General features: G+C 40.0%; 3 protein-coding genes and 1 long non-coding RNA gene across 10 annotated transcripts; 2 read left to right on the top strand and 2 right to left on the bottom strand.

The window, feature by feature from the left end:
• Positions 1 to 1369: 1369 nt before the first annotated feature.
• Positions 1370 to 2415, bottom strand: LOC117494407. 2 transcript variants are annotated; one of them, XR_004557067.1, is made up of 4 exons: positions 2359 to 2415; positions 2142 to 2218; positions 1919 to 2063; positions 1370 to 1754 (listed from the first exon to the last, which is right to left on the bottom strand). It is a non-coding gene; the product is annotated as an uncharacterized LOC117494407 (long non-coding RNA). The 2 variants fall into 2 exon arrangements; XR_004557068.1 differs by lacking the exon at positions 2359 to 2415 and having other exon boundaries at positions 1919 to 2026; positions 2142 to 2169.
• Positions 2416 to 80357: 77942 nt separating this feature from the next.
• LOC117494547 (vitamin D3 receptor A) lies at positions 80358 to 172282 on the top strand. Its single transcript, XM_034145519.1, has 10 exons — positions 80358 to 80444; positions 81282 to 81439; positions 137122 to 137269; positions 137397 to 137527; positions 153667 to 153851; positions 156279 to 156378; positions 157951 to 158128; positions 162609 to 162760; positions 169198 to 169314; positions 171102 to 172282. The coding sequence occupies exons 3-10, from the start codon at positions 137124 to 137126 to the stop codon at positions 171353 to 171355; spliced, it is 1263 nt and encodes a 420-aa protein (XP_034001410.1). The 5' UTR covers positions 80358 to 80444; positions 81282 to 81439; positions 137122 to 137123; the 3' UTR covers positions 171356 to 172282.
• A 27981-nt stretch (positions 172283 to 200263) lies between these two features.
• Positions 200264 to 282117, top strand: hdac7a (histone deacetylase 7a). 6 transcript variants are annotated; one of them, XM_034145094.1, is made up of 27 exons: positions 200264 to 200364; positions 202128 to 202292; positions 235989 to 236057; positions 256019 to 256209; positions 256321 to 256411; positions 257640 to 257757; positions 258304 to 258401; positions 258741 to 258863; positions 259051 to 259160; positions 260462 to 260563; positions 260860 to 261031; positions 261530 to 261726; positions 263029 to 263232; positions 264346 to 264571; positions 264935 to 265068; positions 265259 to 265379; positions 265895 to 265944; positions 267363 to 267470; positions 269531 to 269586; positions 270496 to 270583; positions 270870 to 270989; positions 271116 to 271213; positions 277712 to 277830; positions 278244 to 278377; positions 278877 to 278958; positions 279158 to 279296; positions 279521 to 282117. In XM_034145094.1, exons 2-27 carry the CDS (start codon positions 202244 to 202246, stop codon positions 279561 to 279563), a joined length of 3042 nt encoding a protein of 1013 aa, XP_034000985.1. In that variant the 5' UTR covers positions 200264 to 200364; positions 202128 to 202243; the 3' UTR covers positions 279564 to 282117. The 6 variants fall into 6 exon arrangements, with proteins under 6 accessions (XP_034000985.1, XP_034000987.1, XP_034000986.1 ...); XM_034145096.1 differs by lacking the exon at positions 235989 to 236057; XM_034145095.1 differs by lacking the exons at positions 200264 to 200364; positions 202128 to 202292 and adding an exon at positions 216376 to 216552.
• Positions 282118 to 284026: 1909 nt separating this feature from the next.
• LOC117494369 (twist-related protein 2-like) lies at positions 284027 to 287484 on the bottom strand. The gene is made up of 2 exons (XM_034145243.1): positions 285440 to 287484; positions 284027 to 284572 (listed from the first exon to the last, which is right to left on the bottom strand). The coding sequence occupies exon 1, from the start codon at positions 287147 to 287149 to the stop codon at positions 286523 to 286525; it is 627 nt and encodes a 208-aa protein (XP_034001134.1). The 5' UTR covers positions 287150 to 287484; the 3' UTR covers positions 284027 to 284572; positions 285440 to 286522.
• Between the last annotated feature and the right edge of the window lie 874 nt (positions 287485 to 288358).

Here is a 288358-nt window from a genome sequence, read left to right as displayed (position 1 = left end):
CCTCAAATAAAAGTACAAAAGTATTATCATCAAAATATAGTTAAAGTAGCTACAGTAAAAGTAGAAGTACTCAGATCTTGTACTTGAGTAAAAGTAGAAGTACTCAGGTCTTGTACTTGAGTAAACGTAGAAGTACCAGAGTGTAGGAATACTCTGTTACAGTAAAAGTACTGCATTCAAAATATTCCTCAAGTAAAAGTATAAAAGTATTATCATTAAAATATAGTTAAAGTAGCGACAGTAAAAGTAGTAATTGTGCAGATTGGTCCATTTCAGAATAATATATATGATATGTTTTATAATGATTGATCATGAAAGTGTTCTCAAAGCTGGTAAAGGTGCAGCTAGTTTGAATGACTTTGTATACTGCAGGGTAGCTTGTGAATTGACTCCAGGTGGAACTAAAGTCTGATTTAACACTTGATTATATTTCACATCATTCATCCAAATCTGAAAAGTAACTAAAGGTATTACATACATGTAGTGGAGTAAAAGTACACCATTTACCTCTGAACTGTAGAGGAGAAGAAGAACAAAGTAGCAAAACATTGAAATACATAAATAAAGTACAAGTATCTCAAAATTGTACCCAAGTATAGTACTTGTTGAGTTTATGAACTTAGTTACTTTACACCAGTGGCTATAAAGATAGAAAGACTAAGCCTTGCACAGAGGCATGAAAATACATTTTCAAAATGCTCAACAGTGCTGCCAAAATTATAAACTGACTGCTACACAATTAAAATAAATGCTTTTATATATTTCTATTAGATGTGACTCTTTGGCATTTCTGTTATTATTAACACTGCTGCTTTAGTTGTTCTGACTGCTAACATCCTCTGTTATTCCTCATTTTATAGCCGATATTCCTAGGGGTTGGGGGGGCTCGGATCCTTGTCACCTTTTTCATACCTGATGAGTTTGCATCCCTGATAAAGTTGTCTCACATTCTTGGTCGTATTTTACGTACAGTATGTAATGAGTGTATACATGTCCAGTAAGTATGAAGTGTTTCCCAATACTGTGCATTCAACTACTATGGGATATGTATGTGGGCAGACAAAACTGAGTTGTTGTGTGTGTGTGTGTGTGTGTGTGTGTGTGTGTGTGTGTGTGGTGTGTGTGTGTGTGTGTGTGTGTGTGTGTGTGTGTGTGTGTGTGTGTGTGTGTGTGTGTGTGTGACTCTGTCACTCTGCAGGCACATTTTGATGCAGACCAGTTTGTCAAGACCAAAAAGGGCAAGACTAGGCTGAGAGCAGATGCTATTCCCACCATCTTTGTGCATCGGCCTGTGGTCAAAAAGAGGAGGGCCCCTGCACCACGATGCACCCCGGGACCTGTAAATACAGAGCCCGGGGCAGGTCTTCATAATTCCTGAGGATGTTGTAAACAGAGAGAACCTCCCCTCTAACGAGGTTTCAGTGGTCCCCATTAAGGACTTATTGACCTTTCAAGAAGGGATGGCATTAAAAATAGCTCCCCATCTTTCAGCAGCAGCCATCGAGCCAAGTCACTTTGATAAGATGAAGGTTGGTCTTGCTCTAAATGTATTCAGTAAGGCTACAAGTGCTGGGCTGAAATACATGGTGCAGCAAGAAAACCGCCCTCTGTCCTACCTGACGACAGCGTGGTTCCTGGAGCAGGTTGATCGTTGGTTTGATCTCATGTCATCTCGCCATCCAATTACAGCCCTGAGCAGGCTCAAGATGGAGGAGTACCAAAAGGCCATCACCTTCCTCCAGAACATCGTCCATCTGTTTCGTTGGATGAAGATTGGTCAAAAGGGAGGTTGGAAGCCTGTTCAAATAGGGGTGATAATGGTAACAACATCAATTTTGGCCATACAGGAGGATATGCTAACACGAGGTCCCAGGTTTGTGTTAACGTCAAGGTTCACACAAGACTGCCTTGAAAATACCTTCAGCTGTGTGAGGTCTAAAAATCCTGTCCCAACTCCAGTGGAATTCCATCATGCACTGAGAATCATATCTGTGGGGCAGTTCCTCACCACCATCAGCTCTGGGAGCTATCAGGAAGACCACAGTAGCTTTTTGGCAGACTTCCTGGACACAGTGGAGCAAAATATCACTCCATCAGTCAGAGTGGAACCGCTGATGGCGGTGAACAGAGCAGCACCTCACCTCACAAAAACTGAGAAATGTATTCTCTTTCATCTTGCAGGCTACATCGTCCACAAAGTCATCAAGTTTGCCAGCATCTGTGAAAAATGCAAAATTGCAACAGAGCACAATGATCAGAGTCCTTCTGGTGAAAACAGCATTTTAGTGAACTTAAAAGACTTCAAGGCAGGTGCTCTTTGTCGTCCCTCCCTCCCAAGAAGCCTTTGATTTCATTCACCAAATTGAGGAACTATTTAGGACCAAGACTGGTTCCTCCCTCATGCAGCTCCCCAACACAGTGGGTGTCTTGGAGAAAGAAGCTCAGGCACTCAAGACAAAATCATTAGAAGATTCATACGGCTGAGGCTGAGAATCGAGGCAAAACAAATCCGAAATGACAGGAAAAATAAACCCTTAAAAGATGGCCATCTTGGAAGCAAGAGCCAATCCAAAAAGGTGAAGAGGAACAACAGCAGCCAAGATTCAACATCCAGCAACCCCCAAAAAAATCCACAGCTGCTATCAAACCCATTAGTTGTTGCAATGGAAATATTTGGACTAACCATTGCCCCTCCACCTGCCAGCACCACTGCTCCTCCACCTGCCAGCACCCAGCCAACATCCCTGCTCCTCCACCTGTAACATCACTGCCCCTCCACCTGCCATACAGTAGGTTACTAACATACACTAACAAGATTACTTATATAATACAGTGATAGAATACATGTTTAGTATGCTTACTTATATACAACAGTAGTATTAAACTTACCTTGTGTTTTCACTATCACTTAGGTCCCTCTCCCTTTGCCATCATTTCAAAATCAGCTGAGCTGCAACATAATACAGACAGGTAATAAAAAAACACTCACCCATAAATTACGTTTTTGTTTACTGTTTGGAAGTCTCAAATATGCACTCTAAATTAATATCAATAGCGATGTATCACACAAATAGCTCTCTTCCTTATTATTGTGTAACGTTAACTTTATTATACTAGCTTGTAGGCCTACTCCAAAATGGAGATCGTAATTTCTCCACCTCCACTCATTACAATCACACGTGCCCCAATGTTATATTTAACTAATATTATATTCCTCCACCCCACAAAAAATCACGTTTAGAAGCCCTTTTTCTCTAATTCCACAACATTGTATTGAAATAACATTAGGAGAACGGATTAATAGGCTGTTCATGGTTAACGTGTGTTGCTAACTTTATCCGGTATCCTAGCTTAATATGTTATCTGTAAACTTTCCCTAAATGAGTAGATTATGGGATAATCCACTAACATCCTTTAATACACATGTTAATTTGACTCAGATGTGCTGATAATATCCGCAATATAAATCTTTAAACGTCTTCTTACTTTTAAAAGTCCATCACGAACGCTGCAACTCTACTGCGCTGCTAGCCTCTCGAGTCAATAGTCCCCCGGAAGTCAGCGGCAAGCTAACTTCCGGGGAACTATTGATGGCTCCACGATCCGCCATTGCTGTAAAACAACGGGTCCATTGGAGTGAACGGAGATGTCGTAACTCTTCTATTATACGGCTCTGGGTGGGCCCAGTGACAGAGTGGGTGGGCCTAGGCCCAGTAGGCCCACCCATAACGCCGCGGCTGCATTAGCCTCAACTGCACTTTGTATTTGATGCTAATTAGCTAATGATAAAGCGCTAACAAGCTTCGTTAAAAATACCTGGAAAACATTAGCATGATCACATTGTTTTTTTAAGCGTGTTAGCCAGCTACTTAGCAATTAGCTCAAAGCCAAACTAAGTAGCGCCTTTTAATATTTTTAGACAAACAGATAAACACATTATTTCCTCTCCCTCTTTTCTTAAACTCTGGGATTACATGTTTCCCTTTCCTCTCTTTTTCTCTCCTCGTTTGGGAAGGTGGCAAGAATGACAAATTGCATTTATTTGCAAAACTTGCGCTGTAGCATTATTAGCACCATTATCTTTTGTGAATCGAACCTTCAGACGAGCAAAGCAACTATGCGCTACTATTAATGCTATCATCCTCTGCAAATCACTTTTTGTGTATAGTCCTCGTTTCAGACTCCAGTTGGTTGATGAACTATTCATATCCTCAGTCTCTTGGCAAACAAATATACTTGACTAACACATTTTGTTGCCGTTGCTGTAAATGACCATGGACTTTTTATTTACATTTGCTGAAAGCTTTTCCCAGAAATCTGTCGGCCTAGTGCGGTTACAAAGTGGCAACGCGCCTAAGGATTCATTCCCTGACCGCAGGGTGAACCCTTGTTGTTGAGACCCTGATGTATCATGCATGTTATTGATGTCTCCTCCCTCTGTGTCTCTTTTTGTTCGTACATGATGTCCATCACTTTGACCTTGCATACGTTGATTGGATCCTGCAAACCCACTTCACCTGGCAGGAAGGCAGGGAGGGTGTTTATGCAACACACAGTTTTATATTAGCACCGTTGGACCCCCTGCCCCCTTCTCAGCCTGGCTTTTATAATCTCCCCTGATCTAATTTTGTCACCTCTCTCACTCTCTATCATCAGCAGGTAGGACGCATCCTCATGGCAACCCACATCCGTGACGGAGTGAACTCCGTGGAGTGACACTCGCAGCTCAACGAGGCTCCCTCCTGTCAGATGGAGGGAGTAAATACAGCGGCAAGCTTTGGGACAAACTCCCCTCTCTTCGGCAGAAACAGGAAATGTCGTAACTGTATGTAAGAACGGTTTCTGATCAGCATCTCTTAGACAAAAAATAAAAATTAATAACTAAAATAAAACTCCAAACATCTTTAATTGTGCTCTTTTAGTTTTAAACCTGATTTTTATAAGCTTCTTAGTTTTTGCAACAGTCTGTAAATATACACAACTTTATAATAAAATGCACACATTTACATTTTTCTAGATTAAACACAGGTATGATCCTAAGTTAAAAAAATATGAGGTTATCATGAGGTTGTTGACATCACAAATTATCAGTGGATGTTTGCTGGAACTACTTGTAAACAGTGTGTTTCCTGACGGACACACACAGCGTTGAGACGGAGACCGGTCAGGTTGAGGGTGTTTCTCAATGTCGAGTACGCTTGCTTGGTAGCACATGTCTTCCGAGTCACTTGCTTCAGAAGTGAGGCAGAATACTTCCTGGCATTCGGAAAACAAAGAGTGGAACAAGCGAGCAAGTAAAAGGTAATATAATATTGATTACAATTATTCTATTAAAAAATCCACCAAACATGATCAACAGGAAAGCCCTCTGAAGGCTTGTTATGGTTTGAAAAAAAGTTGAGGATGGGGTCCAGACAGTTCAATCAGGAGAGACTTCATTTTGTTTAAAGAACATTTATTGACACATGCCATATGATAAATGTTAAGTCTTTGGCGATTAGACCCCGATCCTGAAATCGTATATCTAAAGGGGGAAATGCAGCCGTGAGCATATAGGGAACCCCCCGGGGTCTAGACACTGGTGATGATGCTGAAGATCTGGATTTGATGAGGAGATGGGATGACGAGGAGGTGTGATGAGGTCTTTGGATTAGCTCTCCTGGCACTGGATATGATGAAAGGAGGTGGATGGGGAGGAGGCGGGCGGCAGCATGAACACCTGGAATCACAGCTGACTGCAGGAGAGAGGAGAACCATTTTAAAGTTTGGCTGCAGCACGATGATTGGCTGCTGGAGATTTTTTTTAATTTTTTTTTATTTAGCCTTTATTTATACAGGTGTAAAAAAATCTCATTGAGACACAAGAGCCGCGTTCACACCGGAGTACTTTTCACCGTGCTTTTCGCGTTTAGTTCCGTGAGTACCCCTTATGTCGCGTTCACACCAAAAATCGTACTTAATCTCGGGTACTTTTACCCCCATTTTTAGAGCCCGCTGGGAGAGCGTACTTTTCTGTGGGTGAAAAGTGCCCCAAAAGTGCCCCAGTGCTGATTGGCTGGGCGAATTGCAAACCACGCCCGTACAACTGTGAACATGTTGTGTGGAGACGCCATTGTTTTTCCTCGCTACACAAACCCAACGCACCAACGGAGCGTTGGGTTTGTTTTTGAAAGCAGTTATGGCAAGCATCAAGAAATGATGAGGAGGTGTCGGCGCTTCTGGAGATCTACGCCGAGGATGCGACCCAGGGAATGCTACTGAAGCCAGTTCAGTAGCTTTCACTCGACCTGGGAATCGTGCACAGCCGGCTAAAAATAAAGAAACTCAGGACTACAAACGGCGGATTCAGTGGCCAACGATGACTACCACGACGAAGGTAAAATCAACTACATGCACTGGGGTTTTAATCTGCACAATAATGGTCTCAGATGTACTTTTATTTGCTCAGTAGATCAAGCTAGCCATGCTAGGCTAACACCGGCCCCGAGCTAGCTACATCTAGCTAGCTAGATATTCTCGGCCATAAACGTTTTGACTTGTGAATAACTGTGTAGTGTTTCTGTAATTTGCTTCACTAACTCATTGCACTAATCGTGTGTTTCAGGCGAGGATGGACAACTCTCGGGATTGGAAACAAGCGAGCTTTGCATTCTAGATCACAGCGCTAGCTCGTCGTCCTTACCAGCAACCAAACGCAAAGGTACACACACTGTAACTTTGTCTTGAAAGAACGTTACGCATCGAACTGATGTTCACAATCATGTTTATTTCATAATATTCATCATATTTTATGTTTAACTTGCCTCAACAACATTAAACAAAGTTCAAGCATACATGAAGCACTCTTCAAAAAGGAACAATCCTCCGTGTTTGAACCTCTTAAATCGCTGCATAGCCGATTTATTTGGACTGGATTATCCCAGAGAGGCTAAACATTCTTTATAACACAGTTTCAGATTTGTGAAACCTTTAATTCTATTTGTGAAAATACAAAAAAGAGAGATTTTAGTGCTTTTTCGCATCCTGGCCACATTAGACCAGGTCCTGATCTAAAACCACTATACCTAGACTCATCAAATCTGGACTGGCTTATCCCAGAGAGGCTAAACATTCTTTATAACACAATTTCAGATTTGTGAAACCTTAATTCTATTTGTGAAAATACCAAAAAGACATTCCTAGTATGTTGTAAAACTACATGGCGACTAAACAGATCTTGTATCTTGCTTATTTTCCCCTCTTAGGAAAGCGGACACGGGATGCGAATGTCTTTGACACCGCCCAGGCGTTGGAGGACCGGCGTGCCGTGGTGAAAGAGTCGATGCACGGGGATCAGATGGTGCTGTTCACCAAGGCCCAGGAAACGGAGGACAAGATGCTCACCAGTTCATTTTATATTATTGTTATTACTGTTATTATATAGTCTTGATACAACTGACACTTTATTTTATATTGATAATGTTAATTTACATGTACAACTTCTATTTTATTTACATTAAAAAGGTGAACTTCTATTTACGGTTAAACAGATCCTGTAGCTTGCTTATTTCTCCTGACACTTTATCTTTAGTGACCGTAGCATCCTATACATCACATGTAAGTGATTATTCTGATACCATCATGTTTCATCGGTTATAAACTGGCAAAGCTTTATTTGTCATTTATTTATCATCAATGTTGCAACCTTGTGGAGGAATGGCAGGGGCACATACACAAATATGATAATTTATATCATTTTAAATATTATTTGACCTAAAACTAAATGTTTTTATGATTGTCCTCTGAGGAGGACATGGGGATTTGCAAACTTTTAATTCCCCCCCCCATTTCATTCATTGATCTCTTTTTCAAGGGAGACCTGCTCAAGTAGGTTCCACATGAAACATTAAAAACATAAACAGAACAACAAAAGGACATCATACAGTAGCATTACAGGGATTACAATTTACATACTATCCACATGCACAGGTACCAACAGCTTCCGATTGAGTAGCATCCAACCGAGCTTTAAAAATATTTAGTGGCACCAGATTGCTCAGTTTCCATTTTAATTGCAGACTATTCCAGGACAGTGGAGCTGCGCATCTAAATGCTATTTTCCCTAAGACAGTCCTAGCAGTTGGCACATTTAATAAAACCACAGCATGCGATCTCAGGCAGTAGCCACTTACAATTCGCCGTGAGATCAGGGAGCAGATGTAGGATGGAAGTTTCCCTAACATGGCTTTATATATAAAAATGTACCAGTGACTGAGCCTCCATACAGTTAGTGAAGGCAGACCAGCCCTTGCATACAGGGTACAGTGATGGGTTAATGCTTTACAGTTTGTCACAAATCTCAGTGCACTGTGATACGCAGCATCTAACTTGACCAGGCAATTAGCAGGTGCATTCATATAAATCAGATCACCATAGTCCAGCACAGGTACGCTGCTGAGCCTATATACTGTGCATACAACACACCTGGCACAGTTTATTGTTATTATATTGCCACACTGTACACTATTGTAATGTTGCCTGTCTTGACTGGAAAATAAAATAGAAACAAAAGCACTGTACAAAAGATCATCTTTATTGTCAAAATGTTTACAATTTACACGCTGTTCAGATGCCTCATAAAGCTGGGTCGCCGGTAAGGCAGTCCATTCGTCCCTGTACTCATTACTTTCACAAAGGTTATGTAATATGCAACATGCTGCCACCTGGAATGTGATCTTGTCCATCTTGCAGTCGTTTCTTTTCATCAAGCACCGCCACCTGCCCTTCAGTCTGCCAAAAGCGTTCTCCACCACCACTCGTGCTCGGCTTGTTTTGTTATTGTACGCAAGTTGCTCAGGCTGCATTAACTCAGTTACAAAGCTGTATAACATGAGCACAAACAGCACAACTTCAGTCGACTCCATCTCCATCATGTCTGAGGTCGGAAGGTAAACAACAGATGCCTAATGTACAGCGAGTGGGTGGGCGTCGCAGTATACGCGGGAAGTTTTTCTTCTTCTTCTCTTGTTTTGCAGCGGATTGCAAACAACTTTAAGGTGCATACCACCACCTACTGTACTCGCCGTGAAGTGGTTTGTGGCCTGCCAGTAAAGCCAAAGCAGAAGAAGAAGAAGTGACGTCAGCGGCTCATTTGCGTAATCTTCCCTCAGGGAAAAGTACTCCGGTGTGAACGCGATCTGTACTAAGTGCCCTGGGGTTAAAAGCGCCGGGGCTCTTAGTGCTGGAACTAAGTACAGGAAAGTACTTGGTGTGAACGCGGCTAATGTCTCATTTGCAAGAGAGACCTGTCAGTGGTAACACTACCACACAAAGTTACAGACAGACAGGACACTAAACACAGAAATGTAATAGGTTAAAGAGAATGCCCGTGATGAGCTGATTATATGCAGCTGCGGAGTGAATGTATACATACAGTCTTCCTGAAAGAACTTGCGCTGAGCTTCATATAGTGAGTCAGACTCATGGTCAGACTGCTGGTTGGGAGGCTCAGTTCTTCCTGTTGACAGAAGATGGCACTTTTCTGAGAGGGAGCCAGCTGGCAGACACTGGACAGTGGCAAACCAACAGATGAAACAGGAATCCATCTGAGAGGCTATGTGGAAAAGGATGAAAAATAATGTCAGCAAGACATGAACATATATAACCACTATCATTCAATTCTGTAATTGCAGGTTTGTTAGCATGATATTTCAAACATAAATGGCCTGTCTTAGTTTAAAGCCCACTCACCACGTCAAGGTGCAGGCCACGAGTGAGGACAGAACAACGATCACAAACAGTACATACACACGAGACAAAACTTACATACATATAAATAACTTACATATACAATGAACAATGAACTTTAACAAATAAAATGTTTGTGTAGTTATTTTAATACATTGAATACAATGAATACATTTAACACATTGAATACTTTGAATACATTAGCCGCGTTCACAACGGAGTACTTTTCCCTGTACTTTTCGCGTTTAGTTCCGTTAGTACCCCTTATGTCGCGTTCACATCAAAAAGGAACTTTTACCCCCATTTTTAGTGCCTGCTGAGAGATGGTACTTTCCTGGGGGAAAAAAGTGCCCCAGTTCTGATTGGCTGGGCGAATTACAAACCACGCCCCGTAAAACTCTGAAATGTTTTGTCGAGCCGCCATTTGATTATCCTCGCATTAGCATTATTAGCATTATTAGCATTAGCATTCGCCCAGCGCACAAACGCAGAGAGACTAACTTATGGCAACACAAAATAAAACATGTGAGCGGTGGAGATGAGGAGGTGTCGGCGTTCTGGCGATTTACTCGGAAGGGGACTTCGGGTGGCAGTATACACCGTGAAGTGGTTTGCGGCCTGCCAGTAAACCCAAAGCAGAAGAAGACGAAGTGACGTCAGCGGCTCATTTGCGTAATCTTCCCTCAGGGAACTTATTCCGGTGTGAACGCGATCTGTACTAAGTGCCCTGGGGTAATAAGTGCCGGGGCACTAATGCCCCTTTCACACCGGCGCTTTTCCAGCTCCTGCTGGGAGCTAGAGCCTGAAAAGCGCCGGTTTTTCCTGTTCACACCGCAGCGGCGGCGCGTCATAGCTCCGGAATGCGGTTCACTTCCAGCTCCAAAAAGTTGTCGGTCCAGAGGCAAGAGCTTTGGAGCTATGACGCGGCGTCGCTTACGTCTCTCTTACGTCCGTCGAGGCGGAGGCGGGGTCAACCTCCTGAACAACAACAAAATGCCTGCGTTTTATCCAGTTTGTACACAACGATGGAAGACCTCAAAACACCGAATAAGCAGCAGTGGTCCACTGAAGAGACCAGCTACCTAGTGGCAATCTGGTCTTCCGAAGAGGTACAAAGGAAGCTGGAGGGGAGCACGCGGGCCAAAGCCATTCTGCAGCAATTGAAGCGAGAGATGGCGTCCGCTGGTTATGATCGTAGCATTTTACAAATTAGCAACAAATTAAAAAAACTGAAGAAGGATTATCGGGACCAAAAGAAAGAGCTCGGACGGAGTGGCAGCGGTCGTACGAAAACAAGTCCACATTTTGACTTGCTAAACTCGGTCCTCGGAGACAGACCGACGAGTGGTGTGGGATGCACCGTGAATTCGCTTTGTCTCTCGTCAATTGGGTTGGAGGACGAGTCATTTAATGCTGGTGAGTTATGCATTACTGATTTGTGTTATTTGTGCCTTTTTGTTTTACAACATAAACTAAACCATGTAGCTATAGACAGACCTGGCAATAATAGCTAAAGTTTACCTACTACAGCTACCGGGTGGGCACCCATGCGCTAGCATGCTAATGCTAACAATAATAAACAAAGGTATCCCCATGGCAAAGACAGCGAACGCCTCCAATGTATCTTCTTTCTTCTCACTAACTATGTATGATTTGTTGAAGGGCTACTTTTGTTCATTGTGTTTATATTGTGTTTACAGGCATATCTCGTTTGGAGTGCAGTGAGTCGGAACCACCACCACCGTTGGCGTGTCTCGCCCGTGCACATGCTTGGGTCTCTTGCCACAACAAGCAGCTCTTCCCAGGAATCTCTGGTGACCCTAACCCAGCCAGTGGGCCGTAACAAACAGGGTAAGGTTTACAGTGTTCATAATGGTAATACTGTTCCCTGTTGCCATTTATCATGGCATTGTCATTGTAGTAGTTGTTGAAGTTATGCAACTGCAGCCATAATAACAATAAAACATTTCATTACACAGTATATAATTTACACCTCATAGAATGCCATGAACACGGTGTTGACCTCATTATTATTTTTTCCTTTGTAGTTAAAAGGAAGCGGGATTCGTCATCTGGCCTTGTCCCGTTAATGGAGAGGAGTGAAGCCAGGGACGAAGAGCTACTGGAGCATAGCCGGGCGATGCTTCAGGAGGTAAAGAACGGCAATGCTGAGTTCCTACGGATCTTCAACGTCACAGAGCAGAGCAGAATCGAGCAGAGCCGGATCGACGGACTCGCCAGAATCGCAAAGGCCGAGCAGGACAGCCACATGCTTGGCTTGTTAGACAGGATGGTGAAGGTGATGGAGGCCAACAGCAAACAATGACATTATTTTTGTATCTCCATTGTTCATGCCCCTTTTGTGTACATAATTTTTTAAATACACTTAGTTATATAATATATACAGTATGTTCTCCACACTTTTTTGTGAATACTTGTATACATTCTTTTTTAAATACACTTAGTTATAGTATATACAGTATGTTCTCCACACTTTTTTGTGAATACTTTGTATACATTATTTTTTAAATACTCTATTATATAATATACAGTACAAATATTGTCCATACTTCTGATTCTTTGATTTGTATGTACAATAAACATAAGTCAAAAGTCATGTCTTATTACATTTTATTTTTTCAGTGATCCACTGCAAACTAGCTAATGTCACTATGATAAAACACTGAACTAAAACAGTGGTAGATGACAAGTATGACTACTTGTATGCTAAGTCTGATTCTGCCATGCATTCTTTAAACAAAATTATGCTAAATGGAATCGTTACCTGTGTTATCTAAAATAAATGTGTCATTGTCAAGCTGGAGCAAGGCACACCATTTATTGTATTCCTATTTCTCTTTAGTGACATAAATCTAAGTGAAGGAAACAAACTCAAATGTACTGTGCCCTTACCCAGCACAAATGTAATGACATAAAGCTGAGGTTAGCACTAAATTGTTCATAACACATCCAAAGAGAGAGCGACCAATCCCTGATGAATGTTGAGCACAGCTGTATCTGCACAGCAGCTCAGGTGACTGCACACACTCACACACATTTTATTTTTATTTTGATACGCTTTGGGTATTGCAATTTCACACGTTTACAAAAGTAGCTTAATAAATGTAGCTCTCAGGTGAAGAAAGGTTGGAGACCCCTGGTCTAAACCTTTTGGGTATGCACTATTTTTATAAGAATATTGTTCATACATTCTTTGATTTGTATGTAAAATAAACAAGTCAAGTCTTATAACATTTTATTTTTCTCTTGGACATTTATGTGAATTTTCAGTGATGTACTTACTGTATGTGGGCCATAATAATGTGAGAAATTGTCGTTGTCTTTGACCTTAATGAGAAGTATTGATTTTTGATAAACTTTGGGGATTGCAATTTCACATGTTTACAAAAGTAGCTTAATTCAACCTATGACTACTATGTCAATAAATGTAGCTCTCAGGTGAAGAAAGGTTGGAGACCCCTGGTCTAAACCTTTTGGGTATGCACTATTTTTATAAGAATATTGTTCATACCTGTTTATCTGTTTACATTCTGTGATTTGTATACAAAAGAAAACACAATTCAAGTCTGATCCAGTGATTTTATTGTAAGAGGCATGATACAAAATAGATCAGGTTTAACTGCAGTAATATTAGTGGTCCCCCATGTTGAAATACTCCATCAATGCAGATCTAACGTCAGCTCCTTCTTGTCTACCGTTCTCTGGAAAGGGGTGTAAAGGCGGTTGGTTGTACACAACTTCATGGCAATATTCAGTCGTCCCTTGAAAAGTCGTCCGATGCCTTCCATTTCGTCTCGTAAGAGGATAACCACAGCGAACAGCGCTTCAATACAATCGGCCATTGTTGTTGTGATTTCCGCGCGGTTTGGGTTTTAGGAAGCAGGCACGTAAACGGTTACGTCATGACGCAAACGATGAGGCAATGACGCAGTACCATCCCGGCTCTTGAGCGGTGTGAGCGGTGTGAACAGAGCGGGAGCTGAAAAGGGAAACGGGAGCTGAACCAGAAAAGCTCTCGCGAGGAGCTAGAAAGTGAAAAGCGCCGGTGTGAAAGCCACATAAGTGCCGGCACTAAGTACGGCAAAGTACTTGGTGTGAACGCGGCTATTGAATACATTTAACACATTGAATACGTTGAATACATTTAACACATTGAATACATTGAATACATTGAATACGTTTAACACATTGAATACGTTGAATACATTGAATACATTTAACACAAATAACAATTGAAATATACAATAACTAAACTCTTAACTAATATACATCTCCAGTGTGGCAATATTGCTGCAAGATTTGGTATCAGATATGAAAAAATACTTGTTTAGAATTTTGCGTGTCCATGTTCAGTACAGACTTGTGCCGCGTTAAACGTACTCCAAGTAGTATGTTGAACACAGACTTGCAAACAAAATACACCAAATTGAACTTTCAGTTACAGTTGAAGGTACAGATACAACATAATGAATATTGGCTAGAAAGAAGCTTGGGATGTTGCTGTTGACATTCACATAAATCGTTCCACTGTTGAAAACCATGTGTTGCGTTGCTTAACAATAAATAAACAGAGGACTGTGACATACATTCAAATACAAATATAGAAGAAGATATAGAATAAATAAGTTAACTTACAACAGTCATAAGGAAAAGAAAACATGTACAGAGCTCATACACATATAGAAGGAAATATAGAATAAATATGTTTACTAACAGTCAGAAGGAAAAGAAAACACGTACAGAGCTCAAAAAGTCAAAAAGTTACACATTTTACAAAATACACATCCTGTAACAGTTCAGAGGATTTAGCAGCCTGGTATATTACACAGTTTTAGTGGCATATATATATATATATATAAATATATATATATACACATGGTTGGTATTTAACAAAAAGTGGTGTTATAGTCTGTGTTGTAGTGTGTGATATTGGTATTCATGGAAACATTTTACACCTTTCCTTCAAGTATAATACGTTTTAGTTACTTGTGGGGTATGCATGAATAATCACAGTTACTATCCTTTTACTCCATCACATTTCAAAGAGAAATAGGCTATTGTTATTTTAACTCCACCACAGTAATCCATCATCAGCTTTACTTTTTAGATAAAGATTTAACTCACAATTGATCATAACAGGCTTCAAAATACATACATTTGTATATATTACCAAGTGGTTTCATGTACAACCCACACAAGTATCATGCTAAATTAAGCTCTGTTGCTTGGATATCACTAGATCCTGTTATCAGCGTAATATAAAAGTACATAACGATTGATGTGTAACTTAGCATAATTACTAGCTAGCCGCTAGCTGCTAACTGCCGCGGCCGCCTCGTTAATATCAAATCCATCATAACAAATCCAGTACCATTCTGTCATGAACGCGCGGTGCTGTTACATGTACGCAAATTGATGTGCTTAATGTGAACAAGCCTTTTGGGGTGCGTGGTTAAAGTTGCGCATGCTCTAAGAGCGCACATACGGGTACTTCTCAGGCATGACGGGTAATCTGTGACGTTTTGCTCTCTCAAAAGTTGGGCCATTTTATCTTCATGCGCCAATGAGCAGCTCTCATAGGAATGAATGAGGCCCCGCCTCCCGCGCTGTATCCAGTTCTTATTATACATCCATGGTAGAGACCGGTCTCCAGCATGGATGTATAATCCGTGGTTTGGGATTGGGCCTGAGACTCCGGTTTTCTTATTTCCTTGTTTTCCGGATACAAGTCCTGTAAATACGTCTATTTACAGTTTGTGAGCAGTCTCTCAGTTCCCCTGCAGTGACTGGCCTTTTCTCTGAGTATCTCCTCCTCGTTCTTTGTTCTCTCCATCATCTCGCTCCTTTGCCTCCCTCTCCCTCCACTCTGGTTGACACGCAAAGCTCCTTCTTCCCAGACCTGCCACATGTGATCTTGTCACTCGTCGCTTCACGCCTGCCTGGATGTGGCGAGTCACTCTGTACGACCTCCACAGAGGGGACAGTCCTAATGGTAAGCCGACTAAAAACGATCAACTGACATCCTCAGTGGAGGTGGGCTGAGTCGGGGTGGAATGAAAATGCGAAAGGAGATCATCATTTTTTATGTTGTTCTTAAGCATGTGTTAACCCTTTATTTATTGCTGTTATCTTGAGATATGAAATATATTGGGCTTTATTTGTTGCAGTGTTGCACAAGAGTTTATCTTGGCTTAGACGATTGAACTTCAGTCACAGGCACTGTTCATTCACTAATGTTGCTGAAAACTGAAAAGAATAGCCATAATATAAATATAAGATTAACAAGCCATATCCTCAATGCTGTACTTTTTTTTAAACATGTTCATTATTGTTATTATTTATTCCAAGATAGTGACATTGTACATTTCAGAAGCACCATGAAATTATAATTTGTTATGTTGAATAAAATATATTCAGACAAAATGAATGATGATTGACGACATATACAATTATACAATAATGAGTTAAATTCACTGAACAACTAAGCAAATACCAACATTAGTGAATATAATAAAAAGTTTATTTTTGTATTTCCCGAAAAACTTTTGTTACCGGTAGTATAGGGGATGCGGCATCCATCACATTAGTATGCATAAAAAGTGACAGGTGGTGTGACAGGTCACACCTACTACTACTTATGCTAATGACCCCTTTGTCCGCTTTGCGTCGGGCCGAACCACGCCCCTTAACTGTGATATAATGGCCATATACCACGGCCTGTCGTGAGCTATTGCTTAAACATACAAGGCTTCGTCTACTGAAGATCAATGCAAGGGTAGAGTTTCACTCTGTGTGGAAACAACTGTAAACACTTAAAATGCATAGAATTAAGAGTGTGGGGAAATGAAATTATTCATTTCCAAACATACAAGGCTTCGTCTACTGAAGATCAATGCAAGGGTAGAGTTTCACTCTGTGTGGAAACAACCGTAAACACTTAAAATGCATAGAATTAAGAGTGTGGGGGAAATGAAATTATTCATTTCCAAACATACAAGGCTTCGTCTACTGAAGATCAATGCAAGGGTAGAGTTTCACTCTGTGTGGAAACAACTGTAAACACTTAAAATGCATAGAATGATTCATTTCCAGACATACAAGGCTGCATATACCGAATATCAATGCAGGGTGATATCACACCTACACAGAAAATGAGGGGATAGAGTTTTCACTCTGGAGGAAACAAAAGAAGCACCCTAACGACTCGTTAACCACACCCAAAACACTGAAGTTGTTGTTAACTAAGGATGTTCTTTTGAAATTGTATGGCTTGTGAACTGGATGTTCTCTTAAGTTGTATGGCTTGTGAACTAATGTGTAATTACTTTATTAACTATAAGGAAGTCTCTTTGAAGAGGGTAATAATAATTTAAAGATCTTAATGACCCCTTGATCTTGTCTTTTTCTTATTGTTTAATTACTTTATTAACTATAAGGAAGATTTACTGGTGTGTTTCCCTAGATGATGTAAATAGTCTAAGTGCCATGTTAGGGGACATCACGGAGCTCAGGAGTCCGCCCTTTGAGGCTTGAAGAGCGGATAAAGAGAAGTGTATTTACTGGTGTTGATCCCTGGATGATGAACATAATCTAAGTGCCATGTTAGGGGGACATTACGGAGCTCATGAGTCCGCCCTTTGAGGCTTGAAGAGCGGACAAAGAGGTGTATTTTACTGGTGTGTTTCCCTGGATGATGTAAATAGTTTAAGTGCCATGTTAGGGGGACATCACGGAGCTCAGGAGTCCGCCCTTTGAGGCTTGAAGGAACGGACAAAGAGAGGTGTATTTACTGGTGTGTTTCCCTGGATGATATAAATAGTCTAAGTGCCATGTTAGGGGGACATTACGAGACTCAGGAGTCCGTCCTTTGAGGCTTGAAGAGCGGACAAAGAGAGATGTATTTACTGGTGTTGATCCCTGGATGATGTAAATAGTCCAAGTGCCATGTTAGGGGTACATTACGGAGCTCAGGAGTCAGCCCTTTAAGGCTTTGTTAACATTAATGCTTTTTGCTTTTTGTTTTTGTTACTAAGATACTTTTTAGATACACTTTGAAGTGAGCAACACTTTACAACTGGTAGAATATGAAGTACTTTGTAAGGAATTTGGTTTCTTGGTAGAATATAAAGTACTTTGTAAGGAATTGGGTTTCTTTAGGGCTGTTTCAGTGAGACAATGCAGTTTTGATAATTTTAAGTTTCAAGTTTCAAGGCTTTATGTTATATGCCCATTAGCTACAGTGTAGATATGTCAATGAAAAACATGGGTCACAGGCTCCTCCAACAGTGCAATATATATATATATATAGAGCACATAAAACAGATAAAATACTGCAATAGAATGTTTTGATATGACTGATTTGTGCGTAATTCTCTCACAAAGGAACTGTAAGATACACGTTTATGTATGCAAAAAGTTAAGACTAGAAAAATCAAATACTTTGTCTAAATAGATGTTATTTAAGAATGTGACTGTTAACACTAGAAACGCCAGAGGTTTTGGTATACCTAAAACCGCCACCTGGGTCAAATTGACCCGCTATTAGAATGCATTGATTTTCAAGGTAAAATGTTCTTTTATTGAACAGTGAGTTTTGATCGCACAGGGATGAAACGTATACCAATAGAATCTGTGGACTCTCAGCTTTTCATACAGGGCTCGACATTATAAATGGCCCGCTGGCCCGGAAACATTATTTAGACACCCCGGCCAGCATAACGTACTTTCAACTCGCCCCACAGCTGTTTGCTGCGGAGCGCAGCGCGAGCAGTCTCCCGTGAGCGGGAGCGCACTCCTTCACTACAGACTGTCTCTATCTCTCTCTCTCTCTCTCTCTCTATCTATAACTATCTATCAATATATCTATCCATCTATCTCTCTCTCTCAATCTATCTCTCAATCTATAAGGAACCGCAGAAGACAAAAGGCGTTGCTATAGCAACACGTCATGTTTATATGAAAAGGGGTGGGGTCAATATGACCCGCTGGGCGGAAATAGGTATAAATGGCAATTTTTTTGGCGATTTCTTCAATCTGACTTCATATTGACCATTTTTAACAACATAGGGTGCTACATAACACACTTTCAGGAAAAGTCACGGACTGGGAGACTTTAATATTTTATTGAAAAAAAGTTACATACAATAAAAAACAGCTCTGGGTCAAATTGACCCGATTGGCGGTTCTAGTGTTAATGGCAGCTTTTGATTTAAGTAAGACAAACCAGTTAAACAATGTCGTTTTTGATGACTTTACTGATTTTTTGCTTTTTTCTGCTACCAAGATACTTTTAGATACAGTTTGTTGTCTGAAAACTTTACAACTGGTTGAATGTCAATCACTTTGTAACACATTTATTTTCTTAAAGACTGTGACTCTAAAAGACAAGTTTTGTGATTTTAACACTTATTTACTGACAATAGGCAGATTTTGGCCTTTTTCTCTTGCCAAGATACTTTTAGACACACTTTGAGGTATGCAAAACCTTAAAACTAGAAAATGAAGTACATTGTCTGATTAGATTTTTCTTAAAGACTGTTTCTCTAAAAGGCAAGTTTGTGATTTTAACACTTTTTACTGACACTCGGCAGATTTGTGTGTAATTTTCTCACAAAGGAACTGTAAGATACACTTGTATGTATGCAAAACCTTAAAAATACTTTGTCAGAATACATTTTCTTTAACGGCACTTTTGATTTTAACGCTATTTCAGTGGAACAATCCAGTTTTGTTAACATCAATGCTTTTTTCTCTTTTCTTGTGTTACTAAGATACTTTTAGATACACTTTGATGTAGGCAACACTTAACAACTGGTAGAATATGAAGTACTTTGAAAGGAATTTGGTTTCTTTTAATGGCCGTTTTTTAAACACTTGTTCAGTTAAACAATGTAGGTTTTTTTTTACTGATAACCTTACATATTTTAGTTATTTTCTGCTACCAAGATACTTTTAGATACACTTTGATGTATGCAACACTTAACAAAGGGTATAATATGAAGTACTTTGTAAGGAATGGGGTTTCTTTAATACCCCGTTTTTTCTGATATTTTTGTTATTTTCAGCTACCAAGATACTTTTTTTGATATACTTTTATGTAGGAACATTTGACAACTGGTAGAATGTCAATTACTTTGTAACAAATGTATTTTCTTAAAGACTGTGACTCTAAAAGGCAATTTTGTGATTTTAACACTTTTTTACTGACACTAGGCAGATTTAGCTTTTTTCTCTCGTTGTCTTTCTCTTACTTTTTGGATAAAGTTTTATGTATGACAACTTTACAGCTGGTAGAAAGTTAAGTACTTTTTCTGAACAGATTTTCTTTAAGAATGTGACTCTTAAAGGCATTTTAGTAAGACAATCCAGTTTTCTGGAAATAAATTAAAGGGGACCTATCATGCAAAATGCACTTTTGTACGTCTTTTATACATGAATATGTGTCCCCGGTGTTCCAGGGAACTCACCAAGTGTCAGAAAACACAACCCTCTCTATTTTCCTCCATACCCAAATCTCTAAAAAAGGGGCTGCAACGGATCTGATACAGACTGATCCAGATTTGAACACTTCTATGTCGTCACAGAAGTGGCGCTACGGCTATTGGGCCAACTCTCCACCTATCAGGGGAATGTGGGGTTGGGCCACGGCCGGCCATTGCCGCTTGAAAGCGCTGGAGACGCTGTAGTACATATCCCAGGCCTGTAAGTGGCGCTGTAGTCTGCCACAAAAGCAGCGAAGAAGACTTCCCGCCCATAGTTACCATGGTTACCCTTCTGTTTATTCTCCACTGTGGCTTTTTTTCTCCCTCCCCGAGGCAAGCGTTTGCTCCCGCTGCTTTAATTCAATGCAATCCCTCCCCGTCGAGGCAAGCACTGTAATTCTCTCCGGTTAGTCCACCAGCAGATGACAAACACCCACCTCTACGCCTCTTCCAAGGAACGAGGGGACCGTGCGGCAGAGTTTCAGTTTCAGTTTCTTTCGCCGGTCAAGATGTCCGTTAAAGTTTAAATCTTCCGGACAAAATTAGAAAAGTGCCGGTCAAAGGTCTTCTTTGTTATTTATTGAGCTTTAAAACAAATGAATAACGACTCTATAGGCCTATAATAATATAATAAAACCATAGACTGTATATATAAATAAAACACGGAGGACGGAGATCTTTTTTTCTCCCCCTCTTGACTTGATCAGAGCACGGCTTCCCTCTCCTGCAGGGGGGCGTGGTCAGCTGCAGCTCACAGAGAACAGCAAACAGCACATAGAGCGAAATGAGGCATGGCTAAAATGCATGATGTTTGGTATTTTGAAAACAGAAACATATAAATATACCTTATATAGGTATGGCCCTACAATATATCATTTAAATATAGCATGATAGGTCCACTTTAAATGATTTTTGTTTTTTCTCCTACAAAAAAAGATACTTATAGTTACACTGTCATGGATGCAAAACTTTATAACTTGGTAAAATATTAATTCATTTGTAATGAATTGAGTTTCTTAAAGAATCAAACTCTAAATGGAGAGTTTGTGATTTTAACACTGTTTCGATGAAACAATGCAGTTTTGATAACTTGACTTGACTAACATTACTTTTTTTAAATATATGTTTTTAGATGCTTTACTTTGATTTATTTCATGTTATTTTAACACAACATTACTTTTTTCATATTTTTCAACATACTGTGATATTTGGTTTTGTTTTTCTCTCCTTTTTCCATTATATTTTTGAAAAGCTACACAGTGATTTTTATCAAAATACAACATGCAACTAATACATTATACAATATTACGACTTTTTGCGATATTTTCAACACAATATACTTGTACCTTTTTTGTAGGGCTTCAGGATATTTGGCATGTCATGCATAAAACCGGTGTCATCTTTCTTGAAACTGACGTGCTGTCCGTTTTACAAACAAGTTATTTTTCTGCTTCTTCATCCTCTGAATTGTCCTCGCCCGTCCCTCTTCCTTCAGCCATCACAACAACAATCAAGTCAGATCTGTCAAATTAAACACCTCTTCCCAAAGCGTGACTTCCCTATTGAGGGCGTGCGTCTAGGGCAGTAGGGCCTAACCCGATTGGCCAAATATACTAACATGCAGAACGTATGGTATGTTTGAAAAAGACTAACCATTTATCCAGTTCAAGCTGTCTTTAAGATGTGACATCGCGCTTTGACTTTTTCCGTAAAATCGTGACAAACTATTACTTATTCTTAAATTTGACCTCTTGCTGCTTGGTTGAAAATGATAGATGAAAAAGCTACAAAGCTTAACCTGTTAAGCCCTGAGCCTGTTTTTCAGGTCTCAGGCTCGAAAATGACATTCCCAGAACAAATGACCATATCTTCCCTTCTAAAAGGGTTAAATTAATAATCTTTTTTCTCAAAGTAATGATAAACCTGTGAGTTGGATGTAGAAAAGTCAGAACAATATAGATGTTTTTTATCTTAAAGAAAATTCAGATTTTACATAGTAAAAAACTGTAAATGATAGTGTCCGTCCAAAAATTATTTTTTACTTATAGTGAAAACTACCCTTGGATGATGGTAAGGTAGACTAAAAGCTTTAGGAATCCAAAGTACAACATATAATAAGTACCCTGTATCAAGATTGATGCAAAAACAAGTGACATTTGACCTTTTTAGAGAGGTTTAGCCAAAAACACTCCACCTCTGAGGTGATTTGGGTGGAAATGTTTTTTTTTCCATATCTCTGGCCCCCCTTTGTCGATTTTGATGGTTGACACCTCTTTCTGACCGTTAGAGCCAATAGAATCGAAGGGGGAGTCCCCCACACACACTCAATGTGAAACAAAAAGGTGGGGGCTTTGCGCATGTAATTTTGCATTAGAGTGAAACTATCTCTCGCTCTGACATCTAGAAACGGAAAAGCAGTCTCAATGCTCATGGATTATCAGAAATAATTTCAAAGGGACACAGACACATTGGATTAACCTATGGATTAACTTCAGCAGCGTTTTTATTGTTTTAATGCCATTGAAGACCACTTTGGAGAGACTACAGAGCCAAGGTAAGCATGTTAGCATTTTTAGCTACCTAGCGCCACATATTTTGATGTCTGTTTTTGTTTATAACGTCGCAATTTCGTATAATTCAGTGATAATGAGCATACCCTTCGATTCTGTCTCACCTCACGATGTGAAACGATGTCATGGATGTGGAGAAAAGTTAAATAATAAGGTTTTGTGAGTGATTTTCGGTGCAGTAATCTGTTAGCATTTTTCGCTCGTTGCTAATTCAGAGGCTCAGTGTTAGCATTGTGGGTTTTCTTTTGAAAAAAAAAAAAAAATGATCAGTTAGATGAGTTTCTTCCCGTTACATGGATATAAAACATTCATAGTTTATTAAATGAACATGCCCTCAGACACTGTTTCCTGAACAACACACTCTCACTCCCTAAGCGTCCAGGAGCGACGCTTGGTCAGGGTCCCGTGGCGTCCAGTTGTGACGCGCCGAGGCTCCTTCAGCTTCATAAACGAACGCAAAGAGCTTTCAACTGATTGCAATGTATTCCCATCGGCGGCGGTATTTGACGCTTAGGGAAGCACGGCATTCGTTTGTGTCGGAGGCTGTTAAAGGCAATGTGAGCGTCCATTCCCATTGGATAACGGAGAATTGTACACCCGGAAGTAAGTATTCCCCTTACTGTCGATTGATTTGACAGTGATATCTCCACTACTCATCAACTCAAAAACACCAGATTATCCTTGTTAATTAAACGACATTGATAGGTTTTAGTGTGTGTTCAATGCTTTTGTCACGTTTTCCCCTTCAATTATGAGAAACAAGTCGTTTTCTATGAGTTTTGGATGGCCGAAGACATGACATTACCCACAATCCTCTGTAGCAACCATAGACTGTATAAAACAATTCAATAATACATTATTCCAAGTGTGCTTGCTTTTCTCTTTGAAAGTCATCACATAACGGCATTGTAATACACGTTTCGGCTGCATTAAATATGACATATCTGCCGTAGTTAACTCTATTTATAGAGCCCTGATGACAAGACTTCTAGACAAACAGGAACTGCCGCCAAAACTGAAAACTTGACGTGGATCTTAAATATATAAGCAATTAAACAACATCTTACATTTCTTTTCACACAATACGTCTCCTTGCAGTATCAACACTAATTCGGCTGACTTTTATATTTGATCCAATTGGTAGATAGGCTGTATTTACGCCATAACGGTGCACAGCTGATAGAAAGGGACACCTACTGGTTAAAGCACGTTATTGCATTTTATAATTTTATTATTAGATATTAATAGGATCCCTATAAAGTATATTCTTTACTCGTCGTTATTCTCTACTAATAGTTAATTAAAGACTGTATATAATGACTATTTTGCACATCCCATTCAAGATTTTCTGAGGTTTATTGACATTAAAGACTGTATATAATGACTATTTTGCACATCCCTTTCAAGATTTTCTAAGGTTTATTGACATATCATATTATACACAACTACGGTGTAGTTATGCAATGAATGAAAAACTTGGGTCGCAGGTTCCTCAACAGTGCATTACATCTATCAATATGTGTGTACCTCCACCATTACATTGTCATATTCTGCACATTTCTTATACTATCTACATACATCTTATAAGAGTATAATACATATGTATAATATCAGTAAAAAAAAGTGCTTAAACATAGTTAACATTGCAGGAAAGCAATATATTAGACGTTAAGTACTTTGTCAGGCTTAATATTTATCTGTAGATACAAATTTCACTGTGTGTGCTGTGTGCTCTGCATGTGTGACCTTCAAAGAGGGTTTCATCCCTCCATATTCATCTTCTATACCCCCAAAGCTTTTTTCTTATTCAAAAGAAGACCTTAACCTAAAGTATTCTTTAATGTTTAAATAAAGCCTTATTAATTTGTCTGTTTTGCACATCCTCCTATTAATATCTAATAATAAAATTATAAAATGCAATAACGTGCTTTAACCAGTAGGTGTCCCTTTCTATCAGCTGTGCACCGTTATGGCGTAAATACAGCCTATCTACCAATTGGATCAAATATAAAAGTCAGCCGAATTAGTGTTGATACTGCAAGGAGACGTATTGTGTGAAAAGAAATGTAAGATGTTGTTTAATTGCTTATATATTTAAGATCCACGTCAAGTTTTCAGTTTTGGCGGCAGTTGTTCCTGTTTGTCTAGAAGTCTTCTCATCAGGGCTCTATAAATAGACAACTACGGCAGATATGTCATATTTAATGCAGCCGAAACGTGTATTACAATGCCGTTATGTGATGACTTTCAAAGAGAAAAGCACACTCGGAATAATGTATTATTTAATATTTTTTTTAATGTTTTCGGATTTCACATCGCATAAACACCAAAATCCCAGCGTGCATAGCGGAATATCAGTATGAGAAAAACGGCATCCTGTCCTTTGACCCTCACATCGTACAAGGAAAAACTTCCAGAGAAAAACCCACAGTTAATATACACACATTCCTTCACATTTAAATTTTAATTTACATTAAAGGGCCCATGTCATGGCCATTTCCACTGATCATAATTACATTGTTGAGGTATACTAAAATAGATTTATAATGCACAATTTTCCAAACTCACATTGGTTTCGCATACAGCATCTCTGTAAAGTATGTGTATTCAGCAGTATTCACTCTCTCCACTAAACGACTCGTTGGAGCTCTTGCCTCCCCCTCCCTGTGAGCCTAGTGTGCTCCGATTGGTCAGCTCAGCCACTCTGTTCTGATTAGTCAACCACCAGAGAGGCTCCGCCCATGTCTAACAGTGCTTTTTTCGGCTCGCTCTCAGAACATCAGTCTTATAATGGCGTCGGTACAGCCGTATATTTTATACGCTAACTAACCGAACTGTACCTACAACTCTTGTTATAGAAGAGTAAGTTATTTTTACCTGTAATAAACTACTACTGTTTGATGAGAAATCAAATCATGGTTTGCTATATATGAATGATATGTTATAAGAGCAAATAATTCAGGGAAGAAAGGATAGGCCTACTATGTATTTCCATCAAACTTTATTTTTAGAAATGTACAAAATGAACATAAATATACATATATACACGGTATATCATCCATTCCTCCCCGTTGTCGGCATCTTGCCTGGGCGCAGCCGGGGCTTTTTAGGACGAGGCTTCAGTGTGGTAGTCCCGTCCCCGTGATGTATTTTCCGCCAGGATCTGGCTGGACGAAATCAAATGCAAATCACAAAATATTAGAGAAACTTAGTTGTTTTAGATTCGTTACTAGTAGTTGTGGTAGGAGTGTGGATCTATCTAATCCATCTATATAATCAACACAGTAAGCTTGCCAGCTAATATGCTAACCTAGCTTTCTTGTTTACCTTAGCAAACACGATATGAACGTTAGCTCGGAGGAATGGCAACTATAATGGAGTGTAATAAAACTACTATGAACAAAAGTTAGTGGTTCATATTAGGCTAGCAATAACGTGTTTATGATTGCAATCTTATACGGGTAGTCTGCTACGTTCGGTCATACAATGTTTCCCGCTAGCATGTATAGCTAGTCTCGTTAGCTATACATGCTATCAGCGTCGGAGGAATTAAGGTGACTGAGGCTTTTTAACATAGACTTTTCAGTGTCCCACATTTTGCACAGAACTGTCCCACAGGAAATGCAGATTGTCTGAGACAACTTGGCACTAAGAGTAGGCTACTGATATGTCTACCATTTCTTTTATGAGTGTAATATCTGCATTTTCTATTTTGGTTTGATTAGGACACATCCTGGGGATTGTGTTTACAAACATTGACCATACCGTTCACCATCCCCCACCCCCCTACTGTATGTTGATTTTTGACTTTGTTTGCCTACATGTAAATGGGTGGCATTTAGTACCTACCCCCCTCTGAGTGAATACCTGTTGACTTCACATCTTGTCACAAACTTTTTGAAAGACTGAGGCTATTTTTCATCTGTAGTTATTCCCTGGACAGATTTTAAAAGTCAATCTAAAACACATTTCATTTTAAACAAGTAAATACAATACATTTAAAACATGCAACATACATTACTGGGATACTTAAATAAAACAATTTAAAATACAGAACATTAAAACAAAACAAATAAAACAAAACAAAAGAACATGTTAAATCTCCCAGCCTCACACTTTTTTCGATATCTACAGATCCGGAGCTTCATGAGGTCTCATGTAGCTTTGCAGATATACCACAGCATCGGGCACTTGAAGAGATAATTAATGTTAGACCAGGATGTAGAGGAGCAGTGTCAACCCTATACCAGACACTTCTTAGTCAGGAAGTAGTCAGCACAGAAAAGTATAGAACTGAGTGGGAGACAGAATTGGGTATGCCGATCACTGAGGAATTTTGGGAAACATGTTTTAGGAATATTCACCGGTGCTCAGTAAATGTTAGATTAAATATGATACAATTTAAAGTTCTACATAGGTTGCACTACTCAAAAGTTAAAGTAAACAAGATGTATTCCAGCGTATCAGCATTATGTAACAAATGTAAAAATCAAGCTGGCACCCTTACACACCAATTCTGGACATGCCCCAACCTCCACTCATTCTGGACTTCTGTATTTGATTTTTATTCAAAAGCATTTGACAAGCAATTGAAGCCTGATCCCCTTGTGGCCATTCTGGGGTCCACGAGTGACACTGATCTGAACTATGGCAGTGACAAATGGCCGGTGTTTTGGGGTACTGTTTTGGCTAAAAAACTTATTTTGAGGTTATGGAAGTCTGATACTGTGCCTACATTCGAGATGTGACTGAGAGAGTTGGGTGAGATCCTCTACCTGGAGAAACTTAGATTCAAGAATGCAGGAAGGGGGAGAGTGTTTGATAAGGCCTGGGCTCCAGTGATGAGACACTTAAGAGGTCTGGGTGAGGATGAAGGTGTGGGATGAATGATCAATAATGTTAATCCTGTAACTTTTATCTTGTTGTTTTTTTTCTTTTTTTTTTTCAATTTGCTATGTACATTTCTTATTTTTTCTGATGTGCTCTCTTGGACTGCCCTCTTGTTTCTGGCATGAATATTGCATTTCTTGTTATCTCGCCCATGGATGTGTTTTAAAACCGCCAACAGCCTAATTGTACTAGTATGTTCTGAATCCGCTGTTTTGTTGTTACTGAAAATGGAAAATATGATTGCTTTGATATATCAATGCGGTTGGTACAACACATTTCTGCAATAAAAATATTCTTAAAAAAAAAAAAAAAGAACATGTTAAAACATGTTAAAACACAGGCAGTGGGCTGTAAGGAGCAGAATATTGGGTCAGTGTTGGCAGAGCGTCTCCCCATCCCATTCAAATTCAAATTCTTGACTGAAAGAGCCTACAGTACATGTAAATGGATAGCATTGCCTATATGCATTTGAAAATAATTAGTACCCCCCTCTGAGTGACTACGTGTTGAGTTCACATCTTGACTTTACTTCCTGATTTTGGAAGACTGACCCAAGATACCTGTACATAGTGGAAAGTGAAATTGACATTGTCAAATTTAATAAAAATACAAAATAATGTTCACATTTGGGAACCGATTGGAAACATCTCAATCTTTTGCTTCACATTGAGGGGAAGAGGCATTTTCCCATTGGTCCCAGTCCAGTTGGTTATTTTCACCATTCTCCCATATGTCACAAATGGCTGTCTAGCCCTGTTTGTTTTTTTGACCTTTCAGATGTTGTTGTATAGCCTCTGGAGCAGAAATGAAAGAGTTTTAAAAATGTTTACGTTTTGGTAAGTTTTTAGGGAAATGTTGTAATATTGCAACGTTAGCCTTAGGTGGGAGCAGAATTTCTGTATTTCTACTCACATTGTCTGAATAAATATATTGAACAACTAAGGGTTAATTTGCAGGATTGATTGCTTACTTAGCCCTATATCAGTATATAGCATGAATAATAATCACACATCAGTCCTATTTGTTATGAATAATCATTTATCATTTATTAAATAGTAAGTCGCTTTGGATAAAAGCGTCAGCTAAATGCAATTTATGAAAGCCTCACTCAGGATTTTTTTACCAAGTGTTTTTATTGCTCTTGGGGCATTAAAACCAAGATTTTAACTTTAGTTTTTTATATAATATCTGCCTTTTCTCTTTTGAAAAACTAAGTCTTAGTTTGGCCATAGTTATTTAATATATAAAGACTATATATTATTGAATTACAAGATTAGATAATACTTTATTTGATCTAAAATATTGATGTGTTCAAATGCTCTTCTAAACAAAACTGAAAGTTCTCTTCCTGTTTTTGTGAATGAAGCGCCATCTCCTGGTTAAATCCTTAAATTGAAAATCTGGCAACGCCCTCTTGGAAAATAGTGGGAGGGCTTAACATTCCCAGATACTGGTCTTTGGCAGTTCTTAGGCAGGTAGCTGGCAGGTAGCAGGCAGGAAGCAGTAAGCTGGAGTCTGAAATAAGCTGCTCCATCTGTAGGTTCGCTCTGATGCAAAACTGCATGCCCCCACCTTTTCTTTTCACAATGAGTGTGTGTGGGGGACTCCCCCTTCGATTCTATTGGCTCTAACGGTCAGAAAGAGGTGTCAAAATCGAGCAAGGGGGGCCAGAGATATGGAAAATCCACCCAAATGACCCCAGAAGTGGTTTCTTTTTGCTAAATCTCTCTAAAAAGGTCACTTGTTTTGCATCAATCTTGATACAGGGTACTTATTATATGTTGTACTTTGGATTCCTAAAGCTTTTAGTCTACCTTACCATCATCCAAGGGTAGTTTTCACTATAAATAAAAAATATTTTTTGGACGGACACTATAATTTACAGTTTTAAATCTGTAAAATCTGAATTTTCTTTAAAATAAAAAACATCTATATTGATTCTGACTTTTCTACATCTAACTCACAGGTTTATCATTACTTTGAGAAAAAAGATGATTAATTTAACCCTTTTAGAAGGGAAGATATGGTCATTTGTTCTGGGAATGTCATTTTCGAGCCTGAGACCTGAAAAACAGGCTCAGGGCTTAACAGGTTAATCAACAAGGATAATCTGGTGTTTTTGAGTTGATGAGTAGTGGAGATATCACTGTCAAATCAATCGACAGTAAGGGGAATACTTACTTCCGGGTGTATAATTCTCCGTTATCCAATGGGAATGGACGCTCACATTGCCTTTAACAGCCGCCGACACAAACGAATGCCGTGCTTCCATGAGCGTCAAATCCCGCCGCAGATGGGAATACATTGCAATCAGTTGAAAGCTATTTGCGTCTGTTTATGAAGCTGAAGGAGCCTAGGAGCGTCCCAACTGCCTCGGGACCCTAACCAAGCATCGCTCCTGGACGTTTATGGAGTGAGAGTGTGTTGGATAATAACACAGGGAAAATAAACGAGGCATCTCTTTTCCTTTCTTTCTCTCCCTCTCCTGACAGCCCGTCAGTATCAGGGTTAGTACAAATGAATCCCTTGGAGGTTCTAGTGTTAATTTACCGTTTTGTCTTCTCTTTGCAAATCTTAATCGACTTCATTTCATTTCATTTCAAACCTTTATTTATCCAGGTTGTATCCCATTGAGATCATTGATCTCTTTTTCAAGGGAGACCTGCTCAAGTAGGTTCCACATGAAACATTAAAAACATAAACAGAACAACAAAAGGACATCATACAGTATCATTACAGGGATTACAATTTACATAACTATCCACATGAACAGGTACCAACAGCTTCCGATTGAATAGCATCCAACCGAGCTTTAAAAACATTTAGTGGCACCAGATTGCTCAGTTTCCATTTCAATTGCAGACTATTCCAGGACAGTGGAGCTGCGCATCTAAATGCTATCTTCCCTAAGACAGTCCTAGCAGTTGGCACATTTAATAAAACCACAGCACGATCTCAGGCAGTAGCCACTTACAATTCGCCGTGAGATCAGGGAGCAGATGTAGGATGGAAGTTTCCCTAACATGGCTTTATATATAAAAATGTACCAGTGACTGAGCCTCCGTACAGTTAGCGAAGGCAAACCAGCCCTTGCATACAGGGTACAGTGATGGGTTAATGCTTTACAGTTTGTCACAAATCTCAGTGCACTGTGATACGCAGCATCTAACTTGACCAGGCAATTGGCAGGTGCATTCATATAAATCAAATCACCATAGTCCAGTACAGGTAAAAAGGTCACAGAGACTAGCCTTTTTCTGGCCTTGAGCGAGAAACAGGACTTGTTCCTGTAGAAGAAACCTAGCCTAACCCTCAGTTTTTTAAGCAAGTTATTGACATGACGTTTAAAAGAGAGACAGTCATCAAGCCAGATACCAAGGTATTTGTAACAGGCAACCACTTCAAGTTCTATTCCTTGCGTAGTTACAATATCTAAAACAGGCTCTGGTGTCTTTTTAGCTTTTGAAAAGAGCATTACCTTGGTTTTATCAACATTTAAAAGAAGCTTTAGTTCAGAGAGCTGAGTCTGAATAATGTTAAAAACAGCTTGCAATTCAACAACAGCCTCCTTAATGGAGGGACCTGCACAGTACATAACGGTATCGTCCGCATAAAAATGTAAGGTTGCTCCATCGACATTTTCACCTAAACTATTGATGTAGATGGAGAATAAAAGTGGACCTAAAACAGAACCTTGAGGAACACCATTAGTAATGTTTAACCACTCAGAAGACAGCCCATCAAAATGAACACATTGGGACCTTTCAGAGAGGTAGTTCACAAACCACCCCACTGCATGGCTGGATATGCCAATACTGAGTAGCCTCTGCTTTAAGATGCGATGATCGACGGTATCAAACGCTTTGGAAAGGTCAATAAATAGAGCTGCACAACTCTGCTTATTATCTAAAATACTCGCCACATCATTCACCACTTTCATTGTGGCAGTGATGGTGCTATGTTGCTTTCTGAAGCCTGACTGATGTTTAGACAGGATGTCATTTGTACATAAAAACACCTTTACCTGCTCACTCACTAGGCGTTCAAGAACCTTAGCCACAACTGATAATTTAGAGATGGGCCTATAATTATTTAATAAAGTGGCCTCCCCACCTTTTAGTAGAGGCAGGACATACGCTGACTTCCACAATTTTGGAATTGTGTTTGTGCTGAGGGAGAGGTTAAAAAGAGTAGTGAGAGGTGGAGCAATATAATCTGCAGCTATCTTTAAAAAGAAAGGTTCTACGTTGTCCGGGCCGGCCGGTTTCTTAGGATCTAACTTGGTTAAAGCTTCACGAACAACATCAACAGTAAAAGGAGTAAAACTAAAAGGGTTTTCCAAAACACGTTTTTCAGAGTCACAGACTGTGGTGTTCACAGAAGCAGAGTTAGTCACAGAATCAAACAGAGAGCCACAGGACACAAAATGCTCATTAAAACAATTTAACATAGTGGCCCTGTCCGATATAGTGCCAGATGCTGTGGTAATGCACGGAGGTAGCTCATTACGGATATCACCGGTGGATATCGATTTTATGGCTTTCCAAAATTTTCCAGGATTATTCAGGTTCTTTGTGGTAACTGACAGATAATACTTAGACTTAGCACTTTTTATTTTTGATGTGAAGCTATTTCTTAGCTGCCTAAAGCGTAGCCATTCTACCTCTGAGCCTGATTTCCTAGCCTTTGCCTAGGCCTTGTTTCTCTCATGTAGGAGACTAGATAAGTCAGCAGAAAACCAAGGGTTGTCTCGTCCCTTCACTCTAAATTTACGCAGAGGTGCATGTCTATCTATAATATCCATAAAACCAAGATAAAAATAAGACCATGCAGTTTCTACATCAGCACACAGATCGATTTTACCCCAATCAAAATCAAACAGATCATGTACAAAACCCTGCTCCACAAAATGTTTTTTGTCTCTCTTACTGATAATGCGAGGTTTAACCTTTTGGACTTTTGTGTCCCTAATTGTGGCTACAACACAGTGATCACTCAGATCATTTGCAAATACTCCCACAGATAAGTATTTATGGGGAACATTAGTTAAAATGAGATCAATTAAGGAGGATTTATTTGGGGACTTAATGTTAGGGCGAGTAGGACTGTCTATAATCTGAGTAACATTCAGAGAGTAAAAGGTCTCCTCAGCAAAGCAGCACACGACACCGCAGCACACGACAGGTGGGAGCAGGCCTCCGCAACAGCAGAACCAGGACAGGTGGAAAGCAGGCCCCAGCCGTGGTAAAATCCTCCTCCGCACAGCAGCACACGCCCGGTGGAAGCAGGCCCCAGCCCGAAGCGTGGAGCCACTCCGTCTCTCCGCGATGTCTCCGGGGTAAAAATCCTCCTCAGCACAGCCGTACTCTACAGTTGGGAGCAGGCCTCCGCAGATCGTAGACACCTGACAGGTGGAAAGCAGGCAGCAGCCGGTGGAGCCGCTCCGTCTCTTCGCAACTTCTCCGGGGGAAAACCATCTCAGCACAGCCGCACTCGACAGGTGGGAGTAGGCCTCCGTAGACCGCAGACACCAGGACAGGACGGACCAACAGTGACACGGTCTCAACACGAATGACACAGTGACACGGTCTCAACACGAAAGCAAGCTTGTGACTTGAAACCAAGTCTAACGTAGCTTAAATGTAACGTTAGCTTTCTAGCTAACACAACACATTCACGTACCTTTCTCTCTGGGTTTTTTTTGTAGTGACGAATGAAGTTGGATGTTGTGGTGGTCGTGTCACTGATCTTTATGCTGCAGACCCTGCATACCGCTGTTCTCTTCTTATTAGCGTCATCGACAACATAATCCTTGAATCCAAACTTGACTATTTGTGGAGTAACGCTAGCCGCTGCCATGTTAACCAGAGGTGGGGATTCGAGTCACATGACTTGACTCGAGTCAGACTCGAGTCGCATATTTTTTGACTTGAGACTTGCTTGACTAACATTGATAAAAGACTTGACTTGACTTTGACTTGGTATTCATGACTTGAGACTTGACTTAAGCTTGAGACAGATGACTTGAAAGGACTTGACTGTTTAAAATTAAATATTTGCGTTTGTTTTTGTAGTGAGATATTACGTTTAGTTTTTTCGAAAAACGTGATTGGGTGATTATAGCGCCGTGCGCGCAAACCTGGCAACCCACTTGACGGCAGTAGTGTCAGTTAACATGGCAGCGGCTAGCGTTACTCCAAAAATAGTGAAGTTTGGATTCAAGGATTATGTTGTCAATGACGCTAATAAGAAGAGAACAGCGGTATGCAGGGTCTGCAGCATAAAGATCAGTGACACGACCACCACAACATCCAACTTCATTCGTCACTACAAAAAAACCCACAGAGAAAGGTGCGTGAATGTGTTGTGTTAGCTAGAAAGCTAACGTTAAGTGTAAGCTACGTTAGACTTGGTTTCAAATCGATTAAGCATTGCAAAGAGAAGACAAAACGGTAAATGAACACTAGAACCTCCAAGGGATTCATTTGTACTAACCCTGATACTGACGGGCTGTCAGGAGAGGGAGAGAAAGAGAGAGGAAAAGAGATGCCTCGTTTATTTCCCCTGTGTTATTATCAGAAGTTACTGTAAACTTTTGAATAATGTAGTTCATCTACTTTTAGTAGTTTGTTTAAATGTTTTAATGATGTTGTTTTTGTTTGTAGAAGTGCATCATTACTTGATTTATTGTAAAAATGAATCTGAACTTTTTGATCTGTTATGATGATAAACTGAAGCAATTTCTAAATTAACCCAATTAACTGAGTTTTAAATCGTCCTACTTATGAAGAGGAACAAATTAAATGATTTGAAAATGATATCTATGTAGGTGCTGGTGCTGTTGGCGGTTCTAGTGTTAACAGAAATTTAAATTAAATATGTGTAATGGCAAATGATGATATGATTTTCTTACCTGGAATTCTGCCTTTTTGAACAGACTTTTTGATTGAGTCCTAGCTATATTGTCTGCAGTTCTAGGGTTAATATGAATCTAATATGATTGTCATCGGTCTAAATTAGATTTCAAATGATTAACTGTGTATGTAATGAAGATCATAGTGTGGGTTAAATGCATTTTCATAACCACTGTCTTTTAACTGATTTAAATGCGGAAACTGGGCTTATTCATCAGAATTTTGTATGACTTGACTTGACTTGACCTGAGCAATGACTTGACTTGACTTGCTTGACTCTCACCACAGTGACTTGGGACTTGCTTGATACTTGTAGGTCAAGACTTGAGACTTGCTCATGACTTGCACATGTAGGACTTACTCCCACCTCTGATGTTAACTGACACTCCTGCCAGCTAGTGGGTTGCCAGGTTTGCGCGCATGGCGCTATAATCACCCAATCACGTTTAGAAAAAACTAAACGTAATATCTCAATACAAAAACAAACGCAAATATTTAAAAAGTCAAGTCCTTTCAAGTCATCTGTCTCAAGCTTAAGTCAAGTCTCAAGTCATGAATACCAAGTCAAAGTCAAGTCAAGTCTTTTATCAATGTTAGTCAAGCAAGTCTCAAGTCCAAAAATATGCGACTCGAGTCTGACTCGAGTCAAGTCATGTGACTCGAGTCCCTACCTCTGCCACTTTGTGGTTCTATTAATTGGATATACTTTTCAGCTGGAGCAACACTAAAACATCTGAGGCTGATAAATTCCCATTTCTTTGCTGTGAAACATTGCAATAAGTTGCATTAAATACAAAGATTATAAGTGATTGGAAAGATATAATAAAAAAAGCTGTAGAGAAAACATTTCCTCACCGAGACTCGAACTCGGCCCTCCCATTTGACCCATACCTAGACCGTTACTCTACAGAGGATTTTAGGTGATTCATTTTGAAAGATATAACTCTGGAGTCCACCCACGCAGTGCAGCGTCGAAGTGCGCATATTTTACGTATTTAATCATATATTTTCGAAAATAAGGGGTAGAAATATGATTCAGATAACCGCATAAATATGTGGTCACATTTTCAATGTATATTGTCTCGTATAAATTAAGTTATACTCTCCAAGGCCTCCAAGGCATGTTTATGTTAAATATTGTATATCATTACAAACAGCAGAGGGCAGTATAGGACACGGAAAGGCCTCAGTGGGCATGCCGTAAAAGGGAATGTGTTGCTGAGCGCATGCTCCCTACCTCTCATTAATTCCAACTAAGGCTCCAGTGGGGACCTTGCTCCCTGCGTGTGCCTCTCCACCTCTGTTTCTTACTCTCTTACTTGCTACCCTTTTCCCTCAACCTATCCTAAGGGAGTGCTTGTTCTTCCTTCTGTCTGTTTGTGTTTGTGTATTCTCATGTTCCGATTAACCCAGCCTCCCCCAAATGTTCTTGTTTTGTGTCTATATCTACGCCGGGATCCGGAGTCGAGGCTGATCCTCTTGCTGTGGTCCTGTGCCCTGGATCCCCTATCCTGAGTTCTGGATTAAGTCGTGGACTTCGGGTGTGGCTGGGCCTGTCTCTGCGGTCCTGCCTGGGTCTCGTCATGCTGCTTCCCTGATGGCTCCCACAGGATTGTTGTTGACATCTTCGTGGATTCATCTTCTTATTACAGACACATGCATTTCCAAACATTCGGTCTACCTACGCTGTAAAATGTATTATCTCTTCGATTTACGCATCTATTGCACGTCTGTCCGTCCTGGGAGAGGGATCCCTCCTCTGTTGCTCTCCCTGAGGTTTCTCCCATTTTTCCCCTTAAACTGTGGGTTTTTCTCCGGAGGTTTTTCCTTGTACGATGTGAGCGTCTAAAGGACAGAGGGTGTCGTTTTCGCATACTGATATTCTGCACAAACTGTGCTGTTGTATTTGCTGTAAAGTGTCTTTACTGTAGGGTATTTTTATTATATGTACAGCACTTTGGCTCGACCAAAAATGAAGAAGGCTTTAATCCTTCATAAAAGTCATAATATGGCATGTGGATTTATTTCCATGTTTGATTAGAGACAAATACGTCATACAGTTATTTTGATTTGCTAAATGTAAAGGTATGTTTTTTTTCAGATTTCACAGCTGACTGGGCCTAGTGGCCCACAGACGGCGTTTATCCAGCAGCCAGAACCTTCATCTGTTCCGGCCCCCAGGTCAAGATCTACCATGGCTCAAAGACCTCCACCACAGCCATCACCACCAAGGACCAGAGGACCAGCATCACTACAGCGGCCTCCACCTCCATCTGTGCCTGCCACAAGATTAAGATACACCTCGGTACAAAGGCCTCCACCACAGCCATCACGATCAACCCAGCCAGCAAAGAAGTCTCGCCTAGCACACGTACCTCCCACACAGCCACCAGCATCAACCCGGGACAATCACACCTACCTCCCTCCGACACAGCCACCAGCAGCCCATGCACCATCACCCCCACCTACACAGCAGCCAGACCCACTGTCTTGGAAGACAGACAAAGACCATGACACTGCTCCCCCTGTCTTTACATTTATAAGGAAAAAGTTCTGATATTGGAAATATTGATGCAGGCCACTGTGTCTGTAAATGCTTTGGCTAAACTTGGTGTATGACTGTGTTGTGATTGTGTGTTTTTTAATTGTCTGTAACTGTAAAACTGTCTGAAACTGTGCTGTGTGTTGAATAAAGGTAAAATAAAAAAAATTAAAAAATTGAGATTTTACAGTTTAACATAAATAGTTGGTTGAAACAAAATTGTATTTGTACACATCACATGAACCTTGGTATGGAATATGACATTTTACTCCAAATTATAATTTACACATTTTCATTTTAGACATGAACAACACATTTATATAGGCCTACAGATGTAGCTCTCCAGATAGGACTCCAATGGGTGTGTCCCAACCAAAAACCCAGCGGATCCCAGTGGCTGGGGGCATTGCCAAATTGCTAGAGGGCGTTGCCAAATTTCCCCATTTGTTCAATTACAGGATTTAACCATGAGATGGCGCTTCATTCACAAATACACAAAGACAACTGGGTGTTGTAGAACTTAGTCTGTTTGCAATGTTGCAGCTCTGCAGTTGTGTTTGCTGAATACTGTAGCATTTAATCACTTATTTGTGATGGTTTTCACAGGCTACTATAACGAAAAAACATCAATATTTTAGATCAAATAAAGTATATCTAATCTTATTATCTTAATTGTAATTCAATAATATATAGTCTTTATATATTAAAGGTAGGGTAGGTAAGTTTGAGAAACCGGCTCGAGATACACTTTTTGTTATATTCCATGGAATGCTCGTAACATCCCGATAGCAATGAATATCTTAAGTGCTTTGACAAAAAATCCTTAAAAAATGTCATCTGTGGAAGCCGTAATACTGTAAAAAGTACGACCAATCATTTTAGCCGGCCCGGCTAAAATAACTGGATGGCCTACCTCCCTGTCAGCCTTCCATCTGTGCACAAACTTATCTCGTGCCCTCATTGGTCATGTGCGCGTTCGTGTGTGTTGGAGGAGGGGCTCTGTAAGGAAGTGGCAGATTTTCTCCGGTTGTGTATTTTCAAATTCTAGCGATCTCGAGCCGGTTTCTCAAACTTACCTACCCTACCTTTAAATAATCATAATAATGTAAATGTTTACACTTTATTTTTTATGCTCATACTTTTACCTTTACAATAGTTTGCTTTATGCAGTATATTTTTTGTAATATTGTTGTGGTGTTTTTACACAGTACAGTAGATCGAAGTAAATCAACTTATACATTAAGATAAGATAAGATAAGATGGACCTTTATTAATCCCCGTGGGGAAATTCAGTAGTTCAAACAGCAACAGGGTGAGACACAGATTAACAAAATCAAAAATATGATCAGCGATAAAAATAAAAATAATAATAATGAGAATCTATGAAATAAGAAATGAATAAAATTAAAATGTAATTATCATCTTATCATATATTATAATGCATTGTATTATTAAATAATATCATACATTAACCCCATTATAGCAGATGCCACATTGAATGGATGAACACATTTATGCATCAATAATTACAACAGAGTATTTCTAAATACAAGTTGTAAACGGAATAAATATAATTAATTATTATTAATACGTTAAGTATTGTTCATTGTTTTTCACTTTTATTAAATGTTTGATATTTCCGGCACAGACCCTTTCATACCGGCAATGCGCGATAGAAACAACAGGAAGTGCGACAGCTTAAATATGCGAACACAAACCTACAGACTGGGGGTTGGGAGATCACAGGAGGAGGGGGGGGAGCTGTGGAATGTGACCATCCCCCTTGGGAGACTTCCTCCACACATTCTGATGGCCAATTAGTTTTAAACAAAGAGTTCGCAACATACAGTAGGCAACATAGGGGGGTGGGGGCTGGTGAACAGTATGGTCAATGTTTGTAAACACAATCCCCAGGTTGTGTCCTAATCAAACCAAAAGAGAAAATGCAGATATTACACTCATAAAAGAAATGGTAGACATATCAGTACTCTTAGTGCCAAGTTGTCTCAGACAATCTGCATTTCCTAATGTGGGACAGTTCTGTGCAAAATGTGGGACACTGAAAAGTCTATGTTAAAAAGCCTCAGTCACCTTAATTCATGTAATAAAAACATCTCAGGTCAGTAACACTCAAAGCTAAATGTGCAATACCATGTTCAGCTATGTTACTATTTATAATGTTATTGTTGTTACAACAGAATATATTTTTCTTTAAATTGAAGTTAAATGCATCAATCTGGTGCACTTTGAGGACAAAATTAAGAGATTTATGGATACAGCTCTCAACACTCATATGAAACAGAACTCTTATAATAATAATGAGAAACAATGAAATAAGAAATGAATTAAATTAAAATGTAATTATCATATCATATATTATATAATGTATTGTATTATTAAGTAATATCATACATTAACCCCGTTATAGCAGATGCCACATTGAATGGATGAACACATTTATGCATCAATAATTACAACAGAGTATTTCTAAATACAAGTTGTAAAAATACTTATATGTATTTAATACTAATAACATAATGATTAATTTCAGATGATAATACTTTTCAGGGTTAGGGTTAGGTCCGGTCTGACAGCGCTTAGCTCTCTGCTGCAGAGAGGAAGAGAAGATCACTGCTCTAAACAAAGTCAAAAATCAACATACAGTAGGCAACATAGGGGGGTGGGGGCTGAGGCCTGTACTACGAAGCCGGTTCAACATAACCTGGATATGTTTGAGTTAGCCGGTTGGCCTAATCCAAAACATACGCGCTCTCGCTAAGCGGTCCTACGACGCTGGTTATCAAGTGGATCGCTCAAGCCAGCCGTGTCCTATCTAGTTAGGTGCGCGTTCACATGAAAGGGGTGGTATTTGGAGCACTCGACCAATCACAAACATGCAAGCGTACTGACAGCGCAGCGTCATACTTCCTGAATGAAAAGTTAACTTTAATATTAGTCAAATATGAAGAAGTTAAACTTTAAACATCCATGACTTAGACACTTTATCCAGGATAAAAGCCACATAGCTGCACCTGCAAGGTGAATACAGCTGGTAAAAGAAAAAGCGTTTGAATGCGTACATTAACAGGTTTATGATATCACTGCCCCGTCCAAGACACGAGTGGATCTGACTTTAATTACATTTGACTCGAGTGTTTCGTCAACTTAATGTGTTGCTTAAAATAATACTTCTGCATACAGTATATGACACTGTAAGTGTTGCACGGCCAGATACGGCTCAAGAAGCTGACTCAAATAAGGAAATATATGATACATTATTATGTGATATGATATGAATGATAATGGGACACATCGACGTCTGCACTCACAGTGCCGCGGACTGTACTTAATGTTACTCTGATCCGGTTACTTATGTTGTGGCAGATATTTAAGTAAGCTTTCTTAATGCTAATGTTATAATAGTCAGATTGCTCTGAAGATGGGAGGGGATATTCTATTAATTTTCACGTTCACACAGTCAGTTGATTTCTGCCGGCCGTCTTTCCTGCAACGGCAGTTTTTCTGTATTTCCTCTATCCTGTAATATGACTTGATAGCTTTAAACTCCACACACGGAGCTCTGATTGGTCAGCAGGCGGTGCTTTCACTGAGTTGATCTCTTAGCCTGCAACCTAACCTGCTCCGGAGCAGGTTAGCCGCTCAGCATAAGTTACCATGGAGATCTAGCCCGCTAAAAAGAGAACCAGCGTCGTAGGACCGGAAACCCAGAGTTTTCCCTGAAGTTAGCCCGCTAAGCGAAAATCCTGCTTCGTAGTACAGGCCTCTGGTGAACGGTATGGTCAATGTTTGTAAACACTGTGAAATGTTGACTTTATTTGATCATTTCAGTTAAAAACTAACGTTCATATTTCTCTTTTTGAGAAGAGAAATATGAATATGTCAGTGGCTGACCCAGCCCCATGGTCTGTCACAGTAGTGCGGGAAAGAGAAGTGCACTGTTTTGCCTAAGTCACTTACTCCAGAAGTAATAAGGCGTAAGTCAGGTTTCAAATTGCCTAAGTCACAACAACATGTTCGTAAATTGGCCTAAGTAATCTAATCCTCTTATTTTACACAATTGACAGACAGTGTTATTTGTACGTCAATAGTCATATATTGTCATAACCTTTTTGTGTGAAATAAATAATATTATTATTATTTCCGCCCACTGTTTGGCGAGCTGCATGAGAAACTGATGGGTTGTCAGGAGAGAGAGAGAGGGAGAGAGGAAAAGAGAGGATCCCTTTCTCCCGTGTTATTATCCAAAGTTAATGTAAACTTTTGAATAATGTACTTCATCTACTACAAGTAGTTTGTTTGAATGTAATAATTGTGGAATCATCATGGAGGGTAGAGTTGTACTAAAGAGACGCGTTACCATGGAAACCAAACAATGGTGTAGCTGTATTGAAGTCCGAGTGGAAACAGTAACATTTGGAGCGTTATGTTAGAATGAAACAGCCAGGTCGTGACTCACAAAAAAAAAGTGTTACTTCACTAACTGTAAGCTTGTCACTCAGAGTAACCTACAGTTGATTTAAAGGGGACCTATCATGCAAAATGCACCTTTGTACGTCTTTTATACATGAATATGTGTCCCCGGTGTTCCAGGGAACTCACCAAGTGTCAGAAAACACAACCCTCTCTATTTTCCTCCATACCCAAATCTCTAAAAAAAGGGGCTGCAACGGATCTGATCAAAACTGATCCAGATTTGAACACTTTACTGACGTCAGTAAAGTGGCGCTACGGCTATTGGGCCAACTCTCCACCTATCAGGGGAATGTGGGGTTGGGCCACGGCCGGCCATTGCCGCTCGAAAGCGCTGGAGACGCTGTAGTACATATGCCAGGCCTGTAAGTGGCGCTGTAGTCTGCCACAAAAGCAGCGAAGAAGACTTCCCGCGCATAGTTACCATGGTTACCCTTCTGTTTATTCTCCGCTGTGGTTTATTCTCCGTAATTCTCTCCGGTTAGTCCACCAGCAGATGACAAACACCCACCTCTCCGCCTCTTCCAAGGAACGAGGGGACCGTGCGGCAGAGTTTCAGTTTCAGTTTCTTTCGCCGGTCAAGATGTCCGTTAAAGTTTAAATCTTCCGGACAAAATTAGAAAAGTGCCGGTCAAAGGTCTTCTTTGTTATTTATTGAGCTTTAAAACAAATGAATAACGACTCTATATAATAATAGGCTATAATAAAACACGGAAGACGGAGATCTATTTTTCTCCCCCTCTTCTGACAGCCCAGCAGCTGTTCAGAGCGCGCTCCCCTCTCCTGCAGGGGGGCGTGGTCAGCTGCAGCTCACAGAATCAGCCCCCTGCAAAAACAGTGCTGGAGAACAACAAATAGAGCGAAATGAGGCATGGCTTAAAATCATGATCTGTTGGGTATTTTGAAAACAGAAACGTATAAATATAACTTATATAGGTATGGCCCTACAATATATCATTTAAATATAGCATGATAGGTCTACTTTAAATGCTGGAGGAAAAATATCAGGGGGGGGGGGAGAGAGCTGTGGCTGATGGGCCATTAGGTGTGTAAACACACAGCTGATCACCTGAGAGCTGCCGTTTCATTCAGACTGTTTAAAAAAAAACAACGGTCTGATTTTAACAACTTGTTATAGCAGTAATATTAGACACTAATAATACAGTAAACTATTAACACTGTACACATTATTGTTTGCCCGTGGGGAGATGACGAGGCTCCATTAAAATAGAAACCTATTTTTAGTGAATTACTGAGTTTAGGCACGTTAATAACGTTTTAATGAAGTTGACTACAGTATATTCATATTTGTCAGTGCTTTCAGGTCAATTCGGCGAACATAAACATTATTTGATCGTGGTGAAGATGATGATTAAATTAGGATTATCGGTAGTGAGAGCCGTGCTGCATTTTCCTCCGGTCGGATGTGATATAAAAACAAACCGATTATCTTTGTAGTTGTAAACTCACGTGGATTAAACTACATGTATTAGTGCATTCATGTCAATTCGGCGAACATATGATACATTAAATGATCGTGAGGATGATGATTAAAAATCGTTTGTATGAGCCGGTCTGCACTTCCTGACAAAAAAACATAGCGATGGTTTTGCACTTATGCCAACGTGGATTAAACAACATTATTTTGTTAAAGGGGACCTATCATGCAAAATGCACTTTTGTACGTCTTTTATACATGAATATGTGTCCCGTTCCAGGGAACTCACCAAGTGTCAGAAAACACAACCCTCTCTATTTTCCTCCATACCCATATCTCTAAAAAAGGGGCTGCAACGGATCTGATAAAAACTGATCCAGATTTGAACACTGTCCTGACGTCAGGACAGTGGCGCTACGGCTATTGGGCCAACTCCACCAATCAGGAGGAGACAGCCACGGCCATTGCTGTTCGAAAGCGCTGGAGACGCTGTAGTACATATGCCAGGCCAGTAGATGGTGCTGTTCTCACTGAATCTGCCCCTGCACAAACAGAGCTAGAAATTGTCCTACACTATATTATTCAAATATAGCATGATAGGTCCACTTTAAATAAAAACATGGTGATGTATTGTAAATGATTACATGTCTCATTTAGCACAGAAAATGATCCTATCCGTGACATATGGATCTTAACAAATATCCGCTATATCAGATACCTCTACTGTAGATCTATCAGCTATTTATTTTTTATTTCACAAGAGTTCCACTGTGGCAGCTTTTTAATCACTGCACCCCCTGGTGGATCCATGATCCATTGCAGCTGGTTTCATTATAATTAAATGTATTTATCAAGGGGGCGTATCAAGTCCTGCGGGGGGTTTTCCTTTTCAGCAGGGGCCCGCCCCGTGTAGATCACGGACCCGCACGGGTAGGCGTCTGAAATGAAGTGCTACATCTGTATAGTGTAATTCATATATTTCACTACTTTTGTGAACCAAAGACTTTGGAAAACCAATTCTGAAACACCAAAAAAAATTGATGACATGAGTAAATCTGTGTTTCACAAGAGTTTTGAAGTTTTCCAAAAATCGGATTTCTAAGCTAAGTATCTCATAAGACAGTGCTCTAAGGTGAGTGACTTTGCATTTCTAGCAATACTAGAGACTGTACTGAACATTTTGATATGTAACACCATGCCATGTTATAAGAAGTATTAAAAGTTGATTTAAGGAGACATCTAAAAATTGAGAAAATACCCTTCACTTCACACTCCAGAGGGTTAAGGAAAAGGGTAAGGCGATTTTATTTTAAAAGACAATGAAGGCAGTTTATATTGATATATTGATTGATATTTGTATTATATTCAAAGGCTAATTAATAATCAGTCCCCTGAATCTGGAATAATGTACAATTTACAGCACAGCCTCACAATGTCAGGAACTTTTCATCTACAGATTGCTTTGGTCTGGCTTTACCCTTCACTGATTGGTTGAAGAAACTTTGACGTTATTGGCTATGGAAATCAGAAGGAGGGGCTCATTATCATATAAAAAACTGCGCGTAAATATACGGCCGAAAATACGCGTGAACATACGCGCGTATGTTCACGCGTATTTTCGCCCGTATATTTTGCGCGTATATTCGCCCGTATTTTCGTGGAGGTCCGTATATTCGCACAAATATACGCGCGTATTATGGCACTTTTGGCTTTCCATACACTTTGGCTGTGAGCTGCGGGCGCCTGATAAGTCAACATCCCCCACTTTCATCACTTACAGCGCCCATCGTACAGGGCAAATTAAAACTGTAACCGGGGTGAAAAGGGTGTTACCTTGACTTAATTATGACGTCAAGGCTGAAAATCAAAAGTCAAACAGTCAAAAATGTTTTTTTCCCTCCCAGAACTACCAGCGCAGCACCCCCCCAGATCTGGCGCCCTAGGCTATGCGATCGCCTATGTCGCAAGTGCAACGGGCCGGCCCTGCCGGAGGATTTTACACCCGGAAGTAACTATTCTCCTTACTGTCGATTGATTTTACAGTGATATCTGCACTACTCATCAACTCAAAAACACCAGATTATCCTTGTTAATTACACAACATTGATTGGTTTAAATTGTGTGCAATGCTTTTGTGTTTTTCCCCTTCGATTCGGAGAAACAAATATTTTTTCGGAGTTTAGGATGGCAGAAGACACTACCCACAATCCTCAGCTATCGTTTGGGACTACACCATGTGCTTTGTTTGACAAACCCCGTGATTAGTTCTCAAGCTCTGTGATTGGATGTTGGAGTGGCAGTGCGCAAAGTTTACACCGTGTCAAACAGCACTTTGAAATGGAATGAAACCCATCGACGGCACACTATCCAAATCAAGACTCGAACGTGTCCTACCATTAACAACCCTTAAATCAGACTTTAGTTACACCTGAGTAAAATTCAGTGAAGGTGATTGTCAAGTGCAAACAATTAGGCGAGATATTTGATAGTTGGTGCTTGAGAAGACAAAAAATGTATCTGTAGATCTCTACAAAGCATATTCATTTCTCGTTATTCTCTAATTGTTCATCAAAAACGGTATATAATGGCTATTTTGCACATACCTTTCAAGATTTCAAGATTTTCAAAGGTTTATTGAAATATCATATACACAACTACGGTGTAGTTATGCAATGATGACAAACTTGGGTCATAGGTTCCTCAACAAGAGATCTATCAATATGTGTGTACCTCCACCATTAAACTGTCATATTCTGCACATTTCTTATTCTATCTACATACATCTTATAAGAGTATAATAAATTATGTATAATATCGGTTAAAATAAGTGTACATAGTTAACATTGCAGGAAAGTTGATTGTCAAGTCCCAAAACAAACCATGCAATATATTAAACGTTAAGTACTTTGTCAGGCTTAATATAGATACCCCCAAAGCTTTTTGCTTACATGTATTTAAAAGAAGACCTTAACCTAAAGTATTATTTAAAGTGGACCTATCATGCTATATTTGAATAATATAGTGTAGGACCATACCTATATAAGGTGTTTGGTATTTCAAAATACCAAACAGATCATGCATTTTAGCCATGCCTCATTTTGCTCAATTTGACAATTTCTAGCTCTGTTTGTGCAGGGGCAGATTCAGTGAGAACAGCACCATCTACTGGCCTGGCATATGTACTACAGCGTCTCCAGCGCTTTCGAACGGCAATGGCCGTGGCGGTCTCCTCCTGATTGGTGGAGTTGGCCCAATAGCCGTAGCGCCACCGTCCTGACGTCAGGACAGTGTTCAAATCTGGATCAGTTTTTATCAGATCCGTTGCAGCCCCTTTTTTAGAGATTTGGGTATGGAGGAAAATAGAGAGGGTTGTGTTTTCTGACACTTGGTGAGTTCCCTGGAACACCGGGGACACATATTCATGTATAAAAGACGTACAAAAGTGCATTTTGCATGATAGGTCCCCTTTAATGTTTAAATAAAGCCTAATTAGTTTGTCTGTTTTGCACATCCTCCTATTAATATCTTTGTACATCCGGCACTAAACTGTTTTATTCTAGATACCATTTACAGTATCTTCTTGATATTTTCTATTTTCTATTTCTATCATTGACCTTCTACTTTCCTCCTATTTTTGTATATACTCTTAATATTTAAATGTTTTCATAAAATATAACACATTCAAAAGTGCTTTACAAAAATGAAAGACATTAAGAAAAAGGCATTTTAAACAGTCATTAAAAAGCAACACAATCTACCTGCATTGCAATTACTCTAATCGTGTAATAACGTGCTTTAACCAGTAGATGGTTTGGGTTAAAAAGCTGTCAAGTTTACAGTGTTAACAAAATAAAATATATTGCTGTTTCCGGTTTAGTTTACGACGGATATATTTTGTTATTGTTTTGATATTTGTAACACAAAAGTGATGGAAAAAACCCACAGCAACACAGAAAAGATGGTCTTAACATGACCCAGCGGTCTAGTAGTTAATAAAAAACAATAATATCAAAACAAAATATTACTACTAACTTTATTGTGAAATTACAACAGAACGGTAAAAGAATAGTTTCCGGTCTATTCTGAGGCCCGATCTCTGTAGATAAATAAAGAACTACGACAGATGTGTAATATTTAATGCAGCCGAACCATTTATTACAATGCATTCATGCGATGACTTTCAAAGAGTAAAGCAAGCACTGCTAAATAAAGTATGATTTTATCTTTTCCGAAACGTTTTTTTTTCATATGGAATGCAGTTGGAGGTCAACCAATCACAGAGCTTGAGGACTAATCACAGGGTTTGTCAAACAAAGCACATGGTGTAGTCCTAAACGATAGCTGAGGATTCTGGGCAGTGTAGTGTCTTCTGCCATCCTAAACTCCAAAAAAATATTTGTTTCTCCGAATCGAAGGGGAAAAATACAAAAGCATTGCACACAATTTAAACCAATCAATGTTTTGTAATTAACAAGGATAATCTGGTCTTTTTGAGTTGATGAGTAGTGCAGATATCACTGTAAAATCAATCGACAGTAAGGAGAATAGTTACTTCCGGGTGTAAAATCCTCCGTTATCCAATGGGAATGGACCCTCACATTGCCTTTAAACAGCCGCCGACATAAACGGATGCGGTGCTTCCATGAGCGTCAAATACCGCCGCCGATGGGAATACATTGCAATCAGTTGAAAGCTCTTTGCGTCCGTTTATGAAGTTGAAGAAGCCTCGGCGCGTCCCAACTGCACGCCACGGGACCCTGACCAAGCGTCGCTCCTGGACGTTTAGGGAGTGAGAGTGTGTTGAGATGGTTCATCTAGAGAATCTGTGTATACAGTTTATCCCTGGAGCTAAAATGTATAGTGTTTACATTATGAGTCTTAAACTGACACAGTTATATGGCACTCATTTCTTAAGTGCCCTATTTTCCCAGCAATAAATTAGGTGCTAAAAACACAGGAAACACAAGTTATGAAAAAAATTGCTTGCGGGGAGATTAATGAGCCAAAGGCCAAGAACCTATAGAATCCAACTGTGTTTTATTTTCCAAAAATATGCCCCAATAGGGCTTTTGTTTTTTGTCTCACTCCATTAAAAGCTGCTATTCTACAAAGAGTACGTTATTGTTTCTGGGAAAGGGTCTTTGCTGAGAGCCGCAGAATATTTAACACCAACTTTTGATTGAATATCATTGAAATAATACACAAAAAACAGTCTCCATCCTGGTATTTTTTAGGTCAATTCCGTGTGTTGACGTTTTGCAGATGCAAGACTTTCACCCAACAGCATCATTATGCATCCTCACACTCCAGGAGCCACTTACCAATGGGAGGCTCACTCCCAAAAGGAGCACTATTCAAACTCGGAGCAACTCAAACACTGCTCATTCATTCCTGCGGAGCAGAAAGAGCTCTAAATCTGTCTGAAGCTGTGTTTTTGCTCGCAGACTCCCTCCAGGTGGGACACCTCTGATAAAACCCACAGACTGCATACTGTACTGAGGAGAACTCCCACAGACAGGCTCATACTGTAAGCAAAGAATGTGTGTGTGTGTGTGTGTGTGTGTGTGTGTGTGTGTGTGTGTGTGTGTGTGTGTGTGTGTGTGTGTGTGTGTGTGTGTGTGTGTGTGTGTGTGTGTGTGTGTGTGTGTGTGTGTGTGTGTGTGTGTGAGGAATAGCGAGACTGTCAGACAAATAAAACTGAGACATAAGGGAAAGCCTCTACAGCAACAAAATACATATAAATCTTCAATTATTCACTTTAACAAAGTAACAAAATATATACCTAAAACCACAAAAAAAGTTTTGATCTGTGGTTCCCAGACTTTTTCCTTAAAGGGCCAGTTTCTAGTATATAAAGAAGATTTAAAAACACACATGGAATATAATGTGTGTCATAAGAAACGTTAGAATGAGCCCTTCATATTTTCATTGGGGACAGCTGTTCTTCCACTTGGTCCACCATCATATTTCTGAAGTATGTCAGAACGGACAAACCTTACCCTGGCCATTGATAGGGCCTTGTAAATGTAGGGGAAGATGAGCTGTATTTAGCTTGTTGCTAACTGCTAACGCTACGCTAAATTTCCGCCAAATCCTACTTATGGCGCGTTTCCACTACACGGCCTCGCTCGGCCCCGCTCGGTATGGCTGGGCCTCGTTAGGACTGGCTCACTTTATGGCGCATTTCCATTACAGTTTAGGAACTGGGGCAGTATCTATAGTAACGCAGTGTAGGCGGAGCCGTGACGTGATCTTCAGAGGACCCCAGAAAAACAACACAGCCGTTAGCTGTTAGCACTCAGAGCTCACAGCTCCTCATATATGTTCAGAAACTAGACAAAAGTTAAACAAGTACAAACCACAGACTGCCTGTGTCATGGTGAATACAGTCGCTGCTTTATTTATGTCTGTATAGGCCAGTGGTTCCCAAACTTTTTGTGCCCAAGGCACACCAAAGGACAAGTAAAAATCTCAAGGCACACCTATTGTGCGAAATAGCCCTTATAACACGTGTTATCACTCATATCATGTAAAATATCTGTAAATGTGCATAATTATTTACTAATGCCAAATAAAATGTGACAAAGACAACTATATTACTCATGAAATATTTATTAACGAAATATTTCAGAAATTAATTTGAAACTTTATCAAATTAGGCTTCATCAAAGCACAGGGGTGAAACGTATACCAATATAATCTGTGGACTCTCAGGGCTCGACATTATAAATGGCCCGCTGGCCCGGAAGCATTATTTAGACACCGCGGCCAGCATAATGTACTTTCAACTCGCCCCACAGCTGTTTGCTGCGGAGCACAGCGCGAGCAGTCTCCCGTGAGCGGGAGCGCACTCCTTCACTACAGACTGTCTCTATCTCTCTCTCTCTCTCTCTCTCTCTCTCTCTCTCTCTCTCTCTCTCTCTCTCTCTCTCTCTCTCTCTCTCTATCTATAACTATCTATCAATATATCTATCCATCTATCTCTCTCTCTCTCAATCTATCTCTCAATCTATAAGGAATCGCAGTAGACAAAAGGCGTTGCTATAGCAACACGTCATGTTTATATGAAAAGGGGTGGGGTCAATATGACCCGCTGGGCGGAAATAGGTATAAATGGCAATTTTTTGGGCGATTTCTTCAATCTGACTTCATATTGACAATTTTTAACAACATAGGGTGCTACATAACACACTTTCAGGAAAAGTCACGGACTGGAAGACTTTAATATTTTATTGAAAAAAAGTTACACAGTTCTAGTGTTGTCCTTCAGCCTTCGATGTGTCACGGTCTTATAATTCCCACCTGCAACTGCGTTAACAGCGAAATATGGGGTTCTGTGAGGATTTTTTTTTAAAAGAATTGTTTTTAGGTATAGAGTTTGCCTCTGTATTATGAAATGAGTGCATACAAAGTACTGATATAGTAAATTAAAAAATAATTATTTTTGTGTAGTTGTATATTGCAATAATAACGTATGGTTGTCACAAAATCCCACGGCACACCCGGACTTGCCTCACGGCACACCAGTGTGCCGCGGCACACCGTTTTGGAACCACTGGTGTAGGCCGTTGTTGTGAGTGTGGACGGTCGGAGCATATACTGCGTTAGCTTAGCCAATCTCCATTTAGAAAACAAGCATTTTAAAAGGTTTTTCCCCTGCCGTCTGTCTGCAGACTTGACAAAGCATTAATTCATGGTTTTTACTAACCGGTATCAGTATGTTGTTACTTCGGCATCATTTTGAAACGTGTATTACAATTAAATCACGGTCAAATATGTACATCTTGTTGTAGTTGTTGCCCCCTTGCCAGCGACGCTCTCTCTAGTTTAGCATACTCAGCCCGACTCAGCCTCGTTGTCTCTGGCCCTGGACCCACGATTTTATGAGGCCAGAAAAACTGTGAATTAGGACCTGCCGGCCGGTACTAGGCCAAGTGGAAACGCAACCAAAGACGGGCCGCTGACGTCACAGCCCTCTTAAACCGGGCTGCGCGCTGTAGTGGAAACGCACCATTACTGTCCCTATAAGGAAACACTTTCTATCATTGAGACCTGCAACAGTTCAAGAGGAAAAGACAACTGAACAACTGATGAATGGTAAAATCAACCCAAATAGTGAATACAATACTGTACTTTGTGTATTCTACTTTTAACAATCATACATTCACTTTTTTAGCTATACATTTTATTCAAAACATTTGTCCTACACCACCTTTAATCAAGAAAGCCTCAGGAGCTCCTCGTCAAACTTTGGAGACCCCCCACTGTGGATCCCACCCCCCAGGTTGAATCCACTGTTGTGAAGGGTTGTTGCACAGAGCAGCGACAGATTAGTGACAGATATCACAGCTTGTGAACAGATCCTCAGGAAGCCTTCATGACGTTTTGATTTTCTAGGAAAGGGAAGCCAATCAATGTTTCCTTTCTCTACCTCGTAACCATGCCATCATCAGTGTGTGCGACAGCGTGCTGATTGTAACAGTGAGGGTTGTGGAGAGTTCAGGAAAATTAGAGTTTTTCGGTCCAAATAATAGCCTTCATCGAGAGACAGAAAGGCTGCTATCACTGGACCAACCCAGTATCACGGCAAGACGTGAACATGTGACGATCTACCATGCTGGGAGACGTGAATATGTCACGGTTTCGTCCCTTCAAACGTGACAGTTACACGGTATTGTTAACATGGCCCAACCAGTGGAGAAATACCCGGAAGTGCCTAGCAAATGGTCTACCGCGCCTATTGGTCGGTTTTAATCGTCACACTCGATTTCGCCGATTTTCTTGTTGCCCTAGCTGGTCGACACCTCTTTTAGCAGAAACAAAGGCTACATTAATGTATTAAATCGATGTTAATCCATGTGTGTGGAGGTGAGGATGTGGAATTAACGGACGTGACGTTGTGCGATTGCGTTGCCAGGCAACGCAATTTACAAACTCTTCAACTACAACCCTAATTATATTTTAAAACATTTTAGAAGGCCTCACAAAATACTTTAATGTAAATTAAAATGTAAATGTGAAGGAATGTGTGTAATGTGGTGATTGACATTATTCACCCACGGATCTATGGGTTGGGGGTATTGTTCCGCACGGACATTTTAGTTAACCGGACTCCTGTTGATGTGAAATCCGAAAACATTTAAATAACATAAAATAATACTTTATTCCGAGTTTGCTTGCTTTTCTCTTTGGAGGTCATCACATAACGGCATTGTAATACACGGTTCGGCTGCATTAAATATGACATATCTGCCGTAGTTCTGTATTTATAGAGCCCTGATGAGAAGCACTGCCGCCAAAACTGAAAACGTGACGTGGATCATAAATATATCAGCAATTAAACAACATCTTACATTTCTTTTCACACAATACGTCTCCTTGCAGTATCAATACTAATTCGGCTGTCTTTTATATTTGATCCAATTGGTAGATAGGTTATATTTACACCATAACGGTGGACAGCTGATATAAAAGGACTTGTCGTATTTAAAGATATTACTGATTTTCTTTGAATATAAGAATGTAAATACTGAGTTGAGAGAATAGTCAGGGGATTTGGGTGATGGGAGACACATCTATGGATTCAGAATTGCAATAGCTTACTGTTAAATGACGGATATACCTTTCTGTCTGTGATGTTTTACAAATCAGATATTAGAAGTAAAACATGTGAAATAATATAGCAATATCCTGTACAATTATGTGAAAACATGAATAAAACTACACATCTTCAGATGTTATACATACACAAGTGTCCTACACTCATAATACAAAGTTATTATGGCTGTGTGTACCTTGTGTGCAACACCTAGTGGTTAAAGCACGTTATTGAATTAGTTGTGTATATGATATGTCAATGAACCTTAGAAAATCTTGAAATCTTGAAAGGGATATGCAAAATAGCCATTATATACAGTCTTTAATTAACTATTAGTAGAGAATAACGAGTAATAAATATACTTTATAGGGATCTGCAGATAAATGTTTAGTCTTCTCAAGCAGCAACTATCAAATATCTCTCCTTATTGTTGGCACTTGACAATCACCTTTCCCTGAATTTTACTCAGGTGTAACTAAAGCCTGATTTAAGGGTTGTTTATATTTCACATCATTAATCAGAATCTGCAAAGTAACTAAAATAAATGTAGTGGAGTAAAAATACCAGGTTAACCTCTGAATTGTAGTGGAGTAGAATTGCTGTTTTGTTTAGTAATGGATATTGAATATGGAATAAAGGTTTTGACAAGACCTGGTGTAACAATAATCAAAAAGGACATTAAAAGAGCTCCAGATGTTAATGATCTAAACAAAACAGCACACCTGAAATGTATATTTAAATACTTTATTAAGGGCAGTGAATTCGTTTTTTCTGTATGTTTTTCAAATCAGTGTTATACAGTAAGTGTCATAGACAGTGTTACATTGCTATTATTATCCTTAAAATATATGTAAAACAAAACCACTTATGATCTTTTTATTTGAGTGGTTTACTAATGACAGTTAATTCTGTTTCTGCTATTGATGGTTTCATTTTTGTGAAAAATAATAAAATAATAAAATGCAATAACGTGCTTTCACCAGTAGGTGTCCCTTTCTATCAGCTGTGCACCGTTATGGTGTAAATACAGCCTATCTACCAATTGGATCAAATATAAAAGTCAGCCGAATTAGTATTGATACTGCAAAGAGACGTATTGTGTGAAAAGAAATGTAAGATGTTGTTTAATTGCTGATATATTTATGATCGACGTCACGTTTTCAGTTTTGGCGGCAGTGCTTCCTGTTTGTCCAGAAGTCTTCTCATCAGGGCTCTATAAATACAGAACTACGGCAGATATGTCATATTTAATGCAGCCAAACCGTGTATTACAATGCCGTTATGTGATGACCTCCAAAGAGAAAAGCAAGCAAACTCGGAATAAAGTATTATTTTATTTTTGTTAAATGTTTTCGGATTTCACATCAACAGGAGTCCGGTTAACTAAAATGTCCGTGCGGAACAATACCCCCAACCCATAGATCCGTGGGTGAATAATGTCAATCACCACATTACACACATTCCTTCACATTTACATTTTAATTTACATTAAAGTATTTCGTGAGGGCTTCTAAAATGTTTTAAAATATAATTAGGGTTGTAGTTGAAGAGTTTGTAAATTGCGTTGCCTGGCAACGCAATCGCACAACGTCACGTCCGTTAATTCCACATCCTCACCTCCACACACATGGATTAACATCGATTTAATACATTAATGTAGCCTTTGTTTCTGCTAAAAGAGGTGTCGACCAGCTAGGGCAACAAGAAAATCGGCGAAATCGAGTGTGACGATTAAAAAATAAATTAAAAACATCTAATTTTGACAATAAAAACCGACCAATAGGCGCGGTAGACCATTTGCTAGGCACTTCCGGGTATTTCTCCACTGGTTGGGCCATGTTAACAATACCGTGTAACTGTCACGTTTGAAGGGACGAAACCGTGACATATTCACGTCTCCCAGCATGGTAGATCGTCACATGTTCACGTCTTGCCGTGATACCGGGTTGCACTGGACATGAAGGGGAAAACAGAGTCCAGATTTTGTTTTAGATTGAGATATTAATTGAATGTAAATCTTCTCTGTAATCTCTGTAAGTGAAGAAGTATATCAATTTCCTATTAAGATAGTTTGAAATAAAACATAGATCTAACTACAGGCTAAAGGCTGTGATCTGTATTTGTTGTGTCAATTACTCATTTGTCATTGTCACTCTTACACCATTGCCTTTCCTGATATGTTACTGTATGGAATAAACCCAAAAATATATAATGTGCCAAATGGAAGTCGAAGAGGGGTTTATTAACCTTAAGAAGGAGCCAGGTAAACTGTCTCTCATTCTTCTAGTCTTTATGCTAAGCTAAGCTAATGACACCCTTTCGCTAGCTTGATAGAGCATAGGTACAAAGAGTAATATTGATATTCTCATCCAAGAATGAGCATCTTTCCCAAAATGCTAATTATTCCTTGAACATGTGGTCATTATATTCATCTAGCTGCACCTGAAAATGAAAATTGTTGGCCAACAGAACAGCAAATGAAGGTGTTTCCTCCTTTGCTAGTAAATAACGTATAACCACTGGATAACCCCACTGATAAAAACATCTGTGTGTTATTGAAGTGTAAAAGTTAATTCGGACCTTGAGAGTAGTACTAAGTAAGGGATAATGTGCAGCGACGCGGTCATTATGGGTAAAAGAACACCGACAGGCTGATCAGGAGCCCGACGCGAAGCGGAGGGATCTAGATCGGCATGAAGGTGTTCTTTTACCCATAATGACCAAGTCGCTGCACATTATCCCGCTTATTACATGGCCACATTCTCAACAAAGTAACGATATGACTCCCAATATTAATTGAAATGCTTTTATTGTTTTAGAAAATGTTTTTAATGATTAAAAACATAGTTGTAACTGATTTAAAATGACATTCATCCGCTACGAAAAATAGTCCGTTGTTGATGTTTGAACTAGGCTGTTGCAACGGCAGGAACTGCTTCGATAGCAACTAACTCTGTGCATGTTAGCATTTGAGCCTTAGCTGTAATTAACATTAACCTGAACGTTTCCATTAATAGTACAATGTGACATGGTGAATGGGAAATCTTTAGGGATATTGAGATCAACGTTTCTGTCCTCGATCCTCTCTCCTTGCGGGGGTTTCGCAGATGACACATCTGAAAGCACAATTCCCAACATGTAAAAAAACGGGAAACAATATTGCCACAGTTGTATCGCTACCGCTAATGTGTGTGTAAGGACAGACAACATGGAAAGGCACTGACCCGATGTGGTGCTATTTCCTGGGTTGGAGGACAGGATGTTGCTCCATTTCTCCCTTTCGGTTATTGTTGGAGCCCAGTAACTCTTCAGGCTGCTCTCGCACCTGTGCCCAGTCACAGACTTCTTTCTGAGCGTCTCTTGTCTTGTCAGTTCGAAAAGCAAACTGCATGCAGTTTGCTTTTCAGCCAAACTGTATACAGTTCAATCGACCGGACTTCTTTCTGCAGATTTGAGCGTCCTTAACAACGGTCATAAATCCTTGACAGCGGTCTGTCTGTTCTGGATTAACAACGTGTCACGTGTTCTGAATTGACCAATCAGAATCGAGTATTCAACTAAACCATGTAATAAAATAGTATTAAAGAACACGTGTCTTAACCTTAAAAGATGTATTTCATCTCTCTCTTTCAAAAGACTAAAAGTATTTGTACTTGGTTCACGTCATAGTGGCCATTTAGATCAAAACAACTCAAAACAGTGTCACGGCAGGGCTTCTACCCAGGATGAACAGATCATTCTTCCTTTCGTCTGATTGGCTTATACAACGTCTTTGGCTGTAATCCATCACAGGTTAGGGCAGGTTAAGTGGCTTTCTAACAGAGGAACAGTGTTAATGGTCTCATTTTAGCACTTTAAGAGTTGTGTGACCACACACTGGACTTCTTGCGCTTTATTTGTACGAGGTCCCACATACAAGTCTGTGGCGACTGAAAGCCCCTCAGTGATGTCAAAACTTTAACCAAGATTAAAGATTTTCTATTTTTATGGCTCCCAATGACAAGAAGTCAGTGTGTCCTGCCAGGGGGGAAAAGCCTCTGGATCAGCATGTTGACCATCCTGAGACATCAACTTTCCACGGAAACCCAGATTTATGAGGTGTCTTTGAGGTTGGTGGCTTCTTAAGACAGGCGGGTGTCCGCCCACAACCAATCAAACGAAAGGAAAAACTATTTGGGGATATTAAGTCTTGTCCCACCATAATAAAAATCACCATTAGGTTGCTTCGAATTAAAATCACTTGTATACACACAGGAATATGTGTATCAGGGTTTTGTTACCTTTGTTTCAATGAGTTGTAAGCATTATCATCAAAGAGGCCTGAAGAGCATGGAGGGAACTTGAAACAATGAACCCCCTGGGCACAGACACGAAAAAGGCCCACTACCTTTATTACACATTTTGAGTCTCTTTGTAGTTGTTTTGTTTCTGTTTGGAGTCATTTTAAGTCTCTTTGCAGTTGTTTTGTCTCTGGGTAATTTTTGTCTCTTTGTAGTTGTTTTGTTTCTGTTTGGAGTCATTTTGAGTCTCTTCGTACTCAGTTGAGTCTCTTTGTAGTTGTTTTGTCTCTGTTTGTTATTATTTTGAATGCATTTGAAGTTGTTTTGTGTACCTTTGTAGTAAGTTTGCTTCTGTTTGTGATTGTTATGATTCTGTTTGTAGTCATTCTGAGTCTCTTTAAGTTGCATTGTGTGTCTTTGTAGTCATTTTGATTCTCTTTGTTTCCCTTTGCAGCTGGTTTGCATCTCTTTGTAGTTGTTTTGGTAACATTTAAGTACTTTTGCATTTCTATTTAGACATTTTACGTGTGGTAAATGTCGGTATGGGTTAAGGCCTACCTTGGCCTATGCCGAGTAGGCTCGTTTAGTAATCCATCCATATTGAAGAGATAACAGTTTTTACAGTGTTTCACATTAAATTATTTAAGAAAAGAGAACAAATTGAAAACGGTTTTGTTAATATGACGTTGAATTCCACAAGCTAGCTGAAAACGTTTCTGTTTTCACAAGTTTATGACTAATTACTGCATCTGCTCTATCTAACTGTGTGTGTTTTATGTCTGCGGCTTCAAATAAATACATAAAAAAGCAAGTGTGTAGTGAGGTGGTGGGTAAGTACATACAGGAGTGAGTAAGTAAATAACAAACCACATAGGTACATATAACTCCAGTAAAAGTGTGCACAGTGTATACACGATGTGAACAGCTATAAAAGTTCACTTTAGGTTAATTCTGTGCGTGCTGAGTGTCTGATGTCGTAGTGACTGTCTCCTTTTTTTTTCTTAGGCCTCCTCTGCACACTAGCGTGCAACAAACACAGCAACCAGGGACAGCGTTTGTCAAACATTTACCCAAGGCAGGACAGAAAGCTAACAGCGCTGTTGAGGGAGCCCTTTACAGCCCTGTTGCTATCCTCTCTCCAAAGCTAAATTAGTCCGCATCAAACATTTAAAACGCATGTGCTTCTACTATCTCAGCTCTTTATTGCTTTTACCTAAAGCAATGATTTAGAAATGGCCATAAACATTTATTTACAGACTGACCAAGCTTCATCCCCTGCCCGCCCTGTCACTCGTGCACACATACCCACACAAACATACAACTCCCTTCTCCCCTGGAGCATTAAAGATTCAACCTGGGCCTGTCAGGGAGCTTATTGCTCAGCTCGGAGAGCTCCAACAATACCGCTCTCCCTCTTTCACAGAGCTCTTAAAATTCGACGTTTAAAAAATTAAAAGTGATGCTGCTTGCGTTGCATAACAGTTGTGCGGTTATTTATGGAAGAATAAAGCTGCCATAATGATAAATAAATAAATGACTCATTACATGAATAAATAAATACATTTATTTTACATAAATGTATTAAATAAATGTGCAGATTACATCTTTATTTATTTGACTGATTCCCTGTATTTATTTATTGACATCTTTTTTTATTAGCCTTTATTATCTTTTCTCTTTCTATTTTTTTTCTTTCATTTATTTCCCTAATTCTTATTTTTCTTATTATTTTTTTCTGTATGTCTTTGCTAATATTTTGAATGAGGGGTATGCCATAATGATGTCACTTAAGAGTCACTTAACACTACTTTAACCAGCCATTAAATGTTATCCGATCTTTTTTTTCATTTTTCTTTCCTTCTTTCTTTCTTTTTTTTAATAATAAAGGCTTCTTTGATCCTCCAAAATGTGGCTTTGAAGGCTGATTCTTAAAAAGAAATTGCATCAGTGTCTCTATTTTGGTGTTTTGGTGTGTTAGGGTGCATCCGGTGTTTGCATTATGTTATGTTTTAGATTTGATCGAATGATAGCATCTGTGTGGAGTAGTTCTATGTTTGTGTGTGTCCCTTTGTATCCCCCTGTTGCACGCCCGAGTCAGGAGGCGCTGGCACACCACTGTGTAATTTTCTATGTATAACTCTGGCTCCGAGGCACCACGGGTAGCGCTGCCAAAATATGTTTTTCTTCTTTTTTTTCTTTGAACATGAGATCTAACACACAGCACACACAAAGCAGAAATACACAAACATAATGCATATATATGCTCATGTGACTTCGGAGAACATATACATATAGTTTTCCAAATGCAGCTGTAGAAGTAAACAACACTTTTTCAAGTCTCTACATATCTTAATCCTCCTTATTATCCCTTTTTCCTCTGGGGAAATTATGCAGGGAAGTAGTCAAGCTTAGATAGATTCACACCTGTTGTCAAGAAGGGAGAACAAAAGATCCATGACAGTTTGTACTCAACTGTTGTATGAAGAAAAGGAGGGAAACAACCACAGCAATGTGCAGACGTCCCTACATTACCAAACACTTGACTGCATCTAGCAATTCTTTTTTTATAGATTAACGAACAAAACATCAGAAAATATTGAAAAATTCAAATTATATTTTCCCAGAGACCAAGGTTACTTCTGGAAATTGTTCTTTTTGTCTGACCAACATACCAAAGATATTCAATTTACCGTTATATTAAACAGACAAAAGCATCATTCCACACAATAAAAACAAATTTGAACCAGAGAATGTTTGGTATTTATAATGAAAAAGGCTGTGTCTCAATTCGGATGCTTTAGTTAGTATGTTGGACATATACTAACTTGCTTTGTGCGTACATTTCAACAGGGTACTGTTGAAACTCAAATCGAACACTGTGTTTGAGCATCTTCTTGAAATTACGATTGCAACATTTGCCCTCTTCTTCTTCTTAAGGCAAATTGTGTCAAGGTTTGTCAACAAAATCTACGACCATGACAAATTGCTGTATTGCTGCTAACACCGTTGTTGATTTTAGCAGCAATGTTGTTTGCTTTCTTGACATTTGTATTTATTGTTTTCCAGTGATCAACAGAGCTACGATTTAGAAGTTTGGTGGTTGTTATAATTTGGCTACGTTGCCAAGAAGTGCCCATTGTTCAACACTCAACATATTAACCGTTATGAGGGCAACATCCAAGTACTGCATTTCTCAGCAGTCATGGGCTAACTTTATCCAATACCCAGGGAGGAGCCCACCTGTGAAAAGGGCGACGTTCAAAATAACACCTTCTCTTTTTACTTTTAGAATGAACTGCAACATTCCTTACAATACGCACTTTTGACTGTGACATACAGTGCATCCGGAAAGTATTCATACCCCTTCACTTTTTCCACATTTTTGTATGTTACAGCCTTATTTCAATTTGGATTCAATTCATTTGTTTTCTCAACATTCGAGACACCCCATAATACCCCATAATGATAAAGTGAAAAAAGTTTTAAAATAATTTTTGCAAATGAATAAATAAAACACTCAAATATGACATAAACACAAGTATTCACACCCTTTACTCAATACTTTGTTGAAGCAACTTTGGCAGCAATTACAGCCTCAAGTCTTCTTGAGTATGATGCTACACGCTTGGCACACCTTTCTTTGGGCAGTTTCTCTTCTTCACTTCTTCTTTGTAGATTGTCTCAAGCTCCATCAGGTTGGATGGGGAGCGTCGGTGCACAGCCATTTTCAGATCTCTCCAGAGATATTCAATCCGGTTCAAGTCTGGGCTCTGGCTGAGGCTGGTGCCCCATGGGAACGAAAACGGGTTGTATCCGCATATTTCTCTTGCGTATAGCCCTTTTTGCCAAACAAGGCCGTAACGAAGCGATAGAAACGGACCCCGCAAACGACAACGGGTCCAAAGGTGGATAGATCTGGGAACGGAGCGCTCTGGGGGGTCATACGGCTCTGTGTGGTAGCCTCTATACGATCATTTTGTGATAATGATGACGCAATAGCCCTGCCTCCCCCCACCTCTGCTGCTCACCCCCGCAAAAGTAAACTGCACACTGAATTCAGATTATTTATCTTTCTCTCGATATGGACATAAACGCGAGTGAAGTCTAATCTGACAGGACGGAGACACGCAGCTCCTCCCGCTGTGATGCAGCGGGAGCAAAACACACACTTCAAGTCAGATCATCACCCTTAGCTATTTTAATTAGCCTACCTCTCAAACTACCTAAACTAGTTATAAATATGTTTATTTTTTACTGTCGGCCGGGTCACTCATTACTGGATCAGCTGCTGCATGAGACAGACACTGACGCTGTCAGAAGAGAGGGAAAAGAGAGGACAGGCTCCGTGTATTTTATTATTATATATAGTCGTTATTCATTTGTTTTAAAGCTTAATAAATAACAAAGAAGACCTTTGACTGGCACTTTTATAATTTTGTCCGGAAGATTTAAACTTTTACACAGGTTGACCGGCGAAAAACTCTGCCCGGTTCCCTCAGCCCCCACCAGGGTGAATAAACAGAAAGGCAATCATGCTTCTTCGCTGCTTTTTCTGGAGGAAGTTACAGCGCCACGTACAGGCTTGGCATATGTACTGCAGCTTTTTCCAGTGGTTGGAGCTAAACGGAGCTGTCTCGTGTGAACAGACACTATCCTGTGTATATTGCGTGTGGACGGAAGCTTTTTTTGCGATTGCGATTGCGTTAATCCTTTGCGTTTTGCCGTATGCGTTCCCGTGGGGCACCAGCCTGAGGCACTCAAGGACATTCACAGACTTGTCCTGAAGCCACTCCTTTGTTATCGTGGCTGTGTGCTTAGGGTCGTTGTCCTGTTGAAAGGTGAACCTTCGCCCCAGTCTGAGGTTTTCATCAAGGATCTCCCTGTACATTGCTGCATTCATCTTTCCCTTGATCCTGACGAGTCTCCTAGTTCCTGCCGCTGAAAAACATGCACAGCATGAAGCTGCCACCACCATGCTTCACTGTAGGGATGGTGTTGACCAGGTGATGAGCGGTGCCTAGTTTCCTCCAGACATGATGCTTGGCATTCAGGCCAAATTTGGTTTCATCAGACCAGACAATTTGGTTTCTCATGGTCTGAGAGTCCTCTAGGTGTACCATGTGGGCTTTCATGTGCCTTTTGCTGAGGAGTGGCATCCTTCTGGCCACTCTACCTTAAAGGCCTGATTGGTGGAGTGCTGCAGAGATGGTTGTCCTAGAAGGTTCTCCCATCTCCACAGAGGAACACTGGAGCTCTGTCAGAGTGACCATCGGGTTCTTGGTCACCTCTCTGACTAAGGCCCTTCTCCCCTGATGCTCAGTTTGGTTTGGACGGCCAGCTCTAGGAAGAGTCCTGGTGGTTTCAAACATCTTCCATTTGCAAATGATGGAGACCACTGTGCTTGTTGGGACGTTCAATGCTGCAGACATTTTTCTGTACCCTTCCCCAGATCTGTGCCTTGATACAATCCTGTCTCTGAGGTCTACAGACAATTCCTTGGACCTCATGACTTGGTTTGTGCTCTGATATGCACTGTCAACTGTGGGACCTCATATAGACATGTGTGTTCCTTTCCAAGTCATGTCCAATCAATTGTATTTACTTCAGGTGGACTCCAGTCAAGTTATAGAAACATTTCAAGGATGATCAGTGGAAACGGGATGCGCCTGAGCTCAATTGTCAGTGTCAAAGGGTGTGAATACTTATGTACATGTGATATATTTTATTGTTTCATTTTACATTTGCGAAAAATTCTTTAAAAATGTTTTCTATTTGGCATTATGGGGTATTGTGTGTGGACAACATTTGATGGATGCAGTAGAACATCCCTGTATTGTTGTCATATTGCATACTACTTTATGTGTTAGGTGTGGGGGAAACTTCTGAAGCAATTGGAAACAGGACTCAGAGAGACACGAGGAGAGTTGGAAACACTGATGGTTTATTTGGAGTTACGGCCGGAGAATTGACAAGACAGGTGGTGTGTCACGAGTTGACACAGTGTTAAGGTTCGGCAAAAGGTAGGACCCAAATGCAGATTAAAAGGGAAGCGGGTTTCAAAACAAAAGCGAGCTTTAATAAAAAAAGCTGATGAACATAAATAACATGGCATGAAACACATAGGTAACACGAGGAAGATACAATACCAAAATGATCGTGACCAACATGGAGGGAGACAGGAAAAACAATGAACCGACAAGGCCCACAGGGGAAGACAAGACTAAATACAAAGAGGGGTAATCACAGGACAAGACACAGCTGGGTAAGGGAGGCAGAAACACAAGGGCAACAGGTGAACACAATCAGACAATCAGACACAGGAGGAAAAACACAGGAAGGAAGACAAGAGACAGGGAGAACAGAACAGCAAAATAAAACCCACCACAAGACAGACAAAACCAACATTGTGACACAACACCAGGATCATGACACACAGCGGTTGCCAAACCAATTCTGAAGAACTCTTCTGCAGCTCTATGTTTTAACTAGTTCGGAGTGTAATAATCAACATTCTTTATCAGTGAGACTAAACAATTATGGACCCTGAATCTAACTAGAGCTCTCGTCCATAGAAAAGAATATGCGTCAGGGAACCTACGTCCCTGAACAGTAAACTACCTCATGGCGGCTTGTGCTCTGTCATAGACTGGCAACAACAATGCGCCCAAGCTGTTCCTCCTTAAGAGAGATAGCAGCAATACCCAAGGCCGTAGACCTATGCCATGGGAAAGGAGACAGTGAGAGGAGACAATTATGAACTGTGTCGAAGGTTGAATACCGAAGCAAATTATTCCCTAACATTAGGATATACTAAATATTGTTCTGGCATACTTAATGTTATGGAAGTACAGTATGGGTATTTGAATGCACTCAAGGGGTTGTTAAGACAATATACTAACGTCACAGGACAGCAGGTACAAACTCATGTTTCAGCTAATAACCCATCAAGTTACACACAAAAAATTACTTTGAAACTGGTACCTTAGCTGGTAAAGCTAACCCCGTAGTCAATATTTGTTTGAAAAATGTCTGTCATTTATTGCTGCATTATGTAGTAACCAACAGTGACTTGAAGCGAATCACATGTGGTGCAAGGATGAGATATTTTTGTAAGCTGACACAAAAGTTAGCAATGCCAGGGGTCCCTCCAAAAACAGATGATGGGATTTTAGAATAATCTCCATATTTTGACAACATTGTTGTAGTGAAAAGCTAACGTTAGGCCAAAAATGAAAAGGGGATGTTAGCATGAATTAAGACATTACCGCTAAGCTAAAGGCGGCTAATGCTTGGGTTGATGATGTTTAGTAGTCTCATTTAGTCCCTTGTTGGTGACCTTGGTATTTAAGACACCCAAAGCTAATTCATAAAACTGTTGACTTGAGCATACAGAAAGTGCTAAAATGCTAACTAATTTCTGGGTTTTAGGACTCATTCCTGCACCACTCTGTGACTCAATTCCTGTTGCATAAAATCAAAAGCTATGTTATGAATGCAGTACACCCACATTAATATCCTCAATATTACTATACAGACACAGATACTTAATATTAAACATATCATGATGACCTTTCTTCTCCTCGTGTATGATCCCGCAGTCACATGCTACATGTTCTCTTTAACCCCAGAGCTTAGCATGTGCTTCAGGATGTTGTGATCTGTGTCACATGGGCCTGCTCATGAATGGACTAATGTTCATGTGAGAGTTATGCATGACGACCGCAGGATAGAGATATCCATATGGCGGCACTCAAACTGTCTCCTGTTGACATCAAGGATAATTAGTTTATGCCTCTTTCAGAAAAAGTGCACTGAGCTCGGTAAAAGTGGGAGTTATTTTACAATTCTGAAAAATAGATTTAGACTAGTTCTAAGCAAATAGGGATCTGTTTATTCCCAAAATCCACATATGTATACATGATTACAGTATACAGTATTTGTTGGAGGAAACTGGCATATGACAATAAAGCCTTTTAACGTTGAATCTGCCATAAATTGTATGGGCAGAAGCAGAAATGCATAATTAACAAGTAAAAATAGCATAAAATGCATGAAAAAAAAATCATAAATGTGACAACAAGTGAGAGTTCAAATAGCCCCGAAAACAAGATGTGCATGGAATAAAGATTTATGAAGAAAACCTTTTCTTTGACACCACACAGCCTGCTGTGGCAGGAAATGCGGACCACTATATGTCAACAAAAAATAAAAGAACGTGGGATAAACAGCTCATTTCTTTTTTTATAACCAGCTGCCTGTGTCTCCAGCCATGGGGAACAAGTGTGGGATGTGTGGCAAACTCCATAAAAACAGAACATCAAATTGCCAGTGCAAGTGTATGATTTCATAGTTGACTGAAATCGAATCAAATGCCACAAAAAAATCCAAAATAGGGGGCACTCGGCAGCAAAAAAACGTGCTTTGCTTGCTCTGTGTTTCTAAAAAGGCATCAGCAAAACAAAGGAGCTGATTGTGGATTACAGGAAGCAGCAGGGAGAGGGACATGCCCCCATCGCCATCAATGGGACTACGGTGGAGAGAGTCAAAAGCTTCAGGTTCCTTGGGGTCCACATCACTGAGGACCTGACATGGTCTCTTCACACCACCACCATCACCAAGAAAGCTCGACAGCGGCTCTTCTTCCTCCGCAGGTTGAGGAGGTTCAAAATGGATTCCAGGATACTCTGCAACTTCTACAGGTGCATGATAGAGAGTATCCTGACTGGCAGCATGACGGCCTGGTACGGCAGCTGCACCGACCTCGATCGTAAGGCTTTACAGAGGATGGTGAAAACTGCACAGCACATCACCAGGACGGAGCTGCCATCCATGGAGGACCTTTACTCCCAGCGGCTCAGGAAGAAATCACTACGGATTATCAAAGACCCCCATCACCCCAGCCACAAACTGTTCTTTCTGTTGCCGTCTGGCAGACGTTACCGCAGCATCCTGGCAAGAACAAGAAGATTCGGAGACAGTTTCTTCCCGCGGGCAGTGAGACTGTTAAAAAATGGAACTGTTGAAACAACTTCAAAACATTCATCTGCTACTCAGTATTATGTATCTAATACCTAATATATATATATATATCATTCCAATAACTTGTATATAGACTCGTACTGCACTATTCCACATCATCACTTTACTTTATTTTATAACTATTTTTCTTTTTGTATTGCTCTTGCTCTTATTGTTATTATGTTATTATGTTGCATTGTTGGAGAAGCCTGTGACATAAGATTTTCAACTACATAATTACTCTGTAGCTATGTCAGATTGACAATAAAGAACCTTGAATCCTTATCTTTTATGCATGTAGTTTATATCATAGCAGCTGTCGAGCTGGTTCTGGCCGGGGATCCTCATGAGAACGTGTCGTCTGTGGACCCGCTGGCTCTTATGTCATGTGACCGTCCATTTTGGGTTCTGACGCAATGCTGGGGGGGCATTATATTACACCGTTATGAAACATAGACTCAACTCCAGTGATGAGGCATGTTTTCCGGACATGATACATGGTAATTAAAGCAAGGCAAACATGGAGAAATCCAAGAGGAGCGCACCAATTACAGGGGAATTTCACATGCTTCCAGAAGTCAAACCTCCTATCAGTTTGTTGTGGTTGGGAATCTTCACTGTTTCCAAACAGTCATCTGAAGCTGTGATTCGGGCCTCTTTTTGGCCACTCATGATCCCAGTAGGGCAAAGGTCATAAAGGACAAGAGGGAAAGAAGGGAGGGGGTGGTGTAAGAAAACAGCAAGCGAAGAAAAGAGACGATTCTGCATTGTCACTTATTAAATCTTCACCAAAATGTGAACGAATTAAAAAATATATTTTTGCAGAATCAGAAACGAGAGGCCTATTGGAAAATGATTTTCTTTTTTTCTTACTGCAGCATTGTTTGCTTTTTTGTGGCCCGAGGAGAATGAGGAAGGCAAATGAAGCAAGACAAGGAGACAAGGAAGACAAAGAGTAGGGGGTTGGTGGGGGGGGTTTGCTGTTGTGTAACAGCTTGACATTAATCAGGGTTGTGGAATGATGACGCGGCAGTCTATTGTCTGTCGTCTCCAAATCAGCTCTCACCTCACAGGAACGGCTCGTTTTCTGATTGCATCATGACTGGTTGTATATTAAAGGAAACCTATCATGCTATATTTAAATGATATATTGTAGGGCCATACCTATATAAGGTATATTTATACGTTTCTGTTTTCGAAATACCAAACAGATCATGCATTCATCATTTCGCTCTATGTGTTGTTTGTAGGGCTGTCAAGTTAACGCGTTAATAACGCGTTAACGCAAAAAGAAATTAACGCCACTAATTATTTTAACGCGATTAACGCATGTGTATTTTTTGTCCTCGGCCGACCCGTAGTTTCAGAGCGCATCGAGTTTAAAATACCATCTACAAGCTGATGCTGACAGCCCCGCTCCTGCTGCCCGCTTGTGGCAGACCACACTTCCACGCTCACCGGCAGGTCCGGACTGGCCATCGGGAGGACCGGGAGGGTGTGTGTATGTGTGGCGCGACTCGCGAGCGAGGCACACCTTACGTGTTGTTGTTGTTGTTAGCATCTGGTGCTAGCTAGCTGCGCTAATGGAGCTGTTTCAATGAAAACAGAGGAGCGACATTTCGCCGACAACTGCGCCGAGCACTTGACTTTATGCAGGTATAGCCAGACAGTGGGACATTGTACGAAAAGTCAGCACACTCAGCATAGTGCGCGCAACATGATTGCAGCGTCCAGGCCGCTCCCGTTCGAGCATATATACCATGAGCCGCACATAGCGCCAACGATCCATCACAGTCTCCACACACACACACACACACACACACACACACACACACACACACACACACACACACACACACACACACACACACACACACACACACACACACACACAGTATTGTATTATTGTATGAGAGGTTCCAGGTTGAATTGAGGCGAATATTTGTAATGTTCAGAGGTTGTGTTTAATATTCATGAGAATATTTGTCATTGTTCAAATGATAATAAAGAAACATATAAAGCATATTTGTCCACTCATATGTTGATAAGAGTATTCAAAACTTGAAAAATATCCCTCTAAGGTACATTTAGAACAGATAAAAAATGTGCGATTAATTTGCGATTAATCGCGATTAACTATGAACAATCATGCGATTAATCGCGATTAAATATTTTAATCGACTGACAGCCCTAGTTGCTTGCTGTCTACGGGTCTGATTTTGTTAGCTGCAGCTGACCACGCCCCCCTGCAGGAGAGGGGAGACGTGCTCTGATCAGCTGCTGGGCTGTCAGAAGAGGGGGAGAAAAATAGATCTCCGTCCTCCGTGTTATTATAGGCCTATAGAGTCGTTATTCATTTGTTTTAAAGCTCAATAAATAACAAAGAAGACCTTTGACCGGCACTTTTCAAATTTTGTCCGGAAGATTTAAACTTTAACGGACATCTTGACCGGCGAAAGAAACTGAAACTGAAACTCTGCCGCACGGTCCTCTCGTTCCTTGGAAGAGGCGGAGAGATGGGTGTTTGTCATCTGCTGGTGGACTAACCGGAGAGAATTACAGTGCTTGCCTCGACGGGGAGGGATTGCATTGCAGCGGGAGCAAACGCTTGCCTCGGGGAGGGAGAAAGAAAGCCACAGCGGAGAATAAACAGAAGGGTAACCATGGTAACCAAGTCTTCTTCGCTGCTTTTGTGGCAGACTACAGCGCCACTTACAGGCCTGGCATATGTACTACAGCGTCTCCAGCGCTTTCGAGCGGCAATGGCCGTGGCTGTCTCCTCCTGATTGGTGGAGTTGGCCCAATAGCCGTAGCGCCACTGTCCTGACGTCAGGACAGTGTTCAAATCTGGATCAGTTTTTATCAGATCCGTTGCAGCCCCTTTTTTAGAGATTTGGGTATGGAGGAAAATAGAGAGGGTTGTGTTTTTTCTGACACTTGGTGAGTTCCCTGGAACACCGGGGACACATAGTCATGTATAAAAGACGTACAAAAGTGCATTTTGCATGATAGGTCCCCTTTAAGTTATTTCCAGAAAACTGGATTGTCTCAGATGTTAAGTGATTAACACAAAATATAACTTGTTATTATAAAAAATAAAAAAAGTTAATATAGATTAACATACACATATTAATCTTACTCACATAAAGGTTTGGTGGAACTAAACTAAGTGCATTTACTTTAAGTGCTTAACTTAAGGATCATTTTAAGTATACTTGACCGTTAAGTGGTACTTTATACTGCATACAGAAAATATTATAATTTGTACTCCACTACATATATGAAAAGTTAATATATATTTAGATTAACGGAGATTTTGTTTTTATAAATTTGCAATTTTATTATATTTTATTTTGTTTTATATATTAAACCAGGCGTTCCCAGGCGTTCATATTTGTTTTATCCGAACTTTTTGCTTTTGCTTTTAGTTCCTTTAACAAATAGTAATTATGTTCCTAAGATGTTTAAGGAAGGGTCGTATATCAGTCAAGAAAAACGTATTTAAAGTTAAAAATAAAATAAAAAGACGCTTTGGATAAAAATGTATGCTTAATGAAATGTAATGTAATGCATTACCGCCCGCTGCAGTGCTGCTCGTGCACCGGAGTTTATTCTGTTAACTCACGGCAGCGGCCGCTGTAAAGTATTCATTGTCCGACTGTCACACAAGCAGCTGATACATATCCCCCATCCCCATAAGTGATTGTGTTTCAGTATGAATTGACGCTGTTTGGCATCACAACGCTGTTATGAAAGTGTATCTGGCATTCTACAGGTGATGTTAGCATAGCAACCGAAGCTAATCAGACTATCTTGACTACTTGTTGCTATCTGTTAGGGTTGAGTGAAGCAGGCAGGACCCAAATGCAGATTTCAAAGAATATTCCTTTATTCCAAGGTAACAAAGTCCAAAACAGATTCCAAGGTAACAAAGTCCAAAACAGAACACTACCCCGTGACACAGTCAAAGACAAACAATGATCTAACAAAGACAGACAGAAAAACCAGAACTTAAATACACACAAGACTAATCACACAACAAGACACAGGTGAGGAGGGAGGAGAAAACACAGGGGCACAAGGTGAACACCATCAGGAAATCAGACACAGGAGGGCAAACACAGAGACAGGAATCAACAGACAAGACAGGGCGTGAACACTTTTCAAAGTAAAACAGGAAACCAGAGACAGAAAAAGACAAGACAAAACACAACACAGACAGATCGTGACACTATCATATTGTGGCATAAACTGTTTTCTACACGCATATTTTACCGGCGTAGTTTTTGATATGATTTTACTTGTGATGGCCACATGTAGCCTATGTATTGATTCGATAGTTGCAATAATATAAAACAACAGGAAAACGTCTGCCTCTTCACAATGGTCAATAACAGTGAACGGATGGTCATTAAAGTAAGGTCAAATAAACAGAATCACACTAAGCCTGGTTAGTGTTGCCTGACTTTATATAAGTGTATTTTTACAAGTGTATGGTCGCGTTCTAGTCACTTTGCTCAGCGCTACTGCTTGTTACAACTTGTATTCGCTGTAGTGTACTAGCCATGATTAACTGTTATTGCTCAGGTTAATCTTGACCCCCTCCAATGTAAGCGTGACGTATTTGGTTCTTAGAGCTTGCCGGGTTGCCGACTCCAGCAAAGGTCAATTGTGTCTAGAGTACGCCATCTAGATTATAGTGGGATCAACTGAAATGCCGGGTATTGCAGGAAAAAAGCAAAATGAATGCGGTCTTTACTCTAATTTGGACAATTTTGAACCAATTTTTGGCGGGCCAGATTAAAAAGCCCAACGGGCTGTATATGGCCCGCGGGCCTTAGTTTGCCCATGCCTGATCTAGGGGGTACAACTCTAAACACCCATATGAAAAAGATCGGTTTACATTTTAATAACCAAATAAGTATGTGAACATAACCAATAACCTACCATAGCCAATAACAAATAAATGTAACGTATTTTATTTTTGTTGTTCATTTATATCTTATTTTACCAGTTAACATTTATTTATTCATGTATATTTTTTTATCTCTCCAGTTTTAAACGATATTTTTGGTTTACTGTCCTATAGTATACATTGGAATGATTTCAAACCTGTTTTTATTTATCCTAATAATTATAAAGGAGTGCCTTGGAAATATTTGTTCACATAAATTGTGACCAAACCGTTTGAGACCCACTGAGATAACTTAGACTAAAGTGAACTATCTAAACACTCAGAGTCCTTTACCTCACTGAGCTGTAGTTATCAGCCTCAATCCAACAACAATCCGCGGTACCAATGCGCGCCCTCTCTCTCTCTCTTGCTCGCTCGGAGGCTCGCTCGCACTTTGGCTGTGAGCTGCGGGCGCCTGATAAGTCAACATCCCCCACTTTCATCACTTACAGCCATGGGCGGCACCAGGATTTTTTTGCTGCAGTAGCTTAGCAGTTGCTATATGACAGCACGGCGTTGCTAGTTAATTTTCAAAATAAATAAACAAACAATACCAGTGGGCCAAGCATGAGCCTGTTCATATTGTAGCGTTCACCGCTATTCAAGATCACAGATCACGAGCCTTCAATGTCGAAAACGTTCTCTTTATTTTATGGTATTAACGGCCACAGCCACGCCTTACAGAGCCAATCAATAGTATAACACTCATTATGACTTTTCCCCAGAATCCCCACACTCGAACACAACTCCTACCGTCTCGTACTCCCTACACACACACCAGAAAAACGCACACACACACCTGGAAGGGGCTGTCTCTCCCTAACTCCCGCCAACAACATTGCCTAAATAACTTTACAAATGTACTAAACTGTGCACATCTGATAACTGAAATAACTATTAACTTGGACACGCTACAATATTATCATTAATATTTACATTAAAACATTCCTTTGACACTTATAACATTACTTTGCAAGGTAAGCACAACCAAAATAAGTTTGTAAAAGCAGAATTTGAACACTGTTTCTGTGCTCCTACAATATTTGTGTATAATACCATTACACCCTAAGCGTACACAATAGCGATCGTTCACTGTTTCAACTGGCATGCTGTGGTATTTAACCTCATCACCACACCGCAAACAGACAGACACACACAAACACACACACACACACACACACACACACACACACACACACACACACACACACACACACACACACACACACACACACACACACACACACACACACACACACACACACACACACACACACACACACACACAGGGTTGTCCGGCTGGACCGGCTCCGTTGGAGATCGCGGCCGTTTACGCTGACTTGTGAGAAATCTTTCCATTTTCGATCTGTGTTCACATACTGAGAATTATAACAACATTAGTCAAGTAACAGTTTGCGCTTTAACTTACAATGACCCCTGATAGATCTCGCGAGAATGTGTATAAATATTAGGGCTGTCAGTCGATTAAAATATTTAATCGCGATTAATCGCATGATTGTCCATAGTTAATCGCGATTAATCGCAAATTAATCGCACATTTTTTATCTGTTCTAAATGTACCTTAGAGGGATATTTTTCAAGTTTGTAATACTCTTATCAACATATGAGTGGACACATATGCTTTATATGTTTGTTTATTATCATTTGAACAATGACAAATATTCTCATGAATATTAAACACAACAACCTCTGAACATTACAAATATTCGCCTCAATTCAACCTGGAACCTCTCTCATACAATAATACAATACAGTGTGTGTGTGTGTGTGTGTGTGTGTGTGTGTGTGTGTGTGTGTGTGTGTGTGTGTGTGTGTGTGTGTGTGTGTGTGTGTGTGTGTGTGTGTGTGTGTGTGTGTGTGTGTGTGTGTGTGTGTGTGAATGTGGAGACACTGTGATGGATCGTTGGAGCTATGTGCAGCTCAAGGCATATATGCTCGAACGGGAGCTGCCTGGACGCTGCAATCATGTTGCGCGCACTATCCGTGCTGAGTGTGCTGACTTTTCGTACAATGTCCCACTGTCTGGCTACCTGCATAGAGTCAAGTGCTCGGCGCAGTTGTCTGCGAAATGTCGCTCCTCTGTTTTAATTGAAACAGCTCCTTATATCCATTAGCGCAGCTAGCTAGCACCAGATGCTAACAACAACAACACGTAAGGTGTGCCTCGCTCGTGCCACACATACACACACCCTCCCGGTCCTCCCGATGGCCAGTCCGGGCCTGCCGGTGAGCGTGGAAGTGTGGTCTGCCACAAGCGGGCGGCAGGAGCGGGGCTGTCAGCATCAGCTTGTAGATGGTATTTTAAACTCGATGCGCTCTGAATCTAGGGGGCGGCCGAGGACAAAAAATACACATGCGTTAATCGCGTTAAAATAATTAGTGGCATTAATTTTTACGCGTTAACGCAAAATAAATATATATAGATACATTTTCATAACAAAACAATGGGGTTGCTAAGCCGTTGCTAGGCCAATTGTTGGAGTTGCTATACATGTAGCAACTCCAAGCTACCCCCTGGCGCCGCCCCTGCTTACAGCGCCCATCGTACAGGGCAAATGAAAAGTATATACTATGAGCCTGCGCGCGCATTCAGGTAGGCTCACCCTGATTGGCCGGCTACGTTTATACAACTTCAGTGTGTGAACGCTCGCGTATCATTGATGAGAGTAGTACCCATAGAGTCCAGTAGAGGGCTCCGCCTGTGCTTATAGAACTAGGGTTACAATACGTAACCCCCCGTTTTTTTCTGACCTAAATCTATTTATTTTCATATTTTCAGTGCTGACAGCCTGACAGAAGCCTATTTTGCTGACACTGGCTACACACAGTGGTGTGTTTTATGATATATGAGTTATGATGATTAATGGCTGTATGTGTGCGCAGCGCAGCATACGATCTGTCCCACTGGGTGTGTATCCTCTCTACAGCCACTTCACATTAAAAGCTTCCTGAAGAGCTGGAACGGGTGGAAACAATCCATCAAATATATTTCCCCTCCGGACAAGTGCATACAACACAACTTATATTGTATTTTTGGATAAGCAGCAAAGGAAAAATGGATAACGCCAGAATGCAAAAGCAACATGTCTAATTTAATTAGAGAGTGCACATATAAAATGAGCTTTAGAGGCTTGGAAAACAAACATGGCATTAATGTGCAGTAAGCACACACCACTTCCTCAAACATGAATGTGTCATGAGAAACAGGAAAGACCGACACCAGCGCAATTACTTTAACCAACAAATTAAAAAAAGTATAAAAATGCAAGAAAATAATACGGAAGTAATGTTTGTAAAGAGATGCCTGGATAACATCTAACAAATATGAATCAATATTTACAAAGAAAAAGGAAGAAAGAGAACAACATGGTTTTTAAAAAATGTTAATGCTAATTATGGATAAGGCGTCCACTGTTGATAACCTGATTATTAAGTTTAGATTAAAAGATTAGTTATTTGGTCTTTACAATGGGAGAACATTGTGAGAAATCACTGTTCACCTCAAATAATTGTAAACCGGAATATATTCTGATTTAAGAAGCATGGATCAGAAATGTTACTTTTTTTTAACCTAGAAATCTATAATCCAAATGTATGGTGATTAATGTAATAGTTATTATTTGTATCGTTGCCCTCACCTGGTTTTTCCGCCCATCCCCTCACCTGCTTCTCATTCCCTCATTAGCATACACCACTTTATTCCCAGCCAGATTGCATTCTGTGCACTGCCAAGAGCTCCAGTCTTCTTCTCGTATTTTGCCCATGTATCTGCTCCTCCTGTGTTCTGCCTGTCCCAACTGGAGTTGTTTGCCTGGGTAGCCTGAGTTTGACCCTGCTTGTGCAAGACTGGTGAATATATGAAAACAACATTTCTGGACTCAAGAATCTTGGGAAAGTTTTCTTGTATCGATGGTCTTGGAGTTCAGATCTCCCTTTTTGTGTCTTGTAAAGATTCAAAGCATTTGCACATTGGGGCAGATTGTTGAAGGTGCTGTACTCCATTAGGGTTTATAAATGCATTAGAATGCAATGATGTACCATACAGCTGCATGCCAGTGTTCCCCCTAAGGAATGTAATAGTAGGTTGCCTCTCTTATATGCTGTCATTCACGTTCACATTCTTGAATCCTGTCCAACATTTGCCTTTTTGATGTGTTCCCTCCCGCAGCAGCACATACAGTACAGAGGAGCTGAATAACTTAAAGAATGTGTACATGGTATTCAGAATGGTAGACGTGAGTCGTAGAGATTTGTGTTACAGTCTCAACAATGAAATCCTTAAGGCATGAAATATAATGGAAAAAATATATATTTTATCCTTTTTATTTCTTGCATGGACTTATTCCTGCTTATAACTTGCACCATTGTTACAATTGCATCATTTTTTATTACAGTATTTGACTTCCTATTTCTATATGTCTCAAGTATATTGTATGTTGCACTGTTGGAGAACCCTGGTATTAAAGAGGCTCTATTATGCTTTTTGGGGTTTTCCCTTTCCGGTATAGTGTTATATAGGTTTTAGTGCATGTAAATGGTCTGTAAAGACTAAAATCCCAAATTTCCCTCCAGAGGGGGTTTCTCTGTCTCACACTCCCATATGATAATAACAGCTTTTGATCTTTTAATTTGAAATTGTGTTTGGCCACTTGTTTAAAAATGTTTCCTGTTTGAATGACAGAAAAAAAAAGATCCTGCTATCTACAATTTCTGGTTTCATTCAGTTTGGGTATATATGTTATTTGCACATACACATGAGATTCATACCGAAACACACGTCATGACAATAAATGTTTTTAGTTTCAATTAAAGGTGGGGTAGGTAAGTTTGAGAAACCGGCTCGAGATACACTTTTTGTTATATTCCATGGAATGCTCTTAACATCCCGATAGCAATGAATATCTGAAGTGCTTTGACAAAAAATCCATACATAAATGTCATCTGTGGAAACCGTAGTACTGTAAAAAGCACGACCAATCATTTTAGCCGGCCCGGCTACCTGGATGGCCTACCTGCCTGTCAGCCTTCCATCTGTGCACAAACTTATCTCGTGCCCTCATTGGTCATGTGCGCGTTTGTGTGTGTTGGAGGAGGGGCTCTGTAAGAAAGTGGCAGATTTTTTCCGGCTGTGTATTTTCAAATTCTAGCGCACTCGAGCTGGTTTCTCCAAAATGACCTACCCCACCTTTAAATGAGACTATTTAAGATAAAACAGGGCTTACTCTACAGTAAATGTGCTGACTTACTGACCCCATGTCCCAGTTTTGCTCGGCTTTCAAACTCCCTCAAGTCTGATTGGAAAGAATGCAGAACATTTGTCTTGGATATGGGGCGAGGTTATTGACGTTGGAGGCCGATGAGGACACTGTTTAGAAATTGGAAGCAGAGCATGACGTTTTTAAATTGGGACAGACGAAGGCTCGAGTTTTGCTGCCCTCATGCTGGATCCTCTTTTCGGTCAAAATATCCATGAGAAGCTTTATTTAATTCACTTTATTCACAAACAGTCTAAAGGGGCCTTATTACGCTTTTTGGGGTTTTCCCTTACCTGTAGAGTGTTATTTAGGTTTTTGTGCATGTAAATAGTCTAGAAAGGCTAAAATCCCAAAGGTCACTCCAGAGGGAGTTTCACTCCCACACACTTAGATAGTAGTCCTTTGTTTCCCTTTGCCCACAAAAGAAACAGGAAGTATTTACAATATATTTTGGTATGACATCTAGAATTGGAGAGAGTTCGTGTATTAGACAGAAACATTCTGTATAATACATTCTGTAAACCATCTAACCTTAATTCATTCAAAAACGTTGATCTAAAATATATAATACACAGATGCATTACATGGGAGGATAATATTATTAATAATTTCAGTGTAGAAAAAAAGTCCCCTAATGTTCCAGCCTTGACATATTTGTTTACCAAATAAATCAAAGCTTGTGGCACATGAAGGTGACACCGCTACAAATCTTTATCACCACACACTGCGAAGTTGATCAAAGAGTGTGTTTGCCAACTTGTGCAGAATTCCTCAAGGTTTGTGCAGTTGCACCGTCCCTTGTGCCTTTTTTCGGCTGCAGCTGAAAAATCAGTGTGAGGACTGCATTCATCTAAGCAAAGGTCCAGTCATGTGTGAGAGCCAGTCGGCCTGCCTGCAACTATTTGCTTTTCCAGCTGTTTCCTAGACTGTGAGTGGGAGAGAAAGTGGTGTGTACGTGCATGTGTGGGATGGTTTGGAGGTGGGTGGGGGGGGATGAGATGGAGGGATCCTGAGGAAGGAAGATAGAGAGGAAAAGAGAGAAAATGTGTGTGTTGAATTTAAGTGAGAGTGTCTCCTGTTCCTATTACGCGGCAGTGTGTTTGCACAGTGGAAACACCTCGAGAAAACCCATGCCTCACACAGTACTGTATATACTCTATCATTCACACACGCACACTGAGGCAGATGAAGTCCTGTGTGCGCATGCCCCCACGCAAACACGCCCATATGCCTGGCTGCCCCTCATATAGGCTGATCCGCCTCTCAGACACAAAGCCACAAGGGATGGCCTAGATTCCAGCACATGCAGGCACACACAGGCAGGGAGCAAGGCAACATATCACGCAAACACACACACTTGAATGCCAAGTATAGATTGTATCATGTACACATACAGTCATAGCTTCATTCATTATTTTCAATTTGGGATGATTAAGAAAGTGGACATTGATTTATGCTCAATTGTAAATTCCTTGTCTTTCATGTTCATCAATACCAAAGGCTTTGAAGAAAAAATGTGAGCGTACACTACAGGCAGTTGTGAGCTGATTGAAAATTGTGATATATGCAATTATTCAAGCTCGAACAAGGATTTCTTTAAGCTTGGTGAAACCACCTCTTTACCATTGTATGACCATAATTGCCCTAAGATTCAACATTTATAATCAAACACTTGTCCAAAAGTCATACAAGATTAGCATAATAATGATAGCAGCAGTTCAATTACCCTCAAGGAATTTAACTTTAAAACCAGCGAGCCTTGAGAATATTTTATTCTATAAAAAATGCTCCTTTTATCAACAAAATGTTCAATAATAAGGTAAAGCTGTATGGTATAGTAGTATAGTAAAGTAAAGCATAGCACAGCATAGCTCTGCTTTGAATAGCATAGCGGCGTAGCATAGCATAGCATAGCATAGCATAGCATAGCATAGCATAGCATAGCATAGCATAGCATAGCATAGCACTGCTTAGCTTACAACAACATGGCATAGCATAGCACTGCTTAGCTTACAATAGCATAGCATAGCATAGCATGGCAAAGCATATGGGCATAGGGTATCTGGACCCTGAGTCTGTAATAAAGTTTTCATTCATTCATTCATTCATTCATAGCGCTATCTAGCAGTGTAGTTTAGTTTATGATTGTATTCCATAGCATAGCATTACTAATCTTAGGATAGCATGGCATAGTACAGCATATGATACCATAGTATATTGTGATGAAAATAATACATGCTTTTGGACAGACTTTTTGTATTTTATTTTTGCTGGCATGATTATGTCATATTACATTATGTCAAGCAAAAATGTTAGGCTATCTTGGCGATCTGATGTGTGTTCATTGGATCAAATAACATAAATATTATCCCATAGGCATCCTGGAATTGAGTGAAAGCAAGTTAACTAAGGGGGAGAGGGATTCCTTTTTCCAAGCTTTGTATGAGGCCCACAGTCTCAGACTTTGAAGCCTACCATTTATGTAAAATATTCTATACCAGGCATGCTCAATTACATTTTTCAAAAGGAAAAACATTTACATTACACATGTCTGACTTGTAAAGGTAAGAATTACAATGTGAAGACAATGCAGCTTTTTTAACTTAGAATGAGGTTATTGTTTTAATCTACACAATGAAACATTGATAATTTTTCTTTATCAGCTTTAACCTCCTGCTCACAAAATAAGAATAAGTATGCTTAACAAGAGAATGATTCACAAAGCCCAATAAAAAAATTATGATCTTAATGATCTAACATGTAAACACATACACACTTAGAATGTTTGCAGATTGTTTTAATAAGTTGAATATGTTTTTTTCAACATGATTATTGGTCTCAGCCGCAACCAAACTTAACAGCATTTCAAATAATCATGACTTCTGAATCTGAAATGCTTCCCTTTTCTTTCTTTTTTTAACTTTTGTTCCAATTAATAGATAATCAAATAGTCAAAATGAACACAGTGAAACAAGTTGAAAAATATGTTTTTTAGGACATGTAACATGCCATTCAAAAATATCACATGGTGAATAAGAAGGATGGCTTTCTTAGAGCCCCCTCTCCCACTGCACAGTAAAGCAAGCGCTGCTATTCCCTTAATCCGTTCACAGAGAGCTCAAAGCCACCATTAAGCAGGCTTCAAGTTGCCTTTTTTTTCCATCTGTCAGAAAGGGGCTCATGTTGCCTGTCTCATTTTTAACGTTGCATGAAACGTACGGCAAGTTATGGATTACTTGCTGGAATGTTGTCAACACAGACCTTCTTTTCTTAAAGGTCATAGGTTGGATCCATGTAACAGCCAAAAAGCCTAAAGTTCACTTGGTATGCACTTGAAAAAAAAGACACCGTAGTTGAACTTCTTCTGGCTGGCGCAATGCATAGCAGATCAAGTGGAATGAGAAGAGATGGAAATAACAAGAGAATTACAGAGTGGGTAAGGTGGTGATTGAAGTGCTATAATAAAACCTCCCAGGGGTGGTATAGTATAGCACCACAGGGCCCTATCATCCCCTCTACCAAGTACACAAATTAGCTCCCTCCTATTAACTATGGACGCAGACCAGTAAATGGGTCACTGAAATTGTTTATTTTACTTCGCTTGGTGTGTATAGTATCAGTTACCAGTAGTTTCCAGGACAGAGAGACCAGAAAGAGAGAGAGAGAGAAGAGGATGCTGGAACTTTCATATATTATGTATAGGTAAAATATAAATAATGCATCATGAGAAATGTGGAGTTAGAAAGTACATGCAACATTGTCAAAACACAAATGTGTACACACAAATGTATACAAAGAAAATATTGTGACATCCAAGACCCTCACCATCTCTCCAGCCTCTCCAAATGCAGGAAAGGACTCGCCCCTTTTAACGTCACAAGCAGTTTTTTTTTTTTAAAGTACTCATTTTATTTTTTCAATTGTTTTCTTAACTATTACTTTTGATGAAATTGTTAATTACATCTCAGTCTGTGTGCTACGTCACGACACACCCCTATATGGTAAGGAGACAGCTGGAGAGTCATCGAGAGACTGACACGCTTCTCGACCAATGGGAGCAGAGCCTACGCCAGAGTCGAGCGCTGTGATTGGACACTGGCAGGATTATATATGTATAGATATGCCTGACTGTTAAACCTTAGGGGCGGGACTATGAAGAAGTGCTGCCCGTCTATGTTGATACAGATCTAACAAACTGGACTAACACTGGAGTGTCTGCTTACGTTGCCCCTCGCATGGACTAATGTAAGTCATTTTGCACTTGCCTGTACCTTTGGGAGTGTTTCGTGTAGTGAAATGGCATATAAATTACAATATTATTATAGTTTTTCTCTTTTTCGTTTCGTTTTTGCTGAGAAGTGCTTTCAGGCCGAGTGGCACACGCGCTTTTCAGGCCAGTGAAGTGAGCTTCTGTGAACGTAGCGTTAGCTGTTGTTATTGCTCTCTAGCGGGCTGCAATATTTTGACATGCCGCCGACACAAACAATGCACTCAGTGAGCCTAGGGGTGCTGTCATTGTAGAGAGGCCATTTCATATAACACACAACACAATTATCCGCACGTTGTGTGGACATTAAAGGCTATTTTTGTATTTTATCTGCGTCCGTTTTGTTAGCAAGTCCGAGCCCCGTTAACGTCCTGTCCGAAATCCATGTGGCCATTTACTGTGGCTGTTCAGGTTGGGAAAGAAGTAGTAACATGCATTAGCAGGCATATTATAAATGTTAACGAACCATTCTTTAATTCTATATATATTTCCCACTAATATGTTTAATAATGATAATTCGTTTACTCCCCCTAACAGTATAGCAAGTGTCGGAGGTTAGCAAGCAGTGTGAACTTTTTGTGTGTATGAATTGCTGCACAATGTGTACTGAATGTCCACTAGTCCTGAAATGTTTTCTCAAGAGTGTTCACATCTGCCCGAGCGAGGCGACTATTGAGTTGTTAGATTTATTGAGTGACGTTTGGCGTAGCTCTGTGTCCGTGCATGAAATAACGGGACGTCATCAGTGCTGCCAGCCCCCGACTGACCGTTAGATAGCCCTGCCTAATCACTCCTCCTTTCTTCTCTGTTGACAGTTTTGTTTTATACGGAGGAAAAGTTTTTCAGCGTGGGGAAATTGTAAAAAAAGGAAAAAGCTTTCAACTCCACTGGCCCGGAGAATTTGGCGACCTGGCTCCAACATTTGGGCCCCCCTCTGCTACTGCACAAAGTGAAGGTTGATATGCCACATCAGGTAAGAGAACATTCACTAGCTTCATGACACTAAAGGCTCCGGTTAGCATGTGATGTTGTGAGCTAGCCGCTGCTCATAAAAAAAAAAATCCTGCAGCTTTTTTCTTTGTTACCTCTCCACACCGTGTGTTGAAGCCACATGTCATTACCACTTGCGCATTAATCTCGCATTTCAGCACAACTTCTACACTAGCCTCGTCCGGGTAATGTTTTGTGTGCCGTGTTATTGTTATAGGCGGGTGCTTCCCTCCACATTCCACATGTGTATGTCTGCCTGCCTGCAGCAGCGCCGGTGCGCAAATTCCCGATAAGAAAATAAACCAAATCGGAGGCTTTTACACTTACATGGAATTAGTATTACTACTGACTTTGTGTGTAAAGTGATTGATGTTGGGATGTGGTGTTAAGAAGTGCTCCTTCTCCGAGGGTTGTCAGTGTCTGATGTGGAGGAGGCTGCTCCTCTCGTAGACAAAGGGACGGATCAGCATGGAGCCAGTCACCTGCAGTTGGACATAATGTTGTTGTGTTACTCTTTGACAGTATGTCAACAAGGTTTTTTGTTTTTTTCAAATCTTTGTTGCATCCTACATGTGTATTATGAGATAATAACACGATCAAGTCATCGGAGAGCAAAATCAGGTGTGAAGTCTGAGATGGTATTGTTTTTAGTTTAATTGTTCATACAGTTAGTCTTTACTGTGTTGCTGCTGTGGAATTGTATGCCATTCATTACCTCAAATCATCTCTCCTCAGTAGTCATTGTTAGGTGTTTTTTGTGTTTTGAATTTCACCTTTAAAGCTCAAGTTTTAAACAAAACCATCAGTCCTTCATCAAAAAAATAACTATTTATTGAAAGAGTAGCATTATCTTTAAGTATGGGCCTAATTGAGTTCTCAGTGTTTCCACCCACTTGGCTGAAAAAAACGAAGCTGCATTTTAATTATACTTAAGAGAAGTGTTAGGTATAATGAGATGATTTAGCTTTTCCCCTTAATCTCCAGGATTTTCTGTAAGGACTATTTTCTCTTTTAAACGTGGCTTGTAAAACACTTTAGCTGTGCTGCTCTGTTTGTAGTGGTGAGTTGGAATTGCAGAGACTGTTCCGGTCACTTTTTGTAGCGTTGAATACGATGGAAGACAATGTCTGTAAATCTGAAAGAATGCTTTGAACCTGTTGTGCTGTTTTGCCACATTGTGGTTCTGTTGCATGTGCGTGTTTGCTTGTTTTAGCACATTGTGATTTTACTGGTGTTGCTCCTCTCCTACGATGTCAGTAAACACACCCTACAATAACATGTTTCACCGACCGCTTACCTCCCACTGTTGGACTAAAAACCCTGTATCTCCAAGAGTAGTTTAGTAATCTGTTTCTCAGCATCACTCGCTCCATGTTCCCAGTGCATGAGACATACATCACTCTCTGAATTCAGTCACAGTGAAAAGGTTTTCACACTTTTATGAATCTGGAAAAATGTGGTAGTTGTGAGGTTTGTGCCATGAAAGGGCTAATCGCTCTGACGCTTTGCCGTGTTGATTCCTTCATCTAAAGGGTTCCTCCCACCCACATATTACCTCAGTGGGGTACAAAGGCTCTTTTGCTGTAATGAGGTGCTTAGTGGAGCGCATTGTGCTCAGGAGCTTTACAGAGTTACAGGCAGGTTGTAAAATGATAACAGATGCATGGGGGCCTCTAGGTACAGCACACTATTTTTGAAACACAAGCTAATTCCAGGCAACATGAAATGAGGAGTTATCACACATTCACACACGTTGTTGCTATATGAGTTACATTTTTCCAGCGACTTTAGTTCAGTTTATAGAGTTTTAAGTGAGTGCTTTGATTCATACAAGGATGTCAATGCAGATACATCAATTGTTAGGCCTGTCATGACTGATTCTATCATCTTGTTTATTGAAAGTCCTTCCAAGAACGGACGATTACAATGAAAAGATTAGTTTTTCCCTGGGTATGGCAATAGAAAGTAGTTTTTTTTTTTTAAAGTTAGTTTTATGAAAGCCTGATTGAGAAATTAGACAAGTAGGATGTTTTTTTTTTTAAATTAATTATACTGTGGATTAATCTGGTGGATTTTCACCATCAAATGGTCATTAGTTTGGTCTTTAAAAATGAACAAGGTCCATCCGACCAATAGTCCAAAAAACAAACGGTTAAGTATAACCTATTATAAAATAAAACAACAATTTCAGAGGTGAAACCAGAAAATAAATTGAGAATGTTTTAGTCAGTAACATAAGCTCACTCACACATGTCTGTTTTTTGCTTGTTGGGCATGTTAAAACCCTGAAAAATCAAAGTTTGTGTTTAAATGAATGCAAACAAAAAATCATATACTTATCCAATAAAACTATTCTGTTCTTTGCAACAACATTTATTAAATATATTAAGATATGTGAAAGCAAAGCTATTGTAGACAGATTTAGATTGCCTCTATAGTCTATATATCCTAATATTGCTACCTTACTTGACTGGTTCGTACTTATGCTTAGGCTGTCCTCTTTTAATGCATCAGGTGCAAGATTTTACAGTGGAGTGTTTATAGCCTCTTCATGAGATGCAGTGTTCAGTCTTGACTGTAGTGGAGGGTAATAGGTTGGGCAGATGGATGACACTCTTGTCCGTCCACTCTGTTCAACAACAGTTTGTGATTGTTTGAGGGTGTACAGTGCCCTGTACTACGAAGCCAGTTCAACAGACCCTGGATATGTTTGAGTTACCCGGCTTAACTAACCCTAACAAACGAGATCTCGCTAAGCGGTCCTACAACGCTGGTTATCAACTCGGTAAATCAACCCAGGGTTTCTCTGTCTGGCTTTGAGTGTGTTCACATGAAAGGGGCGGGGTTAGCAACATTTGACCAATCACAAACAGGGACAAGCGTACACTTCATGAATGAAAAGTAAACTATCACGTTAGACAAATACGAAGAAGTTAAACTTTAAACATCCATGACTTAAACACTTAATCCAGGATAAAAGCCACATAGTTGCACCTGCAAGGTGCAGGAAGAACAGCTGGTACAAACAAAAAGTGTTTGAATGATTACATTTGACTCGAGTGTTTCGTCGACTTAATGTGTTGCTTAAAATAATACTTCTGCATACAGTATTGCCCCTTTCACACCGGCGCTTTTCCAGTTCCGGCTCGGAGCGCCGGTTTTTCCTGTTCACACCGCAGCGGCGCCGCGTCATAGCTCCGGAATGCGGTTCACTTCCAGCTCCAAAAAATTGTCGGTCTAGAGGCAAGAGCTTCGGAGCTATGACGCGGCGTCGCTTACGTCTCTCTTACGTCGAGGCGTGCAGGAAACTAAACCCACCTCCCCTGAACATGGGTCGACTGAAGAGTCTCGTCATGCCTGCCTACAAGCAGTAGCGCTGAGCAAAGTGACTAGAAGGCAACCACACACTTATAAAAAAAAAACACACTTTATAAAGTCAGGCAACACTAACCAGGCTTCGTGTGATTCTGTTTATTTGTACCTTACTTTGACCATCCGTTCGCTGTTATCGATCATTGTGGAGAGCAGGCAGACGTTTTGTTTTGTATTATAGCAGCTATCGGATGGAATCAATACATGGGCTGCACAGGTTGTCATGTCCGACTATCACAAGTAGAATCATAATGAAAAATACGCCGGTAAAATGTGCCTGTAGAAAACGGCTTAGCAAGTAGTCAGTTTAGCTTCGGTTGCTATGCTAACATCACCCATGTTATACCAGAGAAACTTTCATAACAACGTTGTGATGCCAAACAGCGTCAATTCAGACTGACACACATTCACTTAAGGGGAACTGGGGATATGTATCAGCTGCTTGTGTGACAGTCAGACAGTGAATACTTTAGAGCCGTGTGAGCTAACCCGGAGCTAACGGGAGAATAAACTCCCGTGGAAGAGCAGCCAGCACTGCAGCGGTCGGTAAATGCCGCTGAAACACATTAATAAACAATGAACCACGGCACTCTGGAGAAAAGTATAAGGTTGGAGAAGTCGTTATTTAATTTAATCTGGCTTCGTATGATTAAAAGCAACACGATCATCGACCCGACGCAGTCCCCCCCCCCGTTGTTGTTGTTGTGAGCTCCGTTGGGGAGAAAACATAGACTGTATATATAAAGGGGAGAAAATCAGCGATGTAAACGGTGACGTCATGACGCAGCAGCAGCAGCTGGGCGGTGTGAACAGAGCGGGAGCTGAAAAGGGAAACCGGAGCTGAACCAGAAAAGCTCTAGCTAGGAGCTAGAAAGGGAAAAGCGCTGGTGTGAAAGCCACATATGTGACACTGTAAGTGTTGCACGGCCAGATACGGCTCGAGAAGCTGACTCAGATAAGGAAATATATGACACATTATGATGTGATATGAATGATAATGGGAGGGACACATCGACGTCTGCACTCACAGTGTCGCGGACTGTACGTAATGTTACTTTGCTCCGGTTACGTTGTGGCAGATATTTAAGTAATTGCTTAACGCTAATGTAATAATAGTCGGATTGCTCTGAAGATGGGCAGTGATATTCTATTAATGTTCATGTTCACACAGTCAGTGATTTTTGCCAGACCTCTTTCCTGCAACGGCAGTTTAAACTGTATTTCCCATATGACTTGATAGCTTTGAACTCCGCAGACTGAGCTCTGATTGGTCAGCAGGCGGTGCTTTCACTGCTCTGGAGCAGGTTTGGTGTTCAGCATAAGTTACCATGGAGATCTACCCCGGTAAGAAGTGAACCAGCGTCGTAGGACCGGAAACCCAGAGTTAACCCTGAAGTTACCTCGCTAAGTGAAAATCCGGCTTCGTAGTACAGGGCACTGCTGTCAGACAGTTGGTGATTTACTTATATTTGGCTAGGCCTTGTCCTGAATCAGCACTGTAGATGGGGTTTTTCAAAGTTCAGATAAATATTTGGATACAGATCCCAGTTTAATCTGCACTGCTGTCAGATTTAAATGATCCCTCGTCAAAATCCCCTGTCACAGACAGAGGCTCCGGCTTAACTGAAGGATGTTTTTAAACTGCTGGTAATTTGTAGGGAAGTCCCCATCATGTTTGTTTTGCTCTGATGTCGATGTTTGATAACAATTTGAAAATCCCATTCACTTGAATGTTGAATAAGTACGTATTTGATAAGGGTTCAAATCACACGTTTTGTTGCAGTATTACTTACATTTTTCTGACAACAATTCCAGATATGCCAATATTACATTCTATGATGATATTGTTTTAATGCGATCAATATGAGACAATATCTTCTGCCCATTTAATCACATCAGACTTTATTTATATAGCAAACAAAAGACGCGTTCACACCGCCGTACTTTTCCCACTTTAGTTCCGATATAGTTCCGAAATGTCGCGTTCACACCAAAAAGAGCCGGAAATAAAATGAGTTCATCAGAACCTTTTTTACCCCCTTTTCAGTCCCTGCTAGAGAGCAGGTACTTTCGTGGGAGAAAAAGGTTCCTATGTCTGATTGGCTGGGCGGAATGCAAACCACCCCCCGTAAAACTCCCAAAAAGTTTTGTGAAGCCGCCATTTTTCACTAAACTAAACTAAAGAGTTCTCATGAACTAAGTTCTCATGAACCTTTGTGGGAAAAGTACTACGGTGTGAATGCGCCTAAAGAGTGACAAAATAAAAACAATGATCATATACTACCCTTAATCCCAGTCCATAGACTGAGCAACACATATTTTTGTGATTAACAAAAACAGTTAATAACAATAGAATGCAATAAATGCAGGACTGAATATAACAAGAATAAATCAAATGTAATTAAAATTGAAATTAAAAAGGTGGGTCTTATTATCACAATCAGTTACAATTTTATCAACTCACAAAAAGCAATTCAAATATGATTTAAAAATGTAATTATGGGCTCTTCTAGACAATAAAATGGAAACAAATCTATGCTTTTTAATAAGAAGAATGAAAACAGCTAAGACTTGCTTAAGGCTCAGTTAAGGTGGGCTGACCTTTTAAAGTGGACCATCTGTTTCATAAGAACTGGTGGTCCTCCTTAAAGGTCGGCTCACCTCGTGAGCCTGCTGTCACTTTTATAACTTGAGATCCACAAGAGAGAGAATATGTGTCACTACAACTATGTCATAGAATTACAGAGACATATAGATACAATTGTATTAGATTGAATATAGCAATAATCCTATATTACCCCCCCATCTTTTGCAGTAACTGCTGATTGCTGCAGTATTTCCTCTCCACACTTACGAGTTCTCCTTTCATTCATAAAGCTCACCTCTCGGTTGTCTTTTCTCTTGAATTTTCCCATTGTCTGTTAAACCATGGTGTTCTGCTTATTTTTAACAAAACAATGACTCCAATAGGAAAGACCTACCAGACACCAGGTGTTTTCAATGGCGAAATGTATGTGCTTCCAGAGGTTTAATCACTGTTATGGAAAAAAACACTTTTATCTGCTTTGTGACATTCACATATAGCAGATTACCCCCTTATTTGTATTATTCTGTTATTCCTTCAGCCACAGTATCCTCCTCCTCTCCCCTGAACTTAAACAGGGGCTAATGGATTCCTTATGAAAGGTAATTGTGTAGCTACAACATAAATGTGTTAGAGGCTCTGGTGTTGTGGCTGGTGCGATTAGGTCTCGTTTGAAGCCCCTAAGGGCCTCGGAGAGAGAAACGTCAATAGCAGCTATACCATACAAGTAGTGCTAACAGAAAAGCACGTTCACAGGGGTCAACATATGAGTGACGCAGCGCTGGTGAACAAGGGCATAGACCATAGAGATCACAGGGTGCATTCAGCACAACAAAAACACTGCTAGGTTAGAGGTCACATTCCCATGGGTTGAAAATGTATTCATATTGGAAATGAAATATGCTATTTGCTAATATACTGTGCTTTTATGTTTTGCTGTTTATTTTCAATTAATTTATTCAAAAACTGTTTAAAAATACAGACAAAACAGAGATATGTGAAATAGGACACCCCGATGAACTTTACAAAGCTTGAGAATAGGGGTCTACACACTAAAAATCAAGTATTTTAAAATGTATCTTTTTAACATATCTATAATTTGAGGAATGTTATGGATTATACAGAAACATTCACAAGCTAAAGGAAATACTTCACACTAACCAAATGCCTAACTAAACTAATCAAACCTGAACTACTAACTAGTCTTAACACAATCATTTCATTGGTATAGAATAGGTAAGATGTAATACACACAGACACATTAAAAAGGAAAATAATTGTTTAAATTAATTTCATGTAAAGTGAACTTGTTATTTTCTTGAAATTCTCTTTTGGAATAATTTGTATGTTTGTTTTTGTAACCAAGCTTTCCCTTCAAGCATAGATCTGAGTCAGGCTTACATACTGTCCATCAGCTTCTGTTTTACCTGTCAGGCTGAGTTAGGATAAAACGAAGCCCACTTTTCTTTTAGCACTGCCACACAGGGCTTATGGTGGCTAGAGAACGGCTTAAATGCTTAGCAGGAGACTGAAATCACCTTCAGACTGTCTTTACAGAAGTAACTCAGACAGACAGTAACATATGCCATGTTCTAAAAGAATGAATTGAACAGCTAATTGTATTCCAGTAAGTTCAACTTAATAGAGATATTTCCGAAAGGTTCTGTCAAAGTCCCGTTTTTTGGTCTCTTATGTTTTGTCCTTAGCTTACAGTAGAGCATCAGAGCCAAGGAAAACATTTAAATATTTAGAACAAAGTGGAAATGTTAAGGATATATTTAAAAACTTTAGAATACTGGATAGAATAAAGTGGAATAGTCAAGATTTGACAATATTCTTCAAAGCGAAATAAAAAAGCTTTCTTTTTGCCACTGCTTTTGCAAAAACACCCCGGTTATTTAAATGTGTCATGCAATTCAGGCTGTGTGAAAGGATGGAATAGTAATGTATGTTATATCCACATGTCACACAATCACATGCCTTTTTAACTATAGGTAATCAAAGTCTGTCCTTGTTTCCAAAAAAGCGTAACTAACTCATTGACTTTGATTAAGATTAAGTTGAATCACAGTACCAAACTCCACGCTAAAGACCTTTCCTTAAGCAGCCAAAACTGCCCTCTCTGTTTCCATTGACTTAGATAGAGACTTAGAGAGAGAGAGAGACTTAGAGAGACTTAGAGAGAGAGAGAGACTTAGAGAGAGACTTAGAGAGAGAGAGCGAGAGAGCGAGCGAGAGAGAGAGAGAGAGAGAGCGAGAGAGCGAGAGAGCGAGAGAGAGCGAGAGAGCGAGAGCGCGAGAGAGAGAGAGCGAGAGAGAGAGCGAGAGAGAGAGAGAGCGAGAGAGAGCGAGAGAGAGAGAGAGCGAGAGAGCGAGAGAGAGAGAGCGAGAGAGCGAGAGAGCGAGAGAGAGAGCGAGAGAGAGCGAGAGAGAGCGAGAGAGCGAGAGAGCGAGAGCGAGAGAGCGAGAGAGAGCGAGAGAGCGAGAGCGAGAGAGCGAGAGCGCGAGAGCGAGAGCAAGAGAGCGAGAGAGCGAGAGCGCGAGAGAGCGAGCGCGAGAGCGCGAGAGCGAGAGAGCGAGAGCGCGAGAGAGCGAGCGCGAGAGCGCGAGAGCGAGAGCGCGAGAGAGCGCGCGAGAGAGCGAGAGCGCGAGAGAGCGCGAGAGAGCGCGAGCGCGAGAGCGCGAGAGCGAGAGCGCGAGAGAGAGCGCGAGAGCGCGCGAGAGAGCGCGAGAGCGCGAGAGAGCGCGCGAGAGAGCGCGAGAGCGAGAGAGAGCGCGCGAGAGAGCGCGAGCGAGAGAGCGAGAGAGCGAGAGCGAGAGAGAGCGAGAGCGAGAGAGCGAGAGCGCGAGAGAGCGCGAGAGAGCGAGAGAGCGCGAGAGAGCGAGAGAGCGAGAGAGCGCGAGAGCGAGAGAGCGAGAGAGCGAGAGAGCGAGAGAGCGAGAGCGCGAGAGAGCGAGAGAGCGAGAGAGCGAGAGAGCGAGAGCGAGAGAGCGAGAGAGCGAGAGCGAGCGAGCGAGAGCGAGAGCGAGCGAGCGAGAGCGAGAGAGCGAGAGCGAGAGCGAGAGAGCGAGAGCGAGCGAGAGCGAGCGAGAGCGAGCGAGCGAGAGCGAGCGAGCGAGAGCGCGAGAGCGAGCGCGAGAGCGAGAGCGAGCGAGCGAGAGAGAGAGAGAGAGAGAGAGAGAGAGACCAGGTAAATACACACTTCTACTTGTATAAAACTGATCTTTGTACGATTAATACTTCATAAAATACTGCAGATCCTTTATCTTACCTATTTCTAATCTACACACATACAAGTATTTAACTGAAGTTACACAACAGTGTTGTTGATACTGAGTTGGAGTTTATTCACACGTCACATAGTGGGTAATGTTTTCAAGAAACATTGAACAGTGCTGCCACATATGACACAGGAAAAAAAGAAAATACTCTGAACCCTTTCTTTGCCATTATATAAAAATAGTGTTGCTACAAAAGTATAAATTAGGCTTACTAATAAGACAACTCAGATCTGAAGCTACACAGGAATCTGCTGCCGAAGTGCAATAAAAAGACAAAATTAATAGAATCAAACCCTTTTTTTGTTGCATTTTAGTAGAGTATAAAAAGAAATGCCTTTAAAATAGGATGCAAGCAACACTAGTTTCTTAACCTGAATTGATAATAGACTATAATCAATTTAAGTTTGCATTCTTATACCATTTTGTACAATAATTATAATGAATAAGTTCAAACAAACTAAAACTTACAGGTGATTAATAACGGTATCTAACTTGAGTTTTTATTATATCAAAAACCTGTTGAAATGCTACTGTTATTTATTTTTACTGTCCCCCAAAAGCGCGTCGGCAGCCTCCAGGAATGCTTCTTTCACAACTTCGCCGTCTTTGAAAGACTTCATGTGTTTCGCAAGAACGTGACTGACACGATAAGATGCTATGGTAGCAGTCAGCGAACTAGTGCCCACTGCCCACCAGCCACGCCCCGACACATGGGGTCACGCCGGCCAATCACAAAGCTTTGATGCGTTCAAGTGCATTATTCTGGCACAGGAAGATTATGTTATAGGACATTAACGATAAAACAGAATATTGTTGTTCTATTTTTAGACACATCTCGCGATCGACTGGGAATCTGCGATCGACTGGTTGGGCACCCCGGATTTAGAGTGACAGGAACAGTTTGTGTGAGTTTTCCTTTTTTGCATCCTTACAAATGACCTATAGCTGCACTTATTCATATTTTATATTAAATGACATTGGCCTTGAGCTGATTGTTTTGGTATTATGGCCCACAACCTGTTTAGGTTCCATTTCTATGATCGAATAGTTATGAGGGATGTTGACTTTTGTATGTTTTACTTAGTAATAGATAATAGGACATTTTCTTCAGCACAACTTATCCACACTTATGAGGCAGACAGTATAGTGTATTTCAATAATGTTACTATTACTGCCACACACATTCAGTAAATAAGTTCAGTTCTAAAATCTTAGCCCAGCACATAGTCTGTCCTGCATGTTTAGCATTTTGTTACAGTGCTGTAGAAGTGCGTATTTTCAAACTTTTGTAAGAGCCAGACCAACTGCTTCCCTCCTCTACCACACACAAACTGTTGCGGAAATTACGTCACCCTGTCATTGGCGTCATCTTTTAATAATGTTCTCAAGAAGAAGGAGGTGTTAACATTCTGGATGCCCCAGAGTGAAAAGGAAACATAAAATGAGATTCAGCTTCTGTCTCGCTCTTTCTGCGTCTGTCTGTTGGGGCCCAGTGTAAGGGGCTTTCAGTGAGCTACTAACCCCTCTCAAACTTTTTTTTTTTCCCTCTCCATTCCTCATTTTCTCTATCCCGATGCTACTGTAGCACACAGAGAGACAAGCCCACAGAGGTTGATTGGTTGTAGCTCAACAGGCCCCCCACTGAAGGCTCCACCCCTCTCTTCCTGTTGTGGGACAATAAGTCATCATTCCAAAGTGTTGTAGCTGGCCCGCTGCATGTGCACACACACCCTCTAAGTACAGCCAATATCCTTTATTATTATATTTGGCATTAATACTTCATGCCTCGCAGTCTTTCTCTTACTGCTTCTTGCCTGCATGTTTTTGACACGTGTACATGCAGAACAGCAGGCCATAGCCGACAGGACGGAGCATGTTTTTAAAAATTCTTTTTTTATGGCTTAGAGTTACAGGCATACCACTTTCACTCGCCCTCTTTTACACAATCCCTGTACACTCAATGGAAGAATTGCAAACAAGACAATTATATTTGAAGTTAATTGATTGTGAAAATGTCTCTCTTCTCTTTATCTCCTTGGCACTTTAAAAAGCTCCCTAAAAACAGTTAAAAATGGGCCTTTTGCCTTCGTTCTTATCCAATTTGATCATATAAGCTAGATGGGACCGTTTTATGTCTGGTTTTAGATTTACAATTGGTCTTAAAGTCAGGTCCCAGTAGATATACAAATGCCTTGGAAAGACTTTCCGAAAACTGGTTTCTTTATCCTCTCTGTCAAGCTTTTCAACTCGGAGAAAGCTACACTTAGTATTTATGTCTTTCATTGGTGCTTTTATGTTTTCTATCTCTTCCACTCAGCTGCTCATTAAAACTTATTTATAAAGACTGTTAGCTATAACGTTTTACCAATATGTGTTGTATAAATAATGTATTTGATTTAAAAGATTTTATATTCTCAGTACATCCATTCAATATCATTCAAAGTCAAGTAGAATGATATATAGCAAATAGCCGCTTTCACACCAAGTACTTTGCGGTACTTAGTTCCCGGAACTTAGTTCCCGGAACTCTTTAGTTCCCGGAACTCTTTAGTTCCTGGAACTGTCCTAGTAGATCGCGTTCACACCGGAATAAGTCCCTGAGGGAGGACTACGCAAATGAAGCTGCTGACGTCACTTCTTCTTCTGCTTTGGGTTTACTGGCAGGCCGCAAACAACTTCACGGCGTATACTGCCACGCGGAGTCCCCCGGAGTCCCCCGGAGTTGGGGACTGGCTTCAGTAGAAGCTGCTGGTTAGCGTCTTCCGAATAAATCGCCAGAAGTGCCGGCACCTCCTCATCACTCCACCGCTCCCATGTTTTCTTTTGTGTTGCCATAAGTAGGGCTGTGCGATTATGGCAACAATCATAATCACGATTATTTTGTTCAATAATTGATATCACGATTATTAAAAACAATTATCCATTTACTTTGAAAACATCCATTTATTGAAACAAAATTTGAACAGTATGTTTTTAACAGTTGATTACCCTGAACTTTAAGTATAATTCAACTGAAAAAAATGAAAATAAATAATAATCGTTTTATTTCGATTACGTTGTTTTCGTAATCGTTGCAAGCCAAAATTGTAATCGAGATTAAAATACGATTAATTGCACAGCCCTAGCCATAAGTTAGTCTCTCTCCGTTGGTGCGCTGGGCTAATGCTAATAATGCTAATGCGAGCAAATAAAATGGCAGCTTCACAAAACTTTTACGGAGTTTTACGGGGCGTGGTTTGCAATTCGCCCAGCCAATCAGAAATTGTTAGTGTGGCCGAAACACCCACAAACCTTTTTCTCCCCAGGAAAGTCCCTGCTCTCTAGCAGGAACTATCTGGGGGTGAAAATGTTAGCGCAAACTAAAGGAAACCTATCATGCTATATTTAAATGATATATTGTAGGGCCATACCTATATAAGGTATATTTATACATTTCTGTTTTCAAAATACCAAACAGATCATGCATTTTAGCCATGCCTCATTTCGCTCTATGTGCTGTTTGCTGTCTACGGGGCTGATTCTGTGAGACCACGCCCCCCTGCAGGAGAGGGTAGCCATGCTCTGATCAGCTGCTGGGCTGTCAGAAGAGGGGGAGAAAAAGAGATCTCCGTCCTCGTGTTTTATTATATAGAGTCGTTATTCATTTGTTTTAAAGCTCAATAAATAACAAAGAAGACCTTTGACCGGCACTTTTCTAATTTTGTCCGGAACATTTAAACTTTAACGGACATCTTGACCGGCGAAACAAACTGAAACTGAAACTCTGCCGCATGGTCCCCTCGTTCCTTGGAAGAGGCGGAGAGGTGGGTGTTTGTCATCTGCTGGTGGACTAACCGGAGAGAATTACAGTGCTTGCCTCGACGGGGAGGGATTGCATTGCAGCGGGAGCAAATGCTTTCCTCGGGGAGGGAGAAAGAAAGCCACATGCTGCTTTTGTGGCAGACTACAGCACCATCTACTGGCCTGGCATATGTACTACAGCGTCTCCAGCGCTTTCGAACGGCAATGGCCGTGGCTGTCTCCTCCTGATTGGTGGAGTTGGCCCAATAGCCGTAGCGCCACCGTCCTGACGTCAGGACAGTGTTCAAATCTGGATCAGTTTTTATCAGATCCGTTGCAGCCCCTTTTTTAGAGATTTGGGTATGGAGGAAAATTGAGAGGGTTGTGTTTTCTGACACTTGGTGAGTTCCCTGGAACACCGGAGACACATATTCATGTATAAAAGACGTACAAAAGTGCATTTTGCATGATAGGTCCCCAGATCTTTTTGGTGTGAACGCAAAATCCCAAGAACTATCGGAACTATTCCTGTATGCCTGTACTCCGGTGTGAAAGCGCCTATTGTCAGAGGATTGTCATCGTTTTTGAAGCCAATCCAGGAAAAGACCTTTAGGGACCAGGAAGTTAAAATCCTAATGTGTCGATTTAATCCAGGATTATTTTCCCCTCTGCCTCGCATCTTTTTTTACACTAAAATAAAAGGTCAGTCAAGGTTAAGGTGAAGTCAACAATATGTATTATATTATGAGTCAATAATCTTAAGTCACGCCAAACAGTGATTCTGATATATTATAAATATTAAAGAGACCCTTTAGGGGTTTTCCTTTCCTGTAGTGTATTATAGGTCTTTGTGCATGCAAATGATCTGCAAAGGCTGAAATCCTTGTGTTCCCTCCAGAGGGAGTATTTTAATGCGTATGCTTTCTATCTATTGCTTCATGTTAGGTGGTCAAAGTACGTTTTATTTCTCCTGCTTTTTGTTTTCTTTTGTTTTGGTTACAAAATTGTTCTTAAATCCAATTCCTGGTAATGGTTAAGCCTTAAATTGCTGTTTAAAAATGCTTGGTCTCCTTCTTCGTATAATCTGTCTATTGCTTTCTTCCTCTTCTCCACCGCCAGCATTTTACGATTGTTATTCTCTTACTCTGTTGCACCGTTTCTTTTTGCATTATGCACTTTCATGCCGTGGCTGAAGGCATGCTTTATCTCAAGAACCCCTGCAGGGAATTTTATAAAATGTGTCCAATTGGGCTTAAGGATGAGTGATTCGATTTTGGTGAACAAAGGTCAAGGTAACTTTTATCTAAAAAAAAAAGTTAGTTCCATCAAAATTGACTCAAGGGAATTCATCATCTGTACAGGAAAGGACATTTTCTATTCTTAGATCATCAATGAAGTATCTGAATTAGGGATGCCAGCGATTATTCGATTTTTCGAATATTCGTTACAGTCTCCATAATCGAAAATGATTTTATTTATATATATTTTTATTATTATTTATGTTTTTCTTTTTTTTCCTGGCTTAGTTTCAACCAAAATATAGACTAATGCTAATAATAGGGGGGGGGGGGGTGGCGAATAATCGATTAATATTCGCCAGGGCTGTCCGATTTTCGAATTTGATCATGGTCAGTTTCTGGCATCCCTAATCTGAATCTCCACAGTAAGAACAGTCTGCTCAGTGTTGTAAGCCTAGTTCATTTTTGTTTTGATCTGGACCCCCGGGGACTTGTATTAGTTCACCATCATCACTTCCTCCCAAACCCGGACAGGGGCCTCCTGTTCCTCAATAGTCATTGCTTTTTTCTGATATTGAGCTTCAGGTGATTGTTGTTGCACCATGTGACAAAGGTCTCTTTCAATCCTCTGTACTTTAAAAATAGTTAAATACTTGAATATTCATTGCAATCATCCCCTTAAATACACTTTTATTTTCTCATACAGCATGTGTTAGAGGATAGGACATGGGCCAAACCAATTACTCAAAGAACACGGCAAATCATTTTCCAAAATATGTATTTTTGTAGTTTTTGGTTGTTCTCATCATACTGATGTATATTCAAGTGTTCATTTTTACTGATAAGTTTGTTTTAAAGTAGTCTTTGATGCGATAAAAAGTGGGTGAGACATCATGATTGTTTTGATTGACAACTGCTTTGAGTTACATTAAGTAATCATTAAGACGGAGGCCTTTTCTGCAATAGATCTTTGATCATAAATGTTAAAGAAAAGAGTTATTGTGGTTAGCTGTTGCTGTGTGTTCTACAGTGGTGCTAACCTAGCAGCTAGGTGGCTCATGCTTTATAAGCGCCAGCCAAGGTCTGCCTGTGGTTCATGCAAGTATGTGGCTCCTAATGATGAAAGTGCTGTATATGGGATATTTTGTAATCACTTTTGTAAAATAATGCAGAAATTAGTCCTACCTGAAAATGTAGCATTTAGCACTTTCTTGAAGTCAATGTTTTTTTTGATTTTCACTTTTTGTTCGACGAAATAGAATACGTGATTAAATACCTCATTAGTAAATGTCTAAAGACATGTCTTAAAAACAGCGATTTCTAACAAATGTCTAAACTTGACTACCACGAGTCCTCATTTAGCTTAGCAGTGTTGACTGATATAGTTTGTTTATATCCTTAGCATTACTTTTTTACTTCCTGTGTTTGCATTTACACTTCAACTATTATAGAAGTAGTGTAAAAATGTGGAGATTGTTGTTCTGAACAAAACCTATAACTATCATGAACGTACCAAAGAGCACATTTTCTACAATATTCCAAACTCCAATGGAAAATCCCATTGGCTTTTGGTCAGCCAGCACTTTCGATGCTAACTTCAGGGTCGGCCAACACAAATACTCATCTCTGCACCACTCTTTAGTCTGTGATTTTCCTGTGTTAACCTAACTCATTCCCTTTTCAGTCCCACTGTGTGCTCTACTATATGGTGTTTAAGACTATTGCCTTTGGCAGGAGCTGAACCTGCTCGGGTCTGGTTTGTTTTAGTGCTACACTGATCGTGGTTTGTAGTGTATGCCCCAGAGGAGAACAAACACTCCTGCACACACACTTGTATGTAGTCCCACTCTCCTTTTTACACGCACTGCAAGCTGCCTTTCCCTTCTGAATCATCTGTGAAAATCAACAGGAATTCCGTCCAAAACATACAAATCGCATACTCTCAAAAGACTTTGATATTACAGCAATTAAGAGGTTTTTTCCCGTGTTTTAAAACCAGCATATGATTTTGTTGGGAAAAGGTTATTATTGTAACATTCTTCCACCTAGTATTTATGTCATGTCATATCTAGGATTATATCAAGGAGTTTTGACACATGTCAATTCAACTCAATCCCTGCTTTTTCAAAAACTAGACCTGTGCAGAATGCCAAAAAGCTCACTTTCACTTAACCAAATATTTATACTTTGTTTATATGGCAAAATGTAAGTATTTAGTTAGCAGTACTTATTAAGCAGCCTGTCCATGTCTTTGTATTTCTTCTGCTCTTTTGTATGTGTGTGTGTGACGCACTTACAGAGCTGTCAAAACAAAGCTGATGGAAGTGTACGTAGATGACACTTATGTCAATGTTGGGAGGCCATGGGAGTGTGTTATATGTCACATGCTGTGTGTGTGTGTGTGTGTGTGTGTGTGTGTGTGTGTGTGTGTGTGTGTGTGTGTGTGTGTGTGTGTGTGTGTGTGTGTGTGTGTGTGTGTGTGTGTGTGTGTGTGTGTGTGTGTGTGTGTGTGTGTGTGTGTGTGTGTGTGTGTGTGTGTGTGTGTGTGTGTGTGTGTGTGTGTGTGTGTGTGTGTGTGTGTGTGTGTGTGTGTGTGTGTGTGTGTGTGTGTGTGTGTGTGTGTGTGTGTGTGTGTGTGTGTGTGTGTGTGTGTGTGTGTGTGTGTGTCTCTATGCGTGTCTCTATGCACATACCTTGTGTATCGCTTCACTTTATCCCTGCTGTGTGTGTGATGGTGTCCAGTGCTGAAAGCTGACACAGCTGTTTCACAGTAACCACACTGTTTTCTCCACACTATCTACAGTTTCACCCCATGGCTCACCTCCAATCAACTCCTGCCACTTCCTCTATCATTGTTTTTCTCCAGCTCACTTTCTCCGATTGTTTTCTCTTTCTGGCCGTCCTGCGACTGTGTTCGTAGCATGCTTTGGTGCACCATTTTTGTGTCCTTGTGTTCTGTGTGTAATGTGTTTACAGTTCTGGATTTTCCTTTTAGTTTTTGACTGCTTTTTGGAAACTGTCTATCCTAGCCTCGTCAAACTCTTACCTATCTATCCTACCTACCTAATCAATCAATATTATTACGTTCGACGCTTTGCGATCATGCGGACTCCGAAATAGTTGACCTAAGTCACGTTCACCCAAAATAATTTCAAAACAGCGATGACTAGATGAACAAAAAGAAAAAGTCTGTCGATCTTGTTCCCAGTATTTAACAGTTTTTTCACTACACGGCAAGACGGCAGTCATTTTGAGCCAAACCTTCCATTTCCAATTTATCTAGATTTCAGAGCCACAGGCCTCAGGCTATCATCAGCTGCAGTGTGCCAGGAGGCAGTGGTGGAACACTTTGAGAAATAATAGTGTTGAGTCCAAAGCAGCAATAAATCCAGGCAGTACACTATCTGCTGCATTTATATCCAACTGTGAAGTTTAATTGATATGTTATAAGGAATGTTTAAATCTGTTAAACCTGTTTCTCATTGTAAATATGTGCATAAAAAGCCCTCAGTGGAAATACTGTAAATTCCCAAAACATTTAAAGCTATACATTTCATGAAAAAATAATGAGAAACATGAAACACGTGACTTGCGTCCATTTAAGATCCTGATGTGCTAAAGAGAAACAAATATATATAAATGTGGTCCTCATCGCTCCACACAGATCTGATTTTACTTTGCTTACATTAATACATAAGAAACCTAAAATGGTTTGACTGATGCGCTCTTAATTACATCTTCTTGTTTCACCCTCCACTTCTGCAACTTTTCTGACAAGCACCACCTAAAGCTTATCCCGATTAAATACTCAAAATAATTGCACACCGTGGATTGAATCTAGTATTCATTTTAATTGCCCTTTTCAAATGTTCTCAAAACTCAGTTAAAATGTGTGATACAGCATTATGGACATTTGGCTAAAGATGCTTCCTAATCAATTTCATTTGCACATTTGTCATTGTTTTTTTAAAATGTTTATCTAGCTTTTTAGTATTGAATTGATAATCACTATGAATCTTAGGTTGAACAGTGTTTGAGGTAGCACATCTATATTGGTACTCTACGACTTGTATCCATTTTTAAATTAGCAACGTTCTAAATGTAATGACAATGTTACATCATAATGATAGTTATCACGCAGCAAAAACGGCCAATGACTACTTTTCCTTTTGTGGCCAAACAGCGGAATGTCTTTTGCCCGGTCATCTTAGGTGGCCTGTCCTCAGTCGAACTGGAGATGCCTCTCACTCACTGGAAAACAGACTGATGTCAATGTCCTAAAACAAACAGGAAGTCAACATGGTGTCACTATGAAGGATTAACAAAGAGGATATAGCCTATTTTACAGACTACTTTAGATCATTATTTGATTTAAAATGGTTCTTTATCAACAAAATCACTTACAGGATTGGTTTAGTGTGTAGTGAGACTCTGTGAGTGTAAGAAGGAGGATTTCAGCCCCCATCATCCAGGCTGAGAGGCCCCTCAGCTGGCTGGGAGCCATGGGCAGCAGGGAGGTCAGGTATTTTAATACACCTTAGCCAGGAGAGGAAATTGTTAACATCAAGAGGCAAAGAACGGGAACAACTGTTTCGACTTTGCATATGCCATCAGACAGAACGAATATAACATCAAAAGAGTCTCTCAAAAACGTTAGTGATTTTAGAAGTTAGTGATAAGTAACTAAATGCCTATCAATATTCTTGGCCACTGAAAGCCCTCTGTCAATGTCCATGGAGCAGGTCATTAACACTCCATGATACACATTTGTGGATCTCGTCCAATACAATTAGCACCTGTTGATGCGTAGTGTCTTCACATCTTTCCCCACAGAGCCAAAAATATCCAGCTATTGTGTGAAACGTGACGGATTCCCAAGTCAACCTGTTTACTTCACTTTAGGGATTCAAGGATATTCGTTTTGTCATTCTGCAACATATGGCAACAAAACAAAATGCATTTTATGCCTAGTCCATTTTTTGCTACACTAGAAAACAGAACAAAAACAGTAACTTACCTCTGTTTTCCCCAATGGATTCCTGCTGTTAACATTACATTTCATGTTATTTAGCTCATGCTTTTTTTTCCGGATCGACTTACATATACTACCATACTGTAAACATGCCTATATGATTAATTAAGAGTTGGGTATCTTGACCAAGGACACTAGGACATGTTAACTGCACTGACCCTTTGGTTGGTAGCTCAGCGCATTAACCCTCCGTAACTGTGGCTAGTGACGATCAAGGGACACACCGAACACAGAGCAGTGACTGACTTTAGCTGTGCAGCAGATGTCAGGGTCGCTTTTTTGTTTGTCTCCCTGAAACAACATGCCGTTTTATTCCATTGAAAATAATACTGTGTGTACATGTTCGTGTAGATGCGTGTACACAGCCGCAGAAACCAGAACAGAGTGGTTATGTTTTCCGAGGACGTATGCTAGTTTACTCTGAGAGGAAAAACCATGCAGCAAACAACAGCCACAACAAGTCTAAACAGAGGTAATGATTTGTATTCCTTCAGCCCCCTTTCCTGTTTTCTCCTCACTCTCTCCCTCTTTGCTCTGTATACGATGTCAGTTGGTTGTGGTTTTTTGTGTGTACTGTTACTATGTGGATGTAGTGATTTGGTGAAGAATTACAGAGCGCTCTGCTTCTTTGGTGCATGCATGTTGACACACAGGAGATTAAACGCATAAATCTGTGAAATTGGGCAGTAAAAAAAAACAGGAAAAATCTGCACGATCTGTTCCTCTTCCCACTTATTTACAGCTGTGCGACTCACAGTGGCGTTGAAACTGTCACTCAGCATCTGATTCTTGTTCACATGTGGTGATTCTGACCGCCTGTTTAAAAAACAGCCATCATGTTTGACAGTGTTGTTCTCTATGGCTTCACTGAAGACATGATTCACAAAGCCTATTTTGACATTTGCTTGTACTTGTGAGTTTGTGCGTGCGTTCTTATAGGCAAAAGTGAATGTTCCGGATGTTGAGGCTCATGTTTTAACTCTTTTTTCCTTGTCAGTACTGCCACAGTTTTATATTCTCCTCCAGTCTCTTTCATGTATGCAAGACATGTGAAGAAAATAATCCACAAAAGCAGTGGCAGAAAGAACTTCAATGGCTTTCTTAATCGAAGCAATGTCATTTGAAGATCAGAAGAAATTCCAGTTAACAGAAATGCACGAGAAACTGTATGCAGGAAGTCATTACTTGAAAGACAAAACATTTGTTCAAGATGTTCAAAAGAAATTGCCTCGCTCGGTATGGCTAGGCCTCGTTAGGCCTTGTTAGGACTGGCTCACTTTATGCTGCGCTTCCATTACAGTTTGGGAACTGGGGTAGTATCTATAGTAACGCAGTGTAGGCGGAGCCGTGACTTCATCTTCAATGAGCACCCCAGAAAAACAACATCAGCCGTTAGCTGTTAGCACTCAAGCTCACAGCTCCTCATATCTGTTTAGAAACTAGACAAAAGTTAAACAAGTACAAACCACAGACTGCCTGTGTCATGGCGAGTACAGACAGTCGCTGGTTTATTTATGTCTGTATAGGCCGTTGTTGTGAGTGTGGACGGTCGGAGCATATATTGCGTTAGCTTAGCCGATCTCCATTTAGACAACGCGCATTTTAAAAGGTTTTTCGCCTGCCGTCTGTCTGCAGACTTGTCAAAGCATTAATTCATGGTTTTTACTAACCGGTATCAGTATGTTGTTACTTCGGCATCATTTTGAAACGTGTATTACAATTAAATCACGGTCAAATATGTTCATCTTGTTGTAGTTGTAGCCCCCTTGCCAGCGATTCTCTCTCTAGTTTAGCAAACTCAGCCCGACTCAGCCTGGTTGTTGGCCCCGATAGAACCACGATTTTGTCGGGCCAGAAAAAAGGTGAAAAAGTAGCCTCGGGCCGGAACTAGGCATAGTGGAAACGCAACCAAAAACGGGCCCGGCACGACACGGCACGCTTAAACCACGCTCCGCGCCATGGTGGAAATGCGCCATTCATTTAATTTAATTTCAAACCTTTATTTATCCAGGTGTATCCCATTGAGATCATTGAACTCTTTTTCAAGGGAGACCTGCTCAAGTAGGTTCCACATGAAACATAAAAACATAAACAGAACAACAAAAAGGACATCATACAGCATCATTACAGGGATTACAATTTACATAACTATCCACATGAACAGGTACCAACAGCTTCCGATTGAGTAGCATCCAACCGAGCTTTAAAAACATTTAGTGGCACCAGATTGCTCAGTTTCCATTTCAATTGCAGACTATTGGACAGTGGAGCTGCGCATCTAAATGCTATCTTCCCTAAGACAGTCCTAGCAGTTGGCACATTTAATAAAACCACAGCATGCAGTAGCCACTTACAATTCACCGTGAGATCAGGGAGCAGATGTAGGATGGAAGTTTCCCTAACATGGCTTTGTATATAAAAATGTACCATAAGAAGAGCCGGCTCTTTCGGCTCCTAAACGGCTCTTCATTTTACCACAGTTTACCACGGAGCCTAAGTTTCACCGCTGCGAGGCTCCGGCGCTCGCAGTTCACGCGCGTGCTCCACTAGCACCCCCCGTTAAGGCTCGCCGACAGTGCACTTTCCGTCACAGGAACACGCTTTGCTGGCGGCGAAAATAATCCCACCAGACTCCTTTGCCCCTCCACAGAGGGATGTCCTTGTCCTTTTTCCTTTTCGTCATTTCAAGCGATTAAAAACTCTCAATCTTCTCTCTAATTATTTATTTTTTTGGACGCCCTCGGCTCGAGTTCAGGGCGTTCTGAGCTGAATAAGGGCAAATGACGGCAAGACGCCCCCCTGGCGGAAACGCTGGTCACTAGTTTTAAGACAAATCATGTGACAGGATGTCATCTTTAGATTAGTAAAAAACCTGAAACTCTTCTTGCATCTAGACTGGGGATTAGAGTTAGAAATGGTATTACCGTAGCGATTACTCTTTTTAAAAATAGTCCATGCAGGTTTATGTATGCCTCTGGTCCCAAACAAACCAAAACATGATATAGCATGCACATGGCCATCGGCCATTGAGCATGGGCAATAGTCGGAAACCATTTAATAAATTGATAGTCACGGATGCAAGCGATTCCAAGGAACTGGAAAGCTAGGAACTGTTTGTCAACGGGAACTCCATTCCCATCCCTAGTCATCACTAAATATTTTACAGCTGTGAACTGTACAGAACCTTCATTCCATTATGACTTAATCTTTTAGATCAGATACTGTCGTTTATGGTGCCTGGAAACTTGGGCATGCCAGAAAGAAATCTTGCAGTGATTAAAGTCTTCTTTCAGTGGTGAGTGCTGAGAAAGACACCAAATATGCATTTGTTTTGGTGCAGATAAAAACACATTGGTGTGTGTACTTGAAAACATGTCCATGCAGCAATGCAAGACCTAGTCTAGATATATAATAATACCCTTTCAGATTTTGGAAAAAAATCCTGTTTCTGTACATTTACAGATTTGTATTATATCTCCAGAAACTGAAGACAATTCTGACACCACATGTTAGTTGGGCAACAGGCAAGGGTGCTGACAAGGATAGAGTAGGAGTTATTGAACAAGCCAAGTCTGGATTCATGTTGCTGAGCTGCTTTCTCTATCACACACACACACACACACACACACACACACACACACACACACACACACACACACACACACACACACACACACACACACACACACACACACACACACACACACACACACACACACACACACACACACACCTAAGTGGTGTATCAAGATGAAAACAAGCATCTCGCAAGTGTTCTTCACAACACTTGCACGCACAGCCACAGACCTACATTTTTCATACAGTACACTCATCTAAAATAGTACATCTTGATTGGAAAATACCAGTTATTATGGAGTGGTCTCCAATGCTACCTTTAAGGTCTATATTGAGTCAACGGCTAACTGTTTGTGTAAGAAAAAGAAAAGCAATATTCTTTCTTATTTATAAATATAATGTGTATAGCATTCCTCGTATGGTAGTTGTTTTGCCAAATGGGTTATAGTTTCTCTCCCACACACTCCCCCCCCCTGCCTGAAACTTCTCCATAGGACTCCTTTGTTTACTGCCATGACATAGTGACATCACTATGTAACACTATATTCTATTGGCAAGCACTCCAACACATTGTACGTGATAGGCTAAGGGGTGGGACGGGATATCTCTAAGCAGGAGACCAATCACAACGGAGCCGGCCAGCTAGCCAATCAGAGCAGACAGGGCTCTGGTTTCAGACAGTGGGTGAAAAGAGGTGCTGCAGCACAGGCAGTATGGTACTACATAGTTGTCCGGTATCCGGATTTGCTTTCAGAAAACGCTGAGAACGACATGTAAGAAAATCTCCTCCACTGTGAAACACTGAGATACGTTCCACTTGTAGCTTAGTGTTTTGGACTAGTGATTTGTAGCTCAAGCTTTATAACCCTGGCTGTGTAAGACAGAGTCTCTGCGTCTCTTTGTATCAATTCCTCCCCGATAAAAACATGTTCTAATATTTATGTCTCTTCTCTGCGTATATCCTTTTTGCTGTCCAAGTCAAACTGTCCCTGCATTTTTTTTTCATCATTGATGTCAGAATACATTGACAGTGGAAGCAGACCAGGCTGCATCACCTATAGGCACTCTTTGCAAGTAACCCGGACATTACAGAAATCCAATGAATTATTAATTCATGAAATTAATAAGGTTCAAAACCATTCTTAGGCCCTTTCCTCATTTGACCTGAACTGAACATATTGTTCCTGTGTATTGTTTTTCATTTGGACGCTGTGTTTATTTCTTGTCAGAATGCCCCATCAGTTCTTGGAACAGCCTGGTAAACGTGTTGTTCACAGTACTCATGTCTATTTTCTCATTCAAGTTCAGCTATGTTTTTATGTACAGGATGTGCGGGTAACTAGAAGAGAGAGAGCGAGAGATGGAGGGATAGAGCGAGTGATGAGTCATTTTCTCTGTCAGACGCTGTTGTTTTCCACTAAGTCCTGTTATTTTCGCTCATAAATGGATGCCAGGTAGTGGGTGGAAAGAGTAATTTTTTTTTTTTCACTTTTGGTGTAATTCTCAACGGGGGCAGGCTGTGGTTGAACTTGAAAAATGTGCATGGATTTGTCCCCATTTAACTTTTCCCTTTCTTCTATATAGAGTAAAACATGTCTTTTTTCAAATAATTTATTACATGAAATATTCATAGCTTTAGTATGTTGTGAATAATGTGTCAAGTTACAATACAAAGTTGTGCAATAACAGATTTTTTGGCAACAAAAAAACTGAAGATATTATAGTGATATTAGTAATTTGCCTGGCCGCCTAAATGTAAGTTACTCTCCTATAGCGCTGTTTTGGTCCCAATGTCATAAGGGAAATATATGAAATCTTTATCTTTGCCCAAAGCTAGTTGTCTGTCTGCTGGACATTTCAACAGCTGCGTGCTACGTATAGAAAGACACTGTGAGAGTGCTGGAGTAACCCAAAACAGTAAACTCGCGGATCCTAAAACAAAAACAATGAGCTGAAAGAAGCTACAATGGTCAACTGAGCAGAGGGGACTGACCTTGGACCAAAGATTACATTTAGTTAGATAATGTTTTAGTCAGTTATGAACAATATCAAATGTGATGAATAAGGTTTTTAAAAATCAATCATACATCATACTTTATATCATGTGTACGATACTACACGAAGAAGCAATTTTTTCAGTTTGACTGATTGCCGACCCTTGTTAAATGTTCATAAACCATTAGGGACATGATGGGGTACTGCTAGAAGTGGCTGACAAGCTGCTCAGCACAATAACCAAGCACAGGTAGCGTACATCTGTCATGTTTCGCCAGCAGTATAGTGTTTGTGCTAATCAGGAAAATGATTTCCCTGTTCACCTCTCCTGGAGACACATGAGGGCACTTTCCCATTAAGTCTCCACTACTTACTGGGAAAGTCCATTTAGTTTAACCACTACTCTATTTGATTATTCCTTTTTTGACCCAATTGCCGGTTAACAACTAACATAACTGTTTACATCAATACCGCTCATTCTTTAGTGGATGTTATGCAAAGGTAGTAAAAGTAGATTTATTTTGTCAAGGCCCTAGAAATGACGCAGGAAGTTGAGATGCTATGGTAAACTTCATAGTGTTTCATTTAGATTCATTCTTGCCAAAGCCATGTGAAAGATGTGTGAGTTGGTGTGTATCGTTTACAATAATGTTGACAAGCCGTCACGTAGTGTTGCTGTATAGAGCTGTTGATACGAGTTGGCAGAAGCAACATGTGCTTTTTTTGTGTGCCAAATTGAAGTGGACACCATGTCTGTTCTAAGCTGCACTGTGCTGCTCAGGTTTCCGAGCTCACCCATGAAGGTCATCAACATCCATGTACTGATAAGATGCAAGCTGCCCTGCCCCAACAGGTGCTACACAATCAACAGCTGAGTGAGGAAGGCATCAATGAAACATAGTTTGTATACAACCTAACAGTCTAGGGCAGAGCTGGCATCGGGAAAAGTACAAAAAACTCTTGTGTGGGCAGGTGCTAGATTTTTCATTTTCATATTTTATGAAGGTTACTATAGCTAAATTATTTTTCTATAGCTTAAGAAAAGAATGTATCACCATTTGTTTTAACCAAATAACTCTATTATAGTAATGATATTATAGGGTTGTCCATTAATAATGAAAATGTTGATCAATAGAAATGTGGATTTTTAGACTAAGAGGGTAATGGCCAGAATAGTGTGGTACATTCAGAAATGTACATCATTTGTACTGTCTTGCAGCCTTAGAAAAACAGGAAAAGACGACACAATATCGATATTATATCCATATATTTCCCAGGCCTAATAACTAGTGGTTTCTTGTGAACATAAATATTGTAATGTCTCAGTAGTTTCATTTGAAAGTGAAGGGAATATTACATGTGTAATAGCTGTGTTTAACTGTGTTGATTGACATATTAGAGAAGTAATAGATTTGCGGCAGACCGCATTAAACTGAATCTGAAGACAAATGGCATGACATTGAATTGGATAATCAGCGTTTGAGTGAGAGCTCATGTCTCTGTTTGGGTCTGAAGGATCTCCTTCAAGAAGCCATTTTCACTCCGCTAATCTGCCTGTGAGAGTTTCTGCTTTTTATCACGGCGGCTAATCTCTGCCCTGGCCGCTGCACTGTAACCACTTCTCTCCCGCCATGACTCGTATAAGATTGTGTGCCAGCCACTCACAGTGGAAGCCATTGTAGAGAGCGGCATTCATCCGTTATCTGTAGTACTACGTTTCCGTTAGCACTACTACTATCAATTATTTTGGATTTCTCAAGAGAGCACACACATTTCAACATCAGACCATGTTCAGGCTCATAGTCATAACAAATCATTTTCACTCATGTGTGTTTATATATAAATATGTATGTAGCTACACTTTTGTACACACACTATACATCTTACATTTGCCCACAGCCTATCCTCATCTAAATGATAGCCACCGGTTGATTCTGTGTTCTTTAATGCTCATCCATCACCTGACACACCCACATACACTCCTTCATTTGGCAGGACCTCTACACAGAGAAATATAAACACACTTATGCCAAATAGCTTATAATAAATAGCTCGGTTTAATGCTTCTGCTCTTACCTGTTAGGTAAGGATACAGAGGTTGAATATTTTTTTTAAAGATGTAAACAAGTGGACACCTCATTCGGCTACTTTAAAGTCGTAACCTCGTCTTATTTTCTTTTTCGGACACTTTTTTCTCATTCTTAGCATCACATAGTTCTTTAGCAAAACATCTTTGTTTTTCTTGATCAGCTTATAGTGTTTGGATTGGGATGTGGTTACCTCAAATGACTTATTTTTAAGTTTTTTTTTCAATTTTTCCTTTCAAGAAGACAGATGTACTGCAGCTATTAATTTCCGTGCCATTTTAACATGACTCATTTTCTGTGTCCTCGCCTGTCTGACTCACCAGACAATTACAGTTTAATACATAAATAGACTAAAAAGGGCACCTTGAACACATAGAATTCCACCAAGGCCAACCCTCTATATTCCAATGCTATTGAAAGCTAAAACAAATGTGTATATCTAGCAATCCAAAATGTAATTGGTTCTACATACTTCAACCAAGTTTCATGAAGATCTGGCCAGTGTGTTTTTTTCCGTATCCTGCCGACAAATGGTCAGAGAAATAATCAAAGAAACAGAAGTGAAAATGTGACCTCTTAGCTGGAGGCTTTATGTTAAATGATCAAAATATAATTATTATAATATATTTATTATTATAAAATAAACTGCAGTAGTATACTTTTTACGCATCAATTTTACATTTGTAACCACAGACCAGCATTGTTTTGTTTAATTTTCAATGTTTTAATCACAACTCCTATGATGGTTTAACTTCAACAAATGTTGAGCCTACATTTTTAGGGATAACTCGGTTACATATTGGAACAAATACTATATTTAGAGTATCTGGTGCCTGTTAAAAAAAGCCCCGAACTTAAACAACCACACATTGTTGCAGTTTCTGGACTGTCTGCTTCTGCTATCAGCTGAAATTATGATTTACAGCAGCTCCCTACTATCTTATAAATCACACCCTATTATCTTGAAATGGCTCTTTTCCTCCAGTAAGAGGCCCTTTTGCTTGAGTGCCAAGCCCTTCTGCTTAACAGCTCCTCTGCTTTTAGACCCCCTTTACACGAGAACGAAACGGCTTGTATCTGCATAGTTTATCTTGCGTATAGCCCTATTATTTACACGAGGCCGTAACAAAACGATAGAAACGGACCCCACAAACAATAACGGGTCCCAAGGTGGATAGATTTGCAAACGAAACGCTCTGGGGGGTCAAACGGCTCCGTGTAATCGCCTCTATACGATAATTTCCTGAAAAAATAACGATAGCCCCACCTCTCCCCGCCTCTGCTGCTCACTGCTGTAGCATGGCCAGTAGCTACTGTCAGTAGCTACTGCTACTGCTACTGCTACTGACCATGCTACAGATGTTAGTGCAAAATATACAGCTCCTCTACCACAACCATCAGCAACAAGTGGACATGGAAAATTACATGAACTACTACATGTTGCTAAATCCACCGCGGGGCATAAACAGAAGGGTAGCCATGGCAACCATGCTCCGGGGTCTTCTTCGCTGCTTTTGGTGTATTTTGTGGCGGAAGTTACTACGCCACTTACAGTCCCGGCATATGTACTACAGCGTTTCCAGCGCTTTCGAGCGGTCTCGTGTGGAAGTACAGCGCCACTTACAGTCCCGGCATATGTACTACAGCGTTTCCAGCGGTCTTGTGTGAACAGACACGTTAAATGAAACGAATGCATGTGAACGGAAGACTTTTTTGAAAACGCATACTGTGCATAAACGCAAACTTTCCCGTGTAAAGGCAGCCTTAAAGAGCCTGCAAAGCCACGTCAACGAATGAGAACGAGTCAAGAGTTTTCAATCACAGACTCAAGGTCCATCACTTCACTTTATTATATTCTAACCCCCGCCCTTGCCCTGAACTATGGCCGTTATCATAATCACCTGGTTTTTATGAGGCGGTACGCTAACATCTAAGAGATAACACTGGGTAACCTATTTGTTTGTTTTCTTGTTGAACTGAATATTGGTTTTAACTGTTGTAAATCTTGCTTAAAGCATGCCGTTGCACTTCAAATTCCAGGGAAGTTTAAATGTCAACTTTGTGTGTGTGTATGTTGGTGTTGGGCGTGGGGGCTGTATTGGTTTACACCTGCATACTTGGCAGTCTAGACAAACAGGGAGGAGTCCCCCAGCACAATACTGAGGTACAAAATAAACCGATACTAGGCTTAATGTTGCTATAGAGTGGTGCAGTGATGTTGACTCGGAAATTAGCATCACAAGCGCTAGCTCAACAAACAAGCCAATTGGGTTTCTGTGTTTCCTTCTGTGCCAAACACACCTTTGTATGATGCCTGATGACACGTTTTGCAACTTTTAAAATAGTTGAAGTGTAAATTCTACCAACAAATTGGTAGATGCTTCAAACCAAATACATGACTTCACGTAAACAGTACTAAGCTAAAGTCGGACTTGTGTTGGCCTGATGACATTAAGTAGTGTCATTAAGTCACATGTTAGAAACTCCCTTTTTTAAGACACGTAAAAGCTTCAGACATTCATCAGTGGGGTATTTACTGACGTATTTTATGTCGTTGGACAACACGTGAGACTTTTGCGTGAATGAACTGCAGTCTTTAATTTCAGACAGCTACATAAAAAACACATTAGACAAAAATTGAGTTGTGACATAATACCAAGTTTGACACCATTTGTGGTTGTCTTTTTCTACTCAACCCCCCCGCCTGTTCCCGTTAAGCCTGTGCAAATGAAACACAAAGGAATCACCTTTCTGGCTTTGCAGAGGATGAAGTCGGCTATGAACTAGAGTTGCATTCCAGGCGGGCTTATCCTGTTCTTTTCGCAGTTAGTGGCTCCTACACAAATGCCCCCCCCCCCACACACGAAGCACAGTGCACTAAGCTTTCAACTTAGGAAAGAACAGTGTTGGATTTCCCTCAAATGTCCAAGCTCAAAATAGGCATTCAAAGATTGCTCATAATTAGTCCTAATACAAAATATATTGTGAAGCTAGCTCAGGGGTGATTGGAGCAAGGGAACAGGAAGCAGAGGGTAGGAAGGAGGGCTTTATTGTAAGTAAAGTAAAGTCATTCATTCTCCAAATGAACAAGACTTCGCTATTAGGAAGTTGGAACGGAACCATTGCCCCCCCCCCCCCCCCCCTTTGTTCCAATATGGTCTCTAGTTATATATTTCAATTAATCCCGAAAAAATTACTTTTAAACTAACTTTAGTTCAGCTTCTGTTTGTTTCAACATCAGTAAGGTTTAATACAACCGCAAGATGACTGGTTCTAGCTCTACACTGCTGACACACCTTTGCCTACAGAGAACAGAATGTTTTATTTCCTTGAATGATGTTTCTTCAAATATGTAAACAGCAAGAGATGCTTTTCTGTGCGCTGTAGGCTGTCGTAGAAGAGTAGCAGACTACATTTTCAGATACTTTCGGTCTGCCACAAAACCTCAGCTTAATGGAGCAATAATCATTTAATAATAGTCAAAGGAAACTATTTCCTGATGATAATGTTTCCAATTCCAGTTAAGTTCCCTCTTAGTGCTGTCTGGCCACATTAAGCACCTTACATTTCAATGAGCTAATATGTTGGCTTTGGCCTCTTGCCTTTTTTTCCTGTGACATGGGGAATTTTTGCAGAGGGCAAAAAAGGCCTCACTTTTTTCTTTTACTTAAAAAAAGTTTTTTGGGCTGCAGCGAGGTGATGAAATCACTGGGACTCTTGATCTGTGGACTTTGCTGCATGTTCGCTCAGAAAATGTTTACAATACCATAATGGTAAATCCATAAAGGAAAGTAACCATATATTTAAAAAATAAAGACTTAATCCTTTTAAATGTCAGCCCATGTAGGTTAATGTGCTAAAAAGTCAATTAATGAATAACCATGTAGATAGATTTTTAAGTTTCATTTAATAAAACTTTAAATCTTGCATGCTGTTTCACTCTCCCCATCAAAAGCCACTTTAATGCATAATGTATAGTACATTAAACTTCCTGAAAAAAGCAACACACTTTCTACTGACTTTCCTCTCAGATCAGATCATATCAAGCTCTTGAATATTTAACCCATTCATTGAATGAATCCCTTTCTTTCTAAAAACTCTGTACTTATTTAATAGAAAGTAGACAGCAGTGTTTCTGTTAGCCGGTATTTTCCAGAATTTAACCGGCAGAAAGATACCTTAATCAAAATGTGTGTTTTGATTTGTTTACAAAAAGTTTTGTTTTATTTATTTATTCATTCATCTATTAATTTATTAGATTATCTGTCAGAATTATATGGAAACCAATGCCTAAAATCTGCTAAAGGCCACTTTAAAATGGGATGTTTTAATTTAGACCACAGTCATTTAAGGAGATATAAAATGATTTCAATTCAATGTATTCTTCAGCAGAGAAAGATGCACCAGAGCGTTTTGGTGGGTTTTATCTATTGCCAACAAATGCACATAATATATCCAGAAATAAAATCAACAATCGTTCATTCTCCACTTGCCCTATTTGTTTCTTGGGATTGACTTCCTGAAACTATTTGAGGCTTAAGATACTCGCCCTAAGTTCATTGCCCTATAGCATTCCAATGTCATGTGGCCTGCACCCTTAGCTTAGGCCAGTTTCACCGACCTAAAGTAGTCACCAGATCTGTCATGCACCTTATTATTGAGGTCATATGGCTTTGATGGTGACCTTGGGAAACCCCACCTTGTCAGTAGTAGTCTCATGTTGGCATGTTATGGATACCATTGCACGCTATTTGAGCATGTGCACCAAAGTCCTTTGCCTGACAACTTCCAAATTAGCAGTATGCTACTTTAAATATGCATAAAGTAATTAAATCGTGCAGCTCTTCTAGACTTTTCCAAAGGTATGAAACCAAATTGATCAATATTTTATAGTGAAAAGTGTAATTTTGAAGGGATTATAGATTATTTATTCATCGTTTTGTAACAATTTAATTTATATTTTGCATCTCGGAGATGCACTGTGAATAAGGTCTTGTTTGATGCATGATTTATAAATAAGCAGGAATTTAGTCAAATGTGAAAGCGAAAGCAGTGCTGTTTATTTAAATAGAAATGTGAAAGCACAAACAATGTAGTCCCTTCAAATAATGAATAACCGTAATAAATAGTGATTATCTCAATGCTGCTAAAAATTATCAAGAGATTGCAATAAAAAATTCCGACCAAGCTTTTCATCACATTGTTTTCAAGTTGATATTCAACTAAGGATGACTGCAGTTTTATTACCAGTTATTATAAACTGGCACTTACTTCTGGCTCCAATAATTGGTCCTGGACACAGCTTCTGTCAAAATGGCTGTAATAATTGCAACATCAAAGCCCTCCATTTGCATCCAAGCGTCTGAATTGAACCATTATGTCGATGTCTCATTTTTCTAATTTAACATTCATGAGACATTAACGGAATTATGGGTTGTAAAACAAAGCTGGCATCACTTTTAATGAACTTTAATAACCTTTCATCACGCTCCCTTGATTTGCATCACAGTGTAGTGGGTGAGAATATTGTGCAAGTGTGTTTTGCACAGAGGTAACTATATGTCAAACTGTGCTGTTGTATTTGCTGTAAAAGTGTCTTTACTGTAGGATATTTTTATTATATGTACAGCACTTTGGCTCGACCAAAAATCATTTTAAAAATGTGCTATATAAATAAAACTTGATTTGATTTGATGTCAGCTTCACTTATAGTTAGGGAAGCCTTCTTTCTTTTGCTTTTGTTTTCTTTTACGTCCTAATTTCACTCTTCTTTCCTTGTTTCCTTCTCTTTACTTCCTTCCTTTTTTTCATCTTTATCTTTAACATGTTCTTGGTCTAAACTTTCTACATTGTGTCCATTCCACCCTAAATCTCTCCCCCCTCCTGTCCTTCCATTCCCTAAAGTATTTCCTCATGTCAGTGTTCTATATATTTGTGGAGTTTGCCCTTACCCTGCTGACCCCAATTATCAGGTTAACCATTAACTTCCAGGTTTCACCTTGTTGGCCCTTTGCCACCATTCTCGTCTACACCAACAGTGCTTTTTGGCCGCGTAAAAACATACAAGCAGCTGGCAGAAAAGAAAGACAGAGAAATGCGTGGTGGTGTAGTGGAAGGATACATTGGAGGTGTAAAGAAAAAGGGAGCGTAGGGAGTATCAATGAGTGTCCAAATCATTGGAGCAGCTAGAGAGTTAATCCAGAGGAAGGGAGGCAGTGGGAGTTATAGCTCGCGACCCTGGCGATCTGGGGAGTGTCGACTTTAAGCTACCGTGTTTGGCTGCTGGGAAGAAAATGGAGGAAGCTCTCCCATAGTATTTAAAGGTCAGTGGCAGAGGTAGAAGAAGTAGTCCGATCTTGTTGTTGAGTAAAAGAAGAAGCACCAGAGTTTACGAATACTCTGTAACAAGTACAATTTGTGCAATCAAGTAAAAGTACAAAGAATTTGCATCAAATCATTAAAGTAAAAGCACTCAATAGGAAGTGTGGCCCATTTCAGAATAATATATATGATATGTTTTGATTATAATTATTGATGCATTAAAGTGTTTATCAAAGCTGGTAAAGGTGCAGCTAGTTTGAATGACTTTGGCTGCATCTCACTTCGGTTAAATGGATTCCTTGCGTCCCTCACTTGCGTCGTTTCCCTGCGTTTAGTCCCTCCCACCAGGGAAGCATGGAGAGACGCAAGGAAACCACGAGAAGCAGGGAAATGAGTTTTAATAGCAATGGGACGTCCTTTCCTCCGGAGCGTCACGTGAAGCGACGTCCGTTTGTGATGACGCTGCACAGCTGATCGTCTGACAGCAGCTCTGTCCCCGTTATTTTCACAAACACCCCCGCCTCTGTTAGTACACATTTACTGACACAAACATTTGTATCATCTGTTGTAGACCCAAATAAATAAAATAAGATAAGAACTCATTCTCAAAAAAGATAAACGCCATTCTTAAAATGTATAAACGAATATTAGTTTGATTAATATTGATTAGAGTGCACAATAGAAATAATTGAGAGAAGAAAAAGAGATATGTTATCTATCAAAACCCAGTTAGATTAACATTCATTGGATTGCACACTTTGTTTGTTTGTGTGGATATGTAGCAAATTAACATTTTAAATAGTACTTAATGACTGACTGTAAAACGAAAAAAGCGACAATGAAAATGTTTCCAATAAATGAATAAAATGATTTTTGACCACTTTGTTGTTCAGATATATCACATATTTGTAACTAAATTATACATTAATTGAAACAAAACACAGTATAAACTGAGGAGTGACTCTCGTGAGTTTCATGTGTTTTCTTCACTCCGCTGAGAAACTGCTCTCATGTCAAGAAGCAACAGATCAGTGCATGCGCTGCATCGTCCAATCAGTGAGCGATACACAGTAAGGGGGCGGGGCGAGCCTTTTAAACGTGAATATTCTTTTAGCAATAATCTATTTTTTGTCATTCTAAGTTTTTGACACCTTTCTGCTAATTCATTGGGATTTTCCTTCGCTTGTCAGTTTATTGGTACAATATTTGGCACTTTTCACTTTTGAGGGTTTTTATATGGTCAAATAATAATACATTGATATAGGAATCTTTTTATTCTAGACCTTTTTACACACATACACTGAAAAACTGAAGCGTTGACTTTAATTAAATGTATTATGTCTACAGATTTCACATAACTATATTAGGTTAGTTGGAAGCAATACAATTAAGTTGAACCTAATATTTTGTATTTAAACTAGATATTATTGCTTTCAACTAACCTAATACAGTTATGTGAAATCTGTTAACATAATACATTTGATTAAAGTCAATGTTTCAGTTTTTTCAGTGTACACATACACATACATATACACTAGGGCTGTACCCGAATATCCAAATATTCGTTCGTTGGAGTACTATTCGGGTTTCAATTTCGTTATTCGGATATTCGTTTTTGAATTTATTGAAATCTCCAATATCAACGTAAGAGCTTGTGCCTCTTCGGGGGGTGCTAACAGTTAACAATCAACTTTATCGTTTACTTTCTCCGTCTTTATATGTAGATATGACCTTTCTCCGTTAATCTCCGTCACGTTGTTTCCATAGCAACAACAACTTCCTGTCAACAGCGCCAACTCTCCTTCAAAATAAAAGCATGTCCATACAAAATAGGAAGCCAAGCCAAATTACACTTAAGACATATACAACTGCAACGAAAGTAACAAACACAATGCAATATCTTTTTCAATTTCAAAGAACACAAATTGGGTTATATACATTAACAAATAACTATAAAACAACAATACTGTAGAATAACAAAATGAATGCCGTGAATAAACCGAAATACACGTGTTGAAGCGGTTCGCTGCTGATTACTACGCACCCCCCAGCGCGGGCCGAATATTCGCTGCTGATTACTACCGAATATCCGGAGCTCGAAAAATGGTATTCGGGACAACCCTAATATACACATACACACGCACAGACCACACAGAAACTTGTCTAACAGTTTCACTAGATGAATGTTCAGGCCTAAAAGAGGCTGTCGCTTTTATTTTGGTTGTTAACAGTCGGAGCAGTATCTCACAAGAACACAACTTATAATTTATCTTAATGTTGTCCAAACATATTTAGCTTGGAGGTCATATTTCTATGTGATAGGTAGTTTGTCTGTGGAGGTAATGGGTGGCATTCTGGAAGATGTCTTTGACGGTTTTAACATGTCAAATTGATACCCTTTAGTAATCGTTAGTAGTGCAGTGATGATGGCTTTCTGTTAGCTGATCCGGAAGATGGGATTTTGCCCATTGAATTTTGAAATGTGCAGAATATTAAATTATTATATTAAAGCGTTGATACTAACACTTGTTGAAGCGTAAATGCAATCACCAGAAGTAAAAAGCAAACGTTGGGCTATAAACAAACTACATCACGATAGCATGACTTCACAACACCACCGCCACGCTAAAGGTGGCTAATGTTCGACGTGATGGCGTTAAGAAGTCTTATTATTTTAGTCATTTATTTTAGGCATTAGACCAAAAACCCATTCAAATAACAATTGACTTATTAAATGCTAACTGATTTCTTGGGTTTTAGGTCTCATTCCTGCACCACTCTATACCCAGCCCTAGTGCCTTATAGAGTCAGATGAGAATGAATGTTGGCCAGTGAACACAAGAAAGTAAAAAACACTTTACTGCTATTAGAAAAATTGCAACTTGTGGCCAATATTTGTAATAGATTTCAATAATCCCAATCATCTTTGTGGTTCAGTTACACATGCTGTGACTTGATTTACACATTTTGACTCCACATGACACGCTGGTGTCCTTTTGCCCTTATTCACATTTTCTAGGTCAGCAATTGACAAGGATCTATTGATTCTCCATGAGTGAGCCTCCGCTCATTTAGGGATTTTTCCGTCGCTCTTGTCAAGTTATTGAATTTGGTTTGGAAATGTGTGTGAACATAAACTACAAATAGCATAATGTAACCAGGTAGATTTCTATCCAACTGTACGGCATTAAACCCTTCTGCGGTTGAACTTCTGCCAAGATCACTTTGCCTCTAATCACCAACAAACAAAAAGAAAAAGCACTGGAAAAAGGAATGTCTTCGATCACATGAAATCGGTTTATAATCTTCTTCCCTCTTATTCCCACTTGCTTGTCTCTTTTCAATATACCTGCATTTCCTCAACCATGTGTCCTTGCCATCTTTCTTAATCTTCCTTTACCAAACTTTTTTTTTCCATTTCTCACTATTTTCTTTCCTCCTTAACCCCTTCAACCCATCTCTCTTTCACTTTCTCCTTTCATTCCTCAGTTCCCGCCTTATTTATTTTCCTTTTCAATGCTTGATTCCTTTCTTTACAAGCTGCCCTCTGTCTCGCCCTCTCTTCCTCTGGCTCCGCCCTCTCTAGCAGCCCGACCGTCTGCTCGTTTTCATCCTCTGCCTAGAAAACAAGGTCTAAAGTTCAAAGCTTGCTGTAGTGGATTAGCAGCAGTAAGGGGGGGGGGGGGGGGAACAGAGGGAAGACTGGCCCGGGTCAAAACTCATTTAAATCTTAAATCGATGGAATTTTAATCTAATCAGACACCACATTTCAATGTTGTATTTGTCCAAACTTTTGTCTTCTTGGATTTTGTTTATGTCAAACACATTGTCCTACAATCTTTAATGCATTCAGAAGTATTTGAAATGCAACATGGAGTAGATTTAGGGGAAATAATCTAGGAGAGGAGTTAGTGAAGTGATGTTTCAAACACGTTTTGACATGTTGGAAGAGGACACTTCTTTTGCTTTTATGCTTTTACTCTTAATTAGTGAGTGTGTGACCTATATATTCTGATTGGCTTGTCATATTCATATTCTCACATCTTGCCACTGCTTACTGTACACCCACTCGTGTGTTTAATTTCATTTCTAGTTTTCGTGTTTTTCCGGGCTGCTCCCATGTTTAAATCTGTTTGTGTTTGAGACGGAGATGTGTGTGTGGGTTAGTCTGCCGCAGAAGAAGAGAGTGAAAGAGGATGCCACCTGTCTTCTATCCCAGCTCAGCTTTCCTTTCCCTCTTATTATAGTGCCTTAAGTAACCCCTCTACTTATGTATACACACTAACACACCATGCAGACAATTAGCAGCATCTTCAGCACTTCTCCTGCTGGGGAGTAGGCGTGTGGGAAGGAGATACAAACACGTTTTGGTACGTGTGATAAATAAGTGTGGTTGTATGTAAATGAAGGAGGCTGTATTTCATTTCAGCTAATGTGCATTTGAGCATGATAGGGATGTTAATCGAATGATCCTTTATTACTGGAGCATTTAATAGATAAGATAAGTAAATATATTTGCAATTACACTATCAGTGTAAGGGCAGCTGGATCAGTTACAATATGTGACCTTTACTGCACAACAATTATTGGTCACTGTGCGATCTGAAGATTCTATAGAGCATGGACTGAATTAAAGAAAGATTTGTATAGTACAAAACAACACAACATTTGATATTTCTTTAATTTGTTTGTGCGGTTTAGCAGACAAAAAAATCCTCCTGAAGTCTTTCTCAATGTGGATAGTTGTGTGAGTCTGATATTGGTTGAAGCTACGGCCACTTAATTGTGTCAGGGGTGCGCCATGTAACAGCCAATCACATCAGTCCCTCTGTGTAGGGTTCATTTGCAGCCAATAGGGACTCCATTAGAATCTTTCAAACAGACCACACACACACACACACACACACACACACACACACACACACACACACACACACACACACACATATTCCGCCTCCTTTTAATGGCCTGAAGGCTCGTTCGTTAGATGTACAGGCATCTGTGCAGATCAAGACTGAGCTCTGTTTCTTGGTTTTATGGCGGTTAGCTGTTAGTGAGGCCCACTGTGAGGCAGCTGGTGGTAAAAGTAGGCCATGCGCCCTGTTGTGCCGCCTATAGAGTGAACCCCTCAGATTCCATTTCCTATGGTACCCTCCTATATGGAGCCATATACTGTACTGGGTTACTGCTGGGCTTTGAAGAGAAACTCTGAGGAAGGAGAGGGAGTGAGGGAGTGAGGGTGTGAGGGTGTGAGGGTGTGAGGGTATCACGACTCTTTGTTGGGAATGTTACTCGGCCTGACATTCTTAGGAAGTGAAGCCCACCTGAGGGAGCAGAGAAGAAGAGGATGCTTGTCTAAATCGAAACATCTTCATTTTAAACAGATGGGTACAATCGATTCAAAGGCTTTATTGTCATATGCAAAGGAGCTATGAGTCTCATTCTCCTCCAACGATGCAACGTATATATATATATACAAGACATAAAACGATAATAAATAGAAAATAGTACAAGAAATATCAGAACAAAAATAAAATAGTAAAAGAGAATGTTGCAAGACTAATGATCAGGGGAGCACAGGTTCAAACCCCACTGCAGTCAGCATGTTGTTGTGTCCCTGGGCAAGACACTTCACCCCAAATTGCTCCTGTGGGGATTGCCCACAGTATTGAGTATGTAAGTCGCTTTGGATAAAAGCGTCTAACAAGTAACATGTGATGTAATGTGCAAGTAATGCAGGAGAAGTCATCTTTCAGACAATGGCGTCACTTTATTGATCCCAGTGGGGGAATTGTCCTTTCTCTTGGCACCTCCACTGGGAGGTCGGAGGTCGGGGTCAGCCTGGGAGCAGCAGCACTGCAGCTGGCAGGGTGTAGTCTGGGTGTAGAAGTTCAGGGACACTTATGTAGTGTTGATGCCTGCTGGGTTGCTGGTGTGAGCTCCGGTTTAGGGACAATCTCTTGAACCTTTATGCCTTTATGTCGCCTGGTTAAAACCATAGACTGTATATATAAATGGAGTGTCCGTGACGTCACCCATAGGCTTCTGCAGAGTTGCTGAGAAGCCCTTAGTAGGCGGAGTCGGCCGCTGCCGTCTCGACAGTGACGTCAGAGTCTAACTCCCGCCTGCTCCAGCCTGATCCAAATAAGGGCAAAGAGGCGGAGCCGAGGCGGCATAAGATAAGTCCGATATTTAAATGAAGAATACTCCACCAGGCACCAACACAACAAACACGTTGTTGTGGGCAGCTGAGCCCCTGTAGCATCCTGGAGCTAACCCAGCCCGGCAGCTGCCCCCCCACTGTAGAGCCTTGCCCCCCCAGCTGCCCCCTTAACTTTTGTGTCCCTTAAACTGTACTTGTAGAAACAAACCTACAAAATGACCACAAGCTTCTCAAGCAACAAAACAAGCAGTTCATTAATTAAAAGTGAATCATTTTAAATATCATCTTAGGCCCGTTAAAAACGCAGCTACGGCCCTGCATTAAACTGCGGAGCGGCATTCACACAGACCGCGGCTCACATCGCTGCAGAGAGACCGAGCTGTCCCAGCACCTGAAGGCGGATCAGCTTCCCCTGGGAACATTTCCCCTTCCACTAGTTTTGTTTTTACTAAAGACGAGAGCTTGAAACAAAATATTAATAAAACGCTGCCGTTTGAATCGATAGCGTTTAACAGACGGTCGCTGTGTGGGACGTTACGTTACAAAATACTACGCAGACAGCGCTAGCTGGGAGATCGATCCCTTTTATTTGCTAAACTATGCGGTACTATTAAATCCACGTAAATTACACATCACAGCAATGAGGCCAGATACATTAAACCAGGATACATCCTTTACCGTCAAACTGGGTCTAAACACAGCTGCCTGTGTGCGTTTGATAAATACTTTCAGATTTTATATTTATTATAGGCTACTTATTAGCTACTTATTAGCTACTTATTAGCTACATGGCCCTAACGTGTACAGTTATACAAGCATTTGTACCAGTGCTTTTCACAAGTAGACTCTTGCAGGCCAGAGTAGCTGGAGTGATTCAACAACAAAAAGACATATCTGAGAAGTGATCAGGACGAACAGAAAGAGGAAAAGGAAAAGAGAGTACACTGAAGAGACCAGGAGGGTCAGAGCAGGAGAAAGCCAGGAGGAGATGAAGACATTAGTGAAGAAGAAGAAGATGAAATGTATGTGTGGAATAAAGATGAAGTGTCAGAAAGAGGGACAGAGGCAGGGATCAGGAGGCAGATGAGACTCCAGCTGGACCACATGGTATGTTTGTATTCGCCTTGCATACATATTCCATTACAGCAGCACAATCTAGCGGCTCTTAGTATTAACAAATATGTATTGAAATGTGTTGCTGCACAGGTCACCTTTAGCTCTCTTAAGAGATGGGTGATGTCATATGTGTACTTAATTATAACTAAGTACTTTTACTCTACTTACAGTAAACAGAATTCTAGGGTAGCATGAGTATTTTCTGCTGTTTTATATTATATTTGAGTTTGTTTGTCTGAACACCTTGTTTCTCTTGTGCATTAAGAACACTTGTGTTGGGGCATGATTTAACAATAAATAGGTTATATATACATTATAAAATACCACGTACTGTCCGCCCTCCCATGCCACCCTGGCATGACCTCTTGCCCCCCCTTTGCCACCCCATGTAAAATGTTCTAGAAACGCCACTGCATGAAGGTGGAATCTAACTATATCCAGAATAATTTGTATTGCATCCAGGGGTAGAAACGTGTTTATTTCTGCTGTAAAGTTGGGCGTTTTAACATAGGGGTCTATGGAAATTGCTCCTTTCTGCAGCCATCCCCTATCGGCCAATAGATGAACTGCAGTTTGTGGCACTTCCTTATGGGCTCTGCCCCAGAGTTTGCCGCTTGGTTCAAACCACTTAAGCAGCGTGTGGCCTCTGCAAACACGGGATATAAAAGGGGGGAAAGGCACCAGTCAAGCAAGAATGTTAAATATTATTTAAGTGAGTTTATGGCAAGAGTTGAAAGGTATTGACAGAGGAACTTCAGTGTGTTTTCTCTTCCATTATCCATAACTCTTTGATCACAGTGGGATTCCGTCATCAGAAAGAAAACAGTAATCCATGCTGTTTGTAGGTACCTGTCATCATTAATAAATTACAATGATAGTCCTAACGGATCTGACATTATTCTGAAAAAAAAACATTCTTAGAATTGGTTTGCTCAACTCCTTGTGGATGGACCTGAATACAGATTGGCATCAATATGTATTTTTTAACATCCTTTTTAGCTATTTTAAGCTCGGAATCACAGCGTAATATGTTTATTTTGAGTTCAAGCAGCTTTAATTAACCAGACAAATGCATATTTGCGAATAAAACAAATGATCTTGCAGCAAAACTTGCATGAGTATAATGAGCGAAAATTTGATTTGCGTTTGGTTTGAAAACAGCATTAGACATTATTTTTCTAGCGTCTTTCCAAAAAAACGACTGCAGTACAGTTTAAAAGGACATATTATGCTAATTTTAAGGTTTCATATTTGAAATATAGAAACTCCTTCTGGCGTGAGTTTGGATATTCACATGCACAAAAACCTGTATATCACCCTACAGGAAAGGGAAAACCCCAAATAGGGCCTCTTTTAATACTAAATCAACAATTCCAAATGTTCCCAAATGGGGTACAATATATATTCTTTAAGTAGATCTGTCATTCTATGTTATTGTACACAAACCTCCATTTCCACATCATCCCGAACCATTTATTCCACTAAAACCTAGCCCCCACGCCAGGATGAATTTGTTGTTTAGCAACTTTAATGATTTTATTCTCAGCAAAAAAATCAGTTTTGTCAGCCTGTGGTTTCTGAAAGTATTTCTCATATTGTGTAAACAGCACATTCTGGTGAAGGCCAACGCATGATCATTCATTATCAGACAGTGTTGTAGTGGCAAACAGCTCAATCATGCTGATGATATTGGTACTGGTGCAGGTTAATCCATACATTGATAAGACCACCTCATGCTCCATTTAACCGAAAGCCTCTCACACAGTAACACACAAGCTTGTATTTCTAAGACTACATTGTTTATTACACAGTATTTAGACTGCAATATCATTCTTATGACATATCATAGGACATGTTCCTCTTTCCAGGAAGGTGGTCTTGTTCAGCTCATGGGCCCTATAGGTTTTTTTTAAATGGAACATCAGATTTATGATGGGAGGAAAGCCAAACAAGCAGAGCACAGTAGTTGGACTGGCCTCCAAGGGGTACAGAAGGGGCTGCAGGGAAACAGAGAAGAACAGCACACAGAAAGTTACATGGAGCTTTTGAATGAGGTACAACCGTTTCTGCACTGTTGTAAATTGGACTGTGTGGGCTTTATCTATGTTGATACAGTACTTTTCAATGCAGAAGCAGGTCATCATTTTGATAAAGAGATATAAGTGGTATACCAATGGAAATGTTTTGATTTGAATTACACTGTGAAGGTTTTAAATAATGTTATGCCTCAGCAACAGCCAGCCGAAGGAAGATGCATGTTTTTAGGCTGTCGCTCCATCAGTCCCTCTGTACATCGGTATGTCCGTCTTTCCGTCAGTCTGCTGTCTTTCCGTCTGTACCTACTCCCGTATGCCTGTCTGTCCTACTGTACGTACAGCTGTATGCCCCTCTGTTTAAAACCCCCCCCAACAATTAAGATTGAACGTCTCTTTTATAAGACAGTCCTGGCCAAGCTCGGCAGCAGCACAGTAACAAACAATAATCGAAAACAAGAACAGAGAACATATTAGTCACAATCTGAATTGCATCATACAAAGCATCTATTGACTGAGTTGCCTGCTTCTCGGCCATTTAGAAGATCCATACAAATTCCCTGAGTTTCAGCTCATATAGCAGCTGAATAACACCAAGAATAGCCTTATTAATAACGATATGCCCCCTGAGTAGGTTCTTCTGTACGACAGTTTGTGTGTCCCTCTTGAAGTTTTATTTTTGTATTTTATTTAACCTTTATTTAACCAGATACATGCATTGAGATACAATCTCAATGTCCCTCTGTACATCCATCTTCACATCCCCTGTACTTTCGTGTGTACCGCCACATTGTTCATCACTGTGTACGTTCCTATGTGTGTCCCTCTCTACCTGTCTATCCAAAACTTCTTTCTATTATCTTAAACCCAGTATTTTAGTAATGCCTTGACGGAATTTCATCAATACTTTTCTGCTAAGTCTTGTAACCTCTTGTTGGTTGACCAGTATGTGCATATATACTTAAGCACTGTTCTTAATCTATTGTCATCATTGTGTGGGGAAGTGCAGTCCCTGTCCTTAGTGGCAGGTTTCAATGATACCCTGCACGATTCAAAACAGAACCCAAAGTTACTAAAAGCTTGTATTTATACTGTGAGCAACCAACCTACTTGAGTAACCTTTACCGGTGTACCACGGCATTGTTTTTGCAAATACCAGCTGATCCATTAATGGGTTTAGTGTGAGAGCTTGAATGGATTCACTGCTTTTTAATAGGCTCCGGTTTATTTTGACGCATGTCCTGAATGAAATACTTGTGTGTGGAAAGGAAAAACAAGTTTGGTAAGTGTTGCCAAATGTCCTTTATTGAATACTTCTTTAGCACACTGCCTGTTGTTGGGGTCTTAATGGTCTGCCTCCCGAGACCGAGTGTTTACGTGCAATGAGGGGATTTATGAATTTTAACACGACGGGATGGCACTCAGCTGCCGCGCTGCTCCGAGAGGAAAATAAACAACAGCATCAGCGAAAACACAGCGACTGTAATCCAGCCTGATTATCCCTCTCACTGAATCTTTCAGCTGTTGACATTAGATGGCACTCTCAGTAGCATCATGGACAAATGTGTTTACAGTTTACAGAGGATAGAGGGAGATTAATGCACAGGGAGGGAGAGAGGCCTCTAACGGTAAGGGAAGAAAGAGATGGAGCTGAAACTAGGGCTTCAGTTTTAAAGGGGCATTTCTTTTGCTTTTTGTTGTTTTTCCCTTTCCTATAGTGTGTTATATAGGTTTTTGTGCATGTTAATGGTCTGCAAAGGCTAAAATCCCTGTGTTCCCTTCAGAGAAAGACATCGGGACATCACAACAGAGCTGGCCAGCTAACCAATCAGAGCAGACTGGGCTCTGGTTTCAGACAGAGGGTGAAAAGAGGTGATGCAGCACAGGCAGTATGAGAAAAATAAAGAGCTTTTGAACATTAAAGCATGGAGACATGTCACAGTAGAGGCAGAAAATAATAATATGAACCTGAACATGCACATAATTGGGTCCCTTTTCATTTAAATGTTATCGTAAGTGCTTTATGAACTAAAGGCAATACGCGCAATATTTGGTCAAGGACAAATTCTGGAAAATATTCTGAATGAAGTATTGTGGTGCAGTTGTAATTGCAATATCAGTGAATCTAATAGCAACTAGTTATCATTTCCAAATGAGTAAGCCCTAGATGAAAAATATATATGGATGGCATGACAGAAAAAGGATCAACTATTGCCACGACACAAGAAACTTGACTTGAGCAACATATTCCATAGCTAAACATTGTATATGTCTGTAGTGCAATGGTTTATAAGAATGATGTGCTGTTAAAAATGTGGATTGTTTTATGTTTCTGTTATGTTTTAATTTCCAAATGTTGTAGTACACGTCCAACATCCAGACTCTGTTTCGTTTGACTTATTTATACCATTCTGCAGATGTACACCCTTAGGACCCACTTTGAAGTGAAAATTAATCACTTGGATTTTGTTTCGCCACAGTTGTTTCAACTCTGAAAGTTTGCAACACTATTGACGTAGCATTGGATTTGTTATTGTGTCACCAGCAAGGACTGGTGATGCAGTGAGTGATCGAAAGTTACAAGGCTGTAACGGGGGAACAGCGGTGGGCTAGCTTGACAAAAACAACAACACAGTTCCAATTTGTAGCCATCCTAGGACAGTCAGCTGGGTAAACATGACCCAAGGGCAAGTCTGTAAAACGTATGTTTTCGGTACTTTAAGAAAATAAATCTTATATGTCCTGTACACTTTAATCATGCTCTTGTATGACCTTTTAGTTGTGTATATTTTAAATAACTACCATAATACATACTAAGTTCCTGATTGGCCGTATATCGGAATGAAGAACAGGTGTGTGTGTGCTCCCCATTGATTTAAGGACAGCACAAAGTCTACACATATTTAAAGTAGCACTTAAAATGTTTGGCTTAGTTAAATCCAAACTGGTAGCACTCAAAGTGGTTTAGCTTATTAAAAGCACCTGCAGGATTCTTGCTTTTTATAACAAATATGTATTGTTGAATGCACTTATTGCACTTTGGTAAAAAGCGTCATCAAAATGAAATAAACTGCACTGTTGCGCAGTATATAGGTTTTTACTTAGTGAAGATGTTTAAAAATGTGCAACTGGTTACATTTTAAAAAGGATATAACTGATTTTCTTCATTAACCAGGTAAGTGAGTGGTGCAGGAATGCTTTTGAATGCTTTTTTGGTTAGCAGCCTGACATAAGGTCTGGTTAAAAGGATGTGAGAGAACTTCAGATATGTTTTTGTCTTTTTCTTCTACAACATTAAATACAAAATACTAGCCCCTCATGATTGTCCAAAGCCTATGTGTCATAAAACAGCGGTTGCTAACAAGTCACTAAATCAGACTACTATTACAACTATGTGCTTACAGGTATACTTGACTAGAATAAACGTTGTTTGTTTATTCTTTGCAAACCATGAAGCAAGCTTGCATAAACAAGAAAATAATGTATTTTATTACTTTCTATTATGCTTGCCAACTCTTCCTGATTGTGCTTTGTTTATGCCAGTGGTTCTCAAACTTTTTCTGATTGGAGAAAAAAAAAAGTCGGGGCCCCCCCCAACACAAATAATCACGTAATGGGCCAAGTTAAAATTTATTAAAATACATCAATATGAACGTGAGCATTTCTTTCAAAAGAATAGAACAGTGATAATAAAACAATGCTCCATTAGTCTGTGTGGTCAAAAAAATAAATACATAATACAATTGTGCAATCCCTTTGCTAGAACAATAAATGATAATACTTTGCCACTTTGCAATCTGTGCAAAAAAATGAAAAGAAAGAAAATACTGATATTTGGCAAAAAAGTGTGTCTTATCACAGCATTAGAGCCTGTTTTGCACTGCACATTTCTTCAAATCGGGGTTGCAGGCTCAGTGGCAGCACCAGAGATTTATTTTGGGGGTGCTGTGGGGGAGTTTGACGTTTCATAGAGGGTGCTCAAACATTTAGGGTTTCCCATTAAGGTACCGGGCGCCAGTGGAATTTTCTACTGCAACACTGCCCACGCAAATACACAGTGTGACAGTTACAATGAAGGCTCGATAATCAGCTCACGGCATATAGGTGTAAGCAGGGGTAAAGTGCTATTTTTATAAGTGGTGTGTGGACCTCACATAGGGGGATGTTCCCCCGGGAAGATTTTTTTTTAAATATTGAAGTTAAATGCATCAATCTGGTGCACTTTGAGAGCAAAATGAAGAGATCTATGGATACATCTCTCAACACTCATATGAAACAGAACTGTAAACAGATTTACTTTTTCTTTATGGATATTTTACAAATCACCCTTTTAAACTTTATTCTTTTTTTTCTGTCATATAGTATTTCATACATGTTTTTCATTTATTCTCTTATTGTTTTATAACTATAATGATCATATAAACGTGTGCCTCGGAAATAATTGATTACATTAATCGTGACCAAAACGTTTAAGACCCACTAAGATAACTTAGACTAAAGTTAACTATCTAAACACCCAGAGAGTCCTTTAGTTCACTGAGCCTCTCAGTCTGACAGGAGAGGACTCTCATCCACCTTGTTGTTGAAAAAGCTCCTTATATCCGTTAGCGTAGCTCGCTAGCACCAGAAGCTAACAACAACGATCTCCGGTACCGGTGCGCTCTCTCTCTCTCTCTCGCTCGCACACAAAATGGCTCGTTCCACACACACACAGAGCCGAGCTTGAATGAAACACAGAGACCCACCCAGACGTACTTGTACTGTACTGTATCATATTATTTTCGAATCAATAATTTTCTAAATTATGATTTATTTTTTATTTTTTTCATATCCATTTTTCCTCCTGGTATCTCGCGCCCCCCCTGTCATGCCTCTGCGCCCCCCACTTTGAGAAACACTGGTTTATGCCAAGAGGGAAAATGTATTAGTAATACTACAATCAATATGAACTTGTGTATGTGCTTAAAGAATATCTTGGTGTCTTCCAAACACATGGAAGTAAACACATCTCTTCACTCAGGTATTTTTCCAGAGGCCCTGAAAACTGCAGTCATTAAACCGCTCTTAAAAAAGAATAATCTAGATGCTTCAGTAATGAACAATTACAGGCCAATATCAAACCTGCCATTTCTAGGTAAAATCATTGAAAAAGTTGTATTTCAACAGTTGAGTAACTTCTTGCATTTAAATAACTGTTTGGATGTGTTCCAGTCAGGATTTCGTCCAAACCACAGCACTGAGACTGCTCTTGTAAAGGTCTTCAATGACATCCACTTAAACACAGACAGTGGCAGAACTTCAGTGTTAGTATTATTAGATCTCGGTGCTGCGTTTGACACTGTTGACCACAACATATTACTAGACCGACTAGAAAACTGGGTGGGACTTTCGGCAACAGTTCTAAATTGGTTTGAGTCCTACTTAAAGGACAGAAAAAACTTTGTTTCTATAGGTAAATACACATCTGAGTTGACAAATATGACATGTGGGGTACCTCAAGGCTCCATCTTGGGGCCTCTTCTCTTTAACATCTACATGCTACCACTGGCTCAGATAATGAAAAACAACAAAATAAGTTACCATAGCTATGCGGATGACACACAAATTTACGTAACAATTTCACCAGGAGATTATGCTCCAATTCAAACACTGAGTAAGTGCATTGAACAAATCAATGACTGGATGTGTCAGAACTTTCTCCAATTAAACAAAGATAAAACTGAGGTAATGGTTTTTGGAGCCAAGGCAGAACGTATAAAGGTTAGCGCTGAGCTTCAGTCTGCAATGTTCAAAACAACAGATAAAGCCAGAAATCTAGGTGTAGTCATGGACTCTGACCTGAGTTTCAACAGTCACATTAAAACAGTTACTAAATCAGCCTACTATCACCTAAAGAACATATCTAGGATTAAAAGACTAATGTCACAGCAGGATTTGGAAAAACTTGTCCATGCTTTTATCTTCAGTCGACTCGACTACTGTAATGGTGTCTTTACAGGTCTCACTAAAAAATCTATTAGAAAGCTGCAGCTCATTCAGAACGCCGCTGCTCGAGTCCTCACTAACACTAAGAAAGTGGATCACATCACTCCTGTTCTGAAGTCCTTACACTGGCTTCCTGTGTGTCAAAGAATAGATTTCAAAATACTGCTGCTGGTTTATAAAGCTTTGAATGGTTTAGGCCCAAAATACATGTCTGACCTACTGCTAAATTATGAACCATCCAGATCTCTCAGGTCTTCAGGGACTGGTCAGCTTTCTGTCCCCAGAGTCAGAACTAAACATGGAGAAGCAGCATTCAGTTATTATGCTCCAAATATCTGGAACAAACTCCCAGAAACCTGCAGGTCCGCTGCAACTCTTACTACTTTTAAATCCAGGCTGAAGACTTTTCTTTTTGCCGCTGCTTTTAATTGAACTATTCACATCTTAAACTGCACTGTAACTTTGAACTTTTATCCATGTATTTTTTCTTTTAATGTTTATTTTATTATCTTTTCTTTTTAATGACTGATTTTAAATGCCATTTTCATAATGTCTTCCATTTTTGTAAAGCACTTTGAATTGCCTTGTGTTGAAAGGTGCTATATAAATAAACTTGCCTTGCCTTGCCTTCCACACACACAGACATGACCTTAGACGTGTAACTTGCTTAGTAAATCGTTTTTCCGGTGTCTACTCATGCATTGTGAATGAAAATGGATCTGTGAAGAATCCATTATAAACGTCTGAGGCCTGTTTTGTTAGGCAAAATTGCTTGTCTTGTTCTTCTCACTGCAATTTGTCCTGTTGGCTTGCATGTCATATTAACTGGTCTGGTACCCAAGCATCCAAATAAACATTTAAATTGAACAAGTGATGCACAACATTTGATTAGTGAAGCATTGATGCCAATCTTTGTAATTGGCGCCCATTTTTCTCTAGTTGCATCTCCTGAAAAAATGTATCATTTCATCTATGTTAATAGTGTATTACTGTTATATCGCTAAAAATCTTACACAAAATAATCAAAATGTTAATTATAACCATTAACTAGGCAATTTCTTCTTATCTGTATTGCATACACTTTACAGATGGGGCATCTTATTTCGGACGCCAGCATACAGCTTCCTGCCTACTACCAGCCAGTTACCTGCCTAAGACCTGCCAAAGACCAGTATCTGGGAATGTTAAGCCCTCCCACTATTTTCCAAGAGGGCGTTGCCAGATTTTCAATTTCAGGATTTAACCAGGAGATGGCGCTATATATTAAATAACTATGGCCAAACTAAGACTTAGTTTTTCACAAGAGAAAATGCAGATATTATATAAAAAACTAAAGTTAAAATCTTGTTTTTAATGCCCCAAGAGCAATAAAAACACTTGTTAAAAAAATCCTGAGTGAGGCTTTCATAAATTGCATTTAGCTGACGCTTTTATCCAAAGCAACTTACTATTTAATAAATGATAAATGATTATCCATAACAAATATGAGTGATGTGTGATTATTATTCATGCTATATACTGATATAGGGCTAAGTAAGCAATCAATCCTGCAAATGAACCCTTAGTTGTTCAATATATTTATTCAGACAATGTGAGTAGAAATACAGAAATTCTGCTCCCACCTAAGGCCAACAATATTACAACATTTCCCTAAAAACTTACCAAAACGTAAACATTTTTAAAACTCTTTCATTTCTGCTCCAGAGCAGTTAAATTGGGATTTGATATGTGGGGGGGTTCTGTTAGAAGGTGCGACGGGGGAGGGGCGAGAGAGTTAGACGCTCGTGAATTGTCAACGGGGGGGGGCCTCTCTGCACGGAGGAGCCGCGGAGAAGAGACACACGTTCACTAAGCCGAATCACAGTGATCTGCTATTTTAAAGTAAATTCAACACATATCGACCCCTAAATATAGCATATATTAAGAACGAGAAAGTGTTAACATCGTTTTTTGTAAACATATGACAAATGTGCGAGGGTGATGACATCAGAGCATCGTCCTATGGGCTTAGCCCCGGACAGGTACAACAGGTATTCACTCAGAGGGGGGTAGGTATCCATTTACATGTCAAAAATCAACATACAGTACTTCCTCCACAAAAGCAGCCTTCTGTTTATTCAACGTGGTGGGGGCCGAAGGAACCGGGCAGAGTTTTTCGCCGGTCAACGTGTGTGAAAGTTTAAATCTTCCTTATTGAGCTTTAAAACAAATGAATAACGACTATATATATAATAATAAAATAAACACCGGCATTAAAAAAAAAGTCATGAAAGAGATAAGGAGGAGAAAAGGTTTAAGGAAGTAAGCAAGGAATACAGAATGTCGAAATTAATCCTCTGTTTCACGCGATGTCGAACATTGAAAAGTCCTTATAAAATGATAGAATTTAAAAGAGTCTTGAAAAAGCATGGTGATGGCAATAAATGCATTAATGAATCCCCAAAATCTACAGAATACATTTAATTTAAGGGGAGCAGTTACTGAGAAGTATATAATGAGAACTGCTACCAATGGTGGCCTATTTAGTTTATTAAGAAATACATATTTTTAGCTATTCATTCGCAGAAGTGATCTATCTAAGTTCTATTCATATTCTTGACGGGAAGAGTTAGTATACAATAGGCTTTAAAAGCCTTCTCCAAATCAAACCAAGATATCTTGGGTCAGTCTTTTCTTCCAAAAAGTTTGTGACAAGATGTGAAGGTATTCACTCAGAGGGGGGTAGGTGAACCGGTTTTTCGCCGGTCAACGTGTGTGAAAGTTTAAATCTTCCTTATTGAGCTTTAAAACAAATGAATAACGACTATATATAATAATAAAATAAACACCGGCTGTTGTTATGCCTGCTGTAACGTTACATTACTCCGTTCTCCGCTTAAGTAATTATGCCGTTACAAGCTTCATAGTTGTATTTATCATCTAAATTTGCCGAAACAAGTTTAATATTCTGAAAGCCAAGACTTTGTTTATTTGAAATCAGATGAAAATAAACTGTAACGGACCCTGCCGTGTTATCTTGATATTTCCGGCACAGACCCTTTCATACCGGCAATGCGCGATAGAAAGAACAGGAACTGCGACAGCATAAATATGCGAACACAAACCTACAGACTGCTGGAGAAGAGATATCACGGGGGGGGGGGGGGGGGTTGGGACACACACACATTCCGATGGCCAATTAGTTTTAAACAAAGAGTAGGCTATATTCAACATATGGGTGGGGGCTGGTGAACGGTATGGTCAATGTTTGTAAACACTGTGACATTTTGACTTTATTTGATCATTTCAGTTAAAAACTAACGTTCATATTTCATATTACTGTTTTGCCTGGCTGGACCTGTAATTTACAGGAAAGGAGTGCACGCTACTAAAGAGACACGCTACCATGGAAACCAAACAATGGTGTTGCTGTATTGAAGTCCGAGTGGAAACAGTCATATTTGGAGCGGCCGTTATGTTAGAATGAAACAGTCAGGTCGTGACTCACAAAAAAAAAGTGTTACTTCACTAACTGTAAGCTTGTTACTCAGAGTAACCTACACATTAGTACCAGACATACTGTACATTGTGGTGATTGACATTATTCACCCACGGATCTATGAGTTGGGGTATTGTTCCGCACGGACATTTTAGTGAACCAGACCAGCTGTTTCCGCCGGTCTTCGCTTCCCGGGCATGAAGTTGTTTACAAGTGTGTTCAGATGCTAAATAAAAGTTTAGCTTGTACTTTTGATACCCCGCCTCCGACTCCCGTCTCTCGGCACCACAACATCCAGTTTACTGTATCGAAGTTGATTTCACATGAGCGATGTCGAACATTGAAAAGTCCTTATAAAATCTCTGTTATTAGATCAGTACTTTTCTTATATGACTATTATTGACTTGAACACTGAGAATGTATTTATTAACTTCAGACATTTGAAATATTTGAAATCAGATGAAAACAAACTGTAACGGCCCCTGCCGTGTTATCTATGATTACTATGCCTTACTGTACATTCATAATTTCAGCCGGAGGTAGGTGGGAGGCGTTGCGGAGGAGCAGATTGCGAGTGAGGTGCCTGTTCTAAACGAACTATTCCAGCTGTTATAAAGCATTAAATAAAAAGTCATGAAAGAGATAAGGAGGAGAAAAGGTTTAAGGAAGTAAGCAAGGAATACAGAATGTTTCGTTACGTTACTTTGTTGAGAATGTGGCCATGTAATAAACGGGATAATTTGCAGCGACTTGGTCATTGTGGGGAAAAATAACACCCATCCTGATCGTTTCAATGAAGTTGAATACAGAATATTCATATTTGTCAGTGATTTCATGTCAATTCGGCGAACATAAACATCAATGATGATGATTAAATTAGGATTAAAAATCGGGAGAGCCGGCTCGTTCGTTTTTTTCGACTAAACAACATTATTTTGTTAAATAACAACATGGTGATGTTTTGTAAATGATTACATGTATTATTTAGCACAGACTATGATCCTATCCGTGACATATGGATCTTAACAACAAAGAAGTTGATTTCACATGACTCCAGTGTGGAACCCCACTGCACCCCCTGGTGGATCAATGATCCATTGCAGCTGGCTTCACAATAATTACATTTATTTATCACGGGGGCGGTATCAAGTCAGACTGGGGGCCGGCTCTTCTTCATGGGCCGATCTCGGGCCGATCACGGAATGTGCACGAGCCAATCACGACCCTCGCGTTTCAAACTGTCCAAAATAAGACGCTCCATCTGTATTTTCATTCCTCTTTCTCTCTCAACATTCTTTATAAAGCATTTTACATACGACAATTAAATAACAAACATCTCTTCTCTTTTTGTGAAATTAAAAACTCATGAGTTTTTCACAGACTGCTGCCTCTAAAAGAGAAAAATGGTGATGATAGTGATGAAGATCACCCTCGTTGTAAATAAGCCAATAGCTAATAAGGTTAATCTGTAGTCCCTATAGGAAGGTTTTTGCAACATTAATGGACTAATGTTGTCTACACAATGCTTCAACAAACACAACAGTACAACACAATTCAGTATAATACAGTAAAATACATTAGAAAAGTGGCAGTGCCACAAATGAAGATTATCCTGATTGCAGTAGAGATATGTTGATTGGCAGATATAAAAACTAGTGTTCTCATGAGTAAAAACAACACGGATTGTTTTGGTAGACAGAGATTGAATTACTTTGCAGCTAAAGTCTGACACCTATTCTCTTCCAACTGATCATGCTGACTATGAATACATGAACATGCTAATTACCAAGGCAGTGTTACAAATGAGAAACAAGTGAGATAAATGGAGTGATTAGAGGACAAATAACACCAGACATTAATTACAGAATGCTGTTAATTAGCGTCACTAATGGAATTGTTTTTGCAGATTTGTTTGGATGTTCGACACGTCGCCTCTCAATTTCCCCCTCAACATCTTTTTCATTATTCACTTGTTTTTGTGACACGATGATTAATGGTGTGTGTCTTGTTGTTGTCTGTCAACGCGCTCCTCAACTCGCACTCTGACACAAAATCACTCTTTTGTTTTGTGAATGAGACAAGCCCTCTTTCTTTGCATTAGGAACACATGATTGGGGAACATTTTTAATCTTTTCACTTTTATTTAGACGAAAATTGCAATTGAGAAATGATTCACATTATTGGAGGGCGTTATAATTTTTGCATCGTTATTCCTTTTATCATTGTAAGACACATTTCATCGTGGTGTGATTTATTATTTTCGTCTTCTTTTTTTAAGCGGATCTGTACTAAACAAATGTGTTTTATAAAGTCAACCTAATACGATTTATATACTTCCCATAATCCATATATTGCGATTAAATTTGAATTCATTTTCTAGCCCTAATGTTCATGTGAACCATCTGCACACCATTACACACACAAAAAACCAGAGCAAATGTGGTCAAGATGCATTAATGGGATACTCCACCTGCATTGAAGTGTGTGTGTTAGTGCGTGTCTGGCTCTCTATGCAGGGCATTCTGGGTAATGGGACTGATGCTTCACAGCCAGCAGCTCATGGCTCATGGCTCACTGGTGCTGAAGCTTCCGCTAGCCAACATGTAATGAGAGCTAATGGACTCAGCTTGTGTTTGCCTTCCATCCCTCTCCTCTTTCATTATTTCTCTCCCGCCATCCGACACTCCGCCGCGACATTCCCTCCTTTCTCTTTGTCCTTGTTTGACACCATCCTGAGTGCTACTTCATTGCACCCCCACCCCCCCTCAGGATATATTCTGCAGTCACGTGACCGGGCCCAAGTTTGTTTTATGCACCACCTCCCCTCTTTGTCTTCTCCTCACATGACCTCTCCCTCTCTCACACATAGCATATCTCTGTATTGTTTGTCTAGCCCAGAGGCCTGTACGACGAACCCGGTTTTTCGCTTAGCGAGCTAACTTCAGGGAAAACTCTGGGTTTCCGGTCCTACGACGCTGGTTTTCTTCTTAGCGAGCTAGATCTCCATGGTAACTTATGCTGAGCGGCTAACCTGGACCGGAGCAACATCATCACTCCAATCTGACTTTGGAGGATCTTTCTGTACACATTGATATGGATGAGTTTGCTTGCAATCGGTGTGTGTTACCCTACTGCTGTTTATTTCATAAGGGACAGCCAGATGGTGTGAGTGTGGAAAAAAACGACAAATCTCAACTTGGCAGTATTAAACCTAAAAGTAATTTCTCAGCCTTTGGCAGAAAAAGCTCCATCTACCATTATCATTCCCATTACCAGTGTAATTTCCCCATCATTAATACATCAGGTTTGGCGCATTTGTGTGTGTGTGTGTGTGCACCGAGTCATTTAGCCAATAGCTGCGAGAGTGTGGCTGTCAATGCTGAATATGCTAATAGCCTGACACCTGTTTGTATAAGAAGAGAGAAAACACACACCTCCCCGTCAAAAACTCCCACACAACACACGAGCAGAACTGATTTTGAAGCTTTGGGGCGAGGTTGGTGAAAATCATTGATGCGGAACGATAAAATATAAAAGATGAGGAATGTGCTTTCTGCTAAAGGAGCAAGGCGGGAGTGTCAACGGGCTCTGATGTCTCCTCTCTTTTCTTTCTTTCTCTGCAGTGATGGAGCCCATGACGGTGACGACGTCGGTGGTCGGACCGGACGAGTTCGACCGCAACGCCCCGCGGATCTGCGGCGTGTGTGGCGACAAGGCCACTGGCTTCCACTTCAACGCCATGACGTGTGAGGGCTGCAAGGGATTCTTCAGGTGGGTGCTACGTCCCTGAGAGGAGAGTCCTTTGTTGCTTTCTGTGTTCTCTGAGTGTTATATAGAATAGAATAGTTATATAGAGAATAAAGCTTGCTGAATGAGTTATGGATTCTCTCTCCTATAGGCGCAGCATGAAGCGTAAAGCCTCCTTCACCTGTCCATTCAACGGGACCTGCACCATCACTAAGGACAACCGACGTCACTGCCAGGCCTGCCGCCTCAAACGCTGCGTCGACATTGGCATGATGAAGGAGTGTGAGTACACTTTTCCTCACCTCAGACATTAAAATTGCGTTTATTAAATGTTTTTCTAATGTAGTTGCACTTTGCCCTCTTGATACAAACGACAAAACTTGACACAGACCTAGAACTATGTAGGTTGAATCAGATTCAGTCATCTAAAGACATATATTATACACATTTTCAGGTCCATATTTGTATTTTGTCATTCTACTGTGACATGTTTCTATGCTTTAATGTTCAAAAAGTTCTTAATTTTCTCATTCTGTCTGTGCTGCAGCACCTCTTTTCACTCACTGTTTTGATTGGTCAACCGCTAACAGATGTCACACCTATTAGCCTATGACGCACAATGTGTTGGAGCACTAGCCAATAAATGTGTGACTGTTACATAGTGATGTCACTATGTTGCTGAAGTAAACAATGGAGGCGTTTCAGGCAGGGGGGGGGGGGGGAGTGTGTGAGAGAGAAACTCCCTCTGGAGGGAACTTTGGGATTTTAGCCTTTGCAGACCATTTACATGCACAAAAACCTATATGACACACTACAGGAAAGGGAAACCCCAAAAAAGCTAAACAGGGCCCCTTTAAAAAAATAACTTTTAACCAGATGAAATTACTACATAATCTCGTATGAAGTAGTTAAAAAATGAATTATAAGGTGGAAATATGTAACATCTTGTCCTCATCTTGACATTGCTTTGATGTTGGGCATCTGAAGCCCCTCATGATGCTTCAGGACCCCGGCTTTCCTTGAGTCCGAAGCCATCGCTGCATGACATACAGTTAACTCTTTGTTATTATTTTTGTGCACTCGCCCAGACTGTATTTCTTTAGCAGTGCCATTTTTCAACTCATTGCCCCCTACAGTCTAATTTGATGAGCTGTTGTGTCTCGCTCACCTAAACCACCCCTCACCGCCCCAGTTTTAACATGTCAGGGTCCAATTAGGACAGTGGAGAAAAAAGAAAAAAAAGCTTAAATCCAGTTTTTAAATCAATGCATTATTGAAATCAACCCCAAATCTGAAATAATAATAATTAGTTTTAGTCCTGTTTTTTTGCTGTTATTTTGTATTGATGCTTTTTATAATCATTCTACAATTACACCTAACATACATTGATTATATCATCTTAATGTTCTTTTTTTTACTCCGTTTTAGTACTGAAGAAAATCAATATATGCATTTTTAGATGTACCAACCGCCTGGAGAGATAAGTGTCAGGTTGGCTGGTGTAGGCAGTAAACTGGTTTCCTGCATTTAACCTAATATTTAAAGAAATTCAGGGAGAGCAGCAGCCAATAGAATCAATGGTCGGGTGCAAATTGATCCGATTTGAAACAAGCAGACAGTCAATAATGATTATACATACATAAAGGCAGGAAGTGCCATATGGCAAAGTCAGGCGCGGGATAAATTAATTAAAGTTAATTTACTTAATTCTGCCAGATGGGGTTTCATTATTAATGTGGTGTAGATGGCATTAATCAAAGTGTAGTTATTTATCTTAAATGTATGTAAAGAGCATGGTTTTATGTTTGAAAGGCTGTTTGACGAGAGTCTGCTCTTACCATGTTGGTTATTCAGTTCCAGGATGTAATACAAGTCGACAGGAGTTTGTGAAGGGAGAATGAGACATCAGCTCGATCCCATGTTAACACGAAATGACACATCGTGTCACAACTGATTCTAAGATAACTCTTTATTCTGCAAGCAAATGATCATTATCTGGTAGTTTATACTTTATCCACTTTGCGCCGCACCTATTTAAATGTCAAACAGTGAGGAAGCACCGTTTTTCTTCATAACATTGTTACAAATCAGTGTGCAAATGAATTTTAAACAAACCAGTAGGAAGTAGCACCAACAGTAGAGTATCAGCTTAACCGTGACAAGAAGTAGACGACAAGAGGAGAATGAGAGAGTGGGAAGGGAGGAAGGAAGCCAGGGGGGGTTAGGTCCTGTTCAACAATGGCTGTCTTTCTTCAAAGAGACACACAATGGTCTGGCCCACATTTCCATTCACAGACAGACAGTTCGAAACAGAGATGATGCGGGGCAGGGTCCAGACCATTCACTGTATTTAATAAGTGTATGTAGTCACTATCACATCACCCATTGGCTTGTGGACTACCGTTTCGAGGTCTTGGCAATTTGGCCATCACCATCTTTGTTTTAGCAGTTCAAAGTGACAAGAAAGGGTGAAACTAATAGAACGCTGAAAAACCAAAAACGTAACTGATTAACTTTTATGAACCAAAACCACACTGATAAAGGTTAAAGTTAGAAGAAGAAGAACACACAAACTACACCCAAACAGGACAACATATTGTTAGTTATCACAAGGCCCTAAACATACCTTGCTTTATCATCTCATTTATTCTAAATGGGACCATAATTTACCAAATCATTATGCAACAATCTATTAAGGAAAACGTGATGCTAGAAATTGAGACCATACACTCATTTGGAAACTGTTTACTTAGGTTATAAACCTAGTGACCAGTAGGGTCATTGTTTCATAGACTTCTATACAATCTGAATAATCTTAGCAGCGTAGTCAGTGTAGTTGCCCCCGGCTGGTTATTATGCAATACCTGCAGACAAATAAACCCCAATGTAGCAGCTTGAAAGCCACCATTACAGCAACACTCATTAGTTTCTCATTAGTCTGTGTTGAACTCTGCATTGACTCTCATGCAGAGATCCCACAAAACATACAGAGCACTCACTCCGACACCCCCATAAGATCCAACAAAATAAAGACCACACACTTTGATCCTGGAAAAACGACCCAGCTACCTACAACACTGATGTGGCACAGCTTCACTTTTCACTGTGTCGACCACAAATAGCCACATGACCCATGCAATGAAAATATGACAGGAAAACAAGCAGGATGAGAACGACTTGTCAGTACAAAGCAGTCTCTTTGTTTCTCACAGCTAGTTATCATGTCCGTGGGGTGAAGGAAACCCACTGTACTCACAGCTGAGTATCACAGCTGCTCGGCTCTCCTGCTTCGACACTGTATGCCCATTTTTTCCCCCCACATAGAGAACTTCCAAGGCAACAGCTTTTTTCATATTCTGAATTGCCCGTACAAAACCTGACCTTCTGCAATAACAACACAAGAATGTTGCATTAATGCCAACTGCAAGGGCAGAATCCCTCCAGGGTGGCACTGAAGAGAAAGCTGGATGATATGCTAGCAATTAGTGCTTGGCAATAAAATAGTTTGTTCACATTATTGAGTCTTCTGAAAAACGCAGGTATGTGTTTGCCTGCGGTCCGTAATTGGAGTGACGTGCACTGTCAAAATGTTAACATGCACTTCAGATCCACAGGCTGCATTTGTTAAATGTTTTGCAACGAGCAACAGGCAGCCTGAAAATAACCAGACACATACGGTATAACTTTAATTTATATCATACTGTTGTCATTGTTTTTGCAGTGCATATCAGTACTCATTGGAAGAAAATGTAAGTCTATTTTAGAAATGTACTGGCAAATCTGTGTTGATGTCTGCACACTCATTCATCTAATGTATTTGCTTTAATTTCTCTGATTAGTTCTCCCCCATTATAAATGTACAGAATCCCTCTGTCCAGAAATATGTATTCTAAAAGCTGCTTGTGAATATTCGCACAGCAATCGCACAGCCCTATATTTCCTAGTTTTTACATAAATGGCCTTTGGATAGCGGGCGCAAGAAGATAAGTGAAGTGGCCTTATGCATTTGCCCAGTTTATTTTCCTATTTAAAATAAATGAATCCAGTTTAAGTATGTCATGGTTGATTTTCCATTCTTGCCTTATTTTAAGTTTTACACAAAAACAATTAAAATGCCTGCTGATGCCAGGATGAAGGTGGCACTGAGCATTGATTGGTGGGATGTTGACTCATAACCAATTATACAGTCTTGTTTGTCAAACAAAAGGTTTTCCCTTTTACTGTTGTGTTTTATATAGGATGTTGTGCATGTAAATGGTCTGCAAAGTCTAAGATCCCACATTTCCCTCCAGAGGGAGTTTCTCTCCCACACACTCCAAACTTTAAAGGGGACCTATCATGCAAAATGCACTTTGTGATGTCTTTTATATATAAAAGTCAGAGGTCTTCTTTGTTATTTATTGAGCTTTAAAACAAATGAATAACGACTCTATATAATAATATAATAATAAAAAACTGAGCCTCTCTTTTCCTCCCCCTCTTCTGAGAGCCCAGCAGCTGATCAGAGCATGCCCCCCTCTCCTGCAGAGGGGGGCAGAGAGGTGTCATGGCCATTTCCACTGATCATAATTCCATTGTTGAGGTATACTAAAATAGATTTATATTGTGCAATTTTCCAAACTCACATTGGTTTCTCATACAGCATCTCTGTAAACTACTTGTATTCACTGAATTTCACTCTCTGCCTTTAACGGCTGGTTGTAGCTCCAATAGCTCCAGCCCCGACCCTCCCTGTGAGCACAGTGTGCTCTGATTGGTCGGGACGTTGTGAATCGCGCTGAGCTCCGTGGAGGTGTTGTTTCCTTGTTTAGGATACACAGCGAAACACAGCCAAACTCATCCTGAGCACACACAAACTCACAGCCGAAGTAAAAACAATAAGTGTGGCTTGATATTGAGTAAGAAAAAGGTTGATAAACGCTGTGAGAATGGGTCTGCAGAGAGAATTTCGCCGCGATCCCAACTGTCTGTTATCAGCCTGCAGCCAGGGAGGAGAAATCAGCAGAGCTGCCTGTGTGTGAGGAAGTCCGTGGATTGGTCAATTTGGACCAATCAGCGGGGGCTTAATGTAACGGCTCCACGGATTGGTCCATTTGGTTCCGGGTACCGCATGACCGTATCGCGTCATAGCTCTGGGCATGGCTACTGGGTATCCCTACGTAGCGATACCCAGGAAGTAAACAATGGACAATGACGTATCTCCAACGAGGCGTTTTGGGGAGGTATTTTCTGTGTTAGAGTTTTACTCGCTACAGGGTGTACTTTGAGGGTTTTGACTCTGCACACCGTTTACATGCATAAAAACCTTCATAACACACAAGGGGACGGGTAATAACCGGAAAAGCATGACACCTGTCATTTAAAGCTACGTCACAGAATCAGCCCTTGCAAAAACAGGGCTGGAATAGAGCAAATAGAGCGAAATGAGGCATGGCTAAAAATGCATGATCTGTTTGGTATTTTGAAAAGAAACTTCACAGACATGTTTTATATAGGTATGGCCCTACAATATATTATTCAAATATAGCATGATAGGTCCACTTTAAATCATGAATATGTCACAGTAATGGCACAAAATACAAATATGAACCTTAAAATGAGCAATATAGGGATCTTTAGCTAGAGCTGGGTCCAAACACAGACAAAAACACATGGGTGCACACTAAGCAGCATGTGGAGTTAATAATGGATGCACTCATAAAGGTCACAGAACCAAAGGCAAATTCTACAAAACAAACATGTAAGATGCTCATATGACTACAGACAAAAAAGAGGATGTTTACATGTTTGTACTATATACTTGTTTCATCAATATGTCTCACTGTGAAACTTGTAACAACAATGACAAATGTGATAAAAAGGGACTTTTTCCTTTATCCTAGAGACATTTACTGTGACACTTAATGACAGTGTCCAGTGGCACTTGCAGATGAATGTACGTATGGTAATACAACTTTTTTTAAATAACATCTGATGAGTTCTTGAAAAGATAGGATCAATTGTCACAAGGATCATGTTTCAAGATGTACTCATGCGTTGTTTAGATGTCATTGAATGCATCATTGAGGACTGATCATAATTCAGATCCCCTGTGTTTTTGTGGGTAAGTGTTTGTCTGCCTTTATGCTGCCCTCTCTTTATATTGGCAGCATCAACACATCAGGTGTGTGTGTGTGTGTGTGTGTGTGTGTGTGTGTGTGTGTGTGTGTGTGTGTGTGTGTGTGTGTGTGTGTGTGTGTGTGTGTGTGTGTGTGTGTGTGTGTGTGTGTGTGTGTGTGTGTGTGTGTGTGTGTGTGTGTGTGTGTGTGTGTGTGTGTGTGTGTGTGTGTGTGTGTGTGTGTGTGTGTGTGTGTGTGTGTGTGTGTGTGTGTGTGTGTGTGTGTGTGTGTGTGTGTGTGTGTGTGTGTGTGTGTGTGTGTGTGTGTGTGTGCGTGGGGGGGAGCTGAGCTCGTAGTAAACACCCCTGTGCTGTCATGGTTTGACAGAGGTTAGGGAGATGCCAGGAAAATATTTCCACGCGTGTGTGACAGGATTATTATCACGGTAGAGTTTCTGAAATGTTTCAGCCTTTTGATGATTGAATTCCCGCCCTCGGTGTCTTTCAGTAGCAAAGCTTCTCCTACGGTGCTGCCCTCCATTTGCCTCCCTAATTTAAATTCTCCATCCTCTCTCTGTTTCTTTTGTATTCTGTCTCTTTGACAACCTTTATACCCCCATTACCATAAGCTCAAGATGCTTTATTTACAGTTGGGTTGACATGTCTAAAAAGGGGAGAACCTATATGCAGAGCATACACACAAAAAAGGTCAGTCTATATAGTTTTGTGCGATGAGCTGGTTGATATTTAATTATTGTGTGCCTTTTAGTCTTTCAGGGTTCCTGCAGATCCTTAAGAAGTCTCAAAAGACATTCATAAATCAAATTGGTAGAAATCTATTCTTTAAAAGTAATTGCTTAGACAAAAGAAGTAGGATTTTATTAAGCCCTTTTTCTGATGTTTCATTGTACAATTTAAAAAATAGAACTTTAAAGGGGCTCTTATGCTAATTGTTCAGGTTTATGTTGTATTTTGTGCCTCTACTGTGACATGTTGACATGCTCTAATGTTCAAAAAGTGCTTTTTTTTTTTCTCATACTCCATGTGCTGAAGCAATGTGTTGGAGTGCTAGCCAATAGAAGTGCGCGGGTTACATAGTGATGTCATTTTGTCACAGTAAACAAAGGAGTCCAATGGAGTCAGAGAAACTCTCTCTGGAGGCAACTTTGGGATTGTAGCCTTTGCAGACCATCTATATGCACAACAAACCTATATAACACACTACAGGAAAGAGGAAACCCCAAAAAGCAGAATAGTTATATAATAATACATGTTTTTTTAAGGTACCTTTTTAAAGACACCCAAGGCCACCTTACAATGCATAAAATAAATACTAAAGGCAAAAATACATAAGATACAGGGCAGACAGAAAAGTAGACAATATTTATAAAAAAAAATAAAAAAAGTCTCTCTTGCATTGACAAAAATCTGTGTAAAATTGTGTTATGAGTGGCATTAAAAACAGTCATAAAACTAACTTACCTTAAGCTGCTGGATCCTTGTTTTTAATTTGAAATAAACCACACTGTGAGTTGATTAAAAGAAAAAAAACGTTTTACCTAACCAGAAAAGTGGTTAACTACAGCCCACATAAAAACATGTTATTTAAATTGCTAAGTAGACACAACTCAGGGTGCGTACGGGTGTTGAAAATGCTTGAAATTGTACGAGGTGTTTTCAAGGTTTGAAAAGTGCTTGCATTTTGGGAATGGTGCTTGAATTTGGGATAAAGTGCTTGAAATTGTAAATGCTTTATTTCGATTTTTAGATTAAAAGAAAATAAAGAAGTCGGAGTGTGCTTATTATTATTATTGCTTCGCTTTTACATAAAACAGCTCCGCTCCGGCCTTCCCGCGCTATGCGCGTGACCTGCAAGTGTTTGTTTTACGTGTGACCTGGGCATTCTGATGAGAGTGATAGATGACAGTATGCCAGGAGGTTGCAGTTTCAACGAGCGTTGGCTAGCAGAAGACAAATACAAGCCATGGCTAAGACGAGGGTCAAGCCCACAAGTAGCCTCCTGCAAAGTTTGCAAAAAATAACGATGGGAGAGTCTGCGCTGACGGGCCACATGAAAGGTACGCCGTAGTCGAGCATTTTAGATTAGGCTAACGTGCATGTTACGTTTGTTTAAGCTAACGTTAGCAAGCTGAATAGCGAACTCGATGAGGGAGAATAATAATTGCAGGGGACAAACAGTTACAGAGTTACAGTCGCCATCCTGTGGTGTTCAGAGGGTGAAGCACTCACTGTTGTAATTCAACCCAGTCTCACGGCATTTCGTGTTTTAGTCACGAAATATAATCTATTGATTCGACACAGAGCGATTTTAAAAGCAATGTATTTCTACTGGTAGTATGTTTCGTGCCTAAACCAAATGTGACTTGCTCTATCGAAATCAGTCACATTGACCCGAACTTCCCGAAGACACATTTTCGTTTGTATTACTGGTCTGGGGGAAGCTCGCGAGTGTGTGTGTTTGTGTATTTTTGCGTTTGTATGTAGGCCTATTGTGTTTGTGTACCGGGGAAACACTCACAAGAAACACCGGCTGTTGTTATGCTTGTTCTGATGTTAAATTACTCCGTTCTCCGCTTGTAATTATGCTGTTACAAGCGTCAAAGTTGTATTTATCATCTGAATTTGCTGAAACAAGTTTAATATTCTGAAAGCCAATACTTTGTTTATTTGAAAACAAACTGTCCCGGACCCTGTCGTGTTATCTATGATTACTATACGCCTTTACTTCATAATTTCAGCCGGAGGGAGGGGGAGCGGCACTGCGGAAGAGCAGGGTGCGAATTGAGAGGTGCCTCTTCTTCCCTTTACAAGCTGTTATAAATTATAAACTGAGGATTTGACCGCGTCGCTATGGTTGATACTTTTAGAAACAGGCTTTAATATAGCATCTTGAAGTATTATACAAGTAAAACTACATTTAGCTTTAATCCCATGTAATTGTAGAATGAACACAGTCTTCCTTTGAAGATTTATAAGTCAGGTGTCTTGAGTAGTCAACATTACCTACAAATCATTGTACACATTTGTAAATATTATTTTCCACTTGTTACAATTGTGAGTCTATTTGTATGCAGCTCTGCGTGATTTTGTGGCTACAATTCAGGCTAATACGCTACCAGAGGTGGAATAAGTACTCAGATGTTGTACTTGAGTAGAAGTACTCATATCTTGTACTTGAGTAGAAGTACTCAGATCTTGTACTAGAGTAAAAGTACAAGTACTCAGATCTTGTACTAGAGTAAAAGTACAAGTACTCAGATCTTGTACTTGAGTAAAAGTACAAGTACTCAGATCTTGTACTCAAGTACCAGAGTGTAGGAATACTCTGTTACAGTAAAAGTCCTGCATTCAAAATGTTCCTCAAGTAAAAGTAGAAAAGTATTATCATCAAAATATAGTTAAAGTAGCGACAGTAAAAGTAGTCATTGTGCAGATTGGTCCATTTCAGAATAATATATATGATATGTTTTATAATGATTGATCATTAAAGTGTTCTCAAAGCTGGTAAAGGTGCAGCTAGTTGTAATGACTTTGTATACTGCAGGGTAGCTTGTGAATTTACTCCAGGTGGAACTAAAGTCTGATTCAACACTTGATTATATTTCACATCATTCATCAGAATCTGTAAAGTAACTAAAGGTATTAAATACATGTAGTGGAGTAAAAGTACACCATTTACCTCTGACTTATGTTTACTGCCAACCTAAAAGTACCTCAAAAATAGTAATCAATAATGTATTGAAAAGTTATTTGGCTGATTGTTTTATATTGGTTCAGCCAGGTTATATGGAATGCCCAGTCTACGTACAGATAGGTCACACATTTTGAAATATTAAACTTAGTTTTCTTTTCTTTAATTTTTCATCCTCATGTAGAATGCTATCACGAAACACATTTTGTTGTTTATACTTTATAGCATAAAGAACATCTGATTTAATGTGTGGTAGGGAAATAATCATTTGAGTATAAGTATGTGTATATAAATATGTAATTTACAACAGCTGTAAGATGCTTGAAAAGCTTGAAAATGCACCTTGAAAATGCTTGAAAAGTGCTTGAATTTGACTTTGGAAAAGGTGTAAGAACCCTGACAACTAAGTGTTCCCAAATGGGTTTATATCCCAAGTCTTCCTGCCTCCATGCACAGTGCCATTGTGAGCTGTTGGTAGCTATGTTTGCACTCGGCATGTGCCCTGATGCCTGACTGACCTGAATTCATCTCATGGAACATCACTGTCCCAGGCCAGCAGTGCAGTCATATTGGCCCTGCACCAAATCCAGCTTGACATATATCACACCAAATCTGAGTAGCATGCATTGTGTTTAACTGGTCGCTTGGCTGTCTAATGAGTAAGCCCGCTGTGAACCTCCACTACAGGGCCTTTCCTTCCATGTCAGTGTCTGGCATTACCAGCGCAACCCCCACCCTCTCTGTTTGCCTTTCTTTCTGTCTTTCTTTCTTAACCACATCACAGCATTCAAACAGTCACTTTCTAAACAGAAAACTTTCTTTTGGCAAACTGCGGTGTGTTTGCCAAGCGCTGTGGGGTGGTCAACATGTTCCTTTTTATGGTCTGTTGTTTTTTTATGTGGACTGCCGCCTTAATGATGCCATCCCAGGCTCAAACTTGGCCGGGCACTGACTGGTTCAATCACGTCCCCGCCCTTAGAATAGCTTGCTTTGACGGCCCTTGCCAAACTTGACCAAAAACTGTGCCTATTCGCGATGGGGCTTCGTGCTGCATCCTTGGATGTCTTCACCACAAGGAGTCCTTGGAGGCTCCTGGCTGGACTTGGACATTGGATGGCAGCCAGAGCCTAATTAATGACGGTGGTTTAAATGAGATGAAAGCCAAGTAAATCCTTTGGTTAGTTTAGCAGTCATTCAGTTGCCTTTTTAAGCCTGTGTAGCCAAACTGTTGTTGTCGTTGGTGGCGTCTGCGTCGGCACATTAGCGGTTATGTAACGCAGCCTCGGTGGTTTCAATCCAGGGTTCAATCACTGTAAATCCTCTTTAAATATAGATGTTTGCAGCTTCCAGGAAAACAAACAGTATTTAGTATTAAGTTAGCATTATCTTAGCATTATTTACTTTAGAGTCTTTTATGCCATTACATTGGTCCCTTAAATTATCAGTAACTGAAAAGTATGTATTTATTTGGTGTATTTCATATTCATATAATCTTCTATATTGTCAAGGCAATACTTTTGTTCTATGACAAGTTTAAAGCCAGGTTCAAAATTATTATTTTGTTTTATTGTCATATTAGAGTCAAGGGTTATTACAAATATAATTTTGAATATCTCTCTCTATCACTCAATAAATCTATAAACAGCCATTACAAATAATACCGTTTTGCTATTTTTTAAAAGTAAAATGTTTTATAAATGAGACTGCTATATACAGTATATACAAAAACAATGTTAAGATAATGGATAGGAATCTAACTGTAACGTTTGGTAAATAGTAGTGCTACTGAAGTTAAGAATTGTGAAATAATATGAATATCACCATTAAACATCCCCAGGTGATTACTTGCATTACCCAATTATTTGTTCTATTACAATTGTTTTTTTGTTTTTTTGCACTTGGATATAAATATTTGGGCTTGAAAAAACAATGTTTTTGCTTTAACAAATTAAGACATTAAATAAGTTCAACAAATAAAACGCAGCTTTAGAAGACGTTACTACAGCAGCCCAACAAAAATAGCGTATACAAATATTATCCTGCATTTAGCCTACATGAACAAGTTATCATATAAAAACTGTAAATGTCATGCCTACAAATTTGATGGAGCCACATTGATGTGCTTGCCTCATGGCTCCGGGCCTGTCTCTCTTTGGCAGTCATGGTGTTTGTATGCACAGTTGAGCGCTTCATGGGTAATCGGTCACTGTGGCAAAGAGGATAATACGAGCGGAGGTATCCAGGGGTCAGTACATTACTCCAGCAGACCAGGAGGAAAAGGATACTCATCATAAAATACATTTACTGTTATTTTATTGAGAACTTTTCCTTTATTCTGGGCTTCTTTGTTCCTTGTGTGCTAATTTTAGGGTGTCACAATATACTGAAGACAAAAGCCTGTGAGCAATTTACTCTATCAAAATATGAAATGTGGTTTTGCAGATATGGTGCATCTCCTTTTGTTGAGTGGTACATATTTGCTCTGCGTATATAACCGAACAGTTTGTTTTGTAATATTTGCTCTGCACAGCTTCCTGTGTGAGTACTGGGAAGCTTGCAATGTGTTCCTGTTGTCGTCAGCAACATCAAACACTGATGACATAACACTGTTTATCTGGGTTTAGAGAAACATCGTGTTCTGATATAAATGATAGATAAAAATGTACCTGAAAAGGGAATTTGAAAGTTTAGTGTGTGTTTGTTCTTTTGTAATGAGCATTTATAGGCGGTTATTTTTAACCTTTAGAATATAACATCTCCATTAAAACAATGACCGTTATAAAATGTTAATGTGTTTCCATTTAAGTTATTTTTTACATAGAAGCCTTAAAATAATTGTTACACATTAAGTTTTTTTAACTTCATTACATATGTCTATGATCTCAAGGGACCAATCTGGTTAAATAAAGGTTTGAAATGAAATGAGATGTCACATCCACACATGGAACATTAGAACTGCCTGTTTTTCATCTTTTTTAAATGTCTTCAGGCACGGCTTGTTCCAGCGCTTCCTGTTTCACACCATGCGTAGCCTCTCCGCACCACACATCCAGATGTTGGTCATTTAGTCCGTTGCTCAGAGGCGTCTCTAAAAGAAAAATATTGCTCTGCAGGAATTGTGCGTTGGGTTAGGGTTTTGGCATTCTGCCTGACTATTGAAAATAGCCTTTCCACAACTGATCTAGAAAAAGAGCTCTAGAGATTCAACACTGAGTGAGTCATTTTAGAAAGCCGATAGATTGCTGCAAGAATGAGTACTCAAACCAGGGAATGAGTCAGCATGTTTGCACCGGTTCTCTTGTCTTGAAGGTGCCTGAAATCAAGTATGTGTTTAAGAGTTTTTCAAGTTTTTTTTATACAGTGTACGACATAAAATACCTCACACTCTTGGATTTTGAGGCCTTTACATTTCTACAAAAAGGCCTTTGCTAACAGGTGCCTAAATGAGACTGCAGATGTGTTGGGGACATTAAACATCACCAATATTTTTAGATTTATAGTCATTTCCAATTATTACTTCTTTGACTTCCCAAACATGAAGATACAAGTTAGAAAATAATTGGTAGTGATGTCGAAGTCATGTGCTAAAGGTTTCGCTTTTTTTTCTTTTGGTGATTTCATTATCGCTCATTATAAAAATGGTGGTTATTTGGGAGGACGACTCGATACAATTATTGTAAACTTCATTGAGTTCTCAACCACAGAAATTAGTTAGCATGTTTGCACTTCTGTTCACTTATGTTGAGGTTTTGAGGTGTCTAAAAAAAGGTCTATGGTTACATAAGCTTTTGATTATTTTTTTCTCTCTTACAACATAAAATACGTCATTCAATTTTCAAGCGTTCACATGTCTTCACAAGGTGGGTGCCTGAGATTGCATGAGATTGCAGATGTCGATAACATTTAATGTTGTCAATAGTTCGCCTCACAGCCTTGTGACTTTGTTTTAGTTTCTAGTATTTTCAAATGTTAGTTTTGTATCACTTTAAAAAAAAAAAACAAGATACAAGTTGGAAGCTTAGTTGTGGGGATTGAATAGAATAGAATTGGAGGGATGAAACCCTCTTTAATGGTCACACATGCAGAACACACAGCACACACAGTGACATCTGTTCTCTGCTTTTAACCCATCCTAGTACCAGGAGCAGTAAAGTCATGTAGTGTAGTTTACACAAGGTTAAGCTTTTTCATTGTAGTGATTTCATTCTTAATAATAATAATAATAATAATTAATGGGATTTTTATAGCGTTTTTCGTAATGCTCAAAGACCCTTTACAAAAGTCCATTTGTGAAGATTTTCAACAAAATGTGAGCAATTTGTCTTCCATGATCAAAAATCCGATTTGCTTATTGTTGTGAGGAACCAGAGTGATGCTAGGTGTATCTTCCCTGAAGAGATCAATAGGCAGAGGTGCAGTTGCTACTGTGTCTAAATCAGTATCTCCACTAATGGCCTTCAACAGCTGAATTTTCAGTACTCAGTTCATAGCAGCCTTATCTAACACGGCTTGGCAACAGTCTTTCTGTCATTCACACTAGATTTTCACAGCACATGCAGGTGCCGAGGTTTTCAGTTCTCCCCTACTCCCTTCTGTTATTTTACTGCAACAATGATCCATAAAGCTACAGAACACATCCTGCACTCTTCCCAATAACAGCATTTTACTGTGAGGCAGTGGTTGGCTCATACTAAAATGCCACTTAAATGCAATTTCTTTGTTATTTAAAGGTATAACAACTCTTATACTAATCATTCTTTGTCTTGGAGTGCATTGGGTTTCATATCAAATAGAGGTAGATGCAAATCTGTTCTGATCCATAATGAATAATGAGTGTTGTGTATATAAGATCACAAAGTAATGTAATTCTTTCAGGCATGTTGAAGTGGCATGCAAACCCAGGAATTCCCCAACGCTTCATCTCAGCTAGTCAAAGCTAAGAGAGTGACTATAAACAGTATGTCCAATCCATTCTGCACCACCGTTCCTCTCCGCCTGCAGTCTCCGCTCCTGCAGCATGAATAAGGCAAAAGGCACTTAAACATCCAACACCCGCCCCATCAGCCGTATGAAAAAGCAGAAGACAGCCTCTCCTGCGTGCCAAGCTCAGGAGATGTATAGTTCATGGATGAAAATATTTGGAGCTTACATTACAGCTCCTTCACTTAGTTCTGAAAGCTTGTTTAACTGCTGACAAGTAGCACTTATTTTTTGTTAAAACCGCAACCCATCTTTAAAACTGAGTGTTTTCAAGGTACAACACATCCAATTTCTTCCTTCAGTGTTGGTCAAAACTAGGCGATCTCAACTTTTCTTGGACAGTATATTGTCACCAAAAATAAGGGCAATAAAAGATATAATGGTATTTGAAGAGAAACTCCCTCTGGAGGGAACTTTGGGGATGTTACCCTTTGCAGCCCATTTACATGCACAAATTCCTATATAACACACTTCAAAAGAATAATAGGGCCTTTTTAAAGGAACTACAAAATTAAATAACCCCCCGAAAAAGCATAACATTTTAAAATACCCCCCTGTAATTGTAAAACACCTTGGAGAGAAGACAATAAGATGAAATTGTAAGATGATATTAGCCTGACGCACAATACCTATAATACATTACAAACTAGGGGTGGGGGAAATAATCGATACAGCATAGTATCCCGACACTTTGCGTGGCGATATTGTATCAATACACGGATACCAAGTATCGTTCTTTTATTTTATAAACATTTTATTTAATTTTTTTTAAAAGATGGTCGTATATAAAACAGGAGTTACGTTAAGACATGTATACAATTGCAATGAAAGTAACAAAAACAAAGAGTTGTTATCTCCTTTTCAGGTTCAAATAACACAAATTGGGTTAATTACATAAACTATTCATATTCAAATACATTTTTTCACCAGGAAGGGAAGACGGACATGGATATGACCCATGTCATTTGCAATATCGCAATATATTGTATCGCAATACTTAGCATATCGTAGAATCGCAATACTATTGTATCGTGGCTTAAGTATCGCAATAGTATCATATCGTGGGAAGCCTGGTGATTCCCACCCCTATTACAAACCGAAAGGCATATCATGAGAAAACGTTTTATTTGTATCTTTATGCAGTTGTATTACTATCCTCTTTCACACAACGACAGATTCTCCTTTGTTCCTGCACGCTTACACTCCTCAAGTAACAATGATGACCTTTAGTTTTTTCCTGTGCTTAACACCATTGATATGCAGATAGTGTAAGGAGAGCTACACCGTGTGACACCACGTGTGTGGACCTGTGGATGTGTTTACTTTCACTGGATTAGACACAATGAGAAGATCAGTTACAACCTTGTGATACACGGGGTGTTAATAGAGTTACCTCTTGATCCAAGACTTGTTTGCAGCTGTCTTTTGGTTCTTTCATTAGAGATAAAAAAATACTTTAAAAAAAAAAGTGTTGCAATGTTTGTATTGACATGACTGCGGGAATTCTTTTATTTGTCTTTGAATTTTTCTTTTGGCACATTCAATATCAGTATTTGTGAAATTGTGTGTTTTTCTTTTTACTGTTCTTAGCTAGAGATATTAAATATATCCTCTGTTTCATCTGGATTGCAGTCATCCTGACAGACGAGGAGGTTCAGAGGAAGAAGGACATGATCATGAAGAGGAAAGAGGAGGAAGCAGCCCGTGAGGCGATGAGGCCACGTCTAAACGAGGAGCAGGCCCGCATCATCTCCAGTCTCGTGGAAGCCCACCACAAGACTTACGATGCCTCCTATTCCGACTTCTCCCGCTTCAGGGTGAGTCCAGCACAAAGTCTCTTCTTTTACCAAAACCACAATCATATTATCCTCAGTTCAGCCCTAAGTCACTTTGTTGTTAACCATAACTATGGGTGGAGCAGGACATGATGTCATGCAATGGAAGGGAAGGCTCCCTGAAGCATGGTATCCAACCATAATAATACGTGTTATTTTTGAAAAGTAAATTAATACAGAAGCAATATTTACCAATCAAGATACATACAGCACATTGTATGCGAGTTAGCCTTCACTTTATGAATAATGTAGATGAATACTATATTCCTTTGATATCCAATGCTAAGTCCTAAGAACTGATCAAACAAAACAAAACAATTCGACAATAGGACATGGATGCCATCTGCTCTGGTTTACCACACCACAACAGACCTTGGCATTCTCTCTCTTAGTTTGTACCCTAGCCGTAATTGGCTGAAGGTGAAACTATGTAACTGTACTTACTCACCTTCTACCATGGCCACTGATAATTTTCAGGTTTTTTTTGGCTGGATTAACTTTTAGTAACCATACAGTATAACCCAACATCTTTGGGTAATTTGTTTGTACTTCTAGATGATCTCACCATTATTAAACTGAACGCAACGAGTCAGAACAAGTGAGGCTTTGGTACACATCTTGGAGCTAGTCTTTTTTTGTGTTTGGTATTAAATGACTCTTGATGTCTAAACGGATTCAGGAAGAGACTTTGAATGCATTGGTAAAAGGCCCTCGTAGTAAAGGAGTGCACTCTGGCACAAACTGGACTGTTTGCTAACTGAGTGCTGTTGAAACCTGCTTTTGATTTTCTCATAGCAGTTCAGTCCCTGCACGACAGAGCAGCAGAGTGCAACAGTGATTGTGTGCATGTTACGTTTTTACTGTACTAGTTAATAAATCATTAAGCTAGCTAACTAGCTTAGCTAAGTCCTCTAATGTTAGCTTATCGTCTACGCTTTTCTATATATATATATTTGTAGGCATATTGTTACAAGTTACTGTTAATAAGCAAGACGTGCCACGTTTTCGTTGTAATACGTATCAATAGGAACTTTTTTTTGTCAGTATTTCAAACAAGAAGATCTTTGTTTTATTCTCTGGTGAATCCTATGGCAATTAGATGTAATGCAGGTGTGCTTCTAGGAGCTCAGTTTACGGTCACCTGTTCTATTAAAACAATTCTGAGGCTTGGGAACTGTATTTAATGTTTTTACATAAAGATTACATCTTGAAAATGTCCAGATAAAAGACTTATATTTTAAATATGGTGTTTTTCTGGCAAGTGGCTATGGTATAAGGGTATTAATAAGTAAGTAATACATACTAAAGTGTAATCACATATGCAATGGTTTTCACTAAACAAACCAAAATGTACAAGATTAACTTAAGCTGAATTGTTGTTTAGCTTACTGTGCTCTTCTCGGGTCTTCAAAACAGTTTGGGTAAAGGCACTTATACATGTGGGGTGGTAGTGACAGTCTGATTTATAATAAGTGGTATCAAATGAATGAAAAGCCATAGGATTTAGCACCGTTCCTGTGATCGTGGGATAGCTTTATTTAATTTGTGTAACCACAGCCATATTTACTTCACACCAACACGTGAGCCAGCATTGCCCGTGTGTGTTTTCAATCTACTCGACACCCGTAACACGAGTCAACAAAGGCGTTTATCTGCCCGTCAGAGGCGTCCTCTTTTCTTCCTGCACGTCATGAACTCGATCTTTTCAGACGTCTTTCTTTCTCTGCAGATCAAAACAATCAGGTCGCCCTGGGATGCAAAAATGTACCTTACTATGTTATTAACCATCTTTTTTTTTGTAATGATGATACACAAAGGCATTTTCAAGGTCTGCAAACCTCATAAAATGTATTTAGTTTCATTCCAAGCTTCCATTGAGGTTTTCGAATTAATAATAATTCATTTATTTTATATAGGTTTTCGAATTAAGTGGAAAATAGGTCTTTCTTTTACTACAGTGAGAATGTTGTTTTTGGAGGGCTAGACACAAAAAAATATGGATTGAAGCAGAACATTTAATAAGATAAAAACATGTTTTGAATTTGGAAATGATTACTGTACATCTCTCATAAATCAATACCTTTCCACAGTAAGTGCTCGCTGTCCTGAGTTTTAGAATAAAGCTCAAGCTTAGATTTTGCATTGATAAGGTCATGGAGATACATTTTCTTGTCAACACACACACTGTGTCCTCGTCTGTCAAAATGACGGCGGCCTTCAGACTTTTCCATCAATGTTAAAACAATTCAGTCAATGTCGCAAAAATATTTTCTTAACACCACCTCTGATGAGAGGATTAATTAAACTAGATTCTTAACCATCCCCCAGCCACAGCGGCCTATTGATTCTTCAGTGTATTACAGTGACATATTAGTATTGATATTAATATTTGTCTCTGTGTATCCGCAGCCTCCAGTGCGTGAAGGTCCAGTAACACGCAGCGCCAGCAGAGCCGCCTCCCTTCACTCTTTGTCTGACGCCTCCTCTGACTCATTCAACCACTCACCTGGTGAGTCCTCTTCCTCCTCCTTCTCCTCCTCCTCCTGCTGTCCTTGAGGCTTTCATTCTTCAGGGTTCACTTCAACAAGTCACAGAGCTTTTATAAAAACAAACACACATAGGCTGATTTCATACTGAGTTTAAGAGTGCAAATGAAAGCCCATTCAACATCTATATTTGTACATTCTGTTACTGCACAAGGCTTCTCCCTGGACAAATAAACTCAATACTCGTGAAGTATTGTCCTTGTTCCTGCTGCTAGTAACTACTATATAGTTTGCTGCAAGATATCTATTTTACCGTGTTACTTAACAACAAAATGCCACAATAGGGAGCGAAAAACGCAGTTTTGGAAAATAGGGAATGTTTTTGTTCCTATTTGAAATTGATTATTACAACACAATGGTTTTAAACAAAAAGTCTCAAAATGTCAGTATTGACTGAAGTGAACAGGTTTTAAAATTGCCTTTAATTCACAAACATATTATTTATGAAAGTTTTTGCTTGAATCATTTTAGATTCAGTATAGTTAGTCAATGCAAGGCTAAAACTAGGGCTGTGCAATTAATCGTATTTTAATGTCGATTACGATTTTGGCTTGCAACGATTACGAAAACAACGTAATCGAAATAAAACGATTATTTTGCTGTATTCCCTTTCTAAATGATGCTCTCAATAAGTCTTGCGTTATACATCCTGCCCGCGCGTGCGCTTTCGCCCCTCCCTAAAAGCCCTCTCGGCCAGGTTGTGTTGTGACTTGCAGTCTGTTTAATAAATCCATATAAACACGTTACAAGGGAAGCTTTAGTTGCCGTGTCTTTATTCTCCGGTCTCTAGCGTCAACTTTCACTAACCTCGTCATGCCGGAACCTCTTAGCTCGCTATTTCCGCAGACTACTATTGTAGCAGTATAATTAAACATTACAGGTTGTGAGTGACATTAGTTATCATATTTATATATGTTTAGTAGGTTGTGGAAGTGCGCTCCAAAATATTTGTTGATCTTCTTTATTGGTATTTATTATTTTGATATTATTTATTTAAATGTAGAATTTAAATTAATTTTTGTATTGGTTCTTCAGTTGAATTATACTTAAAGTTCAGGGTAATCAACTGTTAAAACATACTGTTCAAATTATTATTATAATTTGTTTTAAAGTTCAATAAATGGATGTTTTCAAAGTCAATGAATAATCATATTTAATAATCGTGATATCAATATTGACCAAAAATAACCGTGATTATGATTTTTGCCATAATCGAGCAGCCCTAGCTAAAACTATTGCTTATAAACAAATTCAATATTAATATATACAGATAAGTTACAAGAAAACCCTTTTTAAAGATTAACCAAAACACAAAGAATGTAATAAATCCTTATGAACTGTACAAACTGTGATCAGTCCCCATTAGTCATGACTTTGGTTAACCCCCTGGACATCTTTATATTAGTGCCACTGTAATGTCATTTGATGTATTTCCTTGTTTTCCATCTCTTTAGCTTATAATGTTAGCAATGTTCCTTTTTCTCACCTCTCTTTACCTTGTTGTTCATCTTGTGTCCTATCGTCTCCTCAAACAGAGTCTGTGGACACCAAGATGAACTTCACCAGCCTGTTGATGATGTACCAGGACGGGGCGAGCAGCCCTGACTCCAGCGAGGAGGACCAGAAGCTCTCCATGCTGCCCCACCTGGCAGACCTGGTGTCCCACAGCATCCAGAAGGTCATCGGCTTCGCCAAGATGATCCCAGGCTTCAGGTACGAACTGCCATGATGGCTGGTAGATGTTCAGGTTCATCACAGGAGAGCAGCAGGGACTACTGTCTTGCACCTTGTATTTTTCTTCCTATCACTCAACAAAGTCAGATTTATCTTTTATGTCACAAAATAATATGCAATACTGCAATTTAATGTCTTCTATTGGTGGGCTGAGACAGATTTTTTAAATTTTGTTCTACTCGAGGAATTTAAAATGAGACATTGGATCTTACAAGATAACAATATCGTTTGATCTTTATCTTATAAAAAAACAAATCTATTCATTGTTTGAGTCATTATCAAGCGAAAATGCCAACTATTCGCTCGTTCTACTCTCTGAAACTGATTTGCTGATTCATTGGTTTTAAATAATAATGATATTCTGTAATAATATTTCCATTCGTCCTGCAAAATTATGGTGGACATGTTTATGTATCGACATTTTATGGAAAAAAAATCAGAAAATAAAAAACATAGAAAATGAGACTGATCATGAAAATAATTGTCAGATTAATTAAAAGACACAATTTGTATGTTGTAAGGCATTATAGACTGGATTTGAATTATTCACTGGTTCACGCTCCGATGATTGGATTACTTTTCAGGTTTTGGTTGTCTTTAAAATCCAGTGTTTCTTATTTTACATGCAGAACTATTTGAAATGTATTACTTTTTTTTATTTGAATCTAACTTTTAAAATGTTTAAACTACTTCTGTTAAGATGAATCATTTTCTTTACATTTTATAGCTTTATTCATTTTTAAGATTTTTCATTAATTAATTTATCTTTCTATTTTTACTAATTTGTATATTTATTTGCCTTGTTTTTCTTTTTAATAAGCTGTGTTGTATATAAGGTGTCTTAAAGGATTTCCGAGTAGATTGAATCAATTCTCCTGAAGCGGCCTTTGCTCCCAACTTTTTTCATAAATATATATGAAATCCACTGGTGCAATAAATCATATTGTGGCCATGTTGAAAATGAAACTTCGTTCCCCTGCAGCTCTCTGCTGCTTTGCTGAGTTCTGTAATGATTTGTTGTAAAATCCTGCTACATCCAACCAGTAGCACGTACAATCACAAAGGCTAGCAGCCCAAGCAGGCCTCTCCCACATGCAGAGCACTTTGATTTGCTGCCTGCCAGTATGCAGGACAGCATTGGGTGAGGTGAGATGTTATTATCGCTCCCAAACAAACAAGCTCTTCCAGGAATACACAGGAACAAGCTGAGCTTTATAAATGCACGCTGTGCTGAGAGATAAGTTTCTAAATGTATGCACCAGTGTTGTAGTCAAGTCACCAATTCACGAGTCCAAGTCACTCTCGAGTCACCACTCTTCGAGTCCGAGTCCGAGTCCAAGTCCGAGTCACCAAGGGAGAGTCGTAGTCGAGTCCGAGTCCAAGTCCGAGTCACCCAAGGAGTGTCCGAGTCGAGTCCGAGTCCGAGTCATCATTACCTGTGTTCGAGTCCGAGTCCAAGTCCGAGTCACCTAAGAAGAGTCCAAGTCAAGTCCGAGTCACAAGTCTTCATGTATTAATCTTCGTGGATACATGTGTTGAAATGTAGATGCTCCTCTACATTGCTTTTATCCTGTCATGTTATACTAATCTGTCTATTGAACTGCTGTGAAGCCAGTTTGGCTACAATTCTTGTAATAGGTGCTATACAAATATAAAGCTTATTACTAATATTAATATTATTAATCCAAGTCATCGTGCGCGAGAATTCACGAGTCCGAGTCCGAGTCGCGTCAATCAGTGCGCGAGTCCGAGTCGAGTCACGAGTCCCAGAAAATCGGCACTAGAGTCCGACTTGAGTCCGAGTCCAGGACTCGAGTACTCCATCTCTGGTATGCACATACAGAGAGCACATAATGAAATAATAGAGGAGGCACATATTGGCATACATAATGCATACGTGTGTGTTTGCATGTAACGTAAACAGGAATATAAACAGAGAGACCTTATATTTTTGGTATATTTACATATATTCCTTCTGCTTGCCTTATTATGATCTCAGCTGTGTGTAGTTAGGAGGCTTTCCTGTGGGAAAATAAAGAGAATTTATGCAACAATGTCATAACGTATAGCTGTGTCGTCAATGTTGAGAGCTGCATTGTTAGGGCCAAAACTATTTTCAATTTTGGTTGACAATTAATTGTCCTACAAATAATTACACAAACTTTAAAGGGGCCTTAACCTGCTTTTCAGGTTTTCCCTTTCCGGTAGTGGGTTATATGGGTTTTTGTGCATGTTAATGGTCTGCAAAGGCTAAAATCTAATAGTTTCCTCAAGAGGGAGTTTCTTTCCCACACACTCCCCCCCTGCCTGAAACGACTCAATAGGACTCAATGTTTACTTCTGAAACATGTGTCTGCAGAGGCCTGTACTACGAAGCCGGATTTTCGCTTAGCGAGCTAACTTCAGGGAAAACTCTGGGTTTCCGGTCCTACGACGCTGGTTCACTTCTTACCGGGCTAGATCTCCATGGTAACTTATGCTGAACGGCAAACCTGGGGCCTGTACTACGAATCTAGTTCAACATATCCTGGATATGTTTTGAGTTATCCGGTTTACCTAATCCAAAACAAACCCGCTCTCGCTAAACGTTCCTACAACACGGGTTATCAACTCGATCGCTCAAGCCAGCCGTGTCCTATCTAGTTAGGTGCGCGTTCACATAAAAGGGGTGGTATTTGGAGCATTCGACCAATCACAAACATGGACAAGCCGCGTACTGACAGCGCAGCGCGTCATACTTCCTGAATGAAAAGTCAACTATAATATTAGACATATGAAGAAGTTAAACTTTAAACATCCATGACTTAAACACTTTATCCAGGATAAAAGCCACATAGTTGCACCTGCAAGGTGAATACAGCTGGTAAAAGAAAAAGTGTTTGAATGCGTACATCAACAGGTTTATGATATCACAGCCCCCCGTCTAAGACACGAGTGGATCTGACTTTAATTACATTTGACTCGAGTGTTTCGTCAACTTAATGTGTTGCTTAAAATAATACTTCTGCTTCTTGCACGGCCAGATACGGCTCAAGAAGCTGACTCCGATAAGGAAATATATGATAGGCCTACATTATGATGTGATATGATGTGATATGAATGATAATGGGACACATCGACGTCTGCACTCACAGTGCCACGAACTGTAGGCTACGTAATGTTACTTTGATCCGGTTACTTATGTTGTGGCAGATATTTAAGTAAGCTTTCTTAACGCTAATGTTATAATAGTCAGATTGCTCTGAAGATGGGAGGTGATATTCTATTCATTTTCACGTTCACACGGTCGGTGATTTTGGCCGGCCGTCTTTCCTGCAACGGCCGTTTAAACTGTATTTCCTTTATCCTGTAATATGACTTGATCGCTTTAAACTCTGCACACTGTTGTTATCAGCTGTTCCACCATGGTTGCTACCTCAACCTGTAATAGATGTATCCTTATTGAAACGGTCTGAGGACAAGGATTTAACATGGACATTAAATAAATCAACAGTAGGTGGCGATATATGCTCCAAGTGGAAGCGATTCGCCATTAAAGCAAAGAAGAAGAAGAACTCCGCACAGTTGATCTCTTATCCTGGAACCTATCCTACTCCGGAGCAGGCTAGCCATTCAGCATAAGTTATCTAGCCCACTAAGAAGTGAACCAGCGTCGTAGGACCGGAAATCCCTGAAGTTAGCTTGCTAAACGAAAATCCTGATTCGTAGTATAGGCCCCAGGTTAGCCGCTCAGCATAAGTTACCATGGAGATCTAGCCCGCTAAAAAGAGAACCAGCGTCGTAGGACCGGAAACCCCGAGTTTTCCCTGAAGTTAGCCCGCTAAGCGAAAATCCTGCTTCGTAGTACAGGCCTCCGATCTGTCCTCCCTTCCCGTGAGAAGTACTAATGTTGTTTTGTGGTTTTGTTCAAGTGAATTCTCATCCCACTTCATTTGCACCACTTGAACTGCTGTTTGTTTGTTTGTTTTCCACACACTGCCAAAGGACGTCACCTTTGGCATTTGCTGCTGTAGTTAGCTAAAAGCTATTGCCGAATCTGTGTGTTACAGTGTTTCTCTTGTGTCTTTAGTGAGACATATTTGTTTTATCTTGTAAGCAGATCTCTAACTAATCTTTTTTTTTCTAAAATGAACCAAAGACAAAAATACTTTTTTAATTTTGGTCACATTTTAGTCATTTTGATCCATCTTAGTTTGAGTCCATGGCAACTCAAAACCTTTACTCCAGTTTTTGTCAACAAAAGTCATTATATTTTAGTCAACTTTTGGTCTATATTTCTTGTCAAAAGGTTTTTTCTTTTAATTTTGTTATATTTTTCAAAAGAAACGTTGACATTTTTGTGAAACGAAACTCACAACATTTTATCCTATTACCATCCCATGAAAAACACAAGTTTAATTATTAAGAATGCAGTTTTGCTTAAAATGTCCATATTAACGTTTGTGACTCTGTGTTCCAGGGATCTGACGGCAGAAGACCAGATTGCTCTGTTGAAGTCGAGCGCCATCGAGATCATCATGCTGCGTTCAAATCAGTCGTTCAGTCTGGAGGACATGTCCTGGAGCTGCGGAGGACCCGACTTCAAATACTGCATCAATGACGTTACAAAGGGTTGGTTAATCCTCACATCCACAGCACCACAGTGAAACTAAATAAACAAGAGTGGCGGTTTCATGAGTTCTAACTGCGCAATCAATAAATAAACACATGAGCAGTTTGTTTGGATAGAGCATGTCAGAGACGCTGCTTATTGATTTCACCACCTGCCAATACACACAGTCCTCTACGGAAGCACATCTTGCCAGTTAGAAAAAAACAAGATGAAAAACGTTAAAACTAAATATATCCTCCTGACTTAACATGTCACAGAAAATAATAGTTTCACAAAACAATGACTTAATATCTCAAAATAATGACTTAGTTCCTCAAGAAAAAAAACTGAGAATCTCTAAAGAATGTCTATGTATCTTGTTTGTTTGTTTGTAGCCTTTATTTAACCAGAGGCCTGTACTACGAAGCTGGTTCAACTTAACCTGGATATGTTGGAGTTAGCCGGTTGGCGTAATCCAAAACATACGCGCTGGCGCTAAACTGTACTACGACGCTGGATATTAAGTGGATCGCTCAAGCCGCCGTGTCCTATCTAGTTAGGTGCGCGTTCACATGAAAGGGGTGGTATTTGGAGCATTCGACCAATCTCAAACACGGAGAAGCGTACTGACAGCGCAGCGTCATACTTCCTGAATGAAAAGTGAACTTTAATATTAGTCAAATATGAGGAAGTTAAACTTTAAACATCCATGACTTAAACACTTTACCCAGGATAAAAGCCACATAGCTGCACCTGCAAGGTGAATACAGCTGGTAAAAGAAAAAGTGTTTGAATGCGTACATTAACAGGTTTATGAAATCACTGCCCCGTCCAAGACACGAGTGGATCTGACTTTAATTAGGAGAATTTGACTCGAGTGTTTCGTCAATTTAATGTGTTGCTTAAAATAATACTTCTGCATACAGTATGTGACACTGTGAGTGTTGCACGGCCAGATACGGCTCAAGAAGCTGACTCAGATAAGGAAATATATGATACATTATGATGTGATATGATATGAATGATAATGGGACACATCGACGTCTGCACTCACAGTGCCGCGGACTGTACTTAATGTTACTCTGATCCGGTTACTTATGTCGTGGCAGATATTTAAGTAAGCTTTCTTAACGCTAATGTTATAATAGTCAGATTGCTCTGAAGATGGGAGGGGATATTCTATTAATTTTCACGTTCACACAGTCAGTTGATTTTGGCCGGTCGTCTTTCCTTCAACGGCAGTTTAAACTGTATTTCCTTTCTCCTCCTGTCATATGAATTGATCGCTTTAAACTCCGCACACGGAGCTCTGATTGGTCAGCAGGCAGTGCTTTCACTGAGTTGATCTCTTAGCCTGCCACCTAACCTGCTCCGGAGCAGGTTTGCCGCTCAGCATAAGTTACCATGGAAATCTAGCCTGCTAAAAAGAGAACCAGCGTCGGAGGACCGGAAAGCCCGAGATTTCCCTGAATTTAGCCGGCTAAGCGAAAATCCAGCTTCGTAGTACAGGCCTCGGGTGAAATCCCATTAGGCACTTTCACACCAAGTACTTTGCCGTACTTAGTTCCCAGTACTTAGTTCATCAGAACTCTTTAGTTCTGATGAACTAAAGAGCAGATCGCGTTCACACCGGAATAAGTCCCTGAGGGAGGTTTAGGCAAATGAAGCCACTGACGTCATTTCTTCTTCTTCTGCTTTGGGTTTACTGGCAGGCCGCAAACAACTTCACGGCGTATACTGCCACCCAAAGTCCCCGGCCGGAAATCCCCGGAGTTGGGGACTGGCTTCAGTAGAAGCTGCTGGGACTCCCAGCAGCTTCTACTGAAGCCTTCCGAGTAAATCGCCAGAACGCCGACACCTCCTCATCACTCCACCACTCCCATGTTTTTGTTTGTGTTGCCATAAGTTAGTCTCTCTCCGTTGGTGCGCTGGGCTAATGCTAATGCTAATGCTAATAATGCTAATGCAAGCAAATACAATGGCGGCTTCACAAAACCTTTCAGAGTTTTACGGGGCGTGGTTTGCAATTCGCCCAGCCAATCAGAAATGGGAACCTTTTTCTCCCATGAAAGTACCTGCTCTCTAGCAGGGACTAAAAAGGGGGTGAAAAGGTTTTCATGAACTAAGTTCTAGTTCCGGATTCTTTGGGTGTGAACGCAACATTTCAAGAACTATCAGAACTATACTGGGAAAAGTACTCCGGTGTTAAAGCGCCTATTGAGATCAACGATCTCTTTTTCAAGGGAGACCTGCAGCACGTTGGTTACACATGAAAAACATAAAAACAACAGAAAACAAAAAGGACGTCATACAACATAATTACAATTTACAAACCTATTCACAATGACAGGTACCAAGAGTATCAAATAGCATTTCATCCAGCCGAGCTTTAAAATGATGCAGGGGAACCAAAAGGCTCAGTTTCCAAAAACATTGCAGAGTGTTCCAAGCTAGAGGACCTGCGCACATAAAAGCTTTAGTACCTAAAACAGTGCTAGCACTTGGCACATGTAATAAAAACACATCCTGGGATCTTAGGCAATAGCTACTTGCGATTCTCTGTGAGATCAGAGAGCAGATATAAGTTGGTAGTTTACCCAACATGGCTTTATAGATGAATATGTACCAATGACTGAGCCTCTGAACAGTAAGTGATGGCAAACCTGCCTTGGTATACAGTGTAGAGTGATGAGTAAGTGCTTTACAGTTAGTAACAAATCTCAGCGCACTGTGATAGGCGGCATCTAACTTGAGCAGGTAATGGGCAGGTGCATTCATATAGATCAAATCACCATAGTCCAGCACAGGTAAAAAGGTCACAGAGACTAGCCTTTTCCTGGCCTCAAGTGAGAAACAGGACTTGTTTCTGAAAAAGAAACTTGGCTTCACTCTCAGCTTTCTAAGCAGGTTATTGACCTGAAGTTTGAAAGAGAGGCAATTATCAAGCCAGATACCAAGGTATTTATAACAGGTAACCTCTTCAAGTACTTTTCCTTGCGCAGTAACAATATCCAAAGCTGTCTCCGGTGTCTTTTGGGCTTTTGAAAATAGCATTACCTTAGTTTTATCAACATTTAAAAGAAGGTTAAGCTCAGAGAGCTGAGTCTGAATAATATTAAAAACAGCCTGCAATTTAACAACAGCCTCCTTAATCGAGGGACCTGCACAATACATCACAGTATCGTCCGCATAACAATTTAAAGTTGCTTCATCCACATTTTGACCTAAACTGTTGATATAGATGGAGAATAATAGTGGACCTAAAACAGAACCTTGTGGTACACCATTTGTAATGTTGAAGCACTCAGAAGTGAGCCCATCAAAATGAACACATAGGGACCTTTCAGAGAGGTAGTTCACAAACCACCCCACTGCATGGCTGGATATGCCAATACTGGCCAGCCTCTGCTTCAGGATATGATGATCGACGGTATCGAAAGCTTTGGAAAGATCAATAAACAGAGCTGCACAACTCTGCTTTTTGTCTAAGATACCCGCAATATCCTTCACCACTATCTCAAAATAATGACTTAGTATCTAAAAATAATTACAAGTTTGACAAAAAGATCACTTAAAGGGGACCAATCATGCAAAATGCACTTTTTGATGTCTGTTATACATAAATATGTGTCCCCGGTGTGTCGGGGAACTCACGCAGCGTCAGAAAATAAAACCCTCTTTCTTTTCCTCCGTACCCAAATCTCTAAAAACGGGGCTAACGGAGCTGATTCAGATTTGCGTCCGATATGACGTAATATCGGAAATGTGGGCTGGCTTTACACCCACGGCCCTATCAGAAACGTTGCTATCAGAAACAATGCCCGGCTGTTTTGGACGTAATATGGTCGGTGCATGTTTACATTAGCATCGCTAACACTCAGAGCTAACCTGTACTGGAGAGCATGTGTGTGAAGAAGCAGGAAATAAAAAGGAACTCACCTTGTGGTATAACCGGCAAGAGAGAAAGCCTTTGAGCTCCATACTGTTTCAGAAGTTATCCTTGATAATCCATGATATGGCGTTTCATCACCCCAGTATCTGCCGGTAGAATCTCCCGCATGAGCTCAGCCCCCTCCTTTTTTTTAATCAATTTTCTTTTTTTAAAGCTTTATACCCCAAATCAGCACTTTTGGAACAGGAAGTGAACTAGAAAATGCATTTCCTGCAGAAAATGCATTTCCTGCAGAAAATGCGTGCGAATGCTGTAAACTGTGAACATTTGTGGCTGAATTTAGCTGAAAATGCAGAAAAAGCTGAATATGTTATTAGCTGAATGGTAACTGCTTTTAGCTACAAAAATGCAGAATAAGCTTAATATTTAAAAGAAAAGGTTTAAAAAAAGGTATAAACAACAACATGTATAGCCTTGATGTCCTGAAATAGCTGAATAATGTAATAGTTGAATGGTTTCTACAGCTGAAAATAGGCTGAAGGAGTTTAATATCAGATGTAAGTAGTAGTGAATGAATTTGTATTAAGATGAGAAAAGAAAGTAAAAAGGCTTGGGAAAGCAGCAGAATATTTGAACTGCAAACTTTTGAACTAACTTGATGGTGAATTATCTGTCGCCATGGCAACGCCATTTTATGACACCCCATAATACGCTTAGATGTGTTGATGGCTGCATCATTACCAAACCTGTGAAGTTTTGGGCCTTTTCGAGCATTTTCACTGAAGTCATGAGAAAACCGTGTTTCATGGTGAGCATTGTGTTGCCATGTCAACGGCATTTGAAGAAATCTCAAAACACACATGTGAAGTTTGAGCACTTTTTGAACATTTTCATAGGAGTTATACATTACATTAGGAGGTTACATTACTCTCTCTCTTCTCTTGATCGCCCTCTCTCTTCTCTTGATCACCCTCTCAATCTTCTATCGCCCTCTCTCTCTTCTCTTGATCGCTGTTGGAATGAAGTGTCTAGCTGAAAGTATGTGGAAGGAGAAGCATTTGGCGTAAGGTGTAGTTAAAGAGGATTTAAAGGCTCCTCCCATTGACTTCCATGTGAAAAAAAGAGTTTAAAAAGCTGAATATTTCAAGTATAAAACATTTTTAAAAAGTTGAAGGTTTCCCATCGATTCCTGAACAGGCTGAATAGTTTAATATTTGAATGGTTTCTGTAGCTGAAAGTAAGCTGAAGTTATGGAGAGCCAAAGTATTGGCTGAAATAAGGGGAAGAATAAAGAATTGAAGAACTATAGTGGAATGCTGTGGCACAGCATTCCACTAAATAGAGGGATATGAGGCATGGCTAGAATGGGTGATCTGTTTGGTATTTTGAGCAAAACACTTTATAGACATGTTATATATTTTTATATATCTGAGACCTATGCTATTGCCTAAAAATAGCATGATAGGTGACCTTTAAGTATCTTAAAATAAGAACTGATGTGTCAAAATAATGAACAAGAATTGCAAAAGAATGAGTTATGTTAAAGGTACAGTAGGGTAGGTAAGAATGGAGAAACCAGCTCGAGTGCGCTAGAATTTGAAAGTAAGCAGCCGAAAAAAATCTGCCCCTTCCTTCAGACTTCCTTACAGAGCCCCTCCTCCAACACACACGAACGCGCACATGACCAATAAGGGCACGAGATAAGGTTGTACACAGATGGTAGGCCATCCAGTTATTTTAGCCGGGGCGGTGAAAGTGATTGGTCGTACTTTTTACAGTACTACGGCTTCCACAGATGACATTTTTTTATGTATTTATTGTCAAAGCATTTAATATATTCATTGCTATCGGGATGTTAAGAGCATTCCATGGAATATAACAAAAAGTGTTTCTGAAGTGAATTACCTACCCTACCTTTAAGTGAATAAATAAAGAGTATTTCAGAAAATGACTTATATTTTGAAATAATTACAAAATAATGTGTCAAAAAGAAAGTTTCTCATCATTGTGTGATACTAAGTCATTATACGTTTCTCATTATAAAGACTTTTACAATAAAAACATTTCTTTCAACACATTGGCATAAATAGGCTTCCATACTTCATCCTTGTGTAGCCAGCACTCCCGGTGTTTCCACCAAGGCCGCATCATTGAGCATTGCATTGGCAAAAAGTTCCTTTGCACGCAAGTACACAGTCTCAAGGACAGAAGCGTGTTCAACGTTGAAGCTGATGACACAGCTATGATTCCTTTTTTCTTTTTTCTTCTCACACCTTATATAACGCACCCTTACAAGCGTCACCCACATGCTGCTTTTCTATGCACACTTGCACATTACTGTGAGGTTTTGACTCCAGGTATTTTCATGGAAGCAATAAAGCAGCTACACACACTCAGTCCTTTTTCACTCACACATGCGGGGCAGGAAGCAATGCTCTCTGTCCGCAATGGGAAAATAAACATTCTCTACTGCTGTATAGAGTGTGTTTTCACTTATAAATCAACAATAAAGCACAATTCATGTTTGCAGCACTAACGGTGTGTTTGTGTTCTTTTTCATGTTAGCGGGTCACACTCTGGATCTGTTGGAGCCGCTGGTGAAGTTCCAGGTTGGTCTAAAGAAACTCAACCTGCACGAGGAGGAACACGTGCTGCTCATGGCCATCTGCCTGCTCTCCCCAGGTACTGCTTGTGTGTTCCAGTGTTTTTTTTTAAAGAGAGTGTTACTAGATTGACTAATAACAACACCATGTCAGGAGAGCACAAACAGTTTAGGTCTTCAATACTGAAAAAACATGAAGGTACAACACAGTGTTAGAAATGAATGACGCATATCTATGCTGTTTGTGCTTCATTGGGCTTTTCAGCTGAAAACAGTGAATTAACGTAATAATTGAACGAGGCCATGGAGAAGGAAAGCCGCTTCAAGAATAGATGACGCATACTCGCTGGAAAACTCAACATTTTCCACAAGCTTGAACACTTTTTTTCAGCCAAGGATGGCCTTGTTTTAAACATATGTTCACCCCCTTAGAGAAAGGAAACAAGGGCAGTGATCCACATTTTTCATTGATGTTTTTGATGAAGTTTAAAATAAGTGGTAGAAAGGGATTGTTGTAATTTTGTTAGATAAACGTCCTACATGGCTGCTGCTAGGTGAACCATTAATACAGGTGCGTGCATCCATTTGTGTGAACATTTTGTTTTGAGAAAGTTCAAATGCCAACAAATTTGGATTGATGCTGACTTCTCATAAGATTGGATGTGGATTTTCCAAATTATCACATCTATCGTTTTTCAAATAATTTCGATTTCACGAGTCGAAAACAATCCTGCGCAGCCACCACTGTAATGCAGTTCTACAAGTAGTATGAAACTAATAATATATATATTAGGAATGTAGAATATTAGTTTGATCACTACAGTCTAAATCAGGGGTCTGCAACCTTTTTGACCAAAAGAGCAATTTTTCCCCCTTTTCCAACAATTTGTTTTGTCTGGAGCCGCAAAACATATTTGATAGCTTATAAAGTTGTATTTATTGTTATATCATACACAAAAACTACAGTTTTTTTGCATGTATTATTTATTACATTATAAAACTGTTGACCTCTAATAAGAAACAAAGAACTCTTATAAGGAGAATACAAAAAAATACACAGGACTACTTTAAAATAAATTAAACACAGCACTTGGGGAGTCCTCTACACATTTGAAGGAATAAAAATACAATTAAAATGGGCCCACTTTGAAATAAATAAAACATATAGCTGAACCCTAAAAAGAGTGAACTGATTGAATTATGACTGAAGGTCGTCAGCTGTCTTCCTCTTCCGTGTTTTTCCTCGATACGTAAAGGCTGCAGCACCTTTGAGAACTTCTCTCCACATATCAAACATACCGGTAAGCCAGCATCGTTTGCTGTGAAAGCAGATAACTCTCCACGCAGAATGAAACCCTCTGTGTTCCTCCGATACTTTTATTTTCTCTGATTTATCCATAGTTCGCTCATCGAGCCAGGGCTCAGGTTATTCACCTGCAAGAAAAGGCGCTGGCGTGGGACCGTAGCAGGATGTGACGCATATTTTAGTTCACCTAATTAAAACCGTTTTGTTTTTTATTTATGTGTCACAGTATCACCTCAAAATACAAGATACGAAACATTTTCAACCATGCAACAAAATATAAATAGTCCTACAAATATTTGTATTTTATTTCCTTCTTATTTATGTCTAAACTCAAGGGAGCCAGAGCAGAGGGCTTAAAGAGCCGCATGCCGACCCCTGGTCTAAATCAACACAACGATCTGACTGATGTTCTCTTTCCATCCATCCCTCTCCCCACCTGAACCCTTCTTTCCTCTTCCTTCTCCCTGTGCCCTTCCCTCTCTCATCTTGCTTTCCTCCTTTCCTCTTGGACCTCCCTCACAATGTTCCTCCACTGCCCCCTCTTCATCCCCTGACGGGTAGATCGCCCTGGAGTCCAGGACCACGGTCGCATCGAGCAGCTGCAGGACCACCTGTCGGAGGCGCTGCAGGCCTACATCCAGGTGAACCACCCGGGCGGACGCCTCCTCTACGCCAAGATGATCCAGAAGCTGGCCGACCTGCGCAGCCTGAACGAGGAGCACTCCAAGCAGTACCGCTCCCTCTCCTTCCAGCCCGAGCACAGCATGCAGCTCACCCCGCTGGTGCTGGAAGTGTTCGGCAGCGAGGTGTCATAGCAGTGGAGGAAGCCCGCTCACACACACACATACACACACACTCACCACACATCACAGGAAGATATACCGACCCCTGCCACCTTCTTTTCCCCGACGGAACCCCAGCTCTGATAGACACAAGGGAGAAGGATGGATAATCCCGTAGGTAGATGGTCACCTTCACCTCCTCCTCATCGTCACCTGACCTCGAGCGGCAAGGCTCCGGATTTACGGATTTAAGACACCTGGATATGCTCTGCATTTTTGCAGCACCTTGGATAACCAGATTATATTTTAACCTCTGGTACACAGTACCACATTAAAGGTCAGGCAGATATCCTGACTCTGGAGTAGATCGACATCCTGATCCTCTCCGAAATTCGCAAACTCAAATGAAATATCGCCTTTTTCTGCTCCCCTCCTTTCCTTCCGGACATCACTGCTAGATTCCTGCCATTTTCTTTTTGTTTTGACAGCGTGACGGATGTGACGGTCACATCCCCTTATAACCTTCATCCTCATAACAAGTGCGAGGAATACATTCACAGATTTACATCTATTAACCACGCTGGCACTTGTTAGGTACAAATTATACGCAAGCAATGTTCCTACACCTAGATCGCTATGTTGATTTATCGACAGCAAAGATATCCAAATATATTAAACATCAACACAGCCAGCTAGCTTACGATAATATAGTGGAAAAACTTTAAAAAATGCTTGGTTAAGACAGGCTGTGTTTCTGTGTATGTGCAGCTGGAGAAAAGAAAGGAAGTTACAGTAGGAATGTTTCAGTGTGGTAACGGTGACAAGAGAAGTGGGATTTGGAGTCACGGAGGTGTGGTAGCTGGAGGGAGGGATATGCTACGGTTGGAATTCCCTGTTCACAAGACAAAGGGAATTTCACAAAACAAGAATGTATGTATAATGCTATATAAATATAAATGATATAAGCTGATATATATGAATATATAAATATATATATATATATATATATATATATATATATATATATATATATATATATATATATATATACAAATATATATATATTTAAGAGAGCATGGTTGGAAGCAAATAGTGTTGTATAATGTAGAGGATCTGAAGGCCCCTCCTCAGTTCTGTGTGTGTCGTCACATATAAGAAAGCGCTGAGAAGTGTGTGAGGAGTCCTTTTTTATTTTTGTGATGTGTGTACAGTATATGAGAATCCTGATGGACCACAAGGGGGTGCGTGCAGGCTTTAACCCGAGAGTGCATGAATTGTGTAGACTGACATAAACAAACATTGTGGATAGAGATTATCCCCAAAAAGAAAATGTACTCGGCTGGTTAGATTGCTGCTAAAACAGTTAGGGCCGGGTAGTTGGACAGAAACCGACTTACCGGCTGTTGCCTCAGGGAAAAGTTTGTCTGATGATTTTGTGTACTTGGTGTTTATGGTGTGTGTGGCGTTAGCTTACAATCATAAGGCAGAGATCCTTTTCGAAGCTCTAGGCATCACTGTGACTTCTAATCGAACTACATAACAGTATAAGTAAGCTAAATGTTTTTTTGACAACAACATTTTTACTCCTTATCTGTTCATGAAAAACTTAAGATGGTTTGTACAATCCATTAGAGATCACTGTTAAAGCTGGTCTTCTCATTAAATGGCCACATTAAAAAAACAAAAAACAGTGATTTATATAAGCCTTAAGGTAATTTTATTCAGGGGAAAGTAAAGATGAAGGAAGCATTGTAACGTACAGCTGAACAGAGACCTTTTATAACGAAACACGTAATCAAGCGCCATACTTTTTTTTTTTTTTGGTCACATTTCGATCAATTTCAACACCAGCCACAGAAGCGAGGTTGAGGATGTTAAAACATCACTACATATCATTTCTCTCGACACAGTGCATGCTCACCCTCTCTCGCAGGCCTGCATCGCCCCCTTGTGGACAAACTCTGTAAATACCACTTGCTAAATCTGTACATAGTTAGAGATTAATGTAGACAAAATACTAAGAGAACTCAACTGTCGATGGCAAGATGCTCTGGAGATACAGCACTATATGCAATTAGGAGACGGACTCTTATGTTGTATTCAACTAGAATGGACAGAGGTGGAGATCCTGGTCATGTGACTGAGCTGGTCGGAGCGTTTTAAAAAAGACTGCTGGACACGGGTTGGACCAGAGAGCTTATTTTTACAGTATCACTTTCTATGATACCTATCTATACCTTAAATGCATTATAATCTGCTTATGGCACTGTCTCATTATTATTGGCCTTATAAATATTCTTAAAGCTTTAAAACAATAACAACTTAAGAACATGTTATAATGACTTATAAGGTCAAGTATCATACAACCTTATAATCACTTGTGTCATTATAGTCACTGTTAAGTGGTTGTGTGTTCTTGCATACATATATTGATATATACTTTAACCACTTAGAGTAATTCATATTCAAATTATAATGCATAATAGCAGAGATAATAATGCATAACGCAAAAAAGTTATAAAGCATTACAACTATAGGAGTGACAAATATAAAGTATCATGATGCTTGGCCTTATAAGTCATCATACAAATGTTTTATTTTGTATGATTGAATATTTTTGAGGTCTTTAACTATAGTGCTATAAAAAGTATATAACATATTTGAATGATGTCATAACGCATGGCCTCATAGAAAGTGTTACGCTTATCATTTTCAGCCAAGTTAAAACTGTTATATAAAACAAAGATACTGATGGTGTTTCACAGATCGACCTTTATTATAACACCTTTACCAATGTAATCCCTAAAATAATAATATTAATATTACTAATAATAATTAGGGGTGCATCATTTGGAGAAAAAAATACTTGCGATTACTTTGACTAATATTTTAATTGCAATATGATTCACGGTAACGGAGGGATTGATAATTTTGGCAAAATAATTGTCTTTGTAATAAAAAATATATATTTTAAGAAGAAGCTTTGTGTAATTTTAAAAGAGGATCCGAAACAAACAAACATGTGTTATCTCCTATTGTGCATCTTTCAATTTGAATATTGCACAAGTGCAAGTTCCGTCTTTGATACAATTCAAATTAATTGTGCAGTTCTTATAATAATGAATAGTAATAATAGGTGTCCAGCATTGGTCCAACCCTGTCCTGATGATGCTCTTATGAATGCGATGATGGGACTCCGATGAAATCCGACGTGTAATAATTGAAAGGCTTCATGTAGCCGAACATTCCCAGTGGTGGAGGTGTCGATCATTCCGACTGGCTGAGTCTCGTCGCACCATCCGGCAGCCTTTCTAATGGCGCGTTTCCACTACACGGCCTCGCTCGGCCCCGCTCGGTATGGCTGGGCCTCGTTAGGACTGGCTCACTTTATGGCGCATTTCCATTACAGTTTAGGAACTGGGGTAGTATCTATAGTAACGCAGTGTAGGCGGAGCCGTGACGTGATCTTCAGAGAACCCCAGAAAAACAACACAGCCGTTAGCTGTTAGCACTCAGAGCTCACAGCTCCTCATATCTGTTCAGAAACTAGACAAAAGTTAAACAAGTACAAACCACAGACTGCCTGTGTCATGGTGAATACAGTCGCTGCTTTATTTATGTCTGTATAGGCCGTTGTTGTGAGTGTGGACGGTCGGAGCATATACTGCGTTAGCTTAGCCAATCTCCATTTAGACAACACGCATTTTAAAAGGTTTTTCGCCTGCCGTCTGTCTGCAGACTTGTCAAAGCATTAATTCATGGTTTTTACTAACCGGTATCAGTATGTTGTTACTTCGGCATCATTTTGAAACGTGTATTACAATTAAATCACGGTCAAATATGTCCATCTTGTTGTAGTTGTAGCCCCCTTGCCAGCGATGCTCTCTCTAGTTTAGCATACTCAGCCTCGTTGTCTCTGGCCCTAGACCCGCGATTTTATGAGGCCAGAAAAACTGTGAATTAGGACCCGCCGGCCGGTACTAGGCCAAGTGGAAACGCAACCAAAGACGGGCCGCTGAAGTCACAGCCCTCTTAAACCGTGCTCCGCGCTGTAGTGGAACGCGCCATTAAAGACTCCTAACAGCTCAGTGTGTCCTCACCAGGAGGCGTCCGCTCTGTCCATTCCGAGCTTATGGATGTACATCTTTTCTTTTTCTCTGTTTCTAAAGTCTATCGATAAGCTTTTGACAATTATACAGTATATCCATTTCATTTTGGTGAAAATCTGTTTGTTTTTTTTCTCTTTATTTTCTTTTCAAGATTGTCAATTTTATTGTGTGTCAGCGTTTCCCTGCTAGCGCTTTGGCTTGCTGTGCTGGAGCCCGGTGGACTTCTGGAGCCTTTTTCCTACTGCAAAATGAACAACTTCATACGAATTAGTTGGACAGGGAACGGACTCGTTCTTGTTCCTTTTGCTTGTGGAATACGAATAGAACCACCTGGAGCTCCACCCAAGAGGAACAAACACACAGAGGAGAAACAATCGTTCCATTGACAAAGAAAAAGGCAGATCCCCGGCTCTGGAAAAAAAAAAACCCGACATGCGCTTTCCAGAAGCAGCATGTCAAACACAATCAAGTGATCATGAACTAACACTGCCTCAAATGACTGATACAGGAATTAGCCAATGGCCAACTGTTTTAGCAGCAGCATGGGCGTGCCTCCTCATCCGCCACCCAACCATCTAACCACCTCTTCTTCTGCAATAGCCAATCACAGCAGGATTACTCTTCATAGCTTTAACTCAGCAGCCACTCAGGCTCTGCTTTTGGTAAAAAAAACAAAAAACGGTGGTGCACCAAGGGCTGATGGGAGATTTAGCTGCTTTGGAATTGGACGTGTCACTTTCAAACTGTGAAAAAAAAAAACAGACTAGAAATCGGACCCAAGAAAACGTTGGTATTGGACCTCCAGAAGACTGTGTAGAATCTGTACAGAAGATGTTAGGAGATACAATTATTTTTAAAAATGAGAATCTACAGATGTAGTGACGTGTTCTACAGGCAGCGGCGACTGAGGGAAAGTCGCCTCCGGAACCCAAAGTGTGACATTAATTTTCTGACTATTTCTCGCATTGCAGCTTTTGGAATTTTAGACTTTAAAAAAAAGCGAAAGCAAATACGAAATCCATTACAAAAAAACATCAGTTATTTAGCTTTGCTCCGCTGTTGTTCGACATCACAATGGAATACTACATTTGTAACGGTTGTACATGACAGTCTTTGTTCACTAATGGCTAACGTGAGTATTGTAGCTGATGCTCTCTCCCCTCTCAACCCAGGTCAGCTCCACCTCAGTAGCCTTACTTTCAGAAACCTCAAAGCTGGATACATTTAACAGATACCTCAATATTTTACAGGATGACTTGTTCACATCAGCCTTTAAGGGAGCCAAACATACACACACTCACACTAACATGCCAGAACTCTCCTCAGTTTTTATTGCAAAACGTACAGTAAACTAGTTGCCAGTAAACCAGTCAGTATACCAGTGGATCCCAATGTTTCTACATGTTAACCGTTTTTCTGCTTTACTCACGAGATCTCTGTTGTCTCTATCCGACTCTATACTGATGACGCTCCGCTAAGCTTTGGCGTGGCGTTTAACCCAACATACTACCTCTCCCTCTCCGCACATATATATAATCACATATATATATTTGTCGCAGCATGATTGTGTTTGTGATAAAGCAACCATTTTTATTTTTTGACAGTAATTAACAAGGGTTCTTTTGTGTATATGTACAGTAGATTCCTCTGTTTTCAAATGCTGGATTTTTTTATACCTCATATCTCAACATAAGCCTACACATCTTTGGAGTCAGTTTATTGGAGACCTCATTACAATCACTTTGTCACTGAAGTCTGCAATGTTCACATAGCAGCTAAAAGAACCTCCGTTATTTTGAGCAGTGAACAATATCTAACCTTTTCGATAATAATAAACACCTTAACAAACGTAAATATTTTTTATATATATTTTAGCGTAAATATATTTGCGCATTTTCTTCTCAAACTGCATTCACATGATATGCTAACTTGAGGTCGGGCACAGAGCCTTGTGGTGAAAACAGCTTGTCAGGTGATGTTTGTATTGTTACATCCACTGCTAGCTTGTCATCTGATTGGTTGCGCTTTGAATGTTCAGCGATAAACAATGTCAAGTTTACATAATTTGAACTTTGGAAAATTTTGAGCGATGGGAAGCGCCTCCGCGTAGTCTTAACGACTCCCTACATAGAAACACAACATCAACGTTAGCTCAGAGTCATTTCAACTGTGACATGTGAATGCAGCTAAAGTAAAAAGTAAAAAAAAAAAGGTGAATGGCAAAGCTGTCAATCATTGAAAGGGTCGTAGTAGCACACTTGGCTTTTATTTTTCAAGTGTTCATTCAATAAATGCCAAGTGTGCTGCTTTCTCAATATAAGCAGTTCAAACCAAAAAGACTCTGCTAGCTAAGGTTTAGCAAGCAGGCTAATTTAGAGAATCCTTGATCCACCAGTTTTAAGTAACTTTAGCTTAAAGCCTGCTATGTGAATGTAGCAGTAAACCAGAGGCCATGGTGGATGTCAAACGCTCGTGGTTAGACAATTTAGAGGGAAACTGGGCTCCGAGAGTCAAAAGGCAGCTGCTGCTCCTTCAGTCCAGCAGACAGTTTTTTTTACAGTTAAAGTGCTAGATTCACAGTGACAAACTTCTCGATCAGTCTTTTCTTCAGCTTTATACAACAGTTCAGAGACAGGGACAGACGTCTTGGAGTTGATTCGTCTGACTCTGATAAGGGGAGTGGTAGTTAGACTTTTAAAACCAGCTCTTTCCTAACATCTAACATGTAAAAAGTGTCTCCCTCTGCTTGGCTTTGCTCTCGCAGGTTCCCTGTTGTGTTCGTCTCCCGCTGTGGCTTTCCTCTTAACGTCTGATAAGGGTTTATAGCATTGGGATCCTACTTTAGATGTCCTATATCCAAATAGTGTGTAACCTCAGCCTTCTTCTAACTCTCATCCTTCGTTTGTTCACTGCACTCACTCAGCTTTCAGGTAACCAGGCCTTCAAAATAAAATGCTGTGAAAGACACACTACGCCTTTAGTGAACACTCTTTGCCGACTCTTTAATCACGTTTCAGCTCATAGGAAGTAAAATAAGTTTTCTTTGGAGTATTAGATATTTAGTGATGCAAGTCTTTTATTGCATCTCTGTGTTGATTAACACTAACATTTAACGTACCGCGGAAAATCAGTACTTTTAGTCATTTTGAGTAAAAATGGTGGCCCGTGTTTGGACCTGAGGAGAGCAACAGACTGTCCGTCGCTCTGATCGTATTTCTCTGCTACCTCTTTAAATATGCGCTTGCTCATACACACACACACACACACACTTAAAGTCTCACAGCCGAACACACACTCATTCTGACACAAAAAAAGCCAGACACTGAACACAACACAGACACGCAGCACATTTGTGTGCACTTCTTTCTCCTTCACCAGCAGTTCTTTGCCAATGATGCACTTGTGGTTTTTTCTCGTAATACTCAGCAAAAATAATCATCTTTAAGAAAAGAAATACAAAAATATATTCTAGAGCAAGTCCTGGGGTAGCCAGGTCAGTAGATATACATTTAAAATTCATACAGAAAGTTCAAAAAAGCAAACATTAATATATTGTTCAGCTCAATTGTACCTTGGTGTGCCTAGAACCCACAGCCTTATTTTGGGACAATATCAGGGGTTTTAATCCAGAATACAGGACCCTCCGTCTTTGTATTGCTGACAGTCTCATTTAGTTTCCGCAGCTGATCCTTTTCCTCTCTTCATATCCACATATGTGTCGGTTATTACAATTGTTGCATCGATTGTATTAATTGTGGGAGGGGCTTGTCCTGACTTTTTCTGCTGGTTTATTCATTAATGTATTCCCCTTGGTTGATTATTTGTTTAGGTTGGTATTTATAGCCCAATTGTAAAGTACAAATCTTACTTTTTCTAATGAAATGATTTTCTTTTATTTGACTTAATTTAAGCGTTTTCTTTCCCAGCAGACTGGCCTCCCACAGAATGAACTAAACTCATTATTCGGCAGAACAAAAAGAAAAAACTATAGTTATGTCCCAAGATAAGAACCTTTGACCTTCACACACGCACACCACTATGCAGTAAAGCTCACCGACCTCAGTGCAGGAACGTAGTCTTTTCAACATACAGCAAACAGTTGCCATGGCATCAGTAGCCCTATATATAAAATAACTAGTGTTATACATACAGTACCTTAACCAATGTCTCTCTTCGTGGTCAAAATCACCGCCTGTTTTTTTCGTGTCGCTCTTCTTTTTTTTTTTTTTTCTCTTGTCTTTAAAGTTGATCCATTGTACTTTGTTTACATGCATTGTGTGTAGTAAAATACTGATCATGTTTTGGGGAAATCACAAATAAAAAGCTGTACATAATGATGCAAAACACCCCTTGTGTTCCTGCTTGTCTTTTTTCAAGGTCTGTCGGGTTGCTGGTATAAAGAGATGCATATATTTTAGAGAAAGTTAATTTAATTGCTTGATTTCTGAAAGGAAGCAGTTATATTTAATAAATACAAATACCTATTTTCACTAAATTGTTTTAACTTATTTGATTTTTTTTTGGGAAAGGTTTATGGGTTTTTTCCTTTTCCTGTACTGTGTTCAACCCGGTATCACGGCAAGACGTGAACATGTGACGATCTACCATGCTGGGAGACGTGAATATGTCACGGTTTCGTCCCTTCAAACGTGACAGTTACACGGTATTGTTAACATGGCCCAACCAGTGGAGAAATACCCGGAAGTGCCAAGCAAATGGTCTACCGCGCCTATTGGTCGGTTTTTATTGTCAAAATTAGATGTTTTTAATTTATCTTTTAATCGTCACACTCGATTTCGCCGATTTTCTTGTTGCCCTAGCTGGTCGACACCTCTTTTAGCAGAAACAAAGGCTACATTAATGTATTAAATCGATGTTAATCCATGTGTGTGGATCATAGACTGTATATATAAAGGTGTGGATGTGGAATTAACGGACGTTGACGATTGTGTTGCCAGGCAACGCAATTTACAAACTCTTCAACTACAACCCTAATTATATTTAAAAACATTTTAGAAGGCCTCACGAAATACTTTAATGTAAATTAAAATGTAAATGTGAAGGGATGTGTGTAATGTGGTGATTGACATTATTCACCCACGGATCTATGGGTTGGGGGTATTGTTCCGCACGGACATTTTAGTTACGTAACCGGACTTCCTGTTGATGTGAAATCCGAAAACATTTAAATAAAATAATACTTTATTCCGAGTTTGCTTGTTTTTCTCTTTGGAGGTTATCACATAACGGCATTGTAATACACGGTTCGGTTGCATTAAATATGACACATCTGCCGTAGTTCTGTATGTATAGAGCCCTGACATGGCCCAACCAGTGGAGAAATACCCGGAAGTGCCTAGCAAATGGTCTACCGCGCCTATTGGTCGGTTTTTATTGTCAAAATTAGATGTTTTTAATTTATTTTTTAATCGTCACACTCGATTTCGCCGATTTTCTTGTTGCCTTAGCTGGTCGACACCTCTTTTAGCAGAAACAAAGGCTACATTAATGTATTAAATCGATGTTTTGCCGCCAAAACTGAAAACGTGACGTGGATCATAAATATATCAGCAATTAAACAACATCTTACATTTATTTTCACACAATACGTCTCCTTGCAGTATCAAAACTAATTCGGCTGACTTTTATATTTGATCCAATTGGTAGATAGGTTATATTTACACCATAACGGTGCACAGCTGATAGAAAGGCACAACTAGTGGTTAAAGCATGTTATTGAATTTTATTATTTTATTATTTTTCACAAAAATGAAACCATCAATAGCAGAAACAGAATTAACTGTCATTAGTAAACCACTCAAATAAAAAGATCATAAGTGGTTTTGTTTTACATATATTTTGAGGATAATAATAGCAATGTAACACTGTCTATGACACTTACGGTACGTCTACACAGCAGCGTTAAAAAAATCTTGGAGGTGGGCGTATCTGAAGCTTGAGGATTTTTTGCGAGCAAGGCACACAACCAATCACATGAATCTCCCGCCCGCGACATACGAAGCAAAAAAGCCCGAAGTAAACTGGATATAAACTCCCCAAACAGGCGAAAACATACCACTGTCTCTGCCACCTCCCTCCATGCCTGGCTCCTCCGGTTTATATCCCGGTAGGTCTGGTCATAAAGCACCGGGTGATTCCCTACCGCTAATTTCTCCTCCATTTTCTGGAATATGAGGAAATGACCTGCGGTATGTCTCTCCCAGCATACACGCCGTTTGATTGGCTAGAGCTTGAACTGTCAGATTTGCGTACACAGGATTTGATTGGCTGACGCTTCCACCTCAGCCTCAAAAGTTGAACATTGTTCAACTTTGAATCCTGAAAATCCTGAAAATCTCCGCTCGCCCACAATGCAGTTCGGCGAAAAGTGAGGGAAAGTGACGTCACCCCATTCAAAGTGAATGGGCAGAAGCGTTTCAAGATTTTTTTAACGCTGCTGTGGAGACGCACCGTTACTGTATAACACTGATTTGAAAAACATACAGAAAAAACTAATTCACTGCCAACCTGTTCCACTCTGAGCCTGTTTTTCAGGTCTCAGGCTCGAAAATGACATTCCCAGAACAAATGACCATATCTTCCCTTCTAAAAGGGTTAAATTAATAATCTTTGTTCTCAAAGTAATGATAAACCTGTGAGTTGGATGTAGAAGTGTCAGAATCAATATAAATGTTTTTTATTTTAAAGAAAATTCAGATTTTACATAGTAAAAAACTGTAAATTATAGTGTCCGTCCAAAAATTATTTTTTACAGATAGTGAAAACTACCCTTGGATGATGGGTTAGTAGACTAAAAGCTTTAGGAATCCAAAGTACAACATATAATAAGTACCCTGTATCAAGATTGATGCACAACAAGTGAAATTTGACCTTTTTAGAGAGATTTAGCCAAAAACTGGGCCATCTGGGGTCATTTGGGTGGATTTGACCTATCTCTGGCCCCCCTTGCTCGATTTGGTTGGTTGACATACCCTTGTGACCGTTAGAGCCAATAGAATCGAAGGGGGAGGCTCCCACCCAGACACGTAAAGAAAAAATGTGGTTGCTTCGCGTGTGGAAAACGAAACCAAACTGGAGGAATGTCTCCTTCTGGAGTTTGGAAACTAAAACGCAGTTGTATTGCTTATGGATTATCAGAAATAATTTCAAAGAAGGCACAGACACATAGGATGAACCTATGGATTAACTGCAGCATCGTTTTTTTATCGTTTTAATGCCATTGAAGACCACTTTTGACCAAGGTAAGCCATATTTACGTGTTTAGCTTCTTAGCTCCACATGTGATGATGTACGCTTTCGTTTAGAGCGTCGCGAATGTTTATCACTGAGTGTTGAGGAGGGCACCGGTAGATTCAGTGTCTCCAGGACACCAAAAAAGAGTGGTTGGTTGTGCATCTAGGATAAGTAATAAGGGAGTTAGAGTGAGTTTAGTTGCCTTAGTATGTTACGTTTTTTTCGCTTGAGGCTAATTCAGAGGCTGAGTGCTAGCAATGTGGGTTTTTTTTGAAAAAAGAAATTAAAAAGATCAGTTAGCTGAGTTTCTTCCCGTTACATGGATATAACACATTCATAGTTTTATTCAATATTAAGATTCCTTAGACGTTGTTTCCTGCAAATGACGCGTTTATCCGCCCGGTACCGGGGGGAAGGTGTGAAACAGGTTTTAATAAAGTATTTAAATATACATTTCAGGTGTGCTGTTTTGTTTAGATCATTGACATCTGGAGCTCTTTTAATGTCCTTTTTGATTATTGTTACACCAGGTCTTGTCAAAACCTTTATTCCATATTCAATATCCATTACTAAACAAAACAGCAATTCTACTACACTACAATTCAGAGGTTAACCTGGTATTTTTACTCCACTACATTTATTTTAGTTACTTTCCAGATTCTGATTAATGATGTGAAATATAAACAACCCTTAAATCAGGCCTTAGTTACACCTGAGTAAAATTCAGTGAAGGTGATTGTCAAGTGCCAACAATCAGGAGAGATATTTGATAGTTGCTGCTTGAGAAGACTAAACATTTATCTGCAGATCCCTATAAAGTATATTCATTACTCGTTCTCTACTAATAGTTCATTAAAGACTGTATATAATGGCTATTTTGCATATCCCTTTCAAGATTTCAAGATTTTCTAAGGTTCATTGACATATCATATACACAACTAATTCAATAACGTGCTTTAACCACTAGGCGGTGCACACAAGGTACACACAGCCATAATAACTTTGTATTATGAGTGTAGGACACTTGTGTATGTATAACATCTGAAGATGTGTAGTTTTATTCATGTTTTCACATAATTGTACAGGATATTGCTATATTATTTCACATGTTTTACTTCTAATATCTGATTTGTAAAACATCACAGACAGAAAGGTATATCCGTCATTTAACAGTAAGCTATTGAAATTCTGAATCCATAGATGTGTCTCCCATCACCCAAATCCCCTGACTATTCTCTCAACTCAGTATTTACATTCTTATATTCAAAGAAAATCAGTAATATCTTTAAAAACGACAAGTCCTTTTATATCAGCTGTGCACCGTTATGGTGTAAATATAACCTATCTACCAATTGGATCAAATATAAAAGTCAGCCGAATTAGTATTGATACTGCAAGGAGACGTATTGTGTGAAAAGAAATATAAGATGTTGTTTAATTGCTGATATATTTATGATCCACGTCACGTTTTCAGTTTTGGCGGCAGTGCTTCCTGTTTGTCAGACTTTATTATACAGTACAGTCTATGATCCACACACATGGATTAACATCGATTTAATACATTAATGTAGCCTTTGTTTCTGCTAAAAGAGGTGTCAACCAGCTAGGGCAACAAGAAAATCGGCGAAATCGAGTGTGACGATTAAAAAATAAATTAAAAACATCTAATTTTGACAATAAAAACCGACCAATAGGCGCGGTAGACCATTTGCTAGGCACTTCCGGGTATTTCTACACTGGTTGGGCCATGTTAACAATACCATGTAACTGTCACGTTTGAAGGGACGAAACCGTGACATATTCACGTCTCCCAGCATGGTAGATCGTCACATGTTCACGTCTTGCCGTGATACCGGGTTGACTGTGTTATATCGTTTTTTGTGCATGTAAAATCCCAGAGTTAACTCCCGAAACACCTACATTGGACTTTACTTCTGTAACATAGTGACATCACTATGGAACATTCACGCTTCTATTGGCTAGCTAAGCGGTTGACCAATCACAACAGAGCCGGCCATCTGACCAATCAGAGCAGACTGGGCTGTGGTTTCAAACAGAGGGTGAAAAGAGGTATACAGGCATATGAAAAAAATAAAGCCCCCTAATGTAAAATGATACGTCTTTATACTAAGGTCTGGGGGTTTTCATACTTATTAGTAAATTCTGGGGAAGACAATGTAATCTCTCTTTAATTTGTCAAATAACAAGGTAACAAAAAAGGTTAGAAATGGGGATTTCTTGGCAAAAGGAAAAGACAGAAGTATTCATAGATGTATACTCAGTTAAGATATGTATTGACATTATTCATCACAGACACATTGGCCTATACAGTAAGTAGTTTGTAACCGTATTGCTGATTATAATGAATGTATATTTACAGTTTGTTTGAACATGGTGCTAGTTCATGTTTGGTCAGTAGAGGGCGCCAAGATGCTGTTGAAGTCCAGAGCCGCTGATAGACCTCTAGAATGAATGTGAGTATATGCATGTCCATACAAAATGAGTTTCACCGCCCCTGTTTTACTTGAATAGTTTTAGCTGTTTAATCTCAAATACTTCCCCAAAAGCTGTGGAGGGATGCAGCAGTGGAAGGCAGTTTGACAACTAGGGATGTTTCCATAAGTAAAAAATAAAGCGTGTGATTGAAATGTAATGGGTTCTTCCTTGGCCCATTGTTCACCATTCCAGCAAGTTTCATACAATCCAGGCTGGTCTGAGGTCAAACTAAAGTACAGGCACTTAATGCCAAGAACAAAAAGAGCAAATTCCCAGTCTGGAGTTAATATAAAATACTGTTTGTGTATGTTATGGCAGTGGCTCTCAACCTGAAGGGCCAGGACCCCTCCTGTGAGGTCCTAAGCTAAATCCGAACATATTTGACTCTTTTATGTCCATCATTTGTTGTTGGTAAAACACTGGATACCTCAACAATTCTAAAAAGCATCAAAGTAGACTGACACATCTCCCCACATTTATATTTCTTTTGGGGAGCCTTTTTCCTCTTTTATTTATTCGAGTATTGTTGTGCAACGTTGCATTTTTTTTCTTGTTTTTTAATACATCTTTCTTCAAATTGAACATTTCCTGGCAATAGTTCCTGTGACTGACAACCCAAACTCAAAAAGGCTCACCTCTTAGCAACAACTAGGACAAATAAATATTAGACTTTCAACAACAGACAAAGTGAGATTGCATGGAGGCCGTTGCATTCACTTTCCTCCAGATGTTTGACCCCCACCCACCCTTCTGGGCCTTGACACAGAATAATACAAGTTAGTGATTGTTGACAAATATGGACATTTCCTGATTTGTCAGAGTTATGACAAACCCTGTTCAACCAGACAGCATGAATCAAACGTCTGAGAGTTTTTTGCAAACCCCTGCATGACCCAGGTCTGGATATACAGGAGGATCTCTGTCTGTGATGAGAGTCATCCAAACATCATTAGGAGCATTTCCTCCATGTGACCCTGCAGGAGACGCCTCACATGCATTTCTGTGGGCTTCCTGGAAAGATAGAGGATTAAAAAAAGCCACTTTAATGACGTTTTTGTAAGCTGATGTTTTTGCAATAAGTAGCTTTTAAATGCTCATTATAAAAAGGTCTTAAATGCTGTAAATTAAGTGAGTATTTTCCTGTTGTTTATGTTCTCGCCGCAGCTCCTCATGGTTGGATGACTGTGTTCTCAGGCTTGAAATAAACTGCATCGACACTGCCACTACATTGCACTCATTGCGGTTTCGTAATAACTGCTTTTCCTATATTATGTCGTCGTCGTCCCCGACCACCAACCAGTTGCTAATGGCTGGCGCTGCAGTGCGTTGATTGACTATTACCTCGCTGGCACTCCTGACTCATATAAACACAGATGCAGTTATGGATGATGACACAGAAAAACCAGGCGTCTGAAGTGCTGCTCCGGTCACATTCCTTCATAATAACGGCTCGCAGTGTTGTCGGGAAACATCTCTGACGCTGAGCTTACAGTATGTCCTGACACTGCAACCAATCAGGACTTTATGATGCTCCCATGCCCCTGAAAGCAGTTAAAAAGGCACATGGGAAACACGAGTGCTGTTTTTTTGTAAATACTCTGGATGTTGTGCATTTTTAGAAACCCACATTTTAAACAAAAGGGGTAACACATGTTTGGTTTTTAAATGCCATTGATTATTTTCCTTGAATTCTTTCATTTCAAACTATTGTATTTTCTCCAGATCTCTGTTCACTTTCAGGATTTAAAAGCCACTGGTAGCCTACAACAATGAGACACTTTTACTATCCAGAAAAACAAACATTACTAGTCATAAGTTAAAGGATAAGGCTGGAGTATCTATGTTTTTAATATTGTCAACAAATTCCCTGAAAAGACCAAAACTAAAAATGTATTACGGCATGTTCCCAGTGCACTTTTCTTGTTTTATTGTCCATTAGCAAAAGTTGCAAAACTGATTTGTTAGATTTTATGGTTGCACCTCAGTCCAGGTTTCCTGCAATCTAAGCAGAAACTAGAAGGTCAAGTTAAAACGCTGCAGACCATTGATTGATCCAAGACAATTAGGACTAACGCTACATTGGGAAATCCTGCACAAACACACCATTTTAAAATAGCCATGCTATTGTAACATCACAAAGTGGCCAACATCTGATCAGCTAATTTTCAGACAGGTTTTTAAATAAATGGATCAGGACAAAAAGAGAGGGAATCGTTTTTCCATAATCTCTTTACACAGAGGGGACACGTATTTATTTATAAAAGACATGAACAAGTGGGATTTTGCGAAATAGGTGACCTTTAATGTTTACTTAACTTTCTGACCCTGAGGGTGCCTGCTGCCCAAAAGTATAATTTAATGTTCAAACAATGGCTGAATATTTCCGTAAAAAGTTGTAAATAGTATATTTGTTGGGTATATTTTCAGTATTTCTGTGTATGCATAATGCTGCGACCCCAGAAGGGAGTCAGCTCCAGTGTTTCTCACTTGTCTCATCCTTTCATCACCATTTCCCAGGGCTGTGCAGCTTTCCCAGCAGAGGAGTGTTTTACTGAATAAGGTTCTTGTTCCTGCAGCCAAGCGTCCAACATCCACAGCTGTTGCAGCAGACAAATGGAGAAGGAGTTCTTCAATATTAGGTGAAATTGTGCCTCCTGTTGCTCACAGTAAATCAGGCTTGTACACTATTGCCTGCCATTTTCACACACTAAATATAATGTACAGCACATAGTGGCCCCACACACACAGGACTCATTCCTCATGTTGCTTGCTGGTGTCACTTTATACAGGCCGTTTGCTGAAGCTGTGAAACAGAGGCAGACGACTATATTTGTTAATAATGATCAACTGTTTAAATGTTTGTGAATAGAGGATTGTTTGTTTGTCTCTGTCAAATGATTCCCAGCTGAGCAGATGTCAGTTGCTATCTGCTGCAGATGCTGCTGGTTTTAAAGGTCCCATGTCATGGCCATTTCTACTGATCATAATTCCATTGTTGAGGTATACTAGAATAGATTTATATTGTGCAATTTTCCAAACTCACATTGGTTTCTCATACAACATCTCTGTATAGTATGTGTATTCACTCTCTGTCCTAAACGGCTTGTTGGAGCTCCTGCCCCCCCCCCCCCCCTCCCTATGAGCCCACTGTGCTCTGATGAGTCCACCACCGTTAGCAACCAGAAAATGACACCAGTAATGACAAACAGATGAGAATGCTGCGTGGGGTCTGGGTGCCGTGTTGGCGGGACGTTGCGCGGCTCGTTGCTGCGAGGGGCGGACAGTGTGAGCTGTGTTCATTTCCTGCTTGCTGCGTGGGATCTGCTAGACAGCGAGACATCGCGAATGGACGCGGGAAGGGTGGGGTGCTGAGGGGGCTGCAGCACCCCCATCTGCGAGGCTCCACTAGCACCCGCACCCCCAAACGCGGCGCACCTACAGTGTAATCGCGCCACAGTTTCCCTGCTGCGAGGCTCCACTAGCACTAACATTGCTGGGCAGGTAGTGTATAATAGTGTATTTTGTACATTTGTTTGATGAAAACAAAACTGTAAAACCAAAACAACTTGCTCCAAGAAACCAAAAATGCTCTGTACAACTAAAACTGCATTGACATGAAACAGGATTTTCTATATGCTCACTGAGAGGTGAGCAAACAGCTGTCACCTGATTGTTTGTTCGTTGAAAGGTCAGTGTTAAATTATGTGAATGTAGAAATAATTTGAACTTGGAGTTCAGAGCTCAGCCACAGTTTTGAGTGCTGCCCGACATCGTGTGTAGCGCTTCCGCCTTCCGCTAGTTAGCATGCTAACACTCTCTTCATAGAAACACAACATCAATGTCAGTGCAGAGCTGTTCACCACTGTTAATGTGAAAGCAGCTTAAGTCGGGAGGGTCATTCTCTGTAGGTGACCCATGGTTAACGTAAAAATTAAGATTATAAAGAGCATACATTTTCCCACGCTGTATGCCCATACCATATGTTTTCTCTATGCTTCTTCCAACATCTGATTCCAGCCACATGACACAATGTTATTATAGCTGCAGTAGTACATCAAAATGGAATATTTTAAATGTCCTGACAACATGCGTGACGTATTTCCCCAGTCAACTGGACAGATTTGCTACTCAAATCAAACTCACTGCACAACATGTGCTGGTTATGATAGATTCAATGGTGGGTTTATGATTATTTAGACATCTCATTAGTTTTTTTTTACATGCTTTTGGAGAATTGCTCAACTCCTGAACTCATTGTATAAATAACAGAGTTGTGATTATGAAACTGGAAGAAAGGAGGGGGATACAAAATAGGAAAGAGGGGGCTCATTGAGAAAGAAAGAGATAGAAAGAGCGTGAGGAAGAGGACGGAGGTGGTGGGTGAAAACAAGAGGGTGGGGTGTTTGAAAGAAGGACATCATGGGGTTACAGAGAGGCTGCGGTAACACTGCTGACGCACATGTGAAACATGGAGGGGAGGGAAGGATGGAAAGGAATCTCTGGCAGGGATCACCAAACCTCGAGACGAGGTCAGAAAGCCACTGGCGACATGACGAACACACACACACACGCACACACACGCACACACACTCACACACACTCACACACACGCTAGAGTCGGGGTAGTAATAATAACACTAAATAGTAGTTTAATAGGTGATAATCATCGATTGGCTTCTGACTGTAAAACAAATAGGAGTGAGGGAACCAGCGGTGAACACACACACACACACACACACACACACACACACACACACACACACACACACACACACACACACACACACACACACACTCTCCCATTCAAAGACATTTAACAAGTAGTACATCTGTTTTTTGGGACAGCATTCCGTCACCACTCCTCAGGAAACAGGACCGGTCAAACTTGACCGGTATAAATAAAAACAAGGATAATTGTGTGTTATTGTTGAGTAAATAACAGTGTGTTGTTTAGAAAGAATAACAAATTAGAAGGAAAAAATAGATTTCAGTATTCTGAGGCTCTGAGCCCCATTTATTTTCCTCGCGGACGGCAAAAAAAGTCAGACATTATACGATTTAAAATAAAAACAATAATCGTGGCTTGATATTGAGTAAGAAAATGTTTTTATGAACCCCAGCTTCCGGTCTTCCAAGACCCGACCGGACAAAAAGACGTGTTGCAGGCACGAAACATACTACCAATAGAAATACTGCTTGCTTGCTTTTAAAATCGTTCTGTGTGACACGAAAAAAAGGGGAAAATGGTGTTGGTGAACACGAATCAATAGATTAAATGTTGTGACTGTAACACGAAATGCCGTGAGACTGGGTTGTTCAAATGCATGTGAGTGTGTGTGGGTGTGCCTCTCTGTTTGGAGGCTTACAGTACGTGACCCAACAAGTGTTTTTATCTTTGTACGCGTATGTGAATTCATGCATCTGTGTACGTTTGTGTACTGGTGCAAGTGAGATAGATAGAAAGTCTCATTGGTATGTATATGGGGCATGAGTGTGTTTGTGTTTGTGTGTATGTGTCTGTGTGTGTGTGGTTGCATTCTTATGTGAACATGTGTGTGTGTGTGTGTGTGTGTGTGTGTTCGGCCAGTCGGACCGTGGGAATGTGGTGAAGGATTTCTGCGGTATTTTTAATGTTTGTTATTAAATATTACCACAAGGGACCACGACCAAACCCCAGACACTCCTCCTCCGCTCCCCGACCTCCTCCTTCTCTTTCTCCCTTTCCTCCTCCTCCTCAAGTGACAATGAAACCAAAATGACTCACCACTTGTTTTAAAATAAATCCGACACTTAAGGAAAAAGCCAAGCTAAGTCAGAACAAACTATGGCAGGGGTGAGAAAGTCAAAATAACCAGGGTAACTTAAGAAGTAAAGTAAACTACGGCAGCAGAGTGACACACAGCAGCAGGTGGAGGCATTAGTATGGGAATGAGGGAAAAAAGCTCAGCTCACTCAATTGTTATATAGGAGTGAGCGAGGAAGCCTTGTCATAACAGGTTTCTGAAATGCCTTAATTGGGACTTATTACGCAGACCTACTGAAAGCAAAACAATCATGTAACGTATGCTCCCCCCGCCCACTCGCACATTTTGGTCAAGACTCTCAGCTGATCTCTATAGCACAACCAAAAAGAGGGACGTCTGCACTTAGTCCATTTTAACTCTCCTGTTGTGTTCGTTCCCCCCCCCCCCCCCCCCCCCCCCCCTTACTTTGGTGTTCGCGGTCAAATTTGACCGGTCCTGCTGTGTGTGTGTGTGTGTGTGTGTGTGTGTGTGTGTGTGTGTGTGTGTGTGTGTGTGTGTGTGTGTGTGTGTGTGTGTGTGTGTGGTGTGTGTGTGTGTGTGTGTGTGTGTGTGTGTGTGTGTGTGTGTGTGTGTGTGTGTGTGTGTGTGTGTGTGTGTGTGTGTGTGTGTGTGTGTTTGTGTGTGTGTTTTATCTGATCCGGATGGTTACTAATTCCTTTTCTTGATGGCGGTCATTTTTGACCGGGAACACGGTTGACATGTGTTTACAAAGTTGACTAAATCATCCAAAATTCAATGAAAGTGGTGATCAGCAATTATATATGTTCAAATGTCTACTGTGAATGATATCATAAAGCCTTAATGCAATCGAATGTAAAACAAAAAAGTTATGATTGATGAAAGTAGTAAATCGGTCAGATTTGACCCGAACACAACAGGAGGGCATAGTTTTGTAGGCTGTCATTATTAAAAAAACTGGGCCAATTATATAAAGAAAATGTGGGTCGCTATTGATACAGTATAGGCGGTATTCTCACCTGCCAAAATGAATGTGAAACCGCTGTGACGTCATCTTTAATATGGTTCTCTGAATCCTTTCATCAAACATCAAACAACTTTGTTGACTCTACCATAGTTTACTATGTAGTTGACCGGCTGCATCACGGCCTGGTACGGCAGCTGCACCGCCCTCAACCGTAAGGCTTTACAGAGGGTGGTGAAAACTGTACAGAACATCACCAGGACGGAGCTGCCATCCATGGAGGACCTTTACTCCCAGCGGCTCAGGAGGAAATCCTTCAGGATTATAAAAGACCCCCATCACCCCAGCCACAAACTGTTCTGTCTGCTGCCGTCTGGCAGGCGGTACCGCAGCATCCGGACTAAAACCACCAGACTCAGGAAGAGTTTCATCCCACAGGCCATAAGACTGTTAAACACCTGAACTTGCACTATCTTTATTTTTTTTATTTTTTTAGACTATTTTATTTCATTTGAATAAAAATGTATGTCTTGTAATGCACTGTTGAGGAACCTGTGACCTAAGTTTTCATTCATTGCATAACTACACCGTATTTGTGGATATGACATGACAACAAATCTTTGAATCTTGAATCTAGTTCTGCAGGCTGCCAATTTTTTCAAAGTCCTTGTTTATATGAAAAGAAAGAGGTCGCTATTAACGATAGCTGTGCCCTTGACAAATGGCCATTTATGCAGGATATCCTACGTTGCAAAGTTACGATTCCCTCCGACCAATCCGTTTTCTGCCTTGTTCTGACCTCACTTCTAGTGTCGGTTCAGCTTGCTAGCAACTTGGATTGAAGTGGAACCAAAAAATGTGAATGGGTTCTTTTCCATAGGTGAGTATTTTAACGCGAGGTTCTTGACTCAACCTCAAGTGGCCATTTGAGGAACTGCGGTTTTTGTTGCCTCCTAATAGTTAAACATTTTCGGCCCCTGAGGTCATCATCTTTCTGTTCTATTGCTCTTTAATAACTTTGATATACAGTAGTTACTTAAAATGATGTTAGGCTACCTATCTATGCAAAAACACTACATTTTCGTAAAGATGTAAGCATTATATTTAATGTTTTCCTCTTGATTTATTACATCATTTCTACCCTACATATCATACCATGAGGGTCTTTAGCTTCAATCCTGTGACTCACAAAGGGAGATAAAGTCAGTAAGGAAACCAAACAGTCTGATGATGCGTTGGTTCAGTTTGAATCATAAAATCTGGAAGGGGAGTACTAAGAACAGTACAGTGATAAGAATAAACATCTGTTCCCCCCCTGCTCTACGTGTTACTAACCATGATGTAAAAAAAGATTATTGATTCACTTTAGATGAGAAGATTATCATCTTCTTGCTTTAGGCCTTATCTACTTGCCCGAAACATGAACATGGTGTCCAACAGGGAACATTAATAGGGTTCCAAAAAATACTAGTTGATAGAGATATTGTTTGACTGTAAATCCCGGTGCTTTCTCCATTGATTCTAACGCCTTTCCCCATTCTAAAATCGAAAAACTTTCCTCAGCACAGTGAAAGTATCAACTTTGGTTTAGGATATCAAAACACATTTACACTACATATCAATTTAATCTGTTTTTAGTAAGATTTTTTCAGTATAGCGCTTCATTCCTCTGCCTGCAGTTTAAGCGGTCTGGCATTAAGCTACATTTTGCTCTCTTGGGTAGAGAAGTTCAAGTTTTGGGTGGAGCCGACAGATGGAGGAATTCATACCATACAGTAAACATATTTTTTTACTTACCAAAATGTCGTTATTTTCTCTTTTTCCTCAGTTGAGTGCTTCCATCCTTCAACTCTCACACCATCGACATTCAGTTCCAACCAACGTTTTGTTTGTGAATCACAAATTCATCCCAGCTCTTCCTCTTGTCCTAAAGCCCCTCATATGTGTGTCATTGTGGTGATTTCCTGCCAAGGCACATTTACAGCAGATCAAAGGTCATAAACAGGAATTCAGAAATACACTGCAGGGGGGCTTATTTTTAGTTTGATATGAAGCACCTTACTTCAGTTTTCCAGAAGTGGGCGATGGAATTCATCCAATGAAATGAGGAAACAGATCGTGTTCTGGCACCAGTATTGAAAGATTAACCTTTTGCAGGGTCACAAATGTAACTAATCAATACCAAGACACATTATGTGATGTTCATGGGTTTCAGCCTCAGAGCAGTTCCCAAAGGACATCAGACTTTATTCTTTTTGATCGTTTTTAAAATGTGTACTTTCCCAGTGTAGACTTGTGTTGCAAACTTTTGACAGGAGTCCTCACGTTCCCCCATCAGCCCCTGTTTTCCTTTTTATGTCATCCATCTGTTCCCAACTTTCTCAATTCCTGTGTTTATTCCCCTCATCTCTGACTCGCTGCCTCCCAGCTATCTTTCTTCTTTCTCTTTTTTTTATAGAAGAAGTATGTGAGAGCGCAATCACGGAGTCTCCAAGCTTTTCCGCACAAGCAGCCAAATTTATCCTTGTGGTTTTCCGCGTGTTTATTTTGGGTTTTTCTTGAGGGACGACATATCTGCGGGAAAACCAAACGGCCCGGAGCGGGTGCTTTCCCTCTGGGGATCATCGCGGCGCGGGGTAAAAATAGGAAAGTCTTTTTTGGGAGATGGAATTAAGGATTGGTGAGCGGCTCCCGAGGGGTCTCTCAAAGCTGGGAGACATCATCACTCATTTATTCCTTTGTTTGTTTTTTTATTCCTCTCTTTCCCCCCGGCAGAGCATGTGAAAACAACAATTTGGGTCTTGTTTTAGAGACAATAGAAATAATTGTTCGCCATTTTTAATATCACTGTAATTTCCCAGAACAATTAGCACCAATACATGAACTAATTACTTTACACAAACCATTTATTAACACATTAAACCGTCTCCTCCTCCATTTTTTCCTTTTTCTCTGTATGTAAATCTTTTCCTAAAGGAGTATTCAACTCTGTCATCCCTTTCAAACCCTCTTCTACACTTTCCCTCAAAACTCCCCCCCCCCCTGTCAGCTGAACTCGATGGCTGTCACTGTAGGATGTGTGAGTGGGTTATGAGGAATTCTGGGATAGGAAAAAACCTCCTCCGCTCTGACTTCTTGGTGTGACCTGTGTTTAACATGCCGTCTGCTTCAGCAATCTACTACTACTACTTCTGTTGAGATGCATTCATGAAAGAGTTCCTCTGCAGGGTGGGCGACCTGCTCAAATTGCATGAACAGAGATGGTGGGCGAGTTTTTTTTTTTTTACTACAGCTAGCTGCAGAAGTCTTTATAATATCTCCCTTTGCTGATATTGGCCTTCATCCAGCAAATGTCCCAGATATGATGGAGGTTTTCCTCTGAGAAATCGGCCTTGAAAGCTTGACTTGCGTTGAGCTGTCGACACGAGAGAAAATATTTGAACTACTCCGAAGTTCTAAAAGGAAATCTAATGCTTTAAATCCTGCAATTGTAACACTAGATATATATAAATGTTCAAAACCATCAAAATTATATACCTATCTGCAGTGGCGAGCCGTCAGGGCCCTCTAGGCCCTCTGTGAGGGCCTAAGATATTCTAAAAAATAATATTTAAAAACATTTAAAAAATATATATTTTTTTTAAATATATATTTTTTTAATATTATTTTTGTTATATTTTTCATTAGTTTTACCGAAAAAAAACTTGATTTAATTGTATTTAAAATAACATTTCCAAATAAATAAATCCTTCGAATCTGCCTGTTCAGTCTCTGTTGAATGTGAAGGGTTACATGAAAGAAGCTCGTCTGGCCCTCTGCGATTCACAGAGGGCCCGCTATAGTAACTGAACGAGAGAGTAATGTCAAATGACAGTACAATTGACCAATCATATCTTCCCTCTAAATGGGTGGGTTTTATTATCGCGGACTTTATGACAAGTTCCGCCCGCTGTGAAACTTTTCTTGTTTCCATAGCAACAACAACTTCCTGTCAACAGCGTGAACTCGCCTTCAAAATAAAAGCATGCCAAATTACACTTAAGACATACAACTGCAACGAAAGTAACAAACACAATGCAATATCATTTTCAATTTCAAAGAACACAAATTGGGTTCACAGGTGTTGTTTTGTGTGGTAGAGGGTCGCTGTCATTGATGCGTTTTGCACCCTGGGCCGTTGTTTTGATATTCCGCTGAAGTATACGCTGTGACGTAATAACTATTTTTTTTTCTTTTTTTCGAGGGAATTGGTATAAAGCTCACGGCTCGCCACTGCCTATCTGTAATATCTCCTCGCTGATTTTATATGACTTACTTCATGTTTTTACCTTATTGTTATTTTTTAAACAAATTTTAAAAAAACAATAGGAATACCAAGCAGGCATCAAAGTTAGAATATCTCTGCATCTGCTGCTTATATTTTTTCAATTTTGTGCAACACTAAATTGTCAAAATACTCCTTTAAATCAAGTGAAATTGTTTAAAAAGGGGAAAGTTGAAATGGCAATTGCCAGTATGAACAGTAGTAAAATGATAATTTCCTGTTTTTATCCTGTCCTTTTCCTGTAATTGCCCCTAATTATTGCGTAAACTCAAATTTAGTTAGAAAGAAAATGGGGATGTATATGGTTGGCATCAGCAGATATCAGTATGATGCAAAGCGGAGATATGTGGTGAGCCGAGGGAGAAGTGTGATGCAGAGAATACTTTGGGACAAACTCAAATGCAAAAACCAGAACAACATTTTACTTTTAGGAAGAAAAATATGCAACCTAAGCCAAGTACTGAACGACTAACATATTGTATAGTGTGACTGCTCTGATGACTTTCTATAGCCAGTTTCCTGTGAAGCAGTATTGTGTCCACGTCAGCACTGACTGCACTGCTTTCCTCAGCCGGTCACTTGGGTGGAGTCGGGGCTCAGCACGCTGTCACTGTGACAAATAACACATACCCATGTAAAAATAAAAACTACTTTTGTGCTGCACAAGAAGAGTCTCACTAGGTATCTGACATCCAAAACTCTTTAAAGAGGATGCTGAATTGGCCAGTGTCTGCAGGAGAAATTCATATTCAAAGCATGGTTTGGATTGTGTTTGATATACAAAGTGGTTGTGTGAAGGCTGCAGCGGTGATTGGAACCAGAAACCAGGAAAACATAGAGTCAAAAACATAAACAATCATTTCCGAGTAGGAACTAGAAAATAATCACCTTGACAAGACGGCAGACTCCAACTGATGATTGCCCAAGGATTATGATGAGTCGTGTTAAAGGAATTGTGAAACAAAGGGGGAAAGAGTTGGATAATATGAAGTTGAAGCAAGGAGACTGTTAGCTTAGCTTAGCATAAAAACAGCTAGCAGGTCTCCCTCTAAACATCTTGTTATCCCTGTCGCAAGGACACTAGGAGGCCATTGTTCACTGCCAAGAAATAGTGACACATAACCCCCTGTAATATCACAAGTCACTTTTAGTTTAAAAAGATGAAACAAAAAAGAGAGAATGAGTCAGCTAATGAAATGCAGAGGAAGCATTTTTACCAAGTAACTAACTTAACGAGTACTGACATGTGTAACCAAGGCAGAAGTGCCCTTATCCTGCATTATTTCTAATTGCCAGGAGTGAGCAATTAGTCTGGATTCAAAAATAAGTCAGATTGTATAGAAGTCCATGAGAAAATGCCCCTACTTATTACTTGATTTATTACTGAAGTAAACATTTCCCTAACAACTTTATCATCTTAATCACTAGTTTCAAGTCTTTTGTTAACGCAGTACACTTTAAATTCACAGTTCAATTTGGGCGTGGCCGCCTTGTGATTGACAGGTCAATACTGCAGGGTTTTCCTGTGTGTAATGTGTTTTCTTTTCTTGCTCCATCCAGACTGTTCTGGAGTCTGGAGCTAGCCTGGTCCCGTCTAAACAAAATAGTTTGCAGTTGAGCTAAGCTTATTAGCTTAGGAGTCAGATTCAGCACTGCAGGATTGCTTTGCATCTACGGATTGGAGTGTGTTTGAGGACAATAACATCAACACACACACGGACACTGTCATCTGCTACATTGGGAAATGCATCGATGACGTGGTACCGAAGGTTTCTGTACGAACATTCCCAAATTAAAAGCCCTGGATAAACTGCGAGGTGCGCGGCAAGCTGAAAGTGCGCACTATCGCGCACAGAGCTGGAGATTTGGAGGAGTACAGGAAATCTAGGTATGATCTCCGGAGAGCAATTAACAATGCAAAGAGACAGTACAAAGAGAAGGTGGAATCTGACTTCAAAGGCTGTAACACCAGGAATATGTGGGCGGGACTAAGAACAATGACAGACTACAAAGGAGCAGCGGGGGGTGCTGCGGGAGTGTCTGCGTGCGCATCTCTCCCAGATGAGCTGAACAGTTTTTGTGCATGCTTTGAGAGCAGCCAGGCTGTGGAGGTACAGAGGGACCAGGAGCTAACCTGCCCTTTTGTTTTAAACAGGGCAGATGTGTGTAAATCCTTTAAAAGGGTTAACCCACACAAGGCTCCTGGACCTGATGGCATCCCTGGCCGTGTTCTCAGGGTGTGTGCAGTTCAGCTGGCAGACGTGTTCACAGACATCTTCAACAGGTCCCTGTTGCAGTCTGTAGTCCCCACATGCTTCAAACACTCCACTATCGTTCCTGTCCCGAAAAAGACAATAATCACCTGCCCCAACGACTACCGCCCAGTAGCACTCACCTCCATCATAATGAAGTGCTTTGAGCGGTTAGTCAAATCATTCATCACCTCCTGAGCAAACAGGTCCACAGACGACGCCATAGCCCTCACCATCCACACTGCCCTCTCACACCTGGACCCGAAGAACAGAAACACATATGTGAGAATGCTGTTCATTGACTACAGTTCAGCATTCAATACCATTGTGCCCTCCAAGCTGGCCATCAAGCTCAGAGAGCTCGGGCTCAACAGCGCCCTCTGTGACTGGATCCTGAACTTCTTGACGGGCAGACCCCAGGCAGTGCGGGTGGGAAACATCACATCCTCCACCCTGATTCTCAACACCGGTGCCCCTCAAGGCTACGTGCTCAGCCCTCTCCTCTACTCCCTGTTCACTCACGACTGTGTGGCCACACACAGCTCCAACACCATCGTGAAGTTTGCTGATGACACGACCGTCATCGGCCAGATCACAGACGACGACGAGACGGCGTACAGAGAGGAGGTCGAAAACCTGACATCTTGGTGCCAGGATAACAACCTCCATCTCAACGTCAGCAAAACAAAGGAGCTAATTGTGGATTACAGGAAGCAGCAGGGAGAGCGACACGCCCCCATCGCCATCAATGGGACTACGGTGGAGAGAGTCAGCAGCTTCAGGTTCCTTGGGGTCCACATCACTGAGGACCTGACATGGACTCTTCACACCACCACCATCACCAAGAAAGCTCGACAGCGGCTCTTCTTCCTCCGCAGGCTGAGGAGGTTCAAAATGGATTCCAGGATACTCTGCAACTTCTACAGGTGCACGATAGAGAGTATCCTGACTGGCTGCATCACGGCCTGGTGCGGCAGCTGCACTGACCTCAATCGTAAGGCTTTACAGAGGGTGGTGAAAACTGCACAGCACATCACCAGGACGGAGCTGCCATCCATGGAGGACCTTTACTCCCAGCGGCTCAGGAAGAAATCACTACGGATTATCAAAGACCCCCATCACCCCAGCCACAAACTGTTCTTTCTGTTGCCATCTGGCAGACGTTACCGCAGCATCCTGGCAAAAACAAAAAGATTCGGGGACAGTTGCTTCCCGCGGGCAGTGAGACTGTTAAACAATTGAACTGCTGAAACTATTTCAAAACATTCATCTGCTACTCAGTAATATATATCTAATATCTAATATATATCATTCCAATAACTTGTATATAGACTCGTACTGCACTATTCCACATACTCACTTTATTTTATAACTATTTTTCTTTTTGTATTACTCTTACTATCTGTATTATTATTATGTTGCATTGTTGGAGAAGCCTGTGACATAAGATTTTCAACAACATAATTACTCTGTAGCTATGTCAGTTTGACAAAAAAGAACCTTGAACCTTGAACCTTGAGCTATGTGAAGCTAAACTAAGGTAAGCTAAACTAAGCTAATCTGCTGCATATTTACTGTACAGTCTTTGAACCAGTTCTGGAACCAGACAGTCTAAATTATGAAGAACATCACATGTATCACAATCTGCTTCCAAGAAGGAGGGACACCACACATTAGTAGGTAGATGAGAAAAGGAAAGGATATTATGTGGAACAGCAAATACATACAATGGGATCACACCAAACAGTGCGTGATTTAGCGTGATAAAGAGGGAAACTTGCTAACTGTCATGTTGTCAGATTTTTTTTCTCCAGGTGGACCAAACCAGGTGATGACCCAACTCTGATCTGCAGGATCCTGTAAGAAAAAGCCATGAGGCAGGTAAGCACCTCTAACCATAGTTGGTACAAAGGAAGACTTTAGCCAATTTACAGGAGGAGAAGTGTAAATAATACGATTAATGATGGCTGCTTCAGTTTCAATGTCCTGGCATTGGGAATGCTACTTGGACTCGTCCTTAGCGTTATCAGTAAAACCTGTAGGCCTACTATCTCTTATGGCGCATTTCCACTGCAGGGCCTCGCACGGCTTAGTACGGTATAGTTAGGCCTTGGTAGGCCAGGCTCACTTTATGCTGCGTTTCCATTACAGTTTAGTAGCTGGGGCAGTAACTATGGTAACGCAGTGTGGGCGGAGCCGTGACGTCATCTTCAATGCGAACCACAAAACCAACATCAGCCGTTAGCTGTTAGCCCTCAGAGCTCACAGCTCACAGCTCCTCATATCTGTTCAGAAACTAGACAAAAGTTAAACAAGTACAAACCACAGACTGTCTGTGTCATGGTGAATACAGTCGCTGGTTTATTTATGTCTGTATAGGCCGTTGTTGTGTGTGTGGACGGTCGGAGCATATACTGCGTTAGCTTAGCCGATCTCCATTCAGAAAACACGCATTTTAAAAGGTTTTTTCGCCTGCCGTCTGTCTGCAGACTTGTCAAAGCATTAATTCATGGTTTTTACTAACCGGTATCAGTATGTTGTTACTTCGGCATCATTTTGAAACGTGTATTACAATTAAATCACGGTCAAATATGTTCATTTTGTTGTTGTTGTAGCCCCCTTGCCAGCGATTCTCTCTCTAGTTTAGCATATTCAGTCCGGTTGTTGGCCCGGAAAGAACCACGATTTTGGAGAGCCAGAAAAACTGTGAAAGAGTACCCGTTAGCCGGAACTACCCCTAGTGGAAACGCAACAAAAAACGGCACGCTTAAATCGTGCTACGCGCTGCAGTGGAAATGCACCATAATAGGACAAGTCAAAGTGTCTGCTTGGGAAACATGCCCATGCAGATGAACTGAACTTTACAAACGCCTCCATCAGGTATTAAGTACTGTCTCTCTGGACGATTCACCATGTGGAGATTTTTTGTATTACGTCATTGGTGAATCATGAACAAATTGAATCACTGGCTTTGGACTGAAAATTAAGTTAGATTGCTTTAATGTGTGTTCACGGTTTCTCTAATTGTTTGTCTAGCTGTTTTCACACTCTATAAGTAGGTGCAGAGCATTCCTGGAGTTCCTTTTTTCACAGGTCAGGACAAGGTCTCTAACCTCCGACCTGGTCAGGGGGGGATTGTTATTCTTTTTTGCATTTTTTCACAAGCTCAGTTTTAATTATTTAAGTTTCAGCAGCTTATACAATCAAAGTCAGAGTCTTGGCTTTTTCTTTTATTTATCTCTTTTATCTATATATATTTATATGGCTTCTAGATAATTTACTCAATACAATTAAATTACAAATAAAAAGCTTTAAGTATGAATTCATTATTAATAATTTGGATTATAGGCATAGATTACTTTTAGGCAAATTATAAAAAAGTGAATAATATTATAAAAAAGGGGATTTTGTGTGAATTTGTGTATAATTATGTCTTTTTGTAATGCACAAAGGGATAAGATTAATACAATAATTAAACAGATTTTAAAGTTGTCACATCTGAGTCTTTTTCTTTTTAAAGAATATCTTAACATTTATGATTTACCTTTGTACATGTTATTTTGTCAACAAAGAAACTGTCTTGTCAATGAATTAAAAAAAATAAGATTTATTGATCTAACTGCATTGAAAATATATCATTTCAGAGCTGACGACTGGACCAGATGTGATTTGGAGCTCTCTGCTGAAACTATAAGTCTGGAGGACAGAAATCCAGTGTGTGTGTGCAGCCACAGAGTCAAGGTCCCCCATCGAAGAGGAAATGACTTCACGAGACCCAGAGGCCTCTGCAGTGCCTTGGGGGAGGACTGGTATGCGACACACACACAAATACACAAACCTGCAAAGCCATGCATGATCGTACCCAGCAGGCCGCTACGCACAAATGCACAATTGCAAGCCACAAGCAAACACAACCCTGCAGAACACACATATAGGTAAACACACACACACTCCGGCCTGTCACCTCCCAGGTGGGGTGCCGAGTGTGTTATTTATCTTAGCTTGCCTGTGTGAGAGTTAAAAATGGAATGTTTCAGCGACATAAAACACTTCCTGTTTTCACGACTCCCTCACTGCTCTCCCCCCCCCTTAGCTTAAAGTCCCAGAGCCCTACGTAATGACCGTCTGACACACAGGGAGAATGTGTCTTCATAAAGTGTGTACATTCAGGGTGTATTTGTTATTGCACGTTTTCCGCACCAGTTGTATTCATACATTCTCTCTAATAGCCAGCAGGGGGCAGCTCCTCTGGTTCCAAAAAAGTCTGATGTGTGAATATGAAAAGTTCCCCCTCTTCTCACTTGATTTATCACCTCAGTAAACATCTTTCTGAATAGTTGATGGTCTCTATTGCAAGTTTAAGTCTTCTTCAATACAATTTAATGTTAATTTTAAATGATCCCTTTGTCACATTTAGATACATAAAAAAGGCAAAAATATTCTGGGTTCTGTATTTTTGTCTTAAAGGGAAACCCTTTCTGTGTGTGTTTTCAGTCTCAAGAAACCAAGATGGTGGTGGCCAAAATGCCAAAATTGAAGAATAAAAAAAAACGGTTGTCAAATAAAAATTGGTTAACGTCACGGTTGTTTTAAACTCCACACCTCCAGTTTGTAAAGCATGCTTGATAATCTCAAGCCCAAACTGAAATAATTGCATCCTCAGCAAATGAAGAGATACGCTTTTGTCACATGACAGGTAACCTTGAGTGCAACATGTAGGCCTTTAAACAATAGGTTCATTGCGAAGACACAACACAAATACCTGCCTGTGAATATTATGTCTTGTGCTTTTATAAATAACTTTTTTACAATTGATTGGATGCGTTTTTGGGTCAGCCATGCAGGTTTAATAGATAACGTAGAATTATATATCAAATATTTGCACTGTGTCCTAACTTTAAAGATAAGAATAATTACATCACTAATAATGACTTGACAAAATAAATCTGTTTTCTATGATGGTTTTATTTGCTCCCCAGTCGGTCGTAATATTAGTTAAATATAGTGATAGGATGATTCAACGACAAAATTGTCCTACACTCATGATTCTTAAATAGGAGGCAAACAGCTCGTCAGTTTCCAATTACATTGAAATGCATCACTCCTCTCACTGTCATATTTAATAACCAAGCAAACCTCCTTTTTGTATGAAAATGGTAACCGTTCCATAGTTATGATTAAAAACAGTTAATCATCTAATGACAGGAATCCCAGATCCAGATGTCTCGTGATTTTTGGACTAATCTACCGCCTTCTGTCCAAATCACTCACACATTTTTCCGACATTCTGCTGACAAACCAAAGAAAACATCAACTCCTGCAGAGAGACGGGAGCCGATTACATCTCTGCGCTGTGACTGCTTGCTGTGTGAGAATACAGGTGTTTCCGACAACAAAGTAAACACACACACACACCTCCCACCCACTGCCATTAAACCACGAGCCCACAACTAAGACAAACACACATATAGACGCTTACTATAGAGCCGTGGGATGTAAAGTGTTTGCTGCTGCAAGAACACACACTCTTAAATGCATGCTCTCTTTTCGTCACATTTATCTTACTCACCCACAACTCTTCTCTTTGTCTTCACACATAAATACAATATTTTCACTCTCTCAGCCCCCCCCCCTCCCTACACACACCCCTTCTCTTCCCTTTCCCTCCCCTGTCTGTAATCCCTGCAGCTGTTGCTCTTACTCACACTCCAGCCAGAACCTCATCTGTGTGTGTGTTAGAGAAAAGATTCAGAATGAGCGAAGTGGGACAGACAGGCGAGATGTGAATGAGAGGATGGGAGATGGAGACCTTGGAGAGAAATCCCCCCCGTTTTTTGTTTTTCCCCTGAGAGAGCCTCCGTCTTCCCTTTCTTGCAGACCCATTGTTTCCCCCTCCTCACCTCCTTCCTCCCTCCATCCTCAGCACACACAGCGTTGGGATATCACAAATCTATCAGCCACATCTGGCTTCATCGGGAATGTCAAGTGGGGAGTTTGGATGTGTGCAATAACAGGCAGCTAAATATATATCAGGGGTATTTTATCTTAAGAGATGACTGTAGTTTGGACAGGGTTCATTTGTTTTGTATTCTAAAAGAACAGTCTGATAAAGTAGTTTCCAAATGAAGATACATTGAAACTGAAAATATTTGTTTCCTATGCTCTTGTTCTGTTTTTGGAGACAAAACAGAACATGAGTTTCCATAGAGTTTTGGCCACGTTAAAGGTTTAGGAAAGTCTTCCGTTTGACAGCCCAGCATCTTAGGCAGAATATTCCATCTGTAACACCACAATGGCTGTCACTTTTATCTGTTTACAACTGAATGCAATACAATAGGCTTGCTGCGTAAACCTGTGCCACATAGTGCTGGGGCAAACACCGATTCCATTGCGACAGACAGAGACACACAGACACACGACACACATACTGTATAAGACCATTTAAGGGGCCCTATGCATTGGTGTTTAAATGGTCTTCAAAGGATATAGTGACATCACAATGTAACACTCGCGCTTCTATTGGCTATAGCCCTCCAGTGGGGCTCTGGTTTCAGACAGAGGGTGAAAGAGGTGCTGCAGCACAGGCAGTATGACAAAAATAAAGACCTTTTTGAACATTAAAGCATATAAACATGTCACAGTAGAGACACAGAATACAAATACAAACCTGAAAATGAGCATAATAGGGCCCCTTTAAGTTATGTTTTGCGTATCACTGCCCCTGCTCTTCAAATTACACATTTCTAAATGGGTGAATTAGTCTTTAAGGTATTATAGACCCTCACTCAACATATGCACAGACCCCAATCATTATTTGGTTCAGGTCTCTTGGCTTGATTTCCATAGTGTCTTCACCAGTTCTGATAACAGCTGCTAAACATTTCCCAAAAAACTACTGTTCACCCCAGATTTCAGGCTCAGTGTCATTGCATAATCTCTCTATAAATCCCCCCACAGGTGTCGTGACTGCAGTGACAGAGCTGCTTTACAGCCCTGTCATTTTAATGGACTATATCAAATGTGCATGTCATATCCAGATGTCTAAATTCAGACATGCAGATGAAATATAGCTTAACACAGATAGTGCACATGCAGCAGCACACACTTGAATGCTCATTTCTCATAATTTGACACTTTGGTTTATAAATACTCAGCTGTTATAAGTTCTACATAGGTAATAAGTTACCTCATGGTGATAGCTATTAACTTTCTATAAATATGCCATTTAAAAACATGCGCTTCCTGGATTTGCTTGTTTTCTTTAAATATTGAATTAATTAATTTCATCCACTTTGGTTCATTTTAGTCTTCCTTAAGCAGAGGGTGGTAACTTTTTTTTGTCAGTTTAGTAATTTCGGACACTGCCGTATGACTGTGTGGCTGTTATAAACAGTTTTAATGAGCTGTACAGAATGAACTGTCTACACTGAGGCTTGTATACTTCACTGGCAGCATCATGTACACACTGATGTTTGGACGAAACCAGGATTTATTTACATTCAAGTAAAGCCGTAAACACAAGCTGTTAAACCGTCTGAAATATGACTGTTTATGCAGGAAGTGCACTCCTAATGATGGGCTGTTGTTAGGGGCTGCATCATAGCTGTTTTGATCAGATCGTCATGCTGGTAAATTAGCTTTTTTTTGTAGTATACGTAGCAGATTGGCACATAAATAAAAATGATATCAACTAATATGATCAAGCATAATCAGCTGGATATCATAAGGCTGTAGTTGAAATTCTTAAAGGTCCCATGTCATGCTTTTCCGGTTATTACCCATCCCCTTGTGTGTTATGTAGCTTTTTCTGCATGTAAACGGTCTGCAAAGTCACAAACCCTCAAAGTACACCCTGTAGCGAGTAAAACTCTAACACAGAAAATACCTGTCTATGCTGCCCCAGAACGCCTCGTTGGAGATTTTTCTTTTTCCATTTTCTTCTTCCTGAGTATAGTGATGGAACCATACCCAGGTCCAAATGGACCAATCAGTGGAGCTCCTCACACACACACACTCACTAAACCTTATCTTTTCTCAGCCGCAGCTCCGTGGATCTCCAGTCACAGTTCGCCACACGTGTCTGTGCTCAGCAGGGGCGGCGCCAGGGGGTAGCTTGGAGTTGCTATAGCAACTCCAACAATTGGCCTAGCAACGGCTTAGCAACCCCATTGTTTTGTTATGAAAATGTATCTATATTTATACACATTCTCGCGAGATCTATCAGGGGTCATTGTAAGTTAAAGCGCGAACTGTTACTTGGCTAATGTTGTTATAATTCTCAGTATGTGAACACAGATCGAAAATGGAAAGATTTCTCACAAGTCAGCGTAAACGGCGTGTGTGTGTGTGTGTGTGTGTGTGTGTGTGTGTGTGTGTGTGTGTGTGTGTGTGTGTGTGTGTGTGTGTGTGTGTGTGTGTGTGTGTGTGTGTGTGTGTGGTGTGTGTGTGTGTGTGTGTGTGTGTGTGTGTGTGTGTGTGTGTGTGTGTGTGTGTGTGTGTGTGTGTGTGTGTGTGTGTGTGTGTGTGTGTGTGTTGTGTGTGTGTGTGTGTGTGTGTGTGTGTGTGTGTGTGTGTGTGTGTGTGTGTGTGTGTGTGTGTGTGTGTGTGTGTGTGTGTGTGTGTGTGTGTGTGTGTGCGGTGCTGAGGTTAAATACCACAGCATGCCAGTTGAAACAGTGAACGATCGCTATTGTGTACGCTTAGGGTGTAATGGTATTATACACAAATATTGTAGGAGCACAGAAACAGTGTTCAAATTCTGCTTTTACAAACTTATTTTGGTTGTGCTTACCTTGCAAAGTAATGTTATAAGTGTCAAAGGAATGTTTTAATGTAAATATTAATGATAATATTGTAGCGTGTCCAAGTTAATAGTTATTTCAGTTATCAGATGTGCACAGTTTAGTACATTTGTAAAGTTATTTAGGCAATGTTGTTGGCGGGAGTTAGGGAGAGACCGCCCCTTCCAGGTGTGTGTGTGCGTTTTCCGGTGTGTGTGTAGGGAGTACGAGACGGTAGGAGTTGTGTTCGAGTGTGGGGATTCTGGGGAAAAGTCATAATGAGTGTTATACTATTGATTGGCTCTGTAAGGCGTGGCTGTGGCCGTCAATACCATAAAATAAAGAGAACGTTTTCGACATTGAAGGCTTGTGATCTGTGATCTTGAATAGCGGTGAATGCTACAATATGAACAGGCTCGTGCTTGGCCCACTGGTATTGTTTGTTTATTTATTTTGAAAATTAACTAGCAACGCCGTGCTGTCATATAGCAACTGCTAAGCTACTGCAGCAAAAAAATCCTGGCGCCGCCCATGGTGCTCAGGCTGAGTTCCGCGGTGTCTCGCTGTCTCACAGACCCCATGCAGCAACCAGGAAACAACACCAGTATCCAGCTCACACTGTCTGCTCCAAGAGCCTCACAGGGCGGAGCAGCGAGCCCCGCAACGTCCCGCCAACACGGCACCCAGATCCCATGCACATCAGAGCACAGTGGGATCATAGGGAGGGGGGGGGCAGGAGCTCCAACGAGGCGTTTAGGACAGAGAGTGAATACATATACTATACAGAGATGCTGTATGAGAAAACCAATGTGAGTTTGGAACATTGAACAACGTAAATCTATTCTAGTAGACCTCAACAATGGAATTATGATCAGTAGAAATGGCCATGACATGGGACCTTTAATATACTACTAAAACAATGCAAGCATATCCATAATCAATATTTCACATAGTCAGCAATTCACATTATGTGTCAGCAATTTTTTTGCTCAACCATTTACCTAAATGGATGCGTATTAACAGGGTAGTTTATCATCTCATGACCAAAATAAAGCAATATCAACACACTTTCACAGCTTTATTTGAACATCTTAATAACAGTCTTTAATGGAAAAAAAGACGTGCAACGGGACGGTGTTCCCACGGGAAACAAAACTTAAAATATTAAATGAAACAATCTCATCTCTTAAAATTCACAACTTATTATGAATTAAACATTCACAAACTTATAATTATGTATTCACATGTTTAACTCTGTTACATATGCACGCAACGAACAGAAGAGCGTAGGGCAGAATTAGGAGGGAATTCTCTCGTAGCGTGTGTGCACCGTTTTGAAATGCCGCTCTAAATTACCCTTCTTCGGTAAAGCCACGCTCGCATTGCAGATGAGAGACAGATGGACTTTGAATTGGAATAAACAAAAAAATAATCATCCTCCCACTCGGAGTGAAAATGATAAATGTTGGGCTTTTTTGCTTCTGCCATAATTGCGGTCTTGTGTGTGTGCGGACTGTCCACTCTACGGACAACGTCAGCTAACTAGTGCCCACTGCCCACCAGCCACGCCCCGATACTTGGGGTCACGCCAATCACAAAGCTTTGATGCGTTCAAGTGCATTATTCTGGCACAGGAAGATTATGTTATAGGACATTAACGATAAAACAGAATATTGTTGTTCTATTTTTAGACACATCTCGCGATCGACTGGGAATCTCGGTCGATCGTAGTCGACTGGTTGGGCACCCCTGCTATAGAAGATATTTCTTTTCGCAGTCATATTGTTTCCATAGCAACAACAACTTCCTGTCAACAGCGTAAACCCGCCTTCAAAATAAAAGCATCTAAATAAAACAGGAAGTTAACCTAAATTACATTTAAGACGTATATACAACTGCAAGAAAGCAACAAAAACAATGCAACATCCCCTTCAGTCTCACAGAACACAAATTGGGTTATTTACACTAGCTGTGCAATAAGCATGTGTAAAGGCTAGTATGGCTAACGCTAGCGTGTATGCTAACGCTAGCACGAATACTAACGCTAGCGCGAATGCTAACGCATTTTCTCATTGAGTTTAAACATCTCCAAATGTCATCACATAAACACAATACATGTTACTAATCCTTACAGTGTAAGTGTAAGGCTTACACTTACAGTCATTGCTTTCTGACGGACTTGACCCTTTTACTCTTCAGGTTGCATAGGGAAAATTACGGTAGTAGCATTCTACTGCCTTTCTTGGGCGGTGTCCGTCAAACGAAAAACGTAGAGCCAATCAGGAAATGAGAATTTAGTGCAACTTCCTTTTCAATCAAACTCACTTCCTTTTCAATCATACTCTCTCACACTCAAAACTATTCTTATGCACACACCCTATCATTCTGTTTTATACACCTATATAGTCATTCACATGAACTATTATTACCTCTTATATAAGCTATTATTCGGCCTTGCATTCACTGCTATTCTGTTTTACATATATGACTATTGTTATTAACATGAAATACTATTCCCTCTTATATAGGTTATTATTCTGTTTTACATACATTATTTACCGATTACACACATACTACTATCCTCTTTCACATACACTATTATAATGTTCTATTAGATTATAGTTGTTTGTGAAAGACGATAGTGGTGTGTGTACGAGAGTATGATGGTGCGTTTAAGATTTTGTTTTTGTGTGTGAGAGAGAATAGATATTTATGTATGATAGTATGATAGTAAATGAAGGAAGGAATGACAGTACGTTAAAGACGGTATGATACTGTGTGTGAAATAATCTGGTGGTGTACATGTGAGATTCTGATATTGTTTGTAAGACCAAGTATGAGTTGTGAGCTAGACAGCCTCTCATACTGTTGCTTTAGAGGCCAGAACCACACCACTTAACCTCTGCACACACACACACACACACACACACACACACACACACACACACACACACACACACACACACACACACACACACACACACACACACACACACACACACACACACGCACATGCACGCACATGCGCGCACACACACACACCACATTCATTCACTGTTAAAGGCCCAACATATGGATGCTATAAATTCAACAGACCCATAAATTCTTTAGCAACCTACTTCAATTTTTCAGTAGAACTATTTGGACTCCTTTGGGTTTGATGCTGGTTTTTATAAGAAGTTAAAACCATAACTCTTAACTAAAAGACAGCTGGTGTGTTAAATTGACCATGATATTGCCGAGCCGTCCACTCTACCGGCTGGGGGGGTCATGCAGCTCTGTTAGATTTTTGATAAGAAGTTTGAAGCGTGGGCTGAGATCTTTTGTTAAACAGGAAAAGCACTGTGAACTGTGTTACTTTTTTTGAATGAATACATCAATGACATTTCGCCCTTTTAATAATAACAATAATGTGGCTATCATAAAACTGCTGGAATAAAAAAGTTTAGAAACTCAAAACAATTCACCTCGCCAAAGTCTGGAGAAATGTTAAGGCCCTGCTTCCTAAATTACTCAGTGTTTCAGCAACTGCTAATAAAACAAGATGACAAAACAATATGCGTTGCTGAAAATCGGTTAGGAAGTGAGTGAGTGAGTGCTGGCAAGCCGGGGAGTATTGCATGTCATCTAACACTAACATTCTTTAAGTAGGTCAAGTAGAGAAGTGATTCCCAGCCTTTTCTGTAAACCTACTGATGTAATGCTGACCTACAAAACAGCAGCAGCTGCTGGGATCAGGGGTCTGGACCCCATCTTTCCCCTCCTTCCTCCTCCCGCCCCTCCTGCTTTTTCTCCTCCTTTCATTTCCTTCTATTAGTAACACCTTTGCTCCTAAAAGTAGCCACGTGGTTTTGCTGTCAACATATTTTTGCCTTAATCTTAACTTGACTTATCTTAACACTAACCATTATATTTACTCGTCTAAACTTCAACTTAAACAGCAAACATATGTTTAGCTTCCATATTTTACTCATGCAGAGTTGGCTATAAGTGAAGTTTAGATGTGTCTGTGTAATGTTGATAGCTTAACAAAATGAAGCCTCAATGTTGACGTCTGGGTTTCATTGCAGTGATTATGTAGAGGAGTAGGGATGCTCGATTATGGCAAAAATCATAATCTCGATTATTTGGGTCAATAATTGATATCACGATTATTAAAAAACGATTATCCATTTACTTCGAAAACATCAATTTATTGGAGAATACAAATGTGAAGAGTATGTTTTTAACAGTTGATTACCCTGAACTTTAATAATAATAAAAAAATAATAGTTTTATTTCGATTACGTTGTTTTCGGAATCGTTGCAAGTCATAATCGTAATTGCGATTAAAATACGATTAATTGAGCAGCCCTATAGAGGAGGCTCCCATCTCTTCATAGAGTGGTGCAGTGATTACGTATTGTCGTAGGCCGACCCTGAAGTTAGCATCGCAAAGGGTTCCCTCGACAAAGAGCAGTGGGATTTTGTCATTGGATTTCGGTATATTGCAGGATATAAGCTCTGTGGCAAACACCCATTCCTGATACTTAACACGTTTTGTTCAGCAGGATAATCTCCACATATTCATGCTCAATTGCCAGAAGTAAAAAGCTAACTCTAGGCTATAAATGAACTACATCACAGTCGCATGGCTGCACATCATCACCGCTAAGCTAAAGGCTAATATCTGGAGTGTTGACGTTTTGTAGTCTCTGCAGTTTGTATGTCACTTAAAAACGTTGGACATTCACGAGTGGGGTAATTACTGACGTATTATATATCAGAGAACAAAACGGGAACATTTCTTAGACTTGTTTTAACCACAATCCTTATTTCAGGATTCTATTGTCAACAAGTGTCGAGTAGCACTGTGCTCAAAGTTCAAATGTTATCAACTTTGATCTTGATTGCCACTAAAAGTCCTGTTCCTCTTTTGAATCCAACTACATTAGCCAATCTGTTGTTTTGTGGAGGATTGTCTAACCCTGCAAATACTACTTAGGGCTGAAAAAAGCACTTCACCACCTTGCATGTTTTATTTGTTTAAAGCTCAAGGAAAGTAAACATACAGTATGTACAATATTGTGTGTGTAGGTGTGTGTGCGCGTACCAAACCTACAGTACAGCCATGTCTGATATTTTGATGTCATTTTCTCACATTAATGAGAAAACCCTTGGACTTCAGGCTTCGCATGTTTCCAATAAAAACAATCAGACATGGCTGTAAAATGTAAAGCCTTGACCTCGCTGAATAAGTCCTCTTGTTTCAGTTTGAACCACCACTGTGCCAAATTAAATCTGATCTTCTTCCCAGAAAACGTCATCAACAAGCCGAAGCCCATCGTTTTCTCAATCACTGCCAACTCCACATGGCTGACCGAAAGTCTGAACAAACATTTCTTACTGTAAGTGATTTGATTTACTGAAAACTCATGGTTAGCCTGTATCCTGAACAGTAGCTGATCATGTAACGTAAAATAAAAAAGTAAATCATCACACATTCTAGTAACCTAATTGTATAAATAACCTAATAAATACCTAACTAAAGTAATAATCAAGTACATTTTCTCCAATTATGATATGGGGGTTGTCATTTTACTGCACTTCAATTGCTACACTCTTTGGGTACTCTTGTGATTAACAGGCTATTCCATTGTATGTGATTGTTCTGAATGTGTGTGTTTCTTCTGTTGACTAATTAGTAAGGCATAGCAGAGACGCTGGTAACCAAAACAGAGGAGGGGAGGTGGAAACACACAGCGCGCTCACTCATAGTACGAACATCATACCCACATCTGGAGATATCTTCCCACGTGTGAGTGAGAGACGGCGAGTGTGAACAGGAGTTTAGTCACAGAAAGAATAACAGATAAGGTGTGTGTGTAGGACAAAGACTTATGTGTTATTGCTATTACACAGAAGTCAAAGGGGTTGCTGGTTTGATTCTAAGTAGTGACGTTTCCAAAGGCAGATGAGGACAGATGAGGCCTTGTGTGTGTGTGCTCTTATTGTGTGTGTGTGTTTGTGTAGATGTAGCTACCCAGCCCTCCAGAGGGACCTCGCCCTTGTATTCAGTCATTTTAATGATAAACACATTGTCTGTTTTTGGATACAAACACATACTTTCTTATTTTGCCACACACACTCATTTTCACACACATGGACAGACACTCCTTATGTTTGCCATGCATTTGACAGTGACGCACGCAATTGTTTTCCTTGGCTGAAATGAGACTCAGATGTGTTGAACTGGTTCGATAAACAACTTGCAGCGAGCCAGCCGCTTCATCATGTGCACATCTGACCTTTTGCTTCAAATTAAATATTATTAAAATGTTCATCCCCGGGATCCAAATGAGAATTTTGTGTCTTACTGCCGGACCCCGGGTTGAATATTGCTCGCTTGTGTTCTGGTGGGATCTGCCAGAAAAAAGCTCTGTAACCTATTTTGGGTCCATGCCCCCAGTTTATGGAACCTGGGAGGGGAACATAATAGTACCACAACTGATTCTCATCATAAAAAACTGATGTTCCTCTGCATCTCCACCCTGATTTTAGTAATTTAGACTCATAGTTTTCTTTGGATGCTTAAAGAAAAACCTCCACAGAGACCTCCACATGAGAAAGAAGTTCTGCTTTAATTAGTGTTTTTACAACGGGACCGTAATGCAAAATTTGAGTGTTGATGTAATTTTTTTTATAAACTGCTGTATGGTTTTAATATATCCAGCTCACAAGGCTATGCAATACTTCCCATACTTGTCACAAGAGAGCTTGCAAAAATATATCAGTGAGAGCTTAATCAGTTTAACAAGAGATCTGTCATAATCTCAAACATCAAACTCAAGAGTATTCAAGAGAAAAGGCAACATGTAGTGCAGTTAGACTTTTGGCTCAACATTGGATATTTGGAACGTCCACCCTACTTGAGCAACAGTGGGCTGCATTGTTACGTTACAGTATGTGCAATAGAAACGTAGTTAAAATGTATTTTAGACTAATTTGTTTTAGGGTTATTCTCATCATCTTAGCACCAAAATTAGTATATTTTGACGCTTTAATATAAATGGCAGTTAATAAAAAATAGAAGCCTTGATTTATATGTTTCATCGCTTTCGAGCCACAATGCTTAAAGGACACAAAAGTGAAGTATTATTTGAAATTATGTTAGCATAAGAAGCCAATGTTGAAGCGCGTCAAACTTGCATTCCTCCTAATGGCCAAGACAAAAAGAATGTTGTATAGAAGTCTAGCAGATAACCTCTTCTCACTTAATCTAGCACTTCTGTTAACATCTTCCTGATGAGATTTTGGTCTCAATCAATCGCTAGTTTCCGCTAGTGGCCATGTGACTGCAGAAAAGCCTCTTCGTTGTGGCACTGCGAAAACGTATATTATATTTAGGTTATTTTGATGCCTTTTCCTAATTTTAACCGAGTAGTTCCAGTTGCTGACCAGTCTGAAATGTCTAAACAACTTTTGGATTAGGCTGTTCACAGCAGTTTAAAGTCACATTTCCAGATAGAAAGGATGAAGAGTGCTGAATGTCTCCAACAGGAACATGTAGAGTTAGTACGGCAATATGTACATCAAGTTCTTACATCAAACTGTTCAAATACGGCAGCTTGGCCTGTTGCCCTATGCGTCAAACTATGATGTTTGGGCTCTAACATCAGTTTGAATGTTCAAGCCTGCCTCTAGTGGCCGTAGTGATTATAACGGGATTAAAGGGAGTCAATGTAGTTTAACGAGAGACAAACATCGCATCAGCAGGAAATGGGCAAAAACCAAAGTCAACATTGAGTTATTTCAACTTGCATTATAAAATTACCCTTACTTACGTTAGTTATTTTGCAACCATTATACCTGAAATATGTTTCCATACATCCCTCATAACACCCGTGAGAAGCTGATTCTAAGTGTTTCGTCATTGCAGCACATGAAATGTTACTTCCCAGAAAGAACAGCCAGAAACTCAACAAACAACTTCAGTATTGATTGACTATATCAACCCCCCACAGATTATTACAGTCAGCTTTTGTACAAGCAGCTTGTTCCCTTCAACAACTGCTTAATCAGTTCCACCTTATGCACTCACACACACACACGCACACGCACACGCACACGCACACGCACACGCACATACACATACACATACACACACACAAAGGTTGACCCGGAGGGGAGGAAATTGAATTAGCGGGGTGTAATGCAGCTCCTTGTGTGTGTAATCAGAGCAGGCTTAGAATACAGAGCCATTGTAAGTCACTGTGGTCGAGTCTGAGAGCCAGCGACCGCTGGGGGAAGCTGCCCTTATCACTAGATATGATTACAGCTGGGGGGGAATGTGTGTGTGTGTGTGTGTGTGTGTGTGTGTCTGTGTGTGTGGTGAGATTTGTGTGGGATTCATTGCTGACTGATTGCATGGGGAATGTGCGTCTACATGCTTGTGATCATGGGTATGAGAGTAATTTGGGACTATGTTGAAATCGTGAAGTTTGCCAAAAAAAAAGGTCAACGCTTTTCTTTTTGGCACTTACAAAAATAATCATCACTAAGCCCTCAGATCTTTCTGGATTTGGGGTTTTTATATCCTGTTGTAACAACAAGAAAAAAGCTTTTTCTACGCGTTGTTTCCACTATCATTGTTCGCCGCAGGCTGCAGCCTGTATTTTCCACGGTGGATGTCATTGTTTTTCGCTGTCTGTTAATAATTTTTGTGCTGGTATTTTGCCTCCTCCTGATATAGTGTTTCCTGCTATTGTCTTGTTTTTCTATCAGGCTGGCTGCCTCTGGACTTGAGCCAGCCGGTCCCTCCTCTACACACACACACACACACACACACACACACACACACACACACACACACACACACACACACACACACACACACACACACACACACACACACACACTTCCATGACCATGAATACACACTTTTCTCTCCCTTCCTCCTCTTGGCACTTGAGAGAAAACACAAAAAGTCAGTGATACGGCAAACCAACTGTGTGTGTGTGTGTGTGTAACGGAGGGAGAGAGTCCACCAGTCAGTTCAGAGGGGTTAATCTCTCTCTCTCCCTCCCTCCCTCTCCCCCTCTGTTGCCTTTTGTTGCGGCCCCTCACTTTCTCAACACTTGGACAGAGGGAACTGATACTGTGCCTGCGTTTGAGTGTGTTTTATGTGTGTGTGTGTGTGTAGTTTGGGCATCCTCACCACTCTCAATCTTTCTGGACTGAACTGTACGTGAACATGACTGACGGGACTTCCTAACACACTGCGCATTCTGAATGTTCACACTACAGACTGGTAAGACAGCGCTTGGCTTTGGAATTGTGTCTGACTTCATGCGGGAGTGTGTTGCAGAGGGCTGAGTGTGTGTGAGAAAATGCCACTTTGTGTGTGCGTGCATGTGGCAAATGCTGTCTGGAATGCAACAGGTTGTCAGTAAATATGCGTTTCTTTATTCCATTTCAAATGTCAAGATGTGGGGACGTGAAGATGTGAAACTCTGTCTGTCTCCCCGTTCCACTTCTCCTCCTCATCCCCCCTCTCCCTGCCCGGCTCGGAGTTACTCAAGTTACCGGCTTCCTCCTGTTGTTATGAGCCCCGTGGTTTCTGTGCAGCACTCCGAGGGCGCTCCCACGCTCTCCCAAAGAGAAAGAAAGGAAGGAAAACAGGGATAACCATTTCAGAGCCACAAAGGGAGTGGGAGAAGCATTTGCTCTGTTTCTTCCCGTGTCTCCCCTCGGCATCTGCATGCACGCTTTGGTCCCTTTAACACTTAGCAACTCGCAACAAATGTCTTTGCCCTTTTGCTCGTCTGGTTGTCTTCTTTTTTTGGTTTGTTTTTTGGACCTGAGTTTTCTCTTTTCTTCAGAGGTGGTGAGAAAATTGGAAACAAAGCCACCCACAGTGGAAGTGAGTCAGCCAGGCATTTAGTGCAGTGTTGACTTTGGAAATGGCAGAGATTTGGGGGGTGATAGAGCTGCTGGGGACAGATGAAATTGTCAGAAGAAAAACAGTAAAGTGTCAGTTTGTTCGTATTTTCTGCTGAGGGTCCCAGAATCCCTGCAAATAGAGGCTGCGTAATGTTCAACAGGCATTAAAGGAAAGAAGAAGAAGTTGAGTGGTAGAAGCCAGAGGCTGTTAATAAAGGGAGGGAGCGGCTTGTGTCCATCTGGGACAATCCCAAGTGCTGAAAGCTTCCCCACCCAGATCCCAAACAACCCTCTCCCCCCTCTCCCTCTCTGTCTTGCTCCTCGTCTCCCTCTTTTGCTCCTTCACAATAACGTGCAAGTGGGTACATTTTGATCAGCAAAATGTTTCCAACTTGTTGCATTTGTTCTTTTTACAGACACATTCTGCGTACTTTCCTGACATTAGTTGTCACTTTTCCCTTATCTATTTGTGCATGCTGCTCATCTGTAGCCGTATGCAGGCACATGCACACAGAAAACACAACAAGTTCACGTTTGAGTGCCCTATAAATATGGAAGAATTGTAGTCCTTAATGTGTGTTATTTCAAACATAAATAGCTAGTGTGACGTGTGGCTAGTTTGAACTACAACAATTATGCAACAAAGCGTTGATTAAGTTTTGGATTGAAGTTCCCCACTGAATACTCAATATTTTCTCCTGGATTTCGGTCCCAGTTTTTTAACACCTGGTTAACGTTGGTCATTGAAACACATTTACTTATTTAGATTAAGGCAACAAACCTACTTTTAGTAAGGTTTAGGATCATAAAAATATATTTGTTTTTTAACTCAACCCAAACACATAGTTAACAATAACTTTTCGGACATGAACAGTGATCTATTGGATAGAAATCTGGTGTTTATTAGACGTTTTTTCCATCTCTTACACTTTACGCTTTTACTTAAAACTTTTTTGTGATGTCTTCTACACATGCATGTCTGATGCTTTGTTTTCTTGCAGAATACATTTCACCCATGTTCTCTACCTCCTAGTCTTTGCCTTTTTTAACTAGATACCAGAAAATCAAAAAACAACAACTGGTGAACACAGCCATATCTGCCTTCAGTCCTCTCCCTTTGTCTAGCCTGTTTGACCATCCTCCATCTCCTTCTCCTCTTCCTCTACCCTCCCTCCCTGTCTTCCTCTCTCGCGCTGCCCGCCTGTGTATCCAGCGATAAGGGGACAGCGACGGTAGCACTTCCTCTCGCCACAGGAAGCAGGAAGTGTTTATTTCCACCGCTGCCTCCCTGGGCAAACTCTGCGCTCAGTCCGCTGGGATCCTCACCGCTATCACACATGCACACTGTGACATGTAAGTGCATGTGCCGTGAGTGTGTGTCACCTGTCTGCAGACAATGACTCCACTATATCTGCACTGCATGGTGGTTTTCATGGGAAAGCACCTGGGAAGCAGCCCACTCTGTGTCTCTTTGACCTTGGGGTTGCCTCGCAGGTCAGAGGATGATTGGGTAATTATTCCTCTAATCACTGCCAATGTTTTGATATCACCCTATTTGGCCGCACAGGCCGTGGGTGGCGCTGTTGAGCTTAAAAAAAGACAAACAACCATTCATCAGCTAATGGATTCCAGTTATAGTGCTGGGTGGGTGTTGGTGGAAAGAGGGAGGGAGAGAGGCTGACATTAAGAGAAAGACGGGAAAGACAAAGAATAGGGCGTCAGAGAGCATGAAACGCTATCTGATGGATTAGAACATCGAAAATAAGATTTTAAAATTGTTGTGCTGGTTTTCTTGAGGTTTGTAGTGCCACTTTGAAAAAAAGAGCTGTAACATTGTGTTCAGTACCATGAAACTTGTTGCAAATGATGGCAGAACACACCAGAAAAAATGACTTTATACCAGAAGAATGTGGAAAATAGTAGGGCTTCCTTGTTCAGCTCATGACGCACATGAACTTCAGCACGGTCAGAAACATACGAGTGAAGGCAGGATGGATGGAACTAAGTTAAAAATAGAGGGATTAAGAGAAGAAGTCTGAAAGCAGGAGTGTGACAGTCAGAGAGAACAAGAAGGAACAGGGTTAGAAGGAAAGTGACAAAGAGGATATGCAACATTTTTCAACACATTTCTTTTCAATCCTTTTTTACGCCTCTGGCTTTGACATTTCTGAAATTTCTCAGCTGTCATTGAACACCCCTTGTATGTTGAAAGAGTAGTCGGTCACAAAAACAACAGATCTCAGCGTGTTTTCATTGACCAATTGTAAAATGCACTTAAAGTTCATATTATCAAGTGTGATTTTCTATTACTAGAATTGTCATTTAAACCAAAGATATAGATATGTTTACTCAACTTAGCCATATGTAAATAATGTGTAAAAAAGTCAAACTTATAAGTGACAGCTGTTCGAGAGCATTTGAAGACAAATATGTTGGTTATTAAATATACTTTTTTTGTTTAAACAAATTAAAATAACAAAGATTATATATCTGCATCAATTTCGAAACAAACATGTTTGCTCAAACCTTTTTTAAATTAAATATAATAGAATGATTTTAACATATTACTAGAATTAAATATTTTCAGAATTGATATATATCTGAAAACACTTTTCAGATAAATTGTTGAATCTATTAAACACATCAGAATATTCCAATCATAATTTCGTAAGAACAAAGTTGATGTCATCAAATGTCTTATTATGTTTAACTGAATATCCAAGACCCTTAGAAATTACATTTGGTATAGAGTAAATTCAAGCAAAGGTGGCTCATTTTCAGATTTGAAAAGCTGTAACTATCTTTATACATTATACTATATTTTATTAATAATAATGAATGTTATTTGTATAGCACACTTTAAAAACAACGTCATCTCAAGGTGCTTCACAAGTCGATGAGAAAAAATAATAAAAGTAGTTTAAACACCATTGGTTATTTGAAAAGAAAAGGTTCATATCTTTCAGAATAACGGACTTCATGACTCACCCTTAAAGAGGTCTATAGCTGGGACTTGACTGGCTATTGCTATCAGGCCAATTTCTTTAGAAAAGAGAAAACCACATAAATAAATTGAGGATGGCACTCCATTGAGTAGCTGATGAGATTAAAAATGACACCTGTGAGTATGACAGAGGACTGGGTGAGGAGAGAAAGGAAAGGGGACTATGGGAAATTGAAAGAACACGGAGAGATTTGGGGCGATTAAGAGATGTGAGCCTAAACTCTGAGCGGGTCAGGGGTCAAGAGGGGTGAGGAGGTCAGAGTGGGCCCAGCAGCTCTACTTAGAACAGGATATCCTGCGAGGAAAAAGCCATCTGTCTCCCCCTCTTTCTCTCGCTACGTCTCCTAAATTCCCACAGAGGGCACAGCGGAGAGGAGAGGTGTAACCTTTCACTCCAAACACCAGAGAAAACACACGTTCCCCACAGAGGGGCTTCAATTTCATCAATCATCGTGACTGAGACAGATAGCAGATATAATGCACGCCCGATGTGTCTTGACCTGACAGGCTGAGAGTGTATGAAGTGTGTGTGATAACAGCTGTATGATGTTTCCATCCTGTGCTGCTGTTTGTTGCTGTTTTGCTCCAACTCGCCGCAGGGGCGACAACCACCAAGATCAAGTTCCCTGTAGGGACAATACAGTTTATCTTACTAGGTCTTATCTTAGCCAGGCAGACAGTTTGTAAGGATTATGCAACTTTTTATTTTAAATATAATGAGGGTTATTGTTAATATTAGCTGGACAATGTAAAAACCCTAGAATTGGTGGTATTGGACAATTTTCCTTATGTGAGATATTTATGCAACAATTAGGGTTATTCTTAAAATAATGCCGTTTGAGGTTCAAGTTTGGGTTTCCGGGTATAGGGTTAAGCAAAATATGTGATTGCTATTTGCTAACTCTAAGTCTAATAATTAAACAGAATAAACCTCAAAGGATGTCAAGAAAGCAAGTATTTTTACACTAATTCTCACCAAACTAGGATTAGCTGTAAAGCAACAGACCATTAAATTAGGAATACAAATTAGAAAATTGTCCAAAAAACAACAACTGGTGATGTACTCAGCCAATTACCGATAGCCAATACATGTATCCATTCATCCAGAGTTGCCTAAAGGTTTCATAGTCTCTATTGTACTGTAATTCCCTTTTCCATGTAACCTGTTCTCAGAGCGATGCCTTGACTACCTGTGGCAGAGGGTTACGTTATTAGGGGAAACAGATCAGATTTGTATCTAGATGTGATTGTATGCTGAAGGAAGTGCCTTTGACATGGTATCAAACCAATTTTATTTAAGTTGTCTATTTCACTTGGCCCTTTTGAGAACAAAAACATTTAAACTCAAATGTCACAAAATCATAGTACAAAGAAGGCAGAAATGGTTCGGCTCTATAAGGAAACTGTGCTGTGGTCTTTCCAAACTGAAAATAATCTCACCTTATAACTGAAATGACCCATAGAACAATTTGTTGTTTCGAAGGTGTGGACATCTGAGAGCCAACTTCTCTGTCACATGTGGCTGTGAACACTACGCAGTGTGTGTGTGTTACGTGTATGTGTCAACGACTATTCTTGCATACTACCAGATTGATATCATGGTTGTGTTGATTCAACGTATCAAAAAAAACTTGACTGTTATACCGTCAATTTCTGCTGACTACTCACTCCTCTTACCTCGACGGTAGGGGCAACAGCTTTTTGGAATTTTGTTTCTGTTAGGGATTAAGAATTGTTCCTGTCCAGATTTACTTGCAAAGTTAGGACAGTGATGGTTTGTATCCATTTAATCAAACAGTATAGGAGTGGTCAGCCAAAACAGACCTTGTTGACTTTTCTATTCACAAAGAGGGTTTATTTTTGCCATAATTTCAATCAGTAAACCCTCCTTTTTTACTCAGTATAACTCTTTTTGGAAATTCAAGGTTTGATTTTTGCCATCATTTCTACAGTATAGGTATACCAGCACATCAGAAAAGCTGAATTTGTATTTACTGTCCAAAGTTGTTGCTTTAAAGCAGTCAGACAAGAAAACCTAGACCATAGAGATGAACGGTACCATTACTACCCAAATTGCAAACATCCGTAACAGTTTACAGACTTTGCTGAAGGGGTGTCGACACATTCCCAGATATCAGCAATTACTTGAGTGAATGCAATGTTATTGTTACCGTAAGATCTGACCGCCAAAACTATGAGAAACAGATCCTTAAAGCACACACTCAGTCTTAATATAGCTCAGGTTGATATTGCCAAGTCCACGCCAACATGCTTTGCTTATTCAACTGCAATTACATTTGTTTAAAAATCTCAAACCTTGCAGGATGACAGGTTACTAAGACTGTCCAGTAAACACGCTCTGTGTGAGTCCATGGGACTTCTGTTTTGAAGCCCTGCCTCACTTGTAATTGGGGATTTCGGAGCTAAACAAACTGACAAAGTTGGCACCATGGTTTGGACCCAGGCAAAACATCTGTGGGTGTGACAGGGTCGTAAAAACGGAAAAAGATGCAGGACACGGAAACGTGTTGGCGGTATTTTAATTTGATTCTAAAGGAATTTTATTTAGATGTAAAAACTGGTGTACAATTATCTCAAGGACTGTCTTATTTCTCTCATCACCTCTATGTTTCAGCTACATTTCAACCTACTAATGTTTCCCTCATGTGAGAAGCCTCATGTTTCCCCGTGTGCAACAGTTCTGCCAACATATTAATTATTCTCTCCATACACTCAGTCATATACTCAGATTTTCTCACATTAATGTGTGGTCGTAAGTGGGTAATATTTTCCGTATAGGATGTATTTTTGTTCCTACCAGTGGTACATACAAGCGAGACATATTGAGAGAGAAAGAAAAAAAGAGCGCGAGGCATTGAAAGCGAGAGATGAGGAACGAGTGGTGAGCTATTTTTGGCTTGTCTGGGTGTTTCCTACAAACACACACACACACTCACGCTTCTCCGCTTGTTGTTGTTCAGACTGGTGGGTGTTGATAGGGTGAGTTTTGATTTGATTCGACTTTAAGTTTCGATTAGTTCTTATGTGTGCAGTGTGCAGTGTGCACTGTTGATGTCGCTGGAATTTTCCTCTGCTTCTTACAGTATGGTTTCTTGCTGTATTTTGAACAACTTGCCACAACTCCAAACATCCTTGGGGGTGTAAAGATCCTTAGCCCATCATTACACACTCTGATAGCCCTGTCGCCGGGGTTGACCTCAGCTCACTTTCAATTTAAGATCAAACGTCCAGAAGAGGCTGCATTTCATGTTGATACGACCATCTTTAAATTTAAGTCTCAATCTCTGTATTTGCTGTGGCGTTTCTGCATAACACTTCCCATAATCCCACTGTCTGGAAAACTGTTTTGATTACATTTCGTACTTGGATTCTGCTGAGGAAGTTTATTCGATTGAATACTTGATTCTCATTGGTCAATTTAGACATGAAGAGATCTGCTATTTCTTGATAGCAGACTGTTTCAAGGGATAGCAGACCGTTGCTAAGGACTCTCTGAACCTACGACGATCTATAGTCATATCTGCAATCTGCAGGAAGTACAACGGTCAATTTAACATCGGCTGTGGCCAAAAAAAACACATTCGATTTTGAAAATGTTGTTTTATAATGCGTAAACTGTCCCCAGTAAAGAAAAAGAGGGGGGAAAAACAGCACAAGAAAAGGAAAGAGGTAAAAAGACAGAAATCAGTAGAAGAACACAAACAGGAAATAGAAACTAAAGGGAACACGGTATGGGCTCTGACAGTGTTTAAAGACTGGTTCATAGAAAAGTGTTTTGAACTTTTGGATCAGTGCTGCCGTCTGCAGTTACTTTGCAATTTTTTCTTAAAAGCAATACAGTCATTTATAAAACACCATTCTTAGTAATGAGTCGTGTAAAAGCGGGATTCTGATTGCCCTGTCGAGTTATTTTATTAGTAATAAGCCGCTTGCTACACATTATCTCTTAATTTTTGTACTTGTTTTTAGGGGGAAATTTCCAAATATTTAACCTCTCTTTAGACCTGTGTAGTGATGACTGCACACATGACACCGTTGCTCTGTTGTGGAAAATGTCTGTCAGCGATCCATTGTGTTTCTGAAGACTGCACATGTCACCGAGACTTTCTGTGAAGCTCTGTCTCTCTCACTCACATACCGGGGAAACATTGTGAACATGTGTACGGTCTGTAAGGGAATATATGATTGTGTCTTCTTTGTGTTTCCATTCTATATGCAGTGACGCGTTGTGTGATATAACAGTATTTATTAGGTTATCATGCAGGCATATGATGTGTGGGACATTGAATCCCATTCAGACAGTATTAAGTCAAAGCTCACATGTATCAATATGATCTTTAAAACAAAGTCACATAACTGACAACATTGTGCATAAAAAAAGGCAGGATTTTATTACATCAGAGTAATCCTTAAATACAGATGCTTTTCTTATTCAAGATCAAGAAAAAAATCCTAAAATCCGGATATTAGTTAAAATGTACCCACTGACCCATTGACTTCACGACAAGGGAAGCGTTTCCCTTGTCGTGAAGTCAATGGGTTTTTTAACAGGTTTTTGACTAGACGGCGGAAAAACATTTCTGTGTTTCGCACAAGCCATGAGATTTTCACATTTTGTTATACGACATTGAATCAGCCTGTCCTCCTCCAAAAAACGACCAAAAAGGCTTTGCTTGACAAACCCTGTGATTAGTCCTCAAGCTCTGTGATTGGATGTTGAAGTGGCAGTGCGCCAAGGTTACGCCGAGCGTCAAACAGCTCTTTGAAATGGAATGTAACCACGGCAGACTATCCAAAACTGAACTCGAACCCTTAAATCAGACTTTAGTTACACCTGAGTCAAATTCAGGGAAGGTGATTGTCAAGTGCCAAAATAAACTATGCAATATATTAGACGTTAAGTACTTTGTCAGGCTTAATATTTATCTGTAGATACCCCCAAAGTGTTTTTCTTATTCAAAAGAAGACCTTAAAGTATTCTTTAATGTTTAAATAAAGCCTTATTAGTGTGTCTGTTTTGCACATCCTCATATTAATATCTTGGACGTCCTGCACTAGCTGTTTTATTGTAGAGATCACTACAGTATCTTCTTGATAGTTTCTATTCTATATTTCTATCATTGAACTTCTACAGTACTTTCCCCCTATTTTGTATGTAGGCTACTCTTAATATTTAAATGTTTTCATCAAATATAACATATTCAACAAAAAAATGTCAATAACGTGCTTTAACCACTAGGCGGTGCGGGTTAAAAAACGTTCAAGTTTACAGTGTTAACACAATAAATTATACTTTCCAGTATAGAAAGGTATATCCGTCATTTAATTGTAAGCTATTGAAATTATGATTCCATAGATGTGTCTCCCATCACCCAAATCCTCTGACTATTCTCTCAACTCAGTATTTACATTCTTATATTCAAAGAGAATCAGTAATATCTTAAAAAACTACAAGTCCTTTTCTACCATCTACCAATTGTATCAAATATAAAAGTCAGCCGAATTAGTGTTGATACTGCAAGGAGACGTATTGTGTGAAGAGAAATTGAAGATGTTGTTTAATTGCTGATATATTTATGATCCACGTCACGTATTCAGTTTCGGCGGCATTTCTTCCAGTTTGTCCAAAAGTCTTCTAATCAGGGCTCTATAAATAAAGAACTACGGCAGATGTGTAATATTTAATGCAGCCGAACCGTGTATTACAATGCCGTTATGTGATGACTTTCAAAGAGAAAAGCAAGCACACTCGGAATAAAGTATTATTATTTTTATTTTTTTATGTTTTCGGATTTCACATCGCATAAACACCATATCCCAACGTGCATTGCGGCTAAAACATCCAATCACCGAGCTTCAACGATAGCTGAGGATTATGGGTAGTTCAATGTTTTAGCCTATCAAAACCTCTGAAAAAAGAAATGTGTCTCTCAGAATCTAAAGGGAAAAACCTATGGGAAAAACACAAAAGCATTTTACACAATTTAAACCAATTAATGTTGTGTAATTAACAAGGATAAACTGATGTGTTTTAGTGGATGAGTACGGCAGATATCACTGTAAAATCATTTGACAGTGAGGGGAATACGGTTTTATTATGAAAACTTCGAGACCGGAAATACTGTTTTCACCCCGTGAGGGTTGAAGCTAACTTTGCATGGACGCTGCCGTCAATAGAAATGAATAGGGGGAAAGACGTAGTATATACACATTCTCCTGGCGAGACCTCAAATAATCTTCGTAATATCTATCAAACTATAGACCCTACACATCCACTGGACGTGGATTCTAAAGGTACAATATACACTTCTCGCTAGAAATCGAATCAAAAAGCATTTTAATGGCCAAACTATCATACAATTTAGGATTTTCCAGAGAGGGTTATTTGTGTATATACGACCCACCGGAGCGTTTGCAGTCAACAGGAGCACTAGAGGTCGAAAACTTTAAAACGTGATTATAGGTCATAATAAGCGCTTGAACAATCTACCTATTTGGTCATATGAGTTGGAGGACTTGTTGCATTGAATATATCAGAAGATACTCCATTTGTGAATGTCTGAAGCTTTATTGTGTTACAACATGCGGTTGCTCACAAGAGACTAATCACGCCATTAGCCGATGTTAGCTTAGCGATGGTGAAGCCTAGCTTTGTGCGCCTATGTTTGTTCATAGCGTAGCGTTAGCATTTACTTCTGCTAATAGCATTTCCGCTCAAAGACCATAAAAGTGTGTTAATACGTGGAGAATATCCAGCTGAAAAAACCTATAAATAACATAAACATGTTTGCCAAAGATTTCGGCAATATTCTGAAATCCAATGAAGAAATCCCATTGCTTTTTGTCGAGGGAGCCCTTGTGATGCTAACTCACTGGTCCGCCAACAAAAATACGTCATCACTGGACCACTCTAGAGGGCCGTTATTGCAAATGTGACTGCTTTCACAAAATGTAAAGTTCCCATAAAAAATGTTGATATGCTAAAGGCAATCCCAAAGATACCGATCCTGACCTGATATGTGTTGTGGTTGTAGGGCAGCACCATGTCTTCACTGAGCTCAGTCTCTGGAGGCTAAATGTGTAATTTTCTTCAATGGCGGCATTATGCATTTTCAGTTCTTTAAATAACCTCCATGGTTATCTTCCATGAAGCAGGAGGGTCACACACAATTAGAGCGGGTATGTGTCGATGTGCTAGGTCTCTGTTTGTCTGCATCTCATGATTATCAACTGACCGCCACAGGACTAAAAAAAGTATTCTGCTGAAAGAGCCGTCACACATGGAAAAAGAGGACTGCAGGTGTGACACTTCTGGCAAAGGGGAAACTTTAGAAAGGAAATCCAGCTAGAAGAGTTTGAGTGGAGTTCAGTAATGCAGCTGACCACACCCTGATTCTTTCTCTCACGTATAAATATGCAAACAAACGCATGGATATCCGCACGCGCAAAACTAAAAACACGCTTTTCCTCCCAAATATTTTCCAGCCTTATTATTTTTATCCTCTTTGTTCTGGTGTTTACTCCGCCTGCTAAAGATAATAACCCTTTTCCACAGTGTCTCGTATTTCTCCTGCCTTCATCTCCCCGTCCCCCTCTTTCTATCTTCATCTCGCTTCCCCGCTCTCCTTCCTCCTCCTCCTCCTTGGCTTTTCTTTCTTTCCCATCACCCTCCCCTGTTTCTCCTCCGCTCCTTCCTTTTTCTTCTTAGAAGCATTCCTCACATTCCTGCTGGCTTCTTAAGGGGAAGGACCCCGCTGGCAGCACAAGGCCAAACATTATTACAGCGCTCTCAGCTTCTCTTCTCTCATCCCCTCTTCTTCTGACTGATCCTCCATTCACCTTCTCTTTCTGACTTTACTCTTCCTCAGTCACTTTAATCTTTCAAACCCCCCCCCCCTTGTTCTTTCACTCGTTCATTTCTCCCCTCTTAAACCTCAATCCCCTCTAATTCCATGTGAGTATGCTTGAGACCACTGTGTTTCATAATTAGTGGAAACACAGGTCATACCCTCGTCTGTTACGTAAAACTCATTCATGTTTAGACAAGCGTGTGTGCTGTGTTTCTTTCACAATGGAGATAAAGAATCACACACAAACTTGCTTTCAGAAAAGTCACAATGACACTATAAAAGTGGATTGAGTATATCAAATCTTCCATAGTGTCTGAATGCATGTGAATGTGTCATGAATTAACTTAGATACCGAAATTCAAATGTTATCGACAGTACATTTCCAAATTGTGTTTTGATTTGTACTCTAAAGAGATACCACCTCACTCATCAGCTCTGACACCACTGTATATAATCTGATATACAGTACAATTTACATGTTTATTTTATTTTTTGAATTCAGTTTTATTTTTACATTAAGAAAACATAAGTATTCTTAATGTAATTGATTAAAACATACACGGATGAATACGTTTATTTGGAGTCATTATTTTGATCATTAATTAGATAACTGACTTTCTCTATGTGGATCAATAAAGGGTTCTTCTTATCTTATCTCATTGAAAAAAATCTTAAGCCCGCTGATAATGTGCAATGTCTTTGTATCATGGGACTGGGAATCTCTTTAATGCTCCAATTTATGTGAAAATGTCCTTGTTTATGTGAGAGGAAACACACACACATTTATGCAACTGGTTGGAACTCAAAATCTAAAAGATATATTGGCATCTTCTTTTTTTAAATATATATTACTTTATTCTTTTGTAGATCAACATTTCCAATGTAATGTGGCGCAGTGGGCTACCGGCACTGCAGTCAACATGCCATTGTGTCCTTGGGCAGGACACTTCACCCTAATTTGCTCCCGTGGGTATTGTCCACAGTATTGATTACATTACATGTCTGATATATGTAATATGTGTAAAGCGCTTTGAGCATTTGGAAAAGCTCTAAATAAATTTAATGAATTATTAATTATTATTATAATGTTATTTATGCTGATTCAATACAAATTACATACAATACAAAATGTACTCTTCCTCAAAATAAATACATACATACATATACTTAATAAATGTATAACCCTCCTGTATATTTCTGTTTCTACAAGATTTTGTTCATGTTCCAAATGTTCTGCACATTCAAAACATATCCCACATATCTATGGAAAAAAATATATAATATTACCATTGTGATTTAATTAAAATATTTAAAGATCTGTTAATCACCTTTGTACCACATACATAAACACATTAAAAGAAAACACTGGTTATATAATCTTTTGGTAGTATTTCTACCAAATTCTACACCCTTGTTTTGATATGACACCTGAATTTGGGTACTGATACCAAAATAAGACTTTATTTCAATAGCTTACTTTCATAAATATGAGCAATGATCTCCAAAACATTTGTATTCATATATTCAATTTCAGCTGTCCTGTGAGTATGTCAGTTTAGTTTTGTGAACCTTTTCTTATGGGGAATTATTGTGTCTAATGTTGTGTTGTAACATAAGCACGTCTCTGCAGGTGGGAGGCAACTGCTAAGCATACAGTTGACCACATCCTGCCCATATAGCACTGACACGTCACACTGACACGTCACACTGACTGTTTTTAACCGTGTCATTTCAGCATGATTTACATTAAGGTTTTATTGGTTGTTTTTCTGAACACTTTATGTTGGCACTGAGAAACGTTCTATACTGGCCTCACTTCCTTTTTATAAAGTTTTGAATTAGCAGCACTATATTTGTATTTGCAGTACAGCAGACATTTGATTTCTAATTAAAGGTCAATAGCCTCATAAAAAACTAACCTATATAATGAGGTGGAAGAAGTACTCAGATAAGTAAGTAGAACAAATGTGGTCTTAGAATACTCAATTACAGGTAAAAGTCCTGAATTTAAAATGTTACTTACACTAACTATGTGTTTAATAAATGTAGTGGAGTAAAGAGTATAATATTTGCCTCTTACATGTAGTAGAAGTCTAAAGTACCATAAAATAAAAATACTCAATCAATATGTCAAATAACTACATTTTTGTCACAGTTGACTACTGCCAATATTAATTTGCCTAAAAGAACATTTCTACAGGGTAAAAATTGTGCGTTTTTTTGCCACTTCATACAGATTTGCTCCAAATTGGTGTGTTCCTTCGCCCTTCACCCTTCTTCCAATATCATGAAAATCAAGCCAAAAATGTGTTTGTGATTCCGAAATATACCTTTTCTCAGTTTCGGATAACATTTAGTACTTTTATGTTTTTGGTATATTCGGGGGTAAGGGTTTGATTTTAAAACACTATCTTAAGTTAAGGACCTAAGCTAAGGGTTGCAAGTGAAGCCCAAAATACAAAATATCTGCCAATGGTGGCAGCTGCACTGTTGTTAGGTCTGTGTGGAAATGACAATGAATGTAAAAAACAACATAACCACCAAAATAAATAGACTGAACGGCGACTCAAACTGTATAATGCCGATTTAAAATGTCCTAGACCATGTATTAATGTGTGGCTTTAAGTACGTTAAGTACCAAAACTCATTATGCAGAATGGCCATTTTCAGAATTATATATTATATCACTCAATTATAACTCGTGAGCCATTAACATGTTCCTCATTTACATTTTGCAGAGTTACTTTTTATCATGTCACTTAATCCATAGTGCATGAAAATTAGTTTTTCGATGTTTGTGTTTTATGTGAATATAATATGTTGAAATGAACCAAGGAAGCTTTGTAGAGGAATTTTTTTTTATATATAAAATATATGTTTTTGGATAGTACTGACCAGCTCCTAGACTGTGTGTGTGTGTGTGTGTGTGTGTGTGTGTGTGTGTGTGTGTGTGTGTGTGTGTGTGTGTGTGTGTGTGTGTGTGTGTGTGTGTGTGTGTGTGTGTGTGTGTGTGTGTGTGTGTGTGTGTGTGTGTGTGTGTGTGTGTGTGTGTGTTTGTGTGTGTGTGTGTGTGTGTTCCTCTCTCCTGTGGGCGGTTGCCTGCTGCGCTGCTTTTCTGTCACCCTGTGGTTTTGTTATTTTCAGCTCGAAACCGGATGTGATTCAGACTGCATGGTAGATTGTGTAATTGAATGGACTAACCACACACACACACACACACACACACACACACACACACACACACACACACACACATACAGACACACAAAATATCTTGCACACACACACTTTATGTCAAGGCACATAGCAATCACACACACACACAGTTATGTAGCTCTGTACACCCACACACTGAGGGTTTCTGGGAACGGCGCTGGGCTCCCCCCTGTTCAAAGAGGCACCCGAGGGTGAGCGAGCGTACGATGGAGCACCAGCAGCAGAAGACACACACGCATGCTTCTTGGTTTCAATATTCGTCTGAAACATCAGTCATTGACCTGGCTGATGCCGAGATCGGAAAAAAGGATAAAACGCACAAACATGCTTGTGTTCCGTGGAAACAAGCAGACGGTTGAAAGTGGGGAAAAACACTTCAAAGTGTTAGTGAAACTAGTAACAAATGTTGGTTTCTGCGTCAAATGATTTAAAATGTGCAGATACATTTAATTTTAGAAGGGGACGAGATTGAGGAGGACAACAAAAATACTTCTGTGATAAATGCAAAATAGATTATAAAAAGGCCTTTTGTTAAGAATGTAGCAACGAACTTGAGCAATTAGCCATTTTCCGTCTTTTTTATAATTGCGAACTTTTTCATTTTACATAAGAAACTCTTTCCGGGCAGATTTGGGATTGTTTTCTTGTTGCAGCACGTATATTTATTTTTAAGATGTTGGAGATGTGTATCATTACAGAGACTTTTAGCATGCTCACCTTACTAAGGTATATGTGATGTGTTAATAAAGGATGTACATGACTCAGATCAGTCTAGGAAGGCCATAGACCAGAAAAACTGACAAAGCCATGGTCCTGCGTCATGCGAGATACAACATTAACGTATGTGCTGTAGGTGTGTGTGTAAAAACGTGTGTGAAAACGTTCATAGGCAGGAGGGTCTGCTTCCTCCTACATGGTGCACATGGTCAGAGAAATGAAGATAATTAACTAGCTTTTATGCCCCGTACAAAGTAGTTACAACCAGTATAACATAAAAAAGTGTTACATTTATTTGACCTCCAGTCTGTCCTTATGATAAGGAAAGGAAAAACCATCAATATTATTAAAAGCATCCAATTCAAAAAAATTTCCACAGGACCAACTGCTATTACTATTATAACTTAAAGGGTCCTCATTATGCTAATTCTCCCGTTCATTTAAGTATTTTGTGCCTCCACTGTGACATGGTCACATGCTTTATAGTTCAAAAAGGTCTTTATTTTTCTCATTCTGCCTTTACTGCAGCACCTCTTTTCACCCTCTGTCTGAAACAAGAGCCCAGTCTGCTCTGATTGGTTAGCTGGCCGGCTCTGTGGTGATTGGCTTAGAGATGTCCCGCCCCTTAGCCTATCACTTAATATGTGTTGGAGTGCTATAATACTGTATAAGCGAGGTTGTTACAGAGTGATATCATTTTGTTACGGAAGCAAATCTTCTCAAGCAAATCACCTCAGAGGTTTCTCGTATTGTTGAGTAGATTTTGTTAACATATTGTACTGCTAGATATCTGTTGATTTTCACAGCAATTAACAGGCAGTAATGTACTAATAAAAACATTTAAAGTAGGTTTACTGTGTTTATTATTTACAGTGGTAACCAAAAGGCACTCGGAGAGAATGCAAACCTCTGCCAAGGCTGCTACCATAAATGAATGAATGTATCCACCCTCTTATTAGGATCCTCTCCAACATGTAATTGGTTCATTCTTGGCTCTTGCTACGTCATTCAACCAAGTTTTATAAAAGATAAGACCTATATTTTTTTCTGAATCTCGCTGACATCAAACCAAAACCCAACATAACCTTCATTTGCGGAACATTTTAAACACAATCATGTTAGTGTGTTTAAAAGTATAGTAAGGATATTAAACATTTTTCAGGAAATCTACAATGCTGATGTGGTACTGTAAAATACATTCTGATAAAACGTATTTAAAAGCAAGACGTATTGCTGTACAATACAACAGCTATTCCCCTGTGGGTTTCCAATATTTAAAACTAATCTGCTAACCAAAGAGTGTAAAAATGCCCATGTGTTGCTTTGAAGAATGTTTTGGTTTCATAACACACTTAAACTAGCTTTGATTCTATGCTGATATAATCTTTATCCTAAATATATGAGCAAATTAGTTGCACTTTTAATCTGATGCATTACAACTGCACGGTTGAGTACTGTAGTGTAGGCCTTTCAGTGAATGAAGAGTACAGTAGGGAGTAAAGCTGTTTGTATAATCTGCTCAACAATATATGACATTGTTGCTGGGCCCACAGAAGGTATTTCAAACATCTCCTCACAAAAGCCCTCCCAACAGGTTTTCTTCTTCTGTTGTTGTTGACGACGTAAACACATTGTTCCGGAGTGCGGTTGTCAATCAAATTATTACAAGTTGAAGCATACACACCTATGTAATAAAGGTACATGTGTTGTAAAAGGCTTATAAGGTTAGGCTTTAAAGTGAAAAATATTGCCGAAACATTCAAGATAACAACCAAAGGCACTAAAACATGTTCACTGGCAGGACATTAGAATTAGAAAAGGTTTGTAGACTAGATACATGGTTTTGTGCCAGACACCTCATTATATTTCCCAAAATATTTAGGATAGAATATAAGTATTTTTGAGTTGTTCCTCATTGTTTCCAAGGTTGGCCCCCAACAAAATAAAAATGTTTTAAAGGTTACATTAGACATTTGGTAGACATGTGACTCCCTTAAGAGATTTTCTTGTCAAAACCTACATTACAGTGACGAGTAGTATTTAATATGCATACTTTCAGACTTATGCATTATGTTATTTAGAATGTCACAAGCTCAGGAACCAATACAATGGACACATCATGGGAACGTTACATTTCGAGGTGGTCTATACATGCTGGTCTAAAAGATACTGTTTCGACCTTAAAAAGTGAACTCACTGAGTGTAACAGTAGGCTGTTTGTAATCTTTGGAAACATTTCTCTACTAAAAACGCTTACATATCAGCAATTTAAGAGAGCCGTGTGCAAAAGGAGAAGTTGAGCACTCAAGGGCTTAAAAAAGTGAAACCAAACTTGCTCACAATTGTTTCCAAGGACCTCTAAAGGTGTGTCAGGACCCCCCCTTTGGCACAACATTCATGTGCCTGGTGCTGTTGGTGGTTTTGAGTGGTTTGACAGCAGATGGAGCCACAGTGTAGGGGCCATTTTCTTTAATTGAATCAAGTTAACGTTTTAAGAAGCCAAGCGCTGATTGGCTGCAGAGTTCACCCAATGGCAGTGAGTCGCTGCGGGAAAACAATAGTTCTGAAGGTCCGTGTGAAGTCAAGGCTATTTTTGGTGGAGCCCGCCTAGCTTGCTATTTCTGTCAGCAGGAGAGCGGAGGGGGCAGGACTTGAGGGGCCGGACTTTTCTTTTCTGCAACTTGCCTCTGAGAAGTCTCTTTTCTTTTCCTCCTCCTCTGTACTGTCTGCTGACAACCCCAGCGGAGTTCACCATCACCTCCAGTCAGCTTTTCGCAGCTCTTTTCGGATGTACGAGGACTTGTTTGGCTGGATTATTTTCAAGATTTTGGACTTTTAAGAAGCAGTTAGGTGTTGCTGTGTTGTGTCTTACAAGGTAGGAACACGATGTGTGTGGGAAACAGCTGGGCGTTCGTTCTTTGCTCTTTACTTGTTAATGTGCTGTTTTCGTATGGGACTTTTGAATTGCTACGTTAAGATATGCTTGCGCAGGTGTTTTAATTGCTCACGAGCGCACCCAAGTGACACGTTTAATTGCGTCAGAAATAAAGAACTCCGAAGAAAATTGTACGTAATATCTAATATGTTGTATTAATAGAATTGTTTTAGTGTTTTTATAGTGATAAATGCGTGTGTACAACTACCGGAAAGTCATTATTAACTATTTATAACAGACATGATGTTACCACTGCAATATTAGGGTAGACAATTTAAGAAATTATAGAAATTAAATAACCCTATCCAGTATGGATTTGGATTAAGTCACCGTAGACACTCCGTAGGTCCCTGTAGAAATATCTTTATTTTGTGGTTTGGTTCCTAAACAGAAAAAAACATTTTTTTGTTGAAATAGCTTTAAGTGCTAGCTCCAACGCTGTCATTTTTAATCAATGAGAAGATAAGATACTTTAGTTACAATATTATTTACTTCTGGCCCGGGTGTTTAACCCCCCAAACCCCAATTAGCTTTTTGCAACTGAACAGATGTTAACTAGCATCACCAGCAACAGGACACACACACACACACACACACACACACACACACACACACACACACACACACACACACACACACACACACACACACACACACACACACACACACACACACACGTATGCCTGCATGCACTAGTTGCAATTGTGTGTGTTCATTTCTGCCAAGCCACCTTTCCCACACACATTTTGTGATCCTTCTATACAGATCCGTGTGAAATATTAGGGATTACATCACGAGATTGTGCCCAGCCGCACCCATCAGGTGGCCAAGTCTGCTAATACAAACATTAAAGCAGCATTGAGTCATCTATGACTTTTATCTGCCTCTGTTGGCCACTAGCAAGAATTACAGCAACTTCTCTGGGATAGTTTATGGTGTTGAAATGAGAATGTTAGACATGCAGCAGCATTATTTTGTAGCTCAGAGCTAACACGTTTGCTTGTTTTATTCATAAAGTGTTATTTTTGCAGCATTTCACTCTTTTATTTTTGGCTCCACAGATGGAATCAGCACCTACAGGAACATCATAAAGACAGACATACAGAACAACATATTTCTTGCAGTGGCAGGTAGGACTTTTAAGCTCTAAAGATAGCACACTAAATACCAACTGTAACTAAATGAGTAGTTGTGTTTCAGGTTTTTTATATTTGACTTGTTAAAGTTAGACCACCGCCAGTAGCTCTGAAACATTCGTATTGAAAAATGCTGCTAGTCTACAGTCAACCCCCTCAGGACTACATCTTGTCCTCTTTACAACATGTTTACAGCGTACACACACAGACATTACACAGCCTTGGTGACAGAAGTTTTTCCAGTGAGAATGATCTAAGCTGTTTCATTCTCAGAAGAAGTGCAGTAAAGTGCAGAACAGGTGTTGGCCTAGTTGGAAAGACGTACTCGGCCCGCTGTGTTTCTTTACGTGTGGGTTTAGAAATGCTGCGGGTCATGCATAAGTGTGGTAAATTATGTGTCAGAATTAACATTTATGTTCAACACAAGATATTTTTCGTTACGCGTGTTCGGTAAAAAACACATCCTGTTTTAAAAAGTGATGTAATCCTGAGTTCTGATAAGTCATGTGGGAAATGATGCTGATATCCACTAGTAGGATTAACTTCAAAATACATGTCTTCCTTGTGGTCTGGAATACTTCAAATCCTGGCATTTCATCTTTCAAATGGGTTCTTGTGCAATTGAAACAGACATTAGATCTGGAAACATAGAAACCTATTTCCTGCAAATATTCCCCCAAAAATGTCCAGTTGCAAGTGTTTTTCATTTGTCACGTAACTGCTGTGTTTTCATTAGAATGATTTTATGGTTAGACAATAAAGGTGTCTACATTGATAACCGGTATGACGCAGGGTGTAAAGAACCTCAGGTAACCCCCAAACATTTCAACTTATTATGAAACTTAGCGCTGACTCTTCCACCTGAGAACAAAATGTATTTGATCCGCTGCTCCACCCATCAGGAACAAGTCACCCGGCTGTTTCTTTGTGTCCTGCCTTTTTAGTTTAGATTAGCATTCTCCACTGTGTGATCACACTGTGTAGGATTACAATGCATGACTCTCTGAATGGGAGCCGGCTCTCGCTGTGCCAGGCTCCGCTGACTGTATGCTAACCAAGGCCCCGCTATGTGCCCTGTGTGTGTACGTGTGTGGAAAAACCCGGTGAGATCATGGCCGTGGCTGTAGGGTCTGGTTACATGTGTGTTGTCCACGCAGGGCAACTGACACTGGCTCTTTTTCCTTTTGTCTTCCTTTCTAATCTATCTCTCCTGACTCCATATAACCTCACATTAAAGCTTTTTTAACTAGTGCCGGGTGCAGCCGTCTCTGAAGTTGGAGACTGGTTATCAGTCTAAGGTGGCAGCAGTCTGGGCCAGATGTGTTTTTTTAAAAGCTTCTACAGCCTTTTAAACTACCCAGACTGCTATAATAGTCCTGCAGGCCACCAGGATTTGCAGTAACCGCAAAACTCTTCCCAAAAAAGACTCAAACACATGTTTTTTCAGGAAGTGTGCACACTAACAGTACCTGTCTGGCTCACTTAAGTAGGGAGAAACTGTAGGGCCAGATAACAATATCACATATCCTCTTCCTGGTCTTGCTTTCCAACCACTTGGGTCAGCTGATTCAGGCACTTTGTTTTTCTTTGTCACTGATTCGTGCTAAATGTGAGAGCTGAGGAAGTGTTGGTTACAGTAGATGAAGTGGAAATGCTGTGGAAAAAGAAAACCAAACAACTATTGATTATTTAAATAGTCAAAATGTAAGTTCATTAAATCCTACATGAATTGACTAATTGTTTCTGCATTTACATACATTCTTTTTTTTCTTAAAAATGTTTGAGGCAGAGCTTCTATGTTAAATGATTTTGATATGTCACTATTGTGCAGGATTGACCAAAGATTATTACTTTTTTGTGGAAGTATCAACATTTAATCATAAAGAGTTGATGAAGTGACAAAGCTTTATTCAACAAATCTCCTGTAAAGCCCTAACTCTGTTTTAATGTTTTTTCTTTATCCTGCCGCTTCTCTTCCTCACTGCTTTTATACGTTGCAGTAACCTGACCTCATTTCATTAACAGTGTTGCTCTTTATTGAGTGCTGCTGTTATATATATATATATATATATATATATATATATATATATATATATATATATATATATATATATATATCACTGAACAGCATACTGTTATGCTACTACTATCCTGTTTATCCAACACTAAATAACGCTCCATATTAAATTCCTTGTGTGCGTAGTGTTTTTGTTCCAAAAGTCATTAAATTCCGTCTGCGGCCCCCTCCCCCGAAAAGAAAATCTCCTATTTGTACTGATCAACAACCATAATGACCTCTGAAGAAATATTGTGGTCCTTTTGACCTATGGGACCCCCTAAAGCCAAAAAGCAGTGCAGACGCAAGCTGTGCTGAAGTTGTGGTAGTAATGGTAGTAATAGTAGACGGCAGGGAAGGAGGAGGCTATTTTTGACTCGCTGAACAAATGGCTCGATTGTCCTGCCTCTAGGTGCATGAAATCACTTGATATGTCAGGGGTAATGTAATATAATGCGCTCCAAGGGGGCCCATGGCACTGTTTGTGTGTATGTGTGTTCTTTTCATGGCTGTTTATTGTGTGTCTTTTTCTGTCTCTCTGCACGTATAACTGGGAAACAGAGGCTTGTGTGTAAGTGTATGCGGTGTGGCCTGAGGTAACATTGTCCTTAACATTTTAGGAGTGTGTCAAATCAATTTATGTTGCGTTAACCTTTGAGCTACAGGCTCCTTGCTGTGGTCAGCTGGGTAATTGGTGTGCTGTTGGCCTCCAGCCGCAGTCTGCATCTCTCTCTGGCTCTCTCACACACACAGCACCGTCACGTAGACACACTTAATCCAGTTTTCCTAAGGATTTATTCCTGTGGCATTTGGGGGGGGGGGCTTTAATTTTCACCCACTGCTCGAACCAGAAACCTTGGACAAAAGTTCCCACGGTCATGGAAAGCTTGGGAGAGTCATTGAATTTAAAACTCATATTCCAGGCCAAGAAATGTCATGGAATTCTGTTCTGCTTAATATAAATAATTGTTACAGTTATCTCCCTTGGGGTTTGAATCTGAAATGTTAAATAATGTAGAGCAAGTGGTTATTACATTTGAGTAAATGTTTAATATTATGCATTATGTAGGCTACTTGTGGTGCTGCATTGCTTCTCAGATTTTCATTCTAAATGAGTTTGTAATCAAGTGCACTAATTGTACACTGGAAGTATAACCAGATGACATTTAGCTTATGCGTGATACTCGGTTCTAGACTTGATAATAAAGGGAATCTGCTTTTAGTTTACAGTATTTTAAATACATAGGAACATAACTGACTATAAGAAATTGGAGAAGTTTGCAGGATATGTTTTAAACAGTTAGGATTTGAAATACAATATACCATGCCGTTCTGATGTGTAATTATATGATGCGAATGGTCATGGACATTTTGATAATCGGTCCTCGAAAAGTCATGGAAACATTTTGAAAATCTTTTAGAAAACCTGCATGGATCTAAAAAAGCATTTTGAGTCTCAGGTTATTCACACTGTATTCAATCCGATTTTTTTGGATAGCTTAATTCCACTAAACTATGTGAGCCTCCAATGTTGAGTAGCTCATCGAGGTATTCTGACCAAACCTTATTCATTCAGTGACGGGAACATTTTGGGTGCCGAAATAGAAAGAAAACATCTGTTAAAGTAAAATGCTAATTCAATTTGAATCATTTATGAAGCTTTGTTTTTCTATTTTAAACATAAAGCTCTGTCAGGAATGCTCATCCGGCATGATGCATGCTTGAATGCTTACATTGATATAATGATATCTAATTTAAGGCCTGCCCTATATATCAGTCTAGCTTCAATCACAAGTTTTCCAACCAGACACCTCGCAGAGAGTAATGGACGGCTCACATTCACTCCAGAGCACTGAGGTTATTGACACTGACCTCGGATCAGATAGCTTGTCGTTGGCACAGAAGCAATAAGATCCTGTCTTGTCTCAATGGGATCCTGCCTTTAGATTAGACTGTGAGTGTGTTGATGGGGAATTGCATCCAGTGATGTTTGCAGATTCAAGCTGATCTCAACAGCCAGGTGAAGTGAAGGAGGAGGGACGCCATGCATGTTTATTTCATTATGTATTGTCTGCCTGTGTTTGTGTCTGTCTGGGTGTGTGCACACCACTTTGCAGAAAACAGACAACTCTACTGCAGAAAGCTGGAAATATGAGGGAATAGAGAACTCTGCAAAAGGGTGGAATATGTTTAATATCACAAGGAGGTAGTATAATAGATAGCACAATGATATGCATGCAGCGATTTATCAGCATGCATGTTTGGTATTCTTCTTTATCATATTCAGAGATGTTGATGTGGTCATTTCACTTATTATCATGTGTTACATTATATTTAATGTATGACATTTCTAACTAATAAATGCCACATGAGCTCACTGTAAAACAGAACTATCATCAGCTTCAAACATGAACTGTTCATTACCAAATAGTACCATTAATAGAACCATTTAATATGGTGAAAACAACTTACCTGAAATCTCAAGAACCAACCTAATGCTACTGTTTTCTGTTCATATCATTGTAACTTCTGTCAAGTCATAGCTCTGGGAAACATCAACAGCCTCTCAATTTATCCGATTACACAATCAGAAAAAAACACTTTGAGACTCTTAGCTGAAGTTTTTCAACTCGAGGTGTTTAGCGTGCTCCTGCAAATACACAAGGCATTGAAAAGAAAATGAGAAGCGATCAGGAAGCAAACGCTGGGGTTGAATGCTTTACTCATATTGAAAACATTTACTTAAAAGTTGCCCTAAGCTGCTAAAACACGCTCCGTCTGATATATATAGTAAGCGGTGTTGGTCTACCATAAACCAGAGCACAAACCATTTTCTCTTCTGCTTAAGAACCTATCAAGCCTCTTAAAAGTTCATAATGGCTAAGGATCTACATTTCACAGAAATGTAAATTCTTAGAAAACCCTAACAATACCTCGGTTTTCTTAGAGTTATGTCACGGGTAACAACTCATTGAACAAGGAAACATAGTGAACAGGGCCCCAGGCCATTACAAATAGATGTGCTGAGTTATGGTTGTTGTGAAGTCTGGGAAAGTGTTATTTATGTTACTATAAGCTAACTCTCACATGAAAATTGCCATCAACATTTTCCAAACACCAAGCGTTCAGATTGAAAACTACTTGATTTATCCGAGCAACAGTCCAAAAACTCAAAGAAATGTAGTTTGCTATCATCTACGAAGACATATAAAAAAACACCAAATAATCACATTTCAGGTATAAATGATAAATCATTTAGCAATAACTAGCTGTTTACCAACCTGTCGCTGAATCAAAAGAAAATTGTGAAAAGTGTTTCAACTCTGTTACAAATCAAAACTAGAATGGCACTGGAGCACAGACCTCCACCAAGTCAATTCACACCCTCTTTACATCGTCCCATTTCCCAAGTTGGGAAGTAGTTCTAAAAATGTCTGTGTGATCATGAGAAGATGTGTTTTATTTCTCAGTGCTCTCAGAGTGTTTAAACAACAACTTGATATATGTTTCCTAGTTGTTCTGTCTAGCACAATTACCCTATTGTGCATTGACGAAAGTCAAACACAAGTCGTAAATTGGCCTTCAATTTCTGATGTTCTCCAAAATTGATATGTTTTTCCTTGGCCCATGCTACATCCTTCCACTTAGATTCATGAACATTGGGCCACTAGCTTTTCCGCTGACGGACAGACAAATAGAAAAAACCGAGCCAAAAACATATCCGCCTTGGCAAGGTAACTATTGATTTTCCAGCTACTTTAAGCCTTCCTAAATGCAGATAATGTTATTTCTGCTCAAAGCTCTGTCTGTCTGTGTCTGTGTGTGTGTGTCTGTGTGTGTGTGTGTGTGTGTGTGTGTGTGTGTGTGTGTGTGTGTGTGTGTGTTGTGTGTGTGTGTGTTGTGTGTGTGTGTGTGTGGTGTGTGTGTGTGTGTGTGTGTGTGTGTGTGTGTGTGTGTGTGTGTGTGTGTGTGTGTGTGTGTGTGGTGTGTGTGTGTGTGTGTGTGTGTGTGTGTGTGTGTGTGTGTGTGTGTGTGTGTGTGTGTGTGTGTGTGTGTGTGTGTGTGTGTGTGTGTGTGTGTGTGTGTGTGTGTGTGTGTGTGTGTGTGTGTGTGTGTGTGTGTGTGTGTGTGTGTGTGTACCCCTGACCCGAGTGCAGGGCATGTGCAGGAATGTTAATGTCTTCTGCCTTTGTTGTCCGTGCAGACAGCCGAGTGTGACTGTGCATATTCATGAAGCTTCCTTCCTGGAACACGTTAACTTTTACCAAGGAATGAAAAAGGATGAAAAATAAGATGAGAACAGTTGGAAAAAAGGCAGAGAGTACAGAGATAGATTCCCAGTGTGTATGTTTATATAGATGAAATGTAAATTAAAATAACAACAGGAAGTAAGTAACAGAGGCAGATCAAAGACTAATGTTGATTAATTCTACACCAACACTTGAGATCATTCATGTTTTGCAATTGCAAGAGGAACCAACATTGTTTTTCCGTTGTCTGAGAATGTGTTGTCCCTATAAACAAAATCGCCATGTGATAAGTTCATACTCTACAGCGAATACATAATAAGTTATTGGATTTTCTTGCCCCTTTGTTAGGTTTTTGAGCGGGGAAGTCAAGATGCAGGTCTTTACTGTTAGTGCTTTTTATTTTGCATTTATTAAATTCAATTTTTTAAATATTTGAAACCAGTTTATTGAACTGAAAGGGAAATGGGGAACTTTAACTTTAACTTTAACTTTTCTTTGTTTCATAGCACAATTTATAACCAAAGTTGTGTTAGGCTAGACTAAGACCTAGCTGCTCTGGTTGTTATCAGCAGAAAGGCCTGTGCTGCTGATTGTAGTCTTTGTAGCTACCAATCTCTCACTCACACAGGCTATCAGTGTATCAGTCACCAAGTCACCACTGTTTTCACGACTCACTGTTTTCACCACTGATAACAGCAAGATCATTCAACTCATTGGAAATCATTTCCCTTACAGCTTTGCAAAACACATTTGTGAAGAGCTTAAGCAATGAACACTGAATCATTGTGTGGCATTTTTCTGTGTAATCCAGCATTGTGTTTTCAAGTATCAGTGTGAGTATCCCGTGTGTTTGAGTGTGTGTTATACAAGATAAAGGGGGGGAGCATCCCTTTTAGTGAGCTGCTTTTGCGTTGAGTGGCTTTATCTGTGTTTGGAAATGTGGAGAATGTGTTTGATGTTAAAAGCAGAAGTGTGTGTTCGTGTTCAGGTAAAGTGCGGCACTGCAGTGATTATAAAAATGTTTTGAGACCTGAGAGAAAGTAAATCGGGAGTTTGACTAAGCACATACATTTTAAGCAAGTGTATTTTTAATGTGTAATGTGGAAAATACTGGAAACGTAATGCAAATGTTTGGTTGAAGCGAGGTGTGGTGCATGAGTCAATATACCGTCATACAATGTTTCTTATAATTCTAATGAAAAGATTTTCCTGCTGTCAATTCGCTGCTTGTTGCATGCATACAGAAATAAACTACTTCTCTCTTTACTTGAAACAACACGGTTATGTTATGGAAAAAAGTGGGTTTTGGTTAAAGTAAAAAAAGTGGTAAAGTTGAGTCAACATGTTGTTTATAATAAGTGTATCTCTTGCGTTTGAATTTATCTCAACTTTGGTTACTTACAGACAGATCCTTAGTCCGGTCGTCTCATCAATCAGACGCTCTTACTGCCTTGTAAATAACTCCTTCACTCACTGATGCTTGTTTTCCTGTAGTTCCACGAGGCCTAGAAACATTAGAATTTTCCCAACAATGTGCCCATACACGGACATTTCACTGACAGTGAACTAGAAAGCTAACAGGGTATTGTCAGTTTAGTATCTGGCCTGAATGCTTTGGACACGTGCACTCTCACATCTCTTAAAAATGTTTTCAGAGATGCAGTGCATGTGTGAAAGAGGCTTTGCAGATCACTTCAGACACTTCAGACCGCCTCCTTTTTGACACTGCTGAAGTGTCCACGGGCCAAACAGTGAATGCCATCCAGCCTCATCTGTTTGTAACCAATCCAATAGATCACTTGTCAATCAGACATGGTGCTCATTTCCCTGTCTGTGTAGTAACGCTACCTTCAAGGCTAATGTTCAAAATGTCTTATTGTATTTTCCCTTGAGGATTGTTCAGAACTGATAATAGAGATATCTTTGTTGACTGGAGTAACACCAGATTGCAGAGCAGTGACTGAGTGGTGACTCTTAGATTTTGCCTTTGTAGTCGCTGCAGGAGGAGCATTGTCTGTCATTTGTCAAACTGCACAGTACACCTGGTGTCTCCTCTCTGACAGACATTCACTTATTACCTGTGTGTAATGAATGAGTCCTTCTAAACTTCCAGCTTCAGGCCCATTGCAACACCAAGTTGAGCTGAAGATGACAGACAAACGAGGAATGTTAATGCGTGTGTGTGTGTGCGTTGTGACCTGTGTGTGAGTTATGAGAATAGCTTTATTATTGGCATGCAGACCTAAGGCACTTGTTTATTTGAAGCAGAGCAGGATGCAATCGCTTACTAGGATTCCTCTTTAACGAGCTCGCACCACGTTCATAAATCTCTCTGAGAGGACCAAAAGGCAGCCAAATATAGAAGCCTGTCGTTTGGCAACATCGTTTCCTGTGATCACTTTTTGTCAAAACATAGATTTTCTCCAGATGTTTAGCATGACCCTAAACAAAAGCTCTATTTGAATTTGATAAGACACCAAGAGGAAACATCCTTGTACTTTACATTTCTGATTCTTCTATTACTATTGTGCATTTCTAACATTTCAGCAAGACGCTAATTCTTGGTAATTTCTAGCTTCTTAAAATGAAGAACTGTTTGTGCCGAATCTGAAATTCAAATGTTTTATTGCAGACTGTCAAAATCAGTATACAGTAACAGTGCTGATGTGGCATTACATGGTGATAATGGTGCTCGTTAAAAGTTCATCGTTGAGTCATCAAGGAATAACTCATCAATCAGTTTGACTTACTTTGCATAAATACATCCTACTTTTGCTCTTTCCCGACACATTAGCACCCATTGCGTTTCTGCAAAATCTCCACATGTCAGTATAAAGAAAATGGGGAGAAGAACACAAAGTACTCCTGTACATAACATGACAGATCATTTGGGAGTATCTTAGCGTGGATTTCTATTCTGTAGAAGAGGGGAACATCCTTTCATCCTTCTTTTGAGGAAGGCTTTCATAAAGGGAGACACGTACATGATTTAGGTGTCCTCACTTAACCCTCCGAGATGTGAAGGCCAGCTAAATGTTCCCACTGAAGAGGGTCATCTACATCTCGCTACCCTTGTTACACACACAGACACACACATACCCAGCAGAGACTGGTTCCTAGACTTGTCGACAGCCACACACACACTACCATTTACACTCGAACACACTCAAGTATGCACCAACGGAGCAACAACACAAATATAGACATAGTTGGGTGACAGTTGAAGGCAGTCAAGCCGACACACGCACGCACACACGCACACACACACACACACACACACACACACACACACACACACACACACACACACACACACACACACACACACACACACACACACACACACACACACTTATATACACACACCCCGCAGTCAGGCCAGCTGCTATGGGCAGAGGAGAGGTTCTGAATGGGAGTGACAGCTGTGGATTCCTCAGACTGAGGGAGGGGGGAAGAGAGATTGGAGATAGAAAGAGTAAGTGAGAGGGATAGTTTGAAAAAGGAATGAGTGAGGGTCAGTGGGAGGTAGAGTGAAAGCAACAATAGTAAAGAAAGAAAGAGAGAGACCAAGAGGCATATTTAGAAGTGAAGTATAGGAGAGGGAACACTAATGATATATTCTTCTTGTCTCTATGTAAAATGCGATGTAGATACCAGACTTATTTCATGCAATAAAGTGGATTGAAATACTTTGATTTCAACTGATACAAAGAAAGGGTTTATGACAGGAAGTAGGACTGGTTTTCAACACACACACACACACACACACACACACACACACACACACACACACACACACACACACACACACACACACACACACACACAAAATGAATTGAATGTAGATAATGCATACAATTAACAAAGTTATGATTTAAATCAATACATATTTGATTTTAGAGTGACTGATGTTTTTTTGGCTCTGGATGTTACACACACAGTTGAGTTCTGTAAAAGTATTGAGGTGTGATGACATAGAGCTCCCAGAGTAACAAGCATGTGATCCTAACTGTCAGTCCCACACTATTCATAGAGATCCTGTGTTGCGCAAGGCAGATTTAGCAACTCTGTAGATTTTTTTTTTTTAGTTAGTGCACCCTTACCTCCTGCACCATTTATGCTACTACAGTAATCACTTTTTTAATGAATCATGCATTTAGCCCTACAGGACACACTTGTTGCAAAACACATTAAGTCAACCTATGACATTCCAGAAGAAGGGATTGTTTGTTAGGGGAAACCTGTGTGTTATCATGAGCTGCTACACCCTACATGGTTAAACAGAAAAATACTCACAGAGCACCACCTACCTACAGAGACTTAAATGCCATGAACAGGAAACCCTGGCAGAGAGGTGTCACATTGGTGCAACCTATTTGATTGACTGGTGGTCGCTGCAGGAACATCGCACCACTACACTTCCCCAAAGCTCAACTATGAATACTGTAGCGTTGCAAATGAGTCAGTCAGCTGAAATGACCCATGCTGGGACATTCTAACTGACCATAGACATAATGTGTGTCTGCACGCAGCTTTATATTAGAGAAAAAACAGTTGACGTTGTTATGTAATGGCACATTTAAAGGAATAGTTTGAGGAATACATTCATCCTCTTAGCTCACCTTAGCTCGCTCAATTGTATGCTAGGCTATAGCAGCATATTTGAATAAAATTGCTTGTAGGTAAAAGTATCAATTGGCAATAGACTGCTTCTTATTCTCATTTGGTGTACAGACATTTTCAATATACTTTTAATGTAAGATTTTTGAAATGTTAACATTGAGGCCATAACAATTAAATGGTTTAATAAAAGATAAATACAACATGCTGTAACATCAAAACAAAACATCTACTTGGCTGGTAGCAGAGGACTGTATTCCAGCTAACAATCATTTCAATATAAAATGTGTTTTTATTTAAATACAATTATTATTGAGGTTTTGCACATATTTAAAGGTGGGGTAGGTAATTTTGGAGAAACCAGCTCGAGTGCGCTAGAATTTGAAAATACACAGCCGGAAAAAATCTGCCACTTCCTTACAGAGCCCCTCCTCCAACACACACGAACGTGCACATGACCAATGAGGGCACGAGATAAGTTTGTGCACAGATGGAAGGCTGACAGGCAGGTAGGCCATCCAGTTATTTTAGCCGGACCGGCTAAAATGATTGGTCATGCTTTTTACAGTATTACGGCTTCCACAGATGACATTTTTTTATGGATTTTTTGTCAAAGCACTTAAGATATTCATTGCTATCGGGATGTTAAGAGCATTCCATGGAATATAACAAAAAGTGTATCCTTACCTACCCCACCTTTAAGAGCCCCTTAAATAAAAAAATAAAAGAGAGTTGATAATTATTATAATTGGCTAAAGGCTTTAATCAAGTTCCTTTGTTTTTTGTAAGTGCCAGCATCAAAACTGTGTTCTGCTAAGAATGATTATTTACGACCGATACATATTCAGAAATGTTTGTTTTTCATGTAACGAATACCAAAAAAGCCAATAAGCGTTTTTTTCCGAAATGATCTGTTATCATTTATACATTTCAATACAGTATAAAGAGAGATGTTAAATTACATTATCCTAAGCCTCAATGTTCTCAGCTTTGGTTCTGTTGTGTGTTTTACTCACAAACAAGGTGTCTAACGTACCTCCATGTATTGCAAAGTTATACTGTATCTATTCTTGGAACTTGTTTTGAATATACAAACAATCACAACTGAATAGACACAATATAACTGGATTGTCAATAGTTTACTCAGTAGTTTTCCATGTCCCTGTAAAGCCTGTTTGTGTGTGTTTGTGTGTGTTGCCTTCAGGGCCACAGTGTTAGTCATTCATCTGACGTGTTAATAGATGTCAAGCCCTCAGCTGTTCACTAAAGCCATACATTGAGAGGAACAGTGATTTGGGAGTGTGCGAGGGATAGAAGCTGCAGTTGTTTTGGTTTGACTGTCCGAGCGTTTAGTCCATTGGGGGAACTTTACTGCCCCGGGGCTCAAGGGCACTGCGGCAGCAGCGTCACAACAGCAGCAGGGGGGGGCAGGGGGAGGAAATGGGAGTCTAAACTCAGCTCTTAAACAGGAAGCCACCCTGGTTCTCTCATTGTTGTGTTTTTATAGACTCAACTTCCTGCAAGCCTGTCCACCCCTGTTACCATGGTTACGATCCCTGTTGTTTATGGGATGGATTGTAAAGATCCGCACTGGAAAAGACTGAGGCTCATCACTGGGCAGAGTGTGACAGATGTGTAATGTTAGGGAAGATACATTGTAGTGCTGAAAGTGTAAAGGCTTGTGCAGTGTTATTTCATTGGCCTGCATTGTTCTTAATGTAGCTTTCATTGTCTTACATTTGAGCGGTTTCATGTGTGCAGTCAGCAGATACCTTCATAGACAAGGTGCTTCTACTAAATGAAATGATGAAATCGACAGCTCAGTGTTGGGACAGGGTCAACAAATAGACACAGAGATAGAAAGAGGCTGGAAGATGAAGAAAGAGAAGGAGTTAAAGAAAAGAGGATGTGGCTGACAGTAAAAAGATGACTGGAGGGGAGTGGAGCTCTCAGTCTAATTATAGCTCCTGCTGTGAGCTGGCCGAGGCAGAAGTGCTACTCGGGGTTTTCACAGAGCCGGATATTGACAAAGACAAACACGGGTATGTGCTTTTGACTTTATTTCTTGTGTCACTGGGTGTGCAGAGCGTTGCTTTTGTGGACTTTAAGAATTTGTGAATGAGAGATGAAACCTGTTGTGTCAAACTCCTTGGAACGTACCGCTGTGGTGGGGCTTTTGAGAATCTGTGAGGCTGATTTGAGCCCAGCGTGGACTAGAGAGAAGTAGAAAGAAACAACTTACTACTTCTGTTAATTATTTATTGTGCTAATTATTTCCTCCTTTGTCCATCTCGTGTGTGTGTGTGTGTGTGTGTGTGTGTGTGTGTGTGTGTGTGTGTGTGTGTGTGTGTGTGTGTGTGTGTGTGTGTGTGTGTGTGTGTGTGTGTGTGTGTGTGTGTGTGTGTGTGTGTGTGTGTGTGTGTGTGTGTGTGTGTGTGTGTGTGTGTGTGTGTGTGTGTGTGTGTGTGTGTGTGTGTGTGTGTGTGTGTGTGTGTGTGTGTGTGTGTGTGTGTGTAAAAGACAACGGCCTCGGATGTTTATGGAAACTTAGTGAGGACTAAGGAAACTGGACCCACGCTGCATTATATATCAACCTTACCCTGTTGCTTCAACAAACACACACACACACTCCTATTCATCTCCGTCTGTGATACACACACACATGCAAACACAATTTAAACATCTACACAAGCATCTGTAACACTCTTATCCTTTACTCTCACGCACATGCTCGTTTACAAAGTGTATCTGCTAATTCATTTGAAAACTAAAAAATCCAGTTTTTAGCATTCACCTCAATTTTTGCCCAAACAGTTGTCATGTGAGCCCTATGCAGTTCTTTAGGAGTTATTTGTTCTTCATTCAGATCCATGAACAGTTCCTGCTTCCATGATTAATAGAGGCAGTACTTGAGTCAACGGTCTTGAAAACAAATTAAAAATGCCCTTTAAGGAGTCATTTTGGTATTTGTTTTACATTTCTAATTCAGGAAGTGAGGGTTATTAACGTCTTGACAATATCCAACTATTAGTTCCATGAATATTTCGTTATTTGCTCTGTTGCAACCCTAACCCCTAACCCTAACCCTAACCCTAACCCTAACCCTAACCCTTCCGTTGGCATTTCCATAATATGGTCTAACCCTAATATATTCATTGCTATTTCACATATAACTAATGTGTTGTTTATACATGTCCTTTTATATTTGTATATGTTATGTAAAGTGTCTTTGAGCATTAGGAAAAGCGCTATAAAAATCCAATGTATTATTATTATTTCTAAATGTAAGACCGCAAGATGCATGAAAATAGAAATACATCTAATAAATCGCTGAATCTAATCTAGATAATGAAAGGTTGTTTTCAAGAATCTTTCTGTTACTTAACTCATTTGCCCAAACGTTCTTGCGTAATGTGGGTCCATGAGAGCTGAGAATCTCACATCAAGCCCTATCATTCCTGCTACTTGTTTTTTTGTTGTTGTTATTTTGGAGATCTGCTTGCTTAAGAAAAGCCAGACGTGAACCTGCGGCTTTGACCCGGCGTTTGTTTGCTTTAAATGAAATGGGAACTGTTTTCTTTGGCAAAGAGCTGGGAAGACATGCCATAAACTTGGATCAGTCATTATTTTGAACACACACATAAACACCCACACACATAGTGATTTGTAATGTGTTCCAAGTAAGTGCAATCTTTTTTGAATTGAATCTACTAGGAAAATATCTGATGTTTTTATTGCAGGGGAAAGATAAGAACGAGACGTGTCGGGTGTAGTTGCAGTTCATTCTATGCAAATAAGCTTTTCAACACACTCACACATAGACATCATAACACAGCTGCATTCTACTCCAAGCAGGAGGAGACATGGATGAAGGGAGTGATGGAGATGGAGTCAAGAGGAGAATGCTTGACTTTCTCAGCAGTGTCAGGTTGTCCAGTCCTTTCCACTCTGTCTCCTGCTAAATCCTTTACCCTTTTTCTTGTCTTGTTATTTTGGTCTGACTTCCCCCTGCCTAAAACAGCCTTCATTTGCATCAGACTTTTATTGTACTCACAGATCCCCCGAGGTAACAACATCTTTATCTCCTGAGAGTATCTTAAGCCTCTAAAAGGTGTCGTGTGATTTTGACACACTGGTGGACACGGTACAGTCAAAACAGAAGCAGCTATATTTGGACCTGTGAGAAGACACTGAGTGGTGGCGTCTGCACAGTGGGTTGTTGACTTTGTACAGCCTGAGTGTCTACACCAGTGGCACTAAGCTCGCTGTCAGCTCCCCTTCATGTAGAGAGAGGGACTTATCTGCAGGTTGATGCAAGATTGCTGACCGACAGGACTTTCTTGTTTTTTTATGATGGTCTGTCCATTGTTTTCCACCAGATTGTGCATTATGGAAAAACTACAAAAGTACAAAACATTCAAAAGTGTTGAAATAGTTGTACAAATTACACTAGAAAAACTCAGTTTAAGAAGCAACAAAGACTCGAGGAGCTATCAACGTCTCTAAGCAACAAAATACAACTTGAATTCATTGTAGCTTTTTTGTTCGCACAGAAGTCAGAAAGCACTAACTCTGGAGATGGAACCCTCGCTCCCTCAGTGCCATTCTAGTTTTTTAGTTCATTATTATTGGGTATTTTCTCCTAGTTTTTTTGCCCTTGTTCTCTTAACCTTCATCCTGTCAACATCTGTCCACATCTGTCCATATAAGGGAATAAAGGGAGTGAGAGATAAAGGAAAATAGAAACAAAGAGAGGGTCAGAAGACCTTTGTATATCCTCGTCTTACCTGTAGAACGAGTCCTGACTAAGCAGATGACAAGTTACAAATAAAAGAATGGAAAGGGGAGGAATCAGTATGAAGGGATTACCTAATGTCTGTCACCTCTGTCAGTCAACACACAAGTACACACACACACACACACACACACACATGCACACACACACACACACACACACACACACACACACACACACACACACACACACACAAGAAAATGCACAATTATTGAATGTAGTCTGTATGGAGAACATGTTCCTAATCTACCTAATCTTTCCGATAAATCAGCAACTTCCCAACGGTCTCTTTAACAACTGCACGCTTTATCTCAGTGTGTCGTTGGTGATTTCCATAATGATGCATTGAAAGACACACACACACACACACACACACACGCACACACACACGCACACGCACACACACACGTGCACACACACACGTGCACACACACACACACACACACACACACACACACACACACACACACACACACAAACACACTGTTTCAAGAGGACTAGACCTGCGGTTACAACAATAACATTTGATAACACAACACAGCACCTGATCCAAAATGACACACCTTGAGCAGCTACAACACTTGAACAGTCTCTCTAATGAACTGTTGTTTACGTTGCTTTAGAGTTACAACAATGTTTTTGTATATAGCAACTCTAGTGAAGTTCTATGAGTCTCTATACCCAATTTCATACGGTGGTCAAAAACAAAAACAAAAATTAATAATTCTATGTACACTCCTTTTGTTGCTGTTGCATACTGGTTTTGAAAATGTATGAAATAATGTCATAATGAAAAACAAACGCCATTTTTATAGAATAAATCTTAAACACATACTAATGTAACTTAATGAAACCTTGCTTTGTTAATGTTATCTCCATTATTTTGCCAAGCAGTTCTGTGTTGTTATAAAGCTAATCTCTTGTCGATTTCAGCGCAGAATAGTTGTGTACAAATTATTACATTATCATCAAGAACATTATCAAGGGAAATTAAGGGACAACTGGTTCTCAAGCCCCGAGAACCAGTGTAAAAAAAACACTACCATCACAGAATATTGTCATCGACTTGGTACTGTGTCTGCACGTGCACGCATGCTTTTGTGTGTTATTCCAGTACATGCCTTCCCAGATTTTTCTTTCTGCTCATGAAAACAGTGCTATTTAAATGCAAGCAACACAAAATCACAACCACAGGGTCAAAATGTGTTATTCTTCCCGGAGTATGGCACGCAGATGTAATGAACCTTGACATAATATCCTTGTTTAACAGAACTAAAAACATTACAGCCTCACATTACTCGGAGAGACCCAGGAGAGGAACACTGTGGAGGGATTAAATGCGGTCGCAGAGGTCCAGAGACCTAACCGCTACACTGTTTCTGGACTTAAAGTCATGTTGGCTACATGGGAACCTTGTTATTATCAGTTATTCTGAAAGACCTCATACATCCACTGACTGGGCAGCAGGGTGGCTCTGTGGTCAGACGGGTTATTTCTCTATTGAAGGACCCAGTTTTATGTACAGCAGAGAGTCATTTGCAAAAGTATTAGAAGACACAGTGTTAAGTGAGAAACCTCTTTATAGCAGTGTTACATTTGTGAAGACAAACTATGACTACATTTGAAGATGAAGCTATTATGAGCGGCACTGACATTAAATACACTGAAATTAGAAGACACGTAATACTCTGTATAATCAGATGAATAAAAAAAGAAGTTTCCATCAAGATAGTCCTCAAATGCCAAGACATTATTAACAACTACAACTTCAAAAGCAGGACTATTGTACTAGTTATGATCAAAACTACCAAGTACAAGGACCACAGGACTAAGACTTAAAACAAATAGGAAAACTGGTGTTTAGTCTATAGGAGAACGCTCTCACCTTTGTTTACATATTAGAGCTCTCCTCAACAAAATACATTCTTAGTTGACTAACATACCAATTCGTTAACTTTAATCAATGATTTACAGAAATGTAAAACTGAGTCTCTTCACAAAGAATCACAAAAAGAAAACCAACATGACCTATTTAAAAAAAGGGGGCACCCATATTACATACTTAATACTATTACTGCTAAATCCTTTTACTCTGCTTTCTCAGCACTTTCATTTACATCCATTTATTTCGGCTTAACTGGAAACTGGAGGTGACATTACTGGGTTACTCTACAAGTGTGTGCTTTCCCCTCGAGAAACAAAAGGCCCTGTGTAGGTAAATGTTGGACTAGTGTATGTTTTGCTATTTATAACCCCTGGGAGGCAAGCATTAGAGACTGGTGTTCCCGACTGTGTGTGTTTGTCTGTACTGTAGCAGCCTTTGTTTCCTTGTATAAGCATGTTCTCCTCTCCTCTTCCTCAGAATAATAGCTTTGTTATTCCTTGCTGTCATTATAGAGAATGTGTGTACATAGCTGCTTGTGTGTGTTTGTGTGTTTGCCAGAGGATTTCTGTCATTCCTGCCACGGCCGGCATTCAGACTGTCTCTGTGAATTCGTACCTCCTAATATGGAGGAGGAGTTTTGACACTGCACACACACGCTGCTGTGTCACATTACCCAAAGCAAGGATGCTAATGAGACCAGTAACTCAAGCTCATTGTGTGTTTCCACAAGTAGAAACAACACACATATCCCTCTTTTGTATTCTATTCTTTTATTTTATATCCCCTTTCAGCCATTTCCAGTGCTGCTGTTGGCATCAGGCCAAGCCCCTCAATGAGTGACATTTACTTCACACACTGCAGCCTGACATCTGAGCGCCAGGCACAGCAGCACGGAGATGATGTCACACCGAGTTATTTCAAGGCCCGCTCTGTGTGTGTTTTAAAGTTTTGGTTTGAGGCAGGTTTGTGCAATAGGTGTTTGCTCAAGCATGTCTTGTGTGTGCAGCTGTGTATGAATGTAACACATGTGGAAGTGTGGAAGTGTTTGCAGGTTTATTGTAGTGTGTGTGTGTGTGTGTGTGTGTGTGTGTGTGTGTGTGTGTGTGTGTGTGTGTGTGTGTGTGTGTGTGTGGTGTGTGTGTGTGTGTGTGTGTGTGTGTGTGTGTGTGTGTGTGTGTGTGTGTGTGTGTGTGTGTGTGTGTGTGTGTGTGTGTGTGTGTGTGTGTGTGTGTGTGTGTGTGTGTGTGTGTGTGTGTGTGTGTGTGTGTGTGTGTGTGTGTGTGTGTGTGTGTGTGTGTGTGTGTGTGTGTGTGTGTGTGTGTGTGTGTGTGTGTGTGTGTGTGTGTGTGTGTCGTGGACAGAAACCACCCTCAGCCTTTTCCCAAGCTGTTCCCTTGCTGGATGAGGCAATATTTCCCATTGACTCAGACATGCAATGCAAATAACCCCAAGAGCATGCAAAACATGTGTGTGTGTGTGTGTGTCAGACGGAGTTAGCGATAGAGTTTCTCACACAAGGAAAATAAAGAAAGAACTTCTCAATTTGTAACTGTTCTCTGTACCAACATGTACATTTCAATTTGATCTCTTAGTTTGATCTGCAGTTTGTAATTGCTGTCAGGAAGTTACTTTGTTGGTTTGAAATCATTTCTGCCAAAGCATTTTAGGCTAATAATGTTGCAAATGTTTGTCATGCATGGTTTTTCTATTACAGAAGGAATACAACAACAAATATATATATTTTTAGAGCTTATATTTTTTACAACTGTTTCATATATTTAAACAAATATTTTTTAAGCACACAATATAAATGAAAAGAAAAATGAATAAACAAGCAACCACTACAGAGGAGGACAACAAAGTGTAAAAAAACAGTTAAGGAGATTTTGGGAATTAAGAAAACATAAAAGTGCCGAAAAGAATCACATTCATCGATTTCCTTTACGTGACAATGGCAGGGATATTATTCTCCATTATTTTCATTCTGAATTGATTGTAATCATGATGACTGAAACATAGTTTACCCAGTAAACTGTCTTGTCTTAAGTAAGGTTTCTCTGTCACAGTATATTCAATTGAAACATAAGTCTACTATGTCAGATAATTCACTGATTTGAACATCTGTCTTCAATTTATTTTAAGTGGTTCTACAACAATAACACAACATTTTGAATGAGCTTTGTCTGCTTATATACTTTTTCTATTAGTTATTTATCACATCATTCTGTTGTACTCAAAACTCTGGTTTGTTTAGCCTCTGTTTACATTGTTTCTCAGAGTGTTGTGTATATCCACCGCTCTTTGTTAGGGATGAATCAAATTGACACCACCCTCTCCTTCTTTCCCCAGACTCCCCGGTAGCAGTGCCGGTGTCGTGTGCGGCCTTGTTTCCCATGGACCTCAGGGTGGGAGAGCGGGGGATGCGCCCTGGATCGGACACGGCGCTCCTCACCCCTCTGCACCCGCCTCTACTCCTCACCCCCTTCTCCCCTCAGCCCCGCACCTCCTTCTCACAACAGCAACTGCACCAGCACATTCGGGTAAATGATGTAAAAGATAACATGCCCTATTAAATCTCTGAATAAAGACCTATTTGTTTGGAAAAGGTCCATAGATTATGTTGCTATAAATAAATGTGTGTTTCTTTTCAGTTTAATATGGAGCAGAGGAGGCGAGAGCAGGAGCACCACGAGAAACAGCATGAGCTTCAGCAGCTAAAGCACAAAGACAAGAGTCAACAGAGTGAGTCACACACTTATTTCACGTTGAGTATGTTACTACGCCTTTCAGTTTACATCTGAAGTTGTAATTTAATATCCACTGCGTGCTATATAAAGCTATTTCCATGGTTTTAAAAGTAATTATGGCCCAGAGTGCTAATCTTAACTTAAGAGGAAAGTCCCTGTAAGAGATCATGTTCATCTTTATTTAACGGTGTTACTCCACTTTCAACTCGCTTTGCTTTGAGATGAGACCTAAATATAACCTGACAAGTGGAGCTACAACAGTGGAGTTAAATTTAGCGCTAGGTCTGGGCAAATAATGTCACTGGGTCAATATTGACTTGATCACTCCTAGCACCTCCTGTCACCTCCGTGTGCACACAACGGCACACACAGAAATTGCAGCAAACATAAAATCCCTTCCGCACTGACATTTCCGGGAACATTTCCTGCTTGGGGTCATTTGTGAATAAGAGCAGGTATTCATATTCAGAGAAATCCTGTACTGCCAATTTCCCACCTCAAGACCTGGTAACCTCAGCCAGTACAATAAAACAGTAACATTACAGAGACTTGCACTTAAAGGTCTACGTCTCTGTCACATGGAGCAAAGCAAACCAATCACAACATGCCAGTACTTGTTAATTGTCTTATGTTGAAATAAATAAATTACAAGAGTATTGCTAGCCATGTTCCTGAAAGTAATAAGAGACAGCTTCCTTAGTCACTGCTGAGTCTCGCATTGGCCTGTTGGCCATTGGCCCGTTGGCCATTGGCCCTTATTGAGAGATGCAGACTACAAATCAACAATCAAACCAATTTAACATGATCTTGTGCTGACATGTCGTCAGCCATCTAGCATTGGCCATACATACACATACATCTAGTCTTCTCCTTCTCTTTCTTCTTTTTCTTCTTCTACTACTACTTTTCTTCTAATGATTTGTATTACAGACTTCTACTGGTTGTATTGCCATGGCATGTGTTGAAAGGCACATGAAGGAAATGTTCCTGAATATAGGGCATCTGTGAGTAGTGGAAATCCCCAACACTGCCTTAGAGGTGATCCCAGTCCCAGATAGAGGCTTCAGAGATGGCAGTGACCTAACCCTTCATCCCACACTAATGTATCCATACTCTGCATAAGCTCTCCTAAGTATTGTTCTTGTGATCTTTGACCTATATGTTATAACTGTGATGAAGCAGTAGGTGTGTCCTTCGTCTGAGTGTGTGTTTTTGATTGACAGGTGCAGTCGCTAGTTCCCTGGTGAAACAGAAGCTGCAGGAAGTGATTCTTAAGAAGCAGAAACAGGCGCTGGAGAGAACAACCTCCAACACGCTGAATGGAACTCCTATTGCTTACAGGTAACACACAATGCATATAAACTGAGCACCAAGGGGAATTATCAAAACACTACACACAAATACATCATGAACACATTGATTATAAAACATGTCTAAATCTACACTCCACACTCTGATCATTCTTAAATTGCCCTTTGATTCCTTGTCAACTCTAAAATCTGGATTTAAAGTTAGATTTTTCACTTGGAAAGTACTTGGATTTTTGCCTATATCTGATGCGCCTGCATTTTGCAACTTGTTTTAGGTGATTGCCAATACTGATACAAATATACATACTTTTTTTTTTCCACCTAATTGCAGAGAACAGGAATTCTCACTTTTCAAAATATACACTTTCACTGAACAAATACAGAAAAACAACCTAAACGTAGGTAAAATTAAGACATGCTACAATTATTTGTATGTAACAAACCAAAGGCACTGCTCATGTTTGGCCAATATTGATATTTCATCTTCTACCAACGACTTGCTCATATCCTCATGCCCCCCCCGTTTTTACGCCCTAATGGTTGTATGTTCAATTGTGTGCGTTCCTTGTGTTTTCAGAAAGCTGGGCCCAGACCCCAGTTTGTCCTCCCAGGGTCCGGGCTCCTCTCCATCTCAGCCTTCTGAGGGATCAGAACGGACGCCACTGCGCAGAGCAGGTAAACATCTAACATCCAACCGTCACTGTGACTGAATCAGACTCATTCAGATGTTCAGGATAGAAATGAAAAAAGTATGAATTGAAAATGTTATTCTTTATTCAAATGGAAAATCTCGGTCTTTCCCAACCAACTTGTTACTGTGTTTGAACAGTTGTTTAGGAACCTTTCGTCCCACTCCCTACTTCATACAAAAGGGTTGCAGCATTGATAAACTAACCAAAATACAAGACACATTTTTCTTGTGTAATCACAGCCTGTCATCTTTTTTGGGTCAACTTTATGGTTGGCAAGAAATTGCATGAAGTAACATTCCCCCTGTTGCTTTAATTTGTTTAGCGTCGGAGCCCAATCTGAAGGTGAAACACAAGCTGAAGAAACACCTAAACACACGCAAGAGCCCGCTCACCCGCAAAGAGAGCGCCCCTGCCACTGTGAGGCACCGAGTGCCTGACACACTGGGTAAATAGACTCACACACATCTGAGTGCTGATGCATGAATGTTATTTCATACTGTGTTATTCAGTGACTTTTCATTTTTTCCTCCTATTATTTTAAGAAATGATTTGCTGATCTGATCAAATGTAATGTAATGGAAATATGATAAAGATGCAGAACCATATTGTCCACACCGCCTGTCTCCCTGCAGACTCGTCCCCCAGCAGCAGCAGCACTCCGGCCTCCGGCTGCAGCTCCCCCAACGACAGCCTGCCCCATGAGAACGGGATGCTGCCCTCTGCAGGCGGCCTCTCGCATGAGGTGAGCAGCAAACATGTTGTTGTTAATACAATAAAACCAACTAAAACACAGTGATGGACAGTAACTAAGTATATTCACTCAAGTATTGTACTGAAGTTCCAATTTGAGGTACTTTACTTGAGTGTTTTCTTTCCATGCCACTAAATACTTATACTCCTACAATTCAAAGGATAATGATGTACATGTACTGCACTACATTTATCTTACAGCTGTATTTACTAGTTACTTTAATAATTAAGACTTTTTGCATAAAAAACTAAACATTTTTGTTATGTATTTAAATATCCAACAGTTTATACAGTTAAAGCTACATGATTAGACATATGATCAATTGGCAGACTGAGTTGTAGCTTATTGGAATCTATTTACATTTAGGTCTTTTTTTGCATTAAGTACATTTTGCAGATTATGCTTAATTACTTTTACTTAAGTAACATATTAAATGCAGGATCTTTAATTGTAACAGAGTATTTTTACACTGTGATATTAGTACTTTTACTTAATACCAAAAAGTCCATTCGTATAGTGTTAGAAGATAAAGTCATCTTCATCTGAGTCAGATGCATCCTGCTCTCAGTTTCTCCTTGCCTATTTTAGTTTACATTTGTAGGCAGTTAGTACTGCAGAGTACACCTCGAAACATTGCATTTACTTATGATTCTTTACCGGAAACAAGAAAGGTACATCACCCAAATAGAAGTTTCTCTTTAAATAGTTATGAAATCAGAGGAAATGGATAGATAAAAAGACAAATCTAATAATCTGACAGACTCTTTTTAAACTTTTACACGGTTTGATCATGCCAATGAGCTGCACCCAGATGCTGACTAATGAAATGTTTAAAACAACGACATTGGAGCACATTGAGTTTGTCAGCTGTTCATACATTATTCATGTAATCACAACCAGTCAACCTGCTGTGTCACACCTGCCGCAGATTGCTGACTCGTCATTCTACAGTGTCGAGACAGCACACCCCTTTCAATGCAATAGGCTTTATAACATGACATTTGACATGTGTGGCCACGTTATTAAACAAGTTAATGGAGCAATATGGCCAAATACTTATTTAATGCTTTAAACAATAAAAACTAAATGTATAATGAGAAGTTTAAATTGAATATTTCTTTATTTTAAGATTTTATAATGTTTACCTTTACAGTTTAGTGTAACATGATTTAAATGTAATTATTTAAATTAGTTTAACATCTTTTTTATAGGATACATAACCAGCTCATGTCTTTAATGCTAAGTTTGGATTTGAAGATAAAGGTGCTATGTTGGATGTTTGTCATCTACAGGCGCAGAGGCTGCTGCTAAGAGACGGCACTCTGGCTAACTTCACCATCCAGAGTCCCTCCACCCTGCCCACCATCACACTGGGACTGCCAGCCAATGCCAGGGTAAACACTCAACTGAAACTAATGCGTATAGTTGTTTCGTAAAAGTGATTTATTTCATGATATTTTTACGAGACTAACGCAGTGATCTGCTCCATTTAAGGTTCGGATACTACAGGCAAAACAATGTTTTTTCCAACACAAATCCATTAAGCCACGCATTTAAAAAATGTTCTTAAATTCTTCATTCACAAATTTGAGAGTCTCAGTCTCAGTCCCAGACCAACTGTAGATAGTCCATCAAAGCTCAAATCAGGAAGTTATCTGTTGCTATAAAAGCTGTTTATCTGTGTGTGCAGGCTGAAGGACAGATGTCCTCTCTCAGGCTGGGCCGGGTGCCCGTAGTTACAGCAGGGGGCTCAACGGTCTACCTCCCCCTGAGCAGAGAGGACCAGGCTGGGCAGCTGAACCCTCATCTGCCTGTCATCATCCTGGAGTCCTCGGGACTGGTACACACTCCGCTTCTCACAGGTGAGACAACACACACACATACTGTACAGTCTACTGCACACCAAATACTGTATGTATACTGCCAGAAGCTCACCAGTTTAGGATGTTGAAACTCTGATAAGGAAACAATATGTTTGCATTCTATAACAGATGTTAATATCAGAGTAGGATTAAGTGCACACGAAAAATATACAATACAAAATGTTAATAGCCACAAAGGGAAAGTTATAGATGAGTCTACTCTCACTATTGTCTCAGGTTTTAGAGCACTGTCTAGTGGTTACTAGTGGTAACTACTTTTTGACAAAGCAACACATAAGTAAAATGATCTGTTATATTTTGAAATAAATGATATTGAAAGGTAAATAAAGAAGATTAAATTCAATTGATTTACAAGGCAGCAGGTGCAATTTGTACATTGCTATAGCTATTGGTTGTTCATGTCTGTGTACCTACATGTTACTCTGTTTCCATTTGCAGAAACTGATTTGGTTTCTTCTCCTTTTTGTCTTGGACCAGTTCAAGGCTTAGACTCCGTCCCACTACAGTTCGCCCCCCAGTTAGATCACATGGCCTCCGGAGGCGCTCATCCTCACAAGCCCCTGAGCCGAACACGCTCGGAGCCCCTCCCCCAGAGCACGCGGACCCTTCACTCACATCTCCTCCAACAGCAGCACAACACACAACTACTGGAGAGGCTATCTCACCTGGGCAAGGTATGGAGTTGTGAATACACAAACTCATGAAGAATAATCAAAAAAACGTTTTAAGAAATAGTCTTTATTGTCCCAGAGGGTAATTTGTTTTCACACCTTTTACAAATTCCATACAGAAATACATAAAACATACACATGGTCAAATCTACACATATAAATGAATGTCCCTCACACTTGCACTCACACACATTAGGCAAGGCAAGGCAAAGCAAGTTGATTTATACAGCACCTTTCAACACAAGGCATTTCAAAGTGCTTTTCAAAAATGACGACATTAAGAGCATTAAGAAACATATTATAAAATGATATCTGGAAACACTCTTTTAAAAGCAATGATATAAAATGACATTTAAAAACACTCATTTAAAAGCAAAGATAAAAAGCAAAGATAATAAAAGTTACAGTGCAGTGTAAGATATGAATATATCAATTAAAAGCAGCGGCAAAAAGAAAAGTCTTCAGCCTGGATTTAAAAGTAGTCAGAGTTGCAGCGGACCTGCAGGTTTCTGGGAGTTTGTTCCAGATATTTGGAGCATAATAACTGAACGCTGCTTTACCATGTTTAGTTCTGACTCTGGGGACAGAAAGCTGACCAGTCCCAGAAGACCTGAGAGTTCTGGATGGTTCATAATTTAGCAGTAGGTCAGAAATGTATTTTGGGCCTAAACCATTCAAAGCTTTATAAACCAGCAGCAGTATTTTGAAATCTATTCTTTGACACACATTAAGATATCTTCAGAGGGTCCTGTATGACCCGATGGCATTAATGGGAAATGTGTTTGGAAGGGGCTCTGATCATATCTGAGTTATTCGTAGGGACTGGGAGGCAAATTAATAATGTTCTAATTGTAACCCTTTAACTGGCAGTTTGTTTACATATATCACTGTGGTTATTGGTTACAAATAAAATATGTTATAAATATGAAATGCCAGTATTGTAATTGGGAACAAATCTGAAAATGGCTGACTATAAGTTTGAAGCCAGGACTCTGTACTGAAAGACAGTAACAATAAAATGCATAATTGTTATGCTGCAATAACCTTGGGATTCAAAGTTGTGGTTTCGGTAATAGGGCCACACAGATTATTATAGACTTATTTAAGGAACTATGATTGAACTTTCAAAATAGAACGAACAACTCAAACTCTTGCCAACATGTGCGCCTTAAACTTTAACACAGCGATGATATATCCTGAATATTGCCTTTTAGACTGCCTTTGCTTTGCTTTGTCTTTTGAAGGAATTGTTAACTGTTTTTGAAAGTGTTATTTAAATAAAATGTTCCTTTTTTCAATCTGTAGCTGATGTCTGAGTCCAGCGAGAAGCCCCGGCTGCATCAGATCCCCTCTGAGGACATGGACTCAGAGGACGGCGGAGAGACGTCGCCCACAGAGCCAACCTATCAGAGCAGAGTGAGGGCGGAGTCCCTGAGGGAGGCGGAGTCAACAGCATCCAAGAGCCAGGAAGAGCAACTGAACCTGCAACATGCACTCATACTCAACCAGGTTAGTATCTCATGAGATACACAGAAATGAAACTCCACCTGCTCTTCATCAAACTGTCCTGTAGGTGGCAGCCTAACACCAACATGATCCTCTTCCATGGTTCTGTGGTTTGACAAGCACTCATTACATCAAAGTGGTTATTTCAGCATGGTATGGATACAGGTTACTGTTACTCTTTCATAAAATGTGTCAGTCACTGATCAGACAAACCACAGAGTGAGGAATCAGGCTTTGTTGGAAGCGAGTGAATAGTTTTAGTAACCTGTTTTCAAGGGAGAAAAATGACTTCCAGATTCAGAGCAACTTGATATTGACAGACCCAGACTGCTCGATGGAGCAGGTCAGATCAGAGCGGCTGAATAAAACCATCTGAGATTTTATTGACATTAAGCTGGAGGGAGTTCTGTGGCTTCCAGCACTGTATATCAGTCTTGAATACAGATCACTTAGAGAGCCATGTACAGCTGCATGCCACATGTGTAGCGATGGAACTCAATGTTATCCTCATAACATTCAGAGGTGGCCAAACCTTCAGATTTTTGGCCATACAGAAATATGTAAGGCGTCATTGGCCTAGCATTAGTAAATACATAGTTCTGTACCATTATCACTAGAAGGAATTTGTGTTTTTAGACACAAACAACCCATTTATCATAGAAATGTATAAAAGTGTCCATCAACATTTCTATGCAGCGCTTACAGACAGGTGAATATTTCACATTAGTATTTTATTGGTGTGCCCACATACTTATAAGTGTTTCTGTATCTGCTGCTGTTAGAATCAATTTACATTTAAATAATGTAATACTTTTGAACTCTAATACCGTGCATAGTCTAAGAGGCCACACAAAGTTAAGTTAAAACACAAATGATCAAATATTGGTTTCTGTGCCAGAAAGCAAGACAGAGATCATTTCACTTAATAAAGTCCACATTTAGTTTAAAACCTACATATGAATGTGGCCACTCCAGGCTAAGAAGAACAACGTTTTAACTGTTTCTGTTATACACTTTCATATTAACTGTATCTCGTTTTATTTTTATGTTATTAAGTTATATTTTTATTTATGACTTGATTCTTTTTCATCTGTATCACGCTTGCTCTTCTTGTAGTCGTTGCTGTGGGAGCAGCAGAAGCAGCTGCAGCAGCTGCATCGACAGATGGAGACCCTGGCAGTGCCCATGTTACGCGGCGGTGGGGGGGTTGGCAGTGGGTTGGGGGTCCATCGCCCCCTGTCACGTACACAGTCGTCCCCGGCCTCCACCTGTCTCACTCTGCCTGAGAAAACCCTGAGCCTGGCTGCACAGGAGACCAGCAGCAAAACACGCTTCACCACCGGTGAGTCACATATGTTAATATGGTAATAAAATATTTTCTTAAATATATTTAAATCTGGGTGACCCTATGGCTCAGGGGTTTAATCACATATTAGATAACTGCATTCATGGTGCAAATCTGGACGTTGTAGCTTGTTTTTACCCATCCTAAAAAAATGATGTCCCAAATAATTATCTCAATAATAATAATAATGACAAATAAATACATTTGATTTTGTTCTGAAAAAAATATGCTTTGAATGCCAAAGAATATGCTAAACTATAAATATATAGGAAATAATGTCACCTATCGCAACTTCAATATACTCTATATTGCTTGTACAAAATGAATGTGGAAATGAATTCAGATTTTGTGTGTGTGCAGGCCTGGTTTATGATTCTCAGATGCTGAAGCACCAGTGTACATGTGGAGACAACAGCAGTCACCCAGAGCATGCTGGGAGGATACAGAGCATCTGGTCCAGACTGCAGGAGAGAGGCCTGAGGGGGCAGTGTGAGGTACGACAAGAAACTTCTTAGAAAATCTAATTGTATATATCTGTCTGAAAATAGAGAGGTTGAAAGATAATCTTGCTTTCTGTCTAGTTTAACATTATTACTTTGACATCATTGATATGCATAATATGATGGCTTATGTTATGTCACGTTTATATTACTAACCTCAACCTCAACTGTTGTGTTCATACAGACTATTCGTGGTCGCAAAGCCACTCTGGAGGAGCTGCAGTCGGTCCACACTGAGCGCCACGTGTTGCTCTACGGCACCAACCCGCTCAACAGGCTCAAACTGGACAACCGCAAACTGGCCGGTACGCAGACCCTCACACTGATACTTCATGTCTTAATGTGTTAGTAACTAGTGCCTCACTTCCCAGACAGTGCTCTGATGAACGATAAAGGATTCATATTATTAAAATATTATATTATTATTATTATCCATCAGACTCTTACCTTTTTATTCTTTATACTAACAAAACAACATTAAAGAATAATTGATCATGAAATATTATCGATTAAGCTGAAACCATTCTTGAGTAAGTAGATACAAAATTGTAGGTAAAAATATGCTTTACCTTAACAATGCATACATGCATTGTATTATACAATCCAGTAATATAATATATATAATTATAGAATTGGCTGTTGTGCCGAATTAGTATATATACTTTTTGTACTTCGAGAATGTTGTCTTAACTAAGAGTATGAATGCAGTACTTTATTCACAACTGTCTTCTTGACATAAAACAATAATGTAGAAAACCATAAAATAAATAAATGAGAAAGTCTGAATACACTTAAAATGTTTTCTGTTTCTGTTTCTCAGGAATCCTCTCTCAAAGGATGTTTGTGATGTTACCATGTGGGGGAGTAGGGGTAAGAGAAAACACACACACACATGCACACACACACACACACACACTCACACTCACACTCACACTCACACTCACTCACACTCACACTCACACTCACACTCACACACTCACACACACTCACACTAGGGCTGCTCAATTAATCGTATTTTAATCGCAATTACGATTTTGGCTTGCAACGATTATGAAAATCTTCTTGGTTTTTCAGTTGAATTATACTTAAAGTTCAGGGTAATCAACTGTTAAAAACATACTGCTCACATTTTTTTTTCAATAAATTGATGTTTTCAAAGTAAATGGATACACACTCACACTCACACACACACTCACACTCACACTCACACTCACACACACACTCACACTCACACTCACTCACTCACTCACACTCACACACACACTCACACACACACTCACACTCACACTCACACTCACACTCACACTCACACTCACACTCACACTCACACTCACACACTCACACACACTCACACGCACACTCACACACACACTCACACTCACACTCACACTCACACACACACTCACACTCACTCACTCACTCACACTCACACACACACTCACACTCACACTCACACTCACACTCACACACACACTCACACATCACACGCACCCTACACACTCACCACTCACCTCACACTCACACTCCCACTCATCACCTCACACCTCCTCACACTCACACTCCATCACAGCTCACACTCACTCACACTCACACCTCCCACTCACACCACTCACACACACACACACACACACACACACACACACACTTCACCTCACACACTCAACACTCACACTCACACTCACAATCACAATCACACTCACTCACAGTACTCCACACTCACACACAACACACACACACACACACACACACACACACACATACACACACACACACACACTCACACACACACAACACACACACACATATGAATCTATTTTTGATCATACTGTTATTCTCAAAGCTCTTAATGAAAAGCTATGCAAAACTGCATTGATGAAATGAGATATTTCTCAAAGCAAAGCAACAGAGAGAAGAAACAGACAGGAAAGGAAAGAGGAAAAGAGAGTTGGCTTATGTTTGGCTGACAGTCCGTGTCGGACCATGACAACTCCGAACTAATGAGAGCAACATGTCCGTGACCGGGGATAAAAGAAATGCCTCAGATTTCATTGTCAAAGCCAGATGGACAATATGCTAGTTTGTGAACAAATAGAGAAGAGAAAGAAAATAAAAAAGGATTTCTTTTGATCTGGACCCCACATCTGTGTGTTTGGTCATCCTTGTCCAAGAGAAAGCCTTCAGTTTTCTGTTATTGTCCCACAGGGATCAGATATTATAAATATGTCCACGCTGTTTGTTTTTATTCAGTCACTCAGTGGCCTTCATCATTTGTCTCTCACATTTGGCAGGTTGATAATGACACCATCTGGAACGAGTCGCACACTTCAACGGCGTCACGCATGGCAGCAGGCAGCGTGGTGGAGCTGGCCGTCAGAGTGGCCAAAGGAGAGCTAAAGGTGAGGAACAGAAAGCTCCACACGTCCATCTGTCATCTCCAGATTACACCTCCTAAAAGTGCAACGTTTGCCTCGTCCCCAAGTTTACATTTCATGTATTTTGCAGTTTTTTGTTTGACTCACCCGTCCTGCTTCAAATAGGCCCTCTACTGGTTTTGGGATTGTCCCTGTCCTGTAGTGTGTTATTTAGGTTTTTTGTATATAAATGGTCTACAAAGGCTAAAATCCCTGTGCTCCATCTAGAGGGAGTTTCCCTCCCGCACACTCCCCCCCTGCCTTCAGCTTCTATTGGCTAGCGCTCCAACACATAGTATGTGATAGGCTAAGGTGTGGGACATCGCGTAGCGGTTGACCAATCACAACATAGCCGGCCAGCTAGCCAATGAGAGCAGACTGGGCTCTGGTTTCAGACAGAGGGTGAAAAGAGGTGCTGCAGCACAGGCAGTATGAGAAAAATAAACTAGGTTTAACGGATGTATTTTTCAAACAATTTACCACGGACTCAATGTACTGTTTGCACAAAAAACAATGTGTAAGTTAAAGTACACAATAACATTTCTCCAAATGTATTTCTATTATTTATCACTGTCAAAGCAAGTAAGAACATTTCCTGCACCAACCATGTGTTCGCTAAATGTAGGTTTTTTTCAAGTGGAATGCTGGGTAATTCATTAAAGATTTGACATTTTACCCTATTGCACAAGTGTACACTTTATAAAGAATATTTGTACCACCATACCGTGTGTCAGACAGCCCTTTCCGATGGGGAATTGAAGCCGTTATCTATGATGTCTTCAAAGCCACAAGACTGTAGGACAAAAACCTTTACCCTCTTTGGACCAGGAGCTGCTGGTCTACCGCTTACTTGATCACTTATTTTGTTTGTGTGACTTAGTGTTTTAAAGGGTAAGATACACCAGAGTATTACTCGTCCCACTAGCCCACTTCAAAGAAAAGGTCCAGGAAAGAGTTTTCCTGTCTCATCGTGGCTTTCCTTTGCTAAACATGAATTTATTCTTGTTTTCTTATTCAGATTGGTCAAAAATATGATTAACTTGAAGCTTGTAGCTTCAAACCACACAGTACTAACCTAAAGAAATAACAACAAAAAGACGATGTAAAACAAGGCAGGCCACTAAAGCTCAGTCTATACCGAGCAGTGGTCGAACACAACCACAGGATCAACCACTCCACTTCAGAACAGCTGTTTCCGAGCTATACATATGGCAGGGAATGTATACTCTATACTTATTTACAATGCAACATAATAAGTAACTTGAATGGCCTCCACGATGCATTGTCTTTACATTGCAAGATGTCATGTATTTGACCTCATGTTTACTCAACCTTTTATGCTTTTAATTTTAGGCTCTGGGATAATATAACATGTTGTTTTTTTGTTTTGTTATTAAATAAATATATAATGATCCACCTTTAACAATAAGATGAAGTTCACTCTTCATTTTCTTCACTGTCTTTAAAAAATAAAAAAGGAAAGAAAATTAAGAACTCGGTGGTGGAGTGACAAAAATGACAGCTTAATGTCATTCTTATTTTTGGGCAGGCTATGGCTCAGTAGGCTTAGTGGTTCAATTCCCAGCCCCATGTTGAAAGGTGCTTGGGCAAAATGCTTAACCCCTTATTGCACTAGTAGCCCTATCTACGGTATTGAAGTGTAGCTAAGTTACATAATAATAATATAAATTATAAGATTTGCAGTCATACTGTATGTGAACCGTCAACAATAACAAAGAACCTACAGCATGTGTTATTTTAGTTAGAATAAGTTTTTTGCCATTTAATTACAATGGTTTTCCGTTATATTATTGAAATGTATTAAAGTGCTCATAAGCTGCTTCAAATACAACTCCATCAATATCTAAATAATATTTGAATATGTGTTTTCTTTAATGAAGATTGGTCTTTATTTGTGCGTCAAACTTATTATGTTCCAATACATCATATAAGCCTTCAACTTTGAAAGAGCTTAGTTTCTTACCAGCTTAACTTTGTATCCTGTCAAACATTGATTAATAGAGTCTTCTTCTTCTTCTGCACAGAACGGCTTTGCTGTGGTCAGACCGCCAGGGCATCACGCAGACCCCTCCAATCCTATGTAAGTGTGTGTGTGTGTGTGTGTGTGTGTGTGTGTGTGTGTGTGTGTGTGTGTGTGTGTGTGTGTGTGTGTGTGTGTGTGTGTGTGTGTGTGTGTGTGTGTGTGTGTGTGTGTGTGTGTGTGTGTGTGTGTGTGTGTGTGTGTGTGTGTGTGTGTGTGTGTGTGTGTGTGTGTGTGTGTGTGTGTGTGTGTGTGTGTGTGTGTGTGTGTGTGTGTGTGTGTGTGTGTCACTCACATGCTCATCCCCGCCGCAGTGCTTTGTTCTTCACTTGCTGCACTGTCAGCAGCTTCTCTGTGGATGATACTTATGATGTGACAGAGAAAAGGGACACAATAAGGAAGATGAACAGTTTTTTTGTGTATGTGTTTTCCCTTTGCTATACTTTTTTATATTCTTCTTACTATTTATCAGTTCAATCATGTACAACTACTCTACTGTTTGCCATTTCACATTAATGGCATAATATACATTCGTGGATGAATGCTCTGCTGAAGAACAGTTGTGGGCAACATTAAAACAAAATAAGATTTGTAAAGCTATCAGACACATCAGACAGCCAAAGCTTAGTCATCCAGTATTCCTGACTGACTGTACATCCCTCTTTCTATAATTGAGCAAAAAAACAAGACATTTAAAAAAGACATTCAGCATTTTCTTTTCTCAGTTAAAGGTATACAGTAGCTGTTGTTATTCTGAGGTACTTAAGTATATGTCCTGCAGTAGATGGTGGTCTGCACGCCACAAGTTTGGAGAAATAGACAGTTGGTTATAGCACTGAATAATATTACACTGGCTGTAGTTAAGTCCATCATACAATCATACTTTAAACAATCTAAACTATCCTTTTAAAGTATTTGCTTTCTCAATCACTGCCTTCAAACTTCATCCTGTCTTTCTGTGTCCATCAGGGGTTTCTGTTACTTCAACTCTGTGGCCATAGCCGCCAAGCAGCTCCAACACAAGCTCAGCGTCAGCAAGGTCCTCATCGTGGACTGGGTGAGTAGGCCTCTTGCTGGAGGCTTCACTGCTGTTGTTTATACTGTGAAATCAGAGATCCTATATTTGTCCCACAGTAAAATGATTCTACATTTAACATATCATAGTGTTGGAGTTCAGTGCCTTGTTCAAGGGCACTTTGACAGTACGTGGTCTTGAACCGGCAACCCTCCGGTTCCCTAGACTGGTCCCTTTGAACAAAGCTGCTGCTTCCCTAATTTGAATGTATCTTCTTTGGTATTGCTATGTGTAATATTCAAATGTGTTCCCTCTTTCTGTTTGCTAGGATGTTCACCATGGAAACGGCACCCAGGAAGTGTTTTACAATGACCCCAGCGTTCTCTACATCTCACTTCATCGCTATGACGATGGAAACTTCTTTCCTGGCAGTGGGTCACCAGTGGAGGTGGGTGTTGGCCAGGCCACGTTGTAGTCCTTCGTTACAGCTGACATGGGAGATACATATATGTATTTTGATTAAACAATTGCCCTGCATGAATAAAATACAACATGTGTTTTATTTTGGGTTCAGGTTGGGTCTGGAGCAGGCCAGGGCTTCAATGTGAATGTGGCATTCACAGGAGGCCTGGACCCCCCCATGGGAGATGCTGATTACCTCGCTGCATTCAGGTACAGCCAACAGCTCTGTTCAAAACACTGTATTCATTTCAATCAGGCGCAAAAAAAAGAACAACTTACACTTCTGCCAAACTTTATGGCTGTGTTTGTCTTTCTGTCTCTGCATTTCTAAACGTTAGCCCAAAAGTTAACCCAATAAACATTGAAGCAGATTATCTATGTTTGATGATTGTGAATTATAATGAGTTATAATGAGTGAGCGAGTAATCGCACAATTCCTCTGTTTTCCTTCACACTGAGCCACAACAAACACAGGTCGGTGATCAGAGGCTCAGCGACATAGCGCCTCTGACACACTTCCTGCGTAATTAATAATCCTCCTCATTTGGAGAGCATGTGTCTGGCGCTCCCTGTTTCCAATAACTTGCCGTAAACGGTCTCCAGTTCCCTTGTTTGACAGACTGCGGATCTTTACTTCCTGTTTGTGGGTTGGATAATTGTCATCAGGGTGTGTTTGGCTCCAATGAAGTTTCAGCAGTGTGGGCTCTTTGGTCGTCTGGTGCATGACCGCAAGCTTACTGGAAAAGTCGCAGACGTACAGTAATGGGGGTAAATGTGCGTATGCTCACAAGAAGGCATATGTTTATATACAGTAGCATACTTGGGGACCAACACACAAGTTCACACACATGCATAATGTGTGGGCCATGATCTTAAAGCCTGCGTCACACTGTCCCGAAATTGACACCAGATGGACACACGATAAAGGAAATGTTCAAATTCGGCTCTGATCGTAACAACATCGGGCCATTCGTGAGGGCATCTTAAGCCATCGTATGACCACCGGTGGAGTTTCTCAGGCTCCGGCAGCAACTTCGTGAGCGGTGGCAAAATCTTTGGCATGCCAAAAAATTGCCGAAAGACCTTGCGAAGGTTCATTTTCGTGTTGAATTCGTGTGTCCATTCTGCCCTTCGTAAGGCCATCGTGAGGGCATCTTGTCAAATCGTGTCATCTTCGTCTTTACTTCGTGTGATCATCGGTGCCATCGGGCATTTTTCGCCTCAAGAAGACAATACGAAGGAAACAAGAAGCTGCCCGATTGTCTTAGGAAGGCAACACGACTACGTGAAGCCCTCGCAATGCCGTCGTGTAGCCATCGTATTATATTACAATTTGTGTTCTGTGAAACTGAAAAGGATATTACATTGTTTTTGTTACTTTCGTTGCAGTTGTATGTCTTAAATGTAATTTAGGTTAACTTCCTGTTTTATTTAGATGCTTTTATTTTTGAAGGCGAGTTTACGCTGTTGACAGGAAGTTGTTGTTGTTATGGAAACAACATTACAGCGTGTGTGGTTCGGGTGCCATCGTGTGGCCTTCTGTAGGCATCGTACTTGCTTCGGCTGTTGCTTGGCTGTTGACCAAGTTCGGTGCCATCTTCGTGCGAAATTCACAATTCCATATTCGTGTGTCCATCTGGTGTCCATTTCGGGACAGTGTGACGCGGGCTTAACAAAATGATGACATTGAAAAATAAGTGAGCATCTTCAACAATGATGCCCCTCTGTTAGGTCCCTGTTAACCTCATATAATACACCTTATGGGCGTCTTTGTTTTAAAAAGTGGTGGAGATACTTTTTCTACACCAAAGTGTTTGATCGGCGCACATTTTAGTATCATTTCATCATCAGTAGGCTAAAGGGAAAATAATTTTTTAGCTCTCTTCATTTTTTTTGACAACTAGTGCAGAGCCTGTGCCCCACTACTGCACAGCGCCGACTGATGTTTCCTTTTCTATTTTCTAATTCAATGTTCTAATATTACATGTGTCACACGTCTAAATCGCGCCACTTGAGTCTCCAGAAATACACCCTAAAGTGTCAACAGACCAACTGTTCTCAAACATGTTCTCTTGTGCAAATAATTTATAATGTTTTTTTTATACTTTTAGGATTTATTTTTTTACATATTATACTTTTGCAACGTATTTTGGCCAAGTTCGGCAATTTCAAAAAGGGGTGGCAACATGTCTCCAGCGTCCCAAACGTGAATGACACCTATGCTTCACATGATCACTACCATCCAGTGTGAGATTCATTCAGACATACAACTGCTAATTTGAAGGCTTTTAGATATGAAAAAAGTCAGAAGCAGACCTTCTTTCTTAAGTGTTCCTGAGCAAAAACACTGATTCCCTCTCAGGCCTGTTCTTTTGCAGCGTGAGCCTGACCTCTGACTTTTCCGTGCTAGACATTCCAGTGAGAATAATTCTAAGCAGGGGGGGAATGCACCCAGTGTTTTTGAGGGGGAAACAATTCACCTCCATGGCAGTGTCGTGGAATTTTATGCCAACACTAAAAATGTTCTCTGTAAAGCTGGAGAAAAGGGTTTGCATTCTTGTTGGGTTTTATAAAAGAGAAGACTAATATTGATCTGGCTGGTAAAGACCAAATCCCCAAAAGGTTATATGTATATAATGTCACTTTTAGTGCCAACTGGATGAAAAACACAAGTTGGACTAGATATAATCTTTTTAGATGGATAGTTTTATATCCACAAATTCAGATTAAAATCTCTTCCTTCCTGTTTGTGCCTTAACATCAGAAGTGAACAGGAGAGTTTTAGAACTAGGTAATGCTGGAATCAGTGTTTTGTTTTCATGGTGAGAGACCTTCCTTTAGTTTTGGACGGTGTAGAGTTTCTGTGTTTCTCCTAGAGGATATGTTTTGTAGGTTTCTGTTTCATATCATGACAAAATACTGTAAAAAAACAGTCTCCTAAGTAATCAGATCTGGGGAGAGTTGAGCGGGATGGGCCTCCTAGTGCAATGGAAAACCACAGAAGTGATTCAAAGTATCATTTTTAATGCCCAATGCATGGCAAGATCTGGATCTAATATTAGTTCTAAGTCATTCTCTCTTTGTTTGAATCTGCCTTGAGCCCCAGATGGTGAGAGTTTACCACAACACTTTTTCATAGTTCTCTGCACAGATATAGAAAATAAAACCCAGTTTTAAAATGTGATGCGAAAGTTGAGATCACAGATACCAGGGTAATCCCGAGCTGAATGACATTGAAACTAAAATATTTCAGTAAAAATAAAAATGCTATATACATATATATAGAAACAACTAGACACCTCAGCAGTTCTGGGTCATGTTATGCCTTTATTGGATTTAAAAAAAAATCAAAACACAATCATTTTTGTTGATTAGAGGGTGCATCTAAGGTGGACTTGAACAGAGCATATTGTGATTACATGGTCGGCACATTTGCTGCTGAAGGCAGATTACAAATGTATTATAGGAACATAAGAGGTTAAGTACTAATAAATGCGTTGGTTTGACAAATGATGACATGAAAGCATAGTGGTGTAAATCAAAATGGAGTTAATCTATATGAAAAGTCGTATCAACTGCAATAATGTTAACATGCAAAGGCAAACTGTAACATTTACTTATGCTAAACTTCAACTTACAGTACTTTTTAAAATATAAACATTTTTAAAAATACTTAAGTTAGTCAAAAAAATAAAAAACGCTGTAAAATAAAGTATAAATGAAGCAATAATGCTTGACACAACTGCTTGGTGTATATAAGTACTGTCTATTATTAGCAAGTAAGTATGTGATCATAATAATAGGAAGACCTAAGCAAACAGGGACATAAATGACATTAATGTAGCAATTTGATATTCATTAAGTAAAACAAATAAACAGTTTAGTTTAAGACAAATGAAAAACACATGTTTTAATGCAGGTTCTTGTTCAGAAGTCAGCACAGAGCTGACATAATCTCTTGTTAGGTCATATTGTGAAGCCACTTTGCCTTAACCCTTCAAAAAGAGCATTTTCCCTTTGATGCAGTCAAAATCCAAACGGCCCCCTTACCTCCCACCTCCCAACAAACACTTATGCCTCCCCTTTGTAATTAATAAAGTTTGCAAATGCACAACGGTCTCTCGAAGTAAAAGCCATTGAATGGATTACATTTTATACGTTTTTGAGTGCTCCGACTTCAGAGGGGAACTTTGTTGCATTTTCACCTTATCCTTCACTCTCACCCTGCCCCCCCCCCCCCCCCCCCCCCACTACTTCTTTTTCCATCACCCCGACCCTCACCACCACACACATCCTCCCTCTTCCTCTCCTCCCTTGATTGATCTTTAATAAGCGTTCCCTCCTCTCCCCTGCCCCCCCTCCGTCTTTCCATTAGTTTGTCTGTAGTTGCTCTCCGTGGGGGGAGCGTGGCAGCTTTAATGGGTCTACAGGGGAGGTGGGTTTTCTGCGGTTAGGTGTGTGTGCGGGGATGAGTGGAGTGTGTGTGTGCTCTGTTTCATATGCACAGGGCTACGATAAAGTTTTTTATGGATTGTAATGACTTTATGAATCAAAACTTAATACACCGCCAACAGGACGACACAAAAATTGATTTTTTTCTTGCATGTGTGAAAATGAATCCATGTGTTGTATACATCACTGTGTATCTGCGTGTGTATGCTCATGCTGGAATGTGTTTGTGTGTTTTATCTCTGTTTCCTCATTTATGTCCATGAGCTCATGTTGTCCATCTGCATGCAGTCAGGGCTGGGTGTGTGTGTGTGTGTGTGTGTGTGTGTGTGTGTGTGTGTGTGTGTGTGTGTGTGTGTGTGTGTGTGTGTGTGTGTGGTGTGTGTGTGGTGTGTGTGTGTGTGTGTGTGTGTGTGTGTGTGTGTGTGTGTGTGTGTGTGTGTGTGTGTGTGTGTGTGTGTGTGTGTGTGTGTGTGTGTGTGTGTGTGTGTGTGTGTGTGTGTGTGTGTGTGTGTGTGTGTGTGTGTGTGTGTGTGTGTGTGTGTGTGTGTGTGTGTGTGTGTGTGTGTGTGTGTGTGTGTGTGTGGGTGTGTGTGTGTGTGTGTGTGTGTGTGTGGTGTGTGTGTAAGGAGGGGAGGGAGGTCTCCAAAGTCCCCAGGCAGAATAATGAAGTTAAATGGATCCCAGATGGACAGTTTTTTCCTCTTTTCTCTGTGTTGTCAATGACGTGAGGAGAGTGACAAGCCTCTAATGGGAAACAGACTCACTCACTCCCACTTTGATCTCTGCCGACAGCATCGCGCTGCAGAGTCAAGCCTCCCTCCGCCGCTCTCTTCCTAACAACAATAGCATTAAGGAAGTCTTCTGTTTGAAGTCCACAAACAACACTGAGTAGCAACAGCACTGTATAAGAGCTGACTTGTGTAACTTAAGGCCTGCACAGCTTTTCCAACACAGAAACAATAGACCTTTGTCGGCTGCTGAGTCAAGCATCAGCCAAACTTTTTTAGATTTGACCATGAATTTGTCATCTTAAGAAGGAAGAAGAAGTTTGGAAATGCACAGTTGGATTTGGCAATATTTCACTAAATATTATGGACAGTCTTCACAAGCAAACTGATTCAATGAAACCAAGTTAAAGTCTATCAATCAGTGACTTATAAATCAACTAAGATTTACAGCTCATTGTATTAATATTATATTATGTTCTTCAGTTAGGTCCATATTTGACTCTTGTAAAGGGACAGTTTGGATGTTTTGAAGTTGGGTTGTATGAGGTATTTATCCATAGTCAGTATGTTTCCCACAGTAGATGGGCTGCAGAAAAAAATGTTTGCAGCCTGAAAGAAAGGCCCACCATATAAAAGTTTTAGTTAAGGCTATATTTAAAATATTTTCACTGCCGTCAGACAGGCACCTCATCCTGCTATCTATGCTGCTGGCAGAAAAAACCAACATGAGAGTTTCTGGTTTACCGCTGCCTCAATGGGTTTGTTTGTTTCTGTTATTGTGTGACTTTTTGGATGCCAAACTAACCAAAGTCACAACATAACACAAATAAACTAGCTGAGCAAGGAAGCTAGAACGTAGATAACAGCTTTACTTACCCAGCAGGCTGTCTGATGGCAAGGTCAATTGTTGGAAATATTCTTAAAACTGCAAAGTGTACACTTTAACAGCTTTATTTAGGTAGATAAAATACATGTTGCTGTTGCCACTCCACAGCAGTCGTTGAATCATACCAGCACAGAAGCTAAGAAGCTTACATTTCTTTTTTAGAATCTTAGAGACTATATTTAAGACATTCACTTGTTTTGGAATTTGTTATCCCGTCACTGCATAGTTTTACTAAGGTATTCTGCTATTGCTTTTTATATCACGCCAAGCAAAAATGCCAGTTTCCTTTACAACTATTCTTTGAGTTGAGCTCTATAATAAGTCTCATAATGAAGAATAAAGAAAACTACAATACACTCAGATTTAGTTTTTCCATGGAGCAGTGTGTGTCTGACATCTTGTGTTATATGTTATACTGTATGTAGTTACAGCATGGAGATCACACACATGCAGTTTAACAGATATTACTTGTCAAATCTAATTGGCATACATAATGGTACAAATTACAATAAAATAACACACTTGCTCTATTGTGTTCATTTATTTATTACTGGAATCAAACTCTATTGGCAGCAATTAGGAAGTGCAGCAACAACAACGTTTTTCAGTGGCCTATATTTGTGTTTGTGTGTTCCCCTTCAGGTCCGTAGTGATGCCCATCGCCCAGGAGTTCTCTCCGGACGTTGTTCTGGTGTCGGCTGGGTTTGATGCCGCTGAGGGAAACCCCGCTCCTCTGGGAGGATACAAGGTCTCCGCCAAATGTAAGCACGGCTCTCCACCACCGCCTATCCTGCAGACTTTACCTCCATCTCGATTTCAGCAACAAGAACTTTAAGCTGTTGTGGTTCACTATTTAGAGATATTAATAGATTATTACAGCTCCTGTCAATCACAGTGCAAGGCTTTTACCTTAATTGGCTGCATGACTGATGGAACCATAATTACAGTCATCAGTTGTTGGCATTTTAGCTGCGGGAGGATCCACAAGATAAAAATAGACATTTGTTTTCTTAGAGTATTGGAAATTATAGCGAGACTCGTTTTGGTTAGTCTTAAGTAAGTGTTCTCATGATGCAGTTGACCTGCCAAACTTTTTCTACTCTGCTTTTGCATGGTTTACAATTTGTGTTAACATTTGTGTGTGTGTGTGTGTGTGTGTGTGTGTGTTTGCCAGGTTTCGGCTTCCTGACCCGTCAGCTGATGTCTCTGGCAGGGGGTCGTCTGGTTTTGTCCCTCGAGGGAGGTCACGACCTCACAGCCATCTGTGACGCATCTGAGGCCTGTGTCAGTGCACTCCTGGACATACAGGTAAAGCATGCTGGGTAATGGAGTTCTATTTAAATGTTTGCTTTAGATTGACATGTTTTACTAACCTTTCCAGGGTTAGTGGTATTTGCAATTGAAGATAATATGGTTTTCAAAAGTTTTAGGCAAGGACAGCTGGAAAAAAAACAGGTATTGATCCAAGACTAATTGAAGTTATTCCATATCGCAGGAGTAATCCTTTCCTCTGGAAAACTAAAAAATTCAAGTTGGGAAGTCGGAACTTATGGACACATTTTTGAAAATGTGGATTTTCACCATAGTTGCTTATTAACTCAAGTATCTGTATTTTACTGACAGGTTATTAGCAGTTTTAATAAATGATACCTTGCTGTTTTTCTATACATATACAGTTGGTCCTGATTACAATATAATATCACTTTTATTAACATGTCTCCTAAGTCAGTATAACCAAGCTTTTAACCACTTTCAAACATGATCCAGAATAAAAGATTATCTTCAATGCTGCCTCTCTGTATTGTAGGACCCACTGTCAGAAGAAGTCCTCCTCCAGAAGCCCAACGCTAACGCAGTGCGCTCCCTGCAGACCGTCATTCAGATACAAAGTAATTAATCACTCTTTTATTTGTGAACATTCTTGTGAATTCCCCTGAGTTTCATGTTTATTTTCTTCCTTCTCTCTTTTCTTCCTCCTACCCCAAACCCCTCGAAATCGACATATATACGTGATGCTGATATTAAAAACATGATCTAGTCCTGTTTGCATTACAACAAGAGTAACCTGTTTCTCTGTGGTTGTTGCAGGTCAGTACTGGCAGAGTGTGAAGGCCTACAGTGGATCAGTGGGTCTGTCCTACCTTGCTGCAGAGAGGAGAGACTGTGAGGAAACTGATGCGGTCAATGCTCTGGCCTCACTCTCTGTGGGAGTGCTGTCCAACAAGAGGTACAGCACACACACACACAGTCATAGGTTTTCCTTTTTTTACAAATGATTTTTCCTTGTCCCACCCTACTGTCTTCTGATTTGTTAGTACCTCTTTTCACATTAGAGCAGGATTAGGTTTAACAAAAATATGGTTAAACAATCAATCAAAGACAAGTATCCCACTTTGTCGCTTCATGTTGGCATTCCCAGCATTTCCCTCACTCTCTGTTTCCCCCCTCCAGCCTCCCTGACGAGCCGATGGAGCATGACAGTGACTCCATGTAGAAAGATCAGACCAATCGCCTCACTGTCAGGATTTGGGCGCCCACCTGTAGCCTTGGATCTCCTGCGCTGTGACACAACCATGAATGGGGAGCGTTTGTAATGCCACTGAGCCCCACCCACCTGCCTTATTCACACACCAACAGACACACAATGCTGAAACCCACCAGGCCGGCAGTGTGAGCACGTCCAAGCTGGCAACCACTACCTTCTGAAACCTCACCAAAGAGATATACAAGACAATGTCTTATTACTTTTGATGTCCTCTTACTGACAATGGATGGTGTGTGTGTTCAGAGGTCCAGGAACCTTAAAGGAACAGACAGAATTCAGATGTCCAGCTCTGAATCCTCCTGAAGCACTATGTACCAGCAGCCTTAACTATGCCTTAACGTAAGGACCAGCAGGTTTCAGAAGGAAAAGACTTTGGACCGTGAATTCCTTTCTCTTCACGTGAAGATACACCTGATGGATGCTCAAATATCAACAAGAAGGAAAGAATATGGAAAATAGGACATGGAGATTGTCTGTTTGAATGATGTCATTGCATGCAGTTTAACCACTAGAAGAAAATGAAGACGCAAACTGTGGTTTTGTAGAAACAAAAAAAAGGAAAATGTCCTTTTATTGCACTGTTCATTCCATAATGTGAACCGTAAGAGAAATTCCAAAACCCTGGGATAAAAAACAACATCTCCTCTGTAGATAATTAAAAAGGAGGATTTGGATGACATTTTATTCGCTCTATATCTGAGATGTCTTAAGTGAGGACACGTATCATCCTGATACTGTAGACTGTATTTCCTATGAAGTTAATCCAAAAAGTAGGCAATATTTTTCGAGCAGGATTATTTTTCCACTGCTGTTCAGTGTCTTGTACACACATGTACAAATCGACGATGACCTTTCAATGTACCACTAGTATTGAAGACTGTATATTATTGTTTATATTTGAGACTAAAGGAGCGTTCATTCCACCGTGGCACCACTGAGGACCATTCGTATTGTTCTATAGTTGCAATAATATTAATGCACTTAAAGGATATCACCCAAAGAAAACTGCCTTAAGACAGCACGCAACACAAGGGACCAGTTTGGATTCTGCTGAACTTTTCAAAGACAACCTTTGGATTTAGAAGAATATCTTGTATGCAGACTTTTGTATACCGTCTATTTTGATAATGAATGTTTTCTTTATATTCTTCAAAAAACAGCTATGGAGATCCAGGCTCTCTCTCGGTCTAATTAAGGAAACATTGTGTTTTGTTTGCAACTGTAGCAGCTCTTCCTGTCACGTTACAATCAAGCTAGACGGTGCCATGCTAAACAAGTTGGCCCCTCGTCCACACGCAGGTCACGTTGCTCGTTCGTTTGAAGAATTGTTCTGACTGCCCAGCTGTAGGGGCATGTAAGGGCTCTGCATTCCAAAAGTAAAAATAACAAGATCGTGTTTCTTAGTTTGGAGGTTTTTGTTTGAATCCATTTTTCATGCACTCTTCCTTTGACCAGGTTAGGCTTTTGATGACCAATACTTGCATTGATTAGATTAAAGCTGCAGAAAACTGAGTCAGAATGATTACATTTGACATAATGTGGCCAAAAAACAACATAAAATTCCATAATAATTCCATATCTTATTTTCTAAAAGTGAATATACACACTAAACCTCTGTAAGGAAATTCATGTTTGACTGTTCACATGGTTTTAACATCCATGATTGGATTTAAAGCAGCACAATCAGTTTTTTTTTTATCTTATAGGAAATAAAAACGGCATGTAAAAGAAGCTTTTGTAAATAGATAAAATAGCTTGAGATTAGCACAGCAAGTTAATGTGAATGGTCGCAGGAAGTGTCGGTTAGCATCCTGGTAGGAAACTGTAAGCGTTGCTTTAGTCGGACCCTGGGCATCATCTGCCCAACAGAAGGCCTCAAAGCGTTTATAGGAAGCAAAATGACAGAAGAGCTAAAACGTTTTTCCTTTGCAGAAGTCCCATTGAGAAATATTGCAGATAAAGGATTCTGTAATAGGTGTCATTTTTTGTTTGTATGTACATAGTATTCTTAACAGCAAGTGACGGCATTGAAACTAAATGCTGTGTCTATTATCCAGCAGCAGGTGCATGTTGTGTCTATGAAGTTAATGTTGAGTGTGTGTTTGTCCGTCAAATACTGTAAATGACCTCCTGTATCATATCCCCAGCACCTGTTTTTTGCCTTAAGGAGAGGCCTTTAGTGCCTCAACTCTTAATTCCCTTTAATACTGATGAAATGTGTACCTTCTCACTGTAAATAGAAACTCCAAGACCAAAATACACATGTCACACATGTGCCTTGATGCATTCAGCAGGATGTGTATTAGTGTCTCTTGACTAACTGGACTTACAGTAACTCTGTGTATCTATAAATGTGACCTTGAAATCTTTATTTCATGCTATTCTTTATTATGTACCTGTATTTTTACTGCACATTTCCTACCATGTGTGTGTATAGAAAGATTCTATTTTGTACTCTTATTTTCGTCTTTTCCTCTTGATTAAAACAACATCATTTCCAGTATTTAAGCTTATTTTTGTCTTCTTTGTCTAAACTTCTTCATATTAACTAGAAGAATAGGATAAATAATGTATTATATTAGTTTATTTGTTAACACATGTTGAAATTGAGTAAAAGAGAACATTACCGGGTGTTATATTTAAAGTACATTTTAAGAAAATCACCAGTGTAGGATTCTTCTTCAAGTGTATAGTTTGTGGAGGAAATATTCTTTACCAAAAGATTGTTGAAATTGAGTAAGCTTTACTGTTATTTTTAAAATGTTAGCCTCCCACTAACATGAATAGGCTAACTAGCAATATGAGCCGTGTTCAATGACATCCTCCATCTTGTCTTTAGCGGCAAGCTAATTTGCTCAGTAAATTCTAATTGTGCTGTTAGCAAGCAGATAATACTCTATGCTAAGTAAGTGGTCATAATTAGCTAAAGCTAGCATTAAAGCTAATGCTACTTATTATGACCACACTCAGATTTAATATTGGGCTTGAAAGTCTGGTTACACCATCTGCTATAGCATTAGCTAGCTAGAGAAAATTACTCATCTTAGTGCTTTATTTATGAATATTGTAACCGGGTTAATGTATATTGTGGGTATCTATATCACATTTATTAAATTGTGTGAATGGTAGGAATGACAAGCTATGTGTTCAAACGACGCCTTTTCAGTCATAGCTAGTGTGTTTATTTTCAATGTCTTAACCTATTTCCCATCCATTCCCTGTGACGTTAGCGTAGCATTGATCCCAGCTGTGAAGTCTGTGAGCAGTCAGCTGCTAGAAACCTGGATCCACAGAGCAAGCACACTTCTCAGGTCTGTGAACTTTTAATATTTATTAACGAGCAGATAACTTGTCTACTGACAAAGAGGCAGAAACTAAAACTGAATTGCACTGTTACAACATTAGACCTATGCGTAGCAAAAATAGATTGTTTCATTTAAACATTCTGATAAAATAGCAGTTCAATACAGAACATGAACAATTTCTTTGTTTTGTTATTAAGACAATATTCACCTTTACATTTATAACTTGTACATCTTTGACTTCACATCATTTCCATCACAACTCCACTCCTACCTCAGCAGAGGTCTAATCAGATCAACTGGAAACCCCCTTTGTGTTAGCAGTCTTGCAGCTGATTTTTGAATTGTTTTGCTCATTTAATGAAAATAATGCACATTACGGCAAACTCTTCGACCAAAGCATTCTGCATTTTTGAGAAGAAGATGAGCAACGGTTGAAATCAATGTCAAGTAACATCAAATGTAATATAATGCATATTCAAGCCATTTTATTGATCAAATCTATACTATATTTAAGTGAAACCCAAGCATATTCAAATCTGTGAGACTCAATCTTAGTCACTCATTTAGGTACTAATGTGTCTAACATTTCCACAGTGTTGATTAAAGAACACAGCTATATCACAAGACAAGTACAAGTTATTTTTTATAATTTGAATAATAAAATATGGCCGGCAGTTTATACCAACTCTGATAACGGCTGTTATGCCACAATGTAACTGTTCCTGTGGGTTAACACTGTGAAAGCTTTAATGATCTAACTCCTGCTAAAGGATACGCAACAGTAAAGCTGGCTGCAGGCCAGTGTAGCATAACTGCAAAGATCAAACTAAAAACTATGAATTTGGGCCCAAACAGGCTATAAATATTCCTGGAGCCTTTAATTGCACATTAACTTGTTCTTTTTGGAGGAATTAACTGTTCCTGACTGACCAGGCAAAGGCACACAGACCTCATTAAAAAAAAGACCGGGGGAAGGAGGAAGGAAGGGAAAACAAGAGGCAGTTTAACAAGAGAGACAGGAGACAAAGAGGGTGTGGCGCTAGTATAAATCTTTGCACCGTTCATCATCCACTTTGAGCAAAACAACAAGAAACTTGTGAAAAAGTTTGAAGACAGTTTTATTTTTCAGACAAATGATTCATGTTGCATTACTACATCTATTTTGTTCTGCATGTGATATCCAGTCATGCTGTATCAGTGTCACTCCACACACTGTATATTCTTCAAGTAATTGCTCCTTAAAAACAAAGCCTTGCTTTGATTGTAAACTGGTGAACAAGAGATGAACATACATTCTGTCAGAGATTATAGTCTTGCTTCAACTGCAGGTGAAGTCTCTTATACAGTGACAGCTCATATATAAGTTTCCTTTTATTATATACAGGGAAAATAGTGATAATCACAACATTTAAACAATAAAAAATGTCCAGCTATTGTCCAGCTAAAGCTCTTTGATGGTTTAGTTTGTCCAGAAATGTCCTCTTGCCCCATATCTGTCTGCATCCTGATCCGGATGCCTTTTGATATTCTTGTACACTCCTTTTCTCCCTAAGTGAGGTAACTAAAAAGATTCCATTTGTATCAAAGTCCAAATGATTGAACCTTGATGGTAGCATGAACACCAGAGAAGATCACAGTCACTTTATTCAGCAGCTGGAAAGACAAAAAAGACAGACTGCTGATGAGTTTTTAGACTTATAATTTTGAAATTGATCCTTGTTCCAAAACAACAAGACATCAATGGGGCAATGACAATCAACGAGATTTAATTTCATATTTCCAAGTATAACAACAGGAAGAAAAAGCACATTGTCTTAAGTAGTGTCATCTATGGAAAAATAACAGCATTTTTTTATTCATAACAAGCTAGAATTAATACACTAATTCAGAATACTTCTTGATTTAAATATAATAATACAAGGTTATGCATGCGCATTAAACTGGTGTTCAGTATTGACATATATGGGGTGTTGGCAAATGCAATTCAGGTCATTAATGTTGCCAATTTCCGTATCAGTGGTAAAAAAGCAAAAAGTAGCTGTCATACCTAATCAGTTATTATCCAACTGCTGTTTTGTGCATAAATGCACAGGGGCCCAAAACTTAAATTATTTTGAAATGTCAAGTGTCCTCTAACATGTCAGTGGATGTTGTTCCTCTGAGACCACACTGTGCTTACTTTGAGGCTCAAGTCTTCATTAGTGTTCACAGGAGCTGGAAACATTAGCTACCTCCCTGGGACATGCTAATGATAGGTTGCAGGGCTTAATGCATATTGGCAATGAGCGAAGAAGTGGTTTGTCATGGATTTGTATCGAAACAAACAACATGTCATCTCTTTGGAGTTTGCTCCTTTCATAGGAATTGAAAGCTAAACTCTGTAGGTGATGTTCATTCGATTGAATTCGGATGTTCTTTTTCAAACCCAGACATTTAGAATGTGTGTGTTTCTGCATGGGTGTGTGCATAGGGCTACACCTATAGTTGTGCACATTTGTGTGTGTATAAATCAGCTCTCACCTCCTCCATCACTTCCAGTGGTTTATGGGAGCCCAGCAGGGAGCCACATCGGGCTCCTCTTTGATGGTGACACGCATGATTCATGGCTTTTCGAGACCGTTTGTTTTCATTACGCCTCCTCGTCAGCTCGCAAGCTGCATCACTGTTTCGTGCAACGCAGGCACATTTGGGCCAGAATGAGAGGAAAGAATTTCAAGAGGAGAGTTTTTTTTGGCACTACTAGAAACAAAGGGGCTTGGTTTGGGTACGGAGAGAAGAAACTTAAATCGGGACGACGGCTGCCCTGCCCACTGCTGCTTTTTCCACCAGTGCTTGGGTTCAGAGGTGGTCAGGGAATCATGATATGTCTTGGAAAAGTAGGAGTTGAAGGCTTGGAAAAGTCAAAGGTCCAATCTCTGTTGGAACATCCAATTTTATCTTTCCAGTTCTTCTTTTCTTCTAATCCCTCCTCTGCATAGTGGCTCTTTATATAACACAAACCCTGCTAGCCCCAGGCTGAAATAAAGTTCAAATGTGTCTCCAAGTATGCATACCTATGAAGATGATGATAAAAACGATGCTAAAGGTGGAAGTTATGATGATCAAATCTACGGACATGACACATGAGGTCAAGTTACAGAACCCGAGAAAGCCAGGAGATTGAATGTTACTATCTGTCACCTGTCATGTCCTCCTTTGGGATTCATGTAAACAAAGCACAAACGTTGTAAAAAAGAATCCTTAAAAAAGCTTGGAATCATACGCTGAGCACAATGTCCCTGTTCTACTTCTCTTGAATTCTACTATTGGCATACTCAAGCAGTAATTGCTGCTTTAGGCAGACAACATACAGAAATACAACAATCCATCTGGCATGTAGCTTGTCAACAATAGTGGCTTTAAAATCAGCTTCTTCCTACTGCAAATGTCAATGTCAATAAGTCTTTCTGACATCATTGAGGCAAACCGAAGAAGTTGATGTGATAAATAGTCCACAGGTGAGCTGACACTCCTCCGCCCCTTTGCGTCAAGTTAGAGTATTTCCTTGTCAAGTGTAATTCATACATTTTACGGCAACAGTCAAAAGATAACCCTTAAAAGGGGCTAGTGGCCAGCAGACATGGATGACCAGGCCCCCTCCATCCTCCAGACCGAGAAGGCGTAGCTCAGTCTCTCGTGGGCCAGGTAGTTACATCCAGCCATCTTGGTGTCCATCTCGTCATTCTCCAGAACCTTGTACAGAAAGTCGATGTAGCGCGACGCCAATTTAAGGGTCTGGATCTTGCTCAGTTTGTCAGAGGGGAGTGTTGGGATTATTTTACGCAACGATGTGAAGGCGTCGTTCAGAGATTGCGTACGCTGTCTCTCTCGGATGTTGGCTATCACCCGCTGCCCGTGAGGGTCCTCCAGACTTCCGGGACTCAGGCCAGGAGAAAGGGACGGTGCCGAGGAAGGTGACCGATCTTGAGGACTCCTCTTGGGTCTTTTCGGTCTGGTTAGGGTGAAGGTCTGAATGTCCTCCCCTGGCTTGACCTTGCCATCGTGTGCAGATGTAGTCGGAGTTGTAAGTTGATCATCCGCATTTGAGCCCGTCTGCCGTTTACGCCCGGTGACCCCAGGTGTTGCTACGACAACAGGGCAGGCGTTAGAAGGTGGTCTTCCTGTGTTTTCCTCGCTGGAAACCACCCCTCCCTCGGGGTGGTCATCATTGGACTGCTCCTCCTCTCGCATGATTTTCTGTCTTCTCTTGGGACTCTCAACCCTTCACTTTTCTGAATATCTCCAGTGCTTCTCTCTTGCCTTCACTATATCTTTCTCCACTCCCCCCCTTCTTCCCTCACTGTTTTCCTCCTGTCTGTTTGTCTTCAGGGAACTCCCCCTGTTAAGTTTCTCCGGCCTTCTGATGTGTTGTTCTTCTTTTCCAAAAGTGATCAGCTTTGCCGAACATGCCAATTCGAAATGGGTAGGTAATCAGCACTCGGCTTTGGATTTCCACATTGCCTCTTCATCTACACATGTGGAAACGTGCCAATGGTATCTTTCCAGCTTCTGTCAGAGTGCACTGCATCGGCAAATCCAACCGTTCTCATGTCCCGCTCCTGTGGCTGCATGTGAGACAACAGCAACCTGAATCTGACTTTTTAAAGGGAGGGAACCATGAAACGTTCAGCTTCCCTCCCATCTGAGTCACCGATTGGTCCGGAGAACTTTTCTTGGACAGCTGAGCTGAAGACAACAGGAAGAATGAGCCATAAGCGATTGGTCGGATTAAAGAGACGAGGCGGAGACAAAGGTGCGTCGTGCAGCCAACCAAATCGAACCCTCGTGACGCTCGCTTCTTGTCAGAGAAGTTGCCCAAGTTTATAGGTTCCAGATTTCCTCCAAGGCAAGACGCTACCATCCCCCATCTCGCTGCCTGGCTCTCCGTCCCCCCTGCCTCCACAACTCAGCCCCATCATCAAGTATAGTTCAGAGAAAAAGAGAAAAAAAACTGTAAAAAAAAGGATCTCCACAAATGTTTTTGTTTCTGGGTTGACAGTCATATCACTTTGTTCTGCCTTTATAAATAGTGAAACGTGGTGATTCTTTAACACGTAACATTTCATCTACATGTTGTAATGGTTAAATATGTGGGAAATAATTCTTTCATGGTTGATATTGTGGTTCTGAAGTCATCATTAAAGATTGAATAGGAATAGCCTAAATTACCAAAAGTAAATACAGAAACACTATAGTACCCCTTCTTACAATACCATCACACTAACTATGGCCTCCAATCAGACATCATCATAAGGCAAAACATCCTTATTGGTGTTCCAAGAAATGATTAGAAAAGTTCCTCATCAGCTAGAAATGTCACACCTTCTTCATGAAACAACAAAGACGGTGTGTTTTATTTCGCTGCCAGTGACCTGGCTGTTGTTTTTCATGATAGACCTG

The sequence above is a fragment of the Trematomus bernacchii genome, unplaced genomic scaffold, assembly GCF_902827165.1.
Source record: "Trematomus bernacchii unplaced genomic scaffold, fTreBer1.1, whole genome shotgun sequence".
NCBI lineage: Eukaryota > Metazoa > Chordata > Actinopteri > Perciformes > Nototheniidae > Trematomus > Trematomus bernacchii.
This window is presented reverse-complemented; position numbering and strand designations above follow the sequence as displayed.

Bases quoted from the DNA above. Each gene is read 5' to 3' on its own strand.
- LOC117494369 (XM_034145243.1), bottom strand. From the start codon at position 287,149: ATGCGAGAGGAGGAGCAGTCCAATGATGACCACCCCGAGGGAGGGGTG.
- hdac7a (XM_034145094.1), top strand. From the start codon at position 202,244: ATGACTTCACGAGACCCAGAGGCCTCTGCAGTGCCTTGGGGGAGGACT. The intron at 261,727-263,028 runs GTATGGAGTTGT...TTCAATCTGTAG, and splicing joins GGCTATCTCACCTGGGCAAG to CTGATGTCTGAGTCCAGCGA. The intron at 271,214-277,711 runs GTACAGCCAACA...GTTCCCCTTCAG, and splicing joins GATTACCTCGCTGCATTCAG to GTCCGTAGTGATGCCCATCG.
- LOC117494547 (XM_034145519.1), top strand. From the start codon at position 137,124: ATGGAGCCCATGACGGTGACGACGTCGGTGGTCGGACCGGACGAGTTC. The intron at 153,852-156,278 runs GTGAGTCCAGCA...GTGTATCCGCAG, and splicing joins CCGACTTCTCCCGCTTCAGG to CCTCCAGTGCGTGAAGGTCC. The intron at 156,379-157,950 runs GTGAGTCCTCTT...CTCCTCAAACAG, and splicing joins CTCATTCAACCACTCACCTG to AGTCTGTGGACACCAAGATG.